The sequence below is a fragment of the Phacochoerus africanus genome, chromosome 6 (assembly GCF_016906955.1).
Source record: "Phacochoerus africanus isolate WHEZ1 chromosome 6, ROS_Pafr_v1, whole genome shotgun sequence".
NCBI lineage: Eukaryota > Metazoa > Chordata > Mammalia > Artiodactyla > Suidae > Phacochoerus > Phacochoerus africanus.
This window is the reverse complement of record NC_062549.1, coordinates 788,579-1,037,989: the sequence shown is the minus strand read 5'-3', so window position 1 is coordinate 1,037,989 and position 249,411 is coordinate 788,579. Positions and strand designations below refer to the sequence as shown.

At 61.4% G+C, this 249,411-nt stretch overlaps 17 protein-coding genes and 2 long non-coding RNA genes across 51 annotated transcripts; 6 read left to right on the top strand and 13 right to left on the bottom strand.

Moving 5' to 3' along the window:
• Positions 1-7,813: 7,813 nt before the first annotated feature.
• GSDMD (gasdermin D) lies at positions 7,814-13,899 on the top strand. Of its 6 annotated transcripts, none has more exons than XM_047785621.1 (11): positions 7,814-7,965; positions 10,445-10,761; positions 10,942-11,134; positions 11,693-11,861; positions 11,964-12,066; positions 12,331-12,384; positions 12,686-12,784; positions 12,879-13,054; positions 13,135-13,276; positions 13,361-13,434; positions 13,536-13,899. In XM_047785621.1, exons 2-11 carry the CDS (start codon positions 10,545-10,547, stop codon positions 13,773-13,775), a joined length of 1,467 nt encoding a protein of 488 aa, XP_047641577.1. In that variant the 5' UTR covers positions 7,814-7,965; positions 10,445-10,544; the 3' UTR covers positions 13,776-13,899. The 6 variants fall into 6 exon arrangements, with proteins under 6 accessions (XP_047641577.1, XP_047641579.1, XP_047641576.1 ...); XM_047785623.1 differs by having other exon boundaries at positions 7,821-7,997; XM_047785620.1 differs by lacking the exon at positions 7,814-7,965 and adding an exon at positions 9,511-9,628.
• A 1,938-nt stretch (positions 13,900-15,837) lies between these two features.
• On the bottom strand, positions 15,838-22,987 carry MROH6 (maestro heat like repeat family member 6). 3 transcript variants are annotated; one of them, XM_047785532.1, is made up of 14 exons: positions 21,107-22,987; positions 20,825-20,977; positions 20,502-20,656; positions 19,792-19,909; positions 19,446-19,630; positions 19,220-19,357; positions 18,990-19,104; positions 18,737-18,880; positions 18,485-18,658; positions 18,011-18,178; positions 17,663-17,782; positions 17,307-17,409; positions 17,129-17,194; positions 15,838-16,980 (listed from the first exon to the last, which is right to left on the bottom strand). In XM_047785532.1, exons 1-14 carry the CDS (start codon positions 21,356-21,358, stop codon positions 16,733-16,735), a joined length of 2,139 nt encoding a protein of 712 aa, XP_047641488.1. In that variant the 5' UTR covers positions 21,359-22,987; the 3' UTR covers positions 15,838-16,732. The 3 variants fall into 3 exon arrangements, with proteins under 3 accessions (XP_047641488.1, XP_047641489.1, XP_047641490.1); XM_047785533.1 differs by having other exon boundaries at positions 20,825-20,959; XM_047785534.1 differs by lacking the exon at positions 18,485-18,658.
• On the bottom strand, positions 22,988-26,302 carry NAPRT (nicotinate phosphoribosyltransferase). The gene is made up of 13 exons (XM_047785606.1): positions 26,000-26,302; positions 25,796-25,923; positions 25,640-25,722; positions 25,277-25,407; positions 25,054-25,169; positions 24,574-24,770; positions 24,358-24,498; positions 23,988-24,072; positions 23,811-23,891; positions 23,618-23,720; positions 23,375-23,529; positions 23,170-23,277; positions 22,988-23,083 (listed from the first exon to the last, which is right to left on the bottom strand). Exons 1-13 carry the CDS (start codon positions 26,223-26,225, stop codon positions 23,012-23,014), a joined length of 1,626 nt encoding a protein of 541 aa, XP_047641562.1. The 5' UTR covers positions 26,226-26,302; the 3' UTR covers positions 22,988-23,011.
• A 1,189-nt stretch (positions 26,303-27,491) lies between these two features.
• On the bottom strand, positions 27,492-40,158 carry EEF1D (eukaryotic translation elongation factor 1 delta). 2 transcript variants are annotated; one of them, XM_047785659.1, is made up of 8 exons: positions 39,855-40,158; positions 32,213-32,333; positions 31,891-31,962; positions 28,520-28,619; positions 28,342-28,442; positions 27,949-28,167; positions 27,669-27,863; positions 27,492-27,589 (listed from the first exon to the last, which is right to left on the bottom strand). In XM_047785659.1, exons 2-8 carry the CDS (start codon positions 32,327-32,329, stop codon positions 27,551-27,553), a joined length of 843 nt encoding a protein of 280 aa, XP_047641615.1. In that variant the 5' UTR covers positions 32,330-32,333; positions 39,855-40,158; the 3' UTR covers positions 27,492-27,550. The 2 variants fall into 2 exon arrangements, with proteins under 2 accessions (XP_047641615.1, XP_047641616.1); XM_047785660.1 differs by having other exon boundaries at positions 32,213-32,336; positions 39,855-39,973.
• LOC125130062 (translation initiation factor IF-2) lies at positions 37,347-40,073 on the top strand. Its single transcript, XM_047785437.1, has 5 exons — positions 37,347-37,357; positions 38,321-38,466; positions 38,781-38,890; positions 39,117-39,238; positions 39,686-40,073. Exons 1-5 carry the CDS (start codon positions 37,347-37,349, stop codon positions 40,071-40,073), a joined length of 777 nt encoding a protein of 258 aa, XP_047641393.1.
• A 270-nt stretch (positions 40,159-40,428) lies between the features above and the next one.
• Positions 40,429-44,965, top strand: TIGD5 (tigger transposable element derived 5). The gene has a single exon (XM_047785548.1). The coding sequence runs from the start codon at positions 40,429-40,431 to the stop codon at positions 42,340-42,342; it is 1,914 nt and encodes a 637-aa protein (XP_047641504.1). The 3' UTR covers positions 42,343-44,965.
• A 531-nt stretch (positions 44,966-45,496) lies between these two features.
• PYCR3 (pyrroline-5-carboxylate reductase 3) lies at positions 45,497-49,820 on the bottom strand. 2 transcript variants are annotated; one of them, XM_047785656.1, is made up of 7 exons: positions 49,632-49,820; positions 48,171-48,256; positions 47,934-47,998; positions 47,350-47,529; positions 46,930-47,142; positions 46,617-46,709; positions 45,497-46,412 (listed from the first exon to the last, which is right to left on the bottom strand). In XM_047785656.1, the coding sequence occupies exons 1-7, from the start codon at positions 49,790-49,792 to the stop codon at positions 46,233-46,235; spliced, it is 978 nt and encodes a 325-aa protein (XP_047641612.1). In that variant the 5' UTR covers positions 49,793-49,820; the 3' UTR covers positions 45,497-46,232. The 2 variants fall into 2 exon arrangements, with proteins under 2 accessions (XP_047641612.1, XP_047641613.1); XM_047785657.1 differs by lacking the exon at positions 48,171-48,256 and having other exon boundaries at positions 49,632-49,789.
• Positions 49,821-53,917: 4,097 nt separating this feature from the next.
• Positions 53,918-58,853, bottom strand: GFUS (GDP-L-fucose synthase). 2 transcript variants are annotated; one of them, XM_047785647.1, is made up of 11 exons: positions 58,684-58,853; positions 57,567-57,723; positions 57,140-57,254; positions 56,031-56,159; positions 55,838-55,911; positions 55,501-55,634; positions 55,355-55,419; positions 54,953-55,019; positions 54,741-54,820; positions 54,460-54,559; positions 53,918-54,276 (listed from the first exon to the last, which is right to left on the bottom strand). In XM_047785647.1, exons 2-11 carry the CDS (start codon positions 57,710-57,712, stop codon positions 54,221-54,223), a joined length of 966 nt encoding a protein of 321 aa, XP_047641603.1. In that variant the 5' UTR covers positions 57,713-57,723; positions 58,684-58,853; the 3' UTR covers positions 53,918-54,220. The 2 variants fall into 2 exon arrangements, with proteins under 2 accessions (XP_047641603.1, XP_047641601.1); XM_047785645.1 differs by having other exon boundaries at positions 53,918-54,559; positions 58,684-58,818.
• Positions 58,854-59,990: 1,137 nt separating this feature from the next.
• LOC125130141 (uncharacterized) lies at positions 59,991-64,141 on the bottom strand. Of its 2 annotated transcripts, none has more exons than XR_007135645.1 (3): positions 64,029-64,141; positions 61,977-63,443; positions 59,991-60,166 (listed from the first exon to the last, which is right to left on the bottom strand). It is a non-coding gene; the product is annotated as an uncharacterized LOC125130141 (long non-coding RNA). The 2 variants fall into 2 exon arrangements; XR_007135644.1 differs by lacking the exon at positions 59,991-60,166 and having other exon boundaries at positions 60,880-62,967; positions 63,332-63,443.
• Positions 64,142-69,094: 4,953 nt separating this feature from the next.
• ZNF623 (zinc finger protein 623) lies at positions 69,095-79,409 on the top strand. Of its 3 annotated transcripts, none has more exons than XM_047785628.1 (2): positions 69,095-69,234; positions 77,108-79,409. In XM_047785628.1, the coding sequence occupies exon 2, from the start codon at positions 77,178-77,180 to the stop codon at positions 78,591-78,593; it is 1,416 nt and encodes a 471-aa protein (XP_047641584.1). In that variant the 5' UTR covers positions 69,095-69,234; positions 77,108-77,177; the 3' UTR covers positions 78,594-79,409. The 3 variants fall into 3 exon arrangements, with proteins under 3 accessions (XP_047641584.1, XP_047641585.1, XP_047641586.1); XM_047785629.1 differs by having other exon boundaries at positions 69,110-69,202; XM_047785630.1 differs by lacking the exon at positions 69,095-69,234 and adding an exon at positions 69,266-69,765.
• A 7,445-nt stretch (positions 79,410-86,854) lies between these two features.
• CCDC166 (coiled-coil domain containing 166) lies at positions 86,855-89,399 on the bottom strand. Its single transcript, XM_047785672.1, is given in 3 exon segments — positions 86,855-88,065; positions 88,068-88,857; positions 88,959-89,399. Coding segments are annotated over 3 exon segments (1,353 nt in total). The 3' UTR covers positions 86,855-87,943.
• A 6,434-nt stretch (positions 89,400-95,833) lies between these two features.
• Positions 95,834-101,937, top strand: MAPK15 (mitogen-activated protein kinase 15). 2 transcript variants are annotated; one of them, XM_047785592.1, is made up of 13 exons: positions 95,834-95,995; positions 97,410-97,508; positions 97,702-97,731; positions 97,838-97,928; positions 98,754-98,884; positions 98,969-99,132; positions 99,278-99,417; positions 100,170-100,227; positions 100,536-100,673; positions 100,769-100,874; positions 100,982-101,356; positions 101,439-101,567; positions 101,661-101,937. In XM_047785592.1, the coding sequence occupies exons 1-13, from the start codon at positions 95,927-95,929 to the stop codon at positions 101,847-101,849; spliced, it is 1,719 nt and encodes a 572-aa protein (XP_047641548.1). In that variant the 5' UTR covers positions 95,834-95,926; the 3' UTR covers positions 101,850-101,937. The 2 variants fall into 2 exon arrangements, with proteins under 2 accessions (XP_047641548.1, XP_047641549.1); XM_047785593.1 differs by lacking the exon at positions 95,834-95,995 and having other exon boundaries at positions 98,828-98,884.
• Positions 101,938-104,568: 2,631 nt separating this feature from the next.
• FAM83H (family with sequence similarity 83 member H) lies at positions 104,569-118,729 on the bottom strand. Of its 3 annotated transcripts, XM_047785497.1 has the most exons (6): positions 114,471-114,584; positions 113,579-113,724; positions 110,290-110,751; positions 109,312-109,476; positions 109,109-109,233; positions 104,569-108,801 (listed from the first exon to the last, which is right to left on the bottom strand). In XM_047785497.1, exons 3-6 carry the CDS (start codon positions 110,734-110,736, stop codon positions 105,975-105,977), a joined length of 3,564 nt encoding a protein of 1,187 aa, XP_047641453.1. In that variant the 5' UTR covers positions 110,737-110,751; positions 113,579-113,724; positions 114,471-114,584; the 3' UTR covers positions 104,569-105,974. The 3 variants fall into 3 exon arrangements, with proteins under 3 accessions (XP_047641453.1, XP_047641451.1, XP_047641452.1); XM_047785495.1 differs by lacking the exons at positions 113,579-113,724; positions 114,471-114,584 and adding an exon at positions 118,518-118,729; XM_047785496.1 differs by lacking the exon at positions 113,579-113,724 and having other exon boundaries at positions 114,471-114,595.
• On the top strand, positions 114,768-160,895 carry IQANK1 (IQ motif and ankyrin repeat containing 1). Of its 4 annotated transcripts, XM_047785591.1 has the most exons (13): positions 114,768-114,955; positions 116,541-116,697; positions 147,302-147,438; positions 147,841-148,005; positions 148,073-148,264; positions 148,352-148,477; positions 159,124-159,263; positions 159,349-159,403; positions 159,480-159,572; positions 159,764-159,872; positions 159,963-160,056; positions 160,147-160,281; positions 160,352-160,895. In XM_047785591.1, the coding sequence occupies exons 2-13, from the start codon at positions 116,613-116,615 to the stop codon at positions 160,653-160,655; spliced, it is 1,635 nt and encodes a 544-aa protein (XP_047641547.1). In that variant the 5' UTR covers positions 114,768-114,955; positions 116,541-116,612; the 3' UTR covers positions 160,656-160,895. The 4 variants fall into 4 exon arrangements, with proteins under 4 accessions (XP_047641547.1, XP_047641545.1, XP_047641544.1 ...); XM_047785589.1 differs by having other exon boundaries at positions 147,305-147,438; positions 159,963-160,281; XM_047785588.1 differs by having other exon boundaries at positions 159,963-160,281.
• SCRIB (scribble planar cell polarity protein) lies at positions 160,880-182,401 on the bottom strand. Of its 3 annotated transcripts, XM_047785491.1 has the most exons (36): positions 182,172-182,401; positions 180,601-180,718; positions 180,420-180,498; positions 180,245-180,334; positions 180,092-180,148; positions 179,930-179,993; positions 179,764-179,838; positions 179,545-179,689; positions 179,022-179,140; positions 178,643-178,842; positions 178,397-178,566; positions 178,191-178,318; positions 177,971-178,105; positions 177,003-177,170; positions 176,098-176,493; positions 175,384-175,446; positions 174,981-175,070; positions 174,472-174,549; positions 173,458-173,781; positions 173,292-173,372; positions 172,956-173,213; positions 172,611-172,721; positions 172,216-172,509; positions 171,918-172,106; positions 165,293-165,403; positions 165,165-165,212; positions 163,665-163,724; positions 162,897-163,004; positions 162,649-162,808; positions 162,413-162,554; positions 162,132-162,320; positions 161,906-162,048; positions 161,790-161,827; positions 161,617-161,691; positions 161,344-161,395; positions 160,880-161,234 (listed from the first exon to the last, which is right to left on the bottom strand). In XM_047785491.1, exons 1-36 carry the CDS (start codon positions 182,328-182,330, stop codon positions 161,089-161,091), a joined length of 4,863 nt encoding a protein of 1,620 aa, XP_047641447.1. In that variant the 5' UTR covers positions 182,331-182,401; the 3' UTR covers positions 160,880-161,088. The 3 variants fall into 3 exon arrangements, with proteins under 3 accessions (XP_047641447.1, XP_047641449.1, XP_047641448.1); XM_047785493.1 differs by lacking the exon at positions 161,617-161,691; XM_047785492.1 differs by lacking the exon at positions 175,384-175,446.
• An 877-nt stretch (positions 182,402-183,278) lies between these two features.
• Positions 183,279-195,463, bottom strand: PUF60 (poly(U) binding splicing factor 60). 8 transcript variants are annotated; one of them, XM_047785580.1, is made up of 12 exons: positions 195,230-195,463; positions 190,731-190,817; positions 188,461-188,556; positions 188,279-188,368; positions 187,298-187,348; positions 185,264-185,425; positions 185,100-185,192; positions 184,755-184,968; positions 184,479-184,669; positions 184,218-184,353; positions 183,786-184,021; positions 183,279-183,707 (listed from the first exon to the last, which is right to left on the bottom strand). In XM_047785580.1, exons 1-12 carry the CDS (start codon positions 195,251-195,253, stop codon positions 183,408-183,410), a joined length of 1,680 nt encoding a protein of 559 aa, XP_047641536.1. In that variant the 5' UTR covers positions 195,254-195,463; the 3' UTR covers positions 183,279-183,407. The 8 variants fall into 8 exon arrangements, with proteins under 8 accessions (XP_047641536.1, XP_047641537.1, XP_047641534.1 ...); XM_047785581.1 differs by having other exon boundaries at positions 190,731-190,814; positions 195,230-195,343; XM_047785578.1 differs by lacking the exon at positions 195,230-195,463 and adding an exon at positions 191,332-192,952.
• Positions 195,464-199,286: 3,823 nt separating this feature from the next.
• Positions 199,287-206,551, bottom strand: NRBP2 (nuclear receptor binding protein 2). 2 transcript variants are annotated; one of them, XR_007135637.1, is made up of 19 exons: positions 206,134-206,551; positions 205,538-205,660; positions 205,369-205,470; positions 205,185-205,274; positions 204,969-205,009; positions 204,778-204,872; positions 204,652-204,675; positions 204,497-204,580; positions 204,355-204,410; positions 204,163-204,258; positions 203,006-203,138; positions 202,790-202,892; positions 202,635-202,685; positions 202,420-202,555; positions 201,456-201,509; positions 201,298-201,361; positions 201,143-201,198; positions 200,875-201,050; positions 199,287-200,098 (listed from the first exon to the last, which is right to left on the bottom strand). XR_007135637.1 is itself a non-coding variant. In XM_047785613.1 (18 exons), the coding sequence occupies exons 1-18, from the start codon at positions 206,248-206,250 to the stop codon at positions 200,982-200,984; spliced, it is 1,494 nt and encodes a 497-aa protein (XP_047641569.1). In that variant the 5' UTR covers positions 206,251-206,551; the 3' UTR covers positions 199,287-200,981. The 2 variants fall into 2 exon arrangements, 1 of the variants encoding a protein (XP_047641569.1); XM_047785613.1 differs by having other exon boundaries at positions 199,287-201,050.
• Positions 206,552-208,630: 2,079 nt separating this feature from the next.
• On the bottom strand, positions 208,631-223,957 carry EPPK1 (epiplakin 1). Of its 2 annotated transcripts, XM_047785461.1 has the most exons (3): positions 223,906-223,957; positions 210,473-219,306; positions 208,631-208,897 (listed from the first exon to the last, which is right to left on the bottom strand). In XM_047785461.1, the coding sequence occupies exons 2-3, from the start codon at positions 219,251-219,253 to the stop codon at positions 208,826-208,828; spliced, it is 8,853 nt and encodes a 2,950-aa protein (XP_047641417.1). In that variant the 5' UTR covers positions 219,254-219,306; positions 223,906-223,957; the 3' UTR covers positions 208,631-208,825. The 2 variants fall into 2 exon arrangements, with proteins under 2 accessions (XP_047641417.1, XP_047641416.1); XM_047785460.1 differs by having other exon boundaries at positions 208,631-219,306.
• A 371-nt stretch (positions 223,958-224,328) lies between these two features.
• On the bottom strand, positions 224,329-233,550 carry LOC125130143 (uncharacterized). 3 transcript variants are annotated; one of them, XR_007135649.1, is made up of 4 exons: positions 230,961-233,550; positions 228,556-228,723; positions 225,134-226,023; positions 224,329-224,522 (listed from the first exon to the last, which is right to left on the bottom strand). It is a non-coding gene; the product is annotated as an uncharacterized LOC125130143 (long non-coding RNA). The 3 variants fall into 3 exon arrangements; XR_007135648.1 differs by having other exon boundaries at positions 224,329-226,023; positions 230,961-231,359; positions 231,675-233,550; XR_007135647.1 differs by having other exon boundaries at positions 224,329-226,023.
• Between the last annotated feature and the right edge of the window lie 15,861 nt (positions 233,551-249,411).

Sequence of the window (249,411 nt, the reverse complement as noted above, 5' to 3'; positions counted from 1 at the left end):
AAAGGTAAAAATCAGAGTTCCCTTCTGTCACAGCCACTTAAGGATCCCGCGGCTGGGGTCGCTGCTGTTCCCTCTGGGAACTGCCATGTGCCGGTGGTCTTGGCCAAAAAAAGCCTAGAATGCGGCTTGACCCAGCAAGTCCACTTCTGGGTGGACTTCAAGATACCTTGAAGAGGTGAGAACAGGGACTCGAACGTACTTGTGTGGCAACAGCGGATGAAGCATTAGTCATTCACAATAGCCAGAGGGCGGAACTAGCCCAAGTGTCTGTAGGGGTGAAGGTACACATATCCATACCACAGAATAGGATTTAGCCTTGAGAAAGAACTAATCATGCTACAGCATAAGTGAATCTCAAAAACATCATGCTGAGTGAAATAAGCCAGTACAAAAGGACGAAAATGGTGAGATTCCACTTATATGAAATATCTGGAAGAGGCAAAATTAGAGGAAGTAGATCAGAGGTCACCAGAGGCTGAAGGGAGGAGACGTGAGGAATTAGTGCTTCCGGGGCACACGGTTTCTGTTTGCAGGCATGAACAAGTTGTGGAAACAAGTAGGGTGATGGTCGTACAACATTGTCACTGCACTTAATGCCACTGAATTGGACACCAAAAAATGATATTGTGGTTCAGTGGTAATGAACCTGGCTAGGATCCTTGAGGACCCAGGTTTGATCCCTGGCCTCAATCAGTGGGTTAAGGATCCAGCATTGCCATGAGCCAGGGTGTAGATTGAGATACGGCTCCGATCCCGCTTTGCTCTGGCTAGGGTGTAGGCTGGGAGCTGCAGCTCCGATTTGACCCCTAGCCTGAACACTTCCATTTGCTGCGAATGAGGCCCTAAAAAGAAAAAAGAAAAAGAAAAAAAAATGATTGTATGACAGCTTATATGTTGTAACTGTTTTACCACACACACACAAAAAATAATGGACAATGTGTCTGCCGCAGACCTGAGCAACAAGAAATGTTTAAAAGAAATTCTTCGGGCTGAAAGGAAATGATGCAATATGGAAACAGCTACATGAGGAAAGAGGACAGGGAAGGGAAAACACATTAATAATTTTTTAAATTCTCACTTCTTATTTTCTCTAAAAAAGGAAATTTCAATAAAAGTAATAAAAACGTATTGTGGGTTTATAACCCTTAGAGGTACAACCTATGCCAATGATGGTGCAAGGGGTACATGCACTGTGCCCTGCAGGTAAGGGTGCAGCCCACAGCCTGCTCCCAGGCCTGCCTCCTACCTCCCAGGGGCCAGTGTCAGTCCACGTACAGTGGTGGGCCCCCTGGGGCTTCTTGGGCAGTGGCGGCACCAGGCTGGGAAGACCGGACAATAGAGTGGCCCTTGCACTCAGGCCATGAGGTAGGGCTCGGCAGGACTCGGGCCCTCAGCAATACAAACACTGTTTAAGACCCTGAGGCTGTGATGAAATGCTGAGGGCGAGTTCGGGGAGTTCTCAGAGAATGAGAGAGATGGCGTTTCTCACCAGCCCTCTTAGCAAGTGCGTCTTTGGGCTTGCCCTGTCTTGCTTCTCTCGAGAAGGCTGCACCTATCACCTGATGAACCAGCCAGGGCTGCCCCCCCGCCCCCCACCCCTGGAGGGTGGACCGCACACGCCCAGTCAGCACCACAGCCCCTCTGGACAGCCAGGCGGCTGCCAAACACGAGGCCGTTGGTTGCCAGTTCAACAACGACAAAGTCCTCGCACCCTGGTGGTACCACGTGGCACAGAGATGAGCCTAAAGGTCATGATTTAGGGCAGCTCATAACCGTGAGCTGCCCGTGGACGGTGCCTCCACCCCGAAGATTTGGGGCGATTTCTCACCACAGGCTGACGCATTCACGGGTCCTGCCCTGACCTTGTCTCTGCTCCTGGATTTCAGTCCTGGGGTGGTGGGGGCAGGCCGGCTCTGTGGGTTTGTCCCCTGGAGTTGTGAGACTGGGAACGGGATGTAGCTGCTGTCACAGTCAACGCCGTAAAACTGACCTTGACAGTTGCACCCATCAAGCCGGCAAAAATGAAAACCACCTGCCCTCTGTGTTTGTTGCGGGGGGAGGGAGCCTCACCTCACTGTTCGCTTTTTGCTTTTTGGCTTTTTTTTTTTTTTTTTTTTGGTTTTTAGGGCCATCCTAGTGCATGTGGAGGTTCCCAGGCTAGGGGTCGAATGAGAGCTACACCTGCCGGCCTACACCACAGCCACAGCAATGCCAGATCCAAGCCGTGTCCGTGACCTACACCACAGCTCACAGCAATGCCGGATCCTTCACCCGCTGAGCGAGGCCAGGAATCGAACCCACAACCTCGTGGTTCCTCGTTGGATTCGTTTCTGCTGCGCCACGACGGGAACTGCATTGTTCGCTTTTTGGATGCTGGTATATACTTTCTTTTTTCTTTTTTTTTTTCTTTTCAGGGCCACACCTGCACACTGGAAGTTCCCAGGCTAAGGGTCGAATCAGAGTTACAGCTGCCAGCCTGCACCACAGCCACAGCAACGTGGGATCCAAGCCTCGTCCGCAACCTACGCCACACCTTACAGCAACACCAGATCCTTAGCCCACTGAGCGAGGCCACGGGTCAAACCCGCATCCTCATGGTTACTAGTCAGATTCATTTCCGCTGCGCCACAACGGGAACTCCTGAAGGACAATTTGCGATACGTGCCAAGACCTGAATACCTTCTGAGCAATTTCACTTTTCAGAATATCCCCCAGAGGAAATAACGAAACACATGCCAGGCCTTTTAGGAACAAGAACATCAGGTGCTGGAAGCTCCCGCTGGGGCTCGGTGGTAACAAACCTGACTAGCATCCATGACCGGTTTGATCTCTGGCCCTGCTCAGGGGATTAAGGATCCAGCATCGTCATGAGCTGCGGGGCAGGTCACAGACATGGCTTGGATCTGGTGTTGCTGTGGCTGTAGTGCAGGCCGGCAGCTGCAGCTCCGATTGGACCCCTAGCCTGGGAACTTCCACATGCCGTGGGTTCAGCTCTAAAAAAAAAAAAAAGAAAAAAAGAAAATCAAGTGCTGGGGGAAAGGGGGAGGGGAGGGGTCGATCAGGATTTGGGATTGGCAATACAGCCTGCTGAGTATGAGATGGGGAACCACAAGGCCCTGCTGTCTGGCACAAGGAATCATGTTTCCTATCCGGCAATAAAGCAACATGGAGGAGAACATGAAAGAGAATATATATGTAGGTAGATAGACAGACATGAATGACTGCCACACACCAGAATCGAACACAACGTTGTAAATCAACTGTACTTCAATACAGAAAATTAAAAACTCAGGGTTGAGTTTTTCCGTTCACAGGAGAAACATGTGGAGCATGCCTGCAGCCCTTGGCAGCACGCCGAGCCCCGTTCCACTCGTAGCACGGACGATGCACCGAGTTCCCAAGACGCCTCTCAGGGTCATTTCCCTCTTAGGCATGAGGAGACCAACCCGGGGGCTGAACCTCCCACCCCGATCCTGGCCGGAGAGCCTTGCCCGCCCCAGACTCCTGCCCGTCCCAGGCCAGCCCCTGGGCGTCTCTCCTCCGTGTCCCCTCTGGCTGACAGCCCTCTCCCTGCCGTCTCTTCTCGGCCGGCTTCTTTCTTCCCCGCAGTGGAGCGCCCCGCCCTGGGCTGCCCCGGGTGCAGGTCCGGAGCCACAGAAAAGTCGTGCGTTGCCGACACTCGGCAAACGCACGCCGAGGCGCATCTGCCCGAGTCCAGCTCCGGCAGGTCCAGGGCTTCCCGGAGGACGAGCGGCGTCGGCGAGAGAAAGGACACAGAGCCAGCGTGTGTGGGACGGCTCGCTTATTGCTTGGACAGGCTTAGCTTATGTACATTTTTGTTTCCTGCTATTCTGTGTCGTGCATCCTGAGATAGTTTTTAACCTTCCAATCCGCCAACTATGTCCTCGTGATTCTGTGCATCAAGGGACATTCACGAGGGTCTTTTTTCCTGGACTTTGCACGTGACTTCTCGGTATTGAACGTACTTATGACTCTGACCTAATTCTCGTGGAACAGAAAAGGGCCAGCTTGTTGACTATGGAAATCTCTTTGTTCAGCTCTGTTTTTCATTAGCAACGGTAAATTATATTCTCAAAGGTTTCTAAAGAAGATCTTTTTCGTCCTGGTGGTCAGATCAAAAGAACAGATCGCAATAGCAACAGAGGCCGTGGCATCCACACTCCTTGGGGCTAATGGACCTGACCTAGCAGTTCACCCCTGGTCGGCCTTCCGCAGCAGCCCCATATTTCCCGAACTTGTTTCTAGGGCGAGGTATAAACTGCCCCAGCTTTCCTCGTGTCAGTGCCCAGTGCCTGTTGTACTTACCGGCCATTCCCTGGGAGGGAAACCAACTTCACACACAGGGTTAAATGGCCCACGTCTTGGCCTCTTGTCAAACCTAAACATATTACTCTCAAAGTAGCACCAGTCATCAGAAAGCATTCTACTGGGGACTTAGAGAGGGGCAGTCCCCCAAGTGGAAAGGAGGACATAGACAAAGGGGGAATTGTAGGGACTTTAGGGGTTTCTGGCGGCTTATGAGAAAGCACTAATCCCCAACGTTTAGCCTCTCCTGGGCCTTTTTCTTGGGCTCTTTATTAAGCGGTCATTCCCCAGCTCCCGAAGTTTCCGTTGGCCCTATGACTAAACAGAGAAGCTTTCCCAGACTTGCCATGCAGTTTGGGGTCATCAGTGTCCTTGGGCCACGTCAGAAGGCAGACCTGCACGAACGGCTCCCGGCAGGAGCAGGCATCCAGGGATTGGAAGCCTGTCCTCCCTGCAGGGGAGTCTTCTCACCCCACCACCCTCGCCTCCCTCTGCTCCCCCAGCGTCTCCCACACCCAGCTTCCTGCTCTTTGCAGTAGACTAGCCCGGGCAGCCTTCCTCCCGCCCACGCTGCCCACATGTGCCCGGGGCCTTGCACCAGCCTCTGGGGTGGGGGCGGGGGGCAGAACAGAGGGAAGGTAAAGGAGCCGTACCCAGGGTGTTGTACTGGGACACAGGCACAAAACGTCAAACGGGCTTGTTCCCTGGCCCGTCTCCCGTGGGGAATCCCCCCTCCCACCATCTCCTTCCCTCCAGGCACTTGCAGGCGCTGGGTGGTGGGTGGGGCGACCCGATTCACCAGACCCCTCCGTGGGAACAGGTGGTCAGCAGGCTGGGACCACGACGCCCTGAATGCCCCCTCGCCTCTGACCCCAGAGGACGAGGGGCAGGAAATAACTGTAGAAGAGGACCCTGGGGGTCCTCCCTTCATCTCAGCCTCCGACGGGGACCCCGGGAGTCAGATCCTTCTGGCAGAAAGTTTATTTATTGGTCTCCTGTTTCCTTCGAGGCTCTCAGGGACCGCAGCAGACAGATGGTGTGAATCTCACATGCATGATTTTCCACGTGCCCTAGTACTGGGCAAACTTGGGCAGTGACCCCGTCTGGGTGGAAACTCCCCCCCCCACACACTCTACCCCCAGCCCTGCTCCGCCCAGCAATGCGGGGGTCCCAGCTGGGAGCGCCTCCTCCGACTGGGGTGAAACTGAAGCAGGGCTCAGGACACCTGCTTCCCCCCCTCCCCAGCCCAGAAAGCCCGGGGAGCCAGGCAGGATGCTGCAGACCTCGAGACAAAGGACCCCAAAAGGAAGCGGGATGCAGACGGCTGTGCAGGGAGGGGCGGCTGGAGGCAGGTCGTGGGTGCTGGGAGCTTCCAGGCACCTGCGCCTGTCCCAGGGGAGACTGTGAGCTTTGGGGTGAGCTGTGGGCGGGGGAGTTCCCACCCCTCCAGGTCTGCTGGGCCTTCCTTCGGCCTCGGCCCCCCTGACTCCGGGGCATCCCTACCCTGGGGCGGCCCCAGTGCCCAGCGATCCGTGAATGTTGACAGAGGGCTTGCTGGACAGGGCCTGCTGACCCGTGGTCCCAGTCGGCTGCCACCGCCCCGAGGGTCCAGGCCAGCAAGAGGGGCAAGGGGCACGGGCAGGGGCGCCCAGCAGGACGGAGGCCCTGTGGAGATTCAACCCCCAAAGGGAAGGACGCTTGGGACCTTGGGCGATGGGCTCGCTCCCCTGCGAGGCCCCGAAGTATCCCTGGGAGGCGGGCCCAGGGCGGAGCAAGCGCGGGGCTGCATGACGCCCCATCGCTGACCCAGCTGAGTCCTGTGGCCCTGGGGCCCGGCCTCCAGGGATGGGTGGGGCCTGCCCGGCCCTCCTGTGACACGTGGTGGGTCCCCGGAGCAGCAGCATCATCATCATCGAGGCCAGCCTGCCTCTGCCTTCCCTTGCCTCACTTCTTTCCCTAGGCTCACACTTCCATCTCCTCTGAGCTGCTCCCTCCACCCCGCTCCCTGGTTTTTTTCTGGGTATAACCACCTGCTCTGTTCCTCCCTGGGGCTGGCTACTCCCAGGGCGCCTCCCCAGGGCGCCCAGCGAGCCTGGTCCTATGCCAGCCCACACTGGGTGGGTGGAGGCGGCCAGTGCAGTGAGCTTCCTCTTCCTTAGAGCTCCCTGGGAGGCCCTGACCCATCTCTGCACACAGCCAGCACCCCCACCTGCCCCAGCCCCTGGAAGGCAGAGCAGGGCGGCCCTGGCGCTTCCCAAGCCTGTGAACGGAGGGGGAGGGGGAAATGCGGAGCAGGGCCGGCCCCTCCCCAGTGGGCTCCAGTCCCACCCTCTCAGGCTATCTGTCCTCAGCGGAGTCAGGAGCCGCGTGATGGCCCCACTCCCCAAGCCCAGTGCCTCTTGTGCAACCAGCGCTAAAGAACTTAAAATGTGAACCAGGTCCAGGAACCACAGCAGCAGCAACGCCCTGTCCACACATCATCCAGCCCAAGGCTGTGGCAGCCCCCAGTCACTGCCTCCCGGCAGGTGGGCACCATGTGCCACGCCATCTCCGGTTGCCATGGCTACTGCAGCCACCACACTGCCCCTCCTGTCTGTGGATGTCACCTAGCTGGTACCTCTGCCTCAGACCCCCCCCCCACAAGGGCTGCTGCGTCCCCTTCTCCAGCTGTTCACCCACCTGGCACCCAAGGCTTTCTAGAAAAATAAGCCAGGGCTGGTCGTAGCCCTGCTGGAAACCCACAGCAGGCTCACCCCACACCGGGGAGGCTGCCACTTCCTGACCTGGCCTGGGGCCTGCCACCTGGAGAGGTGGGTAAGGGGGCCGCGGGGCCAGAGGCTGCACAGCTTTGCAGAAGCTTTGCTGTGGAGACGCGGAGAAGCCGGCGGGTAGAGGAGGGGAAGGTCCAGGGGGTGGCGGGGGGACCACCTTCCAGCACGAAGGCTGGGCCGGTGCAGGCCACACAGCACCGTGCAGCGCACACTTGAACACACACAGCGCGTCCAGTCGTGCACACAGGAACACAGACTCACACCTGCATGTGTACAAGCACACATGACCACAGACATGCACGTACCCACATCAAGCACGTACACTCCCGCACACACACATGCTTACAGGCACACATGAACACGAACACACAAACACCCGACCCTCCTCAGTCTCCTGGCGCTTCTTGCCACCACCAGCAGGGCCCCCGCTCGCATCAGCACGTGGGCACCGGGGACTGGACTGGAGCTGCTGGGAGCCGACCGGAGCAGGCTGAGCGGAGCAGGCCGAGCGGAGAGGGGCAGAGCTCGCGGGCCTGCACTCTATTCCCCCAGCTCGGAGAGAGAAGCAGCCTCAGAGACCCCAGGCAGGCCCCCTGCCCCCAGCCCCCTGCCCATCCTCTGCACCCAGATGACGGGCCTGCATTTGTCCGCCCGGAGCACATGGCAGTTCCAAACTTCCGCTTTCTGAAGAATGTTTCCGTTCTGGTTGAATCAGCATTTCCAGTTATTTGCAGCTGCAAAAATCCAAAACACGCACCACCAGAACCTTCCCGGCACCAGCACGGCGGCCTCTGCCAGTGGCTTCGACCGGGTGGAGGCCTCGTCTGGTTCACTGCCAGGACCCTCCTGAAGGAGCACATAGTACCAGGTACAGTGAATGCGTGTGGCAGCGCCTGTGAGGTGAGTGTCAGGCCAGCCGCCAGGGGCCCTGGCGTGGGCACCAGGGTGTCAGAGGGCCTCGAGGCAGGATGCGGCAGTGGAGCAGCGGAGAGAAAGGGACGCGCGGGGCTCCCGGCTGCCTTGCGGCCTGGGACAGGAGGGCGCCGGGAGCCTGAGGAGGGCCTGGATCTTGTTACTTGGCTCCCGGTTTTCAAAATAACAGCTTTATTGAGATAGAATTCACATACCACGCAATCCACCCAGGGAAAGAGTAAAACTCCCCGGGGTTTCAGCACATCTTGAGTTGTGCAACCTTCATCGCAGGCGGTCAGAGGACATCCGGTCACCCCAAGGAGACCTCGCGGCTCCTATTCCCCTCCCCCAGCCCCGGCAACTCCTAGGGTGCTTTCTGTCCTCACCGGGAACGTCTCACAGGCAGGAATCCTGTGAGACGCCCTCTTTCCGTCCGGCTTCGTTCAGTTGGCACAGCGTCTCGAGGGGCGTCACACGGGGGAGCAGACTTTCGTTCCCTTTCAGGGCTGAGCTCCATTCCGTCCTGTCCTGCTTCTTCCGCTGCGTGGATTCACCGGGTTGGGTTTGTTCACAGCCCCGCTGGTGGACATTTGCGCTGCCGCTGCAGTGCAGCTGCTGAGAACCACGTGGCGGAGCATGCGTGCGCCAGGCTCCGGCCTGAACACCCCCTGCATTTCCTGAGGATGCGCGAAGCTGGATGGATGAGACCTATGGTCATTCTCTGCTTAACTTGGTTTTTTGGGGTGTTTTTGTTTTTGTTTTTGTCTTTTCAGGGCCGCACTCACAGCATATGGAGGTTCCCAGGCCAGGGTTCTCATCCGAGCTGTAGCCACTGGCCTACGCCACAGCCACAGCCACACCAGATCCGAGCCACGTCTGCAGCCTACACCACAGCTCACGGCAACACCAGATCCTTAACCCACTGAGCAAGGGCAGGGATCGAACCCGCAACCTCATGGATCCTGGTCGGATTCGTTAACCACTGAGCCACGATGGGAACTCCTGCTTAACTTGTTTTTGGCTGTGCCGGGGTCAGGGACCCCAGCCACCGCTGCGACTACACTGGATCCCTAACCTGCTAGGCCACCAGGGAATTCCTCTGTACCTTCCTGAAGACCTGCCAGGCTTTTCCACAGCAAGGCCCCGGCCGGCGGCGGCGGCGGCGCAGAGCCAGAGGCTCCCGACGTCTCCCCAGCCCTGGGCCCGCCCTTTCGCACTCGGTTTTCCTATTGGGTGAGAAGCAGCATCCTGCTGCCGGTTCATTTGCATGTCCCCGACGGCGAACGATAAGAGCATCTTTTCATTTCGCTTGCGGGCCGCCGTTTGCACCTTTTCTTTGAAAAAATGTCTCTTCAGACCCCATGCCGGGCCCTGGCCCCGAGTTTCCCGAGCGAAAGAACGCGGAAGGCCCGCAGCCGGAGGCGGAGGCGGGAGGCGGGGGGCGGGAGGCGGCCCTTCCCGGCGGTCGGGTGCGGGCCGGGCTCTCCGGGGGCGTTTCCGGGCGTGGAGCTGCCCGAGGCCCGCTTTCACTTTTGGGGCTGGGAGCCTTCTGGCGGTCGGTCCCTGGGCAGCTCCGAGCTCCTGGTTGCGGCTCCGGGGCGCGGGCACGCACGGTCGAGGTGAGCCCCCCACCCCCACCCCGCCTGCGCGCCGCCGCACCCTCTGCCCGCCGGGCTGGGGAGCGTGGGGCCCCGGTGGCACTGTTGGCGGGAGGCCGGCCCTCCAGAGCCCGGCTCCCTCCCCGGGTTTCCCTAGACTCCCCGGCCCAGATTCCCCACGGTCCCAGACCCAGACCCGCCTCGGGAAGCCTGGGGCCTCTGGGCAGGGGCGCTCTCCCAGCCTGGCTAGTTTGGGCCCAACTCTGGGCAGGCCCTCCAAGTGTCCCTCGGCCCATTCTCGGATTTCAGACCTGCTCGGAGGCGCCTGTGCCTGGAGCCCAGAGGTCCTGGGTCCTGGGTGAGGCCCGTGTTGACCTCTGACCCCTGAAGCCTCAGTCCTCTACTATTGGTTTGTGGAGCTTTGGGCATCGAGAAAGCCCACGTGGAGGGCACGCCTAGGAGCTGGGGACACTCTGGCTGGGCCTTGCTGTGGGCCCTTGCGCTAACTGCCCAGAAGGTGGTGGCTTCTCTTTCCTCCCCTGCCCTCAGAATGCCTCGGCCAGGGAGGCCATGGCCTGCTCTAGAGCGGGCAGGGCAGTGGCCTGGGGTCCCTCTGAGGCCTCAGCCCTGCCCCATCCTTCCTTGAGGGCTGCAGCCCTAAGCCCTGTCGAAGTGACAAGGTGACAGAGGCAGCCTCAGCAGGTGGCCAGAGCGGCCCCTCCCCGCCCCAAAGGCTGGGAGTCCCAGGGCCTTCTCAGGCTTTGTGTGGCACTGTGGCCACACAGCAGATGTTGCGCGTGGCCTGAGTCCCACCGAGGGCTGTGTATCCTCTCCCAGGCCTGGCCACGCAGGATCGCTTTGAAGGGGAAGAGCTCCCCATCACTGGAGACAGCCAAGTCCCTGTGAGTGCAGGGCCTGACCCCTCGCCCTCGGGAGCATGGCATCAGCCTTTGAGAGGGTGGTCAAGAGCGTGGTCCGGGAGCTGGACCACGGCAGGGAACTGACCCCTGTCAAGAGCCTGCAGACCTCTGACCGCTTCCAGCCCTACTGCCTTCTGGGCAGGAAGCCCTCGAGTTCATGGTTCTGGAGACCCCGCTACACATGTGTCGACCTGTCCATCTGGGACATCCTGGAGCCCAGTGCCCCGGAGCCAGGTACCCACGGGGCCCTGAGTCAGAGCAACAGGTGGGAGGGGAGTGGGTGGGCCGGCTGCCCCCTGCTCTGGGCCTCTGGGTTCTCTGCTTCCAGAAGGCAAGCCTTTTTCAGAGGCCCCTCGGCCCGGGTGGGAGAGGTGGTAGCCGGAGGGATGGGCCTCAGATCTGGCCTTGCTCCAGCTGTGGAGCGTGGCGGCCCCTTCTACTTCCATGACACTATGGATGGGCAGCTGCAAGGCCAGGTGGAGCTGGCGGCCCCAGGACAGGGGAAGTTCTCAGGCGGGGCCGCGGTGTCCGGCAGCTCCAGCGCCTCGATGAACGTGTGCACTCTACGAGTGGCCCCCAACACCTGGGAAGCCATGCACCTTGAAAGGTGAGCCCCCTTCAGCCTCTGTGTCGCGACCTTGGGGTATCAGGTGTCACAGGGCATCTGTGCTGGGGGGAGGGCCAGAACGGTGCGAGAGAAGTCCCAGAGGCAGGAGGCAGGGAACGAGGCTGCAGAGGGCACCGGGGCCTGAACCCTGGGCCAGGACAGCCATGCGGGGCCCAGGGGTTCAGGGCTCAGAGCGAGCCCCCCTGCGAGGGGGCTGCGCTGCAGGGGAGGAGAGACTCTGGAGTGGGAGGGGCGGGGCGTGGACGGAGAGAGGGGCCACCTCGGGGCCGGGCGCCTCCAGGGCCTGCAGGTGTCTGCCTGTCCCTGCTGGACCTTGTCCCTTCTTCCTGCAACCCCGCCCTCCCACAAACACTGTCTGGAGCACCCAGGGGGAGACGACCGTGTTCCGAGCCTGGGCATCCGCAGAGCTCGTGGGCTCCTTGGCCGCATCGCCCCACCCCCACCGGGCACAAAGGCTGAGCCCCGGAGGGGAGGGGAGGAGGGGAGAGGGCAGGGCAGGTGCACCGCGTGAACTTCCCGCTGGCCCGCTCACCACAGGCGCCTGCGGCAGCCTGAGCACAAAGTCCTGCAGCAGCTGCGGAGTCGCGGGAACGATGTGTTTGTGGTGACGGAGGTGCTCCAGACGCAGAAGGAGGTGGAGGTCACGCGGACCCACAAGCAGGAGGGCTCGGGCCAGTTTGCCCTTCCTGGAGCTGTGTCCTTGCAGGTGTGCGGCTGGGGCCCTGCGGTGGGAGGAAGGGAGGCCGCGGCGGGGGCCCCGGCCCCACAACCCTGAGCCCAGCCCTGAACCCGTGTCCCCCCCGCCCAGGGCCAGGGCCAGGGCCACCTGAGCCGGAAGAAGACGGTCACCATCCCCTCGGGCAGCGTCATTGCATTTCGGGTGGCCCAGCTGGTGATTGGTTCTGACTGGGGTGAGCTGGCCTCAGGGTGACTCGGGGGCCCAGACTCCCAGGCAGAGAGGCGCGGAGGCCTGGGAGAGCCACCGGCTGGCTGGGGTTGCTGTGGGCATCGGGCCGCAGGGCTTCCTGGGTTGGGGTGGCTGAGGGCGCCTTGTGCCGGCACGTGGGGGGGGTTGGGGCCCCACGGGGGAACTGCACAGGGGGCCCAGCGGTGAGGGACAGCCCCGGTGCTCTGCCAGCCTGCATCCCCCATCTCTGCTTCTGCCCGGCTGCCAGACATCCTTCTCTTCCCGGACAAGAAGCAGCGAACCTTCAGGCCACTGCGGGAAGGTGAGGCCAGTGGACCTGGGCAGGGGGCTTGCTCCCAGCCAGCGAGGCATTCTCCTGCGCAGTACGGGGAGCCGGGGGTGTGTACTCTCACCCTCCTTTACACACACACACACACCCATACACACACACACACACACACACACACACACGGCCACAGGCTGATGTGAGCCTTCACCGGCCTTGCTCCCTGCCCAAGGCTGCCAGGACTGGGTGGTGGGGACAGGCTAGGCGGGCCCAGGGAAGGCCTCAGCCCTCTGGCGCAGGGCCCACCCCCTGCACTGACCAGCCCCGCCTCGCCCAGGCCACAGCGCCTCCCACCGTGCAGATGGGCAGCCGCCGCAGGTCCCCCGCCTCGTCTCCAGGATGAGCTTCCCCTCTGAGCACCTGAAGTTCCAGTCAGGTCAGTACCTTGGTGACCACCCCCGTGGCCTCTGGTGGGCTCCAGGCACCCTGGGCTTGGTGGGCACCCAGCAGTGGCAGCCCTGTCCCCACAGATGGGCCCGCGGAGGACCAGCTGGTGATCACCGAAGACTTCCAGGGCCTGCAGGCCGAGGTGGACGCCTGGGCTGCGGGCCTGGAGGCCTTGTCCAGGGAGCCATGTAGGCAGCTGCTGGGGGGCCTGGGGCAAGTGCTGCAGGATGAGCCCACCCTGCAAGCCCTGGAGGACGCGGTGAGCAAGCTGGGCGGCCGGGAGGGGCAGGCGGGGGCCTGCCCCTGCTGCCCGCTCACCCGCCCTGCCCGTGCCCCCAGCTGGAGCAGGGCCTGTGCGGTGGGCTGGTGGAGCCTCGGGATGGTCCAGTGGGTGCCGTGCTCGAGTGCCTGGTGCTGGCCTGCAGAAGGCTGGAGAGGGAAGTCGTTGGCCCCATCTTCTACCTGGTACAGGCTCTAGCTGGTGAGGGGCCCTAGGGTGGGGCGGGGATAGGGCTTCCCCAGCTGGGCCTTCCAGAACCCCCTCTTACCCAGGGCCTCTCCCCAGTGCTGAATGAAACCCAGCATGTGCTGCTGGCGAAGGTGCTGGAGACGGGGGCCCTGTCCAGCGCACTCACGCTGGTGAGAGGGCCTAGGCCGGAGGGGAGGGGCTGGGCCGGAGCTGTGGGGCCCAGTGAATCTGGGGTGGGCCCCCCTGACAACCTCCTACCCTGTCCTTCCAGGTGGGGAGTCTTCTGGAACAGAGTGCCCCATGGCAGGAGCGCAGGGCCGTGTCCCTGCCACCCACGCTGCTGGGGAGCAGCTGGGGCTCAGAGGCACCCATCTGGGCCCTGCTGGAGGAGTGTGGCCTAGAGCCACAGGTGGGCGCCGCTCAGGTGTGCTGGGAGCCAGAGGCCCAGAGCTGCACGTGTGCACTTTATGCCTGCCTTGCACTGCTGCTAAGGCTCAGCCAGCTCTGCTAGTCCTAGCCGGACAGAGCTCGGGCCCAGCCGGCTGCCGGGAGCCAAACCCAGCCATGTGGCAGCTCAAGGCCTGGAAGTTGGGGAAAGCCAATAAATGCAGACCCAGGAAAAACGGCTCACCGAACTTCTGGGAGTCCTATATCTGGGGTGGGGGTGGGATGCGGACGGTGCCCCCACAGGACAGGGCACGTGGGGGTCCAGAACAGGCTCTCTTCCATGGGCTCACTCGTGCCAGGCCAAGGGGCTGAGGCCAGTGCCTGAACCTGGCCCCTTCCCAGCAGGCTAGCCTTGAAGGAATGGGCCAGGGCAATTCCACCCCAGGACGGCCCTCTGTCTGCCCCGGGGCTCTTGAGGACAGGCTGACGTGGGGAGGGAGCGGGCCGTCCTCGCCGCCCGCGTCTGCGGAGGCACCAACAGCTGTACTGACAGTGGCCACACCACCTGCTCTCCCTCAGCGGCATGGGCCCTGGTGGAGTGGCCCGAACTAGAGAAACTGCCCTTTGGGGTGTGGCTCACCCCAATTCATTCGCTCAAAGGTGAGAGTCTCTCGAGAGGAGGCCTGGCCCCTGGGTTCAGTCTCGGGGCACTCGGCAGGGCTCAGATCCCTTACGGGACCTCGGCCTCCAGGGGAGGGATGGCCCACCTCCAGGGAGAGATGGTAACCAATGCAGCGGCAGCTGTTTTCACCTCTGAGCTCGAGCAGCAGGAGAAACTTGCCTCAGAGCTCCCGTTGTGGTGCAGCAGAAGTGAGTCTGACTCGTATCCATGAGGCTGTGGGTTTGACCCCTGACCCCGTGTTGCCGTAAGCGGAGGAGCAAGTTGCACACGTGGCTCAGATCCTGCGTTGCTCGACCCCTCGCCTGGGAACTTCCATATGCCGCGAGTGCGGCCCTAAAAAAACAAAAAAAAAAACAAAAAAAAAAAGAAAGCTGCCTCTCCTTGGCGGGAGCCTGCCTGCCGGCCTCTGCTCAGTGCCAGGCTGGGGAAGCCACACTCCCCTCCTGCCCAGCTCACCACCATCCTCCAGCCTCAGGACTGGCCAAGGAGAGGGGACAGCTGGCTTGGCTGTGGCTGGGACATTAACCCCCAAGGAAACTCAGGAGCAAGGCCAACAGTGAAATTAATATATATATATATTTTTTTGTCTTTTTGTCTTTTAGGGCCGCTCCCGCAGCATACAGATGTTCCCAGACTGGGGGTCGAATCAGAGCTGGAACCTCTGGCCTCCACCACAGCCACAGCCACGCCAGATCCGAGCCGCGTCTGCCACCTACACCACAGCTCACGGCAACGCCGGATCCTTAACCCAGGGATCAAACCCGCAACTTCATGGATTCTAGTCAGGTTCACTAACCGCTGAACCACGATGCGAACTCCATGAAGGCAATATTAAAACAGAAGATAGAGGGAGCCCCAAACATTCCAATCCCCGTACAGAAATGCCCTAGGAGTCACCCTCATACCGGGAATGGGGAAACGGGGTGGCTCTCAGGCCTGGCTTTGTCCACCGGGGCCGTGTTCCTCCTGCGGCCCCCTTGGTAGGAGGACTCGAAAGGCAACACCAAGATGAAGAGGAGCCAAAGAGCTTAGGTCTTAGAAAGCCTGCAGTAAGCAGGTACAGAGGCGCTGCGTTCTCCCGACCCCAGCTCCCTCACTGCGGTCTGACGGCCTCCTGGCCTCTCCAGCCTGGCCTCTTGATGACTTTCTTATCGTTTAATCCTGTTCCGGCATCTACTTCGGAGGATACAAACTAATACCCCAAAACCCACCTCTGGCTTCCCGCAGAAGCGTGCCCGCAGCCTGGCCTCCTCTGCCTCTAACCCACAAAGCGAGCCGGCCCCTTCCTGCCGAGCCCCATCGGCTCAGCCTGTGCCGGACCCCCTGTAGCCGCCCTCTCAGGGTGAAAGTCACCTGACCTCCACGCCCACCCCGGGCTGACCTTTGCTGCTGGCTACGTGCTGCTTTATCTGTAATCCTAGCCCAAACCCAATCGTGGACCAGGCCTAGCTCATCAGAACCCCAACCTTGGCCCTGGCCCAGCCCCAGACAGATGCTGAACCGCTGCGACCTGCGTGTTTATTTTAAATGCTTCCCTCAGGGATGCCAGGACCCCAGCCTCCAAGAGGCCGCGTGACTTGAGGCCTTCTTTGCTGAGGAGCCGGCTCTGGGGGCCAGGAACGGGCAAGGGGACATGGCAAGGTGAGCCTCCAGGTGGAGGCAGCTGCCCAGCCAGAGTCTGGAGGGGCTGGGTTGCAGCTTCAGAGCCCTCCCCAGGGGCTTCATCCCCGGACGTCCAATCAAGCCTTCATTCAACCCTGAGCCGGGGCCAGGGTGCCAGTGCCCCCCCCTCCCCGAACCCGCAGGCATCATCTCAGGCCTGTGGTGTCCAGTGGGGAGCTCAGAGGAGGCCTCGGTGGGGTCCGACACAGTGAGCAAGGGCAGGGCAGCAGGTCTGGATGGGAGGCCGGATCAGTGCTTCTTGAGCAGAGCGCACGGCGGGGGGTGACGGGCTGCTGGGGCCACCGGGAGGGACCTGGCCAGGCTCCAGGCAGAGGGCAGCCCACAGCGGCAGCGTAGGGTGTGCCAGTTTCACAGTGTCCCCCACCAGACCCTGGCAGGGGCCTCGGAGAGCCACAGGCCCGAGGGAGGAGAGATGGCCTGGCCGTAAGAGGCTAGAGACTGAGGGGGAAATGGTGCATGGATGGAAGGCACAGGCTCCCTTGGGGTAGCAGGGCTGTCCGGGGGGTGGGCTCCTGGAGAGGGCTCTTTCCCTGCAACAGGCCTTGCGTGCTCCGGGAGTGGGGGGCGGGGTGGCAGGCATTGAGGTCCAGCACCAAGCCCTGGGTACCCCTCAAGGGGAGCCTCTTCTGGAGCTCTGGTCCTGCCAAGAAGGGCCACAGAGTGGCAGGGTGCCCGACTCAGAACCCTGGCTCCCACCCGGGTGAGGGCAGTGCGGCTCAGCCGAGTCCTGAGCAGTCCCAGCGACCAGCGAGGCTCCGGGGCTGGAACGGGCTGTCTCCGTACACGGGTCGGGGCCGGGCAGGGTGGGCGTGGCACCGACGGAGGCGAGGGAGGCGCAGGAGGCCCAGGCGGCACCGCCGGCAGAGGTGGTGCTGCGCCTGAGCCAGCAGCGCCACCTGCTGGGTGGACACGTGTGCCGCTGCCCCCACAGCGGGCTCAGGGTCGCTCTGCAGCTGCCCCAAGTCTGCAGGGGACAGAGCATGTCACGCGATGGGGAGGGCTCTCAGGATGGACCAAGGTCCTTGGCCCTCCACCCACCCATTCCCATCCAGTCCGCCCTGGCCCCCACCACTTCTCTGGGACCCCCAAAGCCTGGTGAGGCGGGTTCTCACCCTGGAACAGGGAATCCAGTAGGTCCTGGTTGACACATCTGGGGCTTGAGTGATGGACCAGGAAGCCTGGGCCAAAGCAAACCCTGAGTACTGGCCTGATGCTGACAGCAGGGAGGGGCTGGCCTGGCTCCCAGAGCCCTCCCAGAGCAAGGGACAGTTGACGCCAGGGCGGCCTCACCTATGAGCACGGCGGCTGCCCGGCGCAGGGGTTTCTGTGGGCTCCGCAGGTAGCCCTGAGTCTGGCTCAGGAAGCTAGGCACGTGACTCGGGTACCACTGAACCTGGGGACAGAAGGGATCATGGCAGGAGGGTCAATTCTGCGTGGAAAGGAGGCTGCAAAGGTGAATCCAGGGGCTGAGCCCCCCCCCGGGGATCGCCCAGGGCAGGGCATCAGGGCCTAAGGCCTTAGACCTGCCACTACCTTGACTGGAAGGTTGGGGAGACTCTGTTTCGGGGGAGTGACCCTGGTCTGTACTAGACCACTAGGTGGTCAGCTGACCATACCGTCACTGTCATTGTCCTCCCGCTACTGACCAGGCGCTGGCAGATGCGGCTCAGGGCCTCAGGGCTATCATAGTGGGCCACGGTGACCACCTCCTCCAGCAGGCCCCAGCGCAGAGCCTGGTCACAGCGCGCCAGGGTCCACTCTGAGCTCTGAAACGAGGGAAGGGAACAAAGTTAGGGGTCCAGAAAGTGACAAGGAGGGCCCTGGGGTGGAAGGTGGCCAGCATGAAGGATGGAGACGCTGAAGCAGGCGGCCCAGGAAAGACAGGGAACCTGGCTGCCTGCACCTGAGCTCCTTGGAGAAGCCCCTGACCAGCCATCTTTGGAGAGACAGGGCCTGGATGGGGACAGCAGTGGCACAGTCTTGGGGTGGCTGACCTCAGCAGTGTCCCGGCTGGGATCGGACAGGCGCAGCAACAACGGCACGAGGCTCTGCAGCACCAGCTTCCTCAGGGGGCCGCGGAGCCCCACTCGGAGCCCACCCCGGCCCCGCCGCACCAGCGACCCGAGGAGCCCGACCGCCGACGCGCGGACTGATTCCCGGGCCTGCAAAGAGGTTGTGATGAGAGCAGCGCAAGCAGGGCGAGGATGTACCGGCGGATGCGAGCTGGGGGTTTGGCCGAGAGGCCTGGAGCCACCAGATTGGGGAGCCCTTGGAGAGCCTGAGCCTGAGAGGGAGGCCGGCGGGGCGGGGCCGGCGGGGCGGGGCCGGCGGGGCGGGGCCGGCGGGGCGGGGCCGGCGGGGCCGGCGGGGCGGGGCCGGCGGGGCCGGCGGGGCGGGGCCGGCGGGGCCGGCGGGGCGGGGCCGGCGGGGCCGGCGGGGCGGGGCCGGCGGGGCGGGGCGGGGCTCACGTCGTCCAGCAGCGGTGGGAGGCGTGGCCCCAGCTCGGCACTCAGGAGCCGCACGGGCGCCCGCGGCCGCAGCAGGACCCTCCGCAGGGCTCCCAGCGCGGCGCCCACGAGCCGAGCGTCAGACTCGGCCAGCGCACCCAGGAGCGCGGGCAGCAGCGTGCTCACGTGACGCACCTGGAGGGCGTGCGATACAGGAACTTGTGGGCGGCCCCCCGCAGACCCCGCCGGGTCCCGCCCGGTCCTGCCCCTCACCTTCCCGCGGTTCAGCGCCAGGTGGCCGAGGCCCAGCAGGCCCAGCCAGCGCACGGTGGGCTCGGGGTCGCCCTGCCAGGCGCAGAGCCGCTCCAAGATGATCTCCTCTGGCAGGAGCCGTGCGGTGGGCCGGCTCTGCAACAGCTGAGCGCGGGACGCGGGGTCAGCCGGCCCGCATTCTTATGCAGGCCAGGCCCCTTAGGGGGCCAAGTCCCCAGCCATCCCTCCGCACCCATCCTGGAAGCAGGCTCACCCCGGTGAAGAAGGCCATAGCCGTGAGGCGCTGTGTGTCGTGGGCGCTGCGCAGCCGGGGCAGCAAGTCCGCGAACAGGCCTCGCAGGTGGTGGTCGGCATGCGCCACCATGGCACTGCGACGGGGCAGAAACGGGAGCTCTGTGTCCGCTCCCGGCCCCACCCCAAGAAGCTGCTTCTGCCCTGCCACCCTCATGCCCCTGCCTCTTCTCCCACACTCCCGCCCCGCACCTGGCCAGCAGCAGGACACCCTCCAGGTGGGTGTGGGCGCCCACCAGTCTCCTCCAGCCTCCAGCCTGCTCCATGCACGTGACCACCATGCGGCTGCCATCCCCAGTGAGAAGGGCCTTCAAGGCCTCCACGGTGCAGCTGGAGGTGGGGGCGGTGGAGGAGTGGGCACTGAGGGCTAGGAGGGCACTGACCCAGCCCTCAGTCTCCCCCGGTGCGTGCCCCTCACCTGGCGTGGCTATGTGGTGGCCCTGGGTGGGATGGGGCCCAAGCCTTGGGGGTGTCAGGGGGGCATGTGCTCTGGGCAAGCTCATGTAGCTGTGTGACCAGCGCAAGGAGGAGGTGTGGGTAGAAGCCCCGTGTGGCACCCACACAACCGGACACGGCCAGCATCTCCCCAAGGGCACGAGTGGCCTGTGGGACAAGCGGCCCACTCAGGCTCCGGCACTGCAGACCTGACGAGGACAAAGCCTCAGTGCCTGAGGGACATTACTGATGGGCGGGACTCAGGTGTGAGCCTGCTGCCCCCAACCCCCTGTGGCATTGCCCTGGCAATGCGGGCTGGAGCCACCTACCGCCAGTGCCTCCGACTGGGATCCGGCCAAGCCCTTGAGCGCCCAGAGCAGCTGCACCAGCACCTGCCCATTCACACGCTGGTTCCGGCTCAGGCTGCGCCAAAGCTCAGCCGCCACCCTGGGGGAACGGGGCATGGGAGACTGGGTCTGGTGCTGGGATGGGGCAGTCCTCAGGTTGGGGAGGCGGCCACTAGGACTCCAGCAGGAGGAGCAGCAGGTAACCACCCCCAACCCCAGAGAAACAAAATGAGTGGCATCTGTGCAGACGGCCACAGAGCCGGCTCGCCAGGTCAGCTGCCTGGCCGAGGCCACTCAGAGTCCTGTTGCGCCAGCAACAGTGAAGCAAATCTGGCGCTACAAACAGCCACCGTAGAGAGTAAAACCAGAGCCAACTCCCGGGGCAGAGTAACCTGAGAGCTGGGGGCACAGGGTGCAGAAGCCAGCTGGCTGGCTCCACCCCCAAATGGTCTCCAGGAGAGAGAGGGCAGGCCCCCTAGCCAGCAACCCGAGCACGGAGGACTCTGGGGTGGGGGCGGTGGGAGGGGTGGGTGATGGGTGAGTGGAAGGGAATGGGAAGGCTCTGCCCCCACCGCCACCTGCCCCACCCTGGGCCAGACTCCACCGCCAAGCAGCCAAGCCGGAAGGGGAAGGAAGCTGCTGCGTGGGGGCCCGGCGGGGATGCACCCCTGGCGGGGGCGGGGGGTGGTTACCGGTTGGGGGGCAGTGAGCTCGGCAGCAACGCACACACCACGTCCCGAGAGTGCTCCAGGGCGAGGGCGCTCAGCACCCGTAGGGCCGCCCGGCGGGGCCTCCCCTCTGCCAGGCTGGGTACCTGTGCCAGCAGCCCGCGCACAAGGCCATGCACCTGGCGTGGGGGGGGCGGGCGTCAGCGGGCAGGTCTCCTGGACCCCTGTACATTGCCCTCCGTGCCCCCACCCAGCAGAGGCAGCCTAAAAGGGGCCGCTCCCTCTAACCCCCAGCTCTGGAGGGGACCAGGCAGGAGACAGGAGCAGGGAGGGGTATGGGGGCTAACCTGGTCCTCCAGCCGCTCCCCCCGGGCCTCCAGGGCTGTCGACAGGGTGAGCGCTGTTGCCTGGGTCCCCGCAAATCCAGCCTCTTCCAGGCAGGCAGCTGTGTACAAGGCCAGGTCCTCGAGGGCCCCCTCCTCCTGGGAACACCGGGTGGTCTGGGCCGGGGGAGGGGAGCGCATGAAGCCCCCGTGCCTCTGCCGCCTCTCCTGTCCACTCCCTCCCAGCTCCTTCCTCAGCTCCAGCCCCCCTTTTCTTCCCCTGCCCCCGGCACCCCTCCTGCTCACCTGATGGGGTCCCTCAGGAGCCGGCTCCTGGGCAGGGGGCTGGGGGAAGGGCTCGCTGCCGGCTCTGGGGATGCAGGCCGCCCTCCTAGGCTCCGCCACAGGTTCCAGCTCAGGTTCTGGCTCAGGGCCCGTGGCAGGGGGTCCCAGGGGCTGCCCCCGGCTGGCCCGGATCCCTTCAGCCAGAGCTGTCAGGGTTAGGGCCCCCAGGGGCCCCGCCCGGGCCCGGCCCCAGCCCCACACACCCCCAGCCATGGCTGCCGCTCACACCGAGCTGCTCAGCCAGGCCCAGCCTGTAGCACCTGCCCCTGGTCCTCCCAGGAAGTCGTGCCCGGGCCTGACCTAGAAGCAGGCTCCAGGCAGGCGGGACCAGGGACAGGTGTGGTGGCGCGTGCGTGCTCTGTGGGGGCTAGGGAGCCACACCGAAATGTCCCAGGTGTGGTGCCTGCTGGGGGCGTGTGCTGGAGGTGAGTTACCGGCTCAAAACCTGAGTGTCCGGCGTCTGGCTCTGTCCCCTGGGCCCTGGGAAAGGGTGAGCAAGGTCCCCAGCTAACTGTGGACCTGCAAGGGGAGGGGCGGAAGGGTCCCCACCCGCCCCTCTGGGCAGGCACCCACAGCCCTGGAGAGGCCCCAGCAAGTCCAGAAGTCTGGGCTCTGCCCTGAGCTGAAGTCGCACCGATTCAGCCTTAAAGAAACAGCTGGGTCCAGGCTAGGCCTGGAGCCAGGGGCTGGGCTGTCCCCTCTGCATTCCCACCGAGCGGGACATCCTGGGGATGGGGTCGCCCCTCGGAGCTTTGGGCAGCCCTGGGGTGGAGCCCTCCCGGGTGCCCTTGCAGGCGAATGTCGCCACTGGAGGAGGGGGGGGGGGGCTCTGGGGCCTGGTACAGAGAATGCAAAGCTCTAAAATGGTGACCTGTGGGCACCTGGGGCCTGGTGCCTGTTGTGCCATGGGGGGTGGAGTTAGCATCTCTCTCGGAGCCTCTTGCTCCCAGGGCTGGCCTGACCGGGCCTTTGCCCCAAATTCCCACTGTGACCCTCACCCAGCCTGGCCAGGGGAGCCGGAAGAGCTGGTCGGGCCAAATACCTGGACAGGGGCGACACTCCGGGAAGTACCCCACACCCTCGCGTTCCCCCACACCTTCGCAGGCCAACAGGAGTGGCCCGGGCCCCGCCCTCTGCGTCCTGCAGAGCCTTGCACCTCTCTCCTGAGCAGCTCCGCTGCAGCCAAAGCTGCTAGAGACCTGACCAGTCCACCTGCACAGAGGCAGGGCCGGCCCAGGACCCTGGCTGGGTGCCCGGAGCCGAGTCACTCCTGCACCCTCAGCCTCTTCAGAGGGCTGCCCCCCCGCCCCCATCCCCTCTTCTTCCTGTCCAGGGCTGCTGGGTCAGGAGCTGGGTTCTCAAGGCCCAGGCCTGGTCTACACCACGACAGATGCCGGGCCGGGAGGGAGCCAGGTGAGCGGAGCCCAGAGCCCCGCAGGGCTGGCAACAGGGGACACACAGGTCTCTCCTTGTCTTGGGAACCTGGCGCAGGGGCAGTGTCTTTGGCAGGGCTTGGTCCCAGGGATCCAGGAGCCCCTCTCTCTGATACTCCATCCCCTGCCCACACCTCTACCCCCGCCCCCGCCCCCGCCCCTGGAGCCTCTAGCATGGAGAGATCTTCCCCAGTAAGTGTCCCCAGCCCCCAGCTGGGCACCAAAGCCCTCTCTTTCCCCACAGCCCACCTGCCCCCTCAGTTCCCTGGCCTCAGCCCAACTCCTTAGCACCCTCAGGCTCGGCACAGGGCCGGGGTCTCCCCTGGAAGCAGGACTCCAGCCCACCCTGGGAGGCCCTGGGGGTCCGGGGAGAGGCAGGCTGGGTTAAGAAATGACATGTGACAAGTTGTAGGGGACAGTGAATGAGTCATGTTCACTTGGGCAGCTCCGAGCGTGAGTTTCTCAGTCTGTTCACCAGGGCCTGGAGCTTCTCAGACAGCGCGACCTGCAGGGAGGACAGGGGGGGCCAATGGGGGGCTGTGGGGGCAGGGAGCACAGGGGGCGGGGTGACGGCGTGGGCCCCACACCCACCTGGTACTGCTGGGGCTGCTCCAGCCGCCTGTGTGCGGGGCTCAGGCGGCTCAGGGACAGCTGGGCGAAGGCTCTAGATTCGGCCAGCGATGGGAGGGGCTCACACAGCTGGGGAAGAGGGAAGGGAGGGGCTCGCTCACGGTCAGGTGTCAGAGCCTGAGCTAGGTTGATGGCACAGACGAAAGGGGCGGCTAGCGTCCGTCACCTGTCCCTGCTGGACCCAGAGTCGCAGCAGCGGCTCCACACGGGCCGGCCTCACGGTACAGGACTCCCGGGCCCCTCGAGGCCACAGTCTCAGCTCCTGGCCCGCCTGGGGAGGAGGCTCCTCCGCCAACTGCAGCACGTCCAACAGGAGGGACCCTGCGGATGTGTGCGTGTGAGGAGCGCAGCGCAGAGACCGTGGGGAGCCTGGGGCCCCGAGCTGAACCCGGGACCGGAGCGTCCTCACCATCGGCGCCCAGGAGGCGGAAGGCGGCCTTGCTCCCAGGCAGTGTCTGCTTCTCAGGGTCCTCGGTCAGCTTCATTCGTGGCTGGCCTCCCACGGCCACGAGCTGCAGGCACGGGGTTCTGGGATAGCTGGGCCCTCCTCCCGGACCCGTGACCCGCCCCCTAACCCCCACGGGCCGCCGTCCCCGCCTCACCTTGTAGACACAGCCCAGGGAAGGCTGGCGAGGGCAGGTGACCACGCTCGTGCCAATGCCGATGAGGTCCACCTCACTGCCCTGGGGAGGGGAGCGGGGGAGGCGGCGCTGAGCTCAGCCAGCCTTCGCGGCCGGGGCCCTCCCGGCCACCCTCTGGCCTGCCCCCGCCCCAGCCACCTTCTGGGCCAGCCTGGCCAGCTCCTCCTCGTCGATGTTGTTGCTGACGGCGATAGGGACCGACTCCAGCCAGGGCACCTGGAACCTGCGATGAGGCACAGCCCCTCGGAGGCTCCGGATTGAGCCGGTCCTCCCGCCACCCCCCGCCCCCTCTTCCTTACGCGACAGTCTGCCCTCAGCTACCCCGGATCTGGCCTCTGCCCATGGGCCCCTGAGCGCACACCCGGCCTCCTCGCCGGTGGCAAAATCTCCACCGAGGCAGCTACGCGGTGGGAGGGGCACAGCTCCTCCCTCCCTCTCTCCCTCCCAGACCCCATTCCCGCCCCGGATGGGGTCTCCTTGCAGGCAAAGCCCCTCCCGGGGGACTCACTGGGCCGCGGCCCTACGGAAGACCCCGCGGACCTCCTGAGCCTGCTGAAGCAGGTCGCCACTGTCCAGCCTCACGCCCACTGCCTGGTAGCCCAGCTCCTCCAGTGCCAGGGCTACAGCCAGGAAGTTGGGGAGACCGCTCCTGCAGGCAGGGACACGGGGGTCAGGGTCAGCAGCTGCTCTGCCGAGCCCACCCTGGGAGATGCCTGGGCCTCACCTCCGCACACTGTAGGTGTCCAGCAGGCCCTGGAAGGCCCGGGGAAAGGCCAGGGCATAGGCCACAAAGGCTGCCCGCTCCCCTCGGTGTGGCTCCTGCGCCCCGAGCCCCAAGTGGGCACACACACGCTCCAACCACACCTCCACGCAGGCGGCCAGGTCCACCCTGGGGCCCTGACCAGCAGCTGGAGCCAACATCTAAGGAGAGGGATTGGTGAAGGATGGAGGACCCAGACGCAGGGTGGGGCCTGGTTCACCCCCGTAGAGGGTCTGAGCCACTTGGCTGCCAGCTTCCCAGTGTGACACAGAGGCCCCAGGCCCAGCAGGGCTTGGGTGGGCCAGACTCGGTACCTGCCTGTATGCATACGGCGGGGGGGGGGGGGGGCCTCTGCCGGAGTGCCCCGGCCCCAGCCCGCCCCACCTGCCCCCAGGCCTTGAGGGGTCTGCCTCTGGAGTGCACACAGAAGAGGAGGGCACTCACAGGGTCGGGGGGCACCTCAGCGCCTGAAAAGGAGGTGACAAAGGAGTGCGCCAGGGTCCCGGCCACAGGCACACCCCGCAGCTGTCCTGCCAGCACGTTGCTGCTGCCATCGAAGCCTGGGCCAGAGCATAAGGCAGGGTTAGGGGACTTCAGGCCCTGAAGGGGGGCGTCTCAGGCCCAGCCTCCTCCTTCCCTAGACCATGCCTCCCGGTCCGGCCCTCACCGCCCAGGTAGCTGTAGGTGGAGGCCGTGAGACCCCCATCAGGACCCTGAGCGCGCCGAAGCCCCATCTCCAGCAGCCGCTTCTCCGGCCCTGCGATCAGGCGAAGCCGCGCCGCGTTCGTGGCGATGAGGCTGTGGGAGCAAAGGCTCAGGGGACCCGGAGGAAGGCCAGGAAGCCCCCCCCAGGGGCCAGCCTCCCCTAGGCCTGCCCAGCGGCGGCGGGAGACCCTCTGCGGGGGCCTCGGCCCCGCGCCCCGCCCCGCCCTCCACGTGGGGCCCCGCCCCGCAGGGCCCTCCCGGAAGGCCGCGCCCCGGCCCCGCTCGCCAGCCCAGCCTTCCGGCCTCGGGCAGGAGGGGGTCCCACCTGGCGTAGCTGACCAGGCAGAGGAGCGGCGTCTCCAGCAGCTGCACCACCAGGAGCGGCCCGGACACCTGCAGCAGCGGTACCTGCGGGGCGCGCTGTCAGCTTGGCGCCGCCCGCCCCGCTCCCCCGCCCCCACCCCGGCCGCCCCGCACTCACGCCGGGGAAGGCCAGGGAGCCTTCGGGCAGCGCCCGCACCGTCACCCCGGAGCAGTCGAGGGCACGAAGGTGCTCGAAGAACGCGGGCTCTGTGTCTGGGGGCAGCACCGAGGCCAGGAACTGCACATCTGGGGGCGAGAGACCGTGGTGGGCGGTGGCGATCGCGGGCCGCGGGGCGGGGAAGGCTCGCGGGCGGGGGGCTACCTGCGTCCCGCAGGCGGAAGGCGCGCAGGAAGCGCACGCAGTCGCGCAGCCCCGCGGCCAAGGCGAACGCGCCGCCGAACGGGCAGCGGCGGAAGAAGAGCTCGAACTCGGCCGCCTCCTGCGCGCGGCCGGCGCGCCAGTAGCCCAGCGCCATGGTGGCCTGGTAGAGGTCGGTGAGCAGCGGCCGCGCCGCCGCGCGCCCCTCGGGGTCCTGCTCCGCCGCCATCGGCCCCGCGCCCGGACTCTGCCCGCCTGCCCGCGTGACGCCGCACTCCCCAGGGCCCGCCCTGCCAGCTGGTCCAACCAGGGGCCGGGAGGTTGGGGCACAGGGCAGCGACCGCCTTTCCTGGCACCCAGAATCCGGGGCGGGCGGGCCGCCGACCTCCCGACACTGGGGGCGTGGCGTGGGGTTCCCGGCGGCGGCCGGTGGCCGGCTGCAGTTGGGGACGTGCGCTCTCGCTGGTCACCCCAGCTCCCCTTGGGGCATCCTGGTCCCCGCCGGGCTGGGAGTTCGTGCTGCAGGCGAGAGGGTCGAAGAGGGAAATTCAAACCCCACACACGGCTGAACTTTATTCCCCCCAGGCCAGGCCCCTGCCCTTTGAGCAGGGTGTGTGGTGCCACTTTCCGAACCACCTGCCACCACAAGCTTCCAGGTCCTGCACTCTGAGCCCCACAAAAATCCCGAGGGGGGGCCCGGAGGACACCAGCTCGACCAGAGTAAGTTCAACCCACACTTTCTCCCAAATGCCAAAAACGGCTCCCTCAGCAGCCCTGCGGCCAACAGCCCAGGGGAAGAACCACTCACTAGTGGCACACATACAGCCCAGGCCTCGGGCTCCTGGGCAGACAGCAGGCACACCTCCACAGGGCAGCAGTCTGTGGTGGGACCTGCCTGGCCCAGGTCTCTGGAGGGTGAGGGGTGACCATGGGTGTGGGCCTCGCATGGGGTAGCTGTGTGCACACGTGTGTACCCCCCCAAGACTGAAGGGAGGGGCGCAGGGCTGGGCAGTGGGGGGCCTCAGGGCTCAGGCAAAAAAGCCCAGCCCCCTTCTCAGAGGTGTGGAGATGGTGGGGTGCATGGCAGGATTTTAAACAGGTCTCAACAGCAAGGCCAGCACAGCCACTGGGACCTCCCCTGCTGGGGCAGGCACTTTTGCGCTCACGTGGGACTGGGAAAGGAGACCAAGTGGAAACGCTGGGGGACAGGGATGCCTCCTGCGGTGACGGGACCAGCACGTGCCCCCTTTAAAGCGAGACCTGCACGTGGTACTTGCAGTTCAAAGGGGAGCGAGACGGGAGCAGTGGATGGGCAGGCAGAGGGCCATGGAGAGAGAGGCCGAGAGAGGGGAGGAGGCCGGAGCAGGAGCAGCAGGACCGATGGGGCCCAGGTGGACACTCCCGAGCTGCAGGCCAAGCCTGAGGCCTGGGGCCTGGCAGAGTGCTGCTCACTGAACGTGCCCCCGGAGACACCAGACCAGACAGGGGCCAGAGCTGGAATCTCAGTCTTTATTGGCTGCAAGGCATCGCGCTCTCAGGCGCGGGGCGGGGCTCTCAGATCTTGTTGAAGGCGGCAATGTCCACACTCTGCACCTGAGGTGGAGAGGGCGGGGGTCGCATGGGGCCCGGTCTCGGGGGGCCGCCCCCCCCCCAGGGGGGTCCTGCCACTCACGTGCTCCTCGAACTTGGTGATCTCCTCTTCCAGCAGGTCGGTGCCCACCTTGTCGTCCTCCACCACGCACTGGATCTGCAGCTTGCGGATGCCGTAGCCCACAGGCACCAGCTTGGAGCCGCCCCAGGTCAGCCCGTCCAGCTGGATGGAGCGCACACAGGCCTCCAGCTGGGCCATGTCCGTCTCGTCGTCCCACTGCGGGACAGGGGAGAGGAGGCCGGCTCAGAGCTGCATTTGCCTTCCCACCCCCCCGCTCGCCCTGGTCAGGCGAGCCACTCACAGGCTTGACATCCAGCAGGATGGAGGACTTGGCCACCAGGGCGGGCTTCTTGGCCTTCTTCTCGGCGTACTGCCGCAGCCTCTCCTCCCGCAGCCGGGCAGCCTCCTTGTCCTCCTCTTCGTCACTGCCGAACAGGTCAATGTCGTCGTCCTCGTCGTCCTCTGTGGCCGTGGCCGCCTTCCGGCTGGGAGGCTCCACTTGGCGCATGGGAGACACGTGCTGCCACGGGGGTGGGGAGACGAGGCTGAGACGTGTACGGCCGGGGCCCCGGCTGCACCCCCTCCCCCCGGCCAGCCTGGAGGACACGGGGGCCCAAGCTCTGGCTGCCAGGTGGGCAGCCTCCTGCTCTGCAGTGCCAGGCTCAGGGTCCCCGGGTGCGGGGAGGGCACTCACCTGGGTCTGTGGGGCTGTGGCACGGTGGGCGGGCGAGGTCTTCTCGAGCGCACTCAGCCGGGCCTCCAGCTTGGAGACGGCCTGCTGCAGATCCTGTACCACTGCAGCGCAAAGGGGACGTGGTCAGAGGACAGGGCCGGCGGGGGCCGCCAGCCCGCCCGTCAGCCCCGGGCCTCACCCCCTCGCAGGCTCTGGTTCTCCACTTCCAGGCTGGCGATCCGGATGACCAGCTCGCTGTGGTCTCCACTGGGCCCGCTGGAGGCCCCAGGGCCTGAGCTCTGCAAGACAGGGGGTGAGGGGGGGATCAGCACCCCAGCCCGCTCGAGGCCCCTCCCCCACAGCCATCCCGAGGCAGCACCGTAAGCCGGGTGATGAGCCCATGGGCCCTGCGGGGTCTACCCGCCATGCTCAACCCAGGGGAAGGGGGAGAGGCCCTGCAGGCCGGAGACCACAGGGACATTCCAGGCAAGTGGAGAGCATGGGACAGGAAGCAGGAGGCCCAGGGTGGGCCCAGCACAGAGACCGTGCCAAGTAGAGCCATGGCTGCCATCGCTGCCATCGCCTAGAGGAAGCAAACTGTTAGCCTGAGAGACAGCCAGGCCCAGAGCCTCAGGACTGGGCACAGCCTTGTGCTGGAAGCAGGCAGTGGCCACCCCAGGCAGCGCTGCATCTCACGTGCCCCCCTCCCACCCCCCCGTCCCCCGAAAGGCAGGTACTTGCCTGCCCTGGAAAGTTCTGGGTGACCCAGGGGTCCCTGCCTGGCCACCAACCTCCTCTGGTTCCCCCCTGGCCGGGGCCCCTACCATCTGACCCAGGGAGCTCACCCACAGGGTGCCCACCCACAGGGTGCCACAGCTCAAGCTCCGTTACCCCCAGGGGCTGACACACAGGCCATTCAGCACCCACCCCCCAAAGGAATGGCGGCATGGGTGGTGCACCGAGCACGCTTCTCGAGGGCCACTGTCCTCCCATCCAGCATCCAATCACGACAAAGATCTTGGGCCTCAGGCCTGCCCACCAAGCAGCCACACGGCGAGCCACGTGGCCTTCCCTTCTGTGCACAGCCCAGGCCACTGCCAAGCTCAGGGCTCCTGAGAGGACAGGAGCCTGGCTCCCTGCCCCAGACGGTGCCAGGCTGTCACTGTCTCAGGTGAGCCGCCAGCTCCCAGCACATATAACCACCAGCAGAGCTGCCCAAGTGAGCAGCATGACCAGGCCCGGGGTGGGGGCTCTGCTCACACCACTCCCTCCTTTCAGATCAGCTGACAGGATGTCTGCCCCCAGCTGCTGCTCTGAGTAGTAACCAGCAGCTCCATCCACCCCAGCCGGCCACCCTCGCCACGTCTCAGCCACTGCCACCCCCACTGGGAACGTGACCTCCTCTCCAGCCTGCTTCCCACAGCACTCGCCTTGCGGTGCCACCCGCGCTAAGGCCACCCACCCGCTTCCACGGCCCAGGGACGCTCCCAAGGAGGCTCCACCAGCCGGCATGCTCGCACCCCCGTCTCTCCGGGTGTCTCTGCCTGCCAAGCAAGCGAACCAGGTCCTGGTGGCTGGCTGGTGCTCAAGCCTTTGCCCTGCTGTCCCTGCTGCCTGGCACTGGGGACCTCCCAATACAGCCCCGGTGGGAACACTGAGCAGGGGCATGTTGATGGGGCCTAGAGGTGCAGGCTCCAGGCAAGGGCCAGAGGAAGCGGTGGGGAGAGACCAAGCTTCCAGGGCCCACCGGGTCACCACTGCCTGGCCCAGTGAGCAGCAGGCCACTCCATGGCACTTCTGCCCTGGGGCTACCCTGCCCACCACCATTTTGAGGTAGCCATTGGCTCAGAGAGGTAGCCCGGGGCCACCCAGTCCAGATGGAGCCCACAAGAGCAGGCCACAGGCAGCCACCTGGTGCCCACCCCAAAGCTGTGAAATGCAGAACGCTCCAGCCCCATGCCTGGCAGTGTGCAGTTCCTGGGCAGCGCTGGCCCCCCAGCGTCTGCTGAGCCCCACTCAACCCAAATCCCAGTGTGCGGCTGGGCAGCAGGGCCCCTCCTGGGTCCACCGGCCGCTGAATGACGTTCCTCCTGCGTTCACTGCACGGACGCCCCCGCCGCCAGGGCCTCAGCGGGAGCTCATCTGGAAACGCTTCTTCATCTCCAAACAAATGGTCTTCAGGGACTGGGTGGCCCTAGCCAACGACTGGTGTCCTCAGAGGACACGTGAACAGAGAGAACGTGCGCTGAAGGGAGAAGCTGCCCTCTGCACAACCCGGACACAGGTCCCTGAAGAAACCGACTCCCCTCCCCCTGGGTGTTGGACTCTGGGTCTTTGATGATGAGAAGATGAACTTGCGTTGCTTCGGCCGCCTGCTCCGTGGTGCTTCATCACAGCGGCTCCAGCAAACGAGCCCCCGAGCCCCATCAGCAGCCGTCACGCGCTCCCTGAAGGCGGGGAGCTGGCAGCTGACCTCAACAGCCGGGCCCCGAGGCCCAGAGGGGAAGGCTTCCGGCCGCCCCAGACCCCAAGCCCCAGGGCTGCTGAGGCCCTGGCCCCGAAGCCTGGCCTGAGTGCAAAGATCTCGCGCCCCCTGGCTGCTGTGTCTGCATGGCCTGAATCTGGTTGGGCAAGCAGAGGGCGGCAGGTGGGGTTTAGGGCTGGTGGGCAGAAGGCGAGGCAGGAACACATGGGGGCCAATATAAAGCAGGGCCTCCTGGGCAGACATGGTGGCACCCCTTCCTGGGGGCACGACCCAGGACCGCCCAGCCTGAAGCCAGGAGCCAGCTGTGGCAGGCAGAAGGTTCCAAACATGTCCCCTTTCTAAGCCCCAAACTCTGTAAAAAGGGGACCTCGTGCGGCAGAAGGGACTTTGCAGACGTGATGAAGAGGCGGATCTGGACGTGGGGAAAGGACCCTGGGTGGCCCGGGGACCTGGGGTCATGACAGAGTCCCACACGAGGGAGGGCGGCGAAGAGAAAGGAAAGCGACCGAGGCAGACGTGAGGCCTGCGGCCGAGAAGCCACAGGCCTCAGGGCTTCTCCAAGTCAGAAAAGACGGGAAAGGACGTCTCCCGGAGTGTCCAGAAGGAACACGGCGCTGCTGACACCCGGCCCTGGAGGCCGGGAGGGAGGAGGAGGTGCTGGCTCCTGTGACAAGGAAGGTGCAGCAGCAGGGCTGTCACCTGCAGGCACGCGCTCCCCGGCCATCCTCCCCCGATGTCACAGGGGCATGGAGGCTGAGCTGGGCCTCGACTCCAGGTGGCGCTGACTCCGATTGAACGCAACACCCCAGGTGAAGCCCTCTCTCTGGGCAGGGCCACGCCGAAGCGGGAAGGCCTACAGGATGAGGTGCCCAGGGCTGGCAGCCCAGGAGCAGCCACGGCAGGGCGGGGAGCTCCGCCAGGGTGCAGGCGGGACGTCCTCCCTGGCTGGTGGGAACACAGACAGCCCCGCATGTCTCTCCCTGACTTTGCTCCAAAGGCTCGGTCATCAGCAGTGCCGGGGCAATGCCAGGCATGCTGGCTGGCACAAGGGCCGCGGCCCTGAGCGGAAGTCTGCGGGTACTCACCCCGGCCAGGGACTTCTGGATGTTTTCTCTGGCTCTCGCGATGTCACGGAGGATCACGCTGGCGCCGTTCTCCTGCAGGTGGCACAGAGACTCGGGCTGTTTTTTGTTTTTTTTTCCAGTTAAAAAGGTCTCAGGTAGAGAAGCAGGAACATGCCATGCAGAACAAAAGCTCAGCGGGGCCCGAGGACAGGGCTCCCGGTGCGCGGCCTGCAGGCCCAGCCAGGCCGCATGTCCCTGTCCTGACGTGCACCCCGGGGCCGGCCAGCCACCTCCAAAGACCCACCAGCCTCCCGGTGCAAGCACAGCCCCCTACGACCCCTACCTGGCGTGAGGAGCCAGCCACGGGCCCGTTCATCTGCTCATAGAATTTCCTCTCTGCATCGTCGTATTTGAACTTGTCGAACCAGACCTTCTCGTGCACCAGGAAGTTTGTGGCCATCTTCCTGCTGGGAGGGGCGGAGAGACTGAGACGGCCGCCAGCTGCCCAAGGCCCTTCCAACGCCCAGACCAAGGGTGCAGGGCAGGCCATCCAGTCCCTGGGTGACAAGGGTTCCAGGCCCCAGGGCAGAGCACCAGCAGTTCTCAGTCCGGACCCCAAGGAGCCTGTGCAACCCCCCGACCCCAGGCTTCCTTCAATGCCAAGGCCAGTGACGCTCAAAGCAAGGCCAAGAACCTCGGGGGGGTCCCCAAGGTCCGCCCTCTTCCAATCACACATCTGTTCAAGGCTGAATTTGTCAGATGATTTACACCAACAGACGGACTGCACACGCGGGTTCAGACTCCAGCTGCCTCCCACTAAGCCAGCCACGAACTTCACAAAAACATAAAACAATGCCACTCCACTCCCTGAATTTGTTACTGAAGAACTATTTTTTGCAGAAATTTTCCATTAACATAAAACAAGCCTGTCCTTTTTCAACAAGTATAAACTGCACTTAACTGCCAACGCGCTAAAAACCAACCGATGAAACGGAAGCTCTGTGGCGTCCCGACGCCAGTCAGTTGGAGAACTGCGGCTGCTCTAGACCCGGGGCTGGCGACCGTGGGCCTGTGAGCCTGATCCAGCCACGGTCTGTTTTGCCGCACTGGCATGTCCACAGTCCAAACCCCCCCCCCCCCGCGGCTTGGCAGGGTGGGGGCCGCCCCGGACCTGGGCCCAGAGCCCCTGGCCCTTTGCAGACAGCAAGGTCTGCTGACCCAAGACCGCCCGGCCCCTTGGCAAGCACAACAGAAGAGGACCCCAAGCCATCATAGAACCTTGGTAAGTGCCCTCAGTGACAAGAGAGGAGGGGCCCCCGGGAGTCGCCCCCGCCCACCGTGAATATGGTTTCAGTTCCAGGTCCCTCCTGGTGCCTGGTAGGGGGACCCTCCGTCAGAAATGGGCCCTTGCCCTGCCCCACACACCAAGGCCCAGATCCCATCAAAGCAGCAAGTCCAACCCCACCGAGGAGCCCCTGCCGAGGGTCTGGAGCCCTGTCCCCACAGCCACGCTCTGGCTTCCGTGAGCCCAGCTCTCTCCCCCCCCCCCCCCCCCCCCCGCTGCACACAGTTGCTCTGGGTAAGACCCACATGCTGCAGGCACATCGGCCTTGGCTGGGGGTGGGGGGGGGTCCTCCAGACTCAGGCCCCGGGCGCAAGCACCTGAGACGCCCACCTCATCCCAGGGGGGGCTCAGACAAGGGAGGCGGGAAAGACCCGCAGCAGGCCAGGCGGGGGTGCCAGCTCCCACGCCGGCCCAGTGAGGCCCCGAGGCCAGGCGCCCTCGTCACCCCGCTGCCCTGTGCTGGCCAGAGGCGACCCGCAAGGTGCCTGGTCAAAAGGGAAACCTTACGTGGGACGCTCGGCCCCCTGCCACCCTCCCCAACCTGGTCGCCCCCGAGGGTCGCCCCAGGGGCAGGGCTCTGCTGGGTCCAGGAGTATCGGGAAAGGCCCCGTTGGGGTCAGGGCAGGGAAGTGTCTCCTACTTGGGTCTCAGGCTGGACATGGAAGGGCCGGACCGGACACTGGGGCGGTGAGCCAGCGACGCGGCCTCGAGGCGCCAGGCCACGCGCAGGGCCTCGGCAGCATAGTGGCGGCACTCGGCGCTGTCGTAGGCGGGCTTGCTGAGCCAGGGGGCCTCGGCGTCCTTGTGCAGGAAGTACCAGTAGGGCAGGGCAGAGGGGGCCTCCCCGTCGGCCCGCCGTGGCCCCAGCCGCTTGCCCCCCACAGCGTTGCGGGCCCGCCGGTCCCTGCGGCCCCGCCGGGCGCCCTCGGCCTGGCCCGCTCGCTCCTGCAGGCGCACCTTCCCGGGAGGGTGGCTGTCCACCAGGGCCTCGTAGAAGGCCGTCTCGGCCGCGTCGTAGCGGGGCTTCTCCAGCCACACCTCCCGCACCAGCGCCTGCAGGCTGCCCGGCGGCGGAGGCTGCCCATCGGCCGTCGGGCTGGGCTGGCGGACCAGGCGTGGCCCGGAGGCGCCCTGCCTGCCGCTCGCCTCGGCAGCCAGCAGCAGGGCCTGCGACCACTCCACGAACGCCCGCTCAGCCTGGTCGAAGGCCGACTTGTTGGCCCAAACGCCCCAGGTCACGTGGTGGCAGGCCACCTGGCTCCCATGGGTGCAGGGCCCCCGGGCGGCCGGGGCGGGGGGCCGGCCCGCCTGGGCAGCCACGTCTGCCAGCCGCTGGCGGTACGAGCGCTCCGCCTGGTCAAAGAGCGGCTTGTCCAGCCAGACGTGGTCGGCCGAGAGGCCCATGAGGGCCGGGTCTGCCGGGCTGGGCCAGCCCTTCGGGGAGCGCTTCCTCTTCTTCTGCAGCAGCCTCCTCCCGGGGTCGCTCCCGCCGCCGCCGCCGTCGGGGCCCGCTGCCTCAGCCTCCTCCCGACCCAGCCCGTTGATGGCTGGCGCCTCGGCCTCGGCCTCGGCCGGGAGCTGTTGGGTGGCGGCGGCCTGCGCGGCCTCGGGCCTGTGGCAGCGCCGCTCGTCCTCCCCGTGCTTCTGCTTGTCCTCCCAGACGGTCTCCAGGGCACAGGAGGCCTTCCCGCTCCTCATCTTCCGCGCAGCGTTAAAAAAGCAAGCACAAGAAGGCAGTTGCAACACAGCGGCCCCTGGTGCACGTGCCCTGCCTCCCCACTCAGCCCGCCGACGGGGGTCCCGAGACCCAGGGAGCCCAGCGTGGCGGTAAACACGCACACACACACGCACGCGTGTTCCTGTGCCTCTGCATCCTTCTCCCGGCAAACCCTGTCTTTCCGCAGCCAGCACCCGCCCAGGCTCGCCAGCAGGGTCAGGAGAGCAGCTTCCAGACCTCGCTGGCGCAGAATCCTCTGCTAGGGGCCTCCGGGGAGGCCTGCCGGGTGAAACACAGGACGCCTTACAGTCGCCGGCAAACAGCCTTTGAGAAGCCCGTCCCAGCAAACACTCGAGACTCCCTTCCACTGACTCCCTTCCGGTCCGCTCAGTCCATCTCGAGTTGTAACGGGACGTTCTGTGTCTGGCTGAGTCTGGCCCCTCCCCAGGACACTGGGGCTTCTGTCTCCTTGAAAAGTGCTCACCAGTCTCCTGGACGCCCTGCCCGACTTGAGACCCCACATCCCCACCGGGGCTGTGAGGGTCTCAGACAAGGGGCAGCCAGGAGCAGAGGGCGGAGTGCCCAGTGGCAGCCACCTCTTGACAGAAGCCAATCACCTCGCATCTCTGGGGCACCTCAACTAAAAGGGGCCACACAGGAAACCCCGGGTCCTGTCCTAGAAGGTCAGGACCCCTCCCCTCGTTTCAGCACCTTGTGGCGTCAGGGCTCCATCACTGGGATGCTGCTGAAGCCCCTGGCCAAGCCTGTGCCCCAGGCGCCTCTGGTCCCCGCTGCCTCAGAGCAAGACCAAGGCTGCTGGGCTGGACAGCGTGTCCCAACGGCCACAAGAGGCAAGGCCCTGACCACACGGCGCCCCCTCTGCTCCCAGACCCACGCTCCGCCAGCCCAGAAGGCCCTGGAGACCAGCTGTGACCGGCACAGGAACACCTTCCCCAGACTCTACTCTGGATCCGGTGCCAGAGGCAGAAGCCCCGGCCAACTGAGTAGGGGGCTGAGCAGTGTTCCCTCGGGACGGCCCCACCACCCGTCTCCAGCAGCCGCGAGGGCGCCTGGTGGAGCCTAAGTGAAGGGAGACCCTCGCCCCAGGGCGGAGGCCTCCAGAGGGAGGCCGACTTGCTCCCTGGAGGGCAAACCCCTCCTGCCACTCGCTGCAGGTCCGCATCCCTCTCCTAACACCCTCAAAGGAAACCAAACCCCAACTCCAGTTACCCCGTGGGACATGTGGGCAAGGCCCACACCCGCCTGGACACAGGAGATTCCTCTTGGGCTCGGAAGGGGCTTGACGGGGCGCCTCTAATCGCACAGGCCCCAGGGGCACAGGCCCCAGGCGGAGAAGTCCCTGGGGCGCCCCTGAGCCTTCTTCCCCAGGCTGCAGCAGTGGCAGGGGTGGGGGCAGGAGCTGTGCCCAAGGGGGCAAGGCATTGTGACATCGCCCGCTGTGCCCCTAGGCTGGGCTTGTCTGTCCTCTGGCCTCTCTGGAGGACCCTCACCAGAGCAGTGCAGGTCTGGGCTGACGCCCCCCCCCCCCCCCCCCGTGCAAGGCCCCGCGTGCACAGGCTGGCCTGCACGCCGTCCATGGCCCCGAACATCAGACCAGGTCCTGCAAGAGGTCCAAGGGCCGCCGTTCAGTAAAGAGGCCACTTCCCAAGATGCTCAGGAGCGAGGGACAATGCCTGAGACCAGGGGCTTGCGGGGGCCACAACTCCACGCCCCGTCTGCAGGCGGGGACCCAGCACGCCAGTCCCAACCTGCCCAGCTGAGCTCACAACCAGTGGGTCCAGACCCCGGGTTCCGGAAGGAAACCGAGGCCACAGCCTGGCCCGGGAGGGCGGTCGGGACTCGCGGGTGCGGTGAGGGCGGGGCAGACGGTCCCCTGGCTGGTGAAGGGACCATGGGACGTGGGTCAGGCAGGTACTTACTTTCGCTCTGACCTCCTAGGACAGCGTGAAGAGAAAGCAGCAAGGTTAGAGGCAGTCAGACAGGGTGGCCCGAGCAGCTGGAGGCCAGTTTGGCGGCGGAGAAAGAAGGCGAGCACGGGAAAGGCCCGCCACCGAAACCCCAGGAGGTGGCCGAGTCAGCAGCTGCTCCAGCATCACTTGAAGTGGGCAGATCCTGGGAGCACCCCCACCCCAGCTCCCCTCCCACCTGCTCCTGAGCAGACCCAACCTTGGGCGCCCCGACCGTCCACCTGGACTTGTGACTGGCGGGGCTCCCCAGGCCCTGTGCTGCCACTGGGTCCGGACTGCTGGACCGGGCACAGGACAAGGACGACCTCCCCAAAGGCCTCGGGAGCCACCCAGCCCCAGTGCCCACTCTGGGACAGGGCTGCTCTGCTGGGGTGGGTAGGACGCCACTGTCCCTGCAGGCTGGCACCAAAGGACTCTCAGGGTCACCATGCCTTCCTGGTGCGTTGCCCCAGGTGGCACCCACAAGAGCTGGCAGCCCAGGACCCCAGCACCCAGCCTGCTCCGCCCACCCTGCCTTATCCCAGGGTCCCCTCAGCTGCTCAATGACTAGAGTCCTGCCCCCACGCCCCTGCCCTCTCTTGTCCACCCCAGGCTGCAGCCAGCACCAGAGTGCCAGCATCAAGTCACCACTGGGCAGAGACGCACGTGTCCTGTGGGGTGGGGTGGACTTGGGAGGAAGCGCAGGCAGGCGGGAGTGGATGGGGGTCTCCCCCGGGGCTCCCCAGACACCACCTCCCCAGCACCAGCCACGAGGGCCCACCTCTATTTCCTTGCATCCCCATCCCTCAGTGCTGCCAAGGCCCATCCCTTCCAGGGGAAGAGCGGGTCTAGTCTGGGTTTGGACACTTCCCCGTGAGCAGCAAGCAGCGAGCTCTCCTCAGGGCCGTGTGCTCCCACAGAGGCCAGAGCAAGGACCCCCAGTCCCCACCCTGTGCTCCTGGAAGCAGCCTGGACCACTGGCTCACCTGCAGGGCAGAGAGCAGGCAGCCCACAGTGCCACCAGGATCTGGGGTGAAGGTGGCTCCCCCAGCCCAGAAAGCAGGCACAGCAGGGCTGAGGTAGACTCTCCAGAGCACGGGCAGGGCCTGGGGGCCACAGGGCCCTTCTTGGCCTGACAGGCTGGGAGGGCAGCTCTTGCAGTGCTAGTGTAGGGAAGCTGGCAGCACCCCTGCGCCCACCCAAGTGCCTGCGGGGAGGAGAAGGGGGGTGTCCCGTCAGCTTCAGCTCCAGTGAGTGAGGTTTCTGGGAGGGGTGAGGGTTTGTCCCTCCCCCGGCTCCACCCTCGATGCCACTGTGAGCACCCTCCCGTCTCAGGCAGCGCTGTGCCCACGGTCACACACCGCACCGGGAAGCACTGCCAGTCCCTCCACCAGGGGTCAAGGCTCTCTGCCCACCTTCCAGGGGAAGCGGGAACGGGTGTGAGGTGTGGGCCCCCTGCCTGGGGCGGCCTGGATCAGTGCTGCACGACAGGCCTTCCCAAACGTGCAGCGTCCGAGAGGGCAGCGTGGTGGCTGGGCCTGACTTCGTTCAGCCGCCTGCTGGGGCAAGTGCGCTGGAGCGGAGTCCTCTCTCTCCAGAGACAAACCACAGCCCCAAATTCCTACGCAGATGCTTTTCTACCTCTGCCTCCCGGATAGTCCAGCCCCACTCAAAAGCGCCAACCTGTGCTGCTGGCAGGAAGGGGGTCCCTTGGACTCCAAGGCTCAGGGCCCACACTGTAGCTGCCCCAATCACCCCGCCCCAGGCCCAGCCAGCTGCGCTGTTTGTGCTGCAACGCTCTGGCCATCAGCATCTGCTCTGCTGGTCCGTGGTGCCTGGTCTATATGCCCTGACCGCCAGGCACCTGGGTCTCCTTCCCTAGAGCGACGCCGGCACTGGCCCTGCGTCTGCGCAAACCTGGAGATGGGAGTCGGGGGACCTGAGGCTCCCAGTCAGAGAGAGGAGCTGGGCATCTGTGTCTCCCCGATGCGTGTACCTCACACACACACACACACACACACACACACACGTCGCCCTGCCGTCCACTCGGCACTCACGCCTATCATCTTAAAACACAGGCACAGAACCAGGGCTTATGTCAGCAGTTCTTGCCTGAGGCCCCTGAAAACTGACACCAGAGCGGAGCAACCACCTCCGAAAACCTTCCTTCGCAGAAACACTGGTCAAGCGCTGTGCCCACCTGCACTGAACCCTGCAGGCAGCCTCACCCAGCTCCCCAGGAGCGGAGTCAAGGGAGCCGGCCTCACGGCAGCCTCCTCCAGAGGAAAGGAACCACCACTCTGCCCAGGGTCCCGCGAAGCCCGCGACAGCCACTCCAGGGTGAGGAGTCGAGGCCCAGGACACTGACTTTGCTGCAGAGCTGGCAGAGAGCACCTGCTCCCTGGAGTCTGCGTGCCAGGCTTTCTCAGCGCACGCCCGCCGCCAGAGCTGGGGGGCGGGGGTCGCTCCACATCGCCTCCAGCCCGGACCACCTTATCCGCGTGAAGACCCTCGATCACAAAGAAGACCGTGAATCTCTTCTGAGTCACCCAGCAATCGCGTTTTAATTCTTTCCCGCGTTCGCGAGCTGTGGAGGTTCCCCGACAGTTGGGCCGGGGTCCGACCCCGAGACCCAGCGCTGGCATACAGGAGGCGCTCAATAAACGCGGACAAAGGAAGGGGAGCAAGAGCGACTGGCGCGGGCCACAGCTGGACACACATTCCTGTCACCCACGGCGTGAGGGGCTCACGCGGCTGGGCATTCCCGCAGCCGCCCTCCTGCCGCAGGGGTCCGGCCGCACGTGGTCCGAGGGCCCCGCCCCTCTGCGCTCCCTGCTCGCCCGCACTTGGCCGCGCGCCCCGGTGCCCGCTTGCCCGCTGCACTGCGGCCGGGTCCCCCGGCGCAGTGCGGACCGCCCCTCCCCAGGGCCCTGGCGGCGCGAGCCGCGGTACTCACACGCCAGCCAAGGACAAGGACGCGGCGACCAAAGAGGAAGGATCGGCAACGCTGGACGGCAGAGGAAAAGGAGGACCGCGCGGGCCGCGCACGGGAAATGAAGCAGCGGACTCTACCACGCACCCGGACGCGGGGGAAGAGGCTCGCGTGCACGCCCCGCCGCGCTGCCGGAGCCCCCCGCGCGACGCTCCCCGTGGGTGCGAAGACAGAAGCCAGTAGGAGACCACCGCGGGGCTCGCTCCTTCCGGGAGACGCTGCAGCAAACAGCCGAGGACGGCGCCGCCCCCGCCCGCCCCCCTCCGCCGCCGCTCGGGTGGACTCGGCGGGCCGGGGCGGGGCCGACGGGACAGCACGCGCCCGGTGACGCGCGGGGTGGGGCGGGGCCGGGCCGGGTCAGCGCGCCTGCGCGCGCCGAGCGGGCCAGACAAAGGGGAGGGCCCCGCCGACCCCGCCCCCGGAGCCCCGCCCCGCGCGGCCGGCCGGGCGGGCGTATGGCCCCGGCTCCCGCGCCCCCGCTGCCGCTGCTGCCTCTGCCGCCGCCGCCGCCGCCGCCGCCGCCGCTGCCGCCCGTACCATGTACCCCGCGGGCCCCCCTGCCTGCTCGGCCCCGCGGCGCGGCCGCCGCCCCCCGCCCGGGCGCCCCACGCAGCCTCTGCGGACCCCCACGCCTGCCCTGGTCCCCGCCGCGCGGCCGCCGCCCCCCGCGGCGGGGCCGCGGCCCCGCGGGGCAGTGAAGATGGCCTTCCGCAAGGCCTACTCTATTAAGGACAAGCTGCAGGCCATCGAGCGCGTCAAGGGCGGCGAGCGGCAGGCCAGCGTGTGCCGCGACTTCGGCGTGCCCGGCGGCACGCTGCGCGGCTGGCTCAAGGACGAGCCCAAGCTGCGCTGGTTCCTAGAGCAGCTGGGCGGCGAGGTGGGCACGCAGCGCAAGAAGATGCGCCTGGCCAACGAGGAGGAGATCGACCGCGCCGTCTACTCGTGGTTCCTGGCGCTGCGCCAGCATGGCGTGCCGCTCTCGGGGCCGCTGATCCAGGCGCAGGCCGAGGCCTTCGCGCGCCAGATCTACGGGCCCGAGTGCACCTTCAAGGCCAGCCACGGCTGGTTCTGGCGCTGGCAGAAGCGCCACGGCATCTCCAGCCAGCGCATCTACGGCGAGGCCGAGCCCCCGGCCGCCGGTCCCGCGCCCGGGCCGCCTGTCAAGCAGGAGCCGGTGCAGCACCCCCGCGCCGGCCCCCTGCCCCATCGCGTCCTGAACGCCCCGGTCCCCGCCGAGGGTGGCTACGGCGACGAGCAGATCTACAATGCCAACGTCACCGGCCTCTACTGGAAGCTGCTTCCGGAGCAGGCCTCGCCCCTGGGCGCGGGGGGCTGCGGCCGTCGCTGGAGGGGCGACCGGGTGACGGTGCTGCTGGCCGCTAACCTGACCGGCAGCCACAAGTTGAAGCCACTGGTCATCGGGCAGCTGCCGGACCCACCCAGCCTGCGCCACCACAACCAGGACAAGTTCCCCGCCTCCTACCGCTACAGCCCAGACGCCTGGCTCAGCCGCCCTTTGCTGCGGGGCTGGTTCTTCGAGGAGTTCGTCCCCGGGGTCAGGCGCTACCTGCGCCGCAGCTGCCTGCAGCAGAAGGCCGTCCTGCTGGTCGCCCACCCGCCTTGCCCCAGCCCAACTTCCAGGATGCCCGCCCTGGAGGATAGTGACGAGACCCCCAGGAGGTGCCGACCTGAGCCGCAGGGACCCCCGGAGGAGCTGCAGACCCCCGACGGGGCTGTGCGGGTGCTGTTCCTGTCCAGGGGCAGCAGCCGGGCACACATCCCTGCGCCCCTGGAGCAGGGCGTGGTGGCCGCCTTCAAACAGCTGTACAAGCGGGAGCTGCTGCGGCTGGCCGTGTCCTGCGCCGGGGGCTCCCCGCTGGACTTCATGCGCAGCTTCATGCTCAAGGACATGCTCTACCTGGCCGGCCTCTCCTGGGACCTGGTGCAGGCGGGCAGCATTGAGCGCTGCTGGCTGCTGGGCTTGCGAGCCGCCTTTGAGCCCCGGCCGGTGGAGGAGCGCGCAGGGCAGCCAGCTGGCCAGGCCGAGGAGGTGCTCAGCGACCTCACGCACCTGGCGGCCCTGGCCTACAAGCGCCTGGCCCCTGAGGAGGTGGCCGAGTGGCTGCACCTGGACGATGACGGCGGGCTGCCCGACGGCTGCAGGGAGGACTCCGGCCCCAGCCGGCCTCCCGTGCTGGTCCCGGGAGCCCCTCCCTCCCCGGGCAGCCCGCCCCCCGTCGTGGTGGGTGGAGAGGAGGAGGAGGAGGAGGCCACCGTGCCCACAGCTGGGGAGGCTGTGCGCGGTCTGGAGACGGCGCTGCGATGGCTGGAGAGCCGGGACCCTCAGGAGGTAGGGCCGCTGAAGCTGGTGCAGCTTCGCTCCCTGATCAGCATGGCCCGGAGGCTGGGGGGCATCGGGCCCTCTCCTGCGGTCCCTGACGATGGGGTGTGACCAGACCAGCCCCAGCAGCCCCCGCTGGCCTTTCTCCTGCTGCACTCGGAGGGAGCGGCCACACAAAGCCTCTCCTCTCTTCTCCGCTCCTCGGGGGTGGCCCGCCCCATGGCTTAGGGGTTTGCAGGGATCCCAGTCTGGCCCAGCTCGAGGGAGCTCTGTTGGTGAAGGGTCGTCCCTCCACTGGTGCCCCCAGTCTCGCGTGGGGTAGGTGGAAGAGAGAGAGGCCCCAGGCGGCGCCTGCTCCTCCTTGCTGGGCAGGCGCACAGGCAGGGTCTGCAGTCTTAGCCGGGTCCCCTCCCACGCGAGCCTGATGCCCACACCCCGCACCTCCGGGAACACTGCTGTGTCCCCACCCTGGCCCCGGGGGGCCGAGGCCTCCAGCCACGTTCCTGGCCGCACCTCCTGCCCTCCCCTGACGCCCAGCACTTGCCCTGGATGAGCCCCGGCCCAGCCCTGGTGCTGCACCTGGTGCCGGAGCCTAGGGGTCGTCTTGGCGGGAAGCACACCCTTCATTTTTGGATTTAGCGTGTTAGGTCCATTTTTTACAGACACTCTTCAGGGACCCAGGGTGGTGTCTCGGACCCCTTCCCGGGGCCACCTGGGACGTTGGCGTCCAGCACTCCAGGCCTCCCGAGCTTCTGACTGCAGCGAGAGGTGTGGGTTAGTGTTCCCCGCGTTCTTAGTTTTCCTTAAGAAAATCCCCTTCTACACAGCTCTTCTGTTGTGTGCGGTTGGCAAGTACAAGACCTGGGCCCTGGTAGCAGGCCAGTGACTGGACCAGCTCCCCACCAGCCTGGGGCCTGGTGCCAGCCCGCCTCCCCAGAGCAGCCCCATGGCACTGCCAGCCATGCCAGGACAATCCTCAGTGCCTTAGCTCCCCTCCCAGGTTGCTGCCCCCGCTGCCTGCCAAGGACCCAGCACGGCTGGAAGGGAGGGGGGGCTGGGTGGCCGCCCGGCTCCTGCGCTCTTGTGTTCCCTCTGGCGCTGCGTTCAGGATCCCGCTGGTGGCCTGCGGCCCAGAAGCACCCAGGTCTCTCAGAGGCCACCCTGCGGAGACGCCCCGCACCCTCGTGAGAGCCAGGAGGCCGGAACGGAGGTGTCCCCTGCCTCTTGGCACTCTCCCCTCAGCCTCACCTGCCCCGTCCTCCTGGTGGCCGGGGGCTGTGTCTGTGGGAGGGAACGGCTGGATGGGGGGGCAGCTGGGGGGCCCTAGAGCAAGGACGCAAACTGTTCCTTGGGGCGGTTCCTAGTTCCCCCTGCAATCAAAATAGATAGATATATATATAATATACACATACCTCAAATCTGAAAGCCGAGGGGGTGTAGGGAGGATTGGGGGGCAAGAAAAGAGGGGCCCGGCCAGCCAGGCCCGGGGAGGCAGCCCAGCCAAGCCTGGCGCCGCCGCTTCAGCCGTCTCGAACCTGCGGTCTGCGTCAGCCTGGGTCTAACCAGGTGGCTGACACGGGGCCTCAGGACGGCTCGCGTTTGACACCATCTGCCTTTCTGGCTGGTGGGGACCCAGGGACCCAGGCTCCCACTGAGGCTCTGCCCTGATAGGCCTGCCTGCAGGGGCCCAGAGAGACAGACCTCAGGGCCCAGCTGGGCACCAAGGTTCCCAGCTCAGCCTTTAAACCCCTTGTGCCGGGGGCCTGGGCAGGGAGACTGCGGTTGGTACTGGGAACCGGTTATCAGGACAGGGCACCCAGCTGGTCCCCTCTGGGCAGCCAGGGCTACAGCCCAGGAGGTGGCTCTGGCTGGTCTCCATGGTCCTGGCTGCGTGCAGCACGTGAAGGAGGCACAGCGCGAGGCTGGGCCTTGAGCTTAGGGGGCCCTTCAAAGGTGGGGCTGGGGGTCCCCACACCGAAGGCTTCTGAAGTGCCCTCTGGAACGGAGGCACTGCCTCGGGGTGGAGGCTGCAGGATGCGAACCCTGCACATGGAGGGCAGCTCTGACCCTGGCCCATCGTGCCCTGGCTGGCAGTCCACCTTCCTGGGCTCTGAAACCTGGGGGCAGCTTGGTCAGAGGTGTCTTCTGGGGGACGCCCGAGTTGGTCCCTGAGAATGGTTGAAGCGGACCCGCGCTGGGTCTGGGCACGTGAGCTCAGCGGGGGAGGCTGTTGCTGGGCTGAGGGAGGGGTTCCTTGCGCGGGGCCAGGCGCCATGCCCTGGAGAGCGCGGTTCCCCTCGCAGGCCTGGGAGGTGCTCAGGGATCCAGCCGCCAGCCTCTCCCTGCCCGCTCGGGGCCCTAGACAAATCGTCAAGGCAGCCCTTGGTTAGAGTCCCTGTCAGGGCTGGCCCGATGGGCCGAGGAAGAAAGCTGCGGACACCACCCCGACCCACGGGGTTGGGAGGGTGAGGCCAGGAGGCCGGAGTGGGGCCTGTGGGGCGAGGGGGAGGGGGTGTCCCCAGGGGAGGGCTCGGGCCCCCCAGCCTGCTGGCCGGAGAGCACGCCAGGATGACGGGGACCCTGGGGGCAGATTCGCTCAGTGGCAGGTCCTGGGAAGTGGGCCGTGGGACCCAGGCTGTCCAGGGGCCCTTTCACACCCAAGGTCACTGACGGTGGAATTCCCTGGCCGACTGGGCCCGGGGCGCTATAATAAAGGCTGAGCATGCCAACCTCACCCGGTCCACTTCTAGTCTTTTTGTAACCCTGCCCAACGACTGGGTCTAGAAAAAACAGGGAAGACGACGCTGATGACGGGCGCTGAGATGGGCCACCTTCTTGGGAAAGGAGTTTTAACTTGGCAGTGTAACATGAGGGACTCCGCCAGCCAGTGACTGGGCTGTGATGACCCCGTCCCCGTCGTCACCGTCATCCGCGTCGTCGTCCCCCCGCAACTGCCCTTCGGGGGCTGGGTCCTCTTCAACCGGTGTGTGTCCCTCCACGGGCCATTGCCACAGGGTCACCTCTGGCTCTCCAGCTGGGCCAGGGGCATGCCCGGTGCCTCACTCAGGGCTGGGCAGAGACGCACCTGCTCCCCACACAGACACGGCTGAGGTTGAGGCCGGTGTGTGGGGGTAGTGAGCCTGTCCTCGAAGAGGGCACAGCCTCCTCCTGCCCCCCGGCCAGCTCTGAGCCCGGTGTGCCGGCCTCAGCCGAGTTTGCAGGACTCAGAACTTGGTCTCAGAGCCTCCAGTTGAACATCGGTCACTCCATGACAAAAGGACAGTGTCTTTATTCCCGTTTCAAAAGTAAAGGCAGCAAGTGCAGGAATGGACCGATCCTTCTAACGGTGGAAGGACTGGGGTCAGACAAGCTGTGGCTGGCTGAGGGCCAGCTGGCCGGTGGGGGCCAGGCGGTGGGTAGAGGACAGACCACCAGGGAGGGCAGGCGGGGCCTCGAGTGCGAGTGCGGGGAGTGGGTGGGAGGCTGTGTGCAGGGCGCTGCTTTACAGATGCAAATCCAGAGGGCCCTGCCTCCAGCCTCCCAGCTGGCGGGTACTGCAGAGAATGGGGGCCTCAGCCTCTCCACCTGGTGGGTGGAAGGCAGGGGCACCAGCGCGGCATGGTGGGGACCCCTGTGAATGCTGGGGGCAGTACAACCCTGCCTCCCCAAAGGCGCCAGGCCCTTGCTCAGGCCCCAAGCTCCTGGCTCTCCCGGCCTGGGGGGGGGGGGGGGGTCCCTTCACGGACACACCAAAGAACCAAATCCTGCAGTCAGAGGCCCTGGGACCCTGCAGAACTCTTGACCCAGCTCTACCTGCCACTCCCCCGGAGCCTGGGGTCTGGGAAGGGGCCCACACCCAGTCGTGGGGTCAGGACCTGGCCCCTCTATTGCCCCAGACCTCAAGCAGTGCCTCCAGCAGCCCGCAGGCTGGAGAGTCCACGGGAGGGGCCAGGGAGGGAGAAAGGGAGGGGCTGGGGCCTGGGTCCGGCGGCGCTGGCACCTTACTTCCTCATCTCCTTGGCCCGGCGCGTGGCGGCCTCCACCGCGCTCATGGCAGCCGCCCGCAGCCCGCCCTGCTCCAGCGCGTGCAGCCCGTAGATGGTGGTACCGCCCGGTGTGCACACGTCGGTCCGCAGCTGAGCCGGGTGCTGCCCCTTCTGCAGAAGCATCTTGGCTGTCCCCTGGGGAGGGTGGCCTTGGGGTGACTCGGGGGAGGCCAGCAGCCCCTTCTCCAGCTTGGCCCCAGGTTCTCAAGCGTGTCCCCCTCTGCCCCCCGCCCCCCCGGCCCAGGCTGCTCAGGCCTGCCGGCTCCTTCTCACTGCTCCCGGGAGCAGGCTGGCCCGTCCCCCTCCACACACTGCCCAGGCCGTGCAGCAGGGTCTTACCAGCAGGGTCTGGGCAGCAATGCGGTATGCCAGGCCGCTGGGCATGCCCATCTTGATGGCGCCTTCGGCCAAGGCCTCAGAGAAGGCACATACCTGCAGCCGTGGGAGGGGCAGGGATCAAAGCCACAGCGGCTCTGGACAGAGCACCCCGGCTCTGGACAGAGCACCCTGGCTGGACAAGGCTGGACGCCTTCGGGAACTAGCCCGGTGCCCCAGCCACCAGGGTTGAGGCCTGAGCCCGGGGGCCTGCGGGGGGCCGGCCACAAAGGCCCCCGAAGGCTCTGATGTGGGGAGGGGAGCAGCCTGCACTCACAAAGGCCACGCCGCTGCCGCTGAGGCCGGTGTGGGTGTCCACCTGGGCCTCGGGCACCTCCTCGCACTGCCCGCAGGCCTCCAGCAGGGTCTGCAGGAGCTCGGCCTCGCTGTTCCCGGCGTGGCGGCCCCGCGCCAGCACCATGGCCCCCTCCTGGACCACGCAGGGCAGGTTCGGGGAGACCCGCAGCACTCGAGCGCCGGGAGGCAGCAGCTGGCCCGGGAGAGGCTGCAGTCAGTGCCTCAGCAGCCGGGCTCCCCCCGCTGCTTCCCAGGCGCGGCGCCCGAACCCCAGCCCCTTGGCCGCCTGTGCAGGCTGGCCGAGGCCGTCCCGGTTTCTGGCTGCAGCCAGTCTGGGCCAGCCAGCGCGGCCTAGGCTGGGGTCAGAGCCTCAGCGCCCCCTCGCCCCCACGGCCCTCACCTCCTCCATGGTGCTCAGGGGGACGCCGGCAGCCACGGATACCAGGATGTGCTCTGTGGTGACCACAGGCGCCACCTCCGCCAGGACGGCGGGCAGGACGTGGGGCTTGGTGGCGAAGATGACGAGGGAGCAGCTCTGCAGCACCTCGTGGTTGGAGTGGGTGGTCCGGCAGCCCAGGGCCTGCAGCAGGGGTGCCGCCACCAGCCGGGCTCAGCAGGCGACCTCCCTGCTGCCTGCCCCCCTCCCCCCCGCCCCGGTGCCCGGGCCTGGCCCAGACCCCCCCACCCTCGCTCAGGCTCCGCGCCCGCGCCTCAGATGCCCCGGATGACAGCACCTCCTCCAGCCCTCGGCGAGTGCCATGACGGCAAGTGCCCGCCCGTCCTGCACACACAGGCACGCGCCCCCTTTGCCCCAGCCGGCCAGGCACGACCTTGCCTTTCCTCCTGGCCTTTGACCTCCCTTTGCCCAGCCCAGCCCGTCTCAGACTTGAGCAGAGTGAGCAGCACTTCCCTGGCCCCAAGGAGTGTCCCAAGAGCCAGCCTGGCCCCGGGGAGGCCTCCACTCAGGAGCTGGGCCCGGCTCACCCGGAAGTGGCAGAGGTTCCTGTCAGTGGGTGCGCTGGCCAGCACGTACTGGGCTTCCACTTTTCCTGGAGAGAAAGGCGAAGGCAGGCGGGGGGAGGTCGATGAGGGTGGGGGAGAGACAGCCTGGCGGGCCCCTGACTGGGTGTCGCTTGGGCTCAACCACACCGGGGCCCCTCCAAGAACGCAGGTGCTGGGTAGGGCTGCCCCACGCCGCTGGGACCAGGCAATCAGATTTACCCGGTTCTACAGCTGCCATGACCACCTGCCCACTGCTGCTGCGTCCCAGGCTCTGGCTCATCGTGTGGTGACAGAGACCCCTGCCTCTGGGAACAGGAAGGGTGTGGGGGGAGGGAGGACCCGAGCGGTGAGGGGCTCGCAGGGGGTGTATTTGTGATTTGTGTTGGGCCATCGAAGCATAGGCTCAGTGCCTATTTGATAGAAACCAGTTACATTTGGTTTCTATCAAATGTATCAACCTTATGGTTCCTAGTCGGATTCGTTAACCACTGCACCACAACGGGAACTCCAAGGAGGTCAGATTTCTGTAAGTCTCAGAGGAAGGCAAAAGCACAGGCCACAATCTGAACACATCGCTGTGTGCTACCTACACAAGCCAGTCCTGTGATCAACACTGACTCTGCACAGCCCAGGGAGGCAAGTGATACCGCCAGGTTTTACAGGTAAAACATCTGCGCTTCGTGGTAAATTATTTTGATGACTGACCTTTCTGAATTTTGACATGTGGCCGAAGGCAGAAAGCCAGCCATCACTTACACAAGTTTCTAAATACTGGGGAGTGTGACTAGAAGAGCATTGGCACCCCTGCTGTAAGTGGTTCTCAGGAAGGGTGATTTTGCACCCCTGTTCCACCCCCACAAGGGACACGTGACAATGTCTGGCGACATTTTCGACTGTTGCATCTAGTGGTGCTACTGGCATCTAATTGGGAGAAGCCAGGGAAGGGACCGAGCGCCCCACAACGTGGAGGATGGAGAGTTATCTGGCTCCACATGTGTGCCGTGCGGAGACACGGAAGTCCTGCCACATCCCACCGGGAGTCGAGCTGGCACAGAAACAACTCTGAGGCTCAGAGGTCAGGCAGCCCGACCGAGGCATGAGGTTAGGAAGGTGGCAGGAGACCCCAGGCTCTAAGCCACTGCTGTCGGAGAGAAACAGCACTCAAGCGATACATGTAACTTTACATTTTCTAGTAATCATATTAAACGAGGAGGAAAAAACACGAAGCTTAACTGTAATAATTTTATTTAGCCCAATGTAGCCACAACAATTGGCCTTAGTAATCGATACTAAAAATCACTAACATGTATTACCTTTTGCTGCGAGCTAGGTCTCCACCATTCAGCGTGTATTTCATTCTACGCACTCACAGCACATCTCAATTCAGACCAGCCACGTTCCTGTGTGGCTTGTGGCTACTGTGGGGACGGCCGGCTCTGAGCCTCTCCACCACACCCAACTCCCGCTGCACTCCCAAAGGAAGCAGAGGCCAGAGGGGCAGGGTCCACGTCCCGCCACCGCCCAGGCCCGCCGGGCCAGTTCCACCCTGGGGACCTCTGAGCGGAGGGCCCCGTGCTGCCCGGGGCTCCATCCGTCCGAGCAGGTGGGCTCCGAGCACGTAAACCCGTCCCTCGCACGGTGCCCGCTAGCCCCCATGCCCACGGCCCCCACGCGCCCCACCTGCTCGGATGAGGCCCTGAGCGATGGCCTCCGCCATGCGGCCAGCGCCCACGAAGCCAACGCGCCGCGGGCCGGTCTCCGCCGCCGCCGCCGCCATAACTCCGCGTCCCCACGTCGGCCGGCCAATGGGCCACGCAGCTCGGCACCTGCCCCAGACGCATTGGCTCACGCTACGCCCCAGTCTCGGCGCCGCGAGGGGCGGGGCGCCGCGAGGGGCGGGGCGCCGCGAGGGGCGGGGCGCCGCGAGGGGCGGGGCGCCGCGAGGGGCGGGGCGCCGCGAGGGGCGGGGCGCCGCGAGGGGCGGGGCGCCGCGAGGGGCGGGGCGCCGCGAGGGGCGGGGCGCCGCGAGGGGCGGGGCGCCGCGAGGGGCGGGGCGCCGCGAGGGGCGGGGCGCCGCGAGGGGCGGGGCGCCGCGAGGGGCGGGGCGCCGCGAGGGGCGGGGCGCCGCGAGGGGCGGGGCGCCTGAATAGTCCTGCCAGCCTGTAAGACCAAGATTTGGATTCCGGGGTGATGGAGAGCCAGGCCGGGGTTCTGACAGGGTGTGTGGGTTTTCTTTTCTTTTTTTTTTGGTATTTCTTTGGGCCGCTCCGGCGGCATATGGGGGTTCCCAGGCTAGGGGTCTAATCGGAGCTGTAGTTTCCAGCCTACGCCAGAGCCACAGCAACGCAGCCACAGCTCACGGCAACGCCGGATCGTTAACCCGCTGAGCAAGGGCAGGGACCGAACCCGCAACCTCATGGTTCCTAGTCGGATTCGTTAACCACTGCGCCACGACGGGAACTCCTGTATGGGTTTTCTAAATGGCAACTTTAGAGGGTCGAAGAGTCAAAAAGTTGGGGGCTCTCTGACCTCGCCCTAGAGGTGGTTGTCTCAGGCGGGGTGCCTCGCGGGGATTCTGCAGAGTCGGCGAACCACTGATGGTGGCCACTGGGCAGCTGAGCTTCCAGGACGGGTGAATTGACCGGATTCTGATGAAAAACCTGGCAGTCAGAATCTGGACCCTGGCCTGTCGTTACAGGTCAGGTGCTGGCGAATGGGACCTTGCTGACCTTAGGGAAGCTTCTTAGGTGGGGAGTAGTGTTCAGAGACCCCTGGTTCTGTTTGAGGCCTGAGAATGGACTCAGGTGTGGAGGTTAGGGCTGCCTGGCCGGGGCTTCCTCACCTCCTCCCCGAGCCCCAAGGGGTCCAGGTGACAGGGTAAAACCAGCACAGCTTGTGTAATGCGCCCACAGGCTTCTGCTGCTTTTGTGTGCCAAAACAGTTCCTCAAGCCAGCTTGGATTCTGGTTTGTGAGGGCCTCTCAGGGCGCCCCAGGGAAGAGGCAGGAGAAACTTTCCTGAGGTGTAGCCCCCAGCAGAGACCTGGCCCTGCCTGCTGGACCTGGGGGAGAGAGAGGGCCAGGCCAGGTCCAGGGACCAGCTTAGAGACTAACAGAGGGAGGGTGCGTGTGGGGTGTGCTTCTAATTTCCTTTTTTGGGGAGGGCCACACCTGCAGCATTTGGAACTTCCCTGGCTGGGGACTGAACCCAAGCCACTGCAGGGATAGCACTGGATCCTTAATCCATTGCACCACAGCAGGAACTCCTGCACTTCCTATTCTTCACTGACCTGGGAAAATAAGGCTTGAAGATCCATGACTATAGGTGTCGCCTGTTGTGGTTTAGCTGGTTAAGAACCTGACTAGTATCTATGAGGGCACGGGTTTAATCCCTCGCCTCCTCGTTCAGTGGATTAAGGATCCGGCTGTGAGCTGTGGTATAGGTCAAAGTGGCTGTGGCTGTGGCTGTGGCAGAGGCAGGCAGCTGCAGCAAGGATTCAATCACAGCCTGGGAACTTCCATATGACACAGGTGCGTCCCGCCCCCCCAAAAAAAGATCTAAGACTGTAGATCTTTTTTTGGCTTCTTTTTAGGACCACACGTCCTAAAATCGGACCTGCTGCTGCTAACCTATACCACAGCTACAGCCACACTGGATACTTAACCCACTGAGTGAGGCCAGGGATCAAACCCACATCCTCATGGTTACTAGTCCCCTTCTTTACTGCTGAGCCACAAAGGGTTTGTTTTTTGACTACACCGGCGGCATATGGACGTTCCCAGGCTAGGGGTCTAATCAGGGTTATGGCTGCCGGCCTACACCGCAGCCTGCACAGCCACATGGGATCTGAGCTGAGTCTGCGACCTACAACTCAAAGCAATGCTGGATCCCCAACCCACTGAGCGAGGCCAGGGATCGAACCTGCCTCCTCAGGGATACTAGTTGTATTCATTTCCACTGCACTACATTGGGAACTCCTGGGGTCAGGGGTTGAATAGAAGCTGCAGCTGCAACCTACACATCTGTGGCAACACCAGGTCCTTAACCCACCGGGTCAGGCCAGGAATGGAACCTGTGCCTCCACATCCACCCAAACCGCTGCAATCAGATAATGGAAACCTCCTCAGATTGTAGTTTTTAAGACTGCATTTCTTTCCTTTTTATGGCCACAACTGTATCATATGGCAGTTCCTAGGCCAGGGGTCAAATCAGAGCTGCATCTGAAGCCTGTGCCACAGCCAGGCAACACCGGATCTGAGCCCCATCTGTGACTTATGCTGCAGATGCAGCAACGCCAGCTCCTTATCCCTCTGAGGCCAGGGATCAAAACCGTATCCTGATAGAAATGCTGGGTCCCTGAACTGCGGAGCTGGCACAGGAACTCCTAGTGTAGCATTTTCTTCTTTTCATGATGGTTATTTATTTATTGTCTTTTTAGGGCTGCACCCATGGCATATGTAAGTTCCTAGGCCAGATCCTTAACCCACTGAATGAGGCCAGGGATCAAACCCGCGTCCTCATGGATACAAGTTGGGTTAATTACTGCTGAGCCACCATGGAACGCCTACTATTGCATTTTAAAGACGTTTTGGAAGTTCCCATTGTGGCACAGTGGTTAACGAATCCAACTAGGAACCATGAAGTTGTGGGTTCAATCCCTGGCCTTGCTCAGTGGGTTAAAGATCCAGCATTGCTGTAAGCTGTGGTGTAAGTCGCAGATGCAGCTCGGATCCCGTGTTGCTGTGGCTCTGGTGTAGGCCAGCGGCTACAGCTCTGATTCGACCCCTAGCCTGGGAACCTCCATATGCCGCAAGCGCGGCCCTAAAGACACACACACACACAAATTGTTTCGTTATTTTCTGTAAAATCCAATGTGTTCTGAGCTCTTCAGCAATGAGAGGGCCTCATTCTTTCAACACTGCCCCTTCAGCCTGGGGCTCTGCCCTGGGCTGGAAATGAAGGCCATACAGCAGCGCAGTGGGCAGCCAGACCTCCACCCTGCTGACCTACATGCCGCTGGAGAGACAGCCCCTCTCCACCAAACACACACACAAAACGCAGGGGACAGCTCGGGACACACAACCATCTGTGTCTTGCCAGCCACGTCTAGGCCTCTGTGACGGGCTCCTGTCCCGCTTCCCACCTGGCTGACCCAAGCTCCAACTCAGGCACCACTACCCTGTCCCCGAACCCCCACACGGGCAGACCCTTCATTCACCCAGAGGCTACACCACGAAGGGCTGACCCGGTCCTGGAGCCCCAAGTCCCTGGGGTGGAGGCGGGGGGTGTTTCAGGAGAAGCAAACAGGTATGTGGGGGGGGGGGCTTAGAGAGAAAGAACCACCTCAGCAGAGACCTCCACCCAAAAGGTGGGGAGGGGCAGGACGGCCCCAGGGAGGCCTGGAAGGGAGAGAAAGGGGTTGGTGACAAAGGCAGCGAGCGCCCAGCCGGGTACCAGGACCAAGGTGGAGCCTGTGTGCCCGGCAGAAGGAGGACACCGCCTGAGCATGACCAGGGCCAGGCGCACAGCAGGCACACCTGGGGCCCGAGTGACGCCGAGCCACTGGCGTGCTGATGGCAAGCGTGGCCAGGAGGGAGCCTGGGGAGGGGCTGGGTTCCCAGCCAGGAGGTCCGTCCCTGGACTCTGGCCTGAGGCTTGGGAGCTGGGCTCGCTGGGTCCACACCCAGCTGACTGGCTGGCCGGGACGGTCGGTCAACCTGTCCGGGTGCTCCCACTGATGGGCAGGCCTGTGGTGCTCAACGCCCTGCCCGCCAGGCCCACTCTCGAGCGACACCCATTACGGACCGGGGCGGGGGGGGTGGGGGGGAGCAGGCCAGGAGTGGGGGCAGGGCCCGCTGGGGGCGGGGGGGTGGGGTGGGGGGGAGCAGGCAAGGAGTGGGGGCAGGGCCCGCTGGGGGCGGCGGGGGGGGGGGGGGGGGGCTGGCACAGAGCTGCCCAGGCCAGGCCTGTGGAAACAAATGCACTTTATTGGCTCCCAGGGACTCAGGAATGGACACACTCGGGGACCGGTGCTGGGGAGCAAGGTGCCGGCCTGGCCGGGCCTTTCTTTCCCTGAGGACGGACGTGGCCCCTCTGGACAGTGACCCAGAGCTACCCTGGTAGGGGGTGAAGCACGGGCCCACCACCGTGGGGGCAGTGCTCCCAACTCCGGGCAGGCTCTGAGGGTGGTGGCCGCTGGGTTCCACTGGCTGAGCGGCCGCCAGGGCACCAGGAAAAGGAGGCCCCTGGCCCCACGGCCGCGGCTGTGCTTCACTTCCGTGCCTCCTCGTAGTTGTCAGTGAACCAGGCACAGGTCTCCTTCACGGCTGCAGAGGCAGCAGGGGAGGTGGGGAGGGGGCCCAGGGCCATAGGGCAGTCACCCTGCCTCCTGCCTCCACGGTGACGGTGTGGAGACCAAACCTGTAGGGCGCCCACCCCACCTGGCGGGAGGGAGCTGAGGCCTCGGGAGGGGCTGGGAGGACTCCCAGGGCTGGGGCGAGAGGGCTCACCCTGCTTGAAGGGTGTGAACCGGAAGTCAGGCAGGTAGGCCCGCAGCTTGCTGTTGCTGGCCGTCTTCTTAAACTGCCCATCTGACTTGGTGGTATCAAACTGGGTGCCCGGTCAAGGCCACAGCAGACGGGGTGCACCCCCCCACCCGCCACCAGCCTGCCCTTGACCCTTGCTAGCTCTTGCGGAGGGGCCTCCAGGAGAGCGGCAGCCTCCGCCCCAGCTGCCAGGTGGGTGCCGTCAGGTGAGACCCGCACTGCCTCCGCCTTGAGCTGAAGGATACGATGACCTCCCCGTGGAAGTCCATGGCCTCCACCACGGCCTCGGCCGCCTCCCGGATGGACACCTCGTCCTCCTCGCCCACTGTGGGGAGTGAGGAGCCCATGGCCAGGTCAGGTCTCCTCTACCTGGACCCACTGCCCGCCCCCAGCGGTTCCTGGGACCGAGGGTCCCGCCTGCTGGGCGGGGGTGGGGCTGGGGCTGCTGGGAGCCCACCTGACAGGATGATGGGCTCCACCTGGTCGTATTCCCGCAGGACCCAGAGGAAGAGCCGAGCCAGGTCCTAGAGGTCAGACAGCCAGGGTCAAAGACCACAGATAGGCCAGGTGGGGCCTCAGGGCACCTCTCCCATGGGCCCCTGTTCAGGGTGCCTGGGACCCCTCCCTTGGGGCACTGCTTGTCCAGCTCAGCCCCAAGTCCTCGCTTCTGAGAAACTCGGAGCTGTACCCAGTGCTGGGGACAGGAACCTACAGGGACCCACAGGGACGGGGGACTGCTCCCCTCGGGGATCAGCCTGGCGGGACCCCCCAGCCCTTCCTAGGCTCGCTCAGGCCTCCCTAGCCAGCCCGGCAGCCCCAAGAATGTTCTGGGGCACGCCATAGACCCTGCGCCACCAACCAGTGAGTAGATGAACTGCCTCCGGGGCCTCCCCGTGCCCCACACCGTCAGGGCCGAGCCGCGGCCTGTAGGCGCGGGAAGGGCGGGTGTCAGGAGGGGCTGTGCCAGCCACCGCCTCTCCTTCCCGCCAGGCATCGGGCACTCACTCTTGGCCAGGTGCACCTTGTGGATGAGGCCGGGCAGCACGTGGCCATCCTCGATGTTGAAGTTGTCATGCGGCCCGAAGACATTGGTGGGAATGACGGCGGTGAAGGTGCAGCCGTGCTGCTGGAAGTAGGCCCTGTGGGGCCACAGTGTATCCTCTGCCCTCAGCCTGGGACCGCCTGCCCGCCCCGCCTGGACTCTGACAGAAGCGGCAGCAGACACAAGGCGCCGAGGGGGAGCCTGGGTCTGGAAGGCCGGCCCCGGCCGCCCACTGCACGCTGCTCGGGCCCTTCCCCTTCCCCGCTGGCCTCCCCTGGCGCGCGTGCGCGGAAGAAAGACCTGTTCTGCACGTCAATCATCCTCTTGGCATAAGAGTAGCCAAAATTGCTGCTGTGCGGCGGCCCATCATGAATCTGCGGGAGCACAGGAACTGCGGCTGCTCAGGCCCGCCCAGCCAAGCCCCGCCCCGCCAGGCCCCGCCCCGCCCCGCCCGGCCCCGCCCGGCCCGGCCCGGCCCGGCCCCGCCCCTCACCATGGTCTCGTCGATAGGGTAGGTGGTCTTGTCCGGGAAGATGCAGGTAGACAAGCAGGAGACCACCTTGCGCGCGCCCACCTCGAAGGCCGAGTGCAGCACGTTGTCGTTGATGTGCACGTTTTTCCTCTGCGGGGCGGGGACGGGATCAGGGCCCTGCAGGCCAGACCCCAGCCCTTCCGGCTCCTCCAGGGGCCCAAGCAGGGACAGTATCTGAGCCAGCGGTTATGGTTCTAACTGCTCCGAGGGACCCTTCCCAGCCTGGTGGTCCTGGCAGGCAGTTCTACCTACGCGGCTGTAAGAGGGTCCATGCTTGCCTCCCCTGAGGCTGGAGGAGGGCCCAGAGGAAAGGCCCCTACAACTCAGGGCTGACCCTCTGCTCCCGCCCCCCCCCCCCACCTTCCCCGGCTCTGCTGCCCAGGAGCAGTGAACCTTAGCCAGCCACACCCCTCTGACGACCGCACTCCCCCTTCCAGGGACCTGAGCTGGCCAGGGCATCTGGGTGGCCAGACAGCCTTCTGGGAAGGCTGGCACTAAGACAAGGAGGGCCCTGTGGTGACTGGGGCCCCAGTCCTGATGCAGGGCCGAACCACACCAAAGGTCAGAGGCGGAGGTGCTGGGGCCAACTGTCGGGGCAAAGCCAGGTGAGGGCAAGGCCATGGGCAGAGCCCAGCTCTCCGTCAGCCCCTGCCCCACACGTCCAAGCCCTCAGGGCACATGCTGCAGACCCAGAGAGCAGCTCACACCTCTGCACCCTGGGGTGCACCAAGGGCCTGGCTCAGCGCAGCTGGACTGCCGGGGAGCAGGAGGGTCTGCAGGCGCAGGAGCCAGCGCCGGCCGCACGTGAACGCTGGTTTCCCTCAGCTTCCCCATCCCCAGGTTAGCTTTCTGGCTTTCCTATTGGGCCAAATGCCCCCAGGCCCTCTGGATGCCCCTCTGCCTAGAGACCAAGAGTGGGTCACTGGGGGCCCCTCGGGGGCTGCCCCACCCAGCTGTGCCAGGTCCTGACCCTCAGGGGCGTCCCCAGGACTGCGGCATGGACATTTGGCCAGGAAGTTCCCAGAATCCCAGGTCCTGGCTTCCAGTGTTCACTGGAGCCCCTCGCTTACCCAGAAGTCCAAATTGTATTTCATGTTCCGGAAGAGGCCCCCCACCATGGCAGCAAGATGGATGACGTGTGTGGGCTGGACCTTTTCAAACAGTGCCCGGGTCTGTGCAGCATTCCTGGGGGGAGCCAGGCCGTCAGGGGCCACTTGGAGGCCCAAGGGAATGAGCATCCTGGCTCAAGGCACTGGGGGCATGAGCCAGGCAGGGCCAATAGTGGGAGCGGCTGCCAAACGGGAGAGTGGCCAGGTCAGGCCCTTACTGGTGTGCGGGTGTGGGCCTCCAGGAAGTTTGCTCAGAAACAAAGCTGCACACACCCAGGCCAGGTTGGCCACCTGGCAGGGAGGGCCCGGACGTGAGGCTCCCAGGCCCGGCCCGGAGCCCTCAGCTGCAGTGGGCTTGGAGGGGTGCTTCGGGGACGAGCCCACTCACGTGAGGTCGGCATCCTTGGAGGAGACAAACACCCAGTCCTCTCCGGGCAGCCTGGCTCCATCTGCTACCACCTTCTGGATGGCTCTGCCCACCAGCCCAGAGCCCCCCGTCACTAGGATCCGCGTGGACCCCTGGGGCTCACCCATGCTGGCTGCACCTGTAGGGCCAAATGGTGTAAGGCTGAGGCCATCATGCTCCCACCCAACAGGACCGCACTCCCCCTGGACGCCCTGCCTAGGGACACTGCCCTCAGCGCTGGGCCCCGCTATGACTTCCTAGGGCTGGCCTGAGACTCCCTGGGGCGAGTGGCACCAACTGAAGTCACCAGGGAAGGGACACTGCCTGCTAGGGACTAAACAGACCCAGCTAGCCTGAGTCATTCCCTCCTCCCAGCCCAGATCCCCAGAGAGCCCTCTGCCTAGAGCTGAACCAGGGGCCCTGGGGCTACCTTCCAGCTAGGAGAGCCAGCGTCGGCCCTCCAAGCCCAATGCTGACCTTCACTGGGCCAAGAAAAGGAACATCCGGCTCCCTCCTGGCTGACAAGGTGGGGGGGCAGCCAACCTTGGGGCTGGGGGCTCCGGGCCTAGGCGTTCTGCTCCCAACCTCCATTCACATATTCTAGACCGGGTAGAAGCGGCGCCCAGCCAGGGCAAGCTGGTCCCAGAGAGCCTTCAAGGGCCTGGTTCCTTGTGGACAAGTCACGCTTCTAACTCAGAAGTGGACAGACCTCAGGGCGCAACCACCTCTGAGGACTCTATCCTGGGGGCTGGAAATCTGCTCAGGCCCCTACTGTACAGCTCTGACCCCAGTGCAGGGGCCCGCGGGCATCCCCGACCAGAAGGCAGTCCAACAGCAGGCCCGCAGGTAGACCCCACCACATACTGCAGGAGCTTCCCACGCCCCCGGATCCCCTCCTGGGCCCCGCGGGCCCCCTCCACGCCCACCGGCATCTGGCAGCTGGGCCCCCTCCCTCACTCCCAGGCCTCTCTCAGCCCCTGGCTCCGGGCACCCATCGGGCACCCCTCAGGCCTCTCGGCGGTCACGGGCACCCAAGGCCCAGGCGCCGGCTCGCCACGCCACACCCTCGGGGTCCCCTTGGTGCCCCGCGCCACCTCACCTGCGCGCTTCCCCACCTTCCCCTGGCCGGGAGAGCGGCTTCCGGCGCGGGCCGACTCTCCAGCCACGCGGCGGGACCGGGGAGGGGGCGGGACCAGGGGGCGCCCTCATGTGGTCCTCTGGTAAATGGAGTCCTCGGAAGGCGCCCCGGGCGCTGCTGGGAAGTGGAGTCCGGGGCCGCGCAGCATCCTGGGAAGTGTAGTTCTCGCCGGCTCCGTGCGCCCCCAACCCCTCCCCACGCGGACCCGGACTTCGCCTTCACACAGCGGAGGCTCGGGAAGGGAGGGGACGATGGCAGGGCGGAGAAGCCGCCCATCTCTGAAACGCCGCGGGCTGTCGGGGAGGAGTAGCGGCAGAGCCAACAACCTGTAAGAATGCGGGAGCTTCGACTCCTCATTGCTTTCCTAGGTCAAAAACCGCGTGTTTGTGAGAAGCAGTTGCAACTCTGATACTTTACCGGAGGACATTAAAAAGACAAAACATACTCCATGGAGTTCCCGTGGTGGCTCAGCCCTAAGGACCCCGACTAATGTCCATGAGGATTCGGGTTGATCCCTGGCCTTGCTCAGTGCGCTGAGCTGTGGTGTGGGTCGAAGATGCCGCTCGGACCCCCTGTTGCTGTGGCTGTGGTGTAGGTCAGCAGCTGCTCCCATTCTACCCTAGCCTGGGAACTTCCATGTGCCGCAACTGCAGCCCTAAAAAAAAAAAAAAAAGGAAAAAAACACGAGACTTTCCTCCCTAAAGTGAGTCTCATCCAATCGGTTTTGAAAGCCTAAGAACCAAACTGAGGCTTCACTGATGAAGAAGAAATTCGACCTCAGGACAGGAGCGCTGAAGTTCTCTGGTGGCAGGAGGTGATAAAGATCTGGTGTTGTCACTGCCGCATTTCTGCTGTTTTGGCACGGATTTGACCCCTGGCCAGAAAACTTTCATATTCTGCAAGTGCTGCCAGGAAGAAAAAAAAAAAAAAAAAAGTAAAGGGAATCAAACAGGAGTTCCCTTCCTGGCTCAGCACTTAACAAACCTGACTAGGATCCACAAGGATGCAGGTTCGATCCATGGCCTCGATCAGTGGGCTAAGGATCCAGCGTTGCTGTGAGCGGAGGGGTAGGTCACAGACTCAGCTTGGTTCCCGCGTTGCTGTGGCTGTGGTGTGGGCTGGCAGCTGCAGCTCCATTTCGACCTCTAGCCTGGGAACCTCCATATGCCACAGGTGCGGCCCTAAGAGGGGAAAAAAAAAAAAAAAAGGAATCAAGCAGCACAGTAAGGATTATACACTATGCTTAAATGGGATTTATTTCTAAAATTCAAGGGATGGTCCAATATTCAAAAGAATAAATGTAGGAGTTCCTGCTGTGGTGCAGTGGGATCAGCAGCATCTTGGCAGCACTGGGACGAAGGTTTAATGGCTGGTCCTGCACAGTGGGTTAAGGATCCCACTTAGGTTGAAACTGCAGCTTGCATCTGATCTCTGGGCCAGGAAGCTTAGGGGTGGCCAAAAATGAAAAGAAAAATCAATGTAATACACCACATTAATAGAACAAAGGAAAAAATACACTATCATTCTATTTTATTTATTTATTTATTTATTTTTGTCTTTTCGCCATTTCTTGGGCCGCTCCTGCGGCACATGGAGGTTCCCAGGCAAGGGGTTGAATCCAAGCTGTAGCCACCAGCCTACGCCAGAGCCACAGCAACGCGGGATCCGAGCCGCGTCTGCAACCTACACCACAGCTCACAGCAATGCCGGATCCTTAACCCACTGAGCAAGGGCAGGGATCGAACCCGCAACCTCATGGTTCGTAGTCGGATTGGTTAACCACTGCGCCACGACGGGAACTCCAACACACTATCATTTTAGTTGATACAGATAAAGCATTTGACAAAATCTAACACCCTTTCATGATAAGAACACTCAAACTAGGAATAGAAGGGAACTTGCTCAACTTAACAAAGGGCATTGATGAAAAAACCCAAACTGGTCCCGTCGTGGCACAGCAGAAATGAATCCGACTAGGAACCATGAGGTTGCGGGTTTGATGCCTGGCCTCCCTCAGTGGGTTAAGGATCTGGCGTTGCCGTGAGCTGTGGTGTAGGTTGTAGATGTGGCTGTGATCTGGCGTTGCTGTGGCTCTGGCGTAGGCCGGCAGCTACAGCTCCAATTCAACCCCTAGCCTGGGAACCTCCACATGCCAGGGGTACGGCCCTAAAAAGACCCCCCCCCAAAAAAAAAGATGACGATGACGTGTTAAGGAAGTACATACAGAAAGCGTTATGGTTTTTGTCGTTGAATCTGAGTCTCACTGACTTCTCTTTCAGTGGCGCACGTGTCTGTTCTCGATGTTCGCACGGCGCCTCTGAGGTTAGCCCTCGAGAGCTCTATTATTTTTCTTAGTTTGCAAGAAGGTCTTTCAGGATTGAGATCACATGTTTCTTTCGTTTAGGGACGTTTTCTCTTCTTAAAGCTTTGAATCTAGATAGCCTGGATGAAGACACTGTGGCCACGGGGGTACCCAAATCCCACCCCCCCTTTCCATGGCCATTTTCCCTGGCGGCCTAAGGGTTCCTAAAGAGCCAAAATAAGATGACTCCAAGATAACACTCCCTGTTATGTTTTACTTTTATATTTGCATTTTTTATATTTCCTCAATGGTCACGGGTTGCTTCGTAATTAGCTTATGGAATATCGGTAAAGAGATGGCGGAGCACATTTAGAGTCTCACTGTGCACGGGGACACTCAGCCTCAGGGCGGGGGGCATCCAGGAATGCCAAGGGGTCAGTGGGAGATCCCAGGGCACAGTGCCCTTCCGCCGAAGCTCGGGCAGCCTTTGCCAACAAACTTTCATCTCCTCCTGTGTGTTTGAGGACCACTGGCCTGACATACATCGTGTCCCTCACCTCCACCACGTGTGTGAATTGTTTTCCTGTGATTATTTATAGAAAACATCCCTACTACGCAACCTTATTCTGTAAAGTTAAGAACAGTGGCTGAAAAAAGAACAGTTCAAATGAAAGGCACATTCTTAATGTTTCACCTTGCCTGACATAACCCAAAAGGCAGCTTACAGGAACGTGAAGCTGAGCGAGTAAAGCCTTCGGTGCTACAGGAGCACCAGGGCTGAGCGGCCTAAGATGGAAACATCCCATCCCGCTGCAGCAAATCAGCATCTGAAAACAGCGCCAGAACCAAACGAAGTCTAGAGTTGCGACCAGGTGCTCAGGGCTGCTGTGTGATCAAAGTCGACCCGAAAGCCCCGTAGCCCCTTCGGACCTCAAAGGCATTTAGAACCCACCTGTGCTGAAAACAAAGCCCACGACCTACGTTTGAAGTTTTAAAATCTGGATGCCCTTGAAAACGGGCTTTCAGAGCATCCGTCTGTCCAGGGAAGTGCCACTGCCACGCCCAATCCGCAGGCCACCGGGTGATGCTGGCCCGAGCAGGCAGACCAGGGCGACCCTCTCGTCGTGGAGAGGACCGGACATGCCCACGCCGACTGCGGGTGGAGAAACAGTCCAGTCCCTCGTGCTGCTCCCGCTCTGGCGAGCTGGTTGGTGTGGGAACACAACCCCCCCCCCCAAGACACACACATTTGCTGTCGGAAGTGTTGTGAGAAGTAGAGAAGGTTCCCTTTGGGGCGGGGGGCAGATGGGTCCCCATTGTGCTTTGGTCACCAGCGGGCCATGACCTACCTAGGAAGCTGGATGTCGGGCCCAGCAATGTGAAATATTCTGGCTTTCACCCCTGTGCCTGAGGCCCACAGCACTGAGAACCCCACCCCTAACTTTCACAGCTTGAGCCAAGAGCCCCCCAACTTTGGCAAGGGTGGTTGGGTTCCTTGCAGTTGAGGGTTCTGATGGCTCATCCCATTGGGTTGCTGGGGGGAAAGTGAGGCACAATTTGTAAAGCGCCTGGCACAGTGCTGGCTCCCAGAAAGCCTCCCGCAACCTGTAATGACGGGGAGGCAACAACCGCAGCCTTTACTCCTTAACTGCTACCTGGCTGCCTGTTTGCCACAGGGTAGGTGCCCATTACCTGGGTGACCACACAGGATGAACCAACGAGAGTGCACTAGGACTCTGTGGCTGTCCTGTTCAGCTGCTCACAACTCCAGCTGCATATACTGACCGTACATACTGAACAGCCTGAGCCCATGGCTCCCCTCAGTCACCTGTGCCAGGGCCTCCCGGGGTCTCTCCTTCCTGGGCCCCCCCACAGGCCCAAGCCCCAGGGCTGCTTTCCTTGCTCCAGCAGGGAGGCTGGATCTGGTTTGGATCCTGGGACTCCTGCCAGAGAGGAAACGAGTGAGCACAAGCTTCCCTGCCCCAGAGGAAGCCTGGGACTGTGGGGTGAGCAGGCCTTAGGATGCAGGCTTGGAAACAGGGCGTCTCCCCGGGAGGCTGAGGGACAGGCAGCCAGGAGGGATGCGGACTCAAGTGAGGTCTGCAGCTGAGAGAGAGGCCGCTCCACTCCCGGGACAACACAGTGCGGGAGAGCCCTCCCTGCCCCCCGGTCGCCCGGGCCTGGGAGCAGAATGCCCCAGCTCTGGTCCCCCCGTCACAGCCAGTCGGGCCCCTCTGGAATCCTCCCCAGTTCTGAATGGGGGCTGGGCGTGGGGAGGGGGGACAGCTGGGGGCTGAGACACCTCACCTGGGGAGGCCGGGTTCCTGCGAGTCTCTAAACAAGGCCCTCTCCCAGGTCCAGACATGCCCCTTCTTCCTGGGAGAAGTGCGGGAGCCACGTCCCCAAAGGTCAGCAGGCCCTGAAACAACACGGGTGCTGCCCAGGGGGTGACCACAGCAGGGCCCGGAGGGGGAGTTTAAGGTCAGGGAGACACAGGGCTCCTAGCAGGTGCGTGGGACCGACAGCTGTGGGACCCCTGACGACACCCTCAAGTCAACCTGGCCTCATTTCTCTCCACCCTCCATCCCCCCAACCTGCTCCCTGCCGCCGTCCTCGGTGAAAGGTCCTCCTCAGCCTCAGGGAGGCCCCCGGGTGGGGGGGGGGGCGGGGGAGCCGCCTCTGAGGAAAGATCTTCTGGGAGGCCAGGAGCCCAGGCCCCGGCGGCAGACGCGCTCAGCCGAGGCCAGGTGGCCAGGATGCCGGTTCCCGGTCCCTCGCGACAGGGCGGGCTGGGGAGAGGACCGCCGGCAGGGGAGGGCGGTGGGCCCGGGGCTCCGAACCAGCCCCGGCCTTCAGCGGCACCCGCTACGAGGCGGGTCCCGGGCACGCCGACGCTCTGCGTTAACGTGAACACCAGGGCGCGCGGGTCAACCTGGCATAGGGCTGGGGAGCTGGCGGCGCGCCCCCGGGCCGGGCGGAGAGGTCCACCACCCCGCCGGCCTACCTGGGGAGAGGCTGCCGCGGCCGCGCTCCGCGGTCCAGAGGCGCCGGAGCGGAGCGCAGCGCTGGAGCGGAGCCCGGCGCCCGCCAGGCCCGACGCGGGGAGCCCCGAACCGGGCGGACCCAGGCCGCGCGCTGCGGGGCGCTCCCCTCTTCGTCTTCGCGGGGCCCCGCCCCGCGCCCCCGCCCCCTTTCCCGTTCTTCCTCCCGGGTCGCTCCACGGCCCCGCCCCGGCCCAACTGGGACGGACACCGCGGCTCGCGGCCACGCGGGATAGGCCAGGGATGGAACCCGCATCCTCATGGACACGAGTCGGGTTCGTAACCCGCGGAGCCACCAGGGGCCCGCCGTGGGTCTTGACGTCAGGTGGTGGTCTCCCCACTGTATTCTTCCGGCTCGAGAAGTTTCGGAGTTCCCGCTCCAAACTTCCCGTGGGGCAAGGGCATCCAGCGCATCTTGGGAGCAACGGGACACAGGTTCCCTCCCCAGCCCCCAGCAGTGGGTTAAGGACCCAGCGTTGCTGCAGGTGTGGCTTTGGTTGCAGCTGCGGTTGGGACTGATCCCCGGCTGGGGAACTCCCTATGCTGAGGGGCAGACAAAAAAAAGAAAAAAGAATTCTGAAAGCTATTCTAGGGCCTATCCACATAATTTTTCCTAATTATTAAGCCTTATGATCAGAGAATTTACAAATCTGTGCTGCTCTGCTTTAAACCTTCCAATGAGTTGGCCAAAGCACCATTACTAATCACACATACTCAGTAGTTCTACAGTTTTTATTTTTATTTTTTTATTTTAGGGTCACACCCGCGGCACATGGAGGTTCCCAGGCGAGGGGGCCAATCAGAGCCGTAGCCGCTGGCCTACCCCACAGCCACCGCAATACCAGATCCAAGCCGCGTCGGCGACCTACCTTCACCTTCAGCATATGGAAGTTCCCAGGCTAGGGGTCGAATGCAGCTGCTGGCCTACACCACAGCCGCAGCAACTGGGGATCCAAGCCACGTCTTTGACCTAAACCACAGCTCATGGCAATGCCAGACCCTTAACCAACTGATTGAGGCCACGCATCGAACCTGAGTCCTCATGGATGCTAGTTGGGCTCATTACCGCTGAGCCATGAAGGGAACTCCCAAAAGGCAGTTATTTAGACACAGAGAACTTTTAATGAAATTAGCATCGTTAAGACCAAAAAGATACAGGGGACGGTGTCAATTTATCTTCCACTCTTGCCTTAACAGGTTAGTGAACAGAGCTTGAAACGCAGGTGAACCTTGCTCTGTTCTGAGACCGTAAAGGGATCTTCTCAGTATTTAAACATATTAATAAAACGAGTTCTAGAAATCTATATATAAAACCAATCGCCTACAGGGTTTTGTTTTGTCTTTTCTTGAGGGCCATACCTGGGGCATAAGGAGGTTCCCAGGCAAGGGGTCTATTCAGAGCTGTAGCTGCCGGCCTACACCACAGCCACAGCAATGCCAGATCCGAGCTGTGTCTGCGACCTACACCACAGCTCCCGGCAATGCCAGTTCCTTAACCCACTGAGCAAGGCCAAGACTTGAACCCACATGCTCGTGGATACCAGTTGGGTTCGTGACCGCTGAGCCACGACGGCACTCTGTTCTCATCAGGAGCTTTCTTGAGATAAGCTACCACGTCTTCCCTTCTCCCCGCTTCCTAAGGGCAGCAAAGAGCAGCATTTTTGTTCCAGGGAGGGCCTTTGCGGGATCGTCCACGTACTCCGCCAGCGTCTCCTCTCCTCGGGTGAGTGAATCCAGGAGGCTGGCCTGTCTTCAGTCCAAACAGACCATGGAGGTTGGAGCCAGTCTTGTGCTTGCCTTCCTCCTCCACGGTACAGCACTGAGGACACTTCCCAACAAGAATCTTCTTGCCCTTCTCAACATCACCCACTTTAAAATTACTCTTTCACCACACGCAACAGAGAAGTGGCCACTTGCAAGCCAGACCTCCTGCTCTCTTGTCCGTATAAATTTTAGAATAAGCTTACCTGTTTCTGCCAACATTCTTTTTTGAATTTTGATAGGAATTGCATTAAACCTTTAGATTAATTTGGGGAAAAGTTGAATCTTCCAGTCCGTGAACATGATACCATGTCTCCATTTAGTTAGTTCTTCTTTGATCTTTCATCAGCTTCTTGTAATTTGCAGCAGATGCATTTTGTCCATGTTTTGCTTAGACAGACTTCCCTCCCCTCAGGCCTCTGTAAGGGGCCTCCTCCTCCAGAAAGCTTTCAATGCTGTGCAGAAGGGTGGCGTGGGGGTGTTGAGAGCACATGCTCAGGGCCCAGTGACCCTCTTTGGCGATGCTTTTTTTTTTTTTTTTTTGGCTCTTTAGGGCCACACCCATGGCATATGGAGGTTCCCAGGCTAGGGGTCTAATCGGAGCTACAGCTGCCGGCCTACACCACCGCCAGATCCGAGCCGCGTCTGCAACCTTCACCACAGCTCATGGCAACGCCAGATCCTTAACCTGCTGATTGAGGCCAGGGATCGAACCCGAAACCTCATGATTCCTAGTCGGATTCATTTCTGCTGTGCCACGATGGGAATTCCTGGCGATGCTTAGTGTATGAGCTTCTTGCTTGTTCCTTGCAGCTCACCCCCTACGGAACTGGTGTTTCTGGATGCTGTCCTTCTCCAACTCCAGTTAGACCGTTTTGCTTCAAAAGCCTTGCTGGCCTGCTGAATAGTTATCACAACCCGGACGTGGACTTGGGGTCCACTGCGCAACTCAGGGAGGGAGCAGACAGCTGGCTCCTCCTCAGGGGGATTCTGAGGCAGGATGGCTGGTCCCCCTGGGTGGCCTTTATACATTCCCACAGGGACAGGCTCCCCCCAGCCCGGCTCCATCAGCAGAGAGCCTGTGTCTCCGAGGCAGCTGTCTGGCATTAACTCCCGAAGGACCATGGCGGGCAAAGGTAAGTGGCCCTGTCGTGATAACAAACACAGCAGAGAGGCCTGCAAGGGAGACCATGAAACCCTAGGAAGCCTCTGGTGGGTTCGAGAGGAAGCACTTACAGTTTTGAGAGCTCGCCCTGTTTCCTCCAGCCAGGAGGAGTTAGGGGCAGGCTGGGCTGCCCTCCTCTTGGTCAGAACCCAGGGGTCCAAGTGAGCAGCCTCCCGCCGGGGTGCAGCCCCAGGCCTGTGGTGACGGCTGGAAGGGGTCCAGCTCTGCTCTCACCCCTTCCCTTCAACTTCATCCTATTTCCAGTCTTAAATGGGGATGGGAGGGTGTCTTCTCTGTAACCTTCCTGCGTAATTTCTGATGCTTACGTCGCTGCTGCTGTGTAGTGGAGCAGACACACACCTCCCCCTACGGCCCTGCAGACCTGATTTCTTCCCATCTCAAGTCAGTGTTCTCAAGACGCTATTTCTTTTTCCTTTTTTTTCTTGCTGCACCCTCAGCAAGACGTCCCCCAGGCTAGGGGTTGAAGTGGAGTTAAGCTGTTGGTCTACACTGAGGCAGAACAATAACTCAGGTAGTCAGTGTAGAAACATGGGCTTTGATATATTCTTTTCTACAGCTGGAGATGAATACATGACTCTACGTGAACACAGTATGTCCAGGTAGACTGTGGCATAGCTGTTGATTAATGTCCATGATTTGGGAGTTCCAGGAAAGAACATTCTCACGGGCCTTGCTTTCTATAGAAAAACCATCTGCTTTACGTCTGGGTGGACGTCATCTCTCACGCACCCCTGACGGATGGGGAAGGAATGAGAGGAACGGCAACTCCCAGTCTAGGGAAAGAAGAACAGAGTAGCCGTCAAACTCAAGGGGCACATCCATCTCTCAGAGCCCCCTACTGGATAAGGCCTGACATCGGTGACTGGACAAGGCCATGGGAAAAGGGATGGTGTGGAGGCCCACACCGGCACCCCCATCCTTAAAGATAAAAACCTCCGTAAGACAAGAGAAAAGGGGACTCTTTCTCCCCCTCCCAGGGTTTCTGCTGGGAGCTCTTTTCTTTCCTGTGATAAAGTCTTTTGCCTGTGTGAGTATGTTCTCCCAGTTCAGTCTTCAGCTCCGTAAACGAGAACCTGGATTCTGGCTACAACACCACAGCCAGAGCAACACCAGATCCTTAACCCACGGAGCCAGGCCAGGGATCTAACCACATCCTCACTGAGACTACGTCTGGTCCTTATCCCACGAAGCCACAACAGGAACTCCAAATAGATCCGCCACCCCCTTTTTGGCCGCCCTGAGGTATATGGAGTTCCTGGGCTAGGGGTTAGATCCGGGCACACCGAAGCTGTGGCAAGGGCCAGGTCCCTTAACCACCGTGCTAGGCTGGGGATGGAACCTGTGTCCTGGCGCTGCAGAAACACCACCTGTCCCTTTGCGCCACAGTGAGCTCCACAGACACTATTTCGATGACAAGGCAATGTGTGAAAGGGTAAATTGTGTATCTTATCAGGAATAGCGACTCACCACATCGAAAAGAATTAAGTGGGGAGCCCCTGCTCTGGCTGAGCGGTTACGAACCCACGGGGCTCTCCGAATTCTCCCAGAGCGCGATCACCTGCTCGGGGCTGGGGTTGGTAATTGGATGCCTGCTCTTCCACTGGGGAGGTGGCAGAGATAAGCGACTGTCCCCCGAGGCCACATCTGCGCCCGCAGGACCAACTGCACAGCCAAGGCAGGGGCGTGGCCCTCGGAGCGGTGGGCCAGGTCACTCGTTAGCCGACCTCGAGTAAATGACCTGACCTGTCCTGCTTCAATCCCTGGTCCGTAAAAGGAAGATGTTAGCGGACCCTCCTGGGACCGTAGTGAGCGCCACCCAGGAGACCAGCAGGGCGGAAAACGCTGCCTGCCGCGGCCTCCAAACTGGCCTCTTCTCAGGGGAGCGGCCCTCGGCCCAGAGCCCGAAGGAAGAGGCTGGGCACCTGCCTTTTACGGTCGCCATCTGCAGCTCGCCGGAAGCCAGGCGCCTCGCAGCCATTCACACCTGGAGGACGGGTGGCGCGCGGGCCCGCCCGGAAGTCCGCCCGGAAGTCCGCACCACCGAGAGGCCGGCCGGCCCTGCGCGCCTAGAGCGGCACCGGAAGCTCCTCGGGCGGGCCCTCGGGTCGACTTCCGGCCGCGGCGTGCGGACGGCCGTGCAGGCTTTGTCGGCTGGCCTGCGGGGCGGGCGGTTGGCGCTCCGCGTGCAGGGTGCGTGCCGTCCTCTCGCCGCTGGGCGCCGGGTGAGTGGCGCGTTCCGGGCCGCAGGCGGGGGCGGCAAGGGCCTCCGGGCGGGCGAGCAGGCGGGCTGAGCGCGGCCTGCTCCGCACGGGTGTCCCGGAGCCTGGGCCTCGGTGAGCCCGGCCCCTCGCAGCGGTCACGGCCACCCCCGTAGGGCTGCAGTCTGGCCCGTGGCCCACAGCTTTTCTCCCCAAGGAACCTCGTGTGGGTAAATACCCAGCTCCCCGGCTCCAGGGGCTGCGCGTAGAGTCTGGCTTCAGCGTTTGTGTCGCAGTGCTCTAGCCTAGTAGCCCCTCTGAGGTGGCCTGGGGGTGGGGGTGAAGGGTGCAGGTTCGGGCAGTGCTACAGTTTTGCTCTAAGCCTGTCTCCTCTCCCCTGAAGCCCAAGGGAGCTCTCCAGACGATGCAAGGAACGTGACCGGGCCCTTGAGCCTGTTTTCGCTGGCGGAGGTGCAGAGCCGGCACCTCTGCCCTGGTGGGGTGGAAGTGTTGGTGGAACTTCCTCCAACGCTGGGCCCGGCAGAGGGTTCGCAGGTGAGGAGCGGTGATGTGGCTGCGCTGTCCTAACCTTTTCCTGAAGGTTCCCTTTCTCTGAAAGTCCCGGGGGCCATCTCTGCGATGTCCTGGACGTCTTACTCCAGTGGCTGCCTCATGGGCACGGGATTCTTAGGGCCTGAGTAGCATGCCTGTGGTTTCCAGGAATGTTAGCTGGAGGCCAGCTTTGAACTCAGCTGTTTATCTGTGGCACTCATGCTGCAGCACCTCTTTGCCCTGAGGTCCACTCCCGATGAACGGCGGGAATGTCTTCTGCCCACCTAGGATCTGAGAGCTGCCAGCCTAACAGAGTCTTCAGGCGCTGCCTTGTTCCTGTCCACAGAGGTGGGACTTTTGCCTCTGTGGTCGGTGTAATATTTTAAGAGTATCTTAATACTTCTCTTAAGGGAGATACAGAGAGAAGTTGCATGGGGGGAGGGGGGGCTAATCTCATGGCTCCAGCCACTCCTGGGGTGATGGGGATGATAGCGAGAGAGGGCTGAGCTGAGAAGGCCTAGACACTGTTCACGAGCCCGGGATGGAAGTGTGCTCAGGGAGGCAGCTGACCCAGAACGGCCGTCAGACGTGTCCAGCGCTGCCCCGGGTTGTGGAGGATGACTGCGGAAAGGACGCTGAACTTGTCGGGAAAGGAGGCCATTGACCCTGGGAGCAAACCCCAGATGGCTGCGGGCTGGGCTGGGGGGAGACAGCGGCCAGCCATGGGCTCGGCCTGGAGCAGGTCACCTCCCTGAGCCTCGCGGTGGCTGTGAGGAGGACGGAAGGAGACACACGGCGCACACTGCCCTGGGTTCCTTCACCACTGCGCTGGCGGGAGCGCAGGGCCTCCCGGAGCTCTCGGCTGGTCTCACTTGGGTGCCCTGTTACTCTTCCCCTTGTCCCCAAGGGTGAAGCTCGCCAGTCCTTCCTGCTTCCTTGCTTCAGGCTGTAGGCAGCACACAGCGACTGGCTAACTTGCAAGCCTAAGGCCATACTGCCTGTTCACCAGCACGGCTGTGCAGGCAGCTTCTGGTGCCTGCAGTGGGCACCCCCCACCCCCCATCTCAGCCACTCACAGGCTGCTCACAGGTCCCCACTCCCAGGTTAAGCTCCCACTTCCTGCCCAGCACAGGGGGCCACCCCAGCTATCAGCATCAAATGTGTACATAGACCATTTCATGTTGTATTTTGTCTAGCACGTGCGCTCTCTCATAACAGAGGGTGGGCTCTATTAGCCCCAGATGATTTGGAGCCGGAAATCTGGTGTATTTTTACTTCCTTTGGTCATTTCCTCCAGATTTCTTTAAATGAAAGAGTATCAATTTAATTTTGCTTGAATTCACTGAAGAAAAAGAAGCTAAGCAGAAACTGAAAGATTGCTGATTTTCAGATTGATATTATTCAAAGCAAGGCATTTTAATTTTTAACACTTCCTCTAAAGTTAAAAAAAGTTATGGGAATCGGAGTTCCCGTCGTGGCGCAGTGGTTAAGAAATCCGACTAGGAACCATGAGGTTGCGGGTTCGGTCCCTGCCCTTGCTCAGTGGGTTAACGATCCGGCGTTGCCGTGAGCTGTGGTGTAGGTTGCAGACGCGGCTCGGATCCCGCGTTGCTGTGGCTCTGGCGTAGGCCGGTGGCTACAGCTCCGATTCAACCCCTAGCCTGGGAACCTCCATATGCCTCGGGAGCGGCCCAAGAAATAGCAACAACAACAACAACAAAAAAGACAAAAAGACAAAAAATTAAAAATTAAAAAAAAAAAGTTATGGGAATCATGAAAAGGCACACATTTTTAAAGCTATGTTCTTGTAAACAGATGCAGGATATTTTTTTCAGGTGGTATGACAGTCATTTTAAACAAAAGAATCAGGAGTTCCTGTCGTGGCACAGGGGAAACAAATCCGACTGGTAACCCTGAGGTTGCGGGTTTGATCCCCAGCCTCGCTGCTCAGTGGGTTAAGGATCCAGTGTTCCCATGAGCTGTGGTCGAGGTCGCAGAGGCAGCCTGGAACTTAGACGTTGCTGTGGCTATGGTGTAGGTGGGCAGCTACAGCTCCGATTCAACCCCTAGCTTAGGAACCTCCATATGCCTTGGGTGCAGCCCTCAAGAGACAAAAACAAACAAAAAAAAGAATCAGAAAATATCACCTCCAAAACAAAAAACCAACAGTCTATCCTCCCTTTTTTTAATTTAGAAAAGTAACAAGATTTAGGAGTTCACATCATGGCACAGTGGAACCGAATCTGAGTAGGAACCATGAGGTTTGAGGTTCGATCCCTGGCCTCGCTCAGTGGGCTAAGGATCCGGCGTTGCCGTCAGTGGTGGTGTAGGTCGCAGACACAGTTTGGATCCGGCATGGCTGCGGCTGTGGTGTAGGCCAGCAGTTGTAGCTCTGATTCGACCCCTAGCCTGGAAACCCCTTATGCTGTGAGTGTGGCCCTAAAAAGACAAAAGACCAAAAAAAAAGAAAGAAAAATAAGATTTAAAACATTACTTTCGTAATACTAATCCTAGCTGATCTAAGCAAAATAGCCTGTAAAAGTCACATCATGCTTGGCAAAGGAAAAAAAAAATCTTTGGAGTTCCCATTGTGGCTTAGTGGTAAGGAACCTGACTAGTATCCATGAGGATGAGGGTTCGATCCCTGGCCTTGCTCTTTGGGTTAAGGATCTGGCGTTGCTCTAAGCCGTAGTGTAGGTTGCAGATGTGACTTGATCTGCTATGGCTGTGGCCTAGCTCAGCAGCTGCAGTTCTGATTCAGCCCCTAGCATGGGAGCTTCCATGTGCTGCAGATGAGCCTCTAAAAAACCCCAAAAAAGTCATTGACAGCGAGAAATGGACCCTGGAGGCAGACAAACCTGGATCTGACCCTGAGTTCCTGGGCTGATTGGCTGAGGGGTCTTGGTAATAGAGGAAGTAGCAAGAGGGTGGCTGCCTCAGGAGGCTGGAGCTGCCTGTGGCTGGGCAGCTGCGGCACTGGTTGTAGTTGGAGGGGCTGGAGTGACTTTGGGTTTCTCAAGCTGAGTGCCAGTTCTGCAGCCCTGCCTGCTGGCGGGTGGCGCTGAGTTGCCACAGTCTCCCCTGGGGTGGGGGTGCCCTGCCCCCACTGCTGCTGGATCAGAGGAGCAGAACTTGCACCCTGGGGAGGGGGTTGGGTGTGCATGCCTGGTGGTGCTCCCACACCTCCCCCTTGGCTACTCCTCCGGCCTCTTGGGGAAGAGGAGTGGGCACAGTACTTCAGGGAGCACCGGGCTGAGTGCTCCCTCCAGCACCTGCCGGGCAGCAGGGACCCGGTACCAGCGAGGGCCGTGCCCTCAGCACCGGGGCGCCTGGGTGAATGAACTTGCGGGAAGCTGGACAGCGTGTAAGCGAGGGAAGTGTTGCAGGCGGACAGGTATAGTGTGATCCATCTCTGTGTTTGAAGGTCACGTGTACAAAGCCAGTTGTGTTTGTGAAGCGGAGGTCGGGATGCTGCGTATAAACTGAACGGCTGTTGGGCTCTGTTGCTGAGGGTTTTCATCGTCTGTATTTTGGTTACACTTGAAATAGGTTTACAGTGTGTATCTTGTGTTTTAATCACCAAGAACAAGATATAAAAGTAAAGTAAGACAGGATATGAGACAGTAGTATGGTCCTGATTTCATCATATATTGGAGCAGAAAAAATGCTGGCGGGAAATGTCTGGTAATCTGAGTGGTGGGGTTAAAGGTAATTTTATTTTTTTAAGTTTTCCTCGACTAGCATAATTTACCTTTCTGCCTTGCAAAAAGAACGAGTTTAAATTAATTTTTATAAGCGGGAGGAAGGTTTTTTTTAAACCAAGGTAGCGGGCCTTGAGCTCGGAAGAGCCTGCTCGGTGAGCGGCACCAGGCAGCGGGGTCAGGGCCGGGCTGCGTCTCGCATGGGGAGACCGCCTGGCGCGGGCTCGTGGTCCGCTCATCATTCTGACTGTCCGTTGTTGGTGTGCGGATTCAGTCTCTCTTTCCTCGCCGGGAGCGTTGCATCTGAAAAGTCAGGGTGTCTTTTCACAGCCTTATTGAAGCATGGGTGCATTTTGCTGCAACAGATTCAACAAGAAACTTGCTTTCTCAGCTTCCGTGTCACGGGGAGGCTCTGCTGCCCTGAGCGTGTGGGCTGGGCTGGGCGGGAGGGTAGGAGGCAGGCGGCCCCCACATGTCCCCTCTGTTCCTGTCTCCCTGGCTGGAATCGCCTACCTTGGGACTTGAGGAAACTTAGTCACATGCTACTGCCTGTGTGTCCACGGGAGTTTCTCCGAGGGAGTCTCTGCCACCGTCCTCCCCACTGGCTGCCCTGGCCCCGTCCCAGCCTCCTGTTTCGGCCTCCAGCCCAGAGCCGGGGCCCCTGGCTGTGGCTTTCTCCCGGCACCCGTGCATCTTCACACTGTCGCACGAGCAGCCCACGCCCTGGCTTCCCCAAATGCCAGCTCCTCCACCCAGCAAAGGAGCAGGATGGCTGCACAGATACCCCCCCCAACCCCGCCGCCCCAGGCAGGGGAGAGCCCCACACCCCAGCAGCTGCAGGTCCACAGCCGCCGTGGTGCCCAGGGCGGTCTGCAGAGGTGGCCTGAACTGGTGGCTACTGAAGCCAAGTCCCAGGACCCAGCAGAGACGAGCACTCCGTTGTCGGAAGACAAATACAGGAACGTTCCAGGCAGCGTTATCCTGACCCCCCACTACCAGCCGTGGAGTGTTGATGCAGAGTGGAAAGTCCACGGAGGTGTTTCGTACGGTGGAGGGAGCCTGTCCCAGCACAGGTGGCCCAGGTGCAGTGCCGAGGAGCAGACCCGCGATGGGGTCGTGGAAGTGCTCTGGAGTCGATTCGGTAGTGGGGGAGGTTCTACAACCGCAGGAATGCTCCAGAAAGCAGAGTTGTGTGCTTTAACATGGTGAGCTTTATGGTGTGTGAATTCTATTTCAATAAAAAGTGGGTACCTAATGAATAAAAACAAAATGACTGATTCCACTTAAATTTATAACAGGGGATGGTTCGCCTCGGAAAGGTCGGTGGTTAATATGCGCGGGCACCTGCTGCTGTAGCCCCAGGAGAAAAATCCTGCTGGGAGAGGGCCTTCCTGGCAGAAGAAGGGCCCTTGCTGCCTGGTTACACTGCACCCCTGCTCTCTGGGTGGCTCCCCTCCGCCCAGCTCTGTTCTCAGGGACACGTCCTTGTCCTCGGCAGCCAGGCTAGACGTGGGTCTTGGGGGGCACCCTCTCTTGTGGCTGCAGAGCAGTCGGTCTGCTTCCCACTGGTGCACATCTAGGGACAGCTGGCAGGTGACTCCTGTAAGGGGGGGCAGGATTGGGGTTGAAACAGGCCAAGGCACATCCCAGGAGCTCTAGGGCTGGGGTGATCCTTCAGAGTAGCCCCACATGGAGGCAGGGAACCCTGGGTTACACCATTGACCAGAAATTAGCTGGGGTGTGGTGGGCAGAGGTCCAAGGTTTCTGTCCCCCAGCGTAGGCACACCTGCAGCTTCCGGGCGGCGGGGGGTGGTTCTTATGTAATTAAGGTCCCAGTCAGTTGACATAGGTGGAGCTAAGCCAGGGAGCCCTTGGAAAGCAGTTTCCTGCAGCTGGTGGCAGAAGAGAAGTCAGGGAAGATGCAGGTGTTCCCAAGGGGCCACCAGCAAATAATCAGGGACAGTTCTGTGAGTGCCAGGAGCTGAGCTCTGCCAACAACCTGAATGAGTTTGACCCAGAGCTGGCTGACGCCTGTGTGACCCTCGGCAGGGGTCCCAGCCCTCGCAGGCTGGACTTGAAACCTGGGCAAGGTGAGATGGCAGGTGCCGTTTCCTGCTGCTGAGCTTGTGCTGTGGTGTTGGGTGTGGTAGGTAGCTTGTGGTGCAGTAGAGAGATGCAGGGAGATGGCATGCCCTTGGTGGTTCCACCTGAAAAAGTGTCCAGTGGGAGAATTCCAGAACTGGAGGGAGGCATTTCTTTGAAGAAGGGAGTTGAAGGTTAAATCGCCACCAGCTTAAAAAAAAAGAATTGTCACCAGCTTTTCCAAAGCAAACATACCTGTGGGACACTGCCCGCCGTGCAGAGCACTGGGACCCAAGGCACCCCTGCCAGCCACGAGCTCCCTGAAGACCACTGCTCTCTTGGTGCCCCCCACGAACTGGCTTTGTTTTGAACTTGATATGAGCAGGATGACACACGTGGACCCTGCTAGCGTTGCCTCTGGGAGGAACACCTGTGCTTTTGCGCAGGGCTGCCCGCAGTTATCCCCTTGGGAGGCGCCTCAATTGCCCCTTTCTTCTGTTGATGGATGTCTGGAGGTTTGGGAGGGTGTGTGTGTGCTTTTCAGGGCTGCATCCACGGCATATGGAGGTTTCCAGGCTAGGGGTCGAATTGGAGCTACAGCTGCCAGGCCTCCACCACAGCCACAGCAACACAGGATCCAGGTGGAATCTACCACCTACACCACAGCTCGCAGCAACGCCGGATCCTTAACCCACTGAGCGAGGCCAGGGATACCAACCTGCAACCTCCGGTTCCTAGTCGGATTCGTTTCCACTGCGCCACGATGGGAACTCCTTCCTGAGAGATTGTGAATAGTGCTGCTGGGAACATGCCAATTTGATTTCTCTATGGGCAGAGGTGGGTTTTAGTGCACAGGTGAAGCTGCTCACCTTCGATTGGATCAAGGGCTATGACGTCAGGAGGGAGGGTGTGCGTGGGCACAGACACAGTTGGTCAAGGCAGGGGAGAAGGTGGGTGTTCTGTCTCCTGGCTCTATCTTCTCACTGAAAGAAGGTGCAAGGCCACAGTTGAGAGGGAGGAGGGGGTGTTGGACGTTTGAGAAAAGAGGAAAAACAGGGAGATGGTCTTATAGGAGAATTAGTGTGGAAATGCTGGCAGCTCTCGGGGCCCCATCAGGCGAGTGGTTATAAACGTGGAGCGAACCCAGCCGGGATGCAGACGCAGGTCGGGAAGCCAGCTGGCGCTTCCCGATCTGCGGTTTTCCCACACAAGACGGACAAAGAAAGGGCCAGGGGAGTTGGGACGGAGATATTGTAACATCACCCAAACGAGGATGATGCCAGAGCCCGCCCATGGGGAAGGAGGGACGGAGGACGCAAGGGACGACGGGAGGCGGTTGTGCTTCTTTGGCGATAAGTCTTGATTTTTGCGTGGAGTCCAGGCCTTCTCGCTCCCCATCTGCCACCCGGCCCGTCTGTCCCCTGGGGCCAGCAGCAGGCCGCCAGGGGGAGAGGCTGGCTGTGGCGGGTCACTTGTGGGCAGAGGGAAGGCCTTCCTCTGTCCCGTGTTCCGCTAGAGTCCTGTTAACGAAGGGGGGGTAATCTCACTCTCATCTCTTTCAGATTCCGACTGGTGACTAGACGGGGACACGCCGGAGCCTGAGCTGCTGAGCATGGGAACCTGCCCAAGACGATGTCAGAAGCCCTGGCCGTGAGGGAGCTCGCAGCCCCCGCATTTGCTGGGGGTGCGGAACCCCGAATCCGGGGCCTGTTGGGAAGCCTGGAAGGGCGGGGCCTGCGGAGCTGCCGCCCCCAGGAGGGGCGTGGCCAGCAGGCGGCCCCTCCCCGTGGGGAGATGCAAGCGGCCCCCGCAGCGCAGGTGGGCCGCGCGGCGGGCGGAGACCCCGGCCTGAGCTCGGACCTCCTCCTCCTGGAGAGCGAGCTGGCCGAAGGCGAGGCCCGGCGCCAGGCCTGTGGCCGAAGCTTCCCGTTTAGTCCGGAGTCCGGCTGGGACCAGCACGGGCGGGCTGCGGGAGGGGAAGGGCTGCCCGCGTGCAGCGGGTGCGGGCAGGACTTGCTTCTCCACCCGGAACAGAGGCCCCAGGCCGGGGAGAGGCCGCTCAAGTGCGCTCAGTGTGGGAAGGCCTTCTGTCACAGCTCCGACCTGGCTCGGCACCAGCGTGTTCACACCCGGGAGAGGCCTTTCGAGTGCAAGGAGTGTGGGAAAGGCTTCAGCCAGAGCTCCCTGCTCATTCGCCATCAGCGGATTCACACGGGAGAGAGGCCCTACGAGTGTAACGAGTGCGGCAAGTCCTTCATCCGGAGCTCCAGCCTCATCCGGCATTACCAGATCCACACCGAGGTGCGGCAGTACGAGTGCAGCGAGTGTGGGAAGGCCTTCCGCCACCGCTCGGACCTCATCGAGCACCAGAGGATCCACACTGGGGAGAGGCCCTTCGAGTGCAATGAGTGTGGCAAGGCCTTCATCCGGAGCTCAAAGCTTATTCAGCACCAGCGGATCCACACTGGAGAGAGGCCTTACGTGTGCAACGAGTGTGGGAAGCGGTTCAGCCAGACATCCAACTTCACTCAGCATCAGAGAATTCACACTGGAGAGAAGCTCTATGAGTGTAACGAGTGTGGGAAAGCCTTCTTTCTGAGTTCCTACCTTATCCGACACCAGAAAATCCACACTGGAGAGAGGGTCTACGAGTGTAAGGAGTGTGGGAAGGCTTTTCTCCAGAAAGCCCACCTCACCGAGCACCAGAAGATCCACACTGGGGACAGGCCCTTTGAATGCAAGGACTGTGGGAAAGCTTTCATTCAGAGCTCCAAGCTCCTCCTGCATCAGATCATTCACACTGGAGAAAAGCCCTATGTGTGTAGTTACTGTGGGAAGGGCTTTATTCAGAGGTCAAACTTCCTCCAACACCAGAAAATTCATACTGAAGAGAAACTCTATGAATGCGGTCACTATGGGAAAGAGTTCAGCTCCACTCCGAGCTTTCAAAGTCTTCAGGATGACCCCCCGGAGGGACTTCCCTTGAATAAGACCCCCGTGCCTTTGGGCGAGACGCATGTGGGTCAGGGGGAAGGCGCAGACTCCTAAGAGAGTCCTCATTCTTGCAGCTCTGCATGTGGCTGAATGTCCCCGAATCAAGGACGGGGCTGCCTTTGGAGCGGGCTGTCCCCTGCCCCTTTGGTACAGTGCTGGACTGCACCTCTGCCCTGAGGGGAGCCGGTGATTGGGCAGCTGACTCGGAGCTGGAGGGATTGGGGGGGGAGCTAGGCCCAAGAGGGGTGTCTTCCAGCGACTGCGCCGTTGCAATTCACCTGAGTTCAGCTCTTTTAAAGCAGAGCCATGTATCTACTCATTCCTTTGCAAGAGTATTTCGTAGCAAATTTTGATCTCTCTTAAAGGCAAGTTGGAGAAAGATACTTTCTTATCTAAAACTGCGAATGGGCTCCCTGTCGTCCTTAGGATAAACTCCAGGCTCCTCTTGCTGCCCTCCTTTGGCCTTCCCCTTCTCCCGCCAATGAACTCCTGGCCACGTGGTTGGCACGGCGGCAGCCCTGACTGCGGGGTGGCCCCCCTTCTCCCAGATGCTCCTGCCTCCTGGCCTGGGGCGTGTTTGAACGCGCCGCTTCCCTCACCTGGTGGGCTCCTCGTCACCAGTCAGGACCTGCGCCAGGTGTGGTGTCGTGTTGGGCCCAGCCAGCCACCCCTCGGCTTCCGTTGTTCAGTGGTCATGCACCTCTGTGGCTGCACGCACGTTGACGTGGCAAAATTGTGTTTTATACACTATCTCTTTCATCCTTACACTGTTAATTCCTTGAGGACAATGAGCATATCTCATTGGTTTGCGTGTCCACTGCGGTGTCTGGGGCAAGGCAGTAAAAACCACACCCCGAATCTGTGTCCTTGGCACCTGTCTTGCTTTATCCTCTTTATTTATTTATTGTATTTTTTATCTTTTTAGGGCCACTCCCACGGCACGTGGAAGCTCCCCAGCTAGGGGTCGAATCGGAGCTGTCGCTGCTGCCCTACGCCACAGCCACAGCCACGCAGGATCCAAGGGGTGTCTGCAACCTGCAACAGCTCGCAGCAACGCTGGATCCTTAACCCACTGAGCAAGGCCAGGGATGGCACCTGCATCCTCATGGTCAGATTCATTTCCCCTGAGCCACAACAGGAACTCCCTTCCTCCTCTTTATATACTGCTATTGACATTTTTTTTTTTCTTGGCTGTGCCTGGGACAGGCAGAAGTTCCTGGGCCCAAGCCACAGCAGGGACAATGCCAAGTCCTTAACTCCTAGGCCACCAGGGAACTCCTATCTTTTGGCCCTTCTTGTCGTCTAGCGGTGTGACCTGCTGGAAACAGCTCCCCTGTCTGCCCTGGCGATGTCGTCTTCCCACTCCGCTCAGCAGTTGCAGGTAACAAACGGCAGTGGAGGACTTGCCCCTCACAGTTTTTGCCTTCGGGGCTTATCTGTGCTGCCTGCTCAGGAAGCCAGATCTCCACGTAGCCGTGGGTCCCTGTAATTCGTGCACAGGGCCCACCGTCTTGGTGTGTTCTGTGCCCTTTTTCTGCCCGAGCAGTTCTGTCCTTTTTGAGCCCAGCTCTTCGCCCCTTGCCTGCTCTCTGGTTCCCTTTGTCGTTGCCTTGGCCATGCACTGACCTGTAAGAAGCAGTGCTAAAAACCGGAGGAGGATGGATGAACAAGTCTGTCCTGAAGTTGTCCAAAGTCGGGGTTCACCGAGGTAAGTGCTCTTCCCTGCTACGCAGGGGCGGAGGCGAGGCAGGGGGTCTGGGACGGCTTCGAAGAAGAGACGCCATTCGAACTGGTCTGCAGAGATAAGGAGACACTCGGCAGCCAGAGAAGAGAGTGACCCGGGCAGGGCACGTGCAGAAACAGGAGATACGGTGGGTCCTCTTTGGTGGGGCTGTTGGGAGCAGGCCAGCTGTGTTACAGGGGGCACCAGTCCAGCAGGACTGTTGGTTGTCACCTCCAGGCTTCTTTTATCTGACTGTTAAGCAAAATGACCAGTTCTGGAGTTCCCTCGGGGCACAGCGGGTTAAGGACGTGGCCTTTTCACCACTGTGGCTCCAGTTCGATCCCCGGCCCAGGAGCTTCTGCATGCCAAGGGTGCAGCCAAAAGAGACACGAGAGAACAACGGTCAGTTTTGGAATGTTAGAAAACAGCATCCTGCCCGTGAGGGCATGTTTTGAGTCCTTCAACTCCAGTAACCCTAGAAGACTTGAGGGGGTAAATGACTGAAAAAGACAGCAGCCTTCTCCCTCTTGGGAAACTCCCCGTTACTGGAGATTCTCAAATGCTGTAGAGACAGAGCGAGCCGGGCCACGTTAACCAAACATGTTTGGTTGAGGTCCAACTTCCAAACACTCAAACACCTCTTTTGAGTGTGCAGAATGTTGACAGGTCCAGGTACCTGTGTTACAACTGCGAAAAACATCATTTCTGTCCCCGCAAGAAAGTTCCCTTGTGCTCTTTCCCGGCGGTTCCCACCCGGGCCCCAGGTCGCCGCTTTCCGTCGGTGCGGCTGGTTCTGCCTGTCCTGGGGCTTCGCACAGAGGGCGTCACACGGTGTGTAACCCCGCGTAGACGTCTGCTGCCGCTCCTCCTGGCGTCGTGAGGCCCCAGCGAGGCGTCCTGTCTCGGGAGCTCCTCTCTGTGAGTGGTGGTCCCTTGTAGACAGCGTCTCTTACGCGTGCCTCTGGGGGTGGAAATTGGCGTTTCCAGCTTGGGCTGTCGTGAATAAAACTGCTCTAAGCATTTGTGTTAACCCACTCATTTGGACCTGCCTCTGTGTTTCTTGTGGGTGAAGGCCTGGAATGTAGTTCCCAGGTGATAAGATACGTGCGTGTTACCTTTTTGAGAGGTTTCCAGAAGCTCTCCTTCGTGGCTCTGCCCTTGTTCCCGCCTGCCTGCAGGGTTCTGTCGGTCCGTCCACACCCTCGCCTCCCCTTGTTGTCACTCTGCCAACGTCTCATCCACGCCAGGGGGGCCACAACGCTGGCTCTTTATGCTTCTGGCTTGTGCTCGCCTGCAGAGCGATGATGCTGGGGAGGATGAGAGCTTTTCGAGAGTGAATCACCTCTTGGGACGTGTCTCTTCGCTTCTCTTGCACATGTTTGCATGGGGGGGGGGCGCGATGTTTCCTTCACATTTACTTGCAAGAGCCTTGATGTTCTAGGTCAGTCTCCTCCCAGACTATTTATTATAAACGCTTCCTTTTCATCCTTGGCCTAACCTTTTGGTTTTCTTAATGATATATCAATTCGGGGCTGCAATTTACCCAAAGTTTTATGGCTATGCTTTTTGGGTTCTGCCTCTGTTTTGCCTGTTTGTTTGTTTTTTGGCTGCACCTGCGGCATGTGGCACCTTCTAGGCCAGGGACTGAGCCTTCGCCACGGCAGTAACACCGCCAGGTTCTTAAGCCGTTGAGCCACCAGAGAGCCCTCTGTCTTGGTTTTCTAAAGGCCCTTTTCCAGATTCGTTGCCAGTGTGTAGAGATGCATTTGATTTTTTTTTTGTAATTGACCTTGTATCCTGCAGCCTAGATGAATTGATTCATTGATACCACTAGCTTTTCTCTAGATTCGTCAGCATTTTCTATGTAGACAATTAAAGAATTTTATTTCTGCCTTTCCAGTTTGCATAGACTTTGCTCTCTTTTCTTGCTTTATTGCCCTGCTATTGGGCGTCTTGTACAATTTTCGTTAGAAGTGGTGAGAGGACGCCCTCGTCTTGTTTTGATATCAGGCAAACACTTGCTCTCAGAGTTGTGAATTAGTCTCTTCACTTCTGTTATCTGAAGTTGTTTGTGTAATGACGTCATTTCTTCCTTAGATATTTGATAGATGTTCCCCAGTGAAACTCTGGGGAGTTCTTAATGGGAAAACTACAAATTCAATTTCTTCTTCTTTTTTTTTTTTGTCTTTTTGCCTTTTCTAGGGCTGCTCCTGAGGCACATGGAGGTTCCCAGGCTAGGGGTCTAATTGGAGCTGTAGTCTCCGGCCTACACCACAGCCACAGCAATGCAGGATCCCAGCTGTGTCTGTGACCTACACCACAGCTCATGGCAACGCCGGATCCTTAACCCACTGAGCAAGGCGAGGGATTGAACCTGCAACCTCATGGTTCCTAGTCGGATTCGTTATCCACTGAGCCACGACGGGAACTCCCCAAATTCAATTTCTATAAGGCATACAGCACTACTCAGATTTCTCTGTTTCTTCTTGTGCCAATTTTGATAACTTGTGTCTGTCAAGGAATTACTTAATTCATCTAATATAATTCAGTTATATTGGCATAAAGTTGTTTGAAATATTTCACTGTCTTTGTGCATTCCCTCTTACAATTCTGTCTTAATCAGTTATAGTTAAAATGATGTCAGAGTTCTTGTCATGGCTCAGGGGTTAACAAACCCGACGCATGCATGAGGACTCGGGTTTGATCCCTGGCCTTGTTCAGTGGGTTAAGGATCCCGCGTTGCCTTGAGCGGTGGTGTAGGTCACAGACAAGGCTCGGATCCCGGGTTGCTGTGGTGTAGGCTGGCGGCTATAGCTCTGACTGGACCCCTAGCCTGGGAACCTCCATAGGCCGAGAGTGCGGCCCTAAAAAGACAAAAACTAACAAAAAATAAGATGCTGGAGTTCTCTGGTAGCCTAGCAGCTAAGGATCTTGTGTTGTCACAACTGTGGCACAGGTTTCATCCCTGGCCCAGGAACTTCTGCATGACACAGTGCTGCCAAAAAAGAAAAAAATAATAAATCAATTAAATAAATGATGTCCCTTCTTTGCTTCCTCTGTTACCGTCCAGGGCTCTTGGCCTTCTTACCTAATGGAAACTGCTAAGTCCGGCCAGGGAAATTCAGGCAAGGCTTTCTTGGGGTTCCTGCTACAGCACTGGGGAGCAAAAATAAACAAGAGATTCCCAGGCTTGCTCACTCACGGGGGTGGTGAGCTGGTTCTTTATATGGGGGCAACGGAAGGGGCAGGTCCAGGGGGCAGGCCAGAGGGGCGGCTTAGTTGGTCGGCCCACCCCCTTGGTGGCGGTGGGTGCAGAGAGCATGCGTACTACCTTGTTTTTGCTCAGGGCTCTTCAGAAGTGGCAGCTGGGTTTGTAGTTTTTTTTGTATTTCCTTGCCCATAATTTGCCCCCGTTGCTCGTGTACATAGTCATTTTTAGTACCTATAGTTTCTTCATATTTTGTTGTTGGAGTTGTTTGTCCAGGAGCCAGCACTGCAGCCAATTTTGGTGATTTGTGTCTTCCTTCTGCTTTTCTGATCAGTCTAGCTAGAGAATTACCGACGTTATTAGTCCTTTCAAAGTATCAACTTCACTTTTCCCTTATTTTGTCTACTGTTTTTTTTTTTTTTTCTATTTCACTGCAGTGGAGTCATTTTCTTTCTTTCCTTCTACTTGGAGACAATTTTCCCTTTCCTTTTCTTGCTGCTTAAAGTGGAAGCTTAGGGAGTTCCCATCGAGGCTCAGCAGGTTGAGAATCCAAGAGGATGCAGGTTCCACCCCAGGCCTTGCTCAGTGGGTTAAAGTATCCAGCGTTGCGGAGCTGCCTGCAGGTCACAGATGCGGATCGGATCGCTCGACTGTGGCGTTGGCTGGCAGCTACAGCTCCGATCGACCCCTAGCCTGGAACTTCCATATGTCGCATGTGCGGCTCTAAAAAAATTGAACTTAAAAAACCTAAGTAGAAATAAAGTGGAGGCTTAGGCGAGTAGTTTTGAACATGTCTTCTTTCCTGATGTAAATATTTAAAGCCAACACGTCCCCGCTAACACGGACTCAGCTGCACTCCACACACTTAGATTTGTCGAGCTGGCGCTGTCACTCCTCGGCCCTGGGGGAGCCGGCGGGCTGGCGCCGGGGCGCAGGGACTCCGCCACCGAGACGAGTTCCTAGAGCGGCCGACGCGCTGCTTCCGGCGGCGGGGGAAGCGCTTCCGCTGGGGCGGCGGCAGCGCGCGGAGCGGAGAGCCCGGGCCGTCGGTTTAGGCGCCGGGGCCCGGCTGCTGGGCGTCCCCTCTCCGCCGGGCGCTTGTCGGACTGGCCCCTTTCCTGTTCCGGCCGCGCCCTCCCCGGGCGCCCCGCTTCGGTGGGGTTCAGGCGCTGTCGCCGCTGCCGACGCAGCAGCGGAAACCCTGAGCCCGAGCGCCCGCTGCCGCGCGGTGGGGTAGGGATCCGTCTCGTCTTCGCGGAGGCGCGCTTCGCTCCCCGGCCGGCGCAGCCGTGGCGTAGGTCGCAGCGGCCGCTGGGACTCTGTCCCTGGCCTGGCAGCTCCCCCACATCGCTGCTACGGCCGAAGAAGGCAGCCCGCTGAGACGCCACACCCCCCTCGCAGCGCCTCCCCGCCCCGTGCCCACCACCCACGAGGTCTGGCGTTCGAACTCCGTCGTCAGCCTCAGTCTTCGCGCCTCCGTTTCCACCCTCTGCCCCTGCCCCGGACCCTTCGCCTCTCCCCGAGGGACTCGGTGCTCGGTCCTCTCCTCGTGTCCCCCACGGCATCCTGTGCGCGGCCTTCCGATTTCTTCGCTCCAGGAGGTCGACCCGTGGCCCAGGACGCCGTGCGTGCGCCGGCCCTGGCCGGATCCTCTGGCTGTCTCTCGGCAAACCCTGGCCTCCCGCATTCTGCTGTACAGTCGGCCAGGTCCAGCCCATTTGTAGCACGTAGTGGATTACCCAGTGCCGGAAAATTTTTTTTTTTTTGTCTTTTCTTGGGCCACTCCCGTGGCACATGGAGGTTCCCAGGCTGGGGGTTGAATTGGAGCTGTAGCCACCAGCCTACGCCAGAGCCACAGCAACACGGGATCCACGCCTCATCTGTGACCTACATCACAGCTCACAGCAACGCCAGATCCTTAACCCACTGAGCAAGGCCAGGGATCGAACCCGCAACCTCATGGTTCCTAGTCGGGTTCGTTAACCACTGAGCCATCATGGGAACTACCCGGAAAATGTTCTTATTTATCGCTGTGCTCAGTTGTTGGGAGGCTGGAGGAGTTCCGGCTCTCGTGATAAGCACCACCCATAACACCTGAGCCCAGTGCACCTTTTCCTGGGTTTATAGGCCATGTGTATCTTTTGATGGAAGAGTCCAAATATTTTGTCCACTTTCAGTTTCATTTTTATTATTGATTTGTTCTATTTCTGGGTATGAGTCTTGTTAGACACATGTATTGAGACTTTTCTCCGAGTCTGTGGCTTGCCTTTTCACCCCGCCCCATTTTTGTAAATAAAGCTTTATTGGAATGCAGCTACGTCCACTCCTTGATGCATCATCTGTGTCTGCTTTCATGCTTCAGTGGCAGGCCATGTGGAGCAGGTCGGACAGAGACTATGGCCTGCAAAGCCTAAAACATATGAGCCGACTCTTTACAGGAAAAGTTTGCTGACCCCTGGTCTGGAAGACTGTAACTAGTCCTTCAAGTTGGTTTTGCTTAGTAGCACTGGGGAAATTTGTGTGTTTCCTTATTTTCTTTTCTTTCTAAAAGATTCGGAGTTGCTGTTGTGGCTCAGTGGTTAACGACTCCAACTAGGAACCATGAGGTTCCCTGGCCTTGCTCAGTGGGTTAAGGATCCACTGTTGCCATGAGCTGTGGTGTAGGTCGCAGACGCGGCTCGGATCCCATGTTGCTGTGGCGTAGGCCAGTGGCTGTGGCTCCGATTCGACCCCTAGCCTGGGAATCTCCATATGCCGCGGGAGCGGTCCTAGAAAAAGGCAAAAAAACAAAAAAGAATTCACTTAACTGTCTTTTGATCAGCAGAAATTTTGACAAAGTCCAATTTGTGAATTTTTAAAATTCTAAGCTTAGTGCTTTTGGGGTCCCACCAGTGAAATCTTTGCCTACCCCAGGATTGTGAAAATAGTATTTTTTTCCTAGAAGCTTTATAGTTTTGGCTTTCACATTTAGGCCCATGATTGATCTTGAATTCTTTGGGGGTATGGTGTGGGGTAGGGGTGGTAAGGTTAATTTTCCCCCTACAGTTCTGGCACCATTAATTGAAAAAACAACAGCTTTCTTTTACTCTTTGAATTACCTTGGTGCCCTTGTCATGAAACAGTTAACTGTGTTACATGGGTCTGTTTTGCCCTCTATTCTGTTCCACTGATCTTGCTATCTTTTTTTTTTGTCTTTTCGCCATTTCTTGGGCTGCTCCCTCGGCATATGGAGGTTCCCAGGCTAGGTGTCGAATCGGAGCTGTAGTCGCCGGCCACAGCCACAGCCACGCCAGATCCAAGCTGCATCTGCGACCTACGCCACAACGCACGGCAACGCCAGATCCTTAACCCACTGAGCGAGGCCAGAGATCGAACCCACAACCTCATGGTTCCTACTTGGATTCATTTCCTCTGCGCCACGACGGAACTCTGTCTTAATTTACTGTAGTTTTAGTTCCAGGTAGTGTAAATCTTCCAACTTTGTTATTCAAGGTGGGTTATTTGCTTTTCCATATAAACTTTATAATTTATCTCTGAAAGAAAAAAAAAAAGCAAAAAACCTGCTATGATTTTGCTTGGAGTCATGCTGAATTTCTAGATCAGTTTAGGGAGTATTGAAAACTTAATATCCATAAACATGGACTACTGCTCAATATATTTCAGACTTAAAGTTTGCTCAGGAGTTCCCTTGCAGTGCAGCAGGATTAAGGATCCAGTACTGTCACCGCAGCAGCTTGAGTTGCTGCTGTAGCTCAGGTTTGATCCCTGGCTGGAACTTCAAATTCGGAGGACATGACCAAGAAAAACAAACAAACAAACAGATACATAGACAAAACAAAGGTGCAGAATGCTGGTGAGTCTGAATAAATGGTATATGGGAGTTCCCTGTACTATTCTTGCATCTTTTCTCTAAGTTGGAAACTATATCACAATTAAGAATTAACCCCAACCCCCCAACAGGCTAAACACTACAAAAACGCCCATAACTCCCCAAGGCTCTGGAACAAAAAGCCCACACCCGTCCCCGCGGAGCAGCCTGCATGGCGACCGGCCGTCCCAGCCACCTCACGCAGCCGACCAGCTCCTCCCTGGTCCGCCAGACTCCTTTCCTGCTCTCACACTACCTGTCCAACCACGCCTTCGCTGTCCCTCTCTGCCACCAGACTGTCAGGCCCTGTGGGCAGGACCATGGCGTCGCTGACTTCCTCTGCCCCTGCCAGCTGCCCGGAGACTAGCTGTGGGTGGACAGACGCTGATTGCCTGGCAGACACACAAGCCACCAGCAGACTGGAAACTAGCAGGCATAATGAATGGCCCCTGCCGGCCAGAAATGCTGGCCACTGAAGCAGGTGGTGCCAGAGCAGCGTGGGGCGAGGCTGCCACACCTTTATTGATAATCCACTCACCAAATCCGCGTCCTGCGCACGCGTTTCCCCCCACCCTCTGGCCTAACTGGCCTTCCTCTGGGTAGGCTCAGGCTCTCCCAGAGGCAGCTTCGGCTCCAGCGTCACCTTCACGGTCTCCGGCGACTGGGAGACCGCAAGAGCCCCTTCTGGGGACGGACTTCCCAGAAAGGGTGGTGTCCTGTGAAGCTCACCCAGCGAGGACCGCGACGACACCCGAGAGTCCGGACGGGATGGGGTCCAGGAAAGGATCCGGGAGCCCGAGCGGGACAAGGTCCAGGAAGGGACCCGGGAGCCTGGGCGCGAAGGGATCGAGGACGGTACCCTGGAGCCCACGTGCGATGGGGGCTGGGATGGAGCCTGGGAAGCCGCCCTCGAAGGGGCCAGTGACGGGCCTCTGAGGGCAACACGCGACGGGGTCAGCGACGCGGCCCGGGAGGCCGCAAGCGTCCAAGAGGCCCGGCGCCGCGAGACCTGAGACGGGTTCCGTGAGGCACAGGCTGAGGGAACGCGGGAGATGGCGCGCAGCGGGCTGGTGGAGGAGGCGAATGGCCCCGGGTGTGAGGCAGCCGGCGGCGGTTGCCACAGCGGCGGGCCCTCGGGGCCGCGGGGCAGCCAGCCATGCACGCGCGCCAAGTCCCGCGTGTCCTCGTGCTCGCGCCGCAGCTGCTCCCGCTGCTCCAGCAACTGGCGCCGCATGTCGTGCAGCAGCTGGGCCCGGCGGAGCAGCCGCAGCAGCTCCTGCCGCAGGCGCCCGTTGTCCGCTCTGATGGCCTGAGTGTGCGCGAAGAGCGCGCGCGCCGCCTCACGCTCCGCACGCCGCGCCAGGGACTGCACGCGCTGGCGCGCCTCGCGCTCGAAGGCTGCCTTGTCCTCCAGGAAGCGCCGCTTCACGCGGTGGAGCAGCTGCGTGTGCTCCACGCGCATGTGGAGCAGCTCGCGCTCCAGCGTCCGGATGCGGGCCAACTGCTCCAGCTGCAGCTCCTGCGGCGGGCGCGCGGGTCAGCGCGGGTCTACGACGCGCACCCACCTCGCCCAGCTCCCGCCCCGCCCGCCTGCCCGCCCGCGGGAGCGTGCGCACTGGCCTTGTAGGGCTGCAACTCCTGCACCTGCTGCGCCATCTGCGCCGCGCGCGCCTCCATCTCCAGCAGCTGCGCGCGCACCCCGTCCTCACGCCCGCGGTAGAGCGACGCCAGCTCCGCCCGCTGCCAGTGGATCAGCGTCAAGTCCACGCGGTTCTGCTCCTCCAGCCGGACGACGGCGTTGGCGCAGCGCTGGGCGCGCGCGCTCACGTAACTGGCGAAGAGCCGGTTCTCCTCGCGCAGGCGCAGCGCCTCGCGGTCGAGGAAGGCGTTGTCCCGCAGCACTTGGTCCACTCGCTGCTCGCAGGCGTCCAGCTGCTCCGAGAGCAGCTTGTACTCGCGCTGCAGGTACTGAGCGCGTTCCGACAGCGGCGGCTCGGCGCCCTCTCCCCCCGCGCCCGACCGGCGCCCCGCGCTTGTCCCGCGCTTCTTCTTGGGCGCCATGGGTGGGGCCCCCCAGCCCGCCACTCCAGCTCCGCCCTTCCCCTCCCCCGGCCCGAATGTTCTGGCGGGGCTGGAAGCGTCTCAGGGTCACGAGGTTGGAGGCCGGAATCAGGGGGTTGCTGTCCATCAGGGGTCAGGGCATCGTCGCCAACCTTTGCTAGTGGTCTCCTTCCGGATCTTGGCCGCCGTCGGGGCTCGCCCACCTTTAGTAGAGTTGCGGTCTCCATGGGAACAGAACGTAGTCGCTCTTCCCCACTCCCCACCCCCCCCACGCCCCGTTGCCAGGGCAATGGCCCGACTCGCCTTTCTCCATTACCCCCGACTCCCTCACTCGGAGGAGTCCGTGCATGACGACGGCCTGTGTGCTCGCTGCAAACCCCAGGCGGGCAGGACTTCGGCTTTCCCTGGAGGGCGATGCTGAGCTTGCTGCTGCTGCTGCTTTTTTTTTTTTTTTTTTTTTTGCCTTTTTGCTATTTCTTGGGCCGCTCCCGCGGCATATGGAGGTTCCCAGGCTAGGAGTCCAATCGGAGCTGTAGCCACCGGCCTACGCCAGAGCCACAGCAACGCGGGATCCGAGCCGCGTCTTCGACCTACACCACAGCTCAGAGCAACGCCAGATCGTTAACCCACTGAGCAAGGCCAGGGACCGAACCCGCAACCTCATGGTTCCTAGTCGGATTTGTTAACCACTGTGCCACGACGGGAACTCCTGGGCTTGCTTCTGAGTCTAACAGACCGGCAGCGCCCACTCCACGTGCCAGATGCGGGCCCTTTGCGGACTGTACACCAATGGGCTCTTCCCCCACTTGTCCCCATATGGCGAGAGTCCTCGCCAGGTTCCTGGCCTCCCCCACCACACACACACGTGAAATGTCCCTATATCTCTTCAGGACAGAGCGCTTCCCTGCAGCTTCTTATCGCTCCGGGGACCCTGGTTTTCCTCGAAGCGCTTCGTGATTCCTGTCTGTCCTGGAGCCTTCGTGGGAGTTAGGGCCTCTGCGAGGGTCGAGCACGCCAAAATGCCATCCATCAGTGCAGTGTGTCTGTCTCTCTCTGGGCTTTCCTCTCTGGGCTCCTAAGCCCACCCGCCGCTGGACCTGGGGCTTCTTTCCCAGCTGGCCAGTGTGGCTGGAGAGGAAAGGCACGTCCAGCGATTTGGCTGTGGCTCCTTCTGCCATTAGCATTGTGGAAACAACATCGTAAACCCCTCCTTGCCCAGAGAGTGAGCAGAGCGTCGAGCCTCCCATCCTGTCAGATGCCTTAGACAAGTAACTTCAATCTACACGTTTTGGTCTTGCCGTCATATAGTCAAGGTTCTGTCCAGGTCTGCCCACATTTGCTGCAAGAAAAACAAGTTCAAGGATTGTTGACTTGTAACTTTGTGGGGGGCATGGTTTAGGAAACCACATTTGTAGGAAGGCTTATGTTGAAAACTGTCTTAGGAGGTGGCTTTTTTTTTTTTTTTTCCCTTTGGCTGCCCCACAGCATATGGAGTTCCAGGGCGGTGATCAGATCCGAGCTGCAGCTTCGACCTATGCTGCCGGTGTGACACCGTCCCATCCTTTAACCCACTGTGACGTGCGGGGATCAAACCCACGTCCTGGCACTGCAGGGACATCGCTGATCCCACTGCGCCCAAGTAGGAACTCCAGGAGGTTGCTCTTGGAGCCTGGTAAGTCGCTCCTCTGGCTGGACTTGCTCCAGCTAGTGGCACCTGCACCAGAGGTGTGGCAGAGCCTTTTAAATTTGGGAACACATTTGGGGCATGTTCCTCTTTGTAAAAAATGTAATTTATAAATAAGAATAAAATGACAAACTTCAAGACCATGTGGAATTTCCATCTTTTGGGGGGGGCGGGGGGCCACTCCCATGGCATGTGGAGGTTCCCAGGCTAGGGGTCCAGTCAGAGCTACAGCTACTGGCCTACGCCGCAGCCATCGCAACGCCAGGTCCTTAACTTACTGATGGAGGCCAAGGATCGAACCCGCAGCCTCATGGTTCCCAGTCAGCCTCACTAACCCCTGAACCACGACGGCAATGCCTCTCTTTGGGCTTTTGTGAACACTGTGTCAGGTACTTCCTGTCCCTTGTTTTGGATGTGTGTGCCCAGCAGAGGAGTTGCTGGATGCTCTGCTCCTTCTGCTTTAGCTTTTTGAGGACCTGCCAGTTTTCCGCAGCAGCTGCACCCTTTTCCATCTCATCAGCACTGTATGCGTCGTGATTCCTCTCCATCCTTGCTGGGAGGTTTTTTGGTTCTAGTCGTCCCAGCGAGTGAGTTGCTCTCTCGGGGTTGACTGCATTCCTGGTGGCGAAGGATGCCGAGCATCTTTTCCTGTGATGCTGTCATTTGTACATTATCTTTGGAGGTAGGTCTATTCAAATCCCTTGTCCAAATGTTTATTTTTTTTGGCCGCACCCGCAGCATGTGAACGTTCCCAGGCCAGGGATCGAATCTGAGCCGGGCGCTGACCGAGGCCACAGCTGCAGCCATGCTGGATCCTTAACCCACTGTGCCAGGCTGGTGATCAAACTGGCACCCTCACAGAGACAAGCTGTATCATGAACCCACTGCACCACAGAAGGAACTCCTCCTGTCCACATTAAAATTTTTTTTTTTCTTTTTGGGGCCGCATCTGCGACACATGGAGGTTCCCAGGCTAGGGGTCGAATTGGAGCTGTAGCTGCTGGCCCGCGCCACGGCCACAGCAATGCCAGATTTGAGCCTCGTCTGTGACCTCCACCACAGCTCACGGCAATGCCGGATCCTTAACCCACTGAGCGAGGCCAGGGATGGAACCTGTGTCCTCATGGATGCCAGTCAGATTCGTTTCCGCTGAGCCACCACGGGAACGCCACCTGTCCATATTTCTAATTGGGTGAGTCTAGTAACGTTTCTTGGATGATGGCTATTGTGGAATTTGTTGTTGAGTGTTCTCGTGTTTCCCTTTAAAGAGGGCTGACTTGCTATGTTTGTATCGTCTTATTCCCTTTGAGGCTTGTTCCCACACTCCTGATGAACCTGGAGTGGCCTTTGGCCTAGAGCCTTCACTGAGGCGTGACGCCCCTGGGGTCTCTCCTGAGTGGCCTGGTGTCCACCCTGGCTGCCCAGCCCTTACGACCTAGGCGAAATCTGGAATGTTCAGCTTCCCCCTCCCCTCCCCAGTGGTTCCTTGCTTGGACTCACAGACGTGTCTCCGTCTCCTCCCTGATGTGGCGTCAGCAGTGGAATCAGCAGGACGTCACCTGTGTCTCCTTTGCCGAGAGCACAGCCCTGGTTGTTGTCCGGTGTTTACGCAGTTGTTTCTTGTACTTTGTCCGGTTTCCTCGCTGTCCGTTGACAGAGGGCGGGGCCAGTAGCAGCTGCTCAGTCGCGGCCCGAGGTAGAAGTCTCTGTCTCTGCTTCCTTCCTTTTTCTCTCGTGGATGCCCCACCCCTCCAGCTCTACACTGAGAGGCAGGCGAAGTACAGTCAACAGCACATACGGATTTTTTCTGATGTTTATTTTTTAAATTACTCAGCGAGTTTTATCACATTTATAGTTTACAGTGGTCACCACAACCCGATGTTACAGCCCGTCCATCCCCACCCCCCACCCCCCACCCGTCTCCCTTGGAAACTGCACGTTTTTCAGGGTCTGAGTCCGTATCGAACAGCACGTATTTAAAGTCTGATCTGGAGTTCCCGTCGTGGCGCAGTGGTTAACGAATCCGACTAGGAACCATGAGGCTGCGGGTTCGGTCCCTGCCCTTGCTCAGTGGGTTAACGATCTGGCGTTGCTCTGAGCTGTGGTGTAGGTTGCAGACGCGGCTCAGATCCCGCGTTGCTGTGGCTCTGGCGTAGGACAGTGGCTACAGCTCCGATTCGACCCCTAGCCTGGGAACCTCCATATGCCGCAGGAGCGGCCCAAGAAATAACAAAAAGACAAAAATAAAATAAAATAAAAAATAAAGTCTGATCTAACCGGTTTCGACCCGAGTCTTCGTCGGCCATCCCCCACCCGAGCACGTCTGTCGCCTCCAGAAGTTTTCTTGTACGGCTTGTCGTCTGCCCCTCTCTCCACTCCATGGCAAGGCCCTCCGTGGTCTGCAGCAGGCATTTTCTGGAAATTTGCACAGAGATGGGTACAGAGGGCAGCCTACAGGATTCCCTTTTGGGACGACACCGCCTCTTTAATCAGCATCAGGATTCTGGGACCCGTCATGTCATGGGCATCGGCACTTCCTCGCCTTTTCCTGAGCCATGTGCCCTCGCAGGTTATATCACATTCTGCTTACCCATCTCTCTGTTTCAAACGTTGGCAGCAACACTGGGTTGATTCTCGGTTGAGGCTATTGCATGTAAAGCTGCGTGGGCCTGCATGAGCCATTCTTTGTGTGGGCATATGTCTTCGTTTCTCTTGGGTGATGCCTGGGTCACTGTACCTTTGTGTTAAACCTTTTAAGAAACTACCAAGTCGTTTTCCAAAGTGGTTGTAGCAGTTTATCGTCCCATGATCGCAGAATGAGCGTTTTAGTCACTCCTGCAGGGCATGGGGAATCCTGGAGGAGGGAGGGCACAGCATAGCAAGACCCGCACGACTCTTAGATTTAGAAAGCGGGGGACGGGAGGCACTCTGCTCTGCAGAACAAAGGCGCCTGGGCTTTAGCCCTCGTGCCTTTTATTAGGGACGGTGACGTAGGTTCGTGAGCAAAATCAGGTGCAGGCGATGATAAAGCTCCCTCTTAGTGGCTGTGCTCTTGCACGTGCGCCAAGTTTGTTTTCTGCCGAGTTCAGCCGTTCAGTGGTCTGCAACACACACCCTCACCAACACTGGCTGGGGCCAGTCTTCTTCAGGGCAGCCTTTCTGGAAGGCATTCAGCCCATGTCAAGTGCTCTCTCATTTGTGTTCTCTTTCTTTTTCTTTTTCGCCACACCTGCAGCATGCACAAGTTCCCCGTCTAGGGATCGAACCCATACCACAGTGGTGACAACACTGGATCCTTGACCCAGTGAGCCACCGGGGACCCCTGTGTTCTCTGTTTCAGGCGTGGTGTCCTCATGTGGCCACTAGACAGCACCCAGCGCCCCCCCCCCGTTTGTAGTGCCCTCCCCCAAACTGCTAAGGTCTACGATGAAGTCACTCAGAAATGGAAAGAGTTGAGAAGCGTGGCCGTAGGACGGAGTAGTTGTATGACCCGAATCTAATAAAAAGCTTTTGGGCTTTTATGTATATGGTTAACATTTTTTCCCTAGAAACTCATTTTTATTGTATTTTACAAAATGATGGGTCTATAACAGATGGAAAGGTTTTAAAACTGCTGGGCTCCAGACACTTTGGCAGCTGACCCTGAACGCTGGAGAGCCCAGGGCTCTGCCTCATCGCTTCTATACCCACGTTCACGCCCTGGCAGTCTTGCCCAGCTGCTGCTTTAAGCCTTGCTGCATCAACCCACACCCCTCGGTTATGTTACCTCACCCCTGAACCCGAGTCAGGTCTTTCTGTGATTTCCACTTGGATGTCCTATCAGCTTCTTAAACGTCTCAATTCCGAGTCTCTCTAAACCTGGTCTGTCGCCTGCCTTCCCATCTCAGCCGGCTCCTTCCAGACACCCCCTTCCCAAGAACCTGGCCGTCATCCAAGATTCCTCTTTCTCTCACACCCACAGCCTCCCTACAGCAAATCCAGGGGCGCCACTGCAGCCAGAACCCACTCCTTCGCATCTCCTCCCCTCCCCTGCTTCCACCCTGCTGCGCCGGGTCTCTCTCCGCGCAGTCACCGCTCTCCCGCATGGCCCACCGCCCCCTGCGGACTCTGGACGTCTCCAGCCACCCGGGCCTCCTTGTGGCTCCAACGCGCCAGGCACACACCCCCATGCGGGGCCCCTCGATGTGCTCCCACTTCCTTTCCTGGCCACCCCGCTCGCCAGCCCCCACCAGAGGCTCAGATCGCCGTCTACCGCTTGACTTGGGCGCGCAGCCATCCCCGCTCAGCCAGTCGCCCAAACACTCTCCTTCTCCAGCTTTACCCCCGCTGCCGCTCGCCGGGACCCCGGCCCTGGAACGCCCCGGCTCCTCGCGGGGCCTCTACCCAGTTCAGGCACTCGCACTCGCCGGGGCGGCGCGGCGCCTGCCCTCAAACTGTCTGCGAATGACTCCAACCCCCGCACGCCCTTAGCAGAGCCCGGCAGTAAGACGGCGGGAGGAGACCGCGTCCCGGGCCGCGGGCACCACACGGGCCCAAGCCCGGCATCGGCGCAGAGCTTCTGGAGGCTGCGGGAGGCCCCCTGGGCGGAGGCGGGCCGGGGAGCTGCGAGGGGCGCCGGCTGGGGCCTGGCGGGCGGGGGCGGGGGCGGGGGGGCCGGCGCCGAGGGGGCGGGGCTCCAGGGAGGGGCCCCTGGGTGGCCCCGGGGTGGGCGGGCCTCGCGCGGCAGGCCCCGCCCCGCCCGGCGCGGGCGCAAGGGAGGCGTCGCCGCCAGTTCCCAAGGAAACCGGATTCAACAGTTGGTGCACCTCCGTGTCGGGAGGCCTCCCTGCGCCCCTCCGCGGGCATGTGTGCCGCCGAGGTGGACCATCGCGTCGCCGAACGATACCTGCTCAAGCGGAGGCTCGGGAAGGGGGTGAGTCGGGGAAGCGCCCGGGCATCCCCGGGGCCGCGTCACCTGCAGGGCGTGGACAGGGCCAGTCTGAGGACAGTTGCCTTCCCCAGGGCCAGGGGCTCCTGGGCTTGAGTCCTGCCTTCTCCACGAGCTGCTGGTGCGGCCTTGGGCAAGTCCCGGAGCGCCTTGGTGCCTGTCTCCTATGTCAGGGCCCTAACCGTGTCTCCTCCCAGGGAGCTTGTTACCTGGCTTTGGGAGGCAAGTGACAGCCAGGCCTCCAGCAGTCTCGGGTGTGATTCCAGCGGCATCACCCCACCCGCTGACCTCGGCTCCCAGGCTGCCACTCCCAGGGCCCACAGGATGCTCAGGGAGGCCAGCACACCCACCCCAGCTGCCCAGCGGCAGATGCCAGGGCCTCTGCAGTAGAAGGGCCTGAGCCGGTAAATGGGTGGGCATGGAGTGGGGGCCAGAACCCTGCCCTTTGGTGGGTTCCCCCCCACCACAGCACCCACTGCACCTGGGCCAGGGACTGAATCCAAGCTGCAGCTGTTACCTACACAGCAATGGCCATGCTGGATCCTTAACTGACTGTGCCGCAGTGGGAACTCCCCCACGTGCATTTGTGATTGTGTGAGAGGATGTGGGATTGTGTGTGAGTGGATGTGTGAGCTGTGTGACTAGGTGTGTGCAAGTGTGTAATGGGGGAGGGGAGAAAGGGCTTCCAGATGGTGCAAACAGCCGTGCAGAGGCCCCGAGGCAAAGACCTGCTGGGCCTTTGGGGAAGAAAAGTTGATGTGCCGGGGTAGGAAGGGTGGTTCGATCATGTGCGGCTTTGGGGAGCTGCCAGGGCTTTGGCTCCTACTGTGAGTGACACGGGGAGGGGTAGCCGCCATTGACAGCACTTTGCAAGGCTCGGCCTGCCCACTCTGTTGAGGAGGAGCAGCAGGAGCTAAGAGGTCAGTGCGGCGACCCAGGCGAGAGGCGTGAGAGGCACAGACCAGGGCACCAGGGCGAGGGCAGCAACGATGGTACGAAGCCACTGGATTCTGATGAATTCTGTAGGTGGAGCCAACAGGATGTGCTGACAGGCTGGATGGGGTCGATGGGAGAGGGATTTGGGTGCCCAGAAGGTGAAAGGCTGTCTGGAGAAGGGTCAGGCCCCAGTTCCTGCCCAGAAACTCCCTGCCATCTGTGACCTCGCTTCCTCCTGGGGATGTCCCCAGATGCCCCTTGCTTCCTCTCCACTCCTCTGGAAGCTGCCCGCCTTCCCCAGGAGCAGGCTGGCAGCCTGCACCCGCAGGCGCCTTGCCCTCAGCACACCGCCTCCCCTCCTAGAAGCCAGAGTGGGAAGGAGGAGCCTGGTGCCTGCAGGGGGCGGCCTGGGAGCGAGGGGATGGCCCTGCGCCGGCAGGCTGACTCCCTTCGTCCTTCCCAGGCCTACGGCATTGTGTGGAAGGCACTGGATCGGAGGACCGGCGAGGTTGTGGCCATCAAAAAAATCTTTGATGCCTTCAGGAATAAGACAGATGCCCAGGTAAGTGAGAAAGGATGAAGCCGGCTGAGGGCAACCCCTGCAGCCTGGTATCTGGACGATTCAGCTTGTTTCTGACGCTTCTCAGAGCTCTGCCCTCCTCCATCCCTGGCCCCGGGGGGTGTGGGTGGCGAGCATCAGTCCCAGGGGAGCCGCCTTGCTCCGCACCCACACTCCTGTTTCTGTCTCGTTCCAGAGGACCTTTCGGGAAATCATGCTGCTTCAGGTGAGCGGCCGAGGCCATCCGCCGCCTTCCCCAGATGCAGCCTCTCCAAATAAGGGGGAGCCTGGTCCCTTGACCCCCAGAGCACAGCCCCCTGCTCTCTCCCCAGGAGTTTGGGGACCATCCCAACATCATCCGCCTCCTGGACGTGATCCAGGCAGAGAATGACCGGGACATTTACCTGGTGTTCGAGTCCATGGGTGAGTGAGGCCCCACTCAGACCCCAGCCCAGGATTCCCACGCCTGGCTCCCAAGGTGGCCAGCGGGCTCAGCCTGGGCCTTGTCTCTGTGCCTAAGGAAAAACAGCTGGAGAGTGTCAGCCTGAATGCCTTCATCTCCCTCCACAAGGCGCCTGCTTTTTTTTTTTTGCTTTTTGAGGCCACACCTGTGGCATGTGGAAATTCTCGGGCTAGGGGTGGAACCAGAGCTACAGCTGCTGGTCTAGACTGCAGCCACATAAACGCCAGACCTGAGCGGCATCTGTGAACTGCACCACAACTCACGGCAGCACTGGATCCTAGACCCACTGAGCGAGGCCAGGGATCAAACCTGAAACCTCGTGGATACTAGTCAGGTTCTTAACCTGCTGAGCCTCTCTGGGAACTCCTGCTTTTTCACTTATTTTAAAATCGTATTTAATTTTACTTTTGGCCATGCCCGTGGCATGCTATAGTTCTGGGGCCAGGAATCCAGTGGCGCCACAGCAGCAACTTGAGCCACAGCGGTGACTACACTGGATCCTTAACCCACTGAGCCACCAGGGAACTCCACAAGGCTCCTGCTTTGTCCACTGTTTGCAGCTGCATTTTCTTTTTTCTACTCATTTTATAAAACAAAGTCAACATGAAAGTATAAAAATACTGCTGCAAAGTTTTATTCCTGTACTGATAAAGGCAGCAGGCAGGCTTGAGAAGCTAGCAAGGGCGCCTAGGAAGTACACACACCCAGGACACAGCTCTGAGGCTGGCCGGTGGGCCCTGGGGTTCAACACGGGCCACACCCACCTGCTCTCCCTGGGTCCCCAGACACGGACCTGAACGCCGTGCTCCGCAAGGGCACGCTGCTGAGGGATGCCCACAAGCGCTACATCTTCTACCAGCTCCTGCGGGCCACCAAGTTCATTCACTCAGGACGAGTTATCCACCGGGACCAGAAGGTGCCCCCACCTGCACGCTGAGCCCCACCCCAGGGTCCTCGAGCCCCGGCCCTTGTCAGCCCTCGGCCACCTCTCCCCCTTCAGCCAGCCAATGTTCTTCTGGACGCCAGCTGCTCAGTGAAGCTCTGTGACTTTGGCCTCGCCCGCTCCCTCAGCGGCCTCTCCGAGGGGCCCGAGGGCCAGGCCCTGACAGAGTATGTGGCCACACGCTGGTACCGAGCTCCGGAGGTGTTGCTGTCCTCGAGCTGGTAACAGCGACCCGCCCCCATCCCACCCCCTGCCCTCCTGCACAGCCCGGTCCCAGCAAGCGTCGCAGACTCCCTCGGAAGTCCCTCCTCCCGCCCTCACCCCTGCCTCTGGGGTCCCCCATGCCGCCACCCCTTCCTGCCCCAGGTACACCCCTGGGGTGGACATGTGGAGCCTGGGATGCATCCTGGGGGAGATGCTGCGGGGGCGGCCCCTGTTCCCCGGCACATCCACGCTCCACCAGCTGGAACTGATCTTGGAGGCCGTCCCGCCACCGTCCGAGGAGGGTGAGCCTGTTCTGAGGCCTGTGGGCGCCAGGGACACTGAGGGTCAGAGCCCACGGCTGTGGAAGGACAGCGCCTGACAGGCCAGGACTGCCTGGGGAGGGTGGCCAGGGAGGAGGGGTGGGGACGAGAAGGACGAGGCACCGGGAGGGTCCCGAAGCCTCCGGAAGACTGGAGGGGGCAGGCCCTGCAGGGGGTGGGCCCAGGGAGCCCCTGCGGGGGCTTCGGGAGCAAAGGGCTGTGGCTCCAGGAGGGTCGAGCAGTGCTCGCGAAGGGTCCTTCCGGCTCAGGACAAGAGCATTCGCTCTGCTGACAGGGGACAGGGCCGGGTGGGGGGGCGGGCAGGGAGACGTGGACGTTGGCAGGGATGTCGGTAAAGAGGCAGAGGAAGGCGGCCGTGGGGGTGGGGCCACAGGGGTCTCTCCTCCTCCCTGGGGGAGAGGGTCAAAGGGCAGCCCTGGGGAGCCTGGGTCTCTCCGCAAGTCTCCGCCCGGCGGCGGCGGGGAGAAGCCAGGGGCTCCCCTGTGGAGGTGTGTGCACACGTGGGCGGCCCGAGGATTGAGCGTGGGGAGTGCAGGGACAGGTGCATGCGGGGGCGGCCCGCACCCACACACTGGGGGTTTGAGCCCTGCCAGGGAGCTAAGGCCCTGCAGAGAGAAGGTCACCTCGTGGGCAGAACAGAAGGCGTGGCTGCCCCCCCCCCCCCGGGCACCTTCCTGACCTCTGATGCTGCTGCCTTCTGACCCGACTCCCAGAACTCCTGGCTCTCGGCTCTGGCTACAGCGCCTCGGTTCTGCAGCGCCTGGCGGCCCGGTGAGTGGGGAGGCTGGGAGCAGCCTCCAGGCACTTCTGCCACCTGAGGGGCCAGTCTGTGTCAGCTGAGCTGGCCCTGCCCTCCTGATGGCGGTCCCAAACCCGGAAACTGTTGGTCAGGCTGAAAGACGAGGAGAGCCCAGCGTGGGCCCAGCTCGGCCTGCGTGGGCAGGGACCCGAGGGAGGCAGGAGACTGCCCACCTTCCCAGGGGGCCCAAGGGCGGTGCCTGGCAGGAGCCACGGGGACAGGAAAGTGGCTGGGGGTCAAAGGCTGGAAGCTGCAGAGGGATGACAGGCAGGGCCCGCAGGCCGAGGCAGACCCTGGATGCACTCCTGCCGCCGGACACCCCCCCAGAGGCCCTGGACCTCCTCAGGCGACTCCTGGTGTTTGCCCCAGACAAGCGCCTCAGCGCAGCCCAGGCCCTGGAGCACCCCTACGTGGAAAGGTGGGGGTGGCCGCGGTTGGTCGGGTTTGGGTGGGAGAAGAGGTGGGAGCGGCTGCCTCTCCAGCGCCCCCCCTCCCCCCCGGCGGCTCCCCCAGCTTCCACTGCCCGGCCCGTGAGTGGACACTAGAGGCGGATGTGCAGCTCCCGCTGCAGGAAGGGGTCCAGCTCTCCGCCGCAGAGTATCGCCGCCGCCTCTATCAGGTGCTCCGGCCCGCGACCCCCGGCGACCCCCACCCACGCGCCCTCAGGGCTTCCCGCGCCGGCGCCCCCGCCCCGCGCGCCGCTCTGAGCCGCCCTCCCCTCTGCAGGTGATCCTGGAGCGCAGGCACGAGAGCCGCCTCCCGAGAGAGCCGCCCCGGGCGCCCCCTTTCAAACCCAAGGCCGACCCCCAGCCGCCCTCGGGCTGCCCGGCGTGGCTCCCCGGCCGCCGGCCTCAGAGGGACCCGGCTCCCACCCCCGCGCACCGAGTGATGGCCGACACCGCCCGCCGCGCCGCTCCCGGGGCCCTTCAGCAGCGCGGGACTCCTAGCCCTGGGGCTTGGTCTCCCGACCCCACAGACGGCCCCGGCGGAGCCAAGAACCGTCCCAGGCGGAGCTCGGCCCCGCTGAACCCGCCTCCGCCCCCAGGAGGCCTCTGCAGAGGGGACGAGCCCCGGGGGGCGGCGGCAGGGCTCCCCTCCTGGGTAGGTGGTGGGGGTGGCAGGGGGACCCACCCGCCGACCCTCCGCGAGGGCGGCGGTGATCCTGCCACGCGCGCATTCCCAGGTGAAGCCCGGCGAGAGCGGACTGGCGCCCTCCCTGACCGCGCAGGCCGCTGCCCGGGTGGCCCTCCGGGCCCTGACCCGGAGTGACCGGACACAGGGCGGCGGGGCGGACGCGGCCGGCACGCGACAGGTGAGCCCCCGCCCCTCGGCCTTCTTCCCCGCCCCGCACGCTTCGGTCCCCTCGGGGCGCTGCCTGCAGCCTCCCCATCCTGTCTGCGTGCAGGTCCCTCCCCGGCCTCCCCGGGAGGCCCAGCCTGAGCCCCGGCCCGGCCGCAGGATGTTCAGCGCGGCCGCTTCGCAGGGGGCCCAGGGGGCCGCGCGGGCTGCACTCGGGGGCTACTCCCAGGCCTATGGGACCGTTTGCCACTCGGCGCTGGGCTGCCTGCCCCTGCTCCCCGGACCCCGCGCCTGAGCCGCCCTGCGCGTCTTCGGCCGGCCTTCCCTGGCCTCTCAGCCCTGTGCCCCTCCCCCAGACCCTAGCGCTCCCCCCCCACCTCCCCCCCCACCCTCCTCCTTCTGGCCACCCTTGAGCTCCCCCAGAGCCCTGGGCCTCTCTGGGGAAGCTGATGAGGTTGACACCCCAGGCTCAAGCACGTCCAATAAAGCCTTGTCTGTCCCCAGCCTGCCTGTCCACCTGCCACCTCTCTGTGAGGGACTTTCTCTGAGGTTGTACTGCCCTCCTCTGAGGCCCTCATGCCACGTCTAGGACAGAGCCCTGGAGCCCTGGACACATATGCTGTCACCCTGTGGCTCCTCTCTGCCCTGTGTCTGGCGCTTCCCCGTTAGGTTAAGGCTGCCCCGGGGGGTTGCTTCAGAGCCGCCTTTGCCCACAGACGCTCGGGGCCTGCGCACAGCAACTCCCAGCTGGTGTTGCTGCAGGGGGCGGCCGGCCCCAGGGTGGTCCTGCCAGGGGAGGGACTGGCGTATCTGTGGTCCAGGTGAGAGCCACCAAGTGGCCACATTTGTGGCCCTGAGCCAAAGCGGGAAAGGGGAGCAGATGTTGGTTAGTGCCCCTGACTGTGGCCACTGTCAGAGAGCCTAGCCCAAGCCCCGCCTACACGGTGCCAGGCACTGGTTTGTCTCCAGGCTTTGGTTGGGGGAGGGGAGAACCGCCAGGTGGGGCTTCCTCTGGTCATCACCAGGCAAAGGGCTCAGTGTGAGCCCACTCCAGGGGTGTGGGGGCCAGGGAGATGGGAGGAGCCCAGCAGGGCCCGGGGTGTCTTGTGGTTGTGCCACACTGCACCAAACCCCAGCCTGGGCAGGGTCAGGACACAGGGAGACCACTGTCCCACTGCCTGGCTGGAGGAGCTCACAGCCAAAGGGTTTTGGCCTGTGCGTTGTTACCAGGAGTAGGAAGCTCTGCCCTACTGTGCAAGCCGCTGGCTGCTGCAGGGAAGGGTGAGGTGCGGACAAGGAGAGTTGGGCAGAGCGTGGGCCCAGCCCTGGCAGCTACAAGGGAGATTCAGAAAGCAGAGGCGGTCCTGTGGTAGCTCCGTGGGTTAAGATCCTGACATAGTGTCTGTGAGGACCCCTGGGCTCACTGAGTGGCTCAGTGGGTTGAGGATCCAGTGTCGCCTCAAGCTGCTGTATAGGTCTCAGATGCCACTAAGATCCAGTGTTGTCATGGCTGTGGCATCAGCTGGCAGCTGCAGTTCTGATTCGACCCCTAGGCTGGGAACTTCCATATGCCACACGTATGGCTGGGGAAAAAAAAAAAAAAAAAAAGCCGAGAATGGGGGTGGGGGGAGGGCCAAGGATGGGGTCTCAGCTCTGGCCTGGAAGTGAGCCAGTCTTGTGATGGGGCTGCCAAGGGGCAGTCTGCCGAATTGAACCTTGAGCCTGAGGCATAGCCCCAAGGTGATGGACAAGGGGGCAGAGGAGGCTGTGGGGATGAATGCCACTACCCCTGCCCCTGCCCGGGAAAGCACAGGGGCCAAGGAAGCCCAGCCCTGAGTGCAGAGGTGGTGCTGCTGGGACTGGAGGCCCTGGGGGCCCAGACAGCTGGGTGAGTGTGGCTGCTCGGCCCGCAGGCCACAGGAAGCCCCAGGTGGATGCTAGGAGGTGTCTGCTGGGCTTGCTGACCAGGGGCTGCCAGGGCTGATCGGTGGGTGTGCCTACCCAGAGGGCGGGGGGGTGGTGGTAAGGAGGGGTCATAGACAGCTACGCGCGTGGCCTGTCACAGGCAGGGGCTGAGAGGGGTATGGGTTAGATGTGGGGAGAGGTGCTGGCCGTGCCGGGGAGGGGTCTCCAGCAGTCCCCGCGGCGATGGGTGGTGGGGTCCCGGGAACCTGAGGCGTTTGTACCACTGAAGGTCGCGCGCAGTACGTAACCCGGTGATTGTACAGACATCTCGGGAACACAGAATACTTTGGCAGTGTTTTATTATTAACACCAAAATGTGCAGAGTCACATTTGAGTTGTCGTATCCAACAGGACGTGGAGGGTGCAGGCGGGAGGCTCCGAGGGCTCCGGCCTCTCCACGCGCAGAGCCTCTCCTTCCTGCAAGGCTCTCGCCAGCCACAGGCCTGGCCAGGTCTGCTCAGGACAGCCGTGCGCCAGGCCAGGCAAACTAACATGATCAAAAAGCACATCGAGGCCCAGAAAGGCTCCAGCCTGTCTGGCTCCCCAGGGACATTTTCCACCCAGACTCAAGTCCCTATTGTCACCCCTGCCTGGGAGGTGGCTTTGGTAACCAGACTGTGAGCTGCCAGGGAGCAGAAGGGTCCTGCCATCTCCACCCCCCTTTTCTGGCGCTCAGTCAAGGCTGCAGCCTCACTCTGTGGTCTCGTTGCTTAAGTCCTTCCCCAGTCTGAGCAACTGGGGTTTCTTTCACCTTTTTATTTTTATTTATTTTTTTTGGATTCACGCTTGCAGCATATGGAAGTTCCCAGGCTAGGGGTCGAATCGGAACTGCAGATCCCAGCCACAGCCACAGCAACGCGGAATCTGAGCCACACCACAGCTCATGGCAACACTGGATCCTTAAGCCCCTGAGGGAGGCCAGAGACCAAACCCACGTCCTCATGGATACTAGTCGGGTTCGTTGCCACTGAGCTACGGATGGGAACTCCAACTGGGATTTCTAATGCTTAAAAAGACCCCCAAAACTATTTAAAAAGAAACAGCATAGGAGTTCCTGCTGTGGCACAGTGGGTTAAGAGTCCTACTGCAGCAGCTCAGGCTGCCGGGGAGCCATGGGTTCAATCCTTGGCCTGGCTCAGTAGCCAGTGTTGGCGCAGCTGCAGTGCAGATCTCATCTGTAGCTGGGATTCGATCCCTGGCCTGGGAACTTGGCCCGGGGGGGCGGCCGTTAAAAAAAAAAATTGCACAAACATTAATTTAACAATACTAGCACCTACAGTGGGAACTGTCTGAGCATTTGGTGCCAAAGTGTGTCATCCAGATCAAAGTTACTATCTGGAGCTAAAACAAGATACAAGAAAGCTAAGTGGGGGCACCCTGGACAGATGCTGGGATTGGTGACAAAGGGGAAAGGCTGCAGAAGAGGGTGCAGTCGGGGTTTGCTGGGCATCTGCAGGGCAAGGACCATGCCCACCTCATGGGCATCAGGGCCCCTCTGAGTAGTGGGTTGGGGCTCAGGTGCCACAGAACAAGAGCTCCGCCTCCAGCCCCCGTCAGGGGCGTGGCTGAGGATGGCACTTGTGAACATGCATCTGTCAGGGACCCTTCATGAGGCCGGGACCTCACACCATCCACCTGACTTACTACTGCAAAGCCTGGTGCGCACTCCTCGCTCGGTGCCGGCCACGCGTCTCTGTTCTCAACAAGGCAGCCCCTCAAGGACCCTCAGTGGCCATACACTCCCCCCTCCCCAACAGTGAAAGGACGGGCCACCAAGAAAGGTCCCAGGCGGCAGGGATGGAGGCCGTGAGGAGGGGCAAGGCAGGAAGCGAGTCCCTAGAGACCTGAGGTGGAGGTGGTGGTGGGGGGGAGTCCTGTGGGGTCCTGGGCTGCCAGGCAGAGCGGAGACAGCAGGGTGAGAGCAGCACAGCCAGGAGCCGTGAGCAGAGGCGAGCCCTGAGATACGAGGACCCCCAGAGAATGGGGGACTGGGGCAGAGAGATGGTGCCCAAAATATGGGGGCTGAGGCACAGAGGTGACCCCCAAAATACGGGGACTGAGGCACAGAGGTGACCCCCAAAATACGGGGACTGAGGCACAGAGGTGACCCCCAAAATACGGGGGCTGAGGCACAGAGGTGACCCCCAAAATACGGGGACTGAGGCACAGAGATGGGCACCCCAAAATACGGGGACTGAGGCACAGAGAAACAGGTCCCTGAAGTCCAAACAACGGAGACAGATGTGTAAGAAGCAAGAGGCTGAGGGTCCAGAGACGCCGGTGTGGGGGAGAGGAGCCAGACCTGGAGGACGGAGGCCCGAGGGCAGAGGCCGAGGGGCAGGGAGGACCACCAGCGGGTGAGCCTCCCGGACAGCCGGGTTCCAGGTGCTCCGGATCAGGGCCAGGTCTTCCGCCCGCCAGGGGGCCAGAACGCGGGCACCCTGCCCTGGGAGACTCATTTCTTGCTCTTGAAGGTGCCCAGGATCTTGGGCATGAACTTGCCCACCTTGCTGTCCCTGGCGTCCTCCTCCGCCGGGCTCCCCCCGGCCCCCGGGCCCCCGGGCTCCTCCTTTTTGCAGAAGACCTCGAAGCGGCTGTAGACGCGCTTCTCCTTGCGCATGCTCTCCATGCGGCGCAGCAGCCGGTCGCGCTCCTCGGCGCTGGCGGGCAGCGTGCGGCTCAGCCGGCCCTGGGTCCCCAGGCTGTCGGAGCGGAAGATGGCCGAACACTTGTCCTTGTCGGACATGTCGGGGGCCAGGCCGCCGGCGGCGGGGGGGTGAGCGAGCTCAGGGCTGCCGCGGGCCGGGGTCGGGGCCGGCGCGGGGCCGCCCCGGTGCTTCTGGCCGTGCGCGCTGATCTGCTCCAGAATGGCTTTCGTGTCATCCCGCAGGTTGCTGCTGTACAAGGCATTGGCGGTGGCCGAGGCCACACGCGCCCTCGGGCCCCGCTCATCTCCCGCGGCAGCCTCCGCGCTGTCGCCCCGGCCTAGAGAAGGGCGCCGGGGGCTCTCAGGCTGCCCGTTCTCCTGCGGGGCTGGGAAGCTGCCCTCGGCCTCGGCACGCCGCTCGCCCTTGGGGCTCAGCAGCTGCCTCAGCCGCACAGAGCCCTTGCGCAGGACTTCCATGGGGCCACCAGCCGCCTCCTCTGTGGGCCCGGTCTTTGGAGACTCCCCAGAGAAGGGAAGAGTGAGGCTGCCCCGACGCTCCGGGGCGGGAGGCACTGGGCTGCCCCTGCGCTCGGGCACGGGAGGCACCGGGCTGCCCCTGCGCTCGGGGACAGGCGGCACCGGGCTGCCCCTGCGCTCAGGGTAGGCAGAGGTGGGGCTCCCTTTCTGCTCAGTAAATCCTGTGGTGGGGCTGCCTCTGCGGGTGGGAAGCCCAGGCGTGGGACTCTCCTTCCGCTCCGGGTAGGCTGAGGTGGAGCTCCCTTTTGGCTCAGAGTGGGGGGCCTGGTGTGCCCCAGGCCCCTCCAGTGGGGGGCTGTCCCGCCCTTGCGCCGAGAGGAAGCGGGAGGGCAGCCGGTCAGTGCCGCCGCCACCCCGGCCCAGCGTGTCGAGCAGCTGAGTGGCAGTGAGAGTGGCAGCTCCAGGCTGCCGCTCAGCCTCCTGGTGCAGCCGCTGTGCAAAGGAGTCGCGCAGGTCCAGCAGGCAGCTTTCAAGGCTGCGGCGCTCGGTCCCTGGACCCCCGGGCGCCGACACCTCCTCCCGCCAAGCCTGCGACAGGACAGCCTTGCTGTGGCTGGTGACCGTGACTGCGGCCCCCGTGCCTCCGGGGTCTTGAGGCGGGCTCTTGTACTTCTCCAGGAGCTCGGCCACCTTGGTGGAGGCAGCGGAGCGCACAGCCTCGCCGCCGGATCCCAGCATCTCGCTGACCGCCTGCTCCTTGTGCAGCAGCTGCACCTTCTCAGTGGTGGCTGCAGGGGCCCCGCCCGCGCCCTCCGCCTGCGACGTGCTGAAGATGAGTGACGAGCGCAGCCTCGAGCTGCGCTGGATCAGCGGGTTCAGGCGTGAGCGGAAAGAGTCCTGCTTGGCCAGGCCTGCCTCCTCTGGGCCCTCACGCTCCAGGCCCTCGCCACCACTGCTGCTGCAGCCTGGCACCGGGCCCTTGGCTGGGAAGGACCCTGACACACGGAAGGCCGAGGGAAGCAGGTCCCCGGCGGCCGCCCGGCCTCCAGAAACCAGGACGTCGTCTTCATAGGCCTCCGCCTCCATGGGCGCAGGCAGGCCCTCCTCGCCAGCGTCCTCACCGTGGCAGCCGCTCAGGTAGGAGGCCAGGCGCCAGTGCCGCAGTCCCGCGCGCCCCTCCGGGCCGCCCCTGCGCTCCGGCTCCGCCTCGGGCGCAGTCTCTGGGCTTGGCCTCGTCACCGCCTGGCAAGGGAAGCGCTGGCCCAGGTTAGGGCGGGAGGCCCCGCCGGCTTCCAGGGCACGGGCCCCAGGCCCGAAGGCGGGGTCCGAGCCGTGGCGCACCTCCCGTGACGCACTGGACGGCACGTAGTCCAGCCGCTGGTGGCCTTCGTGGCCGAGCTCCGGGAAGCGTGGCCCGGCGCCCAGGGCAAAGTCGTCATGGTCGGCGAAGCCGGGGCGGCCGGCGCGCAGCTTCTCGAACAGGCCCTGCGGGCGCGCCGGGGCGAGCTGCGGGTCCCACTGGTAGTGCTGCTGGTAGAGCTGGTCGCGGTGGAAGTGGCTGGTCTGGAAGCGGAAGTCGTCGCCGTGGCTGAGGAACGTCTGCCTAGACACCTGCCGCGCGGAGGCGAAGTTCTCCACGGCGCCCGTGCCGTCGGCCGCCGCGTAGCTGTGCCTCTTGAAGGCGTCCATCTCCAGGTGCCGTGCCTGAAAGAAGCCCCGCGGGCCCGCCAGCTCCCCGCCTGGTCCCGCCTCGTCCAGACGCCGCGACAGCGGCCGCAGCCCCAAGTGCGGCTCCAGGGCGCCGCCGGGCATCCGCGGGGCCTCCTCTCGGCGGAAGGCTGACAGGAAGTGGCGGTCGGGGTCGAGGAAGGAGGGGAAGCCCAGGCCTTCCTCCCGAGGCGGTGGGAACAGGAGGTGGGCTCGTTTGGGGAAGGAGAAAGGGGTCGGCGCTCCGGGCATCTGGCCGCCCGTGAGGGGCCCAGCCCCCGCGTATGGAGCCAGCGCGTAGGCGTCCATGCGGGCCAGAGCCCCGGCGGAGGGTACCAGTGGCTCGGATTGTGCGAAGAGGATGCGGAATTCCTCATCGAAACTGGAGACCAGCTCGCCCTGGAACACGTGGGCCAGGCTCCGGTGGATCTTCTCGAAGGACCACATAAAGCTGGGAGTGGGGCGGGACCAGTCAGAGGGAGGGGGCGGGGCCAGCCGGGAGGGGCGGGGCCAGAGCTGGAGGGACGGAGGGGGGACGAGGGGGGACGGGGGGGGGACGGGGGGGGACGGGGAGGGGGGACGGGGGGGGGACAGGGGGGGCGGGGGCGGGCTGAGCTGTCCCCGGGGTGTAAAGTCTGCACCGACCCAGGACCGGGAGGGGCAGGGGCGGGCGGGGCTGTGCCAGGGTTCCAGGGGGAGGCCTTCTGGAGAGGGGGCCCTCGGGTGGGGAGGTGCCGGGGCTGCGGGGGTAGGCGCACCTGTAGCTCCCACTCATCACCACGGCACAGTCCACCAGGAGGAACTTCTCCTTCACGTGGCCCTTGAAGGACTTCCCAGTGCGGCAGTAGTAGGTGGGGCCCGCCACAGTGCGCACGCGCAGGAACTGGGGCGGGAGCGGCGTTAGGTCCCCGAAGGGGGGGGGGGTCTTCCCCCTCCCCCCCAACCCATCCCTTCCACTCACATCCACGTGGTGCAGGTTGACGCGGCACTTGTCGGCCATGTCCAGGAAGTGCTGCGCGTTCATCTCGTCTAGGAGGATGTAGACGGGGACTCGGCGCGCGGCGGCCTCCAGCACTTCACCAAGAAGGTCCACGTCGGTGAACATGTCCATCACCACGGCCACCACCTGTGAGGGTCGGATCAGGGACGGAGGGCAGACCCCTCCACTGCTCCCACCTTCTCCGGCCGAACCTCTACGCCCCACCCCGCCCCCGCCCCGCGGCGTCCCTGGATCGCCACCAAACACTGCAAGACGGCCACCAGCTCATCCCGAGGGGGAGCGGGGGGGCCCTGTAGTGGAATCAGAGGGGATGTAAGGCTGCGCTTCAGCTGGGGGTTGCGGTTCACCCCAGGGCAGAGCCCTGCATGGGGCAAGGAGCCCCGCGGGCGAGGCCCCCACAACGCCCAGCCTTACGGACGGCTGAGCTCCCAGGACCCCAGGGCAGGTATCGGGGCTGAGCCCGGGCTCCAGTTCTGCCCCTGGGGGGCAGTCGCCACCTTGGGGGGGCAGAGACAGAAGGCGGCGACAGAGGTCTTTACTGTCTGAACAGGCTCTTTTTGCTGTTGCTGACTGTGTGCTGGCCCTGGGGAAGTGGGGGTAAGACGCCCTCAGCCCGGTCCGGGCAGGACCAGAGAGAATTCTCAGAACATCAAATCCATTCCAGAGCCCCTGAGTTTCTGGGCATTGGCCGTGACCAGCAGCAAGCACGTGCAAGAGTCAGCAGCCTGCGGTAATCAAAGCCTCGGTGAGCCTGGCAGAAGTCTGCCAGGGAGCCCTCGCTGCAGCTTGAAAGCTGGAGCCGCCCGCCGGCCAGCCCGGCCCCACCCTACCCTCACACCTCAGCTGGGCCTGCGCATCCAGTTCCCCTTTCCCTCCCACTCTTGCTCAGGCTTAAAGGTCCAACTCAGGCGCCCTTCCCCGAGGCCTGTGACAGCACACCTGCTGGGCGGAGCGGATCATCCTTCTAGCCTCGTCCTTGATGCTGGGGCTGTCGGGTGGCGGCGGCTGCACCAGTGTGGTGACCTCGGTGCCCTGGAAGCCGAAGGTCAGGGGCCAGCCCAGGTCGAGTTCAGGCACGGCCTGGTCCGAGTTTACAGGCCAGTAGGTGCCAGAGGAGCCATCGAAGTCCACGTTGGGCGGGCTGCCTTCGGGGGGCTCCAGGGCTACATGCTGCGGGGGCCGAAGGTGGCGGCTCACGTGCTCCAGCTCCTCAGGGCACAAGAAGGCAGGGGCCCCCTCGGCCGCCAGGAAGCGGCTGTAGGCCTCTGGGCCGCCCTCGGCCAGTGCGTCCACTGCCAGGCGGTAGTACTCTTTGTAGTGAGGTGGCAGGTACCCGGGGGCCAGAGGGTTGTCCCCCTGTGAGGAGCTCTGGGAGCGACGGGCCATTTCGGGGCCAGGGACCTGGGGGAAGGGCAGGGAGACACATTACAGGGGCAGGGGCTCTGCCCCCCCCCCCCATGCGGATGCACATCCTAGAAGGGGCTGTCCGTGACCTTGGGCGGGCTGTGGACTTCAGCCCATGCCCAGAGGCCTTCCAGGGTGCCCCCAGACTCTAGGATACCCCCCAGCTAGGGGAACAGCAAAACCCCCCGATGCAGGCACCTCAGCTGTCCCATAGCTCTGGCCGGGCTGGCCGGGCCCCTGCTCTCGCCAGGACCAGGGAGTGCCTTGTGCCCTGGCTTCTGGCAGGGGCTTTGGCCCCACACAAACACCCACCCAGGGTTATTTATGGCCTCTTTGGCCTCAGGCACTTCTGCTTTGTGGGCCCCTGCCTCCATTAAAAAAAAAAAAAAAAAGTAATGACAATTTACAACAGTTGGTATCAAGAAAAAATAATCCAGGCTGGATTCTTTATTATCACATTTGCTTGTTTCTTCTGCTCTTATGACACGAGCGTATTTTCATGGCCCCTGTGCTGTGCTTTCTGGACAAGTTGGGCCACTGTCTGTGTCTCTGACCTCAGGGCTGGGGGACCCTGGGCTGCTCCCTGTGCCTCTCTGTCCTGTTTCTTCCACTGTAAAATGCAGCCGTCTCAGCCACAAAAAGAATGGAATTTTGCCACATCTGCGGCAACATGGATGGACTGTGAAACAGGTCAGAGAAAGACAAATACTGTATGTGATATATCACTTACATGAGGAATCTAAAAACTACAGGAGTGCCTACTGTGGAGCAGCGGAAACCAACCCGCTGTATCCATGAGGATGTGGGTTTAACCCCAGGCCTCGTTCAGTGGGTTCAAGATCCAGCGTTGCCGTGAGCTGTGGTGTAGGTCACAGATGTGGCTTGGATCCCTCGTGGCTGGCACTGTGGTGTAGGCCGGCAGCTGTAGCTCCAATTTGACTGCTAGCCTGGGAACCTCCATATGTTGTGGGTGCGGCCCTAAAAAGCAAACAAAACAAAACTAAGCAAAAAACCTAGTGAATATAACAAGAAAGATGCAAACTCCCAGATAAGAGAGAAAAAACGAGTGCTCATCAGCGTGCGGGTGACAGGGGGCGTAGAGGTTTAGTGGAATGAGGTGCAAACCACTGGGGCGGGAGTGGCTGAAGGACGTGCTGCAGAACGCAGGGAATAGAGCCAGTATTTTGTAATAACTGTAAATGGAGTGTAACTTGTATTTTTTTTGGCCGTGCCTGTGGCATGTGGAAGTTTCCGGGCCAGGGATCAAATCCATGCCACAGCAGCGACCCACGTTGCTGCAGTGAAAACCACCAGATCCTTAACCTGCTGTGCCACAGGGAACTCCAGGGTATAACCTTTAAAAATTGGGTACAATTTTTTTTAAAAATGCAGCTATCAAGGTTGACCTGGTAGCACCCCTGGCACAAGGTGAGCTCAGTACAGAGCTTGTCACTACCCTTGCCCTGGGACGCAGCGTGAAGACATCCAGAGTCTGGCCACACCTGCAGACCCGTCCTAAGGGAGCCCCACAGCCTACTCACTGACCTCTAGGTCCTCCAAACCTGGAGCCCTGCCCTATCCCCAGGATCCCCCTTTCCCTTGGCCCACCCCTCCACCTCTCTGGCCACCAGCCCATCTTAGACACCTCCCTGGGCCACACCCTGGCAGGAGCTTAGAGGCCTGTCCCTGCCAAGGCCAGGCCTGTGTGGCAGTGGCGACCTTTCCATGTTTCTGGTGCCACCTGGCTCTCTGCTGCACCCCAGAAGTCAATCTTTTGCTGTGGCCCCTGAGCTCCAAATGTGTCTCCTCACCTCCCTGCTCACCCCAAAGTCACACTGGCTCCTCCCCAGCCCACCTGCCTCCAAAGGGCTTGGGAGGAGACCTGGCAGAAGGCGGCCTCATGGGGGGGTTTGTTTGGCTCCCGGGGCGTCTCCGCAGGACCCCTGATCTGCATTCGCCCCTTCTTTCCTGGAGAGAGAGCCCCACCCCCCGCAGCTGCCGCCAGATGGGCCCAAGGGCCGGCTGCTGCCTGAGGATGCTGGGGGTTGGGGAGCACGTTCCAGTCCGCCTTCCCAGGGGCGGGGGGTGACAGGCTAACGGAATGTGGCACGGAGATGGGGGGGGCGAGGGATATCCCCGCGTGCCAGTCACACCTGGCGGAGATGCTGCCTGGCCTGACTGTCTGAGGAAAAGCGGCTCCGCCATTCCCTAGAGGGCACCATCCTCACCGCCTGGTTGCACCCGGGGCGGCCACACTGTCTTGCACCAGGAGGCCGGTGGCACGGGGGTGTGAGGTGCGGGCCTGTGTATACCAGGGTCTCACCCTGAGTCTGACCACACTGCTGTGAGCGGGGTCTCACCCTGTGTCTGACTACAGTTGGGGGGGTCTCACCCTGTGGCTGCCCAGTGTTGTAACGCAGTCTGCCTGGTACGGGCGCCACTTCCCAAGTGGGCTTCCATGCCCTCCTACTTCACCAGGGGGGAGAAGCAACACCAACTGTGCAGGCTGCGTGTGGTGGGGGGTAGGGAGCCGGGGGCGGGGGGGAGAGGCAAGGACCCTTCTCCTCAGACAGGCCAGGAAGGTGGCCCTGCCCTGCCTCACACAGCAAGACCGGAGAGCCCAGCCATCTTATTCCTTTGCGGGTTTCCTTTCATGGGTCTGCACAGCCCCGAACCATGGGCTGGCAGTGGCCACTCCCCCAGCGGCGGAGAACCCCACCAGCCGGCCTCTCCCGCACGTTTGCTTCCAAACGCCTGCCTCGAGGGAGGGGCGCTTATCCCACCCAGACCAATGACTCAGCAGGAATCCCGCTCTTTGACTGACCTCTGACCGAGCCTCCAGGGCTCTCAGGACACTAGTGGGCTGCCTAACCAGGGGCCTTCATCTGCTAGTCTTTCCCAGCGCAGGCGGGGACTTTCTAAGTGACAGGGAGGAGGACGCTCTGGGGTCAGGGCGTGCGGCGGTGAACCCTGCACCAAGCACACAGAGGCGATCGTTAGGCAGCCTGGAGGATCAGAGGGTGTGGATTCCGGAAGAGGGTTCGAGGGCTGGAGGCAGTGGGCTGGAGCCCATTGGTGCACACAGCGGGGCCAAAGGGGCTTACTGCACCCCAGAGTTAGGCTGCCCAGGCCAGGCGTCCTGTCCACCCACTCCAGCCCAGGGATCTGGGCTCCAGGGAAGCAGCACGTTCTGCTCTCCCCCCACGCCACAAGAGAAGCCCGATCGAGCCCTGGCCACCTGGGCCACCTGAGTCCCTGGACGCCTAGAAGGGGAGCCCCAGGGAAGGGCCCAGGCCAGGCGCGGCACCCTCCCCAGGCTCCAGCGAAGCCGCCAGGGCGGGAGCGAATCGGGGCGGCCTAGACTGGCTCGACCCAGGCCCCGAACCCCTTCCCACTCGGCTTTCCTGGGCCGGCGTCGAGCGAGGGCGCCGCGTCCACACCCGCACGCGCGGCCGCGGCGCCCCCTCTCCCCCAGCTCCGGCCGACTCGGCCCGACCGCCGTGCACGCGGGCGCGCTCGCACTCCCCCTGCCCTGATCCAGGCCGCGCGGCCCCGGCCCAGGTGCGGGCGGGCGATCGCGCCGCCCAGGTGCGGCCGCGCGGGGGCGGGGGGTCGCCGGTGGGGCCGACCCCGCCCCACCCCGCCGGCCCGCCCGTCCGCGGCTTCCCCCTCCCCGCGCGCCCCGCCCGGCTCGAGCCTGGGGAGGGGGGCCCTACCTGGCCAGGTGCGCGGGGTCTCGGGACAAGGGCAGCAGGAGCCGACCGCCGCCCAGCGGCCTCGCGGTCCGGTCGGTCCGGCAGCCACTCCCTGCCGCGGCCCGCCCGCCGCGCGGCCTGATTCACGCGCCCGCCCCCGCCCCGCCCGCCGCCTGCCTGCCCGGGCAGCACCTGGGGGCGGGGCGGCCCCACCCGCGGCGCGCCCGCATTCCTCCGCCGGCCGCCCGCCGCCGCCGCCCCGCTGGCCCGCGACCCCCGCCTGCGCCCCGGCCCCGCGCCCTCCGGAGACCGCGAGGGCGCCGGCTTCCAGGGCCCCGCGCCCCCGGGCGCCCATCGGTTCCCCCCGGGCGCAAGGTCCCTACGCCTGACCCCTGACCCTCGCCCCGGAAGTCGAGGTGATTCGGAAGTTCCGGCGCGGTCTCTAGGAAACGGGCCAGCCTGACGCCAGGGGCGGCGCTTCTGGTTCGCGGAGGGGGGCGGACCAGGTGAGGCAGGTGAGGCAGGTGCGCCCGTGGGGGCGGTGCTGAGCTCGGGGCGGGGCAGATCCTGGGCTCCCGGTGAGTACAGGGGACCCCCTGCCCCCACAGCCGGACACCTCCCACCCGACGCCTGCACATAGGACCCCCCACCCCCTCAGATGACCGCAAGGACCTGGGACCCCACAGGCGCACAGGGATCCTGCGCCCGTAGACCCCACCACACGCTGATTCCCCCCTCGACGCACACACAGGTGGGGGAACCACGCCCACGGGGGACTTCCCCACACCAACCCCTCCCAGATCGATCCCAATCCTGAGACAGTGCCCCCCCCAACACACTCACACATGATTGGACCCCGCCAACTCAGCCAGGTACACAGGCAGGGGACTCTGCCTGCACAGGGGACTCTGAACACGGGACCTCACAGGCACGTGGGGACCCACAGTAGAAGGGGCGCACACACACGGCCCGCACATACAAAACCCCGCATGTACATAAGACCCCACATCCGTACAACCCTACAGGCCACCAAGTGCCATTCTCAGACACACACCAGTGTCCACTTGCACGGGACACTGCGTGCCCAGGGACAGCCCTCATGTGCTGCCCCCCTTACAAACAGGGACTCCCCCCCAGAACCCTGCACACGTGTAGGACCCTTCGTGAGCACGGAGAGCCCCTAGCGAGCCGGGGACTCTGAAGGCACTGACCCCTGAACACACAAGGGCCCCCTCACGCACTCTGAGCCCCAAATGCTCCCTCCACACACCCGTGCACACGCAAGGAGCCTCTCAGCTGCCCCTCAGTGCGCTGGCCCCCCAGGCCCCCCCCACCTCAGATCCCTGCTCAGAACCCCAGCTTCCCGTCAGACCCTCCCCGAGGGGCCCTCACTTGACTCGGCCTCTGCCCTGTGCTCAACCATCTGTCCCAGCCAGAGCCCCACCTTGTCACTCCCACCCCAAGCGCTGTCCCTCCCCTGCCACAGTGCTGAGCCTCTGCCAGTCCCTAGTCACCTTCCTCCAGTTGTCTCAGTTTTCAAGGTCATTCCCAGTTTCATTAGATCTTTCCCCAAACACTAAGCGACACTCATGCCTAGGAGGCAGCACTGCAGTGGGTGCCCTGCCTGTGCAGTGGGAGAGGGAGGCCTCCAGGGACATGAACGTTGGGGTCAGCTGAGTGGACTGGGGAGAGGGGTGTTGATTCCAGGTCCTGACAACCCTGGCCAAGGCCAAGACAGAGGGCTGGGCCATGAGAGGTCCGTGCCTCTGGTGGCCGTGCCCCGCCTGCCACAGGGGCTGGGGGCGGTGGGGAGGCACGGAGGCTTGTGTCTAGGATGAAGCTGGTCCAGCTGGCAGCCCGGTGGTTTGGAGCAGGGAGATGGGTGCCCACCATTGATCTGGGGATGAGGATGGATGGGCCAGGGCGGAGGGGACATGCTGTGGCCCAGTGTTCTTGCCAAGCATTCCCAGTCCAGCTGCTGAGCTCGCACACCAGGGCCGGGCAGGTGGGCCAGGAAGCCGCGGGAAGCTGCCTTGGGGGGCCTGAGCCTTTGTGCCCCAGCTCAGCCCCTGCTGACTGTCTGTCCAACAGGTCCAGGCCAGCGTGTGCTGCTGCTCCCCACCGCCTCCGCCACGCTGACTCTTCCTCCTCCCTCCCTGGAGAATGAGCAGTAAGAAGGGGGGGTCCAGAGGCGCGTCGGGGAAGTGGCAGGCGTTCTTCCCCAGAGCCAAGCCAGGAGCTGCTGCTGGTAAGTGTGAGCCTCAACTCGGACTCTGACTTTGGTTTTTTCCCTTGCCTTTTAGGGCGTCACCCACGGCATATGGAGGTTCCCAGGCTGGGGGTCGAATTGGAGCTGTAGACACTGGTGTACCCCACAGCCACAGCTATGCAGGAGCCGACCTGCGTCTTCGACCTACAGCACAGCTCACAGCAACACTGGATCCTTAACCCACTGAGCGAGGCCAGGGATCGAACCTGCGTCCTTATGGATGCTATTTGGTTTCGTTAACCGCTGAGCCACGGCAGGAGGTCCTGGACTCCGGCTTTGTTGTTTTCGTTTGTTCATTTTTTGTCTTTTGAGAGCTGCACCCGTGGCACATGGAGGTTCCCGGGCTAGGGGTCTAATAGGAGCTACAGCTGCCGGTCTGCACCACAGCAGCTTGGGATCTGAGCTGCATATGTGACCTATACCACAGCTCATGGCCACGCCGTATCTTTAACCCACTGAGCGAGGCTAGGGATCGAGCCCGCAACCTCATGGTTCCTAGTCAGGTTCGTTAACCACTGAGCCACGGCAGGAACTCCCGGACTCTGACTTTGGACACGTGGTCCGCAGCTGCCTAGGGACACTCCCTCTGGGAAGCCCTTCCCTCTGAGCGTGGCCTTCGGGGGGTCTCAGAGTCGGGTTCGGGTGTGGTGGGCTGAGGATTCAGAGATCAGATGTCCATTCCCGACTCTGACCTTGAGTCTGGTACCCCCGGGGCTGGGGCTGTGGTCCTGGGGACAGTGTTCCAAGGAGCACAGCTTTAGAACACACAGAGATGGGAATCGCGCCGTCTGAATGTGGGTTCTGAAACAGGGCAGGGCTTGAATCCATGTTGGGAAAACTCTGACTAAGTATGTGGTCCACCCTGACACTCTGCTCCACCTGAGTGTCTCATGCTTTTGCTGGTCTGCTGCTGCTCCTTCAGGCTTCCCTCTCTTTAGCCACTTCCAGCTTGCCCTTGGCTTAATCCCGCTATGGGGTGGGAAGGGCATCCCCTCCCTTGCCCACCCCTACCCACTGTCACGGCTCTCATCTGCGTCCGGGCTGCGGCCCCGGTCCTTCCAGCACCCAGGCTGGTCTGGGGTCCGTGCTTGCTACGAGCAGCCTGCTGCTCTGCAGCAGCCCCTCTGCTGGGAGTGGGCCTGGACGCCAGCGGCTCCGGGATTGCAGGACCTGGCGGGGTGGCAGTGATACTTTTCCACGCCAAGCCAGGCTAGACCCTAGCTCCCCAAAATAGCCCCAGCCGCGTCGGAGGCAGCAGCTTTCCTGGAATGAGGATGATGGGCCCAGGTGCCGCCTCTGGCTTCCGCCATCTCCAGCCCTGGGAGCAGGCTCTGCCATAAACAGGAGGCAGGGCAGGTGGACCAGGAAGCCCGCCAGGAAGCTGGGGCGGGGCGGGGGGGGGGGGCAAGCGGCTGTTCCTTAGTTCTGCTACCTGCTGACTGCCTAGGCCCTGGACCCAGCCTTCGCCCGTACATCCCAAACACCGCCCCAGACAGCTCTGTGGTGCTGGCCCGGCCCACCTTGCCAGGGCGCCTGGTTCCTCTGCAGACACATCTCTGCCTCCATTGCCCTGAACAAGTGCCCTTCCTGGCCGCCGCCCCCCGTCAGGCAACAGGCCAGCCCAAGAGCTTCCTGTAGAGTGGTCTTTGCAGTGTCCTGTCCACCTCACTCGGCAGACGTGAGAATGAGCCCACAGATGTGCGGCGGCGCATGTCCACTGCCCTCTGGTGCCCTGCAGGGCCCGTAGGTTGCTCCCGTGGTCACCACTCCCCCACCTGCACACTCCCTCCAGGCCTTACCTGGTCTTGGGTCTGCAGCGCTTCAAGGCTCTGGCTCCGCAGGTGCTCCAGGGCTGTGGCCAGCTCCAGCCCCTCCACACGCACCCAGGCCTGCTCCTCCTGTAGCTGCTGCAGCCACAGCTGCTCCTCCTGCCACAGCTGCATCTGCAGCTGGACCTGCTGCCGCTGGTCCTCCAACAGCAGCTGCTCCTGGGCCAGGCACAGCTGGACCTCATGGAGCCTCAGCAGCTCGGGGCCCAGGCCCAGCATCAGAGCCCCTGCCCCGTAGCCCTCCATTTCCATGGCGGGGACTAGCTCCCGCTCGGACCCCAGAGCAGCGGCCTGCTCTGGCCTCTCGGCTACCTGTGGCTGCTCTGGTCTGGCCACCCTGGGGTGTCCCTGGGGAGCTGGCTCGCTGCTGGTCACGTGCCCTGTAGGGGCCACCCCCGCCTCGTCCCCAGGGCCCCTTGGGGCGGGGGGTGGGGGCTCGGCCCCAGGGCCCTTCTGCCCGGTGGCCCGCTGTGCCCGGCCCGCCCTCCTGGCCCGGGGTTTGCGAGCTCGATTTCGCTTCCCAGACATGGCCCCGCTCTGGCGCCTCTTTTACCAGGAATCTGCTCCCTGGGGCCCTGGCTCATCGGCTGGCCGGCCTCGATCAGGTGGGCTCAGAGGGCACCCTGGGAGACCACGGTGGGCCCTCTGCTCCAGCGGCCCCTCGTGCCTGACCTGCCCCTTGGCTGGTGCCCGTGGCGCCGAGGCTCTGGCCGGGCTCTGTCTGTGGGCCTCACGGGCCCCACTCGGCGGGCTGGGCCACGCTGGGGAGTTTATAGGGACTCAGCGGCGCGGCGGCTCCCCCGGGCGCGAAGGCTGACTAACGCGCTGACACGGCGCAGGGCGGCCCGGGCACAGGCCTCTTTGGCCAGACTGGGAGGGAGACAGAGAAGCTGGAGGAGGCGACTCTCGGCAGCCAGACCGCCGGCTGAGTGTAGGGACGCGCCTGGTCCTGCCCTGGGCGGGCCCCGGGTGCCCCCCGCCCCCGTCCCACCCGGTCCACCCCTGGTCCCACGAGACCGAGACTCCAGCCACAGGGCCTAGGGCTGCGTCCCCAGCCTCAGCGACCAGACGCTCACTGGCCACGGGCAGTCCTAGGCCTAGCCCAGCCTCCAGGAGCCCCCGCCCCCGGCCAGCACTCAGAGCGGGCCCGGGGCCAGGTCCCCTGGACCCCTGTGGGGACGACGGTCCACCGGCCCCTCTCAGTGGGCGCCTGCATGGGGCCAGGCTGCGCGGGAGCTGGAAGAATCGGACCCCGAAAGGCCCAGAGGGTGTTCCGTGGACCGAACTGGGCAGTAAGGAAGAGCCCAGCCGGCCCTGAGGGCTCTGAGGCCGCCTGGTTGGGGGGCCTCAGGAGCTCCAACCTGGTCGGCCTTCGGATCCCTGGGAACGCGACTGCGGGAGGGGTGCAGGGCCAGCCAGGGTGCCGGCGTCCCCCGGCTCCTCCCCAGCATTTCCCCAGCCTGGGGCCGCTGACTCACACCCACGCCCAGGGCCCCATCCCAGCCGGCTCTGTCACACTGGCCCGACTGGTTTGCCTGGCCCAGCCCTGCCGGGCCCAGAGGCCTCTGGGAAGCGGCCAGGCAGCCACCGGCTGGGGGCAGCATTGTGGGGCAGACAGGGCGGCAGAGGGGCCTCCTATCGGAGGCCTCGCCACCCCGGCCCTCCCCACGCAGGTGCAGGGCGGTCCTGTCTGCTGGCGCTCAGGGGCGCCCCCCACCCCCGGCAGCACCCCGGGGAGGCCACGGCCAGCTGCTCGTTCATTGAAGCTGCCCGGGGCCACTCCTGAGGTGGCCCAGAAACCTCCCCAGCGCCCTACACTGACCACCCCCTTCTCCAGGGCAGCCAGGAGAGGGGCACCAGCTGTAGAGGGAGGCCGGACGGCGGGCGAAGGGGCTCATGCTCCCTGAGGACCCAGGGGCCCCAGCAGGTGAGAGCCTGCGTGCCCCAGGCTGCTCTGGGCCCTGCCGGGATGGGTGGGGGGATGGGCAGCCCTGGGCTGGACACACCTGCGGTGCCTGTGTGCCCATGGTGGGCCCTCCGGAAGCCTCTCCCCATTGCCTCCAGCTCCAAGTGGTGGCTGGGGTGCCACCCCCACTGGGGCCACTGCGGTGGTCCCTCTGCATGCTGTGGCCAGGTCCCCCTGGGTGCAAAGGCTTCCCGGGCTGCAGGGTGTCTGCCCGTGCGGGGGCTGTGTCTTCCCAGCTCGCAGCCTCCGTGCTGTCCGGCAGGGCCTCGGGGCTGCGTCTTTATCCAGATTTTCTGCCTGGGGCCCGACTCCTATTCAGGTCCATCCCAGCCCTCCACTGGGTGTCCTCAAAGTCCACGGCGCATCCAGACTGCAGACCCGTGTCCCCCTGACTTCGCGTGCCTGGTCTTCCTCCACTGCTCCCCCACTGTGTCCGAACCCCCCCCCCCCCCGCCACCGCAGCATGCTGCTCGGTGAGCTCCCGGCTTCTTTCAGCCCCTCCAGGTCTCCCCACCCCAGACTCCAGCGCTAAGCTGGCGTCTCCCTTCTGTCAGGTCGCCACGGGCAGCCTGTCTCGCGTGATCCTGCCCTGAGTGGTGCTGGCCTTACGCCCAGGATGAGCTCCCAGAACCGGCGGTCACCTTTGCACCCCCGCCCCTGCCAAGGGCCAGAGTCCGGAGCCCGACCTTGCCCTGAGGACAGGCAGACCACAGAAGGTCTGCAGAGTCCTGACCATGGTTTCGTAGAAACTACCCGCGCCCAGCGTACGTGCCGGAAGGCTGTCCAGCCGCGGGAGGTTTGGGCTCAGAGAGAGGCAGAGGGGAGAGGAAGCAGAGGACAGGGCAGCTCAGGCCCCAGAAAGTGTCCGGTTAGGAGGAGTGGCGGCCGTCCGCGCCTCTGCTCTCGACTCTGCGGCTCTGCGAGTGTCGCTTCTGATTGTTCCGACCTGGGGTCACTGCTCAAGATCTAGGCGCCGGGCGAGAAGGGTGGTCCGGCCTTGAAGCACACTCCTGTGTCAGGGAGGGGACAGACACCCGCTCCCCCATTTTGATTTCTGTGGTGGAACGTGGGCCCCCACGGAACTTTCCAGACCGAACCCAACCTTACACGGTCAGGGCTTCCAGCCTTCCACTCTTCTCTGAGGTCAGAGCTCTGTGTGACAAGGACTAAGGCAAGGCGGCTGTGGCATCGCCTCTTTCTGCTAGAAGTGGGCACCGGCTCAGAGGCAAGACGGGTGCCAGGACTGCGTTTGGGGTGAGCGGGCGGGTCTGCAGGTGCGGCCGTACAATGGGCAGTGCCGAAGCCAGCCCAGCAGGAGCTCCATCCCAGCCGGAAGCCGTGCCATCCTCGCCATGCGAGGTGTCACGTGGGACGGCTCTGCCTGGGCCCGGGGTGGAGGCTGTGCACGGGGCCCCACCTGCTTCCCTGCTCAGGAGTCTCATGAGCCCGGGGGCAAGGCCTCGTGGCCGTTTGCTGGCCCAGAGCCTTCTTTGCGTTCGTCCCCCTGGGCAGCATTGCGTGGATCAGTGTCGACCTCCTGTCACCACCCGCGCTTCTGATGATCTGCCCCAGTTGTCAGCCAGAGTGTCTGAGTCGACCTAAAGGCTACTCGGCAGGACGGGTCCAGATCGGCCTTGATTAGAGGGGCATGTGCTCTTGGGCCCATGTGTCACCACCATCCCGGCCACCTCGGCCCCTCCGTTCACGGGCCTTTGCCTAGGCTCTGGTGGCCAGCGTCCACAGGACAGCTGTGATGTCCACCGCCTCTCCGATGCCTCCTCCGCGGTGGGCTCGGTCGGGGGAATTGGCTGGGAGACGCAGAGCCGCCCCTGGCTGCTCGGTACCCTCAGACCTGGCCCTGCGGCAGCGCCACCTGTGTGCCTTTCCCCAGGCCCGCCTGTCACTGTGGTTGGAGGCTTGCTCATTTCAGGCTCCCGATGGACCAGCCAAGCCTTTCGCTGTTTTCCTGGCATCCGTGTATCTGCACAGCGTGGGCTGCTCTTTCCACCACGGGAAGTGGCTAAGCAGCCCCCTCGGGGGAGCCCCCACCACTGTCCTTCAGGGCGTCCCGAGCCAGGAGCTGTGATGTGGCAGCGGGCCCCACGTGGACTGAGCTCTGCGGATCCAGCCCGAGTCCCTCCCTCCTCCACCACCTCCCCCCAGGAGTGCTGGTGGCATGGGCGGGGCCGCTCCAGCAGCACAGCCCAGAGGAGTGTGGGTGTCCTCGGATCCCTCCGTCCGCCTGTGCCACCTGTCCGTGGAGCGAGGACCTTGGCTGGGGTGGGGAACCCAGGTTGCTTGTCCTCTGGTGCGCAGGCTGGAGTCCCGGGTGCGCCCGGGCCGACGGCACCGGGAGCTGTTCTGCCAGGGAAGCCGTGGCCTCGCTCTGGAGCCTGAAGTCTATGCTGCGTGCACCGGGCTCTCGCCAGAGTCCCCTCGGCGCGGTTCTCCCGCCGGTGCCTTCAGCTCATCAGACCTGCCGGTCGCTCAGCCCAGCAGCCCGGCAGCTCACGCCTCAGCCAGAGCCTCTGGCCCCTGATGGAGGGCCGTCGGAGGTGTAGTAGTTTACTCTGCCTCGGGGCGTCCGGGCAGGTCCCAGATCTATGACCCTGAGAGCTTCATTAGCGAGGCTTTATCTCCTACCCTCTGGAACTTCCTGGATCAGCAAGATGTCAGGTTGCTGTGCTGGTTCCCCGTAGCGGCCGTGAGGACAGCTCAGGCCCTTTGGTGACTTCGGTCAGTGCAGATTTCTCTTCTTGCCCTTCGGGAGGTTGGACGTCTGATGCGGCCCTGACAGGCCCCAATCGAGGTCCCAGCAAGCTCTCCGGAGGCGCCACCTCTGACCCCTCCCAGCTCCTAGAGCCCCCTCCCCACCAGCTCCCCACCCCACTCCTTGGCTCCTGTCCTCTGTCCCCCGCAGTCCGTATCATCATGTGGTGTCGTGTCCACCCCCCCAGGTCTTCAAAGTCGGCCACTCCCCTGTGTCTCCTCCCGAATCCCTCCTGCTGGAAGGGCCCTTGTGGTCGCACTGAATCTTCACAGATAATCCAGGACGGCTTCCCTCCCTGGGGGCAACTGATTAGCAAGCTCAGTTCACTTCCAGTCGTTTTCTCCCTTTTTTCAGCCGCCCCCACGTCGTATGGAACTTCCTGGGCCGGGGGTCGAATCCGAGCCGCAGCTGCGACCTGCCCCGCGTTCTTTAACCCGCGCCCTAGGGCTGGGCCAGGAATCATCGAAAACGCCTCGGCGGGCGCACCCCACCTGCAGTCTTTATTCCCCTTTGCCGAGTGATGCCCACCGCAGTCCCTGATACCCGTCCTGTGGCGGGAGCCTGAGCGTAACCAGCGTCCCGAGACAAAGCAGTGAGCGTCTCTGCCATCCTCGCCCGCTGAGGCGAGCCGTGTGCGCCCTCACAGTGATGGGAGCAGGCATTTACCAAGTGAGCAGGTGCCCAGCAAAGGGCCCAAGGCTGTGGATCTGCTGCGGTGGAGACACCACTTCCACCTCTGTCATCCGTCGTCTCCCACCACCATTTGTTTCTTGCCGAGGCCAGAAACGCGTGAATTTAAGGGCAGTAAGATGGCCGCCCCCATGCTCGTTTGTGTTTTTATTATGTATTTATTTTTACGTTTTGTCTTTTTAGGGCTGCACCTGCGGCATATGGAGGTTCTCAGGCTGGGGGTTGAATAGGAGCTATAACTGCCGGCCTGCCCCATAGTCACAGCAACGCAGGATCCTTAACCCACCGAGCGAGGCCAGGGATTGAACCTGCGTCCTCATGGCTACTAGTCAGATTTGTTTCCGCTGAGCCACAATGGGAACTCCTATTTTTTAATTAAATTTTTTAACTTTTTTTTTTTTGGTCTTTTTGCTATTTCTTGGGCCGCTCCCTCGGCATATGGAGGTTCCCAGGCTAGGGGTTCAGTCGGAGCTGCAGCCACCGGCCTACGCCAGAGCCACAGCAACGCGGGATCCGAGCCGCGTCTGCGACCTACACCACAGCTCACGGCAACGCCGGATCGTTAACCCACTGAGCAAGGGCAGGGACCGAACCCGCAACCTCATGGTTCCTAGTCAGATTCGTTAACCACTGCGCCACCACGGGAATTCCAATTTTTTTAACTTTTTAAACTTTTTTTGCTTTTTTGTTTGTTCATTTGTTTGTTTTAGGCTTTGTTTTTAAAGCTGAAATTGAGGGGAAGGCACAGAGGTTTCCCGTAAGTGCCCAGTCCCCGCACGTGTGGCGCCTCCCCGGTGATACAGGATCACCACCTGTCCCTGCCCCCCGGGGACCCTGGCTGCGGTTGAGGAGCCCGCGCTGGCATGCCACGGTTCGGGCTCTTGGTGCTGCACCTTCTGTGGGCTTGGACAGATGGATGACGGCAGGTGTCCATCCCGGCGGCCTCATGGTGTTGTCACCGTGCTGAGTGCCCCCGCGTTCTGTCTCCTCCTCCCACCCCCTCGGTCCCTCCCATCCACCCATCTTTTTGTTGTCTCCATGGCTTTGCCTTTTCCAGAAGGTGACAGAGCTGCAGTCGTACTGGATGCAGCCGTTTCCAGGTGGCCTCTTTGACCTGGTGGTGTGCGTTTTAGGCTCCTCTGTCTTTTCAAGGCTGATGGCTCTTTCTTTTTAGTGCTGACTAACCCGTCGTCTGGCTGGACCACAGTCTATCCACTTGCCCACCGAAGGGCTCAGTTGCTTCCGGGTTTGGCAGTTATGACCAAAGCTGCGGCAGGCATCCGTCGCAGGTTTTTGCCTGGACGCGCGCGTTTTTAGCGCTTTGGCGGGAAGACACCAAGGATCGTGACGGAGTCATCGGAGGGGCAGAAGCTGCCAGACGGTCTTCCAAAGTGGCGGCGCCACCCTGCATCCCGCCAGCAGTGAATGGGCGTTGCTGCTGCCCCTGGTCCTGAGCAGCATTTGTGTTGCCGGAGTCTGATCCTGGCCTTTCCGAGAGGTGTGGGTGGTGGCTCACTGTCGTGTTAATTAGCTTTTCTCCGATGACAAGATTATACGGAGCATCTTTTGGGTGCTTATTTGCCACCTGTTCTCTGGGGAGGAGTCTCTTTAGGTCTTTTGCTCATTTTATTTTTTTCTTTATTTTTTTATTTTATTTTTATTTATTTATTTTTTTCTTTTTGCTATTTCTTTGGGCCGCTCCTGCGGCATATGGAGGTTCCCAGGCTAGGGGTCCAATCGGAGCTGTAGCCGCCGGCCTACGCCAGAGCCACAGCAACACGGGATCCGAGCCGTGTCTGCAACCTACACCACAGCTCACGGCAACGCTGGATCCTTAACCCACTGAGCAAGGGCAGGGACCGAACCCACAACCTCATGGTTCCTAGTCGGATTCGTTAACCACTGCCCCACGACGGGAACTCCCTTCTTTATTTTTTTAAATTGTTATTATTTTTTTTTTGTCTTTTTGCCTTTTCTGGGGCCAGTCCCGCAGCATAGGGAGGTTCCCAGACCAGGTGTCTAATTGGAGCTTGTAGCCGCCGGCCTACACCAGAGCCACAGCAACGCGGGATCCGAGCCACGTCTGCGACCTACACCACAGCTCGTGGCAGCGCCAGATCCTTAACCCAGTGAGCAAGGCCAGGGATGGAACCTGAAACCTCATGGTTCCTAGTCGGATTCGTTAACCACTGAGCCACGACAGGAACTCCTTTTTGCTCATTTTATTTATTTTTTTGCTTTTCAGGGCTGCACCTGTGGCTTATGGGAAGTTCCCAGGCTAGAGGCCAAATCAGAGCTATAGCTGCCGGCCTACACTACAGCCACAGCAATGGGGAATCCAAGCCGCGTCTGCAGCCTGTATGTACCACAGCTCTCGGTAACGCCGGATCCTTAACCCAGTGAGCAAGGCCAGGGATCAAACCTGCGTCCTTATGGATACTAGTCGGGTTTGTTTCCGCTGCACCACAATAGGACCTCTCTTTTGCTCATTTTAAAATCAGGTTGTTGGAGTTCCCGTCGTGGCGCGGTGGTTAACGAATCCGACTAGGAACCGGGATGTTGCGGGTTCGATCCCTGGCCTTGCTTAAGGATCCAGTGCTGCCGTGAGCTGTGGTGTAGGTTGTAGACGCGGCTCAGATCCGGCGTTGCTGTGGCTCTGGTGTAGGCCGGCGGCTACAAGCTCCGATTCGACCCCTAGCCTGGGAACCTCCATATGCCGAGGGAGTGGCCCAAGAAATGGCAAAAAAAAAAAAAAAAAAAAAATCAGGTCGTTTAGGAGTCAGTTTCGTGTTGTATTGACATTTAGGAGGGTGGTACCTCTTGAGTTCATGGCTGTGAAAGGTGTGAAGTCTGCGTCCAGGTGGACGTCCAGCTGTTCCGGCACCGTCTGGACCACCTTGGCGCCACTGCCCTTTGTCAGATACCAGCTGGGGTCCGTCAGGACCTCGGGCTGGAGCTGGTCTCCGCAGCTCCTCCGGCGAGCGCTCTTCCCGTCCTGCTCACTCTCCTGTCGGAGGGGGAGGCTCCTGGGCTCCCGCTTGGCTCTGCCTGCCGTGGCGGCCCTGCTGGTCAAGGAGCTGTGGGAGCTTTCTGCCAGCAGCTAAGTGCACCTGTCCCCGCTGGACCTCCCGCGGCTGGACGTGGGCCTTAGTGCCGCCTACCCTGGGCCTGTGTTCCCTGAGCCGAGGGCCTGGGCGATATCGCGAAACCCCCGTGTCAGGGTCAGTTTAGATACCATACTGAACGGTCTCCCAAAGTCTGGTATCCCCCTTCCCAGGCCACCGACTCTCCAGGGGAGGACTGGGGGCCCCCCGAAGAGCCATTGCGGGTCCCTCTCCAAGGGTGTCTGGTGTCCCCTTTGGTCCAGGAGCTGCAAGTCTTTGACCTGGACTTATGTCTGGAAGCCCGGTGAGGGACTGGGGCCTGCTGTCGGATTTCTGCCCGGCGGAGCCCGGGGTTCCTCTGCTTCCAGCAGCTGAGCAGCAGCGCCCAGGCTGCCCTGCACCTTGCCCTGCCGAGGGCATCCTGGCCACCCCTCTGCTCGACGCCTGCCGCTGCGGGTTAAGTGCTGCCGCCGAACCTCTTCTCCTCTGGTGTCCCGTCACCCGTGTTGACATGGGGACAATTGGTACCAGCTCGGCCTCCCGAGGAGTCACCGTGGAACTCACGGGCATGGGTCTCGTTGTTTGGTGAAGGGTGTCTTCTGAAACTTCCCAGGGGTCCTCGGCAGGCAGAGGCCTCCAGGCCAGCATCAGCCAGTTCCTGCAGAACCCCCGCCTCGCTTGGAAGCCGCCCTGCCCCGTCCCCGCTCCACTTGCCCCTGCCCCTGACTCTGATTTCTGGCCTGGGTGCAGCAGAGGGCGGCAGGGCCTCGTCTCTTGAGGCCTGGGAGCTTCGGGTGAGGCTGTTATGGGTCCAGTGCTGGCGAGGGTGGCCGTCGCTGCGATAGCCCAAGAGGAAGGACAGGCACCTAAAAGCGAGGAGCCCTCCTCCCGCCGCCTGCCTTCAGCGCCCCTTCGTAGGGAGCCGCAGGCAGAGGAGCGTCGCCAAGCAGGACAGGGAAGGGCGGGCTCTGCGCTGGGGAACCCGGTGCTGGGCACCGCCGCCCTGGGGCTTCTGCCCGACAGGGTGCAGCTGTCCTTGGCGTGGACGGAGACCGTCCCGCTGTGTTTCCAAAAAGTGGACACCAAGTCCCCGTGTTCCCTGCATCCCTGGCTGAGGATAATTACACTGGGAGTTTCATTCAGGTCTCACCCAGAACCTGGACTTCTTGAAGATTACAGACGAAATTGTAAAGCTTACTGGCACCGACGACTCTTACCTAAGATACAGGAGACTAGGATGGAGTGGAAAAGGAATTGCTTAATTTATACAAATACACCAAACAGATGAAAATGCGGAAGGAAACTCACACGGCCACTGCTGTTCTTATTTCTGTGACTGACCGTGGGCTGCAGGTGTGACGCCCTCTGCCACCTGCTCACGTGCCCTTTGCTCTCAGCTGGGGCATCCGCTGCCCTTTTAGGTTCTGTACCTAAAAGATGCAAATCCTCATCGCTGCCTGTCTGCGTTCACTTGCTTTAGTTTTTACAAATGTTCCCGGCGTGCAGTTGGCTTACAGTGTTGTGTTAGCTTCAGGCGTACAGAGCAGTGAATCAGTTATACGTCTATACATATGTCCATTCTTTTCCAGATTCGTTTCCCATTTAGGCCGCCACAGAGCACTGGCTAGATTTCCTGTGCTGTCCAGTCGCTTCCTGTTGCTGATTTTGTACATAATAGTGCCGGAGTTCCTGTCACGGTGCAGCGGAAACCGTGAGGAACCGTGAGGTTGCGGGTTTGATCCCCGGCCTTGCTCAGTGGGTTAAGGATCCAGCGTTGCCGTGAACTGTGGTGTAGGTCACAGATGCGGCTGGGATCTGGCGTTGCTGTGGCTGGGGTGTAGGCCGGCGGCTACAGCTCTGATTAGACCCCTAGCCTGGGAACCTCCATGTGCCTCAGATACGGCCCTAAAAAGCCAAAAAAAAAAAAAAGTGTATGTGTCAATTCCAAACTCCCAATTTATCACTCCCTCCAGTGTTTCCCATTTGGTAACTGTAAGTTCGGTTTCAAAATCTTTGAGTCTGTGTCTGTTTTGTGAATCAGTTCTTTCGTATGTCTTATTAGATTCCACATATAAGTGATATCATATGGTATCAGCATGTGTCTGACTTACTTCACGTAGTATGAGAATCTCTAGGTCCATCCATATTGCTGCAAATGGCATGATTTCATTCTTTTTTTTTGGCCGAGTAATATTCCACCCGTGTATCAGTTGCTTGAGGTTCCCATTGGAGTTTACTATCAGATGTGTGGGTAACAAGGTTCCCCAGGACCCTTGGGGTCCTGACATAGCATCCTGGAGAGAGGCAGTGACCTGCCCTGCCATTGGTGGTCAGACTCTATCACCCAGGTGGTGCGGTGACCCCTTTGTCGCTAGTTGAGTGGTCACGCCGAGGCCTCGATGTCCAGTGGGTGCCGTCCTCATGTCACCTGGTGGTAGCGTTCCTTTCCTGGAACTGCTTGGCCAGCAGGCCTCGGCGGCACGGAGAGAGGAAGCACGGCTGCCCTGGGTGGATCATCCGGTGGTGTGACAGCGGGGAAAGCCACGTCCACTTGGCCTGCTGGCTCCTGGCCTGTCCTTGGGCTGGGGCAGTGCCAGTGCTGGCGTCAGAACCTGGCACAGCTGTAGTGGTGGTCGTGCTGCCTCACGGCGGCCAAGTGTCAGGAATCCAGGCACAGCTCTCAGCTGGGTGACTCTCGCAGGCTGCTGTCAGATGTCAGCCAGGGCTGTGGTCTCACCTCGGCGCTTGGCTGGGGAAGCCTTTGCTCCCCTGGGAGCTGACGGTGGGGCCTCTGTTTCTTGTTGCCTTTCGGTCTTGTCACGTGGGCCTCTCCAGAGGGTGTCTGGCAGTGTATTTTTTTACTGAACACTTCTAGGCGCCGGGGAAATAGCTGCAGGGTGGACCTGTAGAACTACCAGCCGGATGTGGTATGAACTGCACCCCAGTTCCATCACCTCCAGACCATGATAAGCCTCCACTGTGACTAGTGGACTCTAGTGTTTTGGGGTCCCAGGAAGTGATTCAAAACCAGAATTTGGGAGTTCCCGTCGTGGCGCAGTGGTTAACGAATCCGACTAGGAACCATGAGGTTGTGGGTTCAGTTCCTGGCCTTGCTCAGGGGGTTAAGGTTCCGGCATTGCCGTGAGCTGTGGTGTAGGTTGCAGACGCGGCTCGGATCCCGTGTTGCTGTGGCTCTGGCGTAGGCCGGCGGCTACAGCTCCGATTGGACCCCTAGCCTGGGAATCTCCATATGCCGCGGGAGCGGCCCAAGAAATAGCAACAACAACAACAACAAAGACAAAAAGACAAAAAAAACAAAAACAAAAACAGAATTTGGTCCCCAAAAAAGTCTGGCTGTGGCCCTTCCTCCAGGGCATGGTCACCCCAGTAAGTGGCCAGGGCCCTCTAGGAGGCTTGCCGACAGATCTGTACATACTCTGATGGCTGCAGGCTCCCTCCTGAGGAGATCCAGGCTTCCCTTCCACCTGCAGCTGTGAATTTGTTTCGCTGAGGTGCCACTTCTGGCCGTGGATCACTGGCACGGCCTTTCCCATTGGTGAGAAGCTCGTTCAGGGCCAAGGACAAGAACATGTCCAAGCAGACTGCATGCTTGACTCTTTCAGGATCTGTTTCCCGGCACCTGTCAGAGAGCAGTCTGCAAAGTACAGACTTACTACATTTAAAAAGCGGATTTTTTTTTCCTTTTTTTTTTGGCCGTGCTACAGCATATGGGGTTCCCAGGCCAGGGATCAGATCCCAGCCACAGTCCCGACCTAAACTGCAGATTCGGCAACACTGGATCCTTAACCCACTGAGCCAGGCTGGGGATCGAACCTGTGGTCCAGCACTGCCAAGATACCTCCGATCCCCTTGCGCCACAGCGGGAACGGCAAAAGATGGATTTTAATATGAAAGCTGGCTGAAGAGCTGCTGGAAGTCTGAAAAAGCAAGAAGACGGAGTCCCCATTGTGGCGCAGTGGAAACGCAACCGGCTAGTATCCATGAGGATGTGGGTTTGATCCCTGGCCTCACCCAGTGGGTTAAGGATCCGGCATTGCTGTGAACTGTGGTGTAGGTCGCAGACATGGCTGGAATCCCGGGTGGCTGTGGCTGTGGCTGTGGCTGTGGCTGTGGTGTAGGCCGGCAGCTGTAGCTTCATTTTGACCCCTAACCTGGGAACTTCCATATGCCACGGGGGTGGCGGTGGGACCCTCCACCCCCCAAAATTTTAAAAATAAAATAAAAGTTCATAAATACACCACAAATTTGATCTTCTGCAACTATTCATACTCGTTATGAGAAATTTGAGATGTCAGAATTTGTGAGGAGGCACATAGTTTTTTGTTTATTTGTTTTGGTTTTGGGGGATTTTTTGTGTTTTGTTTCATTTTTTGCTTTTTAGGGCTGAACCTGCGGCATATGGAAGTTCCCAGGCTAGAGGCTGAATGGGAGCTTCAGCTGAGGCCTGCACCACAGCCACAGCAGCACGGGATCTGAGCTGCATCTGCGCCCTACACTGCAGCTCGCAGCAATGAAGGATCCCTAAACCACTGAGTGAGGCCAGAGATTGAACCTGCTCCTGACACCACTGCAGGCAGTAAACCTGCTGTACACGACAGGAACTCCCAGGGTTTTTTTTTTTTTTTTTTTTTTTTAGCTATTTCTTGGGCCGCTCCATCGGCATATGGAGGCTCCCAGGCTAGGGGTCGAATCAGAGCTGTAGCCACCGGCCTACACCACAGCCACAGCAACGCTGGATCCAAGCCGCGTCTGCAACCTACACCACAGCTCACGGCAACGCCAGATCGGTAACCCACTGAGCAAGGGCAGGGATCGAACCCGCAACCTCATGGTTCCTAGTCGGATGCGTTAACCACTGCGCCACGATGGGAACTCCCATCCCAGGGTTTTTTTTAATAATTCTTTTTCAATTTTCAATTAAAAAAAATTGTGCTGTGCGTTTCTTTCTTTTTTCTTTTTTCCTTATATATATATTTTTTTCTTGCAGGGAGGGGGTGGCCATGCCTGCAGGATGTGGAAGTTCCTGGGCCACAGGAGCCAGCTAAGCTGCTGCAGTGCCAGTGCCAGATCCTTAACCTGCTGTGCCACAAGGGAACTCCTAATTTTAGTGTTTTGAGCATCCTTCATGCTTTTTTCCACAGCGGCTACATTCCCACCGACAGTGTAGAGGTTCCCCTTTCTCCACATCTCACCGGCATTTGTCGTTTGTGGTCTTTAAATGATGGCGGTTCTGGCAGGTGTGAGCTGGGGCCACAGTGGGGTTTTCATTTGCATCTCGAGGGTGATTAGTGACCTGTTGAGCACTTTTTCCTGTGCCCGGTGACCATCCGCGTATCTTCTTTGTTAAAATGTCTATTCTGCATGTTTTTAAATCAGAAAATTTTGTTTTTTTTGGTGTTGAAGTGTAGGAGCTGTTTAGTACATTTTGGCTATCGCCCCCTTATTGGTCGCATGCTGGGCAGCTAGTTTCTTATTCAGTAGGTTGCCTTTTCCTTTTGTCGGTGGTTCCCTCTGATGTGCAAAAGCTTGTAAGGCTAATTAGGTGCTATGTGTTTATTTTCGCCTTTATTTCCTTTGCCTTAGGAAACAGATCCAAAAAAATACTGCTATGATTTATGTTAAAGAGTGTTCTACCTATGTTTTCTTTTCATCTGAGAGTTTTATTGTCTCTGGTCTTACATTTAGGTCTGTAATCCTTTTTCTTTTTTTTTTCAGGTCTGCACCCACGGCATATGGAAGTTCCCAGGCCAGGGGTCAAATCGCCACAGCCACAGCAACGTGGGGTCCGGCCGCATCTGCCCCTATGCCGCAGCTCAGGGCAACGCCGGATCCTTAACCCATGGGGTGAAGCCAGGGATCAAACCTGCATCCTTATGGACACCGTGTCAGGTTTTTAACCTGCTGACCCGTAACAGGAACTCCAGTTTATAGTTTTTGATGCAATGGTAATTGGGATTGTTTCCTTAAGTTTCACTTTCTGATAGTTCATTGTTAGTATATAGAAATACTTTACATTTCTATATATTAATTTTGTATCCTGCAACTTTACTGAATTCATTGATGAGCTCTAGTTTTGTTTTTGTTTTTTTTTGTCTTTTTAGCTATTTCTTGAGCCGCTCCCGTGGCATATGGAGATTCCCAGGCTAGGGGTCCAATTGGAGCTGTAGCCACCGGCCTACGCCAGAGCCACAGCAACGCGGGATCCGAGCCGCGTCTGCAACCTACACCACAGCTCACGGCAACGCCGGATCGTCAACCCACTGAGCAAGGGCAGGGACCGAACCCGAAACCTCATGGTTCCTAGTCGGATTCGTTAACCACTGCGCCACGACGGGAACTCCTCTAGTCATTTTTTGATGGTGTCTCTAGAATTTTCTATGTATGGTATCATGTCATCTGCAAACATCGACAGTTTTACTTCTTCCTTTCTCACTTAGACTACTTTTATTTCTTTTTCTTGTCTGCGTGCCATGGCTAGGACTTCCAAGACGATGTTGCATAAAAGCAGCAAGAGTGAGCATCCTGATTTTGTTCCTGATCTTAGAGGAAATGCCTTCAGCTTTTCACCACTGAGTGTGAGCTTAGCTGTGAGCCTGTCCTGTGGGGCTTTTGTTAAGCTCAGGCATGTTCCCCCTGTATCCACTTGGTGGAGAGGTTTTTTTTAAAATCATGAATGGATGTTGAAGTCTGTCAAAAGCGTTTTCTGCACCTGTTGAGATGACTGTAAGATTTTTATTCTTCAGTTTGCTAATGCGGTGTACCCTATCAATTGATTCATGAATCCTGAAACACCCTCGCATCCCTAGGGTAGACCTCACTCGGCCATGGTGGGTGGTTCTTTTCATGTATGATTAGATTGGGTTGGGCGTTCCGGTTGTGGCACAGTGCTTAACGAATCCGACTAGGAACCATGAGGCTGCGGGTTCTATCCCTGCCCTTGCTCCGTGGGTGAAGGATCCGGCGTTGTTGCCCTGGGCTGTGCTGTAGGTTGCCGACGCGGCTCGGATCCCGAGTTGCTGTGGCTCTGGTGGAGGCTGGCGGCTACAGCTCCGATTCGACCCCTAGCCTGGGAATCTCCATTTGCTGCGGGTGTGGCCCTCAAAAAGACAAAAAGCCAAAAAAAAAAAAAAAAAAGCTGGGGCTTGCCAGTGTGTTGCTGAGGATTCCCGCATCTCTGTTCACTGGGATGCTGGCCTGCAGTTACCTTTCTTGGTGACGTCTTTGTCTGATTTTTGGTGTCAGGGCACCGCTGGCCTTGTGCAATGAGTTCGGAAGCATATTCCTTCCTCTGCAGTTCTTTGCACTTACTTGAGAAATTCTTCTCTAAATATCTGGTAGAATTCATGTGTGAAGTCATTTGGTTCTGGACTTTGTCTGTTGGGAATTTTTTAAATTACTGATTCAGTTTCATTACGGGTAATTGGTCTGTTCGTATTTCCTATTGCTTTCTGATTTGGTCTTGGGGGAATTGTACATTTCTAGGAATTTATCTGTTTCTTCTAGGTTGTCCATTTTATTGGCAGATACTTGTCTGCGTTTATCTCCTGTGATCCTTTGCATTTCTGTGGTGTCAGCTCTCATTCTCCTTTTTTCATTTCTGACTTTTATTGATTTGAGCCATCTCTTGTTTTCTTGATCAGTCTGGCTAAAGGTAAATCAATTTTGTTTATTTTTTCAAAGAACCAGCCCTGAGTTTCATTGACATTTTCTATTGTTTTTAAGTCTATTTTATTTATTCTCTGATTTTTGTGATTACTTTCTTTTTGCTAACTTTGGGTTTTATTTGGTTTTTTCTTTTTCTAATTTCTTTTGAAATAAGTTTTGGTCGTTTATTTGAGATTTTTATCCTTTCTTTTCATTACTCAATGAATTTTATTACATCTATACTTGTACAATCGTCACAACCAAAATTAGAGCATTTCCAGCCCAAACCCCCAGCCCACCCCCCACCTCCCAAGCTGTCTCATTTGGAAACCATAAGTTTTGAGCTGCAGGAGGTGTTTATAAATTTTGGAGATTAATCCCTTTGGAGTTGGTTCATTTGCAAATTTTTTTCCCATTCTGTAGGTTGTCTTTTCGTTTCCTTTAGGGTTTCCTTTGCTGTGCAGAAACTTTTAAGTTTATTTAGGTCCCATTTGTTTATTTTTGTTTTTGCTGTCATTACTCTAGGAGCTGGATCTGAGAAGATGTTGCTGCTGTGGTTTATGTCGGAGAGGGTTTGGCCTGTGTTTTCCTCTAAGAGTTTTATAGTATCCAGTCTTATATTTAGGTCTTTAATCCATTTTGAGTTTATTTTTGTGTACGGTGTTAGGAAGTGTTCTAATTTCATTCTTTTACATGTGGCTGCTCCACTTATTGAAGGGGCTGTCTTTTCTCCGTTGTATATTCTTTCCCCCTTTGTCAAAGATTAGTTGAATGTGGGTGCATGGGTTTAATTCTGGGCTTTCTATCTTGTTCCCCTGGTCTATATTTCTGTCTTTGTGCCAGTACCATACAGTTTTAATGACCATAGCTTTGTCGTATAGTCTGAAGATAGGAAGCCTGATTCCGCCAGCTCCATTTTTCTTTCTCAGGATGTCTTTGGCTAATCTGGGTCTTTTGTGCTTCCAAACAAACTAGAAAATATTCTGTTCTAGTTCTGTGAAAAATGTCCTTGGTAATTTGATAGGGATGGCATTGAATCTATAGATTACCTTGGGTGGTATAGTCATTTTGATTGTATTGATTCTTCCAGTCAGGGACCATGGCATATCTCTCCATCTGTTTGTGTCAGTTTTGATTTCTTTCATCAGTGTCTTCTAGTTTTAAGAGTAGGGGTTTTTTGTCTCTTTAGGTAGCTTTATTCCTAAGTATTTTATTCTTTTTGATGTGATGGTAGATGAGATTATTTCACTAATTTCACTTTCTGATTTTTCGTTGTTAGTATATAGAAATGCAGTCAATTTCTGTGTATTAATTTTGTATCCTGCAACTTGGCCAAATTCATGGATGAGCTCTAACAGTTTTCTGGTAGCGTCTTTAGGATTCTCTAGGTATAGTATCATGTCATCTGCAAATAGGGATAGTTTTACTTCTTCCTTTCCAATTTGGATTCCTTTTATTTCTTTTACTTCTCTGACTGCTGTGGCTAGGACTTTCAAAATTATGTTGAAGAGTAGTGGCGAGAGCTGACATCCTTGTCTTGTTCCTGATCTCAGCGGGAATTCTTTCAGCTTTTCACCATTGAGAATGATGTTGGCTGTGGGGTTGTCGTATGTGGCCTTTATGATGTTCAGGTAGGTTCTTGCTATGCCCATTTCGGAAGGTTTTTTTTGTTTGTTTTTTTTAATCAGAAATGGGTGTTGGATTTTGTCAAAGACTTTTTCTGCGTCTATTGAGAGGATCATATGGTTTTTATTCTTTAGTTTGTTCATGTGGTGTATCACACTGATGGATTTGCAGATATTGAAGAGCCCTTGCATCCCTGGGATAAATCCCACTTGATCATGATGTACAATCCTTTTCATGTATTGTTGGACATGGTTTGCTAGTATTTTGTTGAGGATTTTCGCATCAATGTTCATCAGTGAAATTGACCTGTAGTTTTCTTTTTTTGTGGTGTCTTTGTCTGGTTTTGGTATGAGGGGGATGGTGGCCTCATAGAATGAGTTTGGGAGTATCCCTTCCTCTGCAATTTTTTGAAATAGTTTCAGAAGAATGGGTATTAGCTCTTCTCTAAATGTTTGATAGAATTCTTCTGTGAAGCCATCTGGTCCTGGACTTTTGTTTGTTGGAAGTTTTGTTTTGTTTTTTTTTTTTTGTCTTTGCCATCTCTTGGGCCCCGCCCATGGCATACGGAGGTTCCCAGACTAGGGGTCTAATTGGAGCTGTAGCTGCCAGCCTACACCACAGCCACAGCAACTCGGGATCCGAGCTGCATCTGTGACCTACACCACAGCTCACGGCAACGCCGGATCGTTAACCCACTGAGCAAGGGCAGGGATCGAACCCACAACCTCATGGTTCCTAATCATTAACCACTGCGCCATGACGGGAACTTCTGTTGGAAGTTTTTTAATCACAGTTTCAATTTCAGTTCTTGTGATTGGCCTGTTCGTCTTGAGATTTTTCTTATTTCTTGAGGTAGGCTTGTATTGCTATAGAGTTTCCTCTTAGAAATGCTTTTGATGTACCCCATAGATTTTGGATTATTGTGTTTCCATTTTCATTTGTTTCCAGAAATTTTTTGATTTCTTCTTTCATTTCTTCAGTGGCTTATTGATTGTTTAGTATCATATTGTTTAGCCTCCATGTGTTTGTGGTTTTTCGCAGGGTTTTCTCCCATGTAGTTGATTTCTAGTCTCATAGCATCGTCCTTAGAAAAGCTGCTTAATATGGTTTCTTTCTGTTGTTGTTTTTTTTCTTTACCCACAACATATGGAGGTTCCTAGGCTAGGGGTCAAATCAGAGCTATAGCTGATGGCCTACGCCACAGCCACAGCCACTCAGGATTGGAGCCATGTCTGCAACCTACACCCCAGCTCACGGCAACGCCAGATCCTTAACAACCACTGAGTGAGGCCAGGGATCGAACCTGTGTCCTTATGGATGCTAGTCAGATTTGTTTCCACTGAGCCAGGATGGGACCTCCTCCAGTCTTTATCAGCAATGAGTTGCTCTGTAAATAGCTGTAATTTTGCTGCCCATGAGAGGAGGCAAGCTCAGGGTCTTTCCACTCTGCCATCGATAAACACTCTCCTCTAGTTTTGCGTTTTTAAATGAAATATGCAAGCAAGAAAATTTGGAGTTCCCAGTGTGGCTCAGCGGGTTAAGAGCCCAACTAGTATCCATGAGGATGTGGGTTTGAGCCCTGGCCTCGACCAGTGGGTCAGGGATCTGGCAGTGCTGTGAGCCGTGGTGTAGGTCGTAGACGTGGCTCGGATCCTGTGTTACTGTGGCTGTGGTGTAGGCCGGCAGCTGAGGCTCCAATTCGACCCCTAGCTTGGAAACTTCCATATGCCACAAGTATGGCCCTGAAAAAAAACAGAAAAAAGAAAACTTTTGAGGACTGCTCTTCTAGACAACTGGATTTTTAGAATTTCGCTGACATAAGTCCTCCTGCGCCGTGGGGTGGTTTTGCCAGCTCGTGCATAATGCGTCTCTCCAAAGCAGCTGGGGGCCTGCCTTTCTGCCCCCAGGTCCCCTCGGCAGCCTTTCCTCGGTGTCCTGATCCACCGTGACGATCTGAGGGCTGTGCAGACAGTCCGGGCGCCTGCGGGCGAGTCGTGACACAACAACTGAATCCTTCTGGGGCAGAGTGGGAGGGCATAGTGATGTCACTTCTGTGTGAGGCATCTGGTGCTGGTGAAAGTGTACTGGGCTGGGAAACCTTTCTCATCAGGTCCCCAGCTTCCTGACGGGTGCTAAATGTTGCGTGGGTTTGTTCCACTCATGAGAAAGCATGTGTGGAACACACGTTCTGCGGTTAGACTCCTCTCCTGGTTACGTTTACAATAATTTCATCAGTCTCCAAAAACTACCCATTTTCTCCAGTAATAAAACTGGCACATTTAATTCTTCTATTGTGCTATTAATGTACATAATCTCTTAATTATGTATTTTCTTTACTATTTTGGTAGGATATTCATGACTGTTCCACTGGGCTTTTCTTTTTAAAAAAAATTTTTTTTTTTGTCTTTTTGCCATTTCTTGGGCCACTCCTGAGGCATATGGAGGTTCCCAGGCTAGGGGTCCAATTGGAGCTGTAGCTGCCGGCCTACGCCAGAGCCACAGCAACACGAGATCCTTAACCCACTGAGCAGGGCCAGGGATCGAACCCGCAACCCCATGGTTCCCAGTCGGATTCGTGAACCACTGCGCCATGACGGGACCGCCCCCACTGGGCTTCTCTGACAAGCACATTGCTGATAATTGTAGTTAACGTTGACTGAATACTTCCTTTTCGTGAGACCCTGTTCTGAGTATTTTATGTTTATTAACCAAGGGAGCCTCCAAGAACACCAGCAAACCCCTGTGAAACAGAGCGGTTGTCCCTGTTTTTGCTTATGAATGAAACAGTGCTCTGATGGTCAGTTTCGGATGTACCGGGTCAAACTCGAGGGTGGCGGCCATCTGCTTACCTTGTGTCCTTCTGTAAGATTCCAGATTAATCTAAGGAGGTCACCAGAAGTCCCTCTTGACCTGGGAACTTAGGGATGTTTTTGTTTGTTTGTTTTTTGTCTTTTTGCTATTTCTTGGGCCGCTCCCGCGGCACATGGAGGTTCCCAGGCTAGGGGTCGAATTGGAGCTGTAGCTGCCAGCCTACCCCAGAGCCACAGCAACGCGGGATCCGAGCCGCGTCTGCAACCTACACCACAGCTCACGGCAACGCCGGATCCTTAACCCACTGAGCAGGGGCAGGGATTGAACCCGCAACCTCATGGTTCCTAGTCGGATTTGTTAACTGCTGCGCCATGACGGGAACTCCAAGGGATGTTAACTTGACCTTCTCTTTCAAGGACCCTGCGGTTCTTAAATCTTCACGTTCTTCTCGGATGACCCTCCGGCAGAGAGAACGGACACAGGGCACATCTGCCTCAGTGGGGGTGCCCGCCAGGAAGCCCCCACGGTGGAGGGGCCACCAGCGCACCGGCGACGGGCCACTGCTGCACAGCCCCCTTCAGCCCCTCTACTAAGAAACTTCCAGGCCGTGCCAAGGAGTCAAAGCAAGGAGCAGGAGCTCCCCCAGGACCCAGCAGGCGGCAGCGCGCAGTTAGCACCTGGCCCTGCGCGCCCCTTCCTGGCCGGGCTGCTCCTCTCGCCTTGTTCTCCCTGCTGCTCCTCCCGCGGGGTTTGGAGACGCCTCTCGGCGGGGTCCCACGCCCCCTCTGTCTCGTTCGTGGCGGTTGCCCTGAACTCACCGAGCGGGGCGGGCGGGGGGGTGGAGGCTGGCGCGGAGCTTCCGTTCCCCGCGCCCCCCGCGTCCCTCGCGCCCGGCGACGCTTCCGCAGCGGCCGTGGCTCCAGCCGGTGGCCTGACCCTCGATGTTCTAGCCTTCACTCTCTGGGGTGAAAAGGGTTCCCACTTCCTCACATATCTGGGTCGATTGCTGTCACTGCTCCTGTCGAAACAGCCAGTGACGGCTGATGCGCGCTGCCAGCCCTGTGTCACCCACTCGCCTCCACCTGCGCGCGCAGGGCACCTGCCTTCCCGCCCAGCGCGGAGGACGCCCCTGGAGCCGCCCTGTCGGCGGTGCCTCGAATAAGCGCAGGCGGCCCTCCGCCCCATCCCGGCTTCTGCCGACGCCCTGGCCTGGCGGGCCGCCCTCCTCTGCTACCAGTCCCTGAATCTGTCCGGAGAGGCTAGGCCTTCAGGAACACACTTAGAATTTTTCCCCGTTTTGGCCACACTGTGGCATATGGAGGTCCTGGGCCAGGGATCAGAGGTGAGCTGCAACTGCAACCGACACCAATCCTGTTGCACCGCAGTGGGAACTCCAGGAAGGAATTTCTTGGTTTAAAATCACAAACGTTTTGGGAGTTCCCGTCGTGGCTCAGTGGTGAACGAATCCGACTAGGAGCCATGAGGTTGAGGGTTCGATCCCTGGCCTTGCTCAGTGGGTTAAGGATCCGGCTTTGCTGTGAGCTGTGGTGTGGGTTGCAGATGCGGCTTGGATCCCGCGTTGCTCTGGCTCTGGCGTAGGCCAGTGGCTACAGCTCCGATTCGACCCCTAGCCTGGGAACCTCCATATGCCTCAGGAGCGGCCCTAGAAAAGACAAAAAGACTAAATAAATAAATAAAATCACAAGAGTTTTTTCTCACTCGGGCTTCCTGGGCATTGTGGCCTGAGGGCTCTGCTCTGGGACCCAGGCTAACAGAGGAGCTGACATGCCTCCTAAAAGCTGCAGTTCCCTGGGAGCCTGCGCAGCGGGGCTGCTTCCGTGTGGAGCCACGTCCTTAACATTCACTCCGGCGCTGGCTGGCTTTCATCGTGATTTCTTCCTTGAGCCCTGGCTCATCATAACATGTATTTCACAACGTCTAGATATATGGGCGTCTCTAGTTATCCTGTGTCATCTGGTTTTGTCTTAATTCAGCAGCACTCGGACGTATTCTTTATGAGTTCGATTATGTGATATTGGTTAACGTGCGTTGTGGCTCAGCACATGGTCAGTTTTGGTAAATTTCCCATGAATACTCAAAAAGAACATGCCTCTGCAGTTCCAGTGTTCGGCGTCCTCACGGTGGGTGTCTTCGTTTGCGTTCGTTTGCTCCCTGTGCCCAGCGCGGAGGTCGCCCCTGGAGCCGCCCTTGCTGACTTACTGGTCTGTGGGTCCGTTCTGACAATCACGGAGAGAGACGTGTTAAAATTTCCTACTATGATTGTAGACTCATCTGTTTCTCTTCGTAGTGTAGCTTGAGGTATTACGAACCCCTATAGTTAGCTGCATGCAGTCTCACATGTCATCTCATCTTGGTCATTTGACCCCGTATCATTTTGAAATACTTTCTTTTCTTTCTTTTTTAAGGACTGCATCTGTGGCACATCAGAGCTGCAGCTGCTGGCCTATGCCACAGTCACAGCAATGCCAAATCCGAGCCACATCAGCAACCTGTGCTACAGCTCATGGCAACGCCAGACTCTGAGCAGGGCCAGGGATCAAACCCACATCCTCATGGGTAGTAGTCGGGTGCTTTATCGCTGAGCCATAACAGGAACTCCCTGAAATGCTTTAACTCTAGTGATGCTTGTGCCTTAAAATTTACTTTGGTATTAAAATAACATTACCAGCTTTGATTTTTTTTTCGTTGTCTTTTCAGGGCCACATCTGCAGCATCTGGAGGCTCCCAGGCCAGGGGCGGAATCGGAGCTGTAGGCAGCGGCTTACACCACGGCCGCAGCAACGCCAGATCCGAGCCGCATCTGCGACCTCCACTGCAGCTCCTGGCAATACTGGATCCTTCACTCATGGAGAAAGGCCAGGGATCAAACCTGTGTCCTCATGGATACTAGTCAGATTCGCTTCCACTGAGCTACAACGGGAAGTTCCCCAGCTTTGTTTTAATTCATTCGTGAGTGATATAGATTTTTTCTTACTGGTAATGTTTTATTCTTAAGATGTGCTTCTTAAGTTTCCTTAACGCTAGGCCACCAGGGAGCGTCCAAGATGCGCTTCTTAAAAGCAGCGCGTACGTGGTTCCCCGGAAGCTTTTCCGTTTACACGTAACTAATCCATCACAGGTTTGCGCTCATTTAAATCCCGCCTCAGTGTTCCTTTCATACTTTTTCTTTCCTTTTTTTTTTTGTCTTTTTTGGGCCACACCCATGGCCTATGGAGGTTCCCAGCTAGGGGTCCAATTGGAGCTGGAGCTGTGGCCACGGGCCTACACCGCAGCCACGCCAGATGCGAGCCGCATCTGCGATCTACCCCACAGCTCGCGGCAACGCCGGATCCTTAACAACCACTGTGTGAGGCCAGGGATCGAACCCTTGGCCTCACCGTTGCTAGTCGGGTTCCTCAACCGCTGAGGCGAGCCGGGAACTCCCACTTCGTACTTTTCAACTGACTTGGTACTCCTTTTACTCTCCTTTGGCCTTCTCCTGCTCTGCTAAATGTTTTATTATTCCAATTCTTTCTCCTTTTAGCAACTAGGTACAAATTCTTATTTTCTCTCCCACACAACAAATCATCACAAACTCGCAACTTAAAACAACACACCTTCAATTATCTCACTGTGACTGTGGGTCCAGTAGCTGAGTGTGACTGCAGGTGCCCCGCAGGCCCTCACAGTCCAGGCATCAGCTGGGGCCGAGGTCCCCCGGAGGCCTGAGCAGGAAGATCCCACTGCCAAGTCCTGTCCCTGCGGTGGGAGGACCAAGGGCTGGCCTCCTGCTGGCCACTGGCCGGGGGCGATCTTCGGGCCGGGGGCTGCCCTCAGCTCCCGGGACGGGCCCCCTGCCCCTCGTCCTTCCTTAAGGCCAGCAAGAGAGTCAGTCTGAGGAGATGGACTCCTCCCGAAGGTCGTCGGCTCACGACCACAGGCGTGGCAGCCCGTCCCCTTTGCCGCATCCGGCCGCAGACCCTCCCGCCCTCGAGGAGTGAGGACAGGGCTCGTGGGCCCGCCTGGGGTGGGTCTGCCCGGTGGCTCCGAGGCCGCCGCCACCGTCCGCTTTTCTAACTGCGAGACCCGTAGCCTCGCCCAATAAGTATGCTCTTACTTTGTGTGTGTTTTCGAGCCCGTGAGCCTGTGGCGTCGGTGTTAGTCTTTTGCACACACGCTCGGGTGTGTTCTGTCCCTCGTGCCCCCTGCCTGCACCTCCACTTCCCACGCGGAGTAACCTCGGCCTTCTCTCCAGCGTGGCTCTGCTGCTTCTGAATCCTCCTAAGGTTTCGTGTCCAAAGGTGTGTGTATTTTGCGTTAATTTTTTTTCCCCCTTTGAAGGAGTAAAAAGATTTTTCTAGTTTGTGTCTTAAGGTTTTGGCCGTTCTACTCTGGGGAGCCCTGGGGTGCGCGCTCGCTGGCCTCCGTACCCCTCCTGCTGCTGGGGTTCGTCATGCGCACGTATCAGAGCCGTGACCTGGTCTCTTGCTGGTTTTAAAAAATTCTCTTTGGGAGTTCCCGTCGTGGTGCAGTGGTTAACACCTCTGACTAGGAGCCCTGAGGTGGCGGGTTCCGCCCCTGGCCTCGCCCCGTGGGTTAAGGATCCCGTGTGGCTGTGGCTGTGGCTGTGGTGTAGGCCGGTGGCCGCAGCTCCGATGAGACCCCTAGCCTGGAAACCTCCGTATGCCGCGGGTGCGGCCCTAAAAAGACAGAAAAAAAAGATGTTGGCGGGGTGCTCAAGGTCTGGCCAGCGCCGTGTCCTCCAGAGGAGGCTCGTTTCGTTCCTGCAGGAACCCAGGCAAGGGGCAGCTCCGGATCGTCTCGTCTAGTCGGGCGGGAGTGATTGGACGCTGGGGCTCCTGTTTCCTCAAGAGATGCTCTATTTGCAAGCGTGGAGTTCTTCAGGCGTCTCACCCAATAGAGTTGCCAAATAAAATACAGGATCCCCATTTGAATTTGAATTTCAGATAAGCAATGAATCGCTTTTTAGTCTATGTCCTCAAAATCATGTCCTTTTTTTCCTAGCTGAACCCGGAAACCCTAAACCCGAGGCCTACCCAGAGCTCTGGGTTATAGATTCTGTCCCTTGCCGCTGGGACCTGCAGGAGCCCTGCTCCTGTGGCTGCCTGCAGTCCCCGGGTGGTTGCTGCCGGTGCCGCCCGTCTGCAGGTCCGGGAGGCTCCCATGCCCTCCTCCACCCGCCCCCAGTCCTCGCTGCCTTGGTCTTTGCTTTGCCTTCAGACGGGGTTATAGCCCATTCCCACTGCCCGTCTTTTCTATGGCATCACTGGGAAGTCCAGTCTGAGCCTCCTTCGCTGCCATAGCAGAAGCAGCTCCATGTGCAGAAGCTTCTGGAGCTTCTCCCTTGGAATTTGGACAACACTGACTCACCGACTTCTACTTTTAATTTTGCTGTAAAAGGTCTGAGGAGAGTCCAGTTTGATTTCTTTTTCGACGTGGGTGCCTAAATAAAGGTTTTTTTTTTTTTTAAGTTTTTTCAGGGCTGCACTCTTGTCATATGGAGGTTCCCAGGCTGGGGGTAGAATCAGAACTACAGCTGCCGGCCTACACCACAGCCACAGCAATGCGGGATCCAAGCCACAGCTGTGACCTACACCATAGCTCCCGGCAATGCCGGATCCCTGACCCACTGATTGAGGCCAGGGCTTGAGCCCACATCCTCATGTATACTAGTTGGATTCGTTTCCATTGTGCCACAATGGGAATTCCTGAATAAAGTTATTTTTTAAAGGTTCAACAACCTACAGCCTAACCAGGATGTATCTGTAGCCAGTTGTTTTGCTTGCTGGTATATTCTTTGTCCTTTTTGTCTTTTTTTTTTTTTTTTTTTTTTTCTTTTCTAAGGCCACACCGTGGCATGTGGAGTTTCCCAGGCTAGGGGTCTAATTGGAGCTACAGCCGCCGGCCTACGCCACAGCCACAGCAATACCAGATCTGCCACCTACACCACAGCTCCCGGCAATGCTGGATCCTTAACCCACTGAGTGAGACCAGGGATCGAACCTGCAACCCCATGGTTCCTAGTCGGATTCATTAACCACTGAGCCACGATGGGAACTCCCTGTCCTTTTGGTCTTAAGATTCATTTCAGGAAGTTTTGGGACCTCATTGCTCAGTGTTTCCCCATCACTAGTCCCCAGGTTCTAGAGACGCTAATCATTCTCACGTGTTAGCATCACCCGTTTCTCCTCCTCCTGTTCCCACCTCCTTGTCTCCGCTCCCAGTGAGCCCCCCACAGCCTTTTCTGCCCTGAGCTCCACGCTCTACTGTATCCACTCTAGTTCTGGCTGCTTCTGCTTTAGCTGTTGGTATGTAGAACTGAGTATTTTTTTCTTTTTCTTTTTCGGGCCACACCTGCAGCATATGGAAGTTCCCAGGGTAGGGGTCGAATCCGAGCTGTAGCCACCAGTCTATGCCAGCACCACAGCAATGCGGGATCCGATCCGCATCTGCAACCTACACCACAGCTCATGGCCACGCCGGATCCTTAACCCACGGAGTGAGGCCAGGGATCGAACCCGCAACCTCATGGTTCCTAGTCGGATTCATTAACCACTGCGCCACGATGGGAACTCCCATTATATCAGGTTCTTAACCCGCTGCGCCAACACAGGAACTCCAGAAACTCCAGAACTCAGTAACCATTTGTCTTCTATTCTGTGGTGACTCTATTACTTAACTCCTTATGACTGTATCATTTACCTCCTTGGTTTTTTGGTTTTTTTTTTTTTTCCCATCTTGTCTTTTTTTTGGCCAGCGCTGGAGGAGAGTGGAAGTTCTGGGGCTGGGATGGAACGCGCGCCATCGTAGCCACCTAAGCTGTTTTGGTGATAATGGTGGATCCTGGAGTTCCTGTCATGGCTCAGCAGTTAACGGACCCGACTAGCATCCATGAGGACACGGGTTGGATCCCTCATGGGTTAAGGATCCGGCGTTGTCGTGAGCTGTGGTGTAGGTCGCAGACAAGGCTCGGATCTGGTGTTGCTGTGGTTCTGGCATAGGCCAGTGGCTAGAGCTCCGATTAGACCCCTAGCCTGGGAACTTCCATATGCCTCGGGCACAGCCCTCAAAAAGGCAAAAAGACAAAAAAAAAAAAAAAGATCCTTAACCTGCTGTGCCACCAGGGAGCTCCCTTTATCTCATTTTTGATCCCTTGTTCTACTGAATTTCTGTTTTTATTAAGCCCTTCCGCAGCTCGTGGTGCCTTTGGAGAGTGGCTTTGCTGCTTGTTTTATTCCAGGGTCTTCTGAACACTGTGTGATCCCTGAAACGTGTCCACACCTGGCCCTGCTGAGCATGACACTGGGTCTGCCTCTCCTCAATCAGTTACAGAAACATGGGTCCACAGTTGCTAACTTCCAGGACCTATGTTCTATTATTGGACTGTTGGAAAGCCCCATTTTAGAGAAAGGCCCCGAGTCCCAGACAAGTCGCTGTATCACGTGGGCAGACATTGGCAGGTGCATGCAGATGTCTTTCCCCAGAGCTGAGTTGGACCCTCCACTGTGGCTGAGGGTGCCACCGAGGGCCAGGCGGAATGCGGGGCCCGAGGATCCCAGCTCCCCTGGGCCTTGGGCTGCCTCTTCTGAGCACTTCTAAGTTCCGAAGGGCTTGGGCGTTGAGACCCCTACTTCCGCCCAGCCCGCCCTGCCTCTGGATGCGGTGCCTGAATTCGCAAGGGGTCCTCGTGGTTTTCAGAGGGAAGGGGACTTGTGGGGGTGGGCAGGGGCTTCTCTACCTGAGGCCATTTTTCTCAGGCTTCCTCTGGTTTCCTCCCAACGTCTCCAGCCTGTCTTCCCAAACTCGGGCTCAGAGGCCGTTTGCAGGTCCCCAGCTCTGTCTGGGTGGGGAGGACGGGAGGCTTCTCCGAGACCCGGCTCTTCTCTCCACTCTTCACGCCTCCTTCATGCTCTCCGCCGGTGGGTTATTCTGGCTTTGGTCATATTTGTGGATTCTAGAACAGCTTGGGTCCTTTCTTCCGGTCAGGAGGGAGTGCGCCTGCTCCACCTGACGTGTTAACCTGGAGCTTAGACACACCTGGTGTTGGTCCCGCAGCGGCGCGGCCGGCAGCACCGGGATCTGTAAGCCCTCTCCCCACCAGCAGGGCCAACCGCGGAGGACCAAGCAGCCACCGTTATCCAGTGTTCCTTCCGGAAGCTCCTGGCAAGAAAGGAGCTGGCCCGCCGTCAGCAGGAGCACCAGGACTACCTGGAGCAGATGGAGAGGCTGCAGAGGGAGGTGGGGTCAGGCGGGGGTGGCTGGAGAGACAACCGCTCGGCTGCGGCGGGGGACTCGGAGTATAGGAGACAACAGCAGGGCTGGGGGCGGGGACTGCAGGGCTGGGGGCGGGGACGGAGGGCTGGGGGCGGGGACTGCAGGGCTGGGGGCGGGGACTGCAGGGCTGGGGGCGGGGACGGAGGGCTGGGGGCGGGGACTGCAGGGCTGGGGGCGGGGACGAAGGGCTGGGGGCGGGGACTGCAGGGCTGGGGGCGGGGACGGAGGGCTGGGGGCGGGGACAGCAGGGCTGGGGGCGGGGACAGCAGGGCTGGGGGCGGGGACAGCAGGGCTGGGGGCGGGGACAGCAGGGCTGGGGGCGGGCACGCAGCGCCCGACGTAACTGCTGGCTGGGGCTGCCCGCAGGCCTTCGTGGCCCAGGTCCGGCGGGAGCAGGAGGCGGCCCGGCGGCGGCGGGAAGAGAAGGAGGCAGCCGAGCAGCGGCGGCGGGAGGAGCGGCAACGCGAGGCGCGCCTGCTGGAGGCGGCCTTCGACGGGAACCTGGGCGAAATCCAAGCCGTCCTGCAGGAGGTGGGCGGCGGGGCGGAGGGGCGGCGGGGCCTGGGCCCGGGGCGCCGCTGACAACCTCCCCGCGCAGGTGGAAGAGCTGCTGACCCGCGAGGGCGTGGGCTCCGACGCGGCGGGGGCGGCGCGGCGGCTGCAGCGGCGCGTGGCGCTGGTGGACTGCGAGGACGGCGGCGGGAACACACCGTTGTCCGAGGCGGCGGCGGGCGGGCAGCCCCTGGCCATCCAGCTGCTGGCCGAACAGGGCGCCAGTCCCAACAGTAAGGTGGGCTCCGGGGAGAACGCGGGCGGCGGGGAGAACGCAGGCGGCGCCTCGCCGGGGCGGGCCCTGCTCATCCAGCGCGACGCGCAGGGCGCCTTCGGCCGGACCCCGCTGTACCGAGCGGCCTTCGGGGGCCACCTGGAAGCCGTGGAGGTGCTGCTGAAGCTTGGAGCTGACCCCCGAGTGTATGCGGACGACGGGAGCACCCCGGAGCAGGTACGCGAGCTGGGCGGAAGGCCCCGGGGCGCTCGCTCTTCCTCCCCGAAAGCTGTTAGGAACTGGGTGGCCCCGCGCTGGCTGGTCCCCGCCGTCCAGGCCCCAGAACCCCCACGCAAGGCCTTGGGCAGGCCCTTTCCTCCCGGAAGTCCTGGCTTTGAGGCTTCCCGCGGGATCGAGAACGCGGCGCCGGTCTCTGCGGGCTTCCCGGGGTTGGGTGGGGGCTCTACCTATCTCCCCGGACCCTCAGCACACCCTGGAGGTCGTGTTACCGTGGAGGTGGGGAAACGGGCTGGCTGCTGCTGGCTCGCCCACCTGGCCGCTCACCTGGGCACTGTCTGTGTCTCTGAGAAGATTGGGCCCTAAGGCTGGGAGCCGCGACCCCCTGCCCCAGGTGTCTCCTCCCAGACGCCTCTGGGCCAAGACTGGGGACGCAGGGGCCTGGACTTGACCCCTGCCCAGGAGTCCAGATCAGATGAGGCTGAGGTACGGCGTATGGGAGCAGCTGGGAAGCCTGGTGGCTAAGATCCCTCGATTCTTTTAAAAAAAATGTTTTTAAGAAGTTATTGAAGTTTGGTTGATTTACAGTGGTGTTTGTTTCAGGGGTGCCCAAAGTGACTGGCCAAGGGCAGACGTCTCTCTAATTTACCCGTCCCCCACTTTCCCCTTTGGTAACCATAAGTTTCCCTTCTGTGTCCCTGGCTCTTTTTTCTGATTTTGTAATAAGTTCGTTTGTGGTTTTTTTGTTTTTTTTTTTTAACACTAAAAAATTTTTTTTAAGGCCCCACCTGTGGCACCTGGAAGTTCCTGGGGCCAGGGGTCTAATGGGAGCTGCAGCTGAAGCCTATACCACCGCCAGGGCTACACCCGATATGAGCTGCACCTGCAATCTACACCGCAGCTTGTGGCAACAACGATCCTTAACCCACTGAGCCATGCCAGGAATCTAACCCACATCCTCACAGAGACAACGTCGGGTCTTTCACACACTGAGCCACAGCGGGAACTCCCTGTATGAATGTTTTTAGAGTCCACATGTGAGTGATATGACATTGTCTTCAGCTGACTCCACTTCGCATGGTCATTCTAGGTCCATCCACGTTGCTGCAAATGGCATGAGTTCATTCTTTTTACGGCCGAGTGGTGTGTGTGTACCACAGCTTCTCTATCCGTTTGCCAGCGGACACTTAGGTTGCTTGCATGTCTTGGCTATTGCGTATAGTGCTGCCGTGAACATTGGGGTGCCTGCATCTTTTCGAGTTAACAGTTTCTCTGGATTTATGCCTGAGAGAGCGATTGCGAATCATACGATAGCCCAATTTTTAGTTTTTAAAGGAACCTCTATGCTGCTCTCCATGGTGGCTGCACCCCTTTGACCTTCCCAGCAGCAGGGTTCCCTTTTCTCCACACCCTCTCCAGCATGTGTTGTTTGTACATGTTTTTTGTAGACCTGTTGATGGCCATTCTTTCCGGTGTGAGGTGGGACCGCATCGTGGTTTTGACTTTGCCTTTCTCTAATAACTAGCAATGCTGAGCACGTTTTCAGGTACCTGTTGGCTACCTGTGTGTCTTCTTTGAAGGAATGTCCTATTTAGGTCTTCTCCCCGTTTTTTGACTGGGTTATTTGTTTTTTTGGTATTGAGTTGTATAAGCTGTTCATGAATTTTGGAGAGTAATCTCTTGCTGGTCGCATTGTTTGCAAATATTTTCTCCTGGTCTGTAGGTTGTCTTTCTGTTCCGTTCCTGGTTTCCTTTGCTGTGCAAAAGCTTTCAAGTTTCATTCAGTCCCATTTGTTTATTTTTGTTTTTATTTTATTTTATTATTATTATTTTTTGTCTTTTTGCCTTTTCTAGGGCCGCTCCTGGGGCATATGGAGGTTCCCAGGCTAGGGGTGGAATCGGAGCTACAGCTGCCAGCCTACGCCAGAGCCACAGCCATGCAATCCACGTCTGCAACCTACACCACAGCTCACGGGCAATGCTGGATCCTTAACCCGCTGAGCAAGGCCAGGGATCGAACCTGCAACCTCATGGTTCTAGTTGGATTCTTTAAACACTGAGCCACAACGGGAACTCCTTGTTTTTATTTTTGTCACTCGAGGAGGTGGGTCCAAAAAAACATTGCTGTGATTTATGTTAAAAAGTGTCCTGTGTATGTTTTCCTTTAGGGGTTTTATAGTGTCTGATCTTGTATTTAGGTCTTTCATCCATTTTGAGTTTATTTTTGTGTGTGGTGTAGGGAGTGTTCTAATTTCATTCTTTCACATGCAGCTGTCCAGTTTTTCCCAGCACCACGTATTTATTTATTTATTTATTTGTCTTTTTGCCATTTCTTGGGCTGCTCCCGGGGCACATGGAGGTTCCCAGGCTAGGGGTCGAATCACAGCTGTAGCCACCGGCCTACGCCAGAGCCACAGCAATGCGGGATCCAAGCCGCATCTGCAACCTATACCACAGCTCACGGCAACGCCGGACCCTTAACCCACGGAGCGAGGCCGGGGATCGAACCCGTAACCTCATGGTTCCTAGTCGGATTCATTAACAACTGTACCATGACGGGAACTCAGCACCACTTATTGAAGAGACTGTCTTTTCGCCATTGTATAACCTTGACTCCTTTGTCATACATTAGTTAACCACAGGTGTGTGGGTTTATTTCTGGGCTTTCTATCCTGTTCCACTGATTTATATTTGTTTTTGTGCCAGTACCATGCTATTTTGATGACTGTAGCTTTGTAGTATAGTCTGAAGTTAGGGAGCCTGATTCCTCCAGCTCCATTTTTTCCCCTCATGATTGCTTTGGCTATTCAGGGTCTTTCGTGTTTCTATACAAATTTAAACTTTTTTGTTACAGTTCTTTGAGAAATGCCATTGGCAATTTGATAAATATTGACTCTGTAGCATGCCTTGGGCAGCATGGTCATTTTAACAGTATTGATTCTTCCAGTCCGAGAGCACGGTGTATCTTTCCATCTGTTTAATGTGTCATCTTCAGTTCCTTTCATCAGCATCTTACGGTTTCTGAAGTTTTAATTCCTTTAAGTGAGTCTGACTTGAACCTCAGGCCCCCAACCCTCTCAGTTGTAGGCCCCACCCCAGTCTGTAAGGCTGTGGTGCTGCCTGGAAAATGTGGGCTTGGCCTGAGGTCCAGAGCCCCTGCTTCCACCTGTGGGCTGTCAGGGCCTTTGCACAGCTGGGGACCCCATGCCCCGGGCTCCTGCACCCCCAGACCATCACCCCTGATCTTGGCAGGCATTCGCTCTGCTCTTTTTGGCTTCCTCACTTTCATAAGCAGCAGGACAGGTGTTAAAGGACCAGCAGAGGTTTTGGCTCAAACAGCTCCTGGAGTCTTCTTGGACAAAGGAGCGAAAGGTGAGGCCAGGAGGACCAAAGGGCCTGGTCCTCGGAGGGGCCGCAGAGGGGCTGGGGTGGGGGTGGGGGCACCAGGAGGCCCAGGCTGGAGGCCCCGCCCTGTGAGGGGCCAAGAAGTGTGCAGGCGTCTGTCTGCGGGGGTGTTGATGAGGGTGTCCAGCCAGCCGGTGCCTGAGGGGGATCAGGGGTCGGGGCCCTGAGAGGAGCAGGGCCCTCGGGGTGGAGGAGGGGAGGGCCGGGGGCCCCTGGCTGCCAGGATGGACTGTCTTCAACAGGTGGCCCCCAGGGGAAAGAATGAACCGAACCTTGACCTGAACTTCACACCCGATTGAAGAAACAGCTCACTCCCGATGGGTTGTGGTAGTTCCCTTGGGGCGTAGAGGGTAAGAACCTGGTGTTGCCACATCTGCGGCTCGGGTCGCTGTCGTGACGCAGGTTTGATCCCCGGGCCAGGAACGTCCACCTGCCTCAAATGTGGCCAAAAAAAAAAGTTCTTCAACAAAAAGCACAATGAGTGTGTAAAAGAAAAACTTTCACCCAGCGGAAGCCCCTGTTAGGAAGTTGAAAAGGCACAAGCCCCAGAGAAGGAGACGGCTTCGCAGACCGCACACCTGGCAAAGGGTCCACCTTCCCCGCAGCCGGACGGCTCTCCACGCTCAGCGGCGAGGTCCTGCCGCCCGGCTGTAAAGCGGGCAGAGGAGGTGGCGAGGGTACCGGGAGGCGGTCGGCATCCTCACACCGGGGGAGGAGCTGAAACGAAAGCCTGTGACAACAGTGGCTGCGGGTGAAGGTGCGGCTGCTCCGGGGAAGTGTGGCCGCTTCTGAAGAAGCAACGCGTTCGCACGAGACTCAGCGTCGCATTGCTGGGCACTTTCATTTCTTTTCTTTTTTTTTTTTTTGGTCTTTTTAGAGGTTCCCAGAGTAGGGGTCGAACTGGAGCAGCAGCCGCCGGCCTCCACCACAGCCACAGCCCCGCCAGATCCGAGCCGCATCTGCGACCTACGGCCACGCCGGATCCTGAACCCACGGAGCAAGGCCAGGGATCGAACCCGCAACCTCCTGGCTCCTCGTCGGATTCGTCCACCACTGAGCCACAACAGGGACTCCACTGCTGGGCATTTTCGCTCAGCAGAGTGAATCCTGTCTCCACACAAAAGCAGATACACCAGTGTTCCCAGCAGCTTTATTTGCTATGGCCCCAAACTGGAAACAAGCTGGCTGCCCTTCGGTGGGTGAAAGGCGACGGCCGCCTGCGGCGGGTCCACCCCGGGCGCTTCTCAGCCGGACGGGAAGGGGCTGCCACAGGGCACCACCCGCACGGGTCTCGGGGGCCTGTGCCCACTGAAAGGGGGCTGCGTGCCCTCTCCCAGGGTTGCAGACCAGAGGAGCCCGTCGACCGAACAGTTTCAAGATGAGGCAACTGTGCAGGTGGAGACGAGGTCAGTGGCTGCAGGGGCTGGAGGGGGCGCCAGAGGAGCGGGAGTGGCGTGGCGCGGACAGGGCGGCCGAAGGGAGCCTTGGGGTGGTGGGCGCGCAAACCTCCGCCCGTGATAAAAGTGCCCCAAACTATACACACACAGAGGAGCCAGGGGGGATTGTTGCGAGGAAGAAAGCGGGTTGGGGACCGCGCCCCGTCCACGCCGCGTATGTACATTGACGGCTCTGTGGTTGCGCCGGCGTCGGCATCGGGGGGAGCTTGTCAAGGACACGTGCCACTTCCTGCAAATCTGCAATTGTTGCCAAAGGAGAGGCCAATAAAATGACCGGGCGTACAAAGAAACAGGAACATACAACCCACAGTGAAGAGCAAAATCAGCCAGAACTGACTCAGCAACGACGCAGACGACAGATTAGTCGACAAGAGTGCGAACCGTCTACCCGTTACGGCGCACACAGCGCACACCGAGGCGCGGCTGCCGGCTCGTCTCATTGTCGTGAACTTCGGGAAGCTCCGGTGCTTGAGGTGAGAAACACCCAGGGTGGATTCACGGCAGATTAGACGGTGAAAGAGAAATCACTTAATTAGAAGACACAGCAACAGAAGTTACCCCCAACGAAGCGCAGGAAGAAGGTTGAAAAAAGAAAAGAAATAGAATGCTGCTTCCACGATGGAGTAAATGGGACCTGACTTAACCTTCAACCTGGAATAACAACAAAACCCGGACAGAACGTGTGAAACGGGGGTTTCCAAGACACCGAACATCAGGGAACAATCAGTGACCCCGAGAGGCTGGAAATGGAGCGTGTGAGCCCTTTGCCTGTCCAGCTGACGGCTTGGACAGCATCCAGGTTGTGGTGTAGGAGGGGGTCCCCCAGGACCTGATGTACCCCTGAGTTAAGGGGCCAGCACTCAGGGTCCAGAGGGCCCAAGGCAGGCAGCCTGCAGGCGCCAGAGCGAACGGCAGAGAAAGGGCGCCCCGGGGTCCCTGTGGGGGTTCGCAGTCCTGCCGTTGTGAGGATGCACTTTGGATCCCTGGCCTCGTTTGGTGGGTTAAGCATCCTGTGTTGCCACGAGCTGTGGTGTAGGTTGCAGCAACAGTATGGCTGTGGCTTTGGTGCAGGCCTGAAGCTCCAGCTCCAGTTCAACCCCGGCCCAGGAATTTCTGTATGCTGCAGGTAGGGCCACAAAATGGAAAAAAAAAAAAAAAAAAAAAAAAGGTTTATGTGTACACTAAACCCTAAAGCAACTACTAAATATCCAGAGACTTAGAGCTATTAAGATAAGTGAGACATAATGGGAGTCTAAAACACATGCCGTCCAGAAGGAGGCAGGAGAAGAAGAAAAGGAAAATAAAGAAGAGATGGAAGCAGTTGGAAACAACAACAGGCATTCCTGTCATGGCTCAGTGGTTAACGAATCCCACTAGGAACCATGAGGTTGCGGGTTTGATCCCTGGCCTCGCTCAGCGGGTTGAGGATCCGGCATTGCTGTGGCATGGGCTGGCAGCTGTAGCTCCGATTCGACCCCTAGCCTGGAAACCTCCGCATGTGCTAGTGTGGCCCTAAAAAGCAAAAAAATAAAAAATTTAAAAAATTAAAGGGAGTTCCCGTCGTGGCACAGTGGTTAACGAATCCGACTGGGAACCATGAGGTTGCGTGTTCGGTCCCTGCCCTTGCTCAGTGGGTTAAGGATCCGGTGTTGCCGTGAGCTGTGGTGTAGGTTGCAGACACAGCTCGGATCCCGAGTTGCTGTGGCTCTGGCGTAGGCCGGCGGCTACAGCTCCGATTGGACCCCTAGCCTGGGAACCTCCATATGCCACGGGAGTGGCCCAAAGAAATAAAAAGGCAAAAAAAATAAAAAACAAAAAAAATGAAAGGATCCAGTATTTCTGCTGCTGTGGTGTAGGTTGCAACTGCAGCTTGGATCTGATCCCTGGCCCAGGAACTCCATGTCACAGGGTGGCCAAAAAAGAAAACAAAAGTAGACTTCGGAACAAAAAATATTCCTAGGGATAAAAATTATTTTGGGAGGCTCCTTGGTGGCCTGGTGGTTGGGCCTCAGCGCTTTCATCACTGCAGCCCGATTCAGTCCCTGGTCTGGGAACTGAGGTCCCACTTCACGCCACTGCTCCCTGCAGCCAAAAACCAATATTAAAAAGGAAAAATCGTTTCATCAAGATAAAGGGATCATTGCATCAAGAGGATGTAAGCGTCCTACGCATTTTTGCAGCTACAAACAGAAGTACAAGAAACGAAAACAGAACTACGGGGAGAACTAAATCCACAGTTACAGCAGTGGACTTCAGCATCCTAACCTCAGCAGTCGGTGCCACAAGGAGACAATCAGGAAAGACGGAGGAGAAGGAAGCAAGTTTGTAAACTGCTCCCCAGCCTGCCCGCATCTTTTCCGTCATCTCGTGCTTTGCATTCCGTCCATCCTTTTTCCTTGCGGTTGGTTTATTCTTTCTTCATGTTACACATTCTCTCGTTAACTTACGAGTCGTTTGTTGATAACTTTCCAGTCCACGCACTCGTTGCTGTGTCCAGTTCACCCTCCATCCTAAACCATCCCTCGTTTGCTCATTTATTTACCTACTGTTCATTAAAAAAAATTGTTATAGTTGATTTGCAATGTTCTGTCACTTTCTGCTCACAGCAAAGTGACCCCGCCGTGCATCTGTGCATTCTTTTTCTCACGTGATCCTCCACCGTCTTGCATGGCAAGTGTTCAGGTGACTCCCTGTGCTGGACAGCGGGATCTCGTTGCTTATCCACTCCAGGTGCAACCGTTGGCATCTACGAGTCCTAAACTCCCAGGCCACCCCACTCCCTCCCCTTCCCCCTCGGCAACTACAAGTCTGTTCTCCCTGTCCCGTGAGTTTTCTTTCTTTTTGGTAGATAGGCTCGTGTGTGTCATATATTAGATTCCAGATAAAAGTGATATTAAATGGTATTTGACTTTCTCTTTCTGGCTTCACTTAAACTGAGGGTCTCTAGGTCCACCCATGTTGGTGCAAATGACATTATTTTGTTCTTTTTTTACGGCCGAGTAGTATTCCATTGTGTGTATCTACCACCCCTTCTCCGTCCACCGGTCTGCCGATGGCCATTTAGGCTGTTTCCACGTCTTGGCTGTCGTGAATAGCGTGGCAGTGAACTTTTCCCTAGGCGTTGAGGTCCCCCGTCTTAGCTGGTCTCCTCCTCTGTTAGGTGACTTCCCAGGGCGTGGGTTCCTCTCTGCTTTCACTGCTCCCTCTCAGCAGGGCTAGTCCCGTTCTGATTCTTTTTCTGCGTCTCTCTCTCTCTTTTTCCTTCTGTTCTGTGCAGTTTTGTGGAGGGTTTCTTGCCCTTTTGGAGGTTTAAGGTCCTCTGCCAGCCTCGAGCCGTCGTGTGCAGCTGTTCTGCATGTGGACGAGGTTTTCTGGATGCGCTCGGGGGAGAAGGTGAGCGCCGCGTCTTAGTCGACGGCCTCCCCTGCCTCTACCCGCTGCCCGTTACCATCCGAGCACCGTCCCGCCGTCTACTCGGGGGAAAATCCTGAGAGCAGGGGCTGGGATGTGTTCTCTGTTGTCATACATTTTGGCCCAAATGTGGAAGGCACTCAGAAGCTGTGTTGGACGGTCGAACGCAGCCATTAAGTCATCTCTCCATTTGCTCAACCCACCAGCTCCTCACTTACGTTATTCATCCGTTAAGTCCCTTCTTCCCGTAATTTCTTGTGTATTGGTTCATTATTTCATCCATTCTTTCAATCGATCTGAGTCCCTCATTCTTTTTATTTTTGTTTATTTATTTATTTTTTTGTCTTTTTGCTATTTCTTGGGCCGCTCCTGCGGCACATGGAGGTTCCCAGGCTAGGGGTGGAATCGGAGCTGTAACCACCAGCCTACGCCAGGGCCACAGCAATGCAGGATCCGAGCCACATCTGCGACCTACACCACAGCTCGCAGCAACGCTGGATCCTTAACCCACTGAGCAAGGCCAGGGACCGAACCCGCAACCTTATGGTTCCTAGTCGGATTTGTTAACCACTGAGCCATGACGGGAACTCCTGTTTTGGGGGGTTTTTTGGAGTGTGCAGTGGCTTGACATGGAACCTCAGTTCCCAGACCAGGAGTGAACCCAGGCTGCAATGGTAAAAGTGCCGAGTCCTAACCACTAGGCCACCAGGAAACTCCCATTATTCATTCATCTGTCATTGGACACTTAGGTCGCTTTCATGTCTGGGCTATTGTCAATGGGGCTGCTGTGAACATACATGCACTGATGGGGTGCATGTATCTTTTCAAATTACAGTTTTCTCTGGATAGTTGCCCAGGAGTGGAATCGATGGGTCATATGGTATATTTAGTTCTCTGAGGAACCTCCATCCTGTTCTGCACAGTGGTGGCACCAATTTCCACTTCCACCAGTGGTGAAGGAGGGTTCTCTTTGCACCACACCCTCTCCAGAATTTGTTATTTGTAGACGTTTTAATGACAGCCATTCTGACGGGTGTGAGGGGGACCTCACTGTAGTTTGAGTCTCATTCTCTAATAATTAGTGGTGTTGAGGGAGTTCCCGCTGTGGCTCAGCAGCTTAAGCTGACTAGCATCCGTGAGGATGCAAGTTCGATCCCTGGCCTTGCTCAGTGGGCTAAGGATCTGGCGTGGCTGTGGCTGTGGTGTAGGTCGGCAGCTGCAGCTCCAATTCAACCCCTAGCCTGGGAACCTCCATGTGCCTCGAATGCAGCCCTAAAGAGACAAAAAAAAAAAAAAAAAGTGACGTCGAGTACCTCTTGGCCGTAGGTCTTGGGGGAAACGTCTCTGTAGGCCTTCTGCCCATTTTTCAATTGGGTTGATTGCTTTTTTATTCTTTTATATGTTCACCCATATAGTTTTCCATTTATTCCAGTTCTACTTACAAACTAATCTTTGGCAAATTTTTAAACTTACTTGAATCTCAGGTCTGTATATTCCTAAGTGGGGCTAATGACAGTTCCTGTATATATTTTTGGCCATCCCTGTGGCTTGTGGAAGTTCCCAGGTCAGGGATCAAACCTGCACTAAAGCAGTGACAATGCCAGACCCTTAACCCAGTGGGCCGCCAGGGAACTCGCAGTCCCTGTGCTTTGAAGATTAATGAGATAATAGATGTAATCCCTTAGCACATTCCTGGCACACAGGGCTCAATACGTGGCAGCTGTTGCTCTTGGAAGTTTTACGTGTTCAGTTTCTTTAAGGTAATCATGGATGGGCTTCTTCCCACGTTGACCCTTCTCTCTCCCGTCTGGCCATCCATTCACTGCTCCTGACACAGCTGCGGACTTTCTTTTGTAAACTACACATACTCAACACTGTACGAATCAAAGTTGTGGGGCTCCGTTAAGGGATAAAGGAAATACTCCTGGATGAACCACCTGAGTCAAAAAAGAGCTTCCTGTGGACCCCTGTCCCTTGCTTCTGAGAGCGGGCTGTCTGTGCCCCGCTCGTGCTCTGGGGGGGCGCTGCTTGAGAGGAGCGGGTAAGGAGAGGTTTGGGATGCGTGTGGCCTGCCAGCTGGGGCCTGCGGGGAGCTGCCCTGAGGGCCCTGCCAGTGGCGACGCAAGCAGGACGCCTGGGGCTGGTGGGGGAGGGGGCGTGCAGGGGGGACCCAGAGGACCCTCGGGGCTCAGTTTGGGAGGAGCTGCTCCAGGTTCTCAGCGCTTCAGGGCCCACCCCTGGCCAGCCGCGAGAGCCCCATTTCTGCGAGGTGGTGCCTTTTTCTTTAAAATGGGAGTGTAACAGCCCCTCTCTCCAGGCTGGGCAGAGGACAACACACGCCCTGAGCTTTTGACCCATGTCCTCGGTCGCTAGGTGGCCTCTCTGGATGCGGTGGCCAGCGTGCTGCACGTGTGGGACCTGGGCCTCACGGATGTCATGCTGCAGAACATGGAGGCCGAGCGGCAGCGCCGGGCCCAGGAGGCCGAGCAGCACAAGGAGGCGGAGGCCAAGCGGTGCAGCGCGGGTGCGGGGGTGCGGGGGTGTGTGCGCGCGTGTCGGCAAGCAGGGCCTCTGACCCCTGGTTCCCTCGCATCCCAGCGTGAACCTCAAAGTGCAGCAGCTGGCGAAGGCACAGCAGCAGTGTCACAAGCAGGTGAGTGCACAGGCCCGGCGGCCCCGGGAGGAGCGGGTGCGAAGGGCGCCAGCCAGCTGTGCCCCGGCCCGCCCAGCTGCAGCAGGCGTACTTCGAGCTCAACCGGAGGGTCGCGGAGCACGACAGGTGCGAGCGGAGGGGTGCCGCCAGGGCCGAGCTCACGCTGCAGGTGGGCTTTCTCCCTGGTCCGGGGCTCCCGAAGGCGGGGCGGGCGTGGGGCATCCCTTTCCAACAGCCGCCTGGGGCGGGCAGGACGGGGCGGGGCCCTCCATCCCTTCCTCGGGGTCCTGACGTGCGGGGTGGCGGGCGGTGGTCGGCCTCGCGCTGAGCCGGGTGTGCTCCCCCCCCCCCCCGCCCCAGGCCATCAAAGACGCAGAGGCGCAGGTGGACAGGCTCCGACAGGAGGCCCAGAAGGCCGAGGAGACGCTGGCCCAGGCCCGGCTGGAGCAGCGGGAGCGGACCCAGGCGGGTGGGCGGGGCCGGGGGCGCCGGGGGCGGGAGGGCGGGGCCGGGGAGGGAGGGGCGCCGGCCTCAGCCCCACCCCTCACGGCCCCCGCAGGGGAGGAGGAGGCGCCCGGGCTGAAATGCCAGGTCACCGAGCTCCACGACGTGCTGCTGAGGGATGTGGGTGATCGCATCCGCGCCGACGGCAGGTCAGCGGCCTGGGTCTGGGACGCGGGACAGGCAGGCGAGGGGCGAGCCAAGGGCCCGGCGGTCGGCGGTGAGCTGACGGCCGCCCCCAGGTGGCCTCTTGTTATCGACCCTTCGGGCCAGGCGGCCGTCTTCCTGCGCTACCAGGACACCAACTACGTGGACGCCGTGAACCCGGAGCACCTGCGGCCGGAGAGGCTCCGGCTGGCCCTGCTGGGGGCGCTCAGGTGAGGCGGCGGCAGGCGGGGCCCTGGCCCCCGCGCCCACGCTCACCGCCCCGCCCGGCGCTGCCCGCAGGTTCGGGAAGCCGCTGGTGGTGGACCTGCGCGAGGTGGACGTGTTCCCGGCGGTGCAGCGGCAGCTGGAGGCGGTGCAGCCGGGCCTGGCACGGGAGCTGCTGAGCCGCGCGCTGCTGGAGCGGGAGCGGTACCTGTCGCTGTTGCGGCCCAACGACGGGCCCGAGTACGGCCCCGCCCAGTTCCAGGAGGCGCGCCTGGGGCACTTCCGCCTCTTCTTTGTCACCAAGGTGCGGTGGCCTCCAGCCGAGCAGCTGCGGGTGCTGCTCCCGGTGCGCGTGCAGCTGCCCGGCGGGGGCCTCTAGGGCTCCGCCCCAATAAAGCGCGCCCCCAGGGCGCTGGGTCCCCGTGCCTGCGCGTGTCCGCCCGACTGCGCGCGCGCGCCCGGGCAGGGGGCTGAGCCTGGTGGCGGGAGCCCAGGCGCGGTCCTCCAGCTGCGGAGAGGGGCTCGGCCCCCTTCCCCACCCCCCCCCCCGCCCCCAGACTCGGAGGAACAGAAGGGGTCGGAGGCGGACAGACAGACGAGAGATAAAACGTAGTCAATTTTATTTTCCTTGAACCACAAAATAGAGTCTTTGGTTGTACAAACTTCACTAGTTACAGTCTCGCCAGGAGGTCCCGGCTGGGGAGGGGCGGTTAGTCAGTGGCCGGAACGCCTGAGGGGACCTCTTTAAAAAGCTAACAGCCAGGTTAAAAGACTGGGGCCAGGGCCCAAGTCGGGGGAGGTACCCCTGCCCTCTAGGAGGGGACCGGGCCCAGGCCGCGGCGCCCCGGCCGCACTGCACGGCGGCTGCTGCACAGCGTCACCTCCTCGGGGCCCACTGTGCCCGGAGAGGGCCTGCCCAGAAGCACCGTGGCCACCTCGCCGTCCTCCTCCGGCGGACCTGGCCAGCGGGACGGGACCCAAGTGAGCCGAGGGGCCGAGGCGCCCTGAGGGGAGAGGACCCCCCACCCCCCCCCACCCCACGCCCGGCTGGCCGCCCCCTCCCTCACCTGGGCTGGGAGATGCTTCCAAGGACCGCAGCTCCTCGGCAAAATCCGGGGACTGTGATGGGAGAAGGGCTGGTCAGGGCTCCGCCCGGCCCGGAGCGGCGGGAACCCACCCGGGGGGCCCGTGGGCTGGGCGCGGCCGGCGCAGGACTGGCCACAGAGACACAGGGAAGGGAGAGGCGGAGGCGGAGGGGACAGGGCTGGGCGACAGGCAGAGCAGAAAGGTGGCAGGAGGCGGTCGGGGCTGTCCTGCCCAAGGCCAGGAGGGCCCGGTACCTGCAGGTCATAGACAGGTCTGGAAGAGGGCAGGGCTGCAAACACCCTGTAGTCAAACTTCCTGCCAGACAAGGCCTTGAAAGGACAGCGTGAGGAGAGAGGCGGAGCGCGTGAGAAGGAGCGGGGGCGGGGCGGGGGGGGGGCAGCGCGGGCCGCGGCCGCGGGCTCCTCACCAGGCGTCCCGGGGAGGTGCCAGTCGGGGGGCCGAGGTCTGGAGGGACGAGAAGCGGGAGTTGGGGTGGGTCCGCGTGCAGGCTGCGCCCCCCCCCGCCTCCCGCCGCACACAGACCTTCCAAGGGGGTGGGGGACGGGGTGGGCGCGGGCGAGGGCGCCTCGGCCAGGCGCTCCAGGGGCCCACGCTTGCTGCGGCCCTCCTGGGCCTTGCTGAGGACCATCTGGGCGCGGAGGGCGTCCTGCTCCAGGGACTTCATCCTGGGGGGGGGGGGGGCGAGCGCGAGGTTGGGCGGCGCGAGGTGGGGCGGGCGGCGGGCCGGCGGGCGGGCGGCGGGCCTCACCTGGCTGCCCTCCACAGCGCCCGCTTCTCGGCCTCCAGGGCGCGGCGCTCGGCGGGGGACAGGGCCCGCTCGGGCGCCGGCAGCTCCGGGCTCTGCACGCGCAGCCGCTCCTGGTGCCGCCGCTCGGCCTTGGCCGTTCGCACCGGGGCGCCGCCTCCCTGCGGCGGCGGAGGGGACGCGGGGCCGGGCCTGGGCGACAACAGGACAGGAGGGCCAGGTGGGCGCGGCGCCGGCGGCAGCGGCGGGGGAGACGCTGGGTGCCGGCTCCTCGCCCCCCTCACCCTGCGGCAGGGCTCTGGGCGGCCCAGGGCGGCTCCGCCTCGGGCTCCTCGTCGTCGGGGGCCTGGGCGGCGTGCGGGAGCCCCGCGTCGGCGGCTGCCTCCTCGCGCAGCATTTGCACTCGCTTCTGCTGCAGCTTCCGGGCTGGGGGTGGGGGCGGGGGCGGGGGCGGGTCAGGCCCGAGACCGCCCCCCACCCCCGCTCCCCCTCCCCCCAGCCCCCCCAGCCGGCCGCTCACCTTCCTCCTCCTGCATCTTCCGCAGGTCGTCGGCTCCCACCAGCGACACACGCTTCGGGGGGCCCTCGGCCTGGGGTACCCGCACCTCCAGCTCGAAGTACTTCTGCCGCTCGCGGAAGGACAGCTGCTCCGGGGAGGCCGCGGGCCCAGGCGTGGGGGGCTGGGGGGAGCGCGCCCTGAGATCTGGTCCCTCGGGCCTCCCAGGCACATGCATGCGTCGAGGCCACCGTGGGTCCCCCGCCACCTACCTGCGCTGGGGTGTCCTGGAGCGGGTGCAGGCCAGGCACGGCCGCGAAGGTCCTGTAGGCCTGCTTCACGTTGGTGGGCAGCTCGTCGGGGGAGGGCGGGGAGGGGGGCTGGGGGACCGGGCGCCAGTGAGCTGTGCTGGGACAGCTGTCCCTTCTACAGCCACCGCCCTGGCTGCCACTGGCTGGCCCTGTTGACTGCCTCCAGCCCCACCCCCGCCACAGGTCAGAACTCACAGGTTGGGGATCCCCTCTGCCCCTGGGGGCCGGGGAGCCCCTTGGCCAGGCCGGAGCCACTGGCTGGATCACCCCGGGTCTCGTCTACAAACGGCAGGTGCGGAGGGGCCCGCGGAGTTCGGGGAAGGGGGTGTGGGGGACGGAGGGAAGAGAGAGATGGAGCCAAGGTGGGTGGCTGGGTGGGTGCCCAGGGCACGAGGCTGGCACTCACCCTTCTGTGGTCTGTCAGGAAGGGGCAGAGGCTGGGGGCCCGGCTCCAAGGCGGCACCACCACTGCTTACCCCAGCCTGCTGTGCAGCGAGACCCGGTGCCCACGGCCTGGCCCTCCCTACGCAGTGCAGCCAGGGCGCCTCCGTGGCAAAGTGGGGGGTGGGGGCAGGGCCACGCTGCCTCCTGGGGACTCACAGGGAGCTCCCCGCCCCCTTCACCAGCCAGCTCTGGCCAGGAAGGTGCCCAGAGTGAAGGGGAGCAGCCAAGTGGAGCCCCGCGCACAGCAGCCCCTGAGGTCCCCAGCCGCACCCACGACGCACTCACCTGCTGGCGGCCCGGAGAAGAGGGCACCTCCTTCATCCCTCCGGCTGCCCCAGACGGAACCTGGAGGAGCCAGTGGTGGCTGGTGGGGCGACAGTCCAGTAGGACTGGGGCCCCACAGGGAGGAGCCGGGGGCAGGGGGGCACTGGCCCTCCCAGCTCCAAGGCTGGTCCTCAGCTCCCTGGCCTGACCACTGCCCAGGGGACAACCCTGGACAGGTCGGCACCATTGCTTGGCCGGCGTGGAGGGGTTCTCCTCGAAAGGCAGTGGCCTGGAGTCCATCGGGCCCTCCCCCCAACACGCAGGGACAGGAGAGAGACCTGGGGCTTCTGCTCCCCACCCCGGGCTGAGCGCCAGCTGCCCATCCATGGCAGTGGGCTGCCGCCATGGGAGGGAAGCTGCAGCTTTTGGGGAGAGACAAGGACAAGCAATGAGACAGAAAAAAGCTGGGCAGGGGGAGGCCCAGGGGCAGAGCCCCCAGACCCAACGCCTGCTGCCAGGGTGCAGACAGCCACTGGCTTGGCAGGCTGTCCCCGCAGCAGGCTGGCCACCCCACAGGCAGGCCCCTGGCGCCCCCGCCAGGAGCTCTGAGGTCCACGAGTTAGGAGGCCGACTCCTGCCAACCACCCTGCAGCCGTGCCCTGCTGGGGCTGTCTGGCTCTCGCAGTCTGGGCCAAGGGAGGGAGGGGCTGCGCCAGGCCTCCCCTGCCCCCTTGGTGTGTGGGGGCAAGGGGGAGGGCCTGATGGACTCCAGACCACGGCCCTTAGGGACAACTCTCCACGCTTTGCACCAAAGCCCCAGCCCGCGCCTCCCTGCTCCTCCAAGGCTCTCGCCCAGCACAGACACCCCACTGCACCTCCCGCCACCGCTGGTCCGCGGGGTCTCCGCCTGCTGGGTCCCCCGCCGTGGCTGGCTGCTGCACACGCCCCTCGGGAGAGCTTTCCTCTCTCCCGGGGGACGAAGGAGCAGCACATTGCCTCCTGTCCAGAGTCCCCCGGCCCCTGGGCGAGTGCTAGGCCTCTGCCCCAACCCTGTCCTCCAGGGCTGCTCGCAGCTGCTCCAGCCCGTCCTTCCCACAGTGGCCTGTGCCCAACCCCACCCTGGTGGCTCTGGTGCTCCCCAGCTGTCTCTGGCCCAAGCCCTCCAGGCCCACAAAGGCCCCTCCCACTGGGGGCAGGGCCCTGGCAGAGCCCCGAAAGCTGTCCTGCAGGGTCTCGGCTGGAGGGAAGAAAGGCAGGACTGGCATGCAGGTGGGCAGACAGAGGCTGGGACAGTCAGGGACTGACCCCTCTGCCTGCTGCCAGCGCCGGGCGTGGTGGCCAGAGTGTGGTGGTCCTGCTTCAGGCTCTCGGGGCTCCGAGTCCGGGGAGCAGAGTGGACGCAGGGCTCTAAGGGGCTGTGTCGGCCACCGAGCGTGCCCCGCGGGAAGGGTCAGCCAGAGCTCGGAGCCCCGGGCTGTGTGGGAAGGCCCCCGCCCCGCAGGCGGGTGACCTGGCACTCACCGTGGCCTCCAGCCCCCGCTGTGGGGTCTGCCCGGGCGGCTCCTTCTCCTGTGAGGAGAGCAGACGGCGGTCAGGGCCGGACGGCCTCCGGCTCCTGAGCCCTGGGCTGCCGGCCCGGCGCTGCTGACCTTGCCAGGGCCCTCGGGGCCCAGCTCCCGGTCGATGGAGGAGATGCTCTCCAGGCTGTTCCGGCGGCCCAGGCCCGCGGCAAAGGGATTGGCGATGACACCCGGGGACACCTGCGGGGGGAGCGGGCCGAGTGACCACACGGAGCTGAGGCGGCCGCTGGGGGCGGGCTCTGTGAGCAGCGCTGCTGGCTGCTCAGGACGCCGCCAGCCTCCTGTGACACAGGGCAGCCAGGGGTCGCGTCTGCACGGGGTCCCAAGGCAGCGACGCTCCTCCTGGGGAGCAAACAACTGACGAGGCGGGGCGCGGGGCGGGGGCAGCCGGCAGCCCCGCGCCTGGCGGCACCGAGGCCCTGAGGCGAAGGCACGGGGGGGCGGGGGGGGGGGGGCCCCGCGGGGACCGTGATGGTGCCTCGGGTCAGAAAAGGCCACGCGCAAGTGGTGCGGCTGCCCCGCGGCACTGACTGCAGCGAGCGAGCGAGTGGGGGCCGGACGCGCGGCCTGCCCCTCCAGAGACCCAGGGGCACGGCGAGACTGGCGCGGGGCAGCACGAGCCAGCACCAGCGCAGACACGACCGTGTGGGCCGGAGGCGGGCGCAGGCTCCTCAAAGTGCCCCGTCTCTGGTTTTGGCTTCGGGGCCACACGGAGGTTTATACTAGTAAGAAACTGCTCTTTTAAAGTCACCTCTAGGAGTTCCCGTTGTAGCTCCCGCTGTGCTCACAGACCTGACTAGGATCCAGGAGGACATGGGTTCGAGCCCCGGCCTCGCTCAGTGGGTTAAGGAGCCGGCGTTGCCGTGGGCTGTGGTGGAGGCCGGCAGCTGCAGCTCCAACTGGACCCCTAGCTCAGGAACCTCCATGAGCCACGGCTGTGGTCCTAAAAAGCTAAGCAAAACAAAACAGTCGTCTCTAAAAACTGAAAACAAGTAAGCCCAACTGTGTATCAGGTTGGCAGTAAAACAATACAAAGAATTATTGCAGATGACTTGAGAGCACAGTATTTTGACTGTACCTCCTAGTTGGATAAATCCTAAGGACTTAGAATCATAAAAGTCAAAATCCTAAAACCTAAGTATGAACTGAAATAGCAGAGTACCTCCCACTCCTGGACACGCGTCCGCACAAAACACTAACTGGAAAAGATAAGCACAGGGAGTTCCCGTCGTGGCTCCGTGGCTAACGAATCCGACGAGGAACCATGAGGTTGAGGGTTTGATCCCTGCCCTTGCTCAGTGGGTTAAGGATCCGGCGTTGCCGTGAGCTGTGGTGTAGGTTGCAGACGCGGCTCAGATCCCGCACTGCTGTGGCTGTGGTGTAGGCTGGCGGCTAGAGCTCCAATTAGACCCTTAGCCTGGGAACCTTCATATGCTGCCCAGAAAAGGCAAAAACACCAAAAAAAAAAAAAAAAGAAAGAAAGAAAGAAAGAAAAGATAAGCAGAGTTCCCATCGTGGTTCAGCAGAAACCAATCTGACCAGCATTCATGAGGACTTGGGTTCGATCCCTGGTCTTGCTCAGTGGGTTGAGGATCTGGCACTGCCATGAGCTGTGGTATAGGTCGCAGATGTGGCTCTGGTCCCATGTTGTGTGGCTGTGGTGTAGGCCAACAGGTGCAGCTTGGATTTGACCCCGAGCCTGGGAACTTCCATATGCCATGGGTTTGGCTCTAAAAAGACAGGAAAAAAAAAAAATGAAGGCACCCCTATGTTCATAGCAGCACTATTCACAATAGTGAACTCAGGGAAACAACGTACATGTCCATCAACAGATGAGTGGATTAAGATGTGGTACATGGAATACTACACAGCCATAAACAAGAACAAAACAATGCCATTCGCAGCAACGTGGGTGCAAGTAGAGGTTGTCATACTGAGTGAAATAAAGTCAAACAAACATCACATAATATCACTTCTATGTGGAATCTATGACACAGGCGTTCGCATTGTGGCACAGTGGAAACGGGGGAGGATGGAGGGGTAGATGGAGGGGGAGGATGGAGGGGAGGATGGAGCAGATGAAGGAGGTGGATGGAGGGGGAAGATGGAGGGGAGGATGGAGACGTGGATGGACGGGAGGATGGAGACGTGGATGGACGGGAGGATGGAGGGGTGGATGGAGGAGAAGGATGGAGAGGTGGATGGAGGGGGAGGATGGAGGGGTGGATGGAGGGGGAGGATGGGTGTGGATGGAGGGGGAGGATGGGTGTGGACGGAGGGGGAGGATGGGAGGGGGAGGATGGAGGGGGAGATTGAGGGGAGGGTGGAGGGAGAGGATGGGAGGATGGGGGAGGATGGAGGGGAGGATGGAGGGGGGAGGATGGAGGGGGGAGGGTGGAGGGAGGAGGGGAGGATGGGGTGAGCAGGTGTGAGCTATTACCCGCGGAGGCCGTAAGTCCGAGGTCCTCCTGAAGAACACAGAGGACTGTCCAATGTCCCGTGATGAACCACAGTGAAAAAGAGGAGTTAAGAGCGTGTGCGTGTACACACACGTATGTAGATGACTGAATCACTCGGCCGCACAGCAGAAATTAACACAGCACTGTAAATCAACTATACCTCAATTCAAAAAAATAACAGTAGAAAGTCAAGATTTTTCTGCTTCTAAAAATATCCACTCCCCAGGCTCTACTTGCCGCTGAGGCCCAGAAGCAGTGACAGCTCAGAGCCACAGTCCCCGGCCAGCCATGGCTCTGAGCTCCCAGGGCTGGGACAGGGACTAAACGGATACGTGGTGATACCAGAGAGCCAGGATGCTCTCCAGTGACAGGCATCATGCTCCAGGGACATGGGAGCCACACTGCCCAGCAACGGGGTGCACCAAGACTCCACAGACCCGGAGTTCCCGTCGTGGCACAGAGGAAACGAATCCAACTAGGAACCATGAGGTTGTGAGTTCGATCCCTGGCCTTATTCAGTGGGTCAAGAATCCGGCATTGCCGTGAGCTGTGGTGTAGGCTGCAGACGCGGCTCGGATCCCGCGTTGCTGTGGCTCTGGCGTAGGCCGGCGGCTACAGCTCCGATTCGACCCCTAGCCTGGGAACCTCCATATGCCATGGGAGTGGCCCTAAAAGAAGCAAACAAAAAAGAACACACAGACCCTGAAAACAAAACCAGAGAAGTACCTCTGCCACCATCCTGGAGCCTCCAAGGCACCAGCCACGTTGAAAATCGACAAAGGAAAGGGAAGACTGCCGTGCCTCCCCCCGCCCCCCCCCCCCCGCCAAGATCTTATTGACAAATGCAAAAAGAGCTGATAACATTGCTTCATTACAGAAAGGTCAGTAGAACAACTAAAAGCAACAGATGTGGGAAGAATTAACCAAAGCATTATTCCTTGGGGCAGAAATTAAAATACCGAAAAATGGAATTCCTGCCATGGTGCAGCGGAAACGAATCCGACTAGGAACCGTGAGGTTGAGGGTTCGATCCCTGGCTTCGCTCAGTGGGTTAAGGAACTGGCATTGCCGGGAGCTGTGGTGTAGGTCACGGACACGGCTCGGATCTGGCGTGGCTGTGGCTGCGGTGGAGGCCGGCAGCTGTAGCTCCAATTCGACCCCTAGCCTGAGAATCTCCATATGCTACAGGTGTGGCCCTAAAAAGACAAGAAAACAAAAACAAAAAAAGAAAATACTGAGAAACCAAAGCAGTCATGATGAAAATCCCAAAGCTGGTTCTTAGAAAAGGCCACTGGAGCACACACAGGTTGGGGAGGAGACCGAGGTGACACAACCGCAGGGAGGAAGAGAGTGTCCTGGGTCTCGTGCCAAACACGCGGGGAAGCAAACGAGCGCGGGCGGCCACATCCGCCAGGGGGACCGCGGCGCTGGCGGGCGGCGGCTGAGGACACGGAGACGCCCAGGCTGGAGGCTCCTGGGCACGAGCCCGGCGGGGAGGAAGCCCGATTCCCATGGGGCAGGCGGGTGGCACAGACAAGCCAGGGGCCGGTGAAGAGAACGGGGTGAAGGGCTCGGACCCGCGGCCCTGTGGTGGGAAGAGCCCGGGGGCTGAGGTGCCCCCCCCCCCCAGTGGAAAAGCCGCCCCCTCCTTTCAAGCGCCGCCAGTCGCCAGTCGGAGGACATCTCAACCTCACTGGGTACAGGGCCGTGAAAACCAGTCGAGGGACTGGAGGGGAGGGATCGGAGTTCGGGGTCAACGGACGGCAACTACTGCTCCTGGAATGGATTTACAGCGAGGTCCTGCTGCGTAGCCCTGGGAACCATGTCAAGATTCTCACATCGCAGCGCGACACGGGAGGAACAATTCCGTGTACCTGGATGTGTAACGGGGTCCGCGTGGTGTACAGCGGGAAGAAGAGCGCGTTGGGGAAATCACAATAAAGAATGAATTTAAAAAAATAATAAAAGGACTGGAGAAAACAACGCCCATCTCAGAGAACAATTCTTCCGGATTAAAAACGGAGACGGCCCTGTGAATTTGAGAAACGTTATATAAACTACAGCCACCTGCCACCTTGGTCCCCACAGCACGGGGCCCAGGGGGTGCCTGAGCTCCGGGAAAAGGGGCCCTGCAGCCACCACTCAGGAGACAAGAGCCAGCTCTGAACACGCAGCCACAGATCCCGAGAGCAGGCTACCTGCCGAGTGCCGGCCCATCTGTAGGGAACCGGCCGGTCTGTTTGGAAGAGAAAACAGAAAACAGACTAAGACTTTTCGAAAGAAGAAAAAACTGGGTGCCTTCACCAGTTACAGTGGCAGCAGCACTAAAGACAGCATTGGTGACAACACGTCCGGCTCCCTGGGGTCACGTCCCGGAGGCACCAGGACACAGATCTGACCACAAGGAGGTGACGTTTCCCCAAGTTCGTGCACGGGACTGGCACAAAAAATCCACTGGCTAGAAAAGCAATTCCAGGCAGAGTATAAACACATATACCTACTTTTTTTTTTTTGTCTTTTTTAGGGCCGCAGCATATGGAGATTCCCAGGCTAGGAGTTGAATGGGAGCTGTAGCAGCCCAGCCTGCACCACGGCCATAGCAACGCCAGATCCTTAACCCACTGAGCAGGGCCCAGGGATAGAACCTGCGTCCTCATGGATACTAGTCGAGTTTTTAACCTGCTGAGCCCCAACAGGAACTCCTGCGTTTTATGTACTAGGAGAAAGCACCGGAACGGTGCTTTAACAAGCTTCCGAAGGGAAAGATTTTCCTAAACAAAACCCAAGTCCAGAAACCACAAAAGAAAAGACAGGGAGCCTCACACCACAGACGCTTCCGTGTCTGGAACCCCACAGAGACCATTCTTTTTTTTTAGGGCCACACCTACAGCATGTGGAAGTCCCCAGGCTAGGGGTCCAATCAGAGCTGCAGCTGCCGGCTACACCACAGCCACAGCTCACGGCAACTCGGGATCCGTAACCCACTGGGCAAGGCCAGGGATCGAACCCACATCCTCATGGATACTAGTCAGGTTCGTTACCACCAAATCACAAGAAAACCATTCTTAAAAAGAGACGAAAACACCTGCTCCCCAACGTAACAAAAGAGCCAAACCTACAATTATGAAAGAGCAGCTGGACTTGCTTGAAAAAGACAAACTCCCCAAAGGAAAAGAAGGACAAAAGGAAGCAGCACCGCCTGTCCAGTCCCACTGCCCGTCCCGTCCCGTCCCACTGCCCGTCCAGGCCCACCGCCGGTCCAGTCCCACTGCAACAGCAACCACCCGCCTGAGCCCGGCGGCAGGTAGGGTTGCGGGGGGAGTTGGAGGCAGGATGGACTCTTTTCTGCAGAAACTGCCCCAAAGCCTAAGGTCGGGCTCCTGAGCCCACCGGCCGGGAACACCAGGGGGCAGGCCTCTAAGTCCGGGACCCCAGCCCCGCTCTTCACCACAGAGCCGTGTTTCTTTCTTTCGTATAAAAAGCTTGAGTTCAGTACACGTGTGCATGAAAACGCTGAGACGCGCGTGCTAACACGCAAGCAGAAGTCAAAGCCAACTGGCAAGACCCCCGGAAAGACAGGGCTCCAGCGAACGGGCAGGGAGACCCTGGAGCAGAGACCCTCGCTCCTTCCCGGCCCAGAGTCGGTGCAGTGCAGGGACGTGGCCTCAGCGCAGAGCCGACAGCCCACAGAGCCCCCAGCGGCAGCCGGCACCCGGCCTCTGGAGCCCAGTCCTGGTCCTGGCAGCAGACACTGTCCCCAGGGGCCGGAAAGCAGGGGACAGCTGCGTGCCCCCACAGGCTGCCCCCAGGCGTCTGCTCTGGGACAGAAGGTCCTGAGTGGCGAGCTCCCTGCTGAGGGGCTGCCGGTGCCTGGGCAAGCTGGGCGGGGTCCCTACGTGTGTCCCATGGCGAGGGCGCTGGCATGGCTGTGTGCCTGGCTCTGCCCTGCCCCGCCCCGGCCCAGCCACCATGAGGTCCAAACACACGCACACACACTACACACGCCCTGCCTCGCCACTGGGAGGTGGCTCTTCTGAAAGACCTGAGCAGGTCATCTGTGTACCTGCTGCACCCTACCTGGCCCGGACCACGAGCAGGGGACGGCCCTGTGCCCGGCACAGCTTGCACCCTACGGTCTCCGCCGGCTGACTCCCAGGCTTGGAGACAGCTCGCCACCCCTCCCGGGGACAGGACCCTGCACCCGGGGCAGAGCACCGAAGCGCAGGGGCACTGACCTCGGCGGGGGCAGAGGTGGCGGCGTCGAAGCCGTCGCAGATGAGCACGGTCAGGGCGTCGCCTGCACTGCGCAGCAGCTGCACGGCCTCGCTGTGCGTCAGGCCCAGCAGGCTCTGCTGGTTCACCTCCAGCAGCCGCAGCCCCACTCGCAGGCGGCCGTCACGCCCGGCGGCCCCTGTGGGGCTCACCTGCAGAGAGACGGGCCTGTCTGTCCTCAGGAGCAGCTCTCGCCCGGGCCCCGTCTCCACCCGAGGAGCCTGGCAGAGCGGGGCTGGCAAGGCGGGCAAGGCTGCTCACCTTGGAGATGAAGATGCCCTCGTCTGTGGGGTCCCAGGGGTTCCCCGCGTGGCCCTTGGCACCTCCACGGATGCTGATGCCCAGCTTCTCCCCGGGGGCCTTCTGGATACAGAGCTCCCGCATGCCCGGAGGCGGCGGATCCCTCCGCACCAGCAGGACCAGCTCCAGGCAGGGCCGGAGCAGGGCGCTGACTGCCTCCTGGTGCGTGGCCTCCCGTACATCCTGCCCGTTCACTGCCAGGATGCGGTCCCCGACCCGCAGGCCGCTGCGCGCAGCGAGGCCCCGTGGGAGCACCTGTCAGGGGAGGGCAGTGTCCAGCAGGCTGCTGGCTTTGCCACCCCGCGCCTGGGCTGGGCCCTCTCAGCACAGGTGCCCGCAGGGCCCGCTCGCCCCACCTTAGAGATGAACACGCCCGGCTCCTGGACGCCAAACGGGTGGCTGGAGTGATCAGAGCCCCCAACGATGCTGAGCCCCAGGGGGCCCCCGGCTCTCGGCAGACAGATCTCCTGGGGACACGGAGGGCCTGGGTATCAGAGCAGAGAAGGGACGCTTCTCCGCCTCAGAGGACGTGTGGGACCAGAGCACTTCACTGCAGGACAGCCACCGAGGAGCATGCGGGAAACCGCTGCAGGGCAGCACCCTGGTGTCCTGGAGCCTGAGAGGGAGGGCGCGAGGACCTGCTTTCCCACCCAGGGGTGCCAGCACCCCACACTTGGAACCGAGTGGACCTGGGGTCTCACCTCCACTGGGTAGGGCCCCTCCAGGGCAGCGGCCAACAGACTGGGGGCCAGCCTTAGTGGCCCGGGCTCCCCAGGGGCGGCAGTGGCCACGGGGGTAGTGGTGGCAGCAGCAGGGGGTGGGGGGGAATGTGGTGGGGGGCTGGGGGCAAGGGGCCCCCCGGCCTCGCGTTCCAGCAGCAGAGCGATGGTGGGGGAGGCGGCGGTCAGCAGAGAGACAGCGTGGTCGTGCCTGGCCTCTGTCACGTCCACGCCGTTGATCTGCAAGAGTGTGGCCGTCAGGGCCAGCGGGCCGAGGGGGTGGATGGGTGCTGGGAGGGACCCACTGCCCCTACTCACAGAGAGGACGCGATCGCCGACCTGCAGTGTGCCCGCCCGGTGGGCGGCCCCACCCTCAGCGATGCGGGAGACGAAGATGCCCTGCGCGGGAGGGGGGAGCGCTTGGCTGCAGGCCGGCCCTGGTCCTGAGCCCCTGCCCCCAGCCTTGCCCACGGCCTCGCCTCACCCCGTCGCCGGCCCTGTAGGGCGTGGAGCCTTTCCCGCCAGCGATGCTGAAGCCCAAGCCCTTCTCGCTGCGCACCAGGCAGGCCACGTGGCGCTGGCGGAGGGGCCCGGGGGGTTCGGGCTGGAGCTGGGGCAGGCGCAGGCCGCCCCCCCACCGCTCCCGGGGGCTGTAGTCGTCCTCCGGCCGCAGTGGCGTGACGGTGACCGCGTTCTCGGGCTCCACCATGCGCTCCCGCCAGAGCCGCATGTGCACCGTGGGACCCGCCCCACGCAGCGCCTCCACCGCCTGCTGATGCTCCGCGTCCTGCAAGGCCACGCCGTTCACCTGGGGGCCGCAGCGCTCGTCAGGCGGGCAGGCAGCACAGGGCCCCAGCCCTCCTGTTGCTCCACGCCTGCGCCCCTGGTGCTGGGGACCCCGCCGCCGGTAAGCAGGCCCACAGCCAAGGGCACCCGGGGTCCTGGGGTTTCGAACCCTGGGCCTCCGCCCATCCTGGACTCAGCAAGACCCTCCCCGCTGTCAGGCCCGGCAGTCCCTCCGTGAGCTAGGGTGGCCCTGCGGGAGGGGCACGCTGCCCTCGGACCCGGTGCTGATGCGACAGCTGTGAGCAGGGCCCTCCCCAAACTCCCTCACACACCTGCAGGCGCTAGGGGGCCAGGTGCACAGACAGGGGATTCAGGGCAGACGCCCGCCCCCAAACCTGTTGGAGGTCTGACCCCTCCCAGACCAGCCCTCAGGAACGGCTTCCTTCGTGAGCGCTCTGCTCCTGACACAGTGAGAGCCCCCACCCGCCAGGGCTCCTGCCCAAGTGGGACTCCCTGCGGCAGGGCTGGCACCCGGGCCTCCAGCCTGTGAGCTCCACACCTCACCTGGCCGGGCGCCGGTGCCTGGGGCCCAGAGAGGAGGAGCTGGCCCCCCAGCGACCCTGCAGGGGAGGCAGCAGGCACCGGGGTCTGAGGGTGCAGAGGGCGCAGCACTGGATGCAGTGCCCTGGGGGGAGGGCAGGCGCTGACTCACCTCGAGCAGCTTGTCACCTACTCGGACCCCAGCCCGCGCCGCGGGGCCCTCCTCGGACACCCGGGAGATGAAGATGCCCTGGAGGACGGGCAGGAAGTGAGCCCCCGCGCCGCCGCCACCGCCGCCGCCGGCAGAAAGGGGCCTTCGCCTGGCCCTGGGTGTGGGTGCCTGGCAGCTACGTGAGGACTGGGCGCCCCGGGCGGGGCCGCAAGAGCACCCGAGGGGAAGAGGGTGGCAGCAGCGGGGCTGGGGTGGTCAGAGGCGCCGGTCAGGGAGGCAGGAGGTGCAAGTGGCCCTCCAGAAAAGGGTTCCGACCCTGACCCAGCAGAGGCCCCCCAGGGAGGGAAAGGTGAGCGTGAAGAAGGCCACAGGCGCCTCGAGACAACCCAACGCCAGCCGGCAGCCTCAGGGCTCTGCGTCCGACCCCCGGCACAGGGAGCCCCGGTCAACCAACACCCAGAGCAGGGGCCGCCCCGGAGCGCCGAGCAGGCAGGGCAGCGGCTTCTCACCTCGTCGTCTCCTTTGTAGGGGGTGGAGCCCTTGCCGCCTGCAATGCTGATGCCCAGGCCCCCGGTCTGCCGCACGATGGTGAGGGTCAGCTGGCAACAGAAGAGCGGGGAGGTGTCGCAAAGTGCTTCCTCGCTCGGGGCCACCTTTGGGGGCGGGGCCGGGGCCTAGGAGGTCCGCCCCCAGCCCCGGCCCCAGAGCCGGGCGCAGAGGGAGGCTGGAAACTCTGGCTGAGCCAGGGGGGGCCCCGCGGGCGCCCGCCCCAACCCGACTCTAAGGTGGCAGCTGAGCAGGAGCTCCTGCGGGAGGGCGTGTGCGCAGAGGGCAGGAGCGTGGGGAAGGAGACGCAGCGCCCGCAGCCCAGAAGCAGCAGCCTGGGCCCAGCGCGGAGAAGCGAGTACAGACCTCTTCCTCCTCAATGCGAGCGGGCTCTATCAGCAGGTTATTGGCCTGGTCAAACGACACCCCCTGTTAGGACAGGACCAGCAAGGGCATGCACGTGAGCCACCGCCCGGCCCCGCCACCGCCACCACCACCGCCGCCACCACCACCTGGCCCGGCCCCGCCACGAGCAGCAAAGAGAAGAGGCCACACCGAGCTCCCATAGCCTGAGCGCTGGCTCCTCCTGCCTGTGCCTGGCACTGCCCCCAGGCACAGGGTCCCCTCCGGCCCAGAGGCCTGGCTGCTGCCGCCACCTACGAGACAGGGCAGGCTCAGCTGCTCACATGGGGGCCCCCTGTGGGCTGAGCTCAGGCCCCCTCGGCTGTGAACCGCTGAAGCGTCAGACACGAGGTGATGGGGGGCGGGTATCCCAGGGAGCCAGCAGGACCCGCCTGAGGACCAGAGGAAAGGAAGGGGCCAGGCCTCAGGAGGCCCAGAGAAGGCAGGAGAGCCTGGGCAGAGAGTGGCCACCTGGACCTCTCAGGACGGGGCTGCAAGGCCAGCAGGGGGCTCTGGGCAGGGTCAGCACCCAGCCCAGAGAGGTGGGGGGGCAGCTGGGGCACCTCCCTCGCCAGCTGGTATCAGCACACGAGCCTCGGGCGTCACCTGAGAGCCATGGCGGTGGGCCCGCGGGGCCCAGCCCGCCTGCCTCAGGCGGGTACACGGGGCTAGACTCACCTTGACGGAGGGCGCCGAGGCCACGGCCTCCTCCTTCTCCTCCTCCACCGCCACCCCTGCCTCCTCCTCCTCCTCGGCTTCCTCTTCCTCCTCCTCTTCCTCCTCCTCCTCCTCCTCCTCAGCTCGAAGAGCCCAGGGCGTGTGGGGGCCATTGTGCCAGCCCCCAGACCCCATCGAGCCCTCGCCGTCTGGCTGTGTCCCCTGCAGCAAGGCCACGACCGCCTCGGGCTGGGGCAGCTTGGAGATCTTGAAGTGCTTCTTGTAGTGGGGCGTGTCCTTCCGGATGAGCCGCTGTCTCCCACCCGGCAGGGGCCACGGGGCCTCCAGGGGCCCCTCCTCACTCTCGCCGTCCTCCCCGGGCAGGAGCAGCGTGTCCTCCGCAAAGCGCACAGTGGGCTGGGAGAGGCTGGGCGTGAGGACGCCGGTCCGGCGGGCCCAGCCCGCCCCATGCCGGGGCCCAGGGAAGCCCTGCTACGCAGGTGGCAGCACACAGGGCCTCTGAGAGGCTCCCTGCGGTTCAAATAGGAACAAGGGACTGCCTGGCGAAGGGCGCAGAGCAGATCAGCTCAGAGAAACAGAGGCCAGGGACCAGGAGGCTCCTCCCACCCCGCACACTGGGCTCTCAGGAGCCCGAAGCTAGGGAGCCCCCCGGGCCAGGAAAAAGGTCTCTTGGGGGTTCCAGGGACAACGCCAAAGCGATGTGAAGTGACAGGTGCAGGAGGGCAGAGCCCACGCCAGACCCAGCTTTGCAGGGACCCTCATGCCCAGCCTCTCACCGCCGCGCCCTGGAGCGGGATGGCCCCTGCAGGGCTCTGCATGGCTCAGAGCCCACCACGGCCTCGTGCGGTCCTGACTGCACGTCTGCTTGAGAAGGGGGGCGCGGGCAGCCTCCAGGCCAGTCTCACCTCCTCATAGGCCTCCTCTGTGACCTCCTCCTGGGCAGCTGGCACGGATTCCTGCTGGCTCAGGCCCTCCTCCTCGGCCACCGGGCCCTCGGGCTCACCCTGGGACGCCGTGCTGGCCGATGGCTGCGCGTCCACACTCAGGCCAGACTCGGCACTCAGCCTCTTCTCCTGCGGGGGTCCGGCAGGGGGTCAGGCCACGCACCTGCCACGCCCTGCTGCCTGACCACAGCGCCTCGTGGGCTGCCCCCTCCCAGCTGCCCCCACCCTGCAGGGAGCAGCGTCCACGCTCAGCCCTCAGGGGCGCCCTCTGTCCCCCACCCGGGAGGCCACGCTCCACCAGATAACCACAGGCACACAGAGCCACCATTTCCTGGGGTGAAACCTCAAAACTCTTCCTAAAAAACATCAGCGGCACAGGAACTGAGTTCCCAAAACAACACTACCTGAGAAGAGGAAGCACCCCGAAGGGAGCACAGCAGCTTCCTGGGTGGGCAGCCAGGCACCACACCGTCGTTGCCAGTCCTATCACTTCTTGCTTGGGCAACAGATGCCCACTATACCCCAAGGACCCTCTGCTCTGCTGCCAGGGCTCCTGAGCGAGAGCTGGCTTGCCTGGCGCCAACCAGCCCCCTTACAGCAGCTGGCAACACGGGCACCCAAGACACAAGGGCTCATAGGCCAGGACTTCCATCTCCTAAGCCACCAAGGGCACGGCCACCTCTGGCTCCTGCCGCGCAGTGGCCCTGCCCGTCCACACTGCCCGACTTTCGCGTCTGCCCAGCGCCCCGCAGTGGAGACAGCCTGGCCCGCGGGAAGGCTCGAGGCGCTGGGCCCAGAGCTTCCCACCTGCTCACAGGAGAGGGAGGGCTTCCTTCCCCCCCTGCTCCCCGTGCCCACACCCGGCCTAGGGCCTCCCGGGCCTGCCGAGCAGGCGTCCCCGCCTGGGCCCCTCGGGGCCCCAGAGGTACCTCCACGGAGGGCGGGGGGGAGGGCGAGGGCGGCCTGGGCTCGGGCCTGCAGGAGGCGGCTTCGCTGCGACGCTCCACGCCCCGCTTCATCACCTTGAGCTCGCTGGGGTGAGGCGTGGCCCGCCGCTGCAGACCCTGCGGCAGGCAGGCAGGCGGGCAGGCGCGGGGTGAGGCGGGGCTGGGAGGAGCGGGCCCGCCCCGGGACCCCACCCCCCCATACCCGTTTCTCGGCGGCCGCCTCCTCGTCCTCGTCGCCCGCGGGGGCCTCCAGGAACTGGATGACGCTGACGCGGCTGAGCGGGGTGTCGCTCCAGCTCTCGGAAGGGCTGCCCCGCGGCGCCGGGTCCTCTGCGGGAAGCCGGCATCAGGGCGGCCCGGCCCGGCCCCGGCCCCGGCCCCGGCCCGGCCGCGCCCCCCGCAACCTACCGAGGAGGCTGGGCGGGGGCCGCTGGGGCAGCAGGTAGCAGGTAAGCACCTTCTCGCCGGTCTGGGCGTCGTCCTCCGTCTGGAAGCGGAGCATGGGCTGCGCCTGGTTCTCGGCCAGCCACAGGGCCTTCAGGTTGAGGTGCGTGAGCGCGAACGGCAGGCTGCGCAGCCTGGGAGCGGGCGGTACAGTCAGCGCGGGCGGAGCAGCCTCGCGGGCTGGGGGCGCTGGGCGGCGGGGACACGCACCGGTTCCCGGCCACGTCCAGCACGTGCAGCTCGGCCGTCTGCGCGAGCTCGGGCGGCAGGGCGGCCAGGCGGTTGTCCCGCAGAGAGAGGACGCTGAGCGCCACGCAGCCTCCGATCTCCGGCGGCAGCCCCTCCAGGCGGTTCCGGTCCACGTTGAGATTGGTCAGCTTGGTCAGCTTCCCCAGGGAGCGGGGCAGGGCCTGGCCGGGAGGAGGGCGTCAGAGGCCTGCGGGGCGTGACAAGGGTGACAGGGGCTCCCCTTGGCGCCCCGCTCCCCCTCCAGGCACTGGCCTCCTGCCGAACACCGGCGCCCCGGCCCCCCGCCACTCCGCCCGCGGCGCCACCTCGGAAACCAAGCCCCACGGGCGCCGGCGCCCACCGTGAGCAGGTTCTCGGTGAGGATCAGCTCAGACAGGTTCTCACAGTCCCCGATGGCCTCGGTCACCTCGCACAAGCGGTTCTGGTCCACCTTCAGGATGGACAACTGCTTCAGCTGACCTGGCGTTGGGAAGACGGGGCCTCAGGGCTCGGTGGTGGGACAGCCCAGTCACCCGAGCCCCGGAGCCAGCCCCGCCCGACCTGCCTCTGGTGCCTCCGGAAGGCTGAGCTGGCATCCCAGCCCCCAGCTCCAGCCCCGCCCTCCCTGCTCCCATCCAACCGGCCGCCCCGACCGTGCCCCTCCCCCCCCCCGCCCCCGCCAGGCCCCGCCCCCGTGCCCTCACGAGCTCACCATCCCACTTTTGGCACCACAAGTTGCCTCGGCTCCTTGGGTGCACCCGTTGTGCCGCTCTGGCCTCAGGCCAGCCTCCTCCCCCCGCAGGGATGTGTCCCAGAGACCCCCAGAGGCAGCATCCTCGCCCCAGGACCCTCCTCTAGGCCAGGGCTCGTCACCCAGCACTGACCGATGCCATCGGGGAGCCGCTGCAGCAAGTTCTGGGAGAGCAGCAGGTCAGTGAGCAGCACCAACCCTCCAAGCTCTGTGGGCAGCTCCTCCAGCCGGTTCTCCGACACATCCAGGCACACCAGCCGCCGCAGGTTGCCAAGCTCCTGGGGGCAGGCACCGAGGGTCAGAGGATGGACAGACGCGAGGGGGGGGGGACGACAAGGACAGGCTCACTCACCGGAGGCAGTGCCGACAGCTGGTTCCGGTCCAGCCACAGCTCTCGCAGGTTGGGCAGGGCCCCCAGGGTGTCAGGCTGCAAGAACAGACGGGGACAGAGTGACGGCCAAGGCTCACTTGCCCCGCCGGGCCCTGCCCCGCCCAGGACAGCCCCACCCTCTCCACACCAGCACTTCCAGATCGTTGCCTCCCAGATCCAGCTGTTCCAGCTTGACCAGGAAAGACAGGGACCTGCGGAGGAAACAGAGCAAGTTCTGTCGCGGCCACGTAGACTGCGGCTCCTGGGGCCGCCGCCGACACCGGCTGCTGGTAGGGCCGAACCCACTCACGCAGGCAGGGACTTGAGAAGGTTCTCGCGGAGCTCCAGGGTCACCAGGTTGGCAAGGCTGCAAGAAATCAGGTTGGGGCGTGAGAGAGGCAGGAAGGTGGGGAGAGGCGCGGGAACAGGGCTGAGCGGAGCCCCCTCCCCAGGGGGCACTTACTTGCCCACGTCCCCAGGCAGCGCCTGCAGGGACACGTCGTTCAGGGCCAAGTGAGCCAGGCTGCGCAGCTGTGTGAAGCCTTCCGGGAGCCTAAAGCCGGGGGGCGGGCTCAGAGTCCAGGTAGGGGCTGCCGAGCCTCCCCCTCCCCGCCACGCCCTCTGCAGCCACCGCCCACCTGGACAGGGGGTTCCCGCTGAAGTCTGCGATCTCCAGGGCTTTGCAGAACTTGATGCTCTCGGGGATCTCAGGGATGTCTAGGATCAGGGGGTCACGTGGAGAGATGCCCACAGCCGCCAGGGGTTCAAAACCCTTCCTGCCACCCCCAGACTCCCCCCAGACCTGCCCCAAGTTCCCACCGTTGCGGGACACGTCCAGCTCCACCAGCTGCATGAAGTTGGCCACCTCAGGAGGCAACCGCTGGATTTCATTGTCACTTAGGCCCAACTTGCGAAGGTTCAGCAGCCGAAAGAAGGGCTGTGGGCAGGGGGTAGGGTCGGGGTGATGGCTCTGTAGCAGAGCCCCCCCCCCCCCCCCCCGTTCCAGGCCACCCGGGAACCCAGAGTCCTGTCACGTCACCCCGGTCTGAAGTAGAACAAGCAAGCGAAAACCACACACGTGCGCTTTTGCAGGTGTCAAACAACTTAACTTTTGACACTTGGCTCCTTTGAGAATCTTCTCAGAAACCTTCCCTGCCACAACACTGTCACACGACCAGCCTCCCACACTTGAGTTTCAGCTAAGAAATCACCTCCTTCTCCTGACTCGTCAACCCGTATTCCCTGCTCTCCGTGTTCCCTCAGGGCTCCACCCCACACCTGAAGTCCCTCTTTTGCCCACCCAACAGGTGGGCCCTCACAGGCCTGCAGGGTTTCTCCTGCTGCCTCCCAGTAGAAACCCGCCCAGCCTCACCCTGTGACAAAAATTTGGCAACTACCAAAACAAAAGTATAACGAAAAGAGCAGAAAAAAGTTCACGTTGCGGTGCAGTGGGTTAAGAACCCAACAGCAGCAGCTTGAGTGGCTGCAGAGGCCTGGGTTTGATCCCAGGCCCGGCACAGTGGATTAAGAATCTGGGGTTGCAGCAGCTGCAGTGTAAGTCACAGCTGCGGCTCAAATTCAATCCCTGGCCCGGGATTTGAACATGCCCCCCTACAAAGGAAAAAGAGCGAATGAGCACAGGTCTGTGTGCTGCCGGCACGCAGTATCTGCAGGTAAAGTGCGGGACCCGAGGTGTCGGTGAGGAACCCTGGCCCGGGCCTGGAGTGGAGCCACACCCTTTGCGGCACACAGCCCCCAGGCGCTGGGCCACTTAGCACCCCATCTCCAAAAAGGAAATCCTTTTGTGACCTGCTTCCTCTAACCTCCTCTCCCAAGTGGCCTTTGGAAAAGGAAAAGCAAGCTGACGGAAGAAACAAGGCGGTGAGAGGCAGGTAAGACACAGACGTGCCACGCACAAGCACCTTCGAAGGTCTCTCCCCACCTTCGCCCCAGCACCCAGAGAAAGAAGAGGGCAGTCGGGCAGAAGGCTGGACTCCCCACCTCCATGGAGGTCCAGCAAGTTCCCGTCCATTAGCCACACCAGGTTCACCTTCCACCCTGATCCACTCCAATCCCATCCACCTTGCCCCCAGGCTTTCAACCTGCAGCTCCTCCTCTGGGCTGTGACCATCCCCGCCCCCAGCAGGCACCTGATGACCGCTGCCACCTGGTGCCAGCACCCGCGGTGGGTGAGGAAGGTGCGGCTGGCCGGGGTGGGGCTCTGGCCAGTAAGAACCAGCAAGGCCGGCTGGAGACTGTGGTGTCCCCCCCCCCCGCCCCCCGCCGGCCAGCGCCAGCTGAGAGCTCGGAGGAGCGAGCGGTCGCAGCCGGGCCAACCCTACCGACCAGAGAGGAGGGCTGGGCCGGAGGCAGGTGAGGCAGCCGCTCACCTTGGGCAGCTCGCGGAGCTGGTTGGCGTCCAGGAGCAGCTCCTCCAGGCTGCGGCTGTAGCGGTAGATCTCCTCCGGCACGGCCTGCAGCGAGCAGTGCCGCTTGTCCACCGACTCCACGTGCCGGTTGCAGCGCCACAACGGGATGCACTTGAGCATGGTGCGGGCAGGCGCGGGCTCGGGCGGCAGGCGGGGGGCGGGGCTCGGCCCGCATGAGCGCTGGGGCGGGGGAGGAGCGGGGGGCGGCCGGGGCGGCGGCGGCGGCCCTGGGCCCGGCCCGCGCTTGGAACGCTCGGAACGCTCGGGCCGCTCGGACCGCGGCGGCCTGAGCTGGGGGCGCGGCCCGGACGGCGCTCAGACTCTCAGGGGGCGGCGGCGGCCCCGCATCCCGCCCGGCCCACTTGGCCCTGCCAGTCCACTCGTCCGCCGCTGTGCCCCAGCCGGAACCGCCGCCGCTGCCCGCCGGACTGCCCCGCCGACAACCGCCGGCCGCCGCGCAGCCCGCCGGGAAGCCGAGGCCCGCCCTCTCCGCCCATCGCCGCCGGGAACTACAACCTCCATAAGGCCCCGCGGTGCCGGTGCCTCTGAGAACCCGTAGCGGCCCCGCGCACGGCCCGTCGGGAAGCCCGGCTTCCGCCCCGCGACGCCAACGCCCCGGCGCAAGGCATGGTGGGAGCTGAAGTCCGCTCAAAGCCAGCCCCAACCTGGCCCGGCCGCAAGCGTCCTGCTGCAGCCTCTCTCGCCCACCCGGCCCCCTCCCTCGCTTGGCCTCGCGACTCCGAGATGGAGCCGCCCGGGCCTTGGCGGTGCTCCAGGTATCTGGCGGCTTGATGTGTCCGGGAGCTTGAGGAACTCTGGGCCAGCCTTCTCCCAGCACTACCTGGGGAGGTGACAGTGTAACCCGACCCGTACCCCGCCCGCACAGCAGGAAAGCCACGCCCACGACCCTCCGCTGCCCTGGGCGGGGACCGGGAACCAAGCAACCCCCCGCAGACCCCCGTGAACGCCTCCCCCGCCCCACTCAGTCCTCAGCCCGGCCCGGTGCTTGTCCGGGCCCCACCCCCACCCCCCGCCCCGGAGCCAATAAGACCACCGTCAGACAGGGACTCTCAGGGCCAGCAGCATCTGCACCTTTATCCACAGGCTGGGCGGCTGAGCCCCAGGTATCACCGAATCACTCTATAAAACCCAGAGGAAACAAGGAAAAAGTGCGAGTCCGGGGAAACAGGGCCAAGGTCACGCGGAGAGGTCACTGTTGTCAAAACGCTCCTGGTCATAAACTTCAGCCACCACCTTGCGGCCCGCAAACCAGCGCCCGTTAAGGGCTTGGATGGCCTTGTGAGTCTCAGAGGCTACAGAAAACTCCACAAAGATCTTGACAATGATCTCTGCATCCTCCTCCTCGCCCTGCTTCTCTTGGTAGATGATGACACGGTTGACAGCACCAAACTTGCCACACTCCTCAGTCACCTCCCCTTCCAGGTCGTCATCGATGTCCTTGGGGTCCACCATGTTGCGCAGAACCATCACTGTGGACTGTGGGGGGGACAGCTGAGAGCTGTGGCTGGCTGGACCACCCCACCCCAGCCCACCCCGCTGGCCCCGGCCGCCCACCTCCTGCTTGCGGAGGAGCTTCTGCATCACCATGTGGCGGGCGCTGCTGCCCGAGATGCTCATGTGCTCCTGCTCACTCAGCATCTCCGGCCGCTCAGACTCGGGAAACAGCTCCTCCTCCTCCTTTTCTTTCTTGGGCTCCAGGAGACCGAGCGTCGGAGGGCTGGCCAGGATGGGGTTCACCACGCCCACAGACGGGATGGTGACGGGAATGGGAGGCCGGGCCGGGGTCACACCTGCAGCAAACCCACCAGGTCCAACGGTCACTCCCCCTGCCCCGCCACTCCCAGGAAGGAGGAGAGCGCCGCTGAGCACAGCGGAACTGCCTGGGCCGAGGCGGCCAAGGAAGCGAATTAAGGGCAGCTGAAGGCGTCACACCGGGAGGAGAGGGGCGGGGGAAGGAAGGAAACCCTGAGACCCAAGCAGGCTCACCTGTGATGACTCCTGGGGCCTGGGCAGCCATGACAGCCTGGGGTAAAGCCCCCAGGGGCTGGGCCAGAGTCAGTGCAGGGGACACCAGTCCAGGAGTGGCCAGGGTACCCAGGACCGCTGCTCCTGCCACTGCTTCCTGCAACCAGAGAGGCCACCATGCTTAGTCCCTACCCAACGGCTGCCTGCACTCAGAGCCAGCCATCAAAGGACCAGAAGGGCCGGTGGCCCACAGTCAAACCACAGGATTACACCAGCCCTCACCTGAGCCGTAATCTTAGCTGTGGCTGCAGCAGCAGCCACAGCGGCAGCAGGCGGGAGGCCTCCAGGTGTGGCAGGCGTAAGCAGGGGCATGGGGGGTGTGACGGCCTTGCCCACCCGCAAGTACTGGCCGCCCAGGTCAAAAAGGTTCATGGAAGACACGGCATCCTGGGACGACTGAGCCTTTTCATATTCTGCAGAGAAGGAGCAGCAGTGACGGTCAGCCACGGTGTCAGGCGGGTCTGGGCCCCGACCCGGGCCCCGGCCGCTCAAGCTCACCAATGAAGCCATAGCCCTTGTGCTTCCCGGTTGTGGGGTCCCGAGCCAGCGTGCAAGATTTGATCTTGCCGAAGGCCTCAAACACGCTCTTGATGTCGTCGTCCGAGAGGTCCTGGTGCACAGAAGCCACGTAGATGCGGTTAAAGGCTCGTGCCTCCTCGGCCAGCTGGTCTATGATGGGCTGGGCCTGCCCTATGTTGCTGGGTCTGCCCACCTGGGCAAGAGACAGAAGGTGAAGAGGCCCCCGTCAGCCCAGGCTGGGGACTTGGGTCCCTGGAAGAGCCGCCCCGCAGCTTCCGGCTGGCCGAGCACGGCGACCCGAGGGTCTGCCTCCTCAGCCCTCACCTTGATGTTCCGGCCGCCCAGCATCACGGAGTTCATCTGCTCCAGGGCCAGCTGGGCCGCTTCCGGGACCTCGTACTCCACAAAAGCAAAGCCCTGAACACGGGAACACACTGTCAGGCCGGGAGAGCCCGGGCGGGGGCCGGGCGGTGCGGGTCGAAGCTCACCTTGTGCTTCATGGTGACGGAGTCCCAGGACATGTCAATGCTCTTGATGGGCCCAAAGGGGGCAAAGGCCTGGCGGATGGTGTCCTCGCCCAGCTCGTAGTAGATGGAGCCCACGTAGACCCGGCACATGATGGCCAGTGCCCGCTGCCGCTGAGCTGCCATCTGGAGCAGGACACAAGGGGACAGAGAGCCACTGGCTTGTGAGAGGGCGGTGGGAGGCTGGGCAGCCCATTCCCCTCCAGGCCCACCCACCCAGCTCCACCGTGGGGAGGGCTCCCCACGTGGCCGTGTGGTGCAGGCTGAGCCCCTGCAGTCAGGGTGGCAGGTGTCGGCAGGACCCCACCCCCAGGAAGGAAAGCCAGGCCTGAAGGAAGGACATGGATGCACCCTGGCCCACCCAGGTCCTGGGCCGACTGGCAGCCAAGCTGACAGGTGGTCGGGAGGCAGGGCTGAGTGCCCTCCGGTCTGGGACCGGGCACCCAGGTGGGCTGGGAGATCCTCCCAGGGTCCTGGCCAAGCGCTCCGACGGGGGGTGGGGGGGAGGTGACCGTCCAGGCTGCAGGGACCCACTGGTGTGGGGGCGAGAGAAGGGGCAGAAGGCAGGAGAGCTTCCGCCCAGAAGAGACCCTGGGGAGGCTCCCTGGAGAGAAGACCAAGAGCGGGGCTCGCGCAGGGCCCCAGTGCCTCAACCCTCACAAAAGGGCCGCCTATAGCCGGGGACCAACGGGAGGTGGCAGAGCCACCACAGGGAGAAGCCCCAGGGCCCTGCTTGGGCAGACACCACCTCCACGCCGGGGCGTGCCCAGCAGCTGCTCCCTCGAGGGTACTGTTCCCGCCCTGCCACCACGCACGCTACGTGCCAGGCAGGGAGGGTCCCAGCGCCACATGCAGGGGCCACCGGGAGAGGAGGCCACAGGCCCAGGGCAGGCAGGGGACCCCCGCACCCCACGAGGTCCCCCATAACCAGAGGCCAGCTTCTTTCTTCAGACACACCAACTGGCCTAGGACAGGCCGGGCCTCCCCAACCCGCACTCAGAGAGGGCCCGGAAACGAGGTCCGCCTCTGCCCCAAACGAGCTTCTCAACAAACAGGCCTCCGGCTCCCAGCTGAGACCAAGGACCACCCCCCCCAAGGTAGAAGCATGTCCCTTCTCGCACTGGGTGCCCTAGACTTGAAGCCATCTGCCCTTGAGGTCAGAGCTCTCCCCTTCAGCACGGGCTCCCCAAGAGGAGGTATGTCCAGAGCCCTCGCCCTGCCACGTCCCCACAGACAAGCCGCCTCCCAGGGAGGGCACGGGGTCTGCCGGGCCCCCGAGGACAGGGCCGCGTCCCCCAGGGAGGGCAGCACGCCCGCCGCCTCAGCCTGCCTCTGCGGCGGGGAAGGGCATCTCCTTCCCAGACGCCTCTGCCGACGGCAGCCGAGGCCGAGGCCGCTGCCTCCGCGTCCTCCCTGGCCCACTCGGGCCACAGCCACTGCCTGCGCCCTGGCCGCGTGGCCTCTACCCCTCGCTGACCGCCAGGCCCAAGGCCCGAGTCCTTGTCCTTCCCTCGCTCATTGGCCTGGGTCCCCCCAGCCCCCCACCCCCTCCATCCATCCCCCCTCCAGGGTTTGATGGGGCCGAAAGTTAAGACCCTTCTCTCCTCGGGGGCCTGACCCCGACCGACCCAGGAGCCCGGGCAGCCTGGAGACTGGGGAGCTGGGGGCCCGGACGGCGCACCCTGTGCGTGCAGGCGGCATGGGTGCAGGTGGGCCTGGCGCGGGCAGCTACCCTCCTGGCCGGCTGCCCTCCGCAGTTACCTGGCCGGTTAGTTTTAAGGCGGGCCCTCAGAGCAGATGCAGGCCTCCCCAGGGGCGGTCCCGGGGTGGGTGCCCCCCACCCCGCTGGCCCCGCCACGCCTGGCGCTCTGCTGCGCTCGTCCCGAGCTGGCGGGCAGGGCCGGCTGGGGAGCAAGGTCCCCAGCACGCGGCTGCACTGCCCCCCTCTAGCCCTGACTAAGGACATGAGCCCCGGAAGAAGTGAGCATGTCTATTGACCGATTGCAAAGGTGAGAGAGGATCTCCAAAGCCCATTGTCACTGCTGCCATCTGAAAGACAGTAAAGACAGAGTTCAGTCTGTTGGAGCCGAGCAGTCTCCGCTCTCGTCACACCTCACGTAGACAGCGGCAAGGCTGGAGTCCCCGCCCTGCCAGGAGGCCCGCCTGCCTTCCCACACTGCCGGCCAGTGGCCGGCCACCGGCACCTGCCCAGGGGGGCCTCAGAGCCCCAGGTGCCCCGCCCCGCAGCCTGGCCGGCGGGGCAGAAGGAGGGGGAGGAAGAGGAGGAGGGAGGAGCGGCCGGAGCGGTCAAGAGCCAGGGCGTCTCCTGGCAGCGTGAATGTCTGAGGGCTGGGCGGGCGGGGAGCGGGGGGCTCGAGGCCCAGGCACCTGTCAGCCTCACCCTGTCCTCTTCCCCAAAGCCACTGCAGCCTCTGGCCAAGGTCTAGGGCAGGGCCCCGCGGAGGTGTCCCAGCAGAGCCGCCCTCCCAGCCCCCGGGCCACAGGCCGGTGCGCGGGACTCGCTGCAGGGGTGGGGGCCTGACGGCTCTTACCCGAGGCCGTGGGGTGCGGGAGGAACACCCCCACGTGCTGCACCATCAGCCATGCGGCCTGGGGACACACGGGCTCAGGGGTGCCCTGAGGCCACAGTCTGAAGTCCGAGAAGAGGAGCCGATTCGGGAAGGGTGGGGGGCGCAGGGCCACAGAGGAGGGTTGGGGAGGGGGCCGTGGGTGCTCGACAGGCGGGTAAGGCCGGGCCACTCGGGCCTCAGGGAGAAACCCGGGCGTCCCAAGAACGAGTCCTCGCGAACCCGAGCACCGCGACACCTTGTGGGGACGGCCGCAGGCCCGAGCGGAGGAAGAGAAGGCAGAGGAGGGGTGGTGGTGGCGGGGAGGGGCGGCGAGGCCCCGGCCCAGGCGGGCAGGGCGGCCTCCAGCAGAGCCAGCGCCGCGGCCGGCCGGCGGGGCCCAGCGGCTCACCTGCAGGTTGGTGAGCTGCTGCTGCTGGTGCGCGATGGTCTGCTTCACCAGCACGCTCTTGATGCTCTGCTCCATGGCGTACTTCTTGGCCTGCGGGACGAGGTGGAGAGGAGCACTGGGGCCCGGCCTGAGGGGAGATGGGCCTCCCCCCGCCCCCGGCGCCCCGGGAGGCGCACGCTCACCTTCTGGAGGGCCTCCTGCTGCTCGGGCGTCAGGGGAGGCAGTCCCAGCTTGGCGGCTGTGTTCTGCCCGTTCTCCATCTTGACGGGGTCCGTCCCCTGGTGGGGGGGGGCAGGGCGTCATGAAGACCAAGCTCAAGACCCCCCTCGCAGGGCCCCAGGGCGCCCTCCACCACCTGCACCCGGCCTCCAGCTCAGCCCCATCCCAGGGCCAGACAGGCCGGGGCCCAAACGGTCTCCCATCTGGCCCGGGCACGTGTCTGCCCACCTGACACCCCCAAGCCCATCCAGGACCCACGGGCAGGACTCGCACGGAGGCAGACAGGTACGTGGGGGCCCTTGGCCAAGCCAGAGCAGGAGTCCCCAAGACAGGCAGCAAGTAGTAAGAGGGGCCCGGCCCTTGTGGCAAGCCTGACCCCAGGACCTCCAGCCCATGCAGTGCGAGAGCTGGCCCCGCTGTCCTCCAGGGCGCGGGGAGGACGGGGGGCTCTCTGGAGGCTCTGGCATGCCTCACACCACAACTGCCTGGCACCAGGCCCCCTACACCTTCCCCTGGCCCCAGCCAGCTTCCCCAACCGGGACAAGCTCCAGGGATCACTCAAAAGAGCCAGTGTGGGTAAGGCCTCCCGCGCAACACACCTCTGCGCAGTGCCCTGCCCAGCCCCGCGCAGGGCACGCGCTGCCCTGTGCGTCTGGAGGTGTCTGCTCCGGCCCACTTCCACCAAACCCCTGCCTGGGCTGTGCCGAGCACCCCGGCAAAAGAAGCCAGGAGCAGACCAGCCAGAGGGACAGAAGTGGACATCCGCCAGCGCCCTAGGCGAGCACAGGGACCAGGAGACGCTTGGGGTGGGGGCCCCAGCCCATCACAGACCAACGTGAATGCTACTAGGATTAGGCTTCCATGCCCTGCATCAAAATGCATTTCCAAGCCGTTTGCAGGGGAAAGAACGCGGCTGTGTAAACTGGCAGAGAAGCACGGCCCCAGACCAAGGAGAGCACGTGTGCCGGGGGACAGAGCACGCCCGCCTCCGCACCCCGTGCCGGGCGGCAGCATCCACTCACTCCAGAAGGGTGTGCTGCAGTCCCCAGCACGAAGCCTTGGGACAGACCGCAGGGAAGAGAGGCAGGGCCCCCGCACCGGGGTGACGAGCAAGGACCAGGGTACAAAGAAGGCAGAAGGGGCCAGCGGACCAGAGCCCCAAGAACCACCAGCCTGACCAGCTGGAGTGCTGGGTTTCCAGCACGAGGTCAAAGGGCAGGAGGCCCTGGAAGCGCCTCCCGTGGCAGCCCAGTCTGGCCCCTGCCAGGCTGTCCTCCCCGTCCTCCCAGCTGGCCCCAGGCCTAGCTCTCCTCGGTGGGAGAAGCCAGGGGCTGGGCCTCTGGAGCAGACTGTCACCATGGCAATCGCTGCCACCCCCTTCAGCTCCTGAGAAACTTCTCAATCCCTCTTTGTCTTGGTAAACAAAAGGCCCTTCTCCTACCAACCAATGACTGAGGAGACAGCCAGCCAGCGTTGGGGGAGGGCTGCTTAGAGGGACACGGACCCCTCTGCCCAATAGCTTCAGCCCCCAACGTCCCAGGATCCAGGCTGCAAACCATGGTCCTCCCCCCACGTGTTGGGGGCCCCGCCCCAACGGGCCTGCAGTCACCTTGTGCAGCCCCGGCTGGAACCCTCTGCAGGCAGGCGCTGCCATGGAGAAGCATGAAGAACTGCATTACCCAGCCAAGCAGCCCCAGCGCCCCCCCCCCCCCCGCCCCCTGCCCTGGGACACGCTGCTCAGGGCCAGACGGAGCTGGATAGCTCTCCCACGTCCCCCGAACCCCGTGCTCGGACTCACACGCAGTCCTGCTTTAACGTGGTACTGAAACGAGGGACCTGAAGGGGCTCTCAACACCTTGCAGGCCCTGGAGCAGCGCGTCTGCCCTTCTGCACGACACCACCACCACTTAAGGGCTCGCGCCGCTGAGACTCAGCACCCCCACACCCCTGACCACAGCCACCACGGCCTGGTGTCTGAAGACACATGAGGCTGCGACCCACCCCAGAAGCAGGGAGGGCGCTTAAGTGGAGGCAGGGAGCCAGGCCAGAGGCTGGGTGGCGAGGGGGCAGGACGGGCATCTCTGCCCCGAGACGGAGAGGAGTCCCTCGGGCCCCTCCCGCCCCACCCCTGGCCAAGTCTCTCTGGGCCCAGGGACACGCAGGCAGGCAGGCGGGCGGGCGGGCGGGCGGGCGGGCAGGCGGGCCTGAGGGCGAGGATGCTTAAGGTCAGTACCTGTGGAGGTTTCCATTTGTCTCCCGCTGCCACCGCTGCCGCCGCCGCCGCCGGCTCGGACCCCCCTCCTTGCTGGCCATTGACCTGCTGCAGGCAGGAAGGAGATGCTGTAACAGACGTCCCCAAGACCCAGCCGCCCAGGCCCTCTCCTCTTCCCTCGTTAACAGCCGAGCTCCACGGACCAGCAAGGGAGGCCAGCCAGGGGCCCCGAAGGGACCAGCTCAGACTTGGGCCCTGAACGCTCCTGACGCTGCCCCACCGCCCCCCCCCCGGCCTGCCCCCCTCCCCCAGCACACCTGCAGCTGCCCGGGGCCCTGGCACAGGGGCTGGCCTGGCAGAGACCACCACAGACTGTAGGCACCGAGCCCCCAGGAAGAGACAGGGTAGAGAACAGGGCGTGCTCCTGCCCCAGGGCAAGGAAAGATGCCCTCTCCTGGGTCTGGAGCTGCCCCGGGCCACACAGCTGGGGTTGTAGGGCAGGCTTCCTCCCCCGCTAGCAGGCTGAGCCAGACTGAGCTGGACAAGCTGACAAGGAACACAGGTGGCCCTCGACCCCTCCTGAGACAGAGAGAGGGCACCTCTTGGCACCCTGTACACACACCTGGGCATCAGCTCCAGTGCCTTCAACAGTCTCTGGCCTGGCCCAGGTCCCAGGCCCCTCCTGAAGACGGCGCCAGGCAGAGCAGCAGGGCCGGGCAGGGGTCTGCATGTGCGCGCCTCCCTCCCCGCAGCAAGCTGTCCACGGCAGTCTCACTCAGGGCAAACGACAGCTGGCCACACCCAGAGGGGCCGTGGAAGGACTGGGCTTAGCAGGGTGGCACAGCAAAGACAGGCCAAGGGTCTTAGTGGAAGGGCCCTGAGACTCCCCCACCTTCTCAGAAGGCACACAGCAGGAACCTACTCCCAGCTCAAAGACAAGACCCACAAGCGTCTAGAAAGAACACAGGAACAGCCCGGCCCACCCCTGGGGCCCCATGCACAACGCCTAAGGCGGGGGTGACTTGGCCAGTGCCATGTCTCAGGAGCTCCGGCCTCAAAGGAGAAACAGCAGCGTGAGCCTGCCCGCACCAGAGACATGGCCGGGGTGGTGGCCGCTGCGGCCGCCCCAGCCCTGCTCCTGCCCTGGAACCCCTCCGAGCGTGACACCACTGCTGCTTAGAAAGCGCGCCCTCGAGAGAGAGACCAAGGGGGGCCCTTCTGACACAGGTCCCACCCAGGGGGAGCACGCATCTGGGGACAAGGTCAGTCTGGCTTTCCCGCCAGGGCCCCAGGCAGCCCCTGGAACACACCCAGAGCAGAGGTCACCTCCAGTCTGGGGGTGCAATCCAACCTCTAGACCCCTGCTAACAGGGTCAATTTGAGGGCGTCTGTAAGTAACTTCTTACCCTCCCAAGTTAGTCTAAAAGCCAAGACACGAAGCAGGACAGTGCTCAGAAGAGACTTCTGCAAATTCAGTCCACCAGGAATTCAACAAAGGCTGTCCCACCCCATTCGTGGCAGAAGCAAAGCCCCCAGTCCCACAGAGCCCGGGACTCTGTTCCAAGCAGACACATAAGCTAGTCACCTGCAGTCCTCCTCTGGCAACGAATACGGCAGGCTACACAGTCACAGCCCCCAAGCACCTGGCAGCAGGGCCTTGAGGGGTGAGACGCCCCCTCAGGCAGGGGAGTGGGGGTGCAGGACTGCCCCCCGATTCTAGGACCAAACTCCTACACTGCCATGGATCACCAACCCAGGGCAAAATGATAATTTCTATCCGACTTAACTTCTTTCTAACCAGAAAAGGGAAGCACTTAAGGTCTCCAGGCTTCAGGCTCCTCAGGCCTGTCTCCTGGGGCTGAGGGAAGACAGCGGGCAGCCCCCTTCCAGCACTTAGGGCGTCCCTGCACAGAGCAAGCAATCCATGGGTTGCAGTGCTTGTTAGAGTTACTAGACCGTCCAAGTCAGGTCCCCAGAGCAGGGCCACTGCAGGACGCTGCCTCCACGCGTTCAATCCCTTCCCTTGGTGCCACGCTGTCCCCGGCACGGCCAGGCTCTGCGCAGGGCACTGCACACACAGCAAAAACAAGACAAGAGACACAGCAACCAGCACCGACATGAGATTATCTCTGTAGTTAATGAGCACTAAGAAGAGAGCCAAGCACAGGGTGGGGAGAAGGGAAGCAAACTGGGCCACAGCAGCCAGAGATGGCCTCTCTACGAGGCGACAAGCAGCTGTGCCCCTGTGGAGGGGAGAGGGGACTCCTGCCAGATGGAACCCAAGGGTCACAACCCCAAGCGGGACTGAGTCCAGGGGTCATAGGAAGATGCTGTGGCCCATTTCTGCAGCCACCAGGTGGAAGGCACCCAAGAGAGAAGAGGCACTTCTATGCCTTCCTAGGTCCTTCCCCAGCAGGTCATTGTCAGCCAAGTTCAGGGCCACCCCATCCCATGTTCCACAAGAGCCAAAGCCACAGCTTAGGTCAGCAAGCCAGCACTGCTCAGTATGCACGCGCCACAAGCTCTCACCATGCTCGAAAGGACAGGAGCGAAAGAGGCGACCCTTCTAGAAACCTATCCATTCAAAACGATAGAAGAGGAACATGTCGGACCATAGGCCGGACCTCATTCCCAGAAGCAGATGAACTAAGCCTGGGCCTTTACAGTGGACGTGTACTTATTAACACAGGTACGTTAACCTCTTGAGAGAATGAGGATAGGCAATGAACACCGTTACCGAAAACCCCGAGGAGTTCCTGCTGTGGTGCAACGGGACTGGCAGCATCTTGAGAGCACTGGGACGCAGGTTCCATCCTTGGCCAGGCACAGTGGGTTAAGGATCCCATGTTGCCACAGCTGTGGTCTAGGTGGCAACTGCAGCTACAATCTGATCCCTGGCCTGGGAACTCCATATGCCAAGGGGCAGTCAGAAAAGAAATAAAACCCCTGCACGTGGGATTCAGACTCACTGCCCACATCCACTCTTGTGACTGGCCCAATGCCACCGCAGAGCTGAGCTCCAACTCACCCTCAGTCCCCCAACAAGAAGTCCTGCAGGCTCCAGCCTCCGGCACCCACCAAGGCCAGGGCTCAGTGCTGACACAGGTCTGTGGATGCTCAGGCATGAGGCACCCCCTCACTGGCATCTCCGCCTCCCACACCTTCCCCAGAGTTATGGTCCTTGTCTCCAAGCCTCCCTCTTTCCCATCACCCAACTCTGGGGCCTGGGCAGTCCTAACCTCCCTCTCTTTTTATCTCTAACTTCCCTACAGAGGCAGGTGGCCCCTGTGACTTCAAAGGGAAGCAGCACATGGTACAAAGAGGACAGTGAGGTTGGCCAGACCTCAGAGCCTAGGGCCTCTCTCCTACTGAGAGCTTCTGCCCCAGTGGCATCAGCCCCCAACTCGGGGCTTGACCAAGACAGTCTAAGTACACTCCTTGACCCTCAGATGCCTCCCTGTCAGTCCAGCCTTCAGCCACTTACGAAAGTTAGTTTCTCAAACAGACCTCTCCACATCCCCAAGTATGAGTTAGAGGAGGGCGGCAGGTAAATAAAGGGATACAGCGTCTTATGAAGAGTCTAGGGGGTAGTCAGTGGCACAACCCTGGGAGAAAGAAGAGTGAAAGGGACTCCACCACGGAAGTGCTGCGTGACCGGGGTGGTCCATCTACGCTAATCATTCCGGGAGGCTGACGCAGGTGAGCACTAAGCACCGCAGGAGCTCCTTCCTCCAGGTGCCCACCCCCAGCATGGCTCCTTTGGGCACCCAGTATATGAGCACCCTGGATAAGAACTGGTCTCCAGTGTCCACTAAACTCCTGTACAGGGTTAGGACTGCCTCTGGTTCCCTACTGTTCCCCCAAATCCTTGCGCAGCGCTCGGGACAAAGTAACTGCTTAGGAAACATGTAATGACGGGCCACGTCTTCCCTTCCTCAGAGAGGAGTGTAAGACGGGGGCCTTGTGAGCTAGTAACCATTCCTCGCCGACCGTGAGCGGGGAGCAGTCACAGCGGTGCACGCAAGAAGCCAAGGCCTCCCTCCTCGCCAAGCCCGAATCCCCTCCTACAGGCCCCCGCACGCCGGGGCGGGAGAGACGCCATCATTCCCAGGAGCCCCGCCTTCAAGTCGGGGACAGAGGCGCACCCCGTCGGCAGAGGGGGACCACGGCCGCCTGGCTCCGCCATGACGCCGCTCGTCGGGGCCTGGCCGGCCCACCGTAAACGACCCTGGCTCGGCGCGCGGCACAGCGCCTCGCCGCGCCCGGTACCCTACCGCGCAGGGCCCTCCCGCGCTCGTTGCCGGAAGCTGCAGCCTACGGGCCGGAAGCTGCGGCCACGGGCCGGCCTCCGCCTCGCGCCCGCCCCGCCCCCGCCTCGCGCGGCCGAAGGCCGCAGGAGCTCGCGTGGGGCCCTGGAGCGACCGCTGCGTCCCCGGGGGGGGCCCTAGGCGCCCCCGGGGGGGGCACCAACCCGCTCCCGCCGTCTGAGCGGCGGCCCGCGGTCAGGGGGGCTCACTTACTAGCGCTATGGTCGCCGTCGCCATCTTGCGCCCGTCGCGGCCGCCGCGCGCGCGCGCACACGCTTCGGCCCCTGCCGCGGTCTCGCGCGACCTGGGCGCCGGCGGAGGCGCTCTCAAAAGGACGGAGCTCTCGCGATAAAAGTCCCTTTTTTCCCCAGCGGCGTGTAAGGAAAAGAAACGCACTTCCGGGGCGGGGAGGGACAGTTAACTCCCCAGGAGAAGCAGCCGGAAGGGGCGGGGCTGGGCCGGTATCGGGGACGCGCGCCGCCGCCCGGGCCTCGCTCTCCACCAGCCCCGCCCCTCGCTCCGCCCCCTGCCGCCGCTCCGCTTCTCTGCCTCCTTCGCTGGAAAACCTCGATGTCAGCCCGCACGGCGGCACGCACCCCCTCCAGGGCTTCAGTTGAAAGAGGTGACAACGCCGTATCAGACTCAGATTGCGAGATGCATCTTCTTTCCATCATCCCTCTCTGAACGCGCCTACCAGAGGATGGTGTGTCTTCATCCAACTGGCAGCATTTTCTTTCCTAGTGATTCATAAAACAGCAGTGCATCTTTTTTTTTTTCCCTCTTGTTTAATTATTTAATTTTTTTCCCTCTGTATAGCATGGGAACCAAGTTCCTCTTAAATGTATACATTTCCCCCCACACACCCTTTGTTCTGTTGCAATATGAGTATCTAGACATAGTTCTCAATGCTTCTCAGCAGGATCTCCTTGTAAATCCATTCCAAGTTGTATCCAATAACCCCAAGCTCCCGATCCCTCCCACTTCCTCCCTCTCCCCCCAGGCAGCCACAAGTCTATTCTCCAAGTGCATGATTTTCTTTTCTATGGAGATGTTCATTTGTGCTGGATATTAGATTCCAGTTGTAAGTGATATCATATGGTATTTGTCTTTGTCTTTCTGACTCATTTCACTCAGTATGAGAGTCTCTAGTTCCACCCATGTTGCTGCAAATGGCATTAGGTCTTTCTTTTTTATGGCTGAGTAGTATTCCATTGTGTGTATATACCACATCTTCCTAATCTAATCCTCTGTTGATGGACATTTGGGTTGTTTCCATGTCTTGGCTATTGTGAATAGTGCTGCAGTGAACATGCGGGTGCATGTGTCTGTTTTAAGTAGAGTTTTGTCCGGATGTATGCCCAAGCAGTGCATCTTAATTAAAGCTGATGGCCCCATAGAGTCAGTGTACAGTTGTCAGAACTGCAACCCAAGAGATAAGCTTGTGAGCCAATCCCATGGGCAAGGTATGCGCTCAGACTCCCCTTAGTTCCTGAACTATGTTTTAGAGGCTCCAGGTGTCCATCCGTGGCTCTGGGTGCCCTGGGCGTTTGCTGCATGCCACACCCATCCCAAGACCCTGACTCAGTGAAGCTCCGGCCGAAGGGTGGTCAGCCTAGTGACTTCAGTTGTCCTGAGGAGCTGGGTGTCTTTCTGGAAAGTGCCTCTTCTCAATGCTGGGAGTTTAACGTGAAGTACAGACAGCGCTAGTTAAACGTGGCAGTGTTGTCCTCATCCCCCGGCTCTCTGAAGTGGTGAGGAGAGGATTTTGTAAAGGCGGAAACCCACGAAGGCGGAGGGGCTACTGTGGAGCTGGAGGCAGGGGGCCGTGGGAGCTGCCTAAGGGCACTGGAGCCAGTGCCCAAAGAATCATTGTGAAAGTCGGTTGTAACCTGGGGACCAGGCAGACCCCAATCCCTGCCCGAGGAGGCGAGCTCGCGAGGGCCTTCGGGGGAGACGTCCTGTTCTGGAAATGGGGGCATCATGGAGACTCCTGCCCTTTCCACCTCCTCCACTCCTGGCTCCGAGTCTGGCCCCAAGCACATGCCACCCACAATTCTCAGAAGAGCATCTCTGCAGCTGCTCCCAACACAAAAGACTGGCCTCGGGGGGTGGTCAGGAGAATGGCCTGGCCGGATCCCTGACCTCAAAGCTCACCAGGCAATGAGCTCCAGCCACTAAGATCATCTCATCACCTTTTTTTTTTTTTTTTGGTCTTTTTCTAGGGCTTCACCCACAGCATGTGGAGGTTCCCAGGCTAGGGATCTAATCGGATGTGTTGCTGCCAGCCTACCCCAGAGTCACAGCAACGCCAGATCCGAGCTGCGTCTGCGACCTACACCACAGCTCATGGCAACGCCGAATCCCTAACCCACTGAGCAAGGCCAGGGATGGAACCCACAACCTCATGGTTCCTAGGCAGATTTGTTAACCACTGAGCCATGACAGGAACTCCATCTCCTCATCTCATTCTTAAATGCAACTGGGCAACCTGGGATCACCAGACATCTGAGGAAGAGGAAAAAACAAGAGAAGGAGAGGGAGTCAGAAGGAACAGAGCCAATAAAGCAAGCAGAAGAAGGAAAAAAGAAAAGCTAAAACCATACCCTCAGAGATATTCAAGAGGATGTTGCATCCAAAATCAAGAACAAGAGGTGAAAAAAAAGGACATTGAGCCAATGAGGACGAGCAGGAAGAGCCCCTCTAAATGAGAGCATGACAGGAGAATGAACAGTTAGACAGAAGGGCTGAAAGATCAAGTTGGAGTCTTCCAGAATGCGTAACAACAAAATCACAAAGCCAGAAAGCAGAAAATGCGGGCATCACCACACCGGTCAGCATGCTCCAGTGCTTAGAGCTGGTCAAGTACCGCAGGGGCCTCCAAGACGGCGGCTGGATGAAGGGGTGGGTGGGGGGTGGACAGAAGCCCCACCCTCTGCGAAATCTGACAGTGGTGCATTCAGGGGGCTTGTGTGCCGGGCACTGTTCTCACTACCTTCCACAAGTAGCTCGTGCAACCTTGCAGCAACCCCAGAGGGCGGGGGCCGTTATCTCCATGTTTACAGGTGAGAAAAAGGAGGCACAGATGGGCAGACTGATATCACACAGCGGGAAGCAGCAGAGTGCTAAGGGCACAGAGCCTGTGTTCTCAGCACACGTTGCACCTCTCAGAAAACGCCGGACACCTAAGGAAGAGTCCTGGATAGTATGGAGAGGGGAGAAATCAGAAAAAAAAAAAAAAAAAAAAAAAAAAAGCAAAGAAAACGTCCTAGAACTGAAGGGTTGGGCTCTCTGGACAATATATGAAAGGCTACGTCAGCACACATCCCAGAGAATTTCCGGGGCACTCAAGAGAAGGTTGAGGGAGCGCGAGAAGAAATCACAAAGGCTCTTCTTGATTCAGGAAGGCATGAAAGTTCTTGGGACTAGAAAAGAAATGACATGACACCCCCGCAATCCTAGGGAGAAAGAATCTTCCCAGCTTTGCACCTGGTTACACTCATAAGCAGATGCAGAAGGACAAAGAGGCAGAGAGCCCGTGGCTCCCCAGGCATCGTCTCTCGGACGCTGGCAGGCTGTCCCTCCTCAGGCAGAGAGTGAACGAGGGAAGAGGAACTCATGGGCCCAGACCAGAGAAAGGAGGGTGCCGCCGACAGCTGGGGCCCGGGCCCAAGGACAAGGAACCCGGGCAGAGGTCGCATGCCGGGGGCTCCAGGAAAAGATGAACGGTAGTCAATTAAGCAGCAGATCCCAGGTATTTCGAGACGGTTCACGTTTCCGCAGGAAAATCTAGGGAGCAGTCAGCGAGAAATATAGATCCTCCCCCCAGAGGCAATCATTAACTCCCGGGAAAGCACAGAGTTAGGTAAGAAAGCAAATGTAACACCGGGACACCTTGCTCTCTGCTGAGACCGGTGGGAGTGAAGCTGTGACAATGCCTATCACACCGGGTATGACGGCCCTTGTACTGGGACGATGCTGGGTAAGCAGGTCGAGGCCAGTGACCCCTCTTCCCCTAGAGGACACCAGCCGGTGACAGCTAACGTAAAAAAAACGATAAAGGGCCATAAAAGCATGTGCATGCTTTTGCGAAATGCGCCTCAAATGCCTGAAGAAACAGCTAAGAAAGTGGAGTTTGGAAAAGATCAGGGTTAGAGACTGTATTTATTACTGGCCTCAAAAAAGCTTCGCTTTCAAAACGGTATGTATGTAACTCTGAAAAGACAAAAAGTGAAAACGAAAACCTCGGCAGAGACAGTCAATGCAGCAAAGATGGGACTGGTAGTTCAGTTTAATCACCGGTACAATCTGTTATGCATTTGACACTCAGACTGTTCCCGACGATGCAGAGTAAGACAGCTTCGTTCTAGGATTTCAGTTAGATGTGTAAGTTAGACTGGAATTTTAAAGTGAAAGCTGCGAGAACGTGAATCATTCTGTAGAGAGTATTGGAATATGCTTACGATCACTTGTATTCGTACATGTAATTCAGCTGACCTGTCTTAGTCAAAGGTGTTTGGATTCTTGTTAGGGTGATGCTGTGGGGCGGGGGTGGGGGAGCAGGGGTGACACCCCTGCTCCTGCAAGGACATCCGCCTCCTAAACCCCAGAAGCTGGGAACGTGACCTTACACGGGAAAGGTGTCGTGAAGCTAGGATTAAGATTAAGGACCTCGAGATGGGGAGCTTCTCTGGATTATCTGGGTGGGCCTCATGTAATTACACGAAGCTTCTTCCCTGGCTGCAGAAAACCAGACACTGTTCACAAGGAAGCCTCACGTCAACGTTGCCGGCTCTGAAGATGGAGGAAGGGGCCGTGAGCCAACGAATCTGGCGCCTCTGGAAGCCAAGAATGGCCTTCGGTTTACAGCAGACGGGGAAGCAGGGACCTGGGCCCCTTCACCGTGAGGAAGTGGAAGAAACGAAGTGCCGCCTGGCGCCTGGCACTGGGCTGACACCCGAGGCCAACGACCCGACGGAGCAGGAGATGGATTCTCCCTCCGGCATCAGAAAGGAACACACACAGTCTTGTTCACTCCGTGATCTCAGGCTGGTGGGGTCTGTGCCAGACCTCTGACCTACGGAGCTATAGAAATGCGCTGATTTGTGGCAAAGCCTTATGGCGACAACAAAGAACGCGGCGGCAAGCTGTTCTTGCGTGCCAGTAGAAATGCTTAGAGAGAAACCTGAATGGGCTGAATTTATACACGCAGCTTAAAAATGTGTACGAGTGATTAAGCAAAATTGAAAATGGAGGGAGATGGGCCAAGAGAGCGCGGCCAGGGCCGTGGTGGGGGAGGGCGCCAGGGGCCGGTTTCCTCAGGACCCGGAGGAGGCACCCTGCCCACTCTGGGCCAGGGAACCAGAGAGAAAAGAGCCCTTTGGAGAGGCTGCAGATGGGGTGGCAGGCCCCAGTCTCAGAGCAGCAGGAAGTCAGAGAGGAGCTCCAGAGTGGGCCTGCGGGGGCCCCAGGGCGCGGGAGTGTCTCTCCTGCCCTGCCTGGCACCCGACAGGCACTGGGCCTGACACTGGCCGGTCTGAGGTGGTGGTTCCTTGTGTGGGTCTGTGGTCCCGCATCTGCCCTGGGCTGTCCCCCGCCCGCCCAGCACGGCGCTGGGGCTCCCTGCAGGGCAGCCTCCTCCTTCACGGACCGCATGGGACCAGATGGAGTGGAAATGAAGGGTAGAGGAGGGAGGGGGGTTGTGGAAGCTGGTGGCCTGGAGGAGACCTGGCCCTCGGGACAGTGGGGCCTCCCCCCTCCCCGATCAGCCCCTCCCCGGGGCCTCGGGGATGCTGTGGGGCGGGGGGAGGGTCCTCACTAGCAGGCAAGCGGGCAGGAGGCAGCCGCGGGTCCCCACCCACCCAGGGGCCAATGCCGAGCAGACCCAGGGGCCAATGCCTGTGGGCCACCACGGCTGGCTGTGGGGGGCCGGGGGCGGGGGCTGGGGCACTGAGGCGCTGGATCGAGGTCATGGCTGAGCTCCGCGGTACTTGAGGAAGGTGCTGTCCAGGAAGGCGGCCAGCTTGGTCCGGTCTTCCTGCAGGGTGGAGGGAGGCATGGGGGGACGGAGGGGCGCGGCCCTCCCTAGGCGCCCTCCCAGGCTGGCCGCCCCTGGCCCGCACACCTCACCTCGTGGACGAAGCCGTAGTGCACTAGCTCTGCAGCGAGGTCCTGGGCACTGTCGGCTGAGGCAGGGCAGGGGGCGCGGCATCGGGTGAGGTTGCAGCACCACCGCCGCCGTGCCCTGCGCCCCACCCACCACGGCCCAGGGATCCCTGGCCTACTTGGGAGCAGGTCGTAAGTGAGCTGCCGGTGCAGCCGGTCCTCCAGCACCAGAAGTAGAGTGAGCTGGGGAGGCGGGAGGGCGGGGTTGGCTCCTGGAGGCAGCCCTACCCCAGGCCTCTGTGAGCTGCAGCCCCCACCCCCCCACCCCCATGCTCACATGCCAGCGGGCCTTGTCCTCGCTTCTCTCCAGGTTGCACTGCATCTGGACCACCTGGGGGCAGGGCGAAGGCCAAGGTCACCCACAAAGCCTGGATCTCAGCCAGAGCAGGGGCTGCCACAGAGGGGCCCAGAACGGGCATGGAGATAGGAAATGGGGAGCCTGAGAAGCATGTCTCACTGCCAGCAGCCTGGCAACTTAAGGAAAACTTCCAGAAAATTAGATATTGAAGCTGGGTACTGAAGGATGAATAGGAGTTTTCACAGGTAGGGAGAACACCTGAACAAAGAGAGCTGTGGAAAGCGGAGGGAGAGAGAGCAGCAGGGAGGTGACGGCAAAGCACAGGATGCCAGCAGCACAGGCCTCAGGGTGCCTTGGGGGTGGGGGTGAGGACCTTCGTGATGGCTGGGCAGCTCTGGCCGTCAGGACTTGACCTTGGGCTGCGGGCGGAGCGCAGACGGAAGCCGGCAGGAAGGAGGCCAGGCTGGGGGCCCGGACAGCAGCCAGGCGGGGACGGAGGTGGCCCAGATCAGGGTGGTGACTGTGGAGGCACACCCAAGGCCAAAGCCAGAGCCCCTGGAACCCAGCGGGTGTGGACGTGGAAAGGCAGAGTGGGGGGCTGAGCCTGACGGGTTGGGGGGAGCTTTGCAGGAGGGGACTCTGGGGAAAACACCATGCCTGGAGCTGTGGAGAGGACGCCTCGGCCCAGGGTCCAGAAGTGAGCAAGCCAGGGGGGTGGAATCAGAGAAGCAGCGTGGGCCGGGGCAGGAGGCAGGGATGAGGGAGCCTCTGGGAAAGAGGGGGACCCCAGCTTGTGCTCCTCCCCCCAGCCTCACAAAGGGGTCAGCCAGGCCCTGGTCCCTGGCAGCCTGGAGGAGAGCTGGGCTGGAGACTTGCAGGCCCCGAGGAGGGCAGCCCTCCCGGCAGCAGCGGGCAGGCGCCTGCGGCAGGGGTGGAGGCTGACCTTTCTGGTCTCCGAGTCAAAAGCTTCTGGCGTTGGGGTCTTGGCCTTCGGGGCCTCCTCGGGGGGTGGGGCCAGCACACGGGGCAGCCCCAGGGGCCGTGCAGCAGCAAAGTTCATCAGCGGGTAGATCCCGTTCCTGCGGACACGACAGGGGTGGGGTGGCTGAGGGCTCAGCCTGCCAGCTGCCCCCTCCCCAGCCTCACTCCTGCTCTCACCTGACGTCTTCCAGGAACTTGTCCAGCTCCAGGTAGGAGACCTCTGAGTACCTAGACGGGTGTGAGAACACGCGGGGGGCTGGCCGGCCTGCCCTGCCGGCGCTGCGGGCCTGCCAGGGGGCGGGCCGGTGGAGGGAGGGCTCCGGGCTGCTCACCGCCACTGCAGGGGCGGCCCGCGGGGCCGGGGCATCTCCGCCAGGACGGCGTGCAGGTCCATCGCCTTGGTCTTTTCCTCCACCACGTTCTCAGGCATGAGGTCTGCAGGCCACAGAGCACTCAGGCCGGGGCACCCTGAAGCACGAGGCCCCGCGGGCCCCCTTCCGCAATCCGACCCCAGGCCCTGGCCCGCCCCAGGCCAGCCTGCCCCTCACACTGGTGCTGGATGAAGCAGTGAGCTGCCAGGAGCTTCAGCGAATGCACCTCAAAGAGCACGCGGTGGAAGAGGAGGCTGTGGGCGGAGGGCCGGCGGGCAGGGTCCCGGGCCAGGCAGGAGAGGATGAACTCCTGGGGGTGTGGAGAGGAGGCCAGAGTAGGTGCAGTCCCTCTGCTCTGGCCCCCGAAGGCCCCTCCCTGGAAGTCCCGTGGGCGCCTTCACGCGGGAACATGGGTAGGAAGAGGCATCCTCTCGGCAGCCGGGGCGGGGCGGGGCGGGGCTCTACGAACAGGGCAGTCGAGCCCGCCCTGGACCCAGAACACCCCACGATCTGCTCCCAGGAAGCCTCACACCCATCCTGGCCAGTCGGCGTGCTCTCCCCAAAGCACAGACGAAGCCTGCCCCGTGGAGGGAGGACCCCAGGCCCTGCTTGGCAGCCCTGGGGCCCGGCGGAGCGCCCACAGGTCAGCCCAGGCCCCTGGAGGTCAGTGTAGCCCCGTGCGAGCCCACCTACCTGCAGTCTGCCCCTCTTCCGGTGGCCTCAGGCCAGGCTCCGCTCCAGGTCCCTGCCCTGTCCCACGTCCATTCCCTCCACTGCCTCTCCTGTCCACCCGGGCTCCCAGTCCCATCTGGACCTCAGCCCCACAGGCCATGCGGTTAAGCCAGACAGTCGCCAGACTCTGGCCGGAGAGGCTTTGGGGTGCAGCTTCCATCCCACGTGCCCTTGGCCCGGTCCCCCTCCCCCGGCCTCGCCGCCCCAAACGAGCTAAGGCCGCATCCTTTTGAGCCTGCCTCCTGGAGGCTGACAGGCGGGGTTGTGGAGCGGGCAGACCTGGATGCAAACGCTGGCTCCGGCACTCAATCTAAAGCGTCTCTGAGTCCCACTCGCTCTATTTACAAAATGGGCATCAAAACAGTGCACCTCCAGCACGCAGTAGCCCTCTGGTCCTTCCGGCTCAGAACCTTTCCCAGGAGCCTTGGGGTCTGGACTCGGTACCACTCCGCCAAGGCCTTCCTTGCGGACGGGCGGTGGAGGTGAGGGCTGCTGTAACGGGCCAGGCGCGGACCTGCCGCACCTCCGGGCCTGCCCAGAGCACCTCACCGGCCCCGCCTGGAACTCTGGCAGCAGCAGGAGGGGTGGGGCAGCCTGCTTACCCGCATGTTGGGATCGCTCAGCGAGTGCCTGGCACGAGCGATGGCCTCCTCCGTGACCCGGGTGTCCCCATTGGCCTGGATCTCCAGCACTGCCATCTGGGGGGCAGGGCAAGGTCAGGCACGGGGAAGGGACGGCACATGTGAGCCGAGGGGCACTAGCTGGGAGGGGGGAGCAGGCCATGGGGCTAGTACCTCCAGGGCACACATCCCAAAGGAGAAGATGTCCACGGCTGTGCCATCGGCGACCTCTGAAAGGGGAGAGCGAGGCCGGGTGGGCAAGGCGGCGGGTGCCGCGAGGCAGAGGGGGAGGCAGGACGAGGCCTCCGGGACTCACCTCCATACTCTGGAGGGAAGAAGTGCAGGTTCCGAGGTTCCTCCCGCTCGACGCGGATGGGGCTTCGCAGATGACGGGGGAGCGCTGCGGGGAGCGCGGAGAATGGGCACCCTGGACCTCTCTACCGCCCTCTGTCCCCCAGGGTCCCCACGCACCATTGGAGAAGATTCGGTGCCACACTGAGCCGATCAGCACGGGGAGAAAGAGGCGTCAGGGATCCTCTGCCCTCCGCTCCGACGGGTCCCCCAGCCCTGCCCCGCCCGACCCCAGCCCGCCAGCACCGGAGCCAATCTTGATGAGGCCGTTGTGCTGTATGAAGACTGTGTCGCTGGTCAGGTTCCCGTGGATGATGGGCGGACGGCAGGCGTGCAGAAAGCTGGGGAGGGCGGGAGAGCCGGGGAAGCCGGGTCAAGGCTCACCGGGGAGGGGGCGGCACCGCAGGGCAGCTGCTCGGGCAAGCCCCGACCCTCACCTGAGTGCGGACAGGATCTGCGTGCACCAGCGCTTCCAGGCCTGGCGGCGGACAGGCTCCGTGGGATGCGGGCGCGGGAAAGGCGGCTGGGCCTGAGGTGCCTCGGCCTGACCCCATGCCTGTCCCCGACACCGCCCCGCGCCCCTCACCATCTCTGTCCCAAACGGCACCCAACTCCATCCTGGCCCTGACGCCGCCCCAGCCCACGCCCCATACCCTGGCGTTCATGGCCTTGTGGTTCTTCTTGGTTTTCTTGAGGAATTGCTTGAGGCTGCCGGACGACACGTACTCTGTGATGAAGACGACCTGCGAGGCGGGCAGGCTCCACCACCTGCGGGTGCCCACAGCCACCCCACCCACCAGTGGCTGCATCCCACCCCGGGGGGCGCTGGCGGCTCACCCGGGCTCGGGCCTCGGAGGCATCCAGCCAGTACTTGTGCAGCTTGACGATGTTGGGGTGGTCCACCAGCGCCAGCTGCTCAAACATGGTCTGGATCTTCTCCTGGGAAGGGGCAGGGCGGTCACCAGGGAAACGAGGGGTGGGCCGGGGAGGGGGCCGCAGGCCTTACCTCGTGGGCAGAAAAGGCCTTCCTGTCACTGAAGTGCAGCTCGTTCCACACCACCTCCACCCCCTCCTCCGTGTCCATGGCCAGGAAGGTGCTCTGGACCCCAGGCATGTTCCCTTGGTTCACCTGGTGGGATGGGGGGGCTGAGCGTGTTGGTCGGTGTGTGGGGAGGAAGAGAGCCAGGGTCTTGGTCTCTGCTCACGTCCTCTTCACCAGCCCAGGTATTGCATGCAGGCTCGGGTAGCTCCGGGGGGAAGTTGGGGTCCTGGAAGAGGGGCCGCCCCCAGGAGCAAAGGGGCGGTGATTTCTAGGGGATTGGGGATTTGTTTTAGGCGGTTGGGGATGGTCTCCGGAGGCTAACAGCTGGTCCCAAAGGCAAGGGGAGGTGGTCTCCGGAGGAGACTAGCCCTTCTTACCAGGGCGTGGGGGCCAGGCTAAAGGAGCGCTAGGGCCCATCAAGAAGGGGGCCTCCTGGGCGAGTGTTCGGAGAGGTGTCGGGCCTCCTGGTCCCCCCTGGGTCCGCACAGCTCCGCGGAGCCTCAGGGGCCCTCCACTCGAGGTGGGAGGCGCCCCGCCCCGCCCCGCCCCGCCGTGCCCACCTGCTCTCGCCGCTTCTGCCAGCGGCCGCACGGGCTCTCTTCCAGGATGTCGCTCTCGTCCTCACTCTCGTCCTCCCGCTCCCGGCCCCGCCTCGGCCCCGGCTCCGGGGCCGCCATGGCTCGGCCGGCCCAGGCCGCCGCCCTGCCCAGGCCGCCGCCCTCCCCGCAATACGCCGCCGAGCGCCGCCGCCGCTCCCGGCTCTTCCTGGCCCCGCGCCCAGACGCCCAGCCGGGAGCTGGGCCGCCGCCACCGCCTCGAGCCCCCACCCCGGCTCCGGGAATTGGGAGGCACGGGCGCGCGGCCGGCCCGGGGGTGGAGCCCGCCTGCCGCTCCAGAGCCACCGCCCCGGGCCGGAGCCAGAGTGGAGAACGCAAAGCCCACGCGGTGTCCGGCCGAGGCCCCACTCGTCCCCGCCCCGGGCCCCACCAGATGGAGCCCCGCCCCGGCCGAGGGCCCGCCCTCTAGCCCCGCCCACAGCCCCAAGGCCCCGCCCACCCGGGACACACACACACACACACACACACACACACACACACACACACACACACACACACACACACACACACACACACACACACACACACACACCCCACCCCACCCCACCCCACCCCACCCCCGCCAGCCCCGGCCCTCGCCCCTCCCGAGGCCCCGCCCCATGGAGCTGCGCAGTCCCAGCCCGGCTCCTCCCGGGAGCCACCGCTCGGTGGCAAGCCCAAGCCCGGGGACCAGCCTGAGCGGAGCAACCCGGCCCCAGGGGTTTCCGTCCCCGCCTGGAGCCAGGTCCCTCGGGTCCCCGAGGGCGCGCAGCGGCGTGCGCGAACCGACCCTGCCCAGCTCTGGGGGCCGCTCCTACTTCGTGCACCCCTTTCCCACCACACTCCTGCCACACGCACCCTGAAACCCAGCCCTGGAGGGAAGCCCGCTCGGCCCGGGTTGCACCGCGGTCTGGGGGGAGGCCAGCTCTCCTGGTACGTCCAGCTACCCCAGGGAACTCGTGGGAGGGTCACTGAAGGAGAAAAACACGCAAGCAGGTCGACTTTAATTAGCAAGCACAGACCTCCCACTGTCCCCAGTTGCAGGCTTGCCTTCTGTGTCCACATGCTCACCTTCCCACACTCCGGATGGCGATTTCCTACCTTCTTTCTGCGGTGGTTGGCATGAGCGGAGCCATTAGGAGGGAGCCCTGTCCCCTCCCAGAGGACGCCCCCCCCCAGCCACATCAACCAGAGATGTGCTCTAGGAGCCTTGGGTAAACCCCCCCCCCCACCTTCCCCAAAGTGGTCTCCCTCTCACACCTGCTGAGCCCTCCCCCACCCTCACTTCCTCTTTCTGGAGAGAAAAGAAGGGGACACATGTGCTGCCTTCTCTCCAACTTCAACCACAGCCCTGAAGTCCTGCTCCACTCCAATCAATGACTGAAGTTCTAAGCGCTTCTGAGAGTTTGAGAGTGACCTAACCTCAGCATATGCAGAGACCATTCTAGATACGGCTCTATGTCATCCTAGGAATTCCATGCTTATTTTCCTTGTTTAATAACTTATACAGACAATAATGAAATCGAGTTTTGTGGATGAAACTTCAAAAAGCTGAAATCAAAGAACAGAACTTAGTGGACGTACAAACAATTCTTGGGAGATGGTAAATGCCACATACCCAAAATAAAGCAGGTGAGGTACCCGGAAGTGGTCTCACCAACCGGGAGAAGCTGCACCAAAAGAAAGAATGAGCCTGTGCCGATGCAGGGCACAGCCACAGAACGGAAAACCACAGCAGGGAAACCCCAACGTGAGAGCCAAGAGCCATTTGCCAGGGCCAGAAACCGATGGAAAAATCATCTAGTCAACAAGCAGGAACGTAATCAATACTTGAGAGGAATGCGTTTAACTGAAAAAGGAATATAAAATATTGATGCATACACTTCAGTGCGACAGGCCAAAGAACCAAAGCACAGAGGCCTACATTCCAGTGCGCGAGAATTTTCCAGAAATGGTCACTGATAAAAAATCTGAAAAAAATTGACAACGCAAAAGGGATAACACCAAGTGTGACCCACAGTAGAGAAGTCCTGCTGTGTAGCACAGAGAACAATACCAGTCACTTGTGACAGAATGTGACAGAAGCAAATACGAAAGAAGAACGACTAGGAAGTTCCTATCGGGGCTCAGCGGGCATGAACCTCATTCGCATCCATGAGGACGTGGATTCCATCCCTCGGCTTGCACGCTAAGTGAAGGATCCGGCATTTCCACAATCTGTGGTGTAGGCCGCACAGGGGCTTGTATCCAATGCTGCTATGGCTGTGGCTTGGCCCTGCAACTGCAGAGAATTTAATCCAGACAGGGAACTTCCATATAACATAGGTACGGCCCGAAAGAAAGAGACACGGAAACAAGATACTCTATCCATGTACGCCTGAGTCATTGAATCATAACACGGAAATTGATGAAACATTCTAAATCAATTATACTTTGAGAAAAAAAATTAAACAGACAAAAATACTGTGCAAGTGAGCGACTTTATTATAATGCAAATGTAAGGTCAAAAGGAAAAAAAATGCAGGGGGGTAGAGAGCAAAGAACAGGAAAACTACTAAAGTGATAAAATGAAAAAAACAATTAAGGATAAGAAAATGTTAACAAATTGTTCCAATTACCTTCAGAGACGAGAAAAAAAAACAGAAAGAACATCCAATCACTTTCTGGAGAGAGAAAGAAACAAAAGGCCTGTATCTGGGTCACGAGTAGCTCGCTGCAAAAGCTGCATGTAGGTGAGGTTCTCGTGCGTGTTGGGGTCGAAGAAGCCCTTGGTGTCGTCGCTGGGGTCCTCCAGCACGCGGCTCATCTCCTCGTCGAAGTAGCCGCGCTGGTAGGCCACGTCCACGGGCACGCGGTGGCTGCGCACGGGGTCGATGACGCCGCCCGTGGCGATCTGGGCCTCCAGCAGGCGGATGCCGTGCTCGCGGACGATGAGGTCCTTCTTCATGGCCTGGAAGAGGGAGATCTGCTCCCCGGTGTAGGGGTCCGTGTAGCCGGTGACGGCGCGCTCGGCCGACAGCAGCTTCTCCCGCAGCTCGCCGCCCACCACGCCCGCGGCCACCGCCTCCTCCACGGACAGCTTCTGGTTGCGCACGGGGTCGATGACGAAGCCGGTGGCCGCCTGCGCCTCCAGCAGCACCAGGGCCGTGCCGGGCCGCAGGACGCCCTTCCACATGGCCTGGTAGATGCTCATCTTCTCCTGGCGCCCGGGCTCGTCCTTGGCCGGCACCAGCACGCCCGCGATGCAGCTGGTGCCCTCCAGGTAGCGCTTCACCGCGTCCATCTCCGTCACCTCCTGCAGGGTCCTGGTGCCCTGGGCCAGGTCACGCAGGGTCTCGGGGCCCAGGATCCCGGACGTGTGCAGCTCGGACGCGGACACCTGGCGCCTCAGGCCCCGGAAGGACACCTTGCTCAGCCGCTCCTCCGTCTCCTCGATGACCTGGGTGAGGGTGGCGACCAGGGCGGGCAGGGCCAGGGCGCCGGCCGCGTGCTGGGCCAGGAGCTCGTCCCGGCGGGCCTGGCCCAGGTAGGAGGAGGAGAGGACGTCCCACACGGAGACCGGCTGCCCGCGGAACCGCCCGGCCCGCACCTCCATGGTGGCGGCCCGCAGGGTCTGCTCCTGGAGGGCCCGGGCGGCCTCGGCCTCGGCCTGGCCCTGGCCCTGGCCCTGGCCCGGAGCGGGGCCCGCGTCGCCGTGGCCGTGGCCCGCCGGCGGGCCCTGGGTCCCGCGGGCCTCCTCGGCCTCCTCGACGATGGTGGTCAGCCTGCGGGTCAGCGCGGGCAAGCCCAGCGCCCCCGAACCGAACTGGGCCAGCAGCTGCTCCCGCGTGGCGCCGCTCACGTAGCTGGACGCCAGCACGTCCCACACGGGCACCGCGGGCCCCCGCAGGCGGCCCACCCGGACCTCCATGGTGGCGGCACGCAGGGCCGCCCCAGGGTCGGGGACACCGGGGAGCGGGGCCCCCGCCCCCGCCCCGGCCCCGGCCCCGGCCTCCGCCTCGGCCCCGGCCCGGGCCAGCAGCGAGGCGAGGGCGGCGCCCACCTCCTGCGCGGTCAGCGAGCCCGCCCGGTACCGGCCCAGCAGGTCCTGCCGCTGGCTCTCGGACACCTCCCGGTAGAAGAGGAGCTCCCAGACGGAGGCGCTCTGGCCCCGGAGGAGGCCCGAGCCCAGCGTCACGCGGGCGTCACGCAGGGCGGCGCGCAGCTCCTCGCCCAGCTGGTGCACGGCGGAGCCCGGGCCGGCCAGCTGCAGCATGAAGAGCCCCGTGTCCGGGTCGCGCACGCAGCGGCGCAGCAGCTGCATGTAGGTGAGGTTCTCGTGCGTGTTGGGGTCGAAGAAGCCCTTGGTGTCGTCGCTGGGGTCCTCCAGCACGCGGCTCATCTCCTCGTCGAAGTAGCCGCGCTGGTAGGCCACGTCCACGGGCACGCGGTGGCTGCGCACGGGGTCGATGACGCCGCCCGTGGCGATCTGGGCCTCCAGCAGGCGGATGCCGTGCTCGCGGACGATGAGGTCCTTCTTCATGGCCTGGAAGAGGGAGATCTGCTCCCCGGTGTAGGGGTCCGTGTAGCCGGTGACGGCGCGCTCGGCCGACAGCAGCTTCTCCCGCAGCTCGCCGCCCACCACGCCCGCGGCCACCGCCTCCTCCACGGACAGCTTCTGGTTGCGCACGGGGTCGATGACGAAGCCGGTGGCCGCCTGCGCCTCCAGCAGCACCAGGGCCGTGCCGGGCCGCAGGACGCCCTTCCACATGGCCTGGTAGATGCTCATCTTCTCCTGGCGCCCGGGCTCGTCCTTGGCCGGCACCAGCACGCCCGCGATGCAGCTGGTGCCCTCCAGGTAGCGCTTCACCGCGTCCATCTCCGTCACCTCCTGCAGGGTCCTGGTGCCCTGGGCCAGGTCACGCAGGGTCTCGGGGCCCAGGATCCCGGACGTGTGCAGCTCGGACGCGGACACCTGGCGCCTCAGGCCCCGGAAGGACACCTTGCTCAGCCGCTCCTCCGTCTCCTCGATGACCTGGGTGAGGGTGGCGACCAGGGCGGGCAGGGCCAGGGCGCCGGCCGCGTGCTGGGCCAGGAGCTCGTCCCGGCGGGCCTGGCCCAGGTAGGAGGAGGAGAGGACGTCCCACACGGAGACCGGCTGCCCGCGGAACCGCCCGGCCCGCACCTCCATGGTGGCGGCCCGCAGGGTCTGCTCCTGGAGGGCCCGGGCGGCCTCGGCCTCGGCCTGGCCCTGGCCCTGGCCCTGGCCCGGAGCGGGGCCCGCGTCGCCGTGGCCGTGGCCCGCCGGCGGGCCCTGGGTCCCGCGGGCCTCCTCGGCCTCCTCGACGATGGTGGTCAGCCTGCGGGTCAGCGCGGGCAAGCCCAGCGCCCCCGAACCGAACTGGGCCAGCAGCTGCTCCCGCGTGGCGCCGCTCACGTAGCTGGACGCCAGCACGTCCCACACGGGCACCGCGGGCCCCCGCAGGCGGCCCACCCGGACCTCCATGGTGGCGGCACGCAGGGCCGCCCCAGGGTCGGGGACACCGGGGAGCGGGGCCCCCGCCCCCGCCCCGGCCCCGGCCCCGGCCTCCGCCTCGGCCCCGGCCCGGGCCAGCAGCGAGGCGAGGGCGGCGCCCACCTCCTGCGCGGTCAGCGAGCCCGCCCGGTACCGGCCCAGCAGGTCCTGCCGCTGGCTCTCGGACACCTCCCGGTAGAAGAGGAGCTCCCAGACGGAGGCGCTCTGGCCCCGGAGGAGGCCCGAGCCCAGCGTCACGCGGGCGTCACGCAGGGCGGCGCGCAGCTCCTCGCCCAGCTGGTGCACGGCGGAGCCCGGGCCGGCCAGCTGCAGCATGAAGAGCCCCGTGTCCGGGTCGCGCACGCAGCGGCGCAGCAGCTGCATGTAGGTGAGGTTCTCGTGCGTGTTGGGGTCGAAGAAGCCCTTGGTGTCGTCGCTGGGGTCCTCCAGCACGCGGCTCATCTCCTCGTCGAAGTAGCCGCGCTGGTAGGCCACGTCCACGGGCACGCGGTGGCTGCGCACGGGGTCGATGACGCCGCCCGTGGCGATCTGGGCCTCCAGCAGGCGGATGCCGTGCTCGCGGACGATGAGGTCCTTCTTCATGGCCTGGAAGAGGGAGATCTGCTCCCCGGTGTAGGGGTCCGTGTAGCCGGTGACGGCGCGCTCGGCCGACAGCAGCTTCTCCCGCAGCTCGCCGCCCACCACGCCCGCGGCCACCGCCTCCTCCACGGACAGCTTCTGGTTGCGCACGGGGTCGATGACGAAGCCGGTGGCCGCCTGCGCCTCCAGCAGCACCAGGGCCGTGCCGGGCCGCAGGACGCCCTTCCACATGGCCTGGTAGATGCTCATCTTCTCCTGGCGCCCGGGCTCGTCCTTGGCCGGCACCAGCACGCCCGCGATGCAGCTGGTGCCCTCCAGGTAGCGCCGGATCGGTTCTTGCTGTTGGACTTCGTCCACGGAGGCTCGCCCCGCTTCCAGGTCCGCCAGCATCTCCCTGCTGATGACGGCTGCGTGGAAGAGGTCTGCGGCCGTTACCTGTGTCCTGATGCCTCTGAACCACAGCTGCTGGTTGTTCTTCTCATTCTCTTCAATGATTTGTAGAATAACCTTTACGACCTTTTCTATTTCGTGTTTGGCATCTCTTTTGTATTTTGCTACCAACTCAAGCTTCTTCTCTTCGGTCACATATTCTGAGTTCAGCAAGTCCCAGACCGTTGGCCTCTGGCCCTTGAATCTTCCCACTGTGACCTCCACTTGCTCGGCGTCGAGGGCCCTTCTCGTTGCCTCGTCTATCAGCGCATCGTCTTCTTGGTTACTGAGTAAGGGGAGCAGGGCCCAGCCTGTGCTCTCCTGCCTGTGGCTCCTCTCTTGCAGCTCCTGATAGGTCACTTTCTCACGCCTGCTGGGATCCACAAACCTCTTATTCATGCACTTCTGATCCGCAATGAGTGGGTAAGTGTCGGGGTGCAGATGGCCCCGTCTGTAGGCCTCGTCCAGTGGAAGCCGGTGGTGGTGCTCTGAGTCCACAAGGCCCCCCGTGGCCACCTGCACCTCGAGCAGCCTCAGCGCCCAGTCCCCTTTCACTAGCTTTCTTTTCATGGCCTGGAACAGCGAGATGGTGTGTCCTGTTTCTGGGTCGGGGTAGCCTTTGGCGGCCGTCTCAGCGCTCAGGAGCCTTTCCTGCAGCTCTTCCCCCACGAGCCCGGCGGCCACAGCCTCGTGCACAGAGAACCTCTGCTGGCGGCAGGGGTCCAGCATGAACCCCGTGGCCGCCTGCGCTTCCAGGAGCTGAGCCGCAACCTCTGGCGGGAGCAGGCCTTTCCTGCTGGCGTCATAGATGCCCATCACCTCCTGGGCCGTGGGCGTGGTCACCCCTGCAATGCAGCCGCTGCCTTCCAGACGGGCCCTCACGTGCGGCAGGCTGCCGCGGCCTGGCCCCCCGGCCTCCGCCTCGGCCATCGGGTCCAGCGTCCCTTTATCGACGGCTCCCGAGTGGAACGGCTCCGCGGCGGTCGCCTCCCCACCGGTGCCCGCCACCTTGAGGGCCTGGTTCTTCGCTTCTGCGTCTCGGACGGTGGAGGTGATGATTCCCAGCAGGTCCTCCAGGCTCAGCTTCTGGGCTCTGTACTCCTGGACAAGCGCTCTCTTCCTTTCCTCCGTGAAGTACCGAGAGCACAGCAGGTCCCACAGAGAGACGGTCTGATCCGCGAAGCTCCCCACGGGCACCCTGGCGGTTCTGTCTCGCAGAGCCTGCCTCGTGGCTTCGTCGATGTACACATAGGGTTCTCCTTCCTTTACGACTTGGAGCAGGAAGAGCCCCGTCTCGGGGTCCTCCACGCAGCGCTCCAGCAGCTGCATGTAGGTGAGGTTCTCGTGCGTGTTGGGGTCGAAGAAGCCCTTGGTGTCGTCGCTGGGGTCCTCCAGCACGCGGCTCATCTCCTCGTCGAAGTAGCCGCGCTGGTAGGCCACGGCCACGGGCACGCGGTGGCTGCGCACGGGGTCGATGACGCCGCCCGTGGCGATCTGGGCCTCCAGCAGGCGGATGCCGTGCTCGCGGACGATGAGGTCCTTCTTCATGGCCTGGAAGAGGGAGATCTGCTCCCCGGTGTAGGGGTCCGTGTAGCCGGTGACGGCGCGCTCGGCCGACAGAAGCTTCTGGTAGGTTTCTCTGCCAAACATCCCCGCCTCAAACGCCTCCTGCACAGTCAGCTTCCGGTTCTCCACGGGGTCGATGAGGAAGCCGGTGGCCGCCTGCGCCTCCAGCAGCACCAGGGCCGTGCCGGGCCGCAGGATGTGCCTCCTCAGGGCCTCTGAGATGCTCATCTTCTCCTTCGTGCTCTGGACAAGGACCCCGGCGATGAAATTGCCTCCTTCCAAGAAGCGTCTCACCCCGTCCATGGCTGTCACCTCCCGCACCGACTTCCTCCCCTGATTCAGCTCATCCAGCGTCTTCTTGTCGATCAGCTGGGACAGGAACAGGTCGCTGGCGGACACCTGTTTCCGGAGCCCTCTGAAGGTGGCCTTCGAGGGCTGTGCCTCTGAGGCCTCAACCAGGGAGGTGACCTCACGGACCACCTGCCGCAGGGCTGTGGCCCTTCCGGACTGGCAGAGCACCGCCAGCTCCTGCCGCCTCTGGGCCCCGACGTACTCGGAGTGCAGCAGGTCCCACAGCGACACGCTGAGCCCTCTGAACCTCCCCGCGCCTACGGGCACCTTCATGGCCCTCAGGGCCACCGCCGTGTGCTCGTCCACCGCTAGGGCCACGTCCTGAGGGACTGGCAGCAGCCACAGGCCAGTGTTGGCGTCCAGGACACAGCGCTCCTTGAGCTGCTCGTATGTCACTCTGTCCCGTGCACTGGGGTCAAAGAAGAACTTGACGTCATCCTCTGTCGAGGTCAGCCTTGTGCTCGTCCGTTCATCCAGCAGGCCGAGCCTGCAGGCTGCCGCCTGGGGCAGGTGAACCCCGTGGCCAGGGTGCATGGCGCCCCCCGTGGCCAGCTGTGCCTGCAGGAGGGGGAAGCCCTCGGTCTGGGGCACCAGCCCCTTCTCCACAGCCTGCCACAGTGAGAGGGAGCCCCCCGAGTAGGGGTCCGTGTACCCAGCCACCACCCTCTCCACATGCCGGAGCCGCTCACTCAGGGCCCCGGCCACTAGGCCGGCCTTGACGGCACCTTCCACTGAGAGCCTCTGGCTGGTCAGAGGGTCGATGAGAGAGCCAGACGCCACCTGGGCCTCCAGCAGCCTCTGCCCCAGGCCCACAGGCAGGAGGCCGTCCCTCACAGCCTGGGCAATGCTCGCCTTGGCGCCCGAGGGCAGCAGCACCCCGGCCACGCACCCCGTGCCCCACAAGCAGGCCTGCACCCCAGGCTGCCTGGCGACCTCTGTGGGTGACCACACACCCTGGACCAGTGCTGCCAGGGTCTCCTGGGTGATGACGCCAGCATCCAGCAGCCAGACGGCAGGAACCTCACCCCGTGGGCCAGGCAGTGCGACGCGGGCCCGCGCCAGGAGCTCTGCCTCCCGCAGCCCCCTCTGCAGAGCCTCCAGCAGCTGCTGTGCCGTGGACTTCCCCACCCTGAAGTCCTCCAGGAAGGCCCTCCGCTGCTCCTCAGTGAAGTGGCAGGAGCCCAGAAGCTCCCAGACGGATGTGCCATCCTCTCCCCGAGTGGCCTGCAGGGTCTCCTGGAGCTGCTCATCTGTGGGGACTGCGGGAGCGCTTTCCGACAGCGGCAGGAGATGAAGGCCGGAGGCCTCGTCCCTCACACACTGCTCCAGAAGCTGGGCATAGCTGGTGTGCCCCCGGCCGTCCAGCGTGGGGAAGGGCTCGCAGCTGGACAAGGCCAACTCCATGTCCTGGTCGACACAGCCCCGCTGGATGGCCACAGGCATGGGGAGGTGGTGGTGGCCCGTGGGGTCAATGACCCCTCCCGTGGCCACCTGGGCATCCAGGAGGCGGACAGCCTGCTCCACAGGGACAAGGCCCTTCCTCATGGCCTGGAACAGGGACACTCTCTTCCCAGAGAAGGGGTCTTGCAGGCCGGTGACCGCGTCCTCGGCCTGTCTCAGCCTGCCGCAGAGCTCCGGCCCCACCAGCTCTCTGCGCACGGCCTCGTCCACAGACACGGCCTCCAGGCTGCAGGCGTCAGTGATGGCTCCGGTGGCCGCCTGGGCCTCCAGCAGAGCCAGGGCCACACCCGGCCCCAGCAGCTTCTGCTTCATGGCCTGGTAGAGGCTGAGCCGCCGGTTGGAGGGCTGCAGCAGCACGCCGCCCACCGCGCCCGAGCCGTGCAGGTACCTGCGGACCTGGTCCATGCGGAGCAGGGCCTCGGGGCTGACGGCCCCTGCCAGCACCCGGGCCAGGAGCTCCTGGTCGATGATGCGGGCCTCCAGGAGCTGGTAGGCGGTGACCCGGCCCCGCAGCGCGGGCAGCGTGATGTCTGCCCACCTCTCCATCTCTCTCTCCAGCACCTCCGAGATCTCCTCCAGCGAGACCTGGCGCAGCCGGTAGCGCTGCAAAAGCCGCCGCCGCGCTGCCTCGCTGAAGTATTCCGAGTTGAGGAGGTCCCACGCCGAGACCTTCTGTCCCCGGAACCGCCCAAACTTCACCAAGATCAGCAGATTCTGGAAGGCCTGCCGGGTGGCACCGTCCACCAGCTGGGGCCGCGAGCTTGTGAGCGGCAGCAGGAAGAGCCCCGTGTCCGGGTCGCGCACGCAGCGCTCCAGCAGCTGCATGTAGGTGAGGTTCTCGTGCGTGTTGGGGTCGAAGAAGCCCTTGGTGTCGTCGCTGGGGTCCTCCAGCACGCGGCTCATCTCCTCGTCGAAGTAGCCGCGCTGGTAGGCCACGGCCACGGGCACGCGGTGGCTGCGCACGGGGTCGATGACGCCGCCCGTGGCGATCTGGGCCTCCAGCAGGCGGATGCCGTGCTCGCGGACGATGAGGTCCTTCTTCATGGCCTGGAAGAGGGAGATCTGCTCCCCGGTGTAGGGGTCCGTGTAGCCGGTGACGGCGCGCTCGGCCGACAGCAGCTTCTCGAACATCTCAGGCCCGATGACACCAGCTCTCAGCGCCTCCTCCACCGAGTACCTCCTGTTTTCTTTGGGGTCGATGATGAAGCCGGTGGCCGCCTGCGCCTCCAGCAGGATGAGGGCCGTGCCGGGTCTGAGAAGCCCCTTCCCACAGGCCTCGCGAATACCGAGGGGCTCCTGGGACCCAGGCGGCAGGACGCCGGCGATGCAGCCGGTGCCCTGCAGGTACCTCTGCACGGAGTCCAGGCTGCCCACGTCCTGGGCCGTGGCCTGTCCTCGTTCCAGCTGCTCGAACACATCCTGGTCGATGATCTCGGCTGTCAGCAGCTCTCCTGGAGTCACCGGGACTCTCAGCCCCGGGAAGGTAGGCCTGGCAGAGGCTGCAGCCTGCTCGAGGGTGGCCCTCAGTGCAGCTGCCACCTCGTCCACTGAGAGAGCCCCGTCCTTGTGCTGCTGGGTCAGTGTCACCCTCTGCTCCACGGGGACCGCCTCAGAGAAGAGCAGCTCCCAGAGTGACACGGGCCGGCCCCGGAACTTGCCCACAGAGATGGTGGCCGTGGCCGCCCTCAGGGCCTGCCGGGTGCTGTGCTCAATGAACGGAGGCCCCCGTGGCTCCTCCCCAAGGCTCCCTGCCGAGACGGGCAGGAAGGCCAGCCCCGTCTCCGGGTCGGTGACACAGCGGGCCAGCAGCTGCCCATAGCTGAGGCTCTCTTGCGTGCCAGGGTCTGAAAAGCCAGCAGCCTGCGAGAGGTGCTGCTGAGTCTCTTCGTCCAAGCAGCCGAAGCGCAGGGCAGCCTCCAAGGGCAGCCGGAGCCTGCGGGTGGGACACACCAGCCCGCCTGTGGCCAGCTGGGCATCCAGGAGCCTCAGTGCCAGAGGCCTGTCCACCAGCCCCTTTTTCATGGCCTGGAACAAGGGGATGCGGGTGCCACTGAAAGGGTCAGGGTAGCCCATCACTGCCTGCTCTGCCGCCAGGAGCTGCCTGTGGAGCTCTGGGCCAACCAGGCCTGCCCGGACCGCCTCGTCGACGCAGAGCTGCCGGCCAGTGGCTGGGTCCACCAGCGTGCAGGTGGCAGCCTGAGCCTCCAGGAGTGGAAGCGTGGCGCCTGCGGGGAGCAGGTGCTCAGCGGCGGCCTGGAAGAAGCTCTTCTTGTGCCCCGCAGGCAGCAGGACGACCCCTGCCATGCCGCCGGTGCCCTGCAGGTAGCGCTGCACCTCAGCGCGAGCACTCACGTCCTGCACGGCCAGCCCGCCCTCCCGCAGGCCTCGGGTTGTCCCCGGGTCCAGGATCCCCACCTCCAGCAGCTCGGCCAAGCTCACCGCGCCACTCAGGGTGCGGAAAGTGGTCTTGAGGGGCAACAGGGCCAGGCCCGAGCCCGGGGCCCGCACGCACCTGCCCAGCAGCTCGCGGTATGGCAACTCTTCCAGCGTGTTGGGGTCCAGGAAGCCTGGGGCACTCGAGCCGGGCCTGAGCTCCGTGAGCCCGCGCCACGTCTCCTGGTCCAGAAGGCCCTGTTGACAGGCTAGCTCGGGGGCCACACGCCCGCCCCGGATGGGGTCCACCAGGCCCCCCGTGGCCAGCTGGGCCTCCAGCCAGCTCCACCCCAGCGCCCTGCCCACAACCTCCTTCCCGATGGCCTGGAAGAGGGCCAGTCTCTCACCCCCGTAAGGGTCAGGGTAACCCGTGACGGCACGCTCGGCAGCCAGCAGCTTCTCCTTCAGCTCCAGGCCCACCAGGCCCTGCTGCAGGGCCTCGGACACAAGGAGCGGCCGGCCCTGGGCGGGGTCCACCAGGCCCCCAGTGGCTGCCTGGGCTTCCAGCAGGGCCAGCCCGAGCCCAAAGGGCAGGAGACCCTGCTTCATGGCAGCGTAGAGGCTCTGGGCCTGGCCGGAGGCCTCCACGTACACCCCGGCAATGCCCCTGGCCTGGGCGGATGCAGGCGCCTGGGCTTGGGGCTCAGAGGGGGCGTCGGCTCCCAGCGTGGCCTTCACGGACTTGGGGACCGCGGCCAGCTCAGTGCCATTGGTGACCAGGACGTCAAGAGAAGAGGCGTGGCCATTCATGGTGCCTGGGTGGCTGTGCAAGACTCACTCAGCCAAGATCCACGGTTTGCTCCCTGTGGGGGATGGGAAGGCTCTGTTAGGGGCCCTGAGGCCGGGGGCAGGGCGGTCACCCCCGGACCCTGGACCCCACTGCCAGCGCTGCTGCAGCGTCCACAGTGGGTCCCTCCCCTTGCCCGGTGGGCCCCGAGAGGACCGTGTTCGTGTACGGACCCCAGGGAGGCCTGTCTTTCTCAGGCCCCGTCTCAGCCGCATAACTTTTCTCCCTCCCCCGGTTCCTAGCGCAGGGGCTCGGCCCTGGGCCCCCAGGCTGTGGGTCCCTCCACTCACCCTTGGCCGCAGCACCCACGTCTCCCCACCGCTGGTCCTCCTCTTGGCTCCCCAGAGTGCCCTGCCTGCCACCCCTCAGGTGGGCTCTATGTTCTCCTGGACACAGCACCAATCGCTCCCCAGCCTGGACTCACTGCCGCTCCGGCCTCTGCCCCCTCCTGGCTCCCCACGGACTCCCAGGGTCTCCCACCTGAGCTTGGCCCTGTGCCCTCTGGGCCATGGCCTCTATGTCAGCCTGGCCTGGCGGAGACCAAAGACTCCGTGCCCAGGTGCTGGTCCTGCCAGGAGCTGTGGGAAGGGCCAGACTTGGGTCTCCAAGCCCTGCCGGTCCCTGGCCAGCTGGCTCAAAGCCCCAGGGCCCCTCATGGCTGTCCCCTCTCGGCAGACGGCGGTGCGTCCCGAGTCTCTGAGGAGGCGACAGGTGCCCACCCTCGCACCCTTAACACAACTGCACACCAACCCCTCCACCTCCGGCCTATCTCCATCTAGGCTGGGGACGTGTCTCCTCAAAGGAAGTGTCCAAGCCCTAACCTGCGGTCCCCAAGACCGTGGGCTTTTCTGGAACCTGGATCTTAGGATACGGTGAGGCTGAGCAGAGCGCACGCTAGAGTAGGGAGCCGTGTCCATAAAGGAAGTGCCCGGCCCGTGGAGGCGGACCCAGCGTGGCCACCAAAGGCCAGAAGCACAGACTCCAGGGCCTGGCCTCCCTCCGTGGCTCCTTCCCCATCGCAGGGCCAGGCCATGCCCTGCTTCCGCAGAACCACACCCACAGCCTGGTCGGGGCCACACCTGGGGCCCAGCCGGCACTGCAGTCTGTTCCGAGCCCGGCCACACCTGTCCTCACCCCCAACCAGCCCCCGCACCCCACAGGCGTCTCAGGACAAGGCTCCGGCGCCACGCGCCCCTCCCCCGCCCTGGCCGCGGCCGAGAGGACCTCAGACTCCTAGTGCGTTGCGAATTTGACCTCCCCACCTCTGGGCCATGGGAGGTGGGGGCCCTTCCCCGTGGCACCAGCTTTCGCTCACCAGCCCCGTTCCCCAGGCCATCTGAGAGCTCCTGTGGTCTCAGCCGGAGCCAGAGAACCAAGAGCCCGGCAGTCTCACACGGACGCTCAAATCCCGTGGCGCCCCGTCCACCCTGCGGAGCCTGCCCCTGACGGCTCTCCAGAGGGGCCCCGGGAGAGGCACTCCTTTGCACGGGCCCATCTCATGCCTGTGGCCGTGGCCTGCACAGCAGCCCTTGGCCTCGCGTGGGCACCTGCTGTGCTGCTCCCGTTCTCCTGCTTCCAGAGCAGAGGGTCAGCAAGTGCACATGGGGACAGGGGACAGCAGCCAGGCAGAGTCGGAAGCGAGTTCCCTGCGGTCAGCTCAAAACCAGGGCTGAGGGCGCACAGGGCTGGTGGGGTGGACACTTCAAGATGCTGCCAGACCCCATCTGGGACGCAGGACACAGCCCCACCTCAGGGCAGGTGCTCAGCAGGCAGCCCCCACTGCCGCCCTTCAGGAAGCGCCTCGCCCGCGGTCCCCCTCCTGGGTTGCTCAGCTCGACCTGGGGTGCTCACAGCCCACGGGCTGCCCGCTGAGCCCCTGGGCCACACTCTGCTCCCTCCTTCCCTGCCAGATCCCGGGCAGAGCCTCCTGGCAGTGCCTGCAGCTGAAAGGCTGCTCAGAGTTGGTTCCAGGACTTGGCACACACAGAGACGGGGCTCTGGAGAGGCTCCAGGAGGCTCTGCAGTGCTTCGCTTCCCCGAGGTGAGCAGGCCGTGCAGGGCAGGCGGGTGCTCTGAGCACAATGCCAGGCCTGTGAGAAGATGGGACGAAGACACCGGATGGGGGAGGTGCGCTGCCAAGAGCCAGGCTTTGGAAAAGATCACAGAAGGCTCTAATGACCGGTTGGCCACCTGGAGCCTCGTGGCGGCCAGTGCAGAGGCCTTGGTCCCTGCAGGGCAGGGTGGCCCTGGTGGCTGCACCGTGAAAGGGCGGCTAAAGCCTCCGCAAAGGCCCCAGCCCACAGGTGGGGGTGCGCTGCTCCAGAACAGCAGGTGACCACGGGCTCCTCGTCCCCCAGCTACGGGGTCAGAGAGTTTGGATGTGTTGGTCCCCAGTGGGGCCGGCTTCTGCCAGGAGACACAGCTAGTCCCACTGAGCTGTCGGCCACCACTGCTACCAGGGCCCTCTGGCTCCTGGTCTCCAGGACCAAGAGGCCAGAAGAGGGAGTCCTTCCCAGCAGGGGAGCTGACCTGACAAGCAGGAGGGGGCTGCGCCCTGGACACGTGCAGCGCCCTGGCCCAAGCAGAGCCTCCGGGATGCAGGTCTGCTCCCACTGGGGTGAGCAGACTGTGAGGTGGGGGGCGAGGACTGGAGGAGGGGACCCCAGATGGCAGGGGCTGGGGTCCATCCTCTCACCGTCCCCTCCTGCTTTTCCCCAGGAAGAGAAGCTCAGGGGCCCAGGAGAGGGGTCTCAGAACACAGCATGGGGGACTCAGGGCTGCCTTGACCTCCTCCCAGGGGCAGGTGGATGGCACGGCGGGCTGGCTTGTCCCTGCCCCACCTGCTTCCTCCCCTCCAGTGCACAGGGCCCTCCCGAGGCCGCTCCCTAAGGCTGCACCAGGCTCTCAGCTTCCGGGCGCGGACCTGGACACATGTCCGCTGCTCACCTGCACAGTGACCTGCGTGCTTCCTTGTGAAGCGTTTTGCTCCAAGACGGCCTTCAGAGCGTTTGTAAGCCAGAGGGAGCCTGGACCCGGTCACCAGGAGCCCCAGGTGACAGGGCCGCCAGAGTAACTGAACAGTGAGCCTGTCACCTGACCTCTGGCAGTGGACCAGGGAGGGAGGCGTTTCACTCCCGGGAAAGGAAGGAGGGCTTCTGTGCCATGGGGCGCAGGAGCAGCCGGGTAGGCAAAGCTGTGGGTGGCCCTTGGCTGGACGTGAGCAGCCAGCCCAGAGCCCAGACAGGCTGTGCTGGGGCGCTGGGGGGGGGGGGGGCAGGGGGGTTAGCACCTGGACGGGAAAACCAGCGGGGCCAATAGAGGCCGTGTGAACAGAAGGCCCCAGCTCCCTGTAGCCCATGAGAACAGGGGCTGGGAGAGGCCCCGTGCCTGCAGGACAGGAGGCGGGTCCTGGGAGTGGATGCCTTGAGTCGGAGTGGGGACCCCAGGGAACACAGCAGCCCTGAGTCCCCCACGCTGTGTTCCCAGGGAAGCAGCTGGGCTGGTGCCTGGAGCTCAGGAGACAGACTGGGGCTCCCGAGGGCAGTGCATCCAGGGCCTGGAGAGGGCAGGAGGCCCGGCAGCCCAACCTCACAGAAGCCAGAAGAGAGATATCCCTGAGAGGCGGCCACCTGCAGAACTGGGCATGGGCTGTGGCCAAGGGGCTATGGCCTCTCAGCTGGGGGGGAGAGGCTGCAGGGACTTCCCAGGACCTAAAATGGAAAAGAGGAGCTCCTCCTGTGGCCCCAGTGACAAGGGTGAGAGGGCAACTCCCCTGGGAGGGACGCCATCTGTCAGTTCCCTGAGGGGCAGCCCCTACTCCAGCCTGGGCCAGGGGTGGGCAGGGGTTGTCTGGCTGCCCCCTTGAGCCAGATCAGAGCAGAACCAGATGGCCAGGCGGCGTCAGGCCCATGCAGGGAATGAGTGACCTTGGCCTTTGGCCTACTTTGGCAGCATCAGAGAGACCCCGCCCACCTGCACTGGGTGCTGTCGGGCAGAGACCAATGGCCACACAGAAGCTTGGCAGGAGGGGCCAGTAGAGGAGATGGAGCCCAGGAGGGTGCACTGATCCGAGGGAGCCTGTCCCACCTCTGCCCCCCAAGGCCTAGAGATGCCACCACATGGGAGTCCCTGGGCCCCCACCCTCACCCCGCCACAGCTGGCGGCTCCGGGCAATGCGGAAGCACGGCCAGGAGCCCCCAGCCCTCTCAACTCGTCTGCCTCATTGCCTGGGCCGCAGGTGCTCTGGCGCTCCAGCAGCCCACGCGCCCCCGCCCCCCGCCCCCGGCAGCGGGCAGGGCAGGGACGAACCAGACCTGCACGACCCCACCCAGGGCAGCGCACCAGTCCTGCCCGGAAACCGCCGGGCAAAAGACCCCGGCGCCGCTGCGGGGCCTCATCTCCCGCGCCGGGACCTCGGGCTTTCCACCCGCCCCCACGCTCGGGGGAGACCGCCAGGACCCCCGCCCACGAGGGCTGGGAGGGCGGGGAGCCGGGCTCGGACTGCCTGGGCTGGGGAAGCAAAAGTCCGGGCCGCCGCCCGCGCGTGGCGCCCCCCGCCCCCGCCCCCCAGGCCCCGGGCCGAGCGCGCCCGCAGGTGTTTCCCTCGGTGTCCCACCTGCCCGCACGGTGGCCCCAGCGCTGCGGCGGCGGTCCCGGGTCGCTCCTCCGCCTGCGCCCGGCGCCTCCCGGTTTAAACCCTCCGGCCCCGCCCCTCGACGGCCCCGCCCTGGTCTGGGGGCGGCGGGGGCACGTGGGGCTGCGAACCGGTGGGGCGGGTGGGTGCCTGGAATCCCGCTCCGGGCAGGCCCGCGCCCCACACGCGCGCCCCCCCCCCCGGCTGTGCGCGCCCCCAGGCGAGGAGGGGGCGGCTGCTGAGGAGCAGGGTCCCCTGCCCCTTTCGACCCCTCCCCGGGAGTCACCGCAAAGGCACGCGGGCGGGCGGCCGCGGGGAGCTGGGTGCGCCCTGCGCCCGCCCAGCCGTTGGGCTTTGGAATGGAGTTTGCAAGGGAAATGTGGACCTGCCCGCGGGCGCCGGTGGTTTCACTTTCCAAAACGAGGCTTTATTGACCCGGACCCCGCTCGGCTCTGCTCCCTGCCCTGGGGCCGGCTTCCTGCGCGGCTGCTTAGTCCTGGGTCAGGGTGTCCTCCCAGGCTCCTCTCCGCGACTGCTGTCCCTTCTCCGCCTCGACCTAGAGGAGACGTGTCTTGTCCCCAGCAGGTATCCAGTCGGTCCTAAAAGGGATGAGCAAGGCCTTGCCCCCTGGGCCCGGCCCCTCCGCCCGGCTCAGAGGAGGTCTTCCGGTCGCCCAGGAGCGCCCAGCCCCCCGCCTTCCCCAGCGGGGACTCCTAGAGGTGTGGAGGCGGGCAGGCGTCAGGGGCCCCGCAAGCTGGGGGCCACAGCCCAGGACAGAAACCCCTCACGGATCTTCTGGCTGCGCCTCCTCTTTGCTGACCGGAGGTCCCAGACGGATGGGGCTGGGCAGCTTCCCCTTGCCCCTCGGGGTTAGGGTCCAGGGTCTGTCCCCTGTCCCCAGTCCCACTCTGAGGCGTTAGTCTCTCCCCTCCCCCAGTCCGCACCTGTGCCTGGGTTCTTCCTGACCAGATGCTCATCCAGGGCCACCCAGCCACCTCCGACATGACTGTGAGGACACCTGGAGACACCTCTGCGGGCACAGGGGTGGGGGTCCCGGCTTCCGGGTGAAGGGTGCTGGGCTCAACTGCCAGGGCTCTGCCCTCGGTCCCGCCCCTCAGGCTCTGGCTCACACCTGCTCAAGGAGGCTTTCCAGACCCTGGGCCCACCTTTAGCCACCCGTGTCCTTGTCCACATCCCTGGCCCTGCTCACCAGACACCGGGACGCTGTCCATGACGTCCAGCTGGGACGTGTGCCTGTGCTGACCGTGGCTTGTGGCGAGAGTGAACCCTGGGAGCCATTACAGGCTGCACTGCTGCCCGGCCGCGAGACGGGTCGGTTCCCTGCTTTGGGAACGAGGCGCAAGACTGGCCAGGCCAGGGCCTCTCTCTGTGCCTGCCTGCCCCTCACCTGCAGGTGGATGTAGGTGGTCCTTGTCCCAGAGGTGGGGACCTTCACTGGGGACCCTTTCTTGTAGGGCTGGCTCCCTCCACGGCAAAGGCGCTAACAGGGTCCAGTGTCCCCACGCCTCCCAGGGAACCCCTGTCACCAGAGGAGCCTCATAACCTCCCTGCCTCTGAGAGGCCCCGCTGCCTCAGTCCCCCGCATCCCTGTCACACCCCGAAGTCTTAGTCCTGTGCGTGATGCTGGTCCCCCCCTCGGCCCGTCGGGTCCCCCAGCACCGGCCCGGGCTTCTAGCCTCCAGCGCCGTGAGTGAGTCAGTACATTTCTGTTGTTTCAGCCGCCTGGCCTGCGGTGCTTGGTCACAGCAGCCTGTGCAAACGTGACAGTCCCACATCTGAGAACTCAGCCTGGTAGAGCAGACGAAGAAGGGCGCCGGGGCCTCAGCAAAGGAGGAGACCTCGAAGCTGCTGCTTGCGAACCAAGCGTCCCCCTTTCACAGGGGGAGGGGGGAGCCAGGAGGGGAGGGGGCAGAACCAGGGAGGCTGCTGACCCCCAGGTTGCTTTAAACTGGGAGAGAAGCCCAGTTTCTACTTAAGAACTAACTGCCTTGCGTGTTGCTCCGCATACGAACACATGTGCTCTTTCCAGGAACCGCGTGAATGGAAATCGGGGTAGGACGGCCGATCTCCACGGGCGCGCTGCGTGAGAGAGGTGGTGCGAGGTGTGCCCGGAGTCCCTGGTCCTCTCTGCCCCCACACCACACCGTCTGGAGGGCCAGCGGGGCTGGCCCCAGAGGTGCTGTCCTCGGCCGGCCGGGTCCACCTGGGGGCTGGCAGCCAGGGCCTGCGTGGGCCTCTGGCCCCGCGGGACCGGGAGAGCGGGGCGGCCTCGTCGAGGGGGTTGAGGCTGCTCGGGGGATGAGAGCCAAGTCTGGAAGTGGCCGCAGAAATCCCCGCAGTCACCCTGCCTGCCCAGCGTCCCTTCTCCAGGAACCCGCTTTATCTCCCAAGAGCTCAGAGCTCCTCTGGATGGGCGCTCCCACCTGCAGCCAGGGCCCTGGCCCTGGAGCCCCGCACCGCCCAGCTTCCCTGTGGTTGCCCTCTGCCCACGCCCCCTGCGGCCTCCCCTGGCCTCTACCCTCCCGCCGGGCCCACGGCGCCCCCCGCTCTGCACCTCCTGCGGCCTCAGCTCCACCTGCAGGCACTGGAGTAGCTGTGGGCATGAGGGCTGGGCCAAGGGCGCCCCCACCCCCCGCCCAGCGCTCCCTGGGGGAGGGTCGGCAGTCCATCACTGTGCCTTCAGCTCAGGCTAAGCCAGGGGAGCACTGGGGTCCTGCGGTGCTCCCACCCGGCCCCGCCCACACACCCTGTACCTCCCGCTCCTGCGGCAGGGCAGCAGCCACCGTGACACCGGGAGCCGGGGTCCCTGTGAGGCCTGCTGCTCCTCCGTGCCACCCAGCCAGCCGTGAGGAGTGTCCAGGGGCCCTAGGGGCCTGGCGGGCGGGGCCCACCTTTACGGCCTCGGGAACCACTGTCCTCACCACCTCTGTCACTCGCATCCCCTCGGTCAACCTTCAGAACCCTGGGCCCCCACCAGGTCCAGGAGATCCCTGGGGGGAGCTGGCCCCTGGGACATGCCAGCAGGGAGGGGCCCCTTGGTCTGGCCCTGGCGCGGCTCCTCCCTGCCCTGAGGCAGCCCGGCTCTGAGGCCCAGTTTCCCAGGGCAGACGCCCCATAGAATGCACAGGGCAGCTGCAGGGGTAGGCGGTGCAGCTCTGCTGTGGCAGGGCCGGGGACCCGGAGCCACGGTGGAACCCCACAGCTCACCAGGCCCCTCTTTCAGCCCTGCCTAAGCGGTGCTGGGATCACGGGATCACGCTGGAGGACTCGCCGACTGGGGGTCACCTTGGGAGCCAGGAGCCCCTGGAGCCGCAGCCACCTCTGCCCACGTGTGCCTGTGTCTGTCTTCCCTCTGAGCACAGCCTGGCCAGCCTCAGCCCACAGCGCAGCAGGTCTAGCCGCCGGCCCCACCACTCCCCCCTTGGCCTTGCCTTCTGTTTCCTGGGAAAGGGCTGCCCAGCCCCAGCCGGGAGGGTTAGGGAGAGGCTGCGGGAGGGGCTGTAAGGCCGGAGAGTTTCCGGGAGAGGGGCAGGGGCTCTCACCACCCACCCAGCCCTGCCCAGCCTACCCGCACTGCTGTGGGGCTGGGAGGGACCGCGGGAGCTGGGCGTCAAGCCTGCGCTAGAGTGAGCTGGGCTTGGGGGTGGAGGAAGTAGGGGACATACTTTGGGGAGCTCCTCTGGCTGCGTCAGTAAGCTGGGGGCTGCAGAGCCACCCCTGGGTTTTGTCACCTCCTTCTCTGCAACCACAAAGACCCCTCCTCGGCAGGACCCTGGGACTCCCGGGCTGCTGCCCTCCTCCTCCTGCCACCCTATCCTAGGGCCTGAACCCCACCCAGCCAGACTTCCCCACACCCCACCCTGGTTGGCTCTTGCTTCCACGAACCACATACCTTGTCCTCCCCGCACCCCACCTGCAGCCTGGAAGCCCTTCTCGAAGGCCTGCTGGGCTGGGGGCTCCCAGCAGAGGGCGCTCCGGGGCTCTGCTGGCGCCCGGGCTTCCTAATGGGCTTTGTGGGGGGGGGGGGTCAGGTGGGCACTTGTGGGGGCCCGTTTCTTCACTCCTCCATTTTTCTGTACCCCAACAAGAGGCCTTGTTTCCCACAGACAAGCCAGGACTGCCCCACGTCCTCACCATGCTGGGCCCCGCCCTGCCTGGGGAGAGGTGCCCGTGGTACGTGGTACGGTTTGCCAGGGCGTCGATCCCAGCCTCGGGGAGAGCCTAGGGGCCTGGCCTGGCCCTCCGCTGCCCAGTCTGTGCCCTGGGCCCCCAACCCCAGTCTGTGACCACTCAGATCTGCACCTGCCAGGGCTTGTCTTTCTCATGGGGTTCGTGCTGCTGTTGCCCTGGGAACTTTCCATCAGAAAACATTGGGTGGGGTGGGCAGACAGGCTGGGGCAGGCCAGGGGACGCCTGTGAATGGAGCCAGGTGTCTCCCCGGGGGGGGGGGGCGGGGAAGGGGCTCGCCCACTCTGCCCTTCCTGCTCCCTCCTCAGCTCCCACCCCCAGGCCTGAAGGGGTAGTGCCCCCCCCCCAGGCCTGCCCTGCCCTCCGGCCCTGCAGCTGTCCGGGTGCCCAACCTGGGGTCAGGGGGGTCCCCAACTGGCCTACCTCTGGGCCTCGGCCCCTCCTCCTCACTCTGCCCCGGGTTTCCCACGAGGTGGGAGGAGGGGCCCGGCGCCCGGCTCCTGACTCCTGGTCCAAGTAGCGTCTCTCCGTGGAGACAGGGCCTGTCGGCCTTGTGGTCGAGCCTTCACAGGGCTGGCCGAGTGCCCGAGACTGAGAAGAAGAGACCAGGGGACCTGGAGGACCTTGGAGCAGATGTGGGGACACGGCCAGCCCTTCCCCTGGGGCCCCTGGGCCGGGGTCCTGTCTGAGCCAAGCCCCTCCAGGCCAGGCGGCGGCTCCGCCGGCAGCTCCCTTCCCATCCTGAGGCCTGTCACTCGGCCAGTGAGCGACGTGGACGGTCGGTGGGGTGCCCGAGGCCCTGACCCCCGCTCCCACACTGCCACGCCACGGAGGCTGGTGTTGGGGCCACAGCCCCCAGGTCTCCTCTGCACCTCCACAGGGTCTTGTACCCGCACTTTGCACACCCTGGGCCCTGTCCCACCCCAACCCAGGCTAAGGATGGGCCGAGCCCTGCCTGCACCAGCCCTCAGCCCTGGGGGATACCCAGGAGCGGCAGGGGGTGTGTGGGCACCCCTCTCCATGGCAGGGGCTGAGCCAGACCAGGGCCCCCAGCAGAGAACGTGGTCAGAGCCAGGTCTCCACGAGCAGCCCAAGCTGGTCCCCCACGCCCCATGATGGGGACTCTTGGCCCTTGTGGGGGCTCCACAGTGGGGGCTGGTCTAACCCGTGAACACCGTGCAGCAGGGCTGGTACCCACAATGGGCCCAAGTAGGGCTGCGGTGGCCAGCAGAGGGCCTGGCTGGAGCCGGCGCGGACAGGCCAGTTCGGCGGGGTCACTCCCCGTGCGGTTGTGGCTGGAGCAGCACCAAGGTTTGGGGGGGGATGAGGAAGCTAAGGTGGCCCAGGAGGGGCCGGGGGAGGATCCTTTGCTTCACCCAGGCTGGGGCTGAGGGCTGGGGGATGCAGGCCTTTCTCACTGGCCGCTCTGAGCCCCAAGGATGGGGCTGGCACGGGGACTGGGGTGGGAGAGCTGATTCAGGCAGAGGCCTGTTTGCCACCTTCCAGATTGGCAGGGAGCATACATGGAAATAAGAGGCGGCTTTTTTTGGCATGATGCAAAGATTCCCGGGGGAGAAGATGGGGCAAGAGTCCTGTTGCTGGGTTTCCAGTGTAAATGTCTGTGACAGACCAGCCCAGGGCACTGGGAGCCTGAGAACCAGGGACCCACACCCCATCTCAGTGGGCGGCCCACCCCGGAGCTGGACAGGTGCCACATGGCGGGGTGGGGCAGGGCCCTGCAGCCAAGGGAGGGGCTTCTGTCCATCACCAGAAACCCACTCATGCTGGCTGCAAAAAAGGAGATAGGAGTCCCCACTGTGGCACAACAGGATTGGGTTGGCAGCATCTCTGCAGCACTGGGACACAGGTTCGATCCTCGGCCCGGCGCAGTGGGTTAAGGACCTGGCGTGGCTGCAACTGTGGTTTAGGTCAGAGATGGCCTGGCCCAGGAACTCCATATGCCGTGGGGTGGCCAACAAAGAAAAAGCAAAAGGGGGGGGAAAGAAAAAGGGAGAGATGGAGTTCCCGTCGTGGCTCAGTGGTTAACGAATCTGACTAGGAACTATGAGGTTGCGGGTTTGATCCCTGACCTCACTCAATGGGTTAAGGATCCAGCATTGCCGTGAGCTATGGTATAGGTTGCTGTGGCTGTGGTGTAGGCCGGAGGCTGCAGCTCCAATTCGACCCCTAGCCTGAGAACCTCCATAGGACGAGGGTGGGGCCCTAGAAAAGGCAAAAAGAAAAAAAGGGAGAGAGAAAAGAGGGAGAGACTGCAAGGAAGTTGAGGGAGACCCGACTGAGGCAGGTCCCGGCAGCTCCAGCCAGAAAACCTCTTGCTTCTCCCCCAGGAGACCCAGGGAAGGTCTGGCCGGCCCTCGGCTCTCGGCCCTCGTGGGCGCTGAGCGAGCTGCGCCCAGGCACCCATGGTCCTGGTGCCCGCCCCACTCTGCCCTCCAGCGCTTGTGAAGCGCTGGCTGACAAAAGCCGCACGCCTTGTGCTCGGTGCCTGCCAAGGACAGCAGTGTCACCTGGCTCTGGGCTGCTGGCCCCGGCCATCCAGTGACCACGCTTCCACCCCCTGCAGTGCCGGGGAGAGAACAAGGTGGGCGGCGTGAACAGAGTCTGTGGGAAGGGGCACACCTTACACCCCCGGGGCAGGGGCAGTGGTGACCCCTGTCATCCCAGAGCCGTGCCCCAATGGGGACCACCCCCCCAACTGCTGTCATGTGGGAAAATGCCCTTCTTGCGGACAGCATCTCAACGCTCCCAGAATCTTTGTCTGACGTTCTCGAGCACCCTCGGCCTTGGCCCAGCCTCACACCACTTACCTATCAGCTCACGCGGGTGAGAAGCCAGGGCAGCAGGCCTAGAGGAAGGGCTGCATCTAGGGGCTCAGAGTCACTCTGCTTGGCCTTGTCTGCAGTTTGGCCACAGCCTCAGGTCGTATGTGGCGCAGGAGGCAGCCGAGGCTAACGTCGTCAGGGCAGGAGAAAAAGAAACCCACTCCCCTCTCTCTTGCGGAAATTATAGAAAATAACACTGGCTCTCACTGATGCTCACTGGGTCACGTGGTGCTGTGGGGTGAACTGTGACCCCAGAAGGGAAGTGTTGGAATCCTACCCCAGTACCTGGGAACCTGACCTTATTTGGAAGCGGGTTTTGGGTGATGTGATCAAGCTGAGATGAGGTCACGAGGTGGGCTGTGATCCAGCGAGACGGGAGTCCTCCTAGAGCCACGAGAACAGGCCACGTGAAGGGCAAACGCCCAGGGCTGACGGGGCAGGTTGAGGGCTGGCAGCAAATTCCAGAGGCTGGAGGCGGCAAGGAAGGGCCCCCGCTCGCAGTTCGGGGGGGCGGCCCTGCCCACACCTGAAGTCAGGCGCTGGGCTCGTCTGCACAGCCAGTGTGTGTCCTTGGTTGTTGCGGCCCCCGGGACCGGCACCCCCGCCCCCCGCCCTGTGAACCATCACGGTGGCCGAGTTCAAGAGCCAGGCTCCCCCTGGCTGGGCTGGGGGGTGGTTCCCAGAGGACAGGGTGCTGACCTGGGCCCATCTGGGGTCCAGAGGAGGTAGTTGCCGGCCGGCACTGATACGTTTCCTGCACACCTAGGTCTGTGGTCCAGGTCCTGCCGGTTAGATGACCAGTGACAAAACCTAAGAGGCTTCTCATGTTCAGAGAGCAGAGGCTCAGGACCCAATTCTGACAGCGAGTGGCCGGTGCAAGGGTGCCCTGGTCCCCTGGGCCTCCCTCTCTGCCCCGCCCACCACCCTCTCCATTCCCCGGGTTTTGTGCCTGCTGTTCCTGCATCTGCTCTGCTCCCCCGCAACTTTGTCCCCTCTCCCCACCCTCTGGACAGGGAGGTGTCTATACAGGGCAAACAGCGCACCACCAGCCCCCAGGACCACGGTCCTCAGTGGAGAACCAGCAAGATGCGGGGGTACAGCGGGCGTCTGTGGATGTGGGGGCGGAGGGGCAAGACAGGCGTTGTTTGTGCTTCATCCTAAGAAAGTGCGACCTGCTTGTGGTCCTCTTTCTGGACAGGGATGGAAAAGAATGCATTCCTGGGGCTCGGAGAAAAGTACCCACGTGGATAATTTGAAACAAAGAGGCCATGCGGCTGCGAGGCTGGCACCCCCATGGCCGTCCTCCCGGGGCCACACCAGCAGCTGCCAGTCTTGCGATGTTGGAGCTGCCGCTTAGTCACAGCCCAGGACCACACCTGGTAAAGCCGTTCCTGGACACGGGCGGCAGCAGCGGCCCCCTGCCCGGGGGTCTGCGCCCACTCTGCATGTGGGCTCCACGGGCCCAAGGTCCTGGCTCCAGAGGGTTTCCTTCCAGGCACAGTCGGGGTCCCCCGAGTGCAAGGCCCCCAGTTCCCACAGACCAGCAGGCGAAGCGAGGGGTCATCAGGGGTAGCAGCCACGAGCTTCAGCACCAGGCGGCCAAGGCGCTGGGTCGAGGAGAGCGTTTGCCACTCAGAGGGCACGTGGGTGTCATTGGCAATCCAGGCGACCCCACACAACCAGACCTGGCCTGGGTGTGGCAGCTGGGGGCTGGAGCAGACAGGAATCTGGGGCGGATGAAGAGACAGGTGTCAGCTGTGGCCTGGGGACCAGCTGCAGCAGCAGGAGGGCTCCCTGCCAGCCCCTCCCCCAGGCCCCAGCCCTTTCCTAAGAATGCGGGCAGCTGGGGCACCTGAGCCACGTCCCCCACTTCTGGGCACCCTGCACACCTGGCGGGCACCCACTTCACCCACTTCCCCGGTGTTGGAGGCCCTGGCTGCTTTGGCCTGTGGGCACAGCCCGTTAGTGCCCTGGGGCAGCCTTCGTCCCGGAGTGAGGAGGGCAGGTCCATCCCGCTGCCCCCGGAGCCCCCTCGGGTGGAGCAGCGCATCTCTGGCCCCCTCCCCACCCCACTGCCCTTTCTGCTTCCTCCTCCCGAAAACCGCCTTCAGCACGGCCTCGCCTTGGGCTCTGTTCCCGGGAGCCCAGCCCAGGGCCCAGGGTTCCTCCTGGCGTGGCAGCGCGTGCACCCCAGCTCTTCTTGGGAAGGCACCGCCCTCGCTGTGGAGCGCTTTGCTTACAGTCTGCTCCCGCTTCAGAAGCGCCATTGTTTCCGCCCCAGTGTCCCCGAACCCACCACAGGACGAGGCTCACAGTGGCGCACAGTTCGTGCTGACTTAACCAACGTGTCCAATCAGGCGTGGATGCTCCTGGGAAGAATGACCGAGCCGGCTTCCACTGGGGCTTTGGGGCAGATGCGCGTCCGGTGCCCGGCCCCTTCCACGGCTGCCCCTTGTGGGTGAGGGAAGGTCCCTGCTGGGCTTCACCCTCAGCCCTCGGTTTGGGCCTGGACGGTCAGCTTCTCTCCTGGGCCCTGGACCTGGAGGACCTGACCCAGGTGAGCAAACATGCGAGGCTGCTGGGCCACGGTCCCCGCCCCCACCCCCGCCCCGCCAGGCCCATCTCCCCAGGCTCGGTCCCCAGCCTGCACCGCCCATGGCCCCATGATCCTTCCCAAATCATCCTTTGGCTCAGGTTTCTGTTGCTTACGACCAGGGCCCCACATTGCTTCCGGGGGGCACAGGAGACAACCGACCCGATCCGTGTGGCCTTGGGGCAGCCTCAGGGTGCAGGGCGGAGGGGGGCCCCTCGCTCCGGAGGGGAAACAGCCTGCCTCCCGGGGCCCAGGGTTAAGTATGCGGGCCTCTGGCTTCTGAGCTGGAGGCTAACTGGGAAACGGGACATGGGCACAGAGAGTGGCAGCCAAAACATCATCTTCCTGCTCCACTCAGGCTGTGCTTCAAGCCGTTCCTGTTGCTGCCCTGAGCCTGCCCCTCCCCCACTGTGCTGGACGGAAAGGACACGTGTGTGTGTGTGTGTGTGTGTGTGTGGGTGTGTGTATGGGTGTGTGTGTGGGTGTGTGTGTCCAGAGGGCGCCCAGGGCTGGCTGGTCTCCCCAGCACGCCATGCACGACCTGTCCTCTCAGGTGGGGGCGCTGAGCCAGCAGAGAGGGGTGCCCTGCCTCTCGAGGGCTGAGCGATGGGCAGCATGAGGGTTCCGAGGCTGTGGGCTGCGGGTGACAGCCTCCAGAGAAATTCATCAAGCTCGTGCCTTCTAGGTTTGGCTGCTAGTACTGTGGGTTGTATATAGTAGCGATTTATCTTCTCCCCTAAAGTGAGTTCCTGGGGGGCCATTTTAGGCTGGCACACTGCTCCTCAAAGTCCCCTGAGACCCAGGCTCCATCGGCCATTCTTAGCTTCCGTGTCAGCCCTTATGGTCAGAAGAAGGCTGCTGGGGCTCCGGCCGTCACACCTACACACCAAGAGGGAAGAAGAGAAAGGCCGAGGGGCCAAAGGCAATCTCCTTCCCGTGTCCCTCCCAGGGTGCAAAATGGAACAACCCCACAAGGGGCAACTTGGCAGCTCTGAGCAGAACCTCAGGTGAGTTCACCTGTGATCCTAGGTGACTCTAGGCATTTCCCTGCACGTGCACCTGCGTCTTACAAAGACTTTATTTGGGGTTATTCAGTGCCACCTGGCTGGCAAGGGCAGGTGATTTGAAATGATTCAGACATCATTGGGGGCTGATCGAGAAGCCACGGTTTTCCCACAGTGCCAGATGCCGGGCTGTGGTTGCAAAGGCAGCCACGAAGGCGGCTGTAGGACCTGTGAGGAGATGGCCGAGGAGCGCGTGGCGGCCCCTCCTCTTCCTGCAGGAAAGGGGGCGTTTTCGCTTCCTGGGGCTCTTGCGACAAACACCACAACTGGCGCCTGAAACCACAGAAGCCCGTGCTCTCACAGGTGGGGGCCAGGAGTCCAAGGGCGGGTGTGGGCTGCCCGCGCCCCTCGGGGCCGGGTCCCTCCACCTCCGTCTCCATCTTCACTCCCGCGTGGCCCGTCCTCAGCCCCACTTGCCAAGGCCCCTTTCCCGGCCCTTCCTTGGGACACCGCACCTCCTAAACCTGGGGGGTGCTGGCAGAGGCAGGGGAGCAGGCCACATGCACAGGAAGGAGGGAGACGGGAATAAGGCTCGAGGAAGAAGGTGACAAGCGGAGGGAGGCCAAGGTGACAAGCAGACAGGCAGGCATTGAGCAAACGAGCAGGAGCGGCCAAGACACCAACAAAACGCAAGGGAGTCCTCTCAACATCAGCAAAAGGATATCCGGTTGACCCAGTGGGAAGCACGAAAGGAAAAGAAATAAAAATAAGACACAGTAAACAGGATATAGGCAATAAGATGGCAGAAATCAATGCGAACACAGCAGAAGATGCGTGTTGGGAGTGCGTTAACTTTACCAGGTGAAAGATACTCTTAGGAGTTGCCATTGTGGCTCAGTGGTAACAAACCCGACTAGTACCCAGGAGGGTGCCCACTCCGTCCCTGGCCTTGCTCAGTGGGTTAAGGATCCGGCATTGCTGAGCCTGTGGCATAGGCTGGGAGCTGCAGCTCCGATTTGACCCCCCGCCTGGGAACTTCCACATGCCACAACTATGGCCCTAGAAAGCAACAAAAATTTTTTTTAATTTTTAAAATGAAGGAGGCGTTCTCCTTGTGGTACAGTGGAAACGAATCTGACTAGGAACCATGAGGTTGTGGGTTTGATCCCTGGCCTTGCTCAGTGGATTAAGGATCCGGCATTGCCGAGAGCTGTGGTATAGGTTGCAGACAGGGCTCAGATCCTGCATTGCTGTGGCTGTGGCGTAGGCCGGCAGCTATAGCTCCAATTTGACCCCAGAGAGGGAACTTTCATGTGCTGTGGGTGTGGCCCTAAAAAGACCCAAAAAAACAAAACCAAAACCCAAACCAACCTGATTTAAAAATGGGCAAAAAACAGGAGTTCCCGTCTTGGCACAGTGGTTGACGAATCCGACTAGGAACCATGAGGTTGCAAGTTCGGTCCCTGCCCTTGCTCAGTGGGTTAACGATCCGGCGTTGCTGTGAGCTGTGGTGTGGGTTGCAGACGCGGCTCGGATCCCGCGTTGCTGTGGCGCTGGTGTAGGCCGGTGGCTATAGCTCCGATTCGACCCCTAGCCTGGGAACCTCCATATGCTGCGTGGGAACCTCCCTATGCTGCGGATGCAGCCCTAGAAAAGGCACAAGGACAAAAAAAAAAAAAAGGCCAGAAGACCTGATTAGACCTTTTTCCCCAAAGGACGTACGGATGGCCCATAGAAGCTCAGCATTATTAATTATCAGGGAAATGCAAATCCAAACTCCAACCTCACCCCCGTTAGAACAGCCATCATCAAAAAGAACACAAATAACAACGTTGCTGAACCTGTGGCGAAAAGGGCCGCTGTACCCTGTCAGCGGGAAGGTAAACTGGTGCCAGCCCGTGGAAACCCACATGGCGGCTTCTCAAAAACTACGAACAGAAGGACCCCATGAACCAGCAGCTCTACCCCTGGGTAAGTATCCGAAAAGACACATGCACCCAATGTTCGCAGCAGAAGTACTCACAACAGCCAAGACACGAAAGCAACCTGAGTGTCCGCTGACAGATGAGTGGATAAAGATGTGGCACCTACGTGCAGCGGAACATTAGTCATTAAAAAAGCAATAGCATTTTGCCATTTGCAGCACACGGATGGACCTGGAGGGTGTTGTGTGAAGTGAAGTCAGTAGGAGAGAGAAAGACTCACAGCGTGTGCTATCATTTACATGTGGAATCTAAAAAATAAAACCAAGCCGTCGATATAACAAAAAAGAGGAGTTCCTGTCGTGGCGCAGTGGTTAATGAATCTGACTAGGAACCATGAGGTTGTGGGTTTGATCCCCCGCCTTGCTCCGTGGGTTAAGCATCCGGTGTTGCTGTGGCTCTGGGGTAGGCCGGCAGCTACAGCTCCGATTCGACCCCTAGCCTGGGAACCTCCATATGCCGCGGGTGCGGCCCTAGAAAAGGCAAAAAGACCAAAAAAAAAAATTATATATATATACACACAACAAAGAAGAAGCAGACTTGCGCATGGAGAGAACAAACTAGCGGTTGCCAGTGGAGGGGCAATTTGGGGCGGGGGGGGGGGGGTAACAGGTACAAAATCATTAGGTCTCAAATGAGCTGCGAGGACTGTTGTATGGGATGGCGGATGCAGACAACATTCGATAACAACTATAAGCAGATGCGACCGTTCAGAGTGTGAGTCCCTACACTGTGCACCTGAAACTGACAGAATATCGGATACCAACCAGAGTTTACTTTTTTAGAAAAAGATAAAAGAAAATAGTGCACTTGGACCAGGAATGCAAGGATCATTTAATGTGGGAAACGTCAACATAATTCCCATCATGAACAGACTTTAGGGGGAAGAAGCAATTATATCAATTGATAGAGAAGATATTTGACAAGGTTCAAAATCTACTTACGATTATCAAGCAAACAAAAACAAAAACAGGGGAGTTCCCGGCGTGGCTCAGCAGAAATGAATCTGACTGGCATCCATGAGGACGCAGGTTTGATCCCTGGCCTCGCTCAGTGGGTTAAGGATCCGGCATTGCTGTGAGCTGTGGTGTAGGTTGCAGATGCGGCTCGGATCCCGCGTTGCTGTGGCTGTGGTGCAGGCCGGCAGCTACAGCTCTGATTCGACCCCTAGCCTGGGAACCTCCATATGCCGTGGGAGTGGCCATAAAAAGACAAAAAATAAAAATAAAAATAAAAACAGGACCTAATCAAACTGACAAGCTTTTGTACAGCAAAAGAAACCATTAAAAAAAAAAAAAAAAGACAGCCTACAGAATCGGAGAAAATGGTTTCAACTGATGCCCTTGACAAGGGCTTAATCTCTAAAATATACAAACAACATATACAACTCGACAGCCAAAAGTAAACAACCCAATGGAAAAATGGGCAAAAGACTTGAATAGACATTTCTCCAAAAAAGATATACAGGTGGCCAACAGGCACATGAAAAAAATGCTCAAATCACTAATTATTAGAGAAATGCCAAGTCAAATCTACTGTGAGGTACCACCTCATGCCTGTCAGAATGGCTATCAGTAAGTCCACAAATAACAAACGCTGGAGAAAGGGTACCCTCCTACACTGTTGGTGGGAATGTAAATTGGTCCAACCACTATGGAAAACAGAAAACTAAAGATAGAACCACAATATGATCCCGGAATCCCAGCCTTGAGCACATACCCAGAAAAAACTACAATTCAGACAAAACTTTCCTTGAAAAAGACACATGCACCCATATGTTCATGGCAGCAGTATTCACAGTAGCCAAGACATGGAAACAACCTAAATGTCCATCGACAGATGACTGGATTAACATGTGGCACATGTATGCAATGGAATACTACTCAGCGATAAAAAAGAACAAAGTAACGCCGTTCGCAGCAACATGGATGGAATTAGAGACTCCCATGCCAAGTGAAGTAAGTCAGAAAGAGGAAGACAGATACCGTATGCTATCACTTATATCTGGAATCTAATATACAGCGCAAATGAACCTTTCCTCAGAAAAGAAACTCATGGACTTGGAGAGCAGACTTGCGGTTGCCAAGGGGAGGGGGGACTGGGAGGGACTGGGAGTCTGAGGTTAACAGATGCAGATATTGCATTTGGAGTGGAGAAGCAGTGAGATCCTGCCGTAGAGCACAGGGAACTGTATGTGGTCACTTGCGATGGAGCATGAGGGAGGATAACGAGAAAAAAATGCGTGTGTATATATGCGGGACTAGACACTCTGCTGTACAGCGGAAATGGACAGAACACGGTAAATCGACTATGATGGGAAAAATAAAAATCCTGTTAATTTTTTTTTGAAAAGCAAAACAACCTCATAGCACCTTAGCACTAAAACATGACTTCTTTCACTGGCTTTGTGTTGGCTGTTGAAAGCCAGCAGTAAACGTTTTGCCTGGTGGAGGAAGTTTAGATGCCTTCCCTTTAGAGCAGGAAAAGGGCAACCACCCAGGTGGCACAGGCTTGGCGTCTTGGCCGATTCTACAGGGAAACAACAAGAATAAAGGCGTAAAAGATGTGGGGGAAAAGAGAAACTGTCTTTATTGGCAAATGACACCCTTGCTTGCTGGAGAGAAAAAAGCAACAGACGCTTTGAAGCAAATGAGCCGCTGCTGTAACAGTCACTCGGCCTCTGTCGGCACAGAGCATTTGCAGCTTCGATCTGCATGCTGCCCGGGGGCGGGGGGTGGGGGGTGACTTACAGACAGAAGGGTACTGGTTATTTGATGACAGCTAATGACCACGAGTTCCCTGTTGGAGCCGGAACGGGTGAATGGAAGAGCCCTTTCCTATTCTGTCCACGTCAGCATGTGTTCAGAGTCTTTCAGATTCTCCACTATGACCATTTTTTCTCTCTCTCTCTCTCTCTTTTTTTTTTTTTTTGGTTGTGCCTGAGGCATGTAGAAGTTCCTGGGCCGGGGAGCGAACCCACACCACAGCAGCAACCCAAGCCACTGCAGTGATGCCAGGTCCTTAACCTGTCAAACCATCAGGGAACTCCTGTAACAATTTTTTGACATACAGCTAATTGGTTTCTTACCCATCGGTTAGAGCCGCATACCAGTGCCATGCCCTTGGATCTTTTCTAGAAAGACTTCGAAGTTGGTTTTTTTTTTTTTTTGCTTTTTGGGGCTGCACCCACAGAGTACGGAGGTTCCCAGGCTAGCGGTCAAATTGGAGCTGTAGCTGCTGGCCTACACCAAATCCGAGCCGCATCTGCAACGTATACCACAGCTCAGGACAACGCCAAATCCTCAACCCACTGAGCAAAGCTAGGGATTGAACCCGCAACCTCATGTTTCCTAGTTGGATTTGTTGGTTGCACTGTGATGGGAACTCCCAGACTTTGAAGATTTAATACTGGTCTTTGCAAAGTCACTTCTCCTCTTCGTGACTCACCACCCTTCAGTTCCATCCAGGACCTTTAGTCTCTTTTGAGCCATTTTGTTACTTAAAGGATTTACCAGGTGCCCGCTTAATCCGCCAGGGATTTAACCGTGGGTGTATGGTGTTATCCTGACTTAAGGCTGAGATCTAACAGGCTCCTGTCACTCAGATTATTCCTGTTTAGGCCTGAGAAACAGTTGTCCCTGCCCTGAAGCAATGCACTGGCTTGCTTCCCGCCACCCTGCTGCAAACCAACCCTTTTCCTTTTTTTTTTTGTCTTTTTTTAGGGCCGCACCCGTGGCATATGGAGGACCCCAGGCTAGGGGGCGATTTGGAGCTGCAGCTACCAGCCTACACCACAGCCACAGCAATGCAGCATCCAAGCCTCGTCTGCAACCTATGCCATAGCTCAAGGCAATGTCATATCCTTAACCCACTGAGTGAGGCCAGGGATTGAACCTGTGTCCTCATGGATGCTGGTCGGATTCGTTCACAGCAGGAACTCCCAACCAACTCATTCTTGTCGAAGTGCCTCTCTCTCTCTCTCTCAAAATATAATGCACATCTCAAAAACTCACTCCTTTAAAGTGCGTGATTCAGTGGGGTTTTCTCAGTATTGCCACCGTCTAGGTCCATGATGTCTTCATCATTCCCAAGGAAATCTCATACATTCGACAGTCCCACCCCCCCCCCCCCCCCGATCTCCTGATCTGCCTTCAGTCCCTGTGGATTTGCTCAGATCAGTGGGGTCACAGAACCCGTGCTCGTGTCTGGCTTCTCAGCCCCCACACTGTTTTGGAGGGTCCCCCGGGCGCTGTCAGGCGCCAGTGTTCCCTGCGGCTGAGCGGGGGGTCCCTGCAAAATCACACCACCTTCTCTCCGCCGTCCCTTAGCTGAAGGGCGCATGCGTAGCTCTCCACTCTCTTTCCAGCACCCTCTGCACGGGAACGTTATGTTAACGGCCCCCAGCGAACACAGTGACTTAACAAAACAACGTGCAGGAATACGTCCCGGGCGACCCCTCCGATGCGGTGGCTGCCTCGTCCTTACCCGCGGCGGTAACGGGCCGTGCGGGTGCTGGGCAGGGTCCTGCCGAGGCCGATCGACATCCCAGCTCCTCCGAGCCCGGGAAGCGCGGGGCATGCGCGCGCATGCGCGTACTGCTCACTTCCCGGCCGATCGCTGCAGGGCCCTTTTCCCGCGGCGGTTCCCAGCTGTCGGGCTGGGGGGGTGTCTCCCTCTCAGGAGGAGATCCTCCACGCGGAACGGGAGACACCTGTGCGCCAGCAGCAAACACGGCCTGCGTGCTCTCCGCATGTGTCTGTTCCATCGCCTAAAGTATCATTTTCGAACCGAAAGAGAACTCTGAACACGCAGGGGGACGACTGATGTGCAGACGCCATTCTCCTGTATCCTCGGGTTGTGGGTTAAGGCTTGGTCTCCGACCTCCCTCATCAGGTGGCGTTTTTCATGCCGAAAACACTTGAAATACAAGCGAGATACATAATCTGTTGAGTGTTATATTCCGCAGCATCACAATCTCTAGATTTTAAAAAATTTCTCCACTTGGAAGAACATGTGTTTCATACGTTTTAAAACCTTCCGACCAGGGGTCGCTGTCTTGAAGGTTAGAGACGCATAGGTGAGAACTGTAGGTTCCAGGCCATCGCCCCAGGTTTGATGTCCCCCGGGGGGGGGGGCGGGTGATTTCCTCGCTGGTCAGTTCTCCAGGCCAGAGAAGCACAGGTTGTTGGAGATGACGTCAGAGCCTCAGGCCCTTCTGCCACCAAACTGTTCTCAGGAGCCGATGTGGAGTCCCTGGGGCCAGACAGCTGGAAAAGCCCAGTGAAATACTTTTGTCACAACCAGACACTTTGCTGCCACCTGCTGGGAACGTCTCCCAATAAAAACCCACCTTGGCCACAGGGATGGTGGGAGGCCGTGAAGCCATGCTTGAAATATGTTACAATGAAAATCAGAAGGAGTTGTCTGGATGAAGAAGGTGACTCATAGCCACTCAAGAAGCCGCTAGGGCAGACCCTCCCACTGCTGGACCAGGAGCCCTGCTTCGGTGCCGCAGGTTAGGGATTCCCTGCCTGGCCCAGGAACTTCCGTGGGCTGCAAGCGTGGCCAAATAAAATGAAATAAAGGAGGCCCAGCGGGAACAAAACCTGTCTTCCCCCCCCCCCAGCTGTGAAGCTGTGAGGCCCCCACCCCCAGCCCCTCGCCCTGGTGCTCAGACGCAGCAGGAGGCAGTCCCGAGGAAGGTGCCCCCATCTCAGTCCAGCATCCTCAGGTCCGGCCCGTGGAGAAGCCCCTCTCCTCCCCATGTCCCTGCTCTGTGCTCAAGACCCCGGCCCATCGGCACACTCCCTCTTCACCCGGCCTTGTCCAGCCCAGCACTGCCCCTGGGAGCCCAGAGCGAGGGGGGGAATGCCCCCAGAGCGCATCAGAATGGGACACCGAGGAAGCCCAGCGCCTCCCAGCAGGCTGCCAGCTGGCTGCCCCGCGTCCCAGTCTGCAGAGCAATAGCAAGATAAATGCTTGATTCATTTTTCCAATTAAATAACTCACTTAATAAGTCTCCGACTCGGATATTTAGGTTGTTTCCAATTTTTCATAATTGTCCTCTCTTTTTCCTTTTTTCGCCCCTGAGGTAAAATGCACATGCCATAAAATTACTGTCTCAAACATGTCGGGAAAACATATAGTTAACGCAGCATGAGATGCCCTCGTAACCATGACTCTTTTCTTTTTTTCTTTTTTTGTCTTTTTGAGGGCCACACCCGAGGCATGTGGAGGTTCCCAGGTAGGGGTCTAATCGGAGCTGTTGCCGCCGGCCTACACCACAGCCACAGCAACACCAGATCCTTAATCCACGGAGCGAGGCCAGGGATCGAACCCGAAACCTCATGGTTCCTAGTTGGATTCGTTTCCACTGCGCCATGATGGGAACTCCCACCATAACTCTTTTCATCTTGTAAAACAAAAACGACATCCACTGAAAAGTAACTCTCCACCTTCCCGCCCAGCTCCTTTCTGTCTTTGATTTTGATGATTCCAAGCGCCTCTACAAGAGGAATCACACGGTATTTGTCCTGTGAAGGGCTGTTTCTCTAGCACTGGGCCTGCAGGTTCATCCATGTGGCAGCAGGTGTCAGAACTGCCTTCCTTTTTTCAGGCTGAATACCGTTCCTTTGTCAGATTAGACCACATTTTGCCCGCCTACACCGCAGCCCGCTGGATCCTTAACACACTGAGCGAGGCCAGGGATCGAACCTGCATCCTCAGGTTTGTTACCCACTGAGCCACAACAGGAACCCCTGTATCCTTTTTTAAGCTTCCACATGCAAGTGATGGCATATGATGCTTGTCTCTCACTAACTTCACTTAGCATGATAATTTCTAGGTCCACCCATGTTGTGACAAATGCCATTATTTCATTCTTTTTTATGGCTGAGTAATATTCCACTGTGTATATGGGTACCACATCTTTTTTTTTTCTTTCTGTCTTTTAGGGGCCGCACCTGCAGCATATGGAGGTTCCCAGGCTAGGGACTGAATCAGAGCTGTAGCCGCCGGCCTACATCACAGCCACAGCAACGCAGGATCCAAGCCTCCTGGGCAACACAAACCATAGCTTATGGCAACCCACTGATCGAGGCCAGGGATCAAACCTGTGTCCTCATGGACACTAGTCAGATGTGTTTCTGCTGAGCCATGACAGGCACTCCTGTACCACATCTTCTGGATCCACTCCTCTGTTGATGGACAGTTAGGTGGCTTCCATGGCTTGCCTGCTGCAAATAGTGCTGCAAAAGTGAACAGTGGGGTACATGTATCTTTTTGAGTCATGGTTTTCTCTGGCTAGATGCCCAGGAGTGGGATTGCTGGATCAAATGGCCGTTCTATGTTGAGTTTTCTGAGGCATCTCCATACTGTTTCCCATAGTGGTTGCACCAATTTACAGTCCCACCAATAGCGTAAGAGAGTTCCCTTTTCTCCACACTCTCTCCAGCACCTGTGGTTTGTAGACTTTTGGATGATGGCCCTTCTGGCTGGTGCAAGGTGGTCCCTCACAGCCGTTTGACGTGCATTTTCTCCGGTAACGAGGGACGTGGAGCATCTTTTCGTGTGTTTTTGGCCCTCTGTCTGTCTTCTTTGGAGGACTGTCTGTTTAGATCTCCTGCCCATTTTCGGATGGGGTGGTTCTTTTTGGTATTTATCTGCCAGTGTTTACGTATTTTGGAGATTAATCCCTTGTCAGTCGTTTCATTTGCAAATATTTCCTCCCATTCTGTGTGCTGCCTTTCATTTGGTTTATGGTAGCCTCTGCTGTGCAAAAACTTTTACGTTTAATTAGTTGTAAGGTCCCATTCATTTTTGTTTTTATTGTCATTGCTCTAGGAGGTGGATCTGAGAAGATGTTGCTGTAGTCGATGTCAGAGAGGGTTCAGCCTATATTTTCCTCCTAAGGTTCAGCGTATCTGGTCTTACATTTAGGTCTTCAATCCGTTTCGAGTTTACTTTTGTGTATGGTGTTGAGTGCTCTAACTCAGTTCTTTCATATGTAGCTGTCCAGTTCTCCCAGCACCACTTACCCAAAAGACCATCTTTCTTCCACTGTATGCTCTTGCCTCCTCTGTCGTAGATTTGTTGACCACAGGTGTGTGGGTTTATTTCTGGGCTTTCTTTCCTGTTCCACTGATCTATATTTCTGTTTTGGTGCCAGTACCATACTGTTTCGATGACTGTAGCTTTGTAGCGTAGCCTGAGGTCTGGGAGCCTGATTCCCCCAGCTCCATTTTTCTTTCTCAGGGTTGTTTCGGCCCTCACTGTGGGTTTTTTGTGGGGTTTTTTTGTCTTTGCTAGAGCTGCTCCTGGGGCCTGAGGAGGTTCCCGGGCTAGGGGTCTAATCGGAGCTGTAGCTGCCAGCTTACGCCACAGCCACAGCCACACCAGATTCAAGCCGCATGGGCGACCTACACCACAGCTCATGGCAATGCCGGATCCTTAACCCACGGAGCGAGGCCAGGGATTGAAACTGCAACCTCATGGTTCCCAGTCAGATTCGTTAACCACTGAGCCACGACGGGAACTCCCCCTCACTGTGGTTTTGATTTGCATTTCCCTCCTGGCCAGTGATGTTGAGCCTCTTTTTGTGCATTTTTTGGCCATTTGTGTGTCTTCTTTGGAGAAGCGTCTATTCAAGTCCTGTGCCCATTACTGAATTGTTTGTTTTGTTGTTGAGCTTTAGGAGTTCTCTACATATTCGGAATAATAATCACTCATCAGGAGTATAATTTGCAAATGTTTTCTCTCATTCTGTGGGCTGCCTTTCTACTCTGTAGGTCGTGTCTTTGATAAACACAATTTTTTAGTGTGCACCGAGTCCTAGACGTCTCTTTCTTCTTTTGCTGCCTGTGCCTTTGGTGTCACACCTAAGAAATCACTGACAAATTCCAAGTCATGTGTTTGTTATTCTAGGCTTTATTCTAAATGTTTTATGGTTCTAGGTCTTCAAATGAAAACTTTGATCCACTTTGAGTTGGTTTTGTATACGGCGTGTGGGCAGCACTCAGGTCTCCAGGTTCTCCAGGACTGAGCCGTGGGTGAGTGAAGCTGCCTCCTTCCCTCCCTGACGCCAGGCCCTCCGCTAGCAGGGTCCCCAAAGGGCCTCAGCCCAGGACCAGCAGGCTCAGCTTCATGCCAGGGGATGGCACTGCCTCGTCCCTGAACGATGGCCACCCACACGTGCCACACCTCAATCCATTCCTGAGGCTGCTGGGTCTTACCTCTGACAGTCACTGGGTTCTAGAACTTCTGGCCACCTGCATGCTCCCCGACTGGGGTCCGCTGTTTTGAAATGAAATGTGCGATATTAAGTGGCCACCTGGGACTTTACAGAACAAGGCAACTGAGCGGCAGGACCCCGACCTGGAAAGAGGGAAAGAAAACCTGGTTTTCTTTCGGTTAATGAAGGGGTCCCTCCCGCCCGCGAGGCAACGGCAGCCCCGCCCCGGCCTGCGCAGCCTCCGCCCACAGGGAGAAAGGCCTAAATTCATTAACTTGAGACATCTGGTTTTCCTTAATTAACACTCATCCTTTGATGCTCTGACTACCTGGTCTTTGCTGCAAAAACGCTTTTATCTCCCGGCTCCTCCCCACCCCGACCTCTAGGGAGCAGCCCCTCAGGCTTAAGTACTGGCTTTCGTCCGCCAAATAAAACAGTCTGAGCTTCTAGGTTGTGCATTTTTTTCAGCAGGATCAGCAGTTCCCAGGCAGGCTGCGAGCCCAGGCCTGTCCCAGCGCTGCCCTCCCGCCTATATCCTCCTAAACCCTCCCTTAGTTGAGCGCGCTCGCCCCCCCCCCCCCCCGCCCCCGCCCCGGCTCCCTGCTGGGGATTAAAAGCCTTTGCCAGCATGGCCATTCTTTTAATGGTTTTCCTCTTATATCTTTATCACGACTATTTGACAAAGCCCAGAGTCAATCGAAAGCTGCATCCTTGTCCTGAAAACACAAAGGAAGGAACAGGTTTTAACTCAGGCTGTGCCTCCCATGTTTACATGCTGCCAACATCCGATTTTTTTGTTTGTTTTGGGTTTGTTTTTTGTTTTTTGTTTTTTTTTTGTCTTTTTTAGGGCTGCACTTGCAGCATATGGCAGTTGCCAGGCTAGGGGTCAAATCGGAGCTGCAGGTGCCGGCCTCCACCACAGCCACAGCCACTGCCACATCAGATCTGAGCCCCATCTGCGACCTACCACAGCTCACAGCAACGCCGGATCCTGAACCCGCTGAGCAGGGCAGGGAAAGAAATGGCATCCTCATGGGTACTAGTCCGTTCTTAACCTGCTGAGCCACATCGGGAATTCCTGATGTCTGATATTTTAATCCCACATTTTCCCTTCTTTCTTTCTTTTTTTTTTTTTTTCTTTTTCTTTTTCGAGCTGCACCCATGGCATATGAAGCTCCCAGGCTAGTAGGGGCTGAATCAGAGCCATAGCTGCTGGCCTACACCACAGCTCACGGCAACGCCGGATCCTGAACCCGCTGAGCGAGGCCAGGGATGAAGCCCACGTCCTCACGGATGCTGGTCAGACCCGTTTCCATTGAGCCACAACGGGAACTCCCTCCTTTCATTTTAACCTCTGCTTGTTTCAGTTCATGAATATCTCACCCGCTGGCAGTAACTTGGGTTACATGGTGTGAAACAAAATTCCTGTCTTATGCCAAGACAGTAAAAATTTAAGCAACAAATCCCTGCCCTTTGGCCTCCCCTCCCCTGCTGTGACCGTGTATCTGCTTTATGCCTCGGCCAAGCTCTCCCGTGGGCTGATGCGGGAATCTGCCAGAAGGGCAACACCGGCTCCACCAGATTCCTCCTCAGATACCACTCCTCCTTGGTGGCCTCAGGGGCCGTGTGACCCACCGGAAGGATCTGGATCTTGTAAACTGTCCGTAAGACTACGTCATGTGACGGAGAGCCCTCGGTCTCCAAGAAGCCTCAGGGCCTGTGCCTGGACTTCCCACGGGCAGGACTGCCCTCCGAGCTCTCTGAGATGCTCTGCTCAGCTTATGATCCTCAAGTTTGGCCTGAATAAAAACTTCCATCATTTTTATTTTGTCTTTCTTTCTTTCTTTTTTGCTTTTTTTTTTTTTTTGCTTTTTTGCTTTTTAGGGCCTCACCTGTGGTTATATGGAGGTTCCCAGGCTACGAGTTGAATCAGAGCTATGGCTGCCGACCTACCCCACAGCCACAGCCACAGCCACATCGGATCCTTAACCCACTGAGCGAGGCGAGGGATCGAATCCGCAACCTCAAGGTTCCTAGTGGGATTCTTTCTGCTGCGCCACCATGGGAACTCCTGAAGAAATTTAAAAGTGAGTAGTAAGGCTGAGGTTGGCGCGCTCTCCCTAAGCCAAATCTCAGACCCAGGGTCCCAAAGGGACCGATCGCCCCAGAACACCCAGACACACGCACACCCGTGTTCCAGCGTAAACAGCGCCTCGCTGAGGGCCCAAGGCCACTATCTGGACAGCTGTATCCTGGGGAGAGGGGCACACCCAGGTCAGGGTCTGAGCTGGCACTGGCGCCTGGGGATCCCGAGTGCCGAGCCAGGCTCCCTGTTGGAGTGGGGAACATGGGGGTCTGGAGACCAAGGGGGTCCTGGTCTGGGTCCCCCTACAAAGCATCCAGTGGGTCCACAGGGCAGTCCCCCCAGCAGCCCATGGATATGGACCCGGAATGGACAACCCTAATGGTTGGAGGCGCTCACTTTGTGAGAACTGCTGCAGCGGACAAGCCCAGAGGCAAAAGCTAGAAACTCTCCCATTTCCAGCCAGGACAATACACGAAGCAGAGACTAACAACACCTCAAACCCTGCACACAAGGGGGCTGCTCACCAGCTTCCCAGGAGCCGCCCGGCCCGCGGGCGTGGCAGTGCAGCGCTCCAAACACAACCCACAGCCCCGCCAAGGCCAGTTCTTGTGCCGTGTGCGGAATCTTTTCCAGAACACATTAGCACAGCCTCCTAAAACTGGTCCAAGGCTCTTGACTTCGCAAAGGACTTTTTTTTGGGGGGGGGGCCCACACCTGTGCAAGTTCTGGGCCAGGGATCAAACCCAAGACAGAGCAGAGACCTGAGCTGCAGCAGTGACAAGGCCAGATCCTCAACCCCCTGCGCCACAAGGGAACTCCAGAAAAGGATTCTTTCTCTCCCTGGTGGAAGGGCAGGAGCAGAGCTGGCCGCGCTGTGGGACAACAAGCCCATCTTACTTGGACCCAGGCGGCGTTGGCTCCCCGTTGGGTCTCCGTGGAATCTGGTCAACGCACAGAAAACAGATGGTCCCCTTGCTGACAACGTCGTAATCGACAGGCCTGACGAGCGGCAAACGACCAGTGTCCTGGGTGTTCAGGACACGACACACAGGCGCGTGCGTTTGAGCGCGGGCTCTACGCCCTGGGCAAAGAAAGGTACAGGGGCTGGTCGCTCCAGGTCTGGAGCCTGCCAGCACATCCTGTCCACGGCAAGGACGAGTTTGGGGCCTTGCATTTCCTGCCACAGAAGGAGAGGCTGCAGCTGGCCAGCCTCCGTGTGCCACGCAGGGACAGGGTGTCACACTTGGGGATGTGACCTCAGTCCATTTTTGGGTGGCATGGAAGTTTCTGCCCAGAGTCGGGCTCGCGAAGAGAAGGGCAGCACGCCTGGGAGGCTGTGGTACGAAGGTCCTGCTCCTGGGGCTGCTCGACCCCACAGGCCTGCACGCCCTCGGGCCTGCGGCGGGCGGGTAAGAAAGTGAGGTGGGGCCTCTGGCAAGACCCCAAGGGGGCGCTGAGCACAGAGCTTCGGCTCTCAAGTGAGGACGGAGTACCAGCAGGCTCCCCAGAGACGCCCCTGCGGCTGGTGCGGACTGGACACCT

Coding starts and splice junctions, on each gene's coding strand:
- NRBP2 (XM_047785613.1), bottom strand. CDS start 206,250: ATGGCGGCCCCGGAGCCGGGGCCGAGGCGGGGCCGGGAGCGGGAGGAC. Junction 204,411..204,496: donor CTTCCCTCCAGAGTATGGAG/GTGAGTCCCGGA, acceptor CTCCCCTTTCAG/AGGTCGCCGATGGCACAGCC. Junction 204,259..204,354: donor TTGGGATGTGTGCCCTGGAG/GTACTAGCCCCA, acceptor CCTGCCCCCCAG/ATGGCAGTGCTGGAGATCCA.
- MROH6 (XM_047785532.1), bottom strand. CDS start 21,358: ATGGCTGGGGGTGTGTGGGGCTGGGGCCGGGCCCGGGCGGGGCCCCTG. Junction 20,978..21,106: donor CTCCTGAGGGACCCCATCAG/GTGAGCAGGAGG, acceptor CCCCCGGCCCAG/ACCACCCGGTGTTCCCAGGA. Junction 18,881..18,989: donor CTATGGCCTTCTTCACCGGG/GTGAGCCTGCTT, acceptor TCCCGCGCTCAG/CTGTTGCAGAGCCGGCCCAC.
- TIGD5 (XM_047785548.1), top strand. CDS start 40,429: ATGTACCCCGCGGGCCCCCCTGCCTGCTCGGCCCCGCGGCGCGGCCGC.
- FAM83H (XM_047785495.1), bottom strand. CDS start 118,661: ATGCAGCTGTGGCAGGAGGAGCAGCTGTGGCTGCAGCAGCTACAGGAG. Junction 109,234..109,311: donor TCAACCTGCACCACGTGGAT/GTGAGTGGAAGG, acceptor CTCCCGCCCCAG/TTCCTGCGCGTGCGCACTGT. Junction 108,802..109,108: donor GTGATGAGTGGGAGCTACAG/GTGCGCCTACCC, acceptor CCCCACTCCCAG/CTTTATGTGGTCCTTCGAGA.
- LOC125130062 (XM_047785437.1), top strand. Junction 38,467..38,780: donor TCAGCCGCCTGCTGGGGCAA/GTGCGCTGGAGC, acceptor CTCCTTCCCTAG/AGCGACGCCGGCACTGGCCC. Junction 39,239..39,685: donor CCCGCGACAGCCACTCCAGG/GTGAGGAGTCGA, acceptor CTCCTGCCGCAG/GGGTCCGGCCGCACGTGGTC.
- EPPK1 (XM_047785460.1), bottom strand. CDS start 219,253: ATGAATGGCCACGCCTCTTCTCTTGACGTCCTGGTCACCAATGGCACT.
- PYCR3 (XM_047785656.1), bottom strand. CDS start 49,792: ATGCGTCTGGGGCAGGTGCCGAGCTGCGTGGCCCATTGGCCGGCCGAC. Junction 47,530..47,933: donor GGAACCTCTGCCACTTCCGG/GTGAGCCGGGCC, acceptor CCCCTGCTGCAG/GCCCTGGGCTGCCGGACCAC. Junction 46,413..46,616: donor TTGCTGCCCAGACCCTGCTG/GTAAGACCCTGC, acceptor CACCCTCCCCAG/GGGACAGCCAAGATGCTTCT.
- GFUS (XM_047785645.1), bottom strand. CDS start 57,712: ATGGGTGAGCCCCAGGGGTCCACGCGGATCCTAGTGACGGGGGGCTCT. Junction 54,821..54,952: donor GGAGCCCATCATCCTGTCAG/GTGGGCTCCCAG, acceptor CACTCCCCACAG/TGGGCGAGGAGGACGAGGTG. Junction 54,560..54,740: donor ACTTCCACGGGGAGGTCATC/GTATCCTTCAGC, acceptor CCGGGCACCCAG/TTTGATACCACCAAGTCAGA.
- IQANK1 (XM_047785588.1), top strand. CDS start 116,613: ATGAGCAGTAAGAAGGGGGGGTCCAGAGGCGCGTCGGGGAAGTGGCAG. Junction 147,439..147,840: donor TGGAGAGGCTGCAGAGGGAG/GTGGGGTCAGGC, acceptor GGCTGCCCGCAG/GCCTTCGTGGCCCAGGTCCG. Junction 148,265..148,351: donor GCGCCAGTCCCAACAGTAAG/GTGGGCTCCGGG, acceptor CGCGACGCGCAG/GGCGCCTTCGGCCGGACCCC.
- SCRIB (XM_047785491.1), bottom strand. CDS start 182,330: ATGCTCAAGTGCATCCCGTTGTGGCGCTGCAACCGGCACGTGGAGTCG. Junction 179,994..180,091: donor CTTCTCAAGTCCCTGCCTGC/GTGAGTGGGTTC, acceptor TTTCCTCCGCAG/GTCCCTGTCTTTCCTGGTCA. Junction 161,396..161,616: donor GACCTGTCTATGACCTGCAG/GTACCGGGCCCT, acceptor CTCCCATCACAG/TCCCCGGATTTTGCCGAGGA.
- MAPK15 (XM_047785592.1), top strand. CDS start 95,927: ATGTGTGCCGCCGAGGTGGACCATCGCGTCGCCGAACGATACCTGCTC. Junction 97,732..97,837: donor GGGAAATCATGCTGCTTCAG/GTGAGCGGCCGA, acceptor CTCTCTCCCCAG/GAGTTTGGGGACCATCCCAA. Junction 99,418..100,169: donor CCCGCCACCGTCCGAGGAGG/GTGAGCCTGTTC, acceptor CCCGACTCCCAG/AACTCCTGGCTCTCGGCTCT.
- NAPRT (XM_047785606.1), bottom strand. CDS start 26,225: ATGGCGGCGGAGCAGGACCCCGAGGGGCGCGCGGCGGCGCGGCCGCTG. Junction 24,499..24,573: donor GACACCTACAGTGTGCGGAG/GTGAGGCCCAGG, acceptor CCCTGCCTGCAG/GAGCGGTCTCCCCAACTTCC. Junction 23,530..23,617: donor CCGCCTCCTGGGCGCCGATG/GTGAGGACGCTC, acceptor ACACATCCGCAG/GGTCCCTCCTGTTGGACGTG.
- GSDMD (XM_047785621.1), top strand. CDS start 10,545: ATGGCATCAGCCTTTGAGAGGGTGGTCAAGAGCGTGGTCCGGGAGCTG. Junction 10,762..10,941: donor GCCCAGTGCCCCGGAGCCAG/GTACCCACGGGG, acceptor GCCTTGCTCCAG/CTGTGGAGCGTGGCGGCCCC. Junction 12,385..12,685: donor CTTCAGGCCACTGCGGGAAG/GTGAGGCCAGTG, acceptor CGCCTCGCCCAG/GCCACAGCGCCTCCCACCGT.
- ZNF623 (XM_047785628.1), top strand. CDS start 77,178: ATGTCAGAAGCCCTGGCCGTGAGGGAGCTCGCAGCCCCCGCATTTGCT.
- EEF1D (XM_047785659.1), bottom strand. CDS start 32,329: ATGGCCACAAACTTCCTGGTGCACGAGAAGGTCTGGTTCGACAAGTTC. Junction 28,620..31,890: donor TCCAGAAGTCCCTGGCCGGG/GTGAGTACCCGC, acceptor CCTGTCTTGCAG/AGCTCAGGCCCTGGGGCCTC. Junction 28,443..28,519: donor GAACCAGAGCCTGCGAGGGG/GTGAGGCCCGGG, acceptor TTTGCGCTGCAG/TGGTACAGGATCTGCAGCAG.
- PUF60 (XM_047785578.1), bottom strand. CDS start 191,439: ATGCAGACCCCTGCCCGGCCCTGCTGCTCTGCCTGGCGCCGTCTTCAG. Junction 187,349..188,278: donor AGCAGCTCACCAACCTGCAG/GTGAGCCGCTGG, acceptor ACTGTCTTTCAG/ATGGCAGCAGTGACAATGGG. Junction 185,193..185,263: donor CCGTCACCATGAAGCACAAG/GTGAGCTTCGAC, acceptor TCCCGTGTTCAG/GGCTTTGCTTTTGTGGAGTA.